Here is a 288,358-nt window from a genome sequence, read left to right as displayed (position 1 = left end):
TAGTGACAGCTCACAGTTGATTGAAATGGATTGAGGTGTATCCTTAAATTACAATCTGGAGCAACCCTAATAAGAAACTAACATTTCAAAAAAGAAAGGTTTTTCCATGCTAGAAGAATACATTCACTTGGTTTAGGAGTGAGCTGTAGTTACAAATAAAGTAAAATTTCCTCAGTGAGATACAATGGACTCTTTAGGAACTTACACAGAATGCATAAACAAATTTTACTCTGGAATTGGTGCAGGGTTAGGAGACGGTGATGACATCCCAGAGCTCTGTTGTGGGACCACACTGGCACTATGGCTGGATCTCAGTGTGACTTCATGGTTCTGGCTTCTACAGTCTGTTACTGCTTTGCAGCACAGCTTCAACATTGATTGTGGGACGTAGCGCTAGTGTAGTGCCTACTCTGTGTCTGTTAGTTCACAAGCTATAGGTGGACTTCTCTTGATTTGAATTGTAGGATGAATTGTAAGTGTGTTGCTGTTATTTTATTATGGAGTAAAAGATTATAAAAGCAAGGCTTCAGAATTTGCACTGGAAAATTATTTTAAAGTATCATGAATTTATTTATGGTGAAAGTGCTTGTGAATCAAGTTTTGAACACTTAAACAGTCATTGTAAAGGCAAAAATTCAGTTAGATGGATAATGTACTGTATATTATTTATCATTCTGGGTTTTCTTTGTTAATCTTGGGTTACTTTTTTAGAGTTTGCTTCTAGTTATAGAGTTCTTTGTTGGCAACAGTCTTTTGTTTGCTGATGGTGAAATTGTTAGGAGTTACCTGTTCTCTATCTGACTGGGATAACAGATCAACTATTTATTTTCAGTTAGGGTTCTGGAGCCTGAGATTTGTTACTCCGAATGTTAATGAGTAATGTATATTCAAATTATACCTGCTAAGTATGTACTGATAGGTTTTCACTGAGTTAAAAATTAGTTAGGTACCTGAAATAAAAATATCGGCAAAAGATTGGTAAAATTGGGATAGATTCTGTGCTGGTAATTAAACATTTTGCATGCCAGAATGAGACGTAAAAATCGGCAAAACTCAGTAGTGTGTCTTTCTGAGGGATAAATCAAAATAAAAAAGGACTTAAGTGAAAAGCTGGAAGTTTCATGAGACATACTTAAACTTTGAAGGCTTTTCAGCATGAATTTTCAATTTCTGATATGGTTTTCATTATTATTGTTATCAAAGTAGATCTTGGAGTTGGTTTATATGTTGTTTTGATGTTGTTTTAATGTTGGTTGAATTTGTTTCCTTATATCTCTTCAAAGGAGCGTCTTAGCTATACTTGTGATGTTATCTTAGAAAGTACAGTGTTTTGGGTTGTTTTGGGTTTTTTTTTTTTTGAAAGGTAAGCAGCATTTCCCAAAGTTACTGGACTTGAAAGCACAGTTGAAGTAAATATTTTTAATTTTAATTTGGCTGTCACCAGTAAGTTGTTTCTAGTAAGTAATAACAAAAACCTGATGACATTTTACAATTTCTGAATGGAGGCATTGATTGTTGTAAAATATTGGATTGTTTAAAGCAAAAGAGGCAGTGAATCTGCCAGCCCATGGTAGCCTGCTGTGAGTATTTTTTTTTTTTCTCAGCAGTTTCAGAGAAAGTTCTGATAAGAATGCACAGAAACAAGCAAACTCAGTGGCTGATTTAAATCCTTATAATACATTTCTTAATTTCTTGTTTTTAAGATAAAGCCTAAGTTTATTTTAAAATAAGCAAGCCAGATACTATCTAGTAAAAATATTATTATTGAGAAAGTACATATGTAAAATGGCTGCCTTCTCAAAGATTAAGAAATAGTAAGTCAAATAAAGGGGAAAAAAAATAAAGAAAAAACTCTGAGGATAGGGAAAATTTTAAGAGCATTTTGCAAGATGACAGTACCTGCATTTACAAAAACATTTGTGCCCCCTCAGTTAAAGTTGTCCTGAAAGGGAGATGAAAGCAAGTAAATTGAGTGTAAGCAATTCAGTGGCAATAGTAAGAGTTTGTTAGTAATTACTGTAAATTTTATAAGTAAATTAAAATGAGTGAGTAATAAATCTGTGGCCAGTTGTTTGGATGCAAACCATGAACAACCAAAGCGAATGGAAGCTTATCATTGATTTAAATAGTAAAGGATGTAGTTTATACAGGTGGTTTTAAGAAACTCATTTGAAACAAAAGTGATCTGAAAAATGACATGAGTTCCTGGCTAAGTTTGGAGAACAATTAAGAAAATTCAGACTATGCTGTTGTTACTGTAGAGGACTGGTGATTAATTTTGGTTCCAAGAGAAACCTGTGAGGATGTTTTAAATGTTATTGAATGTGTAGAACAGTGCTACTGGAGTTTTTTTTTAAACTCTAAAACATAGGTGTACAACAGTATTTTTCACACTTAAACATTGGGAAAGCTCAAAAGGACTTGATTTATTGATGGGTTGGTGGCGGGGGAGGGAAGAAGAAAGATGTATAGTTGCTGATGAAGTTGATAGCTGCCCAAGAATAATGTAGCAAATTACTTGAATAGAAAGTTTACAGTCTAATCTTTATGGCTTAGATGGAGTTAATTGAAATGTATGTATTTTAATGTAGTCTTAAATATCATAAGTCCTTCTAGATGCTAGCTTCTCTTATCAGCTATATGTACAGTTTGCATGGGTGTCTCTTTAGGATGTTTCATTATCCCTGCAGACAAAGTAGGTGGTTGTCATCCAGTAAGAAACAGTAGACAAAAGCACTCAACTCTGAACATGGCAATAGATACTTTATTCTGTTGGGATTCTGAGCTCTGTGCTCTGCCCGAGAGTAGTTCTCTAAAAGAGAAGGAAGCGGCCGCGGACGATAGGGGAAGCATTTTCTCTCTGTGTTATGTAGTCAAAAGCCCTCTCAGTTGCAGAAAACATTAAAAGTAACATCTGCTTGTATGCTAGTAGCTCGTTCTTCCATCATTGAGACAGAGGAGAGCTATCACACACACTTTGTTTGGCTGTAGATGTCCTTGCTTCTATGCTTACTCTTTGTAGCAAAAGTGGCTAGTCTTTTGATCAAGTTTAGGAAAAAGATGATGGTGGTTTGCTTCCTTTTCTGTTTTCCTCCGCTGCTTGCTGGTCCTTATATGCCGAAACTGAATCTTCTTGACCCCCCTTAAGTTGACAAGTTTTGTGGAGGAGTCTACAGACCTTCTTGAGTTTTCCAAAGATGGAGATTCCACAGCACCTTTAGGCAACCAGTCCTTAACCACACTTGTTATAGAAAAGTGTCTTCCTTATTCTTTCTTCAGGGAGAGCTGCTGAACCTCTGTCTCTTTTGGCTCTTCCAGGTGAGCTGGGTGTTGCGCTCTGACAATTTTATATTTCTTCACTGGTGAAACTTTGGCCAAAAGAACATTTAAGCAGTTGTGTATGGGACCTCTGAGTCTTAGTGGGAGCTGGTGCTGGAGTTAGGCTTCTTCTATGATGTAGGCACTTGAGGCTGGTAACATAAGGGTGCTGCAACCTCCCCTATGGTTAAATTTTTATTGGACAGGTTGTGATTTTTCAGCAAGGTCAGATTATCTGGGATCTAAAGATACCAGATGGAAACCAGTGGAAAAGGTCCCTTGTCCTCAGTTCCCTGGAACTTATTGACCCCTTGTTCAAAAAGTGTATTAGTGCTGTGGCACTTCATTTATTTCATTATACAGATACTGGTTTTGTTATCATGAAAGATAAAGGTGTGCTCTTGCCCACAACTATCCTGGATGTGAGCTCTATGTTTTGGAAATCAGAATATATTCTAAGCTTGCAGGTTTCTGGCTATATTGTTTAATTTTTTTTTTTTTTTACAGTGATGGAGTAGTATTCAGTTAAAGTTACTTCTGAAACAGGTTTCTTGTAGTGAAAATTCTTTACCTACCTAAATTTCAGTTGGCTTAGTATGTGGTTTTTTTTTTTTTTTTTAATGTCTCTGGTATATTTTGTATATTTACGTAATAATTTTTCATTATAAGTAAGCAGTACAGGCTTAATTACATCTGAAGTAAAAGCTTTTGCCATCTGTTTATGAGTAACTAACTGAAGAAGGGTTTTTTCAAAATTTCCGTGTCACTTTTCTACTGGTTTAATGACTGTTAGATGAATGGTGTTTCTATTTGAGCTAATTTTTTGAGAGGAGATTTAAAGATAAATATTCACCATTAACACCATGTTAACATTTATTTATCTGTCGTTGGTAAGATAATTCTGGTTTAGGGCAGTTTGCAAGTCTTAGAAAAGTCCTTATAAACACATTCCCTGAAGATGTTTCAAGTAGAAGAGAGAACAAAAAATGACTGCGATTTTTATAGTTTTTTTTCAGTCTGTTAATGATAATTTTAAAATGATCTGTTGGAACCGTTTTTAAACTCAACTCAAATTGGCAATTTATACTTGCCTTTCCCTACTCTTTTATTAGTCTCACACTTTTTCTGTGTGGAATAATTCTACAGACTATTTGTGAATAAAATGATGAAGCAGCACAGATACTGTAGTTGCAGATGAAATACTAGAATGATACATGTTATGTTGACTGTAAGAGTTTTGTGTGCACTTTTCATTTTCTATACAAATTATAACTACCAATTTAGTAAATGAGGAGGGTGGACACCAACTAGAAAAGATTTGTACCTCAAGAAAAGAACAAAAAGCATGTATGCAGTTCCAGACACTAAATACTATTCCAGAGTCTCAACAGTACTGCTGGAAGTAAGTGCAACTTTACATTTAGCTCAGTTTAAGAGTCAAAGTACAGTTGGGTGAAGGAATTAAGAACCTTTAGATTCAGCAGAGTAGTTAAAAAGAGAAAATCCAAGATGACAACAAAACTCAAAAAGATCTGCAGTGAGGCAGTATGGTGTGGTTTGGTTTTTTGTTGCTTTTTTCTTTGTTATAGGATGCATTTGCACAATGATAATTTACTTTGTTTACCTAATCTAATAATCTGCTAGATTATCTAATTATGTAAGCCTGTCATTTTATGTCCTTAATACTTGCATACAAGTAAGCCTGGGTAGGAGGAAAGCACAATTATTTTTAAGGTGTACGGAAGGTCTTATGACAAGACTTTAGCTTTCCTCTTGGGGAAGAACAGAATTCATGCTAAATGATTAGCCACACCAAATTCACTTTCAGATGAGGTAGCTCTGTACTGTGTGATATTACTGTTGTAATTCTGTTATTAGTGTCAGTATATTAATATGTTGGGTTAGCTACATAGCAGCTTCTGTTCAATTTACCGTTACGGCAAACTGGCCTTCACTGAAACAAACTGACAACTCTCAGGATCTTAGTGTTGAAAAAAGGCCTAAAATTAGTAGGTTTCCTTTTGAATTGGTGTTTCCCTCTGCCTCCATCCAACCAAATGTCAGACAATTAGGAATGTTTACTTCTTGAAATGTTGTTAAAGCACAATATGGTAAGTAACTAAGCATTTCTTGATGATCCCAAGTTAATGAGTTAGAACAGGACTGGATATAAGAGTTGATATTCCTGTGAAAAAATGAGTTGGCCACACCTTTAAAGAAGGAAAAGAAGATATGTGATAGAGGGGATGGGGGTGTGTGTGTGTGTTGGGATTTCTTTCTGTAGAAAGAATACAGGAATCTAGTCAAATTAGAATGACTTTGAATAAAAAGTACACACAGAAGTCTTATGTGATGGTAATGCTTGCATAAATACTAGTTTGTTCAGATGATATTTCCCTTCTGCAGGAATTTGCATAGCTTTTACGCAATGACTATGTTAATCCAAGAAATGTAAAGAAATAACCTGTTTTTCCATGTGTGTGTCACTGTACAAATCATTAGTATTTGGAGTTCGTGGAGTATTATTTGTATAAATTCTCCACTGACTAAACTTAAAAATGTATTACAGCTCATCTAAACTTTGGATAATATAAAATGAAATGTAAGCATGACTTAACTTATGTCTGTAATATTCTAAACAGTTAAAATAGTCCATGGAAAAAAGCATTGTAAAAAGTTCTTTGTACTATAATTGAAATGTCCTTTGAGCTTCTAGAAAACATTAAAATTAAATACAATTATAACTTTTTGTAGGTTGGGCTCATGTGGTTTGTGCTCTGTACATTCCCGAGGTGCAGTTTGCAAATGTTTCTACAATGGAACCTATCGTGTTGCAGTCTGTTCCTCATGATCGTTACAATAAGGTATAATTATATGTCTTTATATCTAATGTATTTATTTTAAAAATTGTGAGCTTTGATAATCTAAAGCTACACTTCTTAGAATGCATTTTATATAAAATTCATAAATGTATGCAGTAATGCTGTATGTTTTCTGCTGTGGCTTTAATTCAAGAATTAAGAAAGCTATGTTATTAAATTAAGCTGTAAGGTTATCTGCCATGTCTCATTATTCTTTTACAGATTAGGGACTGTTTTGTTAATTAAAAATATTTTGATCTTTGAATAACAGTTTATTTTGAAAGGAATGTGAAATATTTCCCATAGGTTAAAATATTACTACAGCTTATTTGAAATGTTGTTATTAATTACCACTAAGTCCTACCGTTTTAAGTATTGATATGATGTTCATAAACATTTCTGTTAGGAAGAAAAGCTATGCTAATATATTAAAGCAAAAGCTTGCAGACTTCTGCCTTTGTAAACAGTATTCACTTTAATGGGATTATTTGCTTGTATAAGAACTGCTCCTAAATAAGTGTTGGTGAGATGGAATGCTTTATAAAGTGTGGTGAGACTTCATTTAAAAAAAAAAAAAAAAAAAAGGCAAAGCAATGTAAAAGTAACTTATTAATGTTCTATATTGGTAGTTATATTTTTCTACTTGTTTAACTTGTGCTACCTCTTTGCCACTAGACTTAACTACTCCCTCCTTTGTATTTTTATATTTTCCCTTCTGTAAGCAGCAAACTGTCTGAATTTCTGATTAGTTTTATTACATATTTTTCTTGTGTTGTTCTTTTTACCTCTAGTTTCTTTCTTTTACTTTATTCTATGGTGGTTTGTGGATACCAGGGTAAAAGAGGAATAGATTGTGTTGTGAAAGAAAGGAAAAAAAAAAAAAAAAAAAAAAAGACATGTCACCTCTGGTGTTCTTCCCACAGGGAAATCAGTCCTGTTCACGTTGTCTCTGTGATCGCCCCTTCCCGCCCCCTCCCCCCCCCCCCCCCCCCCCCCCCCAGTTTACATCTCTGATTTATGCACACACACCCCCCCCCGCCATTTTCATACCCTTTCTTCTTTTTTCATACCCTTTTTTCTTTTTTTATACTTCAGTCTTTTCCTTGTCTGTTTCACGTTCTCACAATTGCTTTCAGTGTGTTTTGCCCATCTTATTTACCAGTGTATCCGAAAAGCCAGAAGTCAAAATCTAGGTTCTTTTCATGCTTTCTCATTGCATACTACCTGAACATGTGTATTGGCTCCTCACTACTGGCCGCCTTCTGCATTGGCAAGAACGTGCAACAGTGAGATTAAGTGCAGAACTAATAAAATTTTTGTGCTTGGACACAAAGCAGTACAGGTTTGCTGTGGCAGATGAGTTTATTTTCTCTCTCTCTCCTCAACTCTGAGCCAACAGCACATCTGTTTTCTCATTTTTCCTCAAGTAGCAGTCATAATGGTTTTTTTATTGCCAGTGGTTCTTAGCTAATGTACTCCAAAAATTTCATGGAACACTTTGGATTTTGTTTTTATCTTGCATCATTTCCACTGATGGTGATTGATACTGGATGAGTAAATCCTTGTAATTTCAAAAATATACCCTGCGTCTTTTAATATTACTTGTTCACAAAGTCCATCGTTGGTCTGTGTCTTTAGTCTCTAATTCCTTTTTGTTACAGCTAAAGTTGCTTCTTTCTTGAACTGTTTTTCTTCCAAATACATGATGTATAGTTGTTTTTTACTGCTAAAATTCCAGTTTGCATTTTGTTGGTGTGTAGTTATCATGATTTTTTTTGCTTGCTACATAATTACTCGTTCCATACAGGTCATGTAGATAAAGTTGCTGATGGTGTCTAGCTTTTCGTTTTCTGCGGTTTTGGTGGATGTTCTGATTCGGGCCTTTTTTTCCATGATAACAGTCAGCCTAAAACTACTTTTATACAGGCCACTACAGTATATTGTAAAATATAATGAGACCTGTATCAGAAATTTCAAAATTTGGGGTTACACCTCTAGCCTGCAAAAACTCCTCCCCTTTTTACAGAACGCAGCTTTTGCTGTCTTTATTTGGTTCAGGGGAGATAGCAGTTGTGGATTTCAGGGGAGTCAGAGAAATGCCTATAAGTGCAGTTGCTGCAGCAAACCTTCTGAAACCATCTCACTTCACTGCCAACAGCAGTCAAGTTGTAACAGCACGGGATTTAAGATGCAATCACTGACTGGGGACTCTCCCAACTTTTTTGTAAGTCTGTAGCCAGTGCTGAGTTTGGTACTGCTGTGGCTAAACTGCCACCAGTTTCTGAGTAGGCTGGTTTTGAGCAATACCCCCAAAACCAGTACAACTAGTAATTCCCTTTTCAGGTAGCCTGCAATAACTTCACGTTCCCAACCCGTTGCTATTCAGTATAAATTGTGTTTATAAACAATGATAAATTTTTTAGCTCAGAAACTTTGTAAAGCATTTAACTCTGACTTTATCAATTTGGGAGGAAATGGGAAAGAAAAGCTGTTCTTTTTTTGGGAAGTAGATATGGCAAACAGTTCTTAAAACATTTGTTGTGCATTGTGAACAAATGTAAACATGTAATTAGGGAAAAATGATGAGAGTTGTTTCTCCTTTTAGAGAGGCTTAATGCTAATTTCATTCTGTCTGTCTGTCAACTCAGGTTGGAATAGAATGATTTAAGGAAATATTTTGTTTCCTGTGAAGTCCTAAATAACTCTGCTTATGTGGCTGGATACGTATAGAAGGCTAGCATATGGAATTGAGGGGAAAATACAGGTCAATGAAAATTACTATAAGGGAAAATTTATACTGTAGTCTTAAAAACAAGCATCGTTGGAGTTTTGCCAGGAGATAGTAGTTAATTTACACATTTTTTTTCCTATGCACTTGTTTCTTCATTGAACACTGCAAAATACGCAATATTATAAAGTGCGGTAATCTTAAATGCAAGAAGAAACCCAGCAGACACCAATGCATGAGGCTTGTCAATGTAAAGATGTTTGGCAGCTATTTCCCTTAAGTTTACCTGCTTCTGGGATAAAAACCATCATATTACAGAATGAATCCACTGAATGACTTGATCAGTGCATTAACTAACTAACAGGAAAGCTCTTCTTACACAGTTGCTTCCAAAAAGAAATAGACTAGTAGTTGCTCTCCTATTTAGTAGATGTTTGTTATTCCTTGGATGGTTATGCATGGATAATCTCTACTTATTTTATGTGAGCTTTATTTGTCTCTTTCAGGTTCATTTGAAAGTATGTGGTAATTGAATATATTACTGCTTTGAGGAATCTCTTTTAGGAGCAGATTAAAAAATAAGTGAATTTGGAGTTTCTTGATCCGCCTAGTAGTAAAGGCAGCTGTTAGACTTTTATTTCAGTAGTTGCTGCAACAATGAGAAATTTCTGTACAACTCCTAGCTTTGATTCTGTAAGGAGGGAATGCTCTTGGGTAGCTGTTACAAGTGGAGTAAATTATTTCTCAAGTTATTTTTTGTTTTATAAGGTTTTTCTTGCCTCATCTTCCCTTCTGTCTTTGCTTTTGCAAAGAAGGTTTATGCTTTGAATCTTTGAAGAAAAAAATATTAAGAGAAACATGAAGGCAAATTTGCAGAATGTGTATTTTGTCATTAAAGAAACCAAGTTATTTGTTGAGTTATTTGAGTAAAATTTCCTTGCTGAGTCAAAAGCTTTGTGTAATGTTTTGCTTATTTTCCAATGCATTTGGGAGAAGTCCAAGTATTCTCTTCCCTTAAGAGCCTGAAGAGCAGTGCTGCTGTAGGTGGTGAGACACAGAGATTTACACTTCCACATTCCAGAGGTTTCAGAGGAGTTGTGGCCATTGCATGGATTTGCAAATGCGTGAAAGTCTTGGGTTTTCTGCTTTGCGAAGGAAAGATAAAGGTTCTCAGGCTTCTGGGATGTTTCTGTGTCTTAGAGAAGGCAGAAGTATGAGAGCTCAGCTTTAGAGAGAACTTACTGTCCATGTTGGAATGGAAAGATGAACCTTCTTTGGCCCCATTTTATATGGAAGATTAGGAAACAGTGTTGTTTCCTAATGACTGTTGTAGGAAGGATAGAAGTTCATTGAGCTTGTTAAAATGGGTAGGCATTCCACCATGCTATGTTTAAACTTGTTTGTAATGTAGCTGGTTGTTCGTTATAATTTTTCAGTCATTCTACTGTAAATTGGTTTAAGGGGTCCTGAAACACAGACCCTAGATGTAGTATGTAGTGTTGAAAAACGGGGCCTACATCCTTACTAAATGGAATGCTTCTCTTGCTTTTCTTTCCGAGTTCAGTGAGGAGAAAAATCACAGATCTTATGGCAAAACTCTGAAAAAACAGAACAGTAACTGGAGCTTGAGTTTCATGGGGTCTGTTGAACTCTTATTTATAGAGATACCTTACTTTTGAAGTTACTTACACTTAATATAGTTACTCAGATAAGGTTGATGGATCATGACCTTGTTTGTTCCTAAAATCTAAATGTGTCAGGTCATGGTATGGAAAGCTAAAAAGCAGCCAGTCTCAGCCCCTGTCAAACAACTGAATTATCTGTATGCACTACCTTGATGTACAAAGGGAGCAAGGCAAAGAATTAAGGATTATCCCCTTTCTGATCCTTCAAATGTTAGGATATAAGGTATGATTTTAGGATATATTAGCTATTGGGTTTAATGCTTTTTAAAAGTCTTGTGGAAACTGTATAAGAATGACTCGTCTACCCTAGAGTCTCGCATGTTAACAAAAATGCTTTAGTTACCTGATGTCTCATGTTAAATGTTGTTCTAAATACCTCTGTTAAAGGCTGTTCTGATCTCAGAAAATAAAAATGATAATGTAAAACCAGTATTTCTTAGAAAGACATGAAAATGAGTGAAATTCTATTTCAGTGGTATCTGGGTCCATTTTTCTTAAACTGTATTTTCTGCTACCCATGGTTGACGTTCTTTTTATTTATTATTCTACTCATTCTCTGCCTCACTGAAGGGAGGTTGTGATACAATTGCAGTAAGTCAGTTACAGTTTAAATGTAGACAATTTTGGCGGGGGGGGGGAGGGGGAGTTTCTCTTTTCTCATCCAAGATCTTATAACGGGATTGCTACGGAGGTAGCAGTTTGTCGTTGATGTTTGTTACCTCAGTAAGGTTCTCTCTCCTCTCGTTTAAAAACAGACACTTGACTGCCCCAATGCTGGAGAATACTTTCATTAAGAATCTATTCTTGAATTGTTAAATTTTACACATAAATGTGATATGATAAAATCTCTCTAAATAGCATTTCAGTAATTAGACAGTAAAAAATGGGAAGATTTTGTTTTGCCTGATGTTTCTCCCTGAAATGCTCGTGAAAGATTGTAGTGCTGTCTAGTATACTAGTGAGCTTCCATACAGCACGTGTCCATGTTTATTGGCCACATATCAAAAAAAAAGGTATTGAATAATGAGAAAGATTTTTGGATTCTTTTTGTCTTAATTTTTTTTTCTTCCATTTTACTGAGAATGTTTTTGAAAATATTACAAATTGCCCTAGTACCCCAGTAAAACAAATAAATTGACAGAAATGCTGTGAAAAGATTTTCAGGTACTAGACAGGTTGTTCTCATTTTAGTTTGTTTCTGAGCTTGAAATAGGTTCGATATACTAATTTAAGCTTTGTTTACAGAAGGTTCTTGCTTGATTAGTTTCTAAGGTGTTTATGAGGCTGTCCAAGTCGTGCTGAAATTAAAGCAGAGTTCTGTTAAACACCAGATTTAATTAAAGGTAACTGAGCATCATATCAATATTGAAGCATTCTGTGAGACTTCTGAAAATTCTTTACACCACGTACAAATAAAATTTTAAGTTTGCAGTTTTTCTGTATGTGTTTTTGTAGACCTATGCATGTATGCCATACGGTATCTTGTACCATTAGGCACTTAGTCTAATTTGATGTTTCTGAATGCCACCGATACAGGTAATGTTAAACGAATGTGAAAATGATTGTGACCTAAAAGGACATAAACACAAACTTGAAAGCAAGGAAAATCTTGAAGCCTGATGCTATTAACCTTTAGCTGTTTGGCTAGCTGAGTAGCTGTATAGAATTTAAGTATTTGTGCTGCTTTAGCCTGGTGAAGTGTTACGCAGATCCCAAGTGTCTATCAGGTGATCTCCTTTTGCAAACATGAAGTTCTTATACAAGCTTAGCTGCAAAATCCAGTAGTTCTTACCCTAGAATCTCCTGTGAGTAACAAAGAATTTATTTGTGTGCTTCTTATCATGTTAAGTATCTTCTCTTTGATAGACATGCTATATTTGTGATGAACAAGGCAGAGAAAGTAAAGCAGCCACTGGTGCTTGTATGACATGTAATAAACATGGATGTCGACAAGCTTTTCACGTAACATGGTAAGTATATTTTATTATTTAACATCTCTGATGTTCCAGAAAGTATCAATGCACACAGTGTAATGAATAAACTCTTTATTTACTATATTTCTGTACTCAGCAATATATTAAAGTGGTTTGTGTAGAAATATCTGACTTTAGTATAATCGAGTTTACTAACAGTACGGCAGTGGCTGCATGGACATGGCTGTGAGCTGCAAAAGCAGTCTGATAATACTCCCTTGGATTGTATTAAATGCGGTGTGCTCCTGTGAATAAGGTTTAGGGTTGTGGGTTTTTTTTTTCTGTCTTAGGTTATTTTTCTTAGATGATATTTTATACAATATGGGAATGTGAAGACATTGTTTACCTGTGAACTGATTTGATGTTTACTTTTGGTAAATCAGTGGGAAAAATTGTTGAGCTGTACATAAAAAGCACTAGACTCACCCCTTCCGGTACAGATTTCCAAACATTTGGGAGTAATTCACCTCACTGGTTTTATCTAAATGGTACACATCTATCCTGAACTATTCGTTTAGGTTTCATGTATAGCTGTTGCAGAAAGACAGCTGTGTCCACCATCTGATTCATTCTACTTTAAGATACTTAGGTTTGCTTGCATTCAGGAGATGCTTGTCGCACTTTATGGACTTCTGAAAGAGGCTGGATAATTAGATTAAACCACATATCAACAGGTAAAAGGAGGCAAAAGGAGTTCCACCCGAAAATTTACAGGCATTATTTGTTTTTTTCAAATTCAGCTGAAGCTATTTTGCAATAGATAGATAGCAGATTTACACAGACTGTCTAGCTACATAATCTGTGGATTTACCCATCTATTTTATGAGAGCCCCAGTATGCTTCTTCACGACCAGCTCAGTCAGGGAAATGGTATTTGCACACCTATTTAAATTACATAAATGTATTTTCTTCAGTGTAATCAAGTGATACTTTGAATGTCTTGTGCAGAGCTTGAAGGGTATAACTCTGTAGTTTAGGCGCTGATTTCTTGGCAACTCTTTTTTTTCTTTTAACTACTTGACTGTCTGGCAGGTTTTACTCTTTCATAAGCATCTAATTTTTCATTGGATGTGATCATTGTCAAGTTTCTTTTTATGGTGAAAATGGATTGTGTTCCTCAAAGCTTGCATACCATGTAAACAGGTTACTTACGGATGTGAAAAAATTTATGCATCCAAATGTTTGGATGAAAAGGTCTCTCTTCTTTCAAACACTTGGATGTATGCAAGAGTCCTTTTCATCTTTTATCTTTCTTCCACACCCCTGTTTTCAGTGAATACCATGAAGAATGTGAGCATTAGGCTCAAAATTAAAATACGTATCTTGCCAATTTTTAGATATTTTTGATTCTAAAAAAAACAGGTATGTACTATCAAATGATATCTAGCTGGAGAGTGCTGTGACTTAGGATACTGAGAGGCTTCTGTAATATTTAACAAAATGGAAGAAAAATGTGAAAAATACAGAAGGCAGAGATCCAGGGTGAGGTGTATCAATTTTGGGTTAACAAAACTGATGTCTAAGGAAGAATGAGCTTGAGTCCCTCTGTTTTTCTGTGGCAAGCTTAGAATGATAAATCTTCGCTTAAAGAGATCCTGTTAAATGTTTTCTGTAGTTGGCATCTGCTGTAGATGTGCCTGTATTTATGAAGCAGTATTTCTGGGTTGCCCAAGAATATAATGTATAAATGAGGGGAAAATTATTTTAAAAAGCAATGATAATAAGCTGCCTTACATATTGTTCTTTCATTTAAATACTGCCGTGCATAATTTTGGCTGTAACGGTGCATTATTATGCTAATGAAATGATATGGAAAATGAAACTGAATATTTGGTTTTTCAATGTCTAACTTGGTTTTGATAAAGAAAATAAATCAACATTACGAATGGTGAAAAGCAAACTTGATTTGAAAAAATGTAGTAGAATAAGGTAATAATTAGCCCAGGCAAGGAAACTTGTCAGTGTTATTGTTTTTAAAAGAAATTAACCTGCCACAGTCTTTTAAACCAATAAATATGGTTTGATTTATTATGTCATTGAAGTTCTATTTTAAAAAAAAAAAATTAATGTAAATTTCCTGGTAAAACAGAGAAGGATGTATGCAACTTTAGAAAAATTTCTTCTTTGGATCTATCATATGGTTCTGTTAAAAACTGTTCTTTCCATAGATAATTTTTGGCTTGAATTTGAGCTAAGAATCATTGTAAATTGCTTGGTTTGTTTATTTGTGGGAGTACCTGCATAGTAAATGTAGATTTTCAAGCTGTAAGCTTGTGTGAGTTGCTCAAAGACTATGAAAAAGGCATCAGGCCAAAGTACAAACCATACATGTTTTTCACTGGGCTACTAAGGTTGGTTATGTGCTTGCATGCCATTAGAAGTCACCTGTGTGGAAATCTCTTCTATTAAATGCAGATATAAGTATCTGTACATTATCACCTGTGAGGTACAAGTTGATGTAAAATTGCTTTTCTTGAATGTTATTTGGTTTATTTTTAGTGCACAGTTTGCAGGACTTCTTTGTGAAGAAGAAGGCAATGGTGCAGATAACGTCCAATACTGTGGCTACTGTAAATACCATTTTAGTAAACTGGTATGTATTTGTTAAATTCTATAAATAAATGTCACTGACTTATTTTTTCACTCTGAATTGCTATTAATGCTAGAAATAATATTTTCATGTAGCTCAAAGTAGATTGTATTTCATTAAAACAATGTTTTAATCACAGTTACAGAAGTACTAACTGAAAATGTTTTTATAAGTCGTTACTTTCTAGATGTGTGGGTTTTTCCCCTCTGCCAGAAATAGCATGCACATTTAGTGGGTTTTTTCATTAAGTTCCTGTAAGGTTTTATTTTGCGATTTGATTAGTTGGCTTCTAGGAGTTTAGTCCATTTTGGACTTATCTAGAAAATATTACTTGTTACCCTGTCTATTAGAGAATGAAGAAGCCCTCCATTTCATTCTGCTTCTGTTACTCTTCCATGCCCCACCTCCCACCCCCCCCAGTGTTTTCCCTTTTGGTCTATCTCTCACTGTGTAGCCAGTGGATATTCCCTGTCTCTAAGTTCTCTGAAACACAACCTCAAGGAAGTGACTTGAGTTTTGATTTTTGGAAAAAAAAAAAAAACCCCAACTTCAGAATTTCTCAGTTATTTCAGTAGGTTTTGGATCAGACCTCTGGAGTCTTTCCTATCACTTCTTGTCAGTTTGACAGTTCCAGATATCTGTTTCTGTGTATGTGTGTGGGTGTGTGGACTTGAAGAACTCACTGATGTTTAAAAAAAAGTTGTTTATGAATATTGAATTATGAAAATTAAATTATATAGACTGAAGTTCAGATACTGCTGTAAGTATAGTTAAACTTGCTGATTACTTGTTTTCACTGCTAAAACGGTGAATGCTTGGGTGACTTTTGAATGGGTTGCAATGAGGTAAAAACACAGGACCAATGAACCATTTTAGCTTTCTAGGAGAAAAAAGCTTGGTGAGGTTAGCTCTGTGCTCTTGTGAATATTGATGAGTTTGCTTCGTAATGAAGATAAGTCAGGGCTTTCTAGGCCCTTACGAAGCTAAGAGATTTTTTTATTATTATCTTGAGCTAAGTGTACAAAAAGAACAAAAACAGTCTATTACTTAGCAGTGAAGGCAAGCTCTTACAGTATTATACATTTGATTTGAATGTTCCAGTGCTGCTGTGATTGAGAACATGTATGTTTATTTAAAAAGCAAGTTTAATGATAAAGGCATGACTCCATATTTGACATGTAGTTAGCTAGCTTTCCATTACAAAACTGTAGTGGTGAGAACAGTAAAGACCAGCAAGATTGTTTGAGTGTTTCTTTAGGATTATTGTGACTGTTGATGCCTGATAAATACAGGTGTTTAGTATTTACTACTGAAGATGGTGGGTGGCATATATCTACTATACCACTGAAAACTTTGGTTGGCAAATCACTGACCTGAAGCGTCTTTATAATGCCGCCTCAGTTACGATACAATAACATTTTGAATGCTGGCCTAGCATAAAGCTACCCTTAATTGGTTTAGTGGTGGACTTGGTAATGTTAGGTTAATGGTTGGACTGGATGATCTTAAAGGTCTTTTCCAACCTAAATGATTCTATGATTCTATAAAGTATTTGCAGTCCCAGACTGGCTTCTCAAACATTACAGAAGTACAGGCAGTTATGTCTGCCGCTTGTAAATGCATACTTGATCATAGCATTCTGTATCCTATTTTTAAACCACTTTAATGAAAATAGTGCAGACAGGTCACTTGAATATAAATCATGAAGCCATAAAGCAGCCACCTCACAATGCATTTCAAGCATGTGGCAGTGCTAGCACTGTGGCTTTGTGTGATACTCATTTGAGCAGCATCTTTTCTGTTTTATGTTATGAAAACTTGAAAACGTGTCTCGCATCTTTTAACCTTTAAAAAGTGGCATATCTCATTTCTTTGTGGAAAGCATATCTTGCAAATTTGTGGGAAGTGTAAAAGTCAATATATGGATAGGCTTTTTTCCTGCTATACGTTGGATAGCCTTGTTAATGTTATCAATGTTAGTAATTTGTCAGCTTTTCAGTAACTGAAGGGTTTTTTTCTTCAAGCAGTAAGGCATCTTATCAGTTGAAATGCTTTATACTTTTTATTTATTCAAATGGTTCCTTTTCTCTATCCATAAATATATTTTCTCTTTTTAGAAAAAGAGCAAACGGGGATCTAATAGGTCATATGATCAAAGTTTAAGTGATTCTTCCTCTCACTCTCAGGATAAACATCATGAGAAGGAGAAAAAAGTAAGTGGATTTGTCGTTGCTAATTATGTGGCACATCTGCTTAATAGTAGCACTTTCTGATAAATTTCATTTTTGCTGAAAAGCGTGAAGGAAATCTTGTTCCTGAAGCACTGAATAATAAATAACCCAGGTGATAAACTAGAGGTACTAGGGTCCAGTGAGGAAACATCTTCAGGTGCATTTGTACGTGCACCTTCCTATTGCCATTTATTGTCAGTTGTGGGGTACACACTGAAACATATCCGTTAGGAAGGCTGTTTCCATGGAGCTTCCTTTGGTTTAGTTTTCCATGAGAAATTTTTTGTGTGTGGTCTTTGTGACCAGGCGGGAAAGAAAAACAGAGGTAGACATTTTAGCAAGTGTGCTGATAAACAGGTGCATCTAATTTTTTTTGTTTCAACCTGTTACATCTTTCTCTCCTCATCAAAGAACTGACGTCTCTTGTTGATGCATTTTACTGGTACTGGTGGTCAAGCCCACTGTGATGGCAAAATACCTTGTCATTCACCTGGGAATCTTCCTGTGAGGGTGCAAAGAACATAACTGACTGCTAATTTCTATCATTGGTGTATCCTTTTAACAATTTAACTTTATATATTTTTAAAAAAGAATTTCAAATTTATAATTATCATTACGTTTTCATTACTGCTAGCTTAATAGTTGTCTATGGGAAATTTGTCATCTAACTGCAACACTGGGTGATAACACAGTGGCACAGTAATGCAAATTTGCTTTGGCTCTTTTTTAGCCCTCCAGGAATACATGCAAAACTGCTCACCTGTGCGCATCCTGTAGAACTAACTTAATAGACTTTTCTGTGGGTGTGGGTAGACTTAGTTTTGCATTATTCAAAATCATTACAGAAAAATTAAAATCAAAGACTGTATTGACCAAATGTGTATTTATGAAGGAGCTATATTTATAGCGACAGGAAATTGAATAACAAATGTCAGTCTTCGGACCCTTAGTCGTCTTAATATTTGATTTGATTTTTAAGCTCACTTCCACTTTGGATGGATGTTGATCTCCATTGTGCTGGGATAATCTTCTAAAAAGTGTCTTTAGATCTGATTAATGGTGTAGGTGAATAGTTCCATCTTCATCTGGTAATGCAGAAGAGAGTGTGCACTGTAGTGTGGTTGTACCTCTAAATCTAAATTTATGAATAAAATGAGAAAAGTATGGGTTTTTGGCAGATCTTTTTTTTCTTAGTAACACATCAGTAGAAAAAAGCAATCTTGAATTACAGACTATAGAATTACCTGCAAGGTAAAACCTTACCAATACGTGATGTATTTTTTTCTTAGTTTGCTTAGTTTTTCACCACTGTCATATTTTGACAAAACATGACCTGAAACACATGCATGGATTTTTACTCACATTGACGAAACTTTGAAGTTGTATTTGAAGAAACTTTGAGGTGTGAGCATGAGACTCAATTTCGGCTTTTTATGTCTGAGCAGTACCCTGGTGGGTGGTGTGGTGTTTTTTTGGTGGTGTGGTGTTCTTTTTTTTTTTTAAGTTACTTTGGAGATACCATGCTTCTCCAGGTTGTAATACCTGTAAAATCTTCAGTGAATACTTGGAGAGGCTTTCTAACAGAGTGTGTTCAGCCAGTGTACCAGCTATTTTTTCTGCTAGCTGTTTGGCTTCTCCTGGTCTGGAAGTGTTTTGATGTGGATCTTCTAGAAATAGTTAATGTTTTTAATGCCTTTGCAAGCCCTGGCCTTTTTATGTGACTCAAAGTTTGCTAGAAGTAGGATAGTAAAGTTTCTTCTACCTTTCATGAACTGAAACATGGTAATCAAGAGTATCCCATGATCTGTAATACCAAGTGAAGCAATGCAGCCTGTTACTTGACATTCAGAGGTTCTCATGGCATGTTACAGCATGTTCACTTACCAAGTTTAATTTGCTTTATATGTTGTATAATAACAAAACACTAATCTAGTTAAAACCACCAAGTGGTGACAAAAGTTGCAGTGTCCTAAAGCTGTTAATCACCTAACTTTTTGTGGCTACAGGTATTTTGTTAGGCATTTTTAATCTTACATGTTCTATAGTTTAAAGAATGACCTGTGCTTTGCAAAATACTAATCTTCAGTCAGTGAACTGTATGTGGTATGGAGGCTCGTTCTCTTGGTAAATTTCATTACCTTCTGCATGTTATGTCTTATTTGATACAGCATGTCAAATATACAGTGTATCTTGGAGGAGTAGGGTCATTTTTAGGGTGATTTTCCTTATTTTCCTCTTCTGTAAATCCATTTAATGTATATCTTTCTTCCCAGATACAGTGGTGCCTCCCCCTCCCAGTAAGGGCACTCTAGTTTCTACTTTATCTTTCATCTTTGTTCTTTGGAAATTTGGATAATCTGATCTTTAGGCATCCTTAAAGCTTTCCCTTTTGCCAAGCAGAAGCCATATGAGTTGAGGATTGGAACCGTTTTTATTGCTCAGACCTCAAAAGCTATCCATTTGCATATAAAATACTATTCTGCAATACATAGAGGTTGGTCTGAAAATATTGATATGGGTAGCTGTCATTTTTGTAAACAGACACTGAGTTGAAAGCATGTGTTTTCCTTCATAATATGTATTTAGTCTCTTCTGGGCACTGTGCTTACAAAATTGATATCAAATATATAAGGGTATAATAATGAAAAAAAACCAACCAACCAAACCTTTGGTATGATTTAGTTTTAATGAGGAATTTGAAGCTACGGAATGAATAGCTTAGTTATATTCTGATTACTGCTGCACTAAATATTGTTAGTTTCTGTGGCAGAAATGTTATTTAGAAATGATTAGAGATGAGGCTGTGTGCCTCATAAGTAGGGTTGGTAGTATGCTGCTTGACACCCTGTTAGAATATCCCTTTTTTCAGGGCCCAGGTGTTTACCTCAAGCTTTTTGGGGAAAAACTTAGGCCACCATAAGGCTGTGGAAGAGCACCTTGACCTTTGTGTAGAGGAAGCGTTTCTTACCACTTATGTGAAAATTGGGCAAGCTTACTAGCATTGTATGTTTATGACTTCTGAAAAATGGGAATTTACTACGTAGTAAGTAACTACTATATAGCAGCTGAATTACACAAATTCCTTTTCTATTAGAAGTGTTTTGGTCTGGGCTGAGCAGAAGAGGAAATTTAAAACTCTGCTATGATAGCTCATATGATGCAAAATAAACAAAAACGGGCTTGTGACTGAAGACTGCAAATGTGTAAGAAGTGGTAATTGGAGAGGTAAAAAGAACAAAATAGTGATGAGGAGCTCCAGGGCACTATTGCAGAAGTTAGAGGGTGTCAGTCTGAGGAGAACCTAAAATACAGGAGCCAGGACAAGTGTTCTAAATGCTGAGCTACTGGCTGAAAGGAATTCATTATGGGCATCTTCTTGCTGCTTGTCCTGTTCTTAAAGAAATGTTATACCTTCTCTGATTTTTGAGGGGAGAAACGTGAACATCTGCGAAGAGTTTGAGGCAGTGTGTGACATTCAGCGATTTCCACTGTAGCTGTGAGTTTGGTGGTTAGGCCCATGGGAAGGGAAAATTTAAACCACACCTCTACTCAGTGAAAGTTTCCATAGGCTAGCTCTGTGTTCGGTTGTGAACTGCGTTTTGAACTGCCCCAACTTTCCCAGTATGTTGTGAAGGAGCCTACATTCGTATGTCAGGGCTATAAATTTCATTTGGGAGAAAGGCACTTCATGCTTTTTAATGTATTTTAATGCTCTATGTGGGCTGTTACAAATCAAGTCCTAAACACTCAGATCAAGTGTTCATTATGTATTCCTCACTATCTGAATAACCAAGAGTGAAAAGATAAAATTGACCGGCTGTGCATCACATAATATTCTGTGGCAAAAATAGGAACAGTCTGTAGTTCTTTGGGTTTCTGTTCACCTGCATAAGCAATGGTTTCCTTTTCTTCTCTTGATTAAAAGAAAAAAAAAAATTCTGATTTAGTCCTGAAGAGTTGATTTATAGTACTTTATAAAGCAGAATGTTGCAAAGGCAATTCTAATTATGTCATTCCTCTGTTAATTGTCTCATTTCATAAACTTAATGATGTTATTTGAACATTGGGGTTTTTGTGTAGTTTTTAGGGGAAAAAAGCTTGAGACTCATCTCAGTAATGCAGTATCCCACTGCATTTTTATTAATTTTTTAAGTTTTTGTTAATGAGTTTAATAAATTTGACTGTTTAATACTCTCAGCTGTTCTTGATGTATGAAGCAAAATTGTAAGAATGCTAAAGATAACTAGAAGTGTTTTGCAACCACTTTGAAATTACTTCAATTTTAATTATTGAAGTAATGCTAGATAAATATTACTCAAATGAGAATTGTGTGGTATGGATGCTAATGGTGATGCTTATCCATGTTGACTTCTTCCAAATTCTGTTCAGTCAGAGGGAAAGAAGAATGCCTCTAAAACAGCTCTAAAAACTGGTCAGTAAGTATATAACATATGTAGCTCAGTTTATAGATGATCTTTAATATGTATCTATGAGCTGCATAACCTGGTTCTTGTTTCCTAAGACTGAGTTTTTGTGTGGGTTCCCTGGTGTTCAAAAAGGGGTGACTTCATGCTGCAGTCTTTTGCTGTTGGTGCTGACGAATAGTATTTCTGTTTCTGGGCTCCTGTTGTTTACTGACTTCATAGGAGTATAATTTTTTCTTTCTTAACATATCTTTTCATGTCAGATTGTGTTGAAAGTCTAGTTATTCGGGAGAACTGACAGAGTGTGACTGTGTAAATAAAATTGCATTAGAAAGCTACTCTATCTGAGTATATTCAGTAACATATATCTTTAAAGTCTGCAGAATTAAGAGCAAAGGTGGCATTTTGTTTGATTTGTTGCCTGCTGAATTCTGTGTTAACTTGTGCTGTATCCTGTGTCAGCTGCATGTAATCTACTGGAACTGGCACCAGCTGGTATAGATGGCACAGCAAAGTGATCTGTTGTGGAGGTCAGGAAGAATGTGTCCTGGTTTCGGCTGGGATAGAGTTAATTTTCTTCCTAGCAGCAGGCATAGTGCTGTGTTTTGGATTTAATAGGAGAAGAATGTTGATAACACGCTGATGTTTTTAGTTGTTGCTGAGTACTGCTTATGCTAGTCAAGGACTTTTCAGCTTCCCATGCTCTGCCAGGTACACAAGAAACTGGGAGGGGGCACAGCCAGAATAGTTGATCCAAACTGACCAAAGGGCTATTCCATACCATATGACGTCATGCTCAGTATATAAACTGGGGTGTTTGGCTGGGGAGCAGCGATCGCTGCTTGGGAACTGGCTGGGTATCAGTCGGCGGGTGGTGAGCAATTGCATTGTGCATCACTTGCTTTGTATATTATTATTGTTATTATCATTATTATCTTGTTATTATTATAATTACTATTTTACTTTATTTCAATTATTAAACTGTTCTTCTCTCAACCCAGGAGTGTTTCTCACTCTTACTCCTCCAATTCTCTCCCCCATCCCATCGGGGTAGGGGGAGTAAGCAAGCGGCTGCGTGGTGCTTAGTTGCTGGCTGGGGCTAAACCATGACAGAACGATATAAGCAGATAAGCTCATTTTTATTTAAGTTTTCTTTTCTTTTAGTAAGATGAAAAGTAGGAACTTCTGTTTCAATTATCATGCTTATGATGGAATTATTGATTTGACTACCTCATTTTTTCTAACCTTACAGTAACACATCATATATGTTATGGGAAAAAAAAAAGTAATGCTTTTAGTGTACCTTAGCACAACAAACACCTCATAATAGTATTAAGCTTGACACCTAGGAAATCAAAATGACAAACCCAACCACCTCAGGTATACCTGAAAACTACTCTGTAAGATGTAGAATTTTGTAAGGCTGCATTAGCTGCAGCTGTACCTTTTCCCCTCAAAGTATGCATTTTGGTCTTCTGCTTTTCACTGTGAAAGAAAACAAACTCAAAACCTGACCGCTGCAGAACCTGTGCACAAGATAATAGTGATTAGTAGCAGTGATAATTCTTGCTGTAGACTGTAAAACTGAAATTCCACAGGTGGCAAAATCCTTGAACATTTATCTGAAGAAATTCTGTTATTTATTTCTTTCATGGAGCTACTATTTCACCATGGTTTTTATAGATGTCTCCAGAGCAATACTGGGAGAATCAGAATTTTGAGTAGATCTCTACCATAGTAAGTTCTTAGTGTGCTCAGCAAACAAGAGTTGTGGGGTTTTTTTTTTAAAGAAAAATCACAGTTAGTCTGGATGTCTTCCTTAGTCTGCAGGGATCAACCAAAAGACTTTCCGCTTCATTGAAGAATTGCTATGATATACTTGAGGTATTATTAGGTATTACTCTTACTTATGCTATTTAGCAAAGCTTTTGACACCGTCTCGCATAATATCCTCCTCGGGAAGCTGGCAGCTCACGGCTTAGACAGGCATACTCTTCGCTGGGTAAAGAACTGGTTGGGTGGCCGAGCCCAGAGAGTAGTGATAAATGGTGTTAAGTCCAGTTGGCGGCCGGTCACGAGCGGTGTTCCCCAGGGCTCTGTTTTAGGGCCAGTCTTGTTCAATATCTTTATCAATGATCTGGATGAGGGGATCGAGTGCACCCTCAGTAAGTTTGCAGACGACACCAAATTGGGTGGGAGTGTCGATCTGCTCGAGGGTAGGATGGCCCTGCAGAGGGACCTGGACAGACTGGATCGATGGGCCGTGGCCAACTGTATGAGGTTCAACAAGGCCAAGTGCCGGGTCCTGCACTTCGGTCACAACAACCCCATGCAAGGCTACAGGCTTGGGGAGGAGTGGCTGGAAAGCTGCCTGGCCGAAAAGGACCTGGGGGTGTTAGTAGATAGCCGGCTGAACATGAGCCAGCAGTGTGCCCAGGTGGCCAAGAAGGCCAACAGCATCCTGGCTTGTATCAGGAATGCTGTGGCCAGCAGGAGCAGGGAGGTGATTGTGCCCCTGTACTCGGCGCTGGTGAGGCTGCACCTGGAATACTGTGTCCAGTTTTGGGCCCCTCACTACAAGAAAGACATTGAGGTGCTGGAGCGTGTTCAGAGGCGGGCAACGAAGCTGGTGAAGGGTCTGGAGCACAGGCCTTATGAGGAGCGGCTGAGGGAACTGGGGTTGTTTAGCCTGGAGAAGAGGAGGCTGAGGGGAGACCTTATCGCTCTCTACAACTACCTGAAAGGAGGTTGTAGTGAGGTGGGTGTTGGTCTCTTCTCCCAAGTAGCTAGCGATAGGACAAGAGGAAATGGGCTTAAGCTGCGCCAGGGGAGGTTTAGACTGGAAATTAGGAAAAATTTCTTTACGGAAAGGGTGGTCAGGCATTGGAACAGGCTGCCCAGAGAGGTGGTGGTGTCACCATCCCTGGAGGCGTTTAAAAAACGGGTAGATGTGGCACTTCGGGATATGGTTTAGTCTGGTCTACCCTTGATTAGTCTAGAGTGGGCTTGGTAGTGTAGGTTAATGGTTGGACTGGATGATCTTAAAGGTCTTTTCCAACCTAGATGATTCTATGATTCTATTATTATGTATTACTTACTTCAGTTTCATCAATATCTTCACAAAAGACTTTTTGTCTGATTATGATTTTGATCTTTCTACAAGTTCAGTGTTTCGTAGCATCATTTACTTAACTCCACAATGTTTGTACTCTGCCACATTATAAGATAGAGGAGAGTAACTTTTGATAATTGGAGTAAATAGTAAGCTGAACTTTGAAGAAATGCGAACATTTCTTGCTTGAGAAAATTATGCAGTGTTGTTTGTCTTAATTTGAAAACTAAATAACACCTGAACATTAAAAATAGTTCATTAAGGTTACTGCTTGATTTTTGTTTCTGTTTGAGCAATGTATCTTCCTACACTTCAGTTCCCTAGCTATAACTGTGAGAGATGTAGAAGCAAAAGGTACTTTAAGATACTCCTTTTTCTTTGCTTTGGAGCCTAGATTAATACAAGATTATTAGTACTTTATGTTGACTGTGTAACAGTTTCTGGAGGGTAATCTTGATACTTTTTTATGAACTTGTATGTATATGCTGTTCACCAGGTACAATGTTTTGTGTGCTGGTAGACCATGTGCAGTTAAAGGTGATCTGCAATGTTAAGCTGACTGAGCCAGGAAAATTAAATGTATTCCTTTTGCCTGCCATTCTGTTTGTCTATTTCTTGACATATATTTGATGGGTATCTTTAAGTCAACTTGCAGACAGTGGAGCATTTCACAGTAGGTAACATAATACATATTATAATGTTTCAAATACTTGCAATTTTAATAGGAATAAATGAAGATGAGCATGGACAATCAATAGTTGCCTTGATTTAGTTAGTCTTGCGTCATTTTTGAAGATACGAAGTGCTACTCAAGTGTTTAGCACTGAGTATCCATCACTAACCATTAATATAAAACTGTGTGAATAACAGAGAAAACATATTTTAATGTTAAATATCAAAAGAGTAGCTTATTCTGAATAAGGTTGTTGTGCAATGGTCTTGCACCTAAGAGAAGCTTTAGCTGGCATTTTTATCATTGATTCTTGAGTCTCTTTAATTCTGACCATTATCCCTGTATTGAAGTGAGGTTTTTGGTTTTTGAGTCTTTTAAGTAATTGTATCAAGGATTGGTACTTAAGGACAAGTTTTGTGCTTAGAGCTGAATATGTATGTATTTGAATAATGCTGGCAGTAGTATTCCACCTCTCCCTGTAAACTATCCCATGCTTATATCCCTTTATTACTGTGACTGCAGCAGCGCTGCTACTGCATTTAATTTTCCTGCTGTGGTTTATACTGTGTAAAATGATAGATGAATGCCTGAGCTAGGGCTGTTCTTGTCAAAACAAGATAAATAAGGATTTGAATTTGAAACTTGTGGACCGTGGGCATCTTTCATTCTGGAATTGTTATGGTTATATTGCTAATAGCTACTAGTCACAAATAAGAGGCCAAGCAGGTCTTGTATTGGGGATTAGCAAGAACTATGCACAGCTTTCTATTAAAGGTGTTGGTTGTGATGGTGACAGCTCTGGATTTACAAGCTTCAGTGATGGAAAGATAGTGTGGAAAATCCGTAAATGACAAAAGGACCAATCTGAGCACTCTGTGCTAATAGAACATTCTGATACATTGGAATTATTTGAGGGAGTCAAAAACAGCGGCTGAAAAATTAGTGATGTAGACATTCAGATGATTTTGCTTACAAGAATCACTAACAAAAATAGATTTGAAAACAATGTTAAGGTTTGAAAGCTTGGGACTACCAAAGGTAGTGGAGGGGTTATGATTTTTGTAATAGAGAAGGGGATAAAAATGGAATAAATCAAGGTCAGCCCAAGCAGTTCTGTCGGCAGGGCCAAGCACTGGTGCTTGCTGATAGTGTGCATGTGTTTTAATTCTTCCAAAATTAGTCTCCTCTTCCCTGGGCAGGTGAGCTCTTGCTCCTCCGTTCTGCATCTACCTCTTCTTGTCCCTGTTACTGTCCATTTCTCATGCTCCTTCACTGAACTTACCTAGCTCACTAAAATAGCAGAAAACTATCCACTTCGGGTTTTGTTGCTGCTGTTTTAGCAGTTTGAATTGGCACACAGAAGGTCTGACAGGCTGAGCAGTGTGGGAAAGGCAAGAGAGGGGTCAGGAGACTTTTCTTTCCTTTTGTACCAGTGAACTGTGAAATACTGAACTTAAGAACATAGTTTAATGAAATGAAGTGCGGTGGAAACATCTTTGGAGAAGGCTGTGTGTTCCTGAGACAAAAATGAATTGCAAATAAATGTAAATACCTTGAAGAAGTTAAATGATACTTCTGTGTGGAAATGTTATGAATTAATAATGCCATTAGAGAAAAGCTGAACTCATCCGCTCCATACGTACTGGAAAAGTTATCATTCACTTGCATTATTCAGTCTTCCCAGATATTGAGGTCCAAACTGTGGAAAGATAGATTTGATAACATTTATTCTGTTGGTAACAGATCAGAGCTAAGATAAAATTACACATGTATCCTTAACTTGGGATTTTGATGAGATGAGATTTTCATTCAGTAGTCTGATCAATGTTTCCTCTGAAAGTATGTTAAAGAAAATCAATGAGCAAGTGCTGATCTTCAGAGTGATCCAACATGTATATAAGCTAAAAAAATTGAGAGTTTGAACTAAACTGTATTTGTGAAATCATATTATGTAATAATTTTGTAGATTGAATCTTTCTGGAAGAAATAGAAGCAATCAAAATGTGCTTTTTTCCCCTTCTCCACTCCCCTACCCCACAAGAGGGCAATGTACAGAAAGTGCTATAGCATTCCAGAAATCTTGCACCATATTTGTTTTCTTATCTTGCAGCATGTAGCTATTGGAATTAAGAAGGTATTACATAATTTTTCAGATAAGAAACAAAAGCCAAAAATGAGATCCCTAGTGATAAGTAAAGCTTTCTGGTTAATCATGACATATGAACTCTAGGTATTTTGTATTGGTATTTAGCTACATCATAAATCAGGGCTCTTCAAGTTCTAGGATGAATAATGTTACAACTGCTTACCCAATGGCTGCATGGCAATCACGCCTTATTTTTCTTAACAGCAAGAAGGGTTTCAGGAGCTGTCTGAATCAGGTCTGTTGAGCTACCCTATTTGTGAACCAAGACTGAAGTTTGCTTTGTCAGTTTTGTAGTTGGCCCTGTATGTTTTTTAACGTATTCTTCCTTGGAATGTTTCTTCTGCTAAATCCTGTTTTTACAGAATGTAGCATTGCATTTATCAGCTCTGCAGCTGTCTGAAAATACAGGTGTTTGGAACATTTGAACTCATGCCTGTGAATCTTTAAAAAATTTAAGTTTGAATATATAAATGGGATACATGGGTTCTGCCTGCCCTCAGGGCTCCCTTAGCTTTCACTTACTAGCAATATTATTTTCAGTCCTTGTTAAGAGTAATGTCTGCCCTTTTTTTCCTCACGGTAAAGCTTGTAAAAGGTCAGACACTTGATATCATTACCTTCCCTAGAATGTTGGGTTTCCGTGTGGCTTTCTGGATGGATGTTTATCTTAGCGAGCTGCTGCTATGTTAGATTTTTTTGGGGCTGTGGCTGGTCAGAGGAGGTCTTAGAAAAGCAAAGCATGCAGTGAGTTGTCTGCGAAGGGCCAACTCTTTGTTCTTTTTCTGGCAGTAGGGAAGATGGCTAGTTTGTGTGTCCTTTGAGATAGACTTGATTGAAAGCTGTCGTATTTTTTAAATATTGTGGGAATTCATGTTCCTCTGTTGTTCCTTTTCTGGATTCAAAAGTGGGTATTTCACAACTCTTATTATGCTTTGTATGCGTCTTTATGGTGAGAAGAGGGTGCAACTGCAAGGAGTCACTTTGTGGGAGCTAAGTCTCCTCATCTCAGCAGGTTGTTGCTGAAATTTTTATTCTTATCAGTGTAAAACCTGAGCATTCCTTTCAAAGGTTTTTCTGCTGTGAAATTTTCTCCGCTGCTTTGATGTTATTTGCATCTGGAGTCAATTCACATTCAGAAGTAGGACTTCTGAACTTTCCTTAGGAAAAAAAAAAAAGAACAGAAAAAGAAAAAAAAGAGGAGCTATTACTTGTCAGCGGAAGTATAACCTAAAAAGAGGAGGGAATATAGAGTTAAGGATAGCAGACCTCCTGTGGATGAGAGATTTGTATGCAAAAGGCTTTAGGGTAGGGTACCCCTCCAGTGGCCTTGAGTGGTAAGCTGTAACCTTGGTAAACTGTCCTGGCAAACTTTGTGTTGATGTTTTGGATCTGGGAGAGGAATTTGATGTGGTTGCTGGTGCTTCACCTTACAGTACCTAAAGCATATTCTTTCCAGGCTCTTAGTCATTTATGTCCCCTCCCTTCCCCCCTTTCTTTTATCCCTCTTTCCTTCTTCTTGACAGATCCTTTTCTGTTGAGACTACTATCAAAGTGATTTCAGTACTTTACAGAATGTAATCTGAAGTCTTCCTGACTGTTCCTTTGATCAGAATTCTATGTTTCTTTGCCTTTCAGACAAAATTAACACTGGAAGTCAAAGAACGCTAGAAAGTCAACAGAAGAGACTGTAAAACATGTTCATTTAAACATTTCCTATTGTTTACTGTTATTGCTGTGAAGTTTCATCTTAAAGCATATTGAAGTCATTGCCTATTGGCTCTGAAATTATAAATAAAAAAAATTCTTGAGGGTGATTTCCTAGTTAAATGGTGAGAGCTAAAGAAACTCAGGCACCGGCTTAGATTTCCATTTCATAATTTCCTTCCTGAGGCTTGTTTGAGGTTCAGTGAAATTGTTGCTCAAGTTTATCTAAACATGTACACTGATGATACAGTAAGCTGGGTAACTAACACTGATTGATCAACAGATTTCATGGATAACATGGCAGTCTTGGTGTAGACACTTCTGTTTTCTTTTGATCCCTGTTTGTTTACTGGCAGTACGGGTAGCACTTTTGGGATTGTTATATTTAAGAAATTATTGAAAAGACTGTGTAGTGCATTTGAATCCTGCCTCTCCATATTTTTTTTCTTTCTTTCCAATGTGTATTTTCTAGGTCTAAAAAGACCAAAACAAACAATCTCTCCTCCAAAAAAAAAACCCCAAAAGAAAACAAAAACAACCTCCCTGATCTAAAACTCCCTCAACAAGCCTATATTAGGTTTTAAACAATTGCAATCCTACCGTATGGTGTACATTACTGTAATTATGGCACCTGCACACTTTGTTATGAAAGGGAAAACTCCATATTTCTGCCCAAGCAGCACACTGGGAAAGAAAAAACAACTTCAGTGTATGAAAAAAACAAACCTAGAAATCCCTGTCAGCCTTTTAAAGAGTTCTCTTGGACCTTCCTTTGAGTTTTAAAAAGTGTACAAGAATCAAAAGGACTCTATCATGCAGAAATGTAGAATACAATATATATTTTAGTGAAGATAGCTTTCGTACTTTATTTGTAATTTTTTTTTTGGCTAAACTGTATGTCCTTCCTGGCTAAATGAGGTTATAAGTTGAGTTAAATGGGTTCCGGGCTGGTTAGTGACAAGGCAATCTCTAAGTAAGTCGGCTGCTATTTATAGTTCATAAGGGTAGAGATAAATCTGTTTTGCTTTCGGCTTTGCATCTAGATTGTGACTTAACTGATTCTACTTTATTAGAGAATTTGAGGACCCATTCTCTTACTTTCCTGGGCTCATTCCATGAAACGTGTTTCTGATATTTCTTCCATTGTGACTGAAATAGAAAGCTGACATTTGGTGATACCTGAATAGAATATGCACGTATTACATCTTGTCCTGGTGCTTGGTGAGAATGGTTGTCCAGTCACTGTTGAACAAATTATGTTTTCTTTTGAGGGTCTAGATAATCGTTTGATAGTTAGAGGGCAATCACCATCGTTCATTTCCAAAATCCAAAACAGTTACAGAGTTTTTGTATGGCTATTCAGACTTACACATTTTAACTTGTCTTTCTCATCTTTTCAAGCTACTCAGTATTTTCAGTGACTCAATGGGAGTTTTAAACCCCTTGGGTCAATCCATATGTATGCAGTTTTTGATAGCTTTCTGTTGAAGCACTCATTCTGAATAAATAGCCATAAGATTATACTGTTCTGCTGGGTTTTGTGTGAATACACAAAAATTCCACGCATGTATAGTTATAGAAGAAAAATACTTGAGCGCCAGTAGCTTACAAGTAACCTTCTCTCACACCTGCAGTTTCTCTGCATCATCTGATGTTGACTGTCAAAAGAAACTGTATTACGTTACTAAAGAAAAAGTGACCCTCTAGACTTGCTTTTGATTAAATTGGTAAAAAAATTGAACTCCTCCTGTATTCTAAGTTGAATTGTTAATTTTGTCAAACTGTATTTTGTGTATTTTTCTGAATAGCTGCCCTGGTTTCAGCTGGGATAGAGTTAATTTTCTTCCTAGTAGCTGGTATAGTGCTGTGTTTTGGGTTTAGCATGAGAATAACGCTGATAACACACTGATGTTTTAGTTGTTGCTAAGCACTGCTTATGCTAGTCAAGGACTTTTCAGCTTCCCATGCTCTGCCAGGTGCACAAGAAGCTGGGAGGGGGCACAGCCAGAATAGTTGATCCAAACTGACCAAAGGGCTATTCCATACCATATGGCGTCATGCTCGGTATATAAACTGGGGGTGGTTGGCTGGGGAGCAGCGATCGCTGCTCCGGGACTGGCTGGGCATCGGTCAGCAGGTGGTGAGCAATTGCATCACTTGTTTTTCCTGGGTTTTGTTCTCCTCTCTCTTTTGTTGTTTTCCTTTTCATTACAATTAATTATTATTGATGATGATGATGATTATTATTTTATTTCAATTATTAAACTGTTCTTACCTCAACCCATGAGTTTTCTTACTTTTGCCCTTCCAATGCTCTCCCCCATCCCACTGGAGGGGGGAGTGAGCAAGTGGCTGTGTGGTGTTTGGTTGCTGCCTGGGGTTAAACCACAATGATTATTTAAACAAATACAATTTGGACCTGATTCCATAATCCTCTAAGAATTGATTTCTGTCAGTATGGAAGACTTCTATTGTACTCTAAAGGCTCTGGGTTAAGAAATTATTTTCTCTCTGTTTGCACAATTTCATTCACACTGCCAATGCTTCATGTTGTGGTTAAAAATTTTTTTAAAAAATTCTCAGCCTTTTTAGAAAGCACACTTGATTTGTATAGCTTTTCATATTTTGTTCAGTTTAACGTGTAAGATACTTATTTAGTATGTAAACTGAATACACTTCTTTGGGAATTAAATCTAAATCAAATTTCACATTGTTATGTATGGAGGTGTCAGTAGGGGAGCCAAAGCTAAAACCTTGTATTAATTTACAGTAATATCCCAACAAAAAGTACTGTGCAGGTGCAGAAATGCAGGAAGACCTCAGAAGCAGAAGCCATGTCTCTGTTTTAACCCACTTTCTTTTGTTGGTTAATTGATTATCAGGATGATGGATATTATTAACAGTGGATATTAACAGTGGATTCATAAATGCTGGCTATAATTGAAGAATTTCAGTTTGAGTATTTTGAAAGGAAATATAAATACTCAATTTGCTCTTATAAAACTATATTATAAAAATTTCAAAACATTAATGTTTCCATTAAAATAGCATAGGACATCATTACTGTCTCTCTTAAATTTTGGTAACACTTGACACTACTTAAAATGGGTTATGTTAAAGATGAAGCTGAACTTAGGTTATATTCTCTTTTATAACTTCTAGAAATATAAAGAAAAAGATAAACACAAGCAAAAATATAAGAAGCAGTCGGAGTCCTCACCATCCTTGGTTCCATCTCTTACTGTAACTACAGAGAAAGTAAGTCAATGTGTTTTCCTCCTTTTCTAGTTCAATTACTTATGTTGAAATTTCATGATGTAATCATTCCAATGTATATACCGTAGCTTTAAAATATTTAAAATAGCTATAATTATCAAACACACTTGTTATTTTTTCCTATAATGTAAAATCCTAAAATACTTTGAAGTTTATAATACGAAGAAAGGCTTAGATTTTTGTAATTGAATAGAGAGTGATTTAATGGCACCAGTCAGGTGCCACTGATACTCCAATAAGTTTTATTTCATTGACTTATGCTTAATAATTTGAGAAGTTTTAGAACGTCTTTCCTTTGAAATTCACTTGTGTGTGCTGAGCTGTCACTGAACCTGTGAGCATTTAAACTAGTAATTAGGAGATTGAAGCTTATGCTTCATATACTTGTAATATCACATTGCCTTTTTAGCAGTCTGCTCCATTAGGTTCTGTGGTCTTTCAGTCCTGTTAATGTGCTAGGATATATCTAACTCAAGGGACACCGTAGAGGGTTAAATAATAAAGACTTTTCTCATTGTGCTCTACAAGAATCGCTTTTGCTATCCACCAAAAAAATAACACAAATAATGGTATCACAAAGGGGGCAGCAGTATTGAGGAACGGGCTTTCTGACTTCAAAGTTGGAAAACATTTGTCCCATTCTTGTGGGAATGTTTGACGTCCGAGTTGGGGAATCGTGGTTTGAATTAATTAGCTGTCAGTACGTAAAGCACTGGTTTTAGCCGAAACTTGTTAACTGTATGTAGTTTGGTTGCTGAGATGCGATATTCAACAACTGTGTCTATTTGCATACCAAGACATTGTCCAGACTGGTAAAACAATTGCAATACCAACTTTCTGTAGTCCCTGGATAACTAGTGGTATCAACTTCAAGAATCATCACCAAGAAAGTTTTTTTTTTAGTATGCTTTGAATATTTCTGTATTCTCAGTAGTAGGAGTATTAACTTGAGGATGTGTACCTGTTAACATCCCATTATTTGTGACTCCCACTTCTGATAAACTAGTCTTGTTTCTGGTTCTACTGTATTCTTTTTGACACTGTTATATCAAGTGAGACTTACTAGTCAGTGGTTTTCTGAAACTCCCAATAATCCTTTATTAAAAAAGAAAAAAAAAAAAGAAAAAGGGAAAAGGTAGACTCAATTTTCTGCTTTGCTGTTTTGATTTGAGAGTGATTAGACATTTTTTGTGACAGTTTTTATTGAAATTGTTGTAGAATTCTTTGAGTAGTACTGACTGGTCCATGTGATTTGTTATTTCATTTTATTAATTTGTCCTGTACATATTCCTCTTGAGTCTGAGAACTCATAAAATTTGTAGCCTGTAAAATAAATTTCTTGTGTGGGAACTTCCTTTAGATGATACAATTTTTGTTTAGGCTTTGTGCTATTGATGATCTTATCTTACTTGACTATATCCTAACGAAGTGATATTGCTGTATATTTATGTAAAAGGTAAAGAAAATATATTGAAATATTGGTTATTTTTGAGTCCTACCTATTAGAATATGCTTTTAATGCTGAAGACACAGTTGGATTCTGTTTTTTTGCTATTTTCTATCTAATTGCTCCTCCCTAGACTTTTCCTAATTGCAATGTTTATGACTGAATGGTGTACACTTTAGTAAGGTGAACAAGACTAAAATCCCATTTTTAGCAGACCCCTATTTAATCCAAGTAAAAAATGAAAATCGTGCAGAGTTGTTGGCCACACTGTTAATCAAGATTGTACTATATATGTATGTATAGCAAACACTAAAGAGAATAGAAACTATAATTCTAGAACTTAAATTATAAATGAATTAAACTAAAACATAGGTACCCATTGTAGAATTTAAATATTAACATGCCTCCTGTTAGTTTTACCTTTTTAAACTTTTACACCCCATGTTTCTTTCTATCTAAGCTATCTGCTTCTTTTTATAATGCTTCAGACTGTCAGGAAAATTGGTGTTCAGTTTTGTTTGGGGTTTGTTTTTTTTTCATGGACGTTACTAAGTGTGATTATGTTTTCTTAAAAAAGTAACTGCTGGATATTTGGAAGTGACTTTTCTGTGGCTAGTTCTTTCAGTTACATTCTTTTAATTTTTTTCCAAAGTCCTTTTGACACCATTTGTATGCATTTGCTTTTCTAGTTTATAAATTCATAGTGTGTTCCTCAAAAATTTGAAATGTTAATAATTAAACAAGCTTTGTTTTCTTCTGAGATAAATATTTGGTTCAGAATATTTTGTTAGTATGTTACTTTTGTATATGCTTTTATGTAGAGTTGTCAGAGTTGATTTGGACTTGATGTCTTTTTCACAGCAGTCTGTCTTCGCAGTGAATACATTATTTTATCAGGCTATATAATCACTTTTGCTACTGCATTGTTCCTGTTGGGGGTACTGGAACTTGAATTGAATTTTGGTTTTCCTTTTTGAAGAAGTTAAATCCTTTGTGATACAGTGGTAATAAGCATTTATGCAGGTGATGCGTTAAAGCATGTTTTTATCTGGATGGGTGGCTTCTTAAGATATATTCATGAAAGGCTGTAGAATAAACTGTGGATTTACATTATGTGAGTATTATGATAGTATACTTGGCTTGCCTGTTTGTTCTGCAAAATTTAATTCTGAGAAATTTTCCTGAGGTTCCAGTCCAAATGCTGTGTTGAGTTATGAGTATGTGTTTTGTGCATCCCTGTAATGTCTCAGCAAACACTGCTCAGTCTGGATGAGTTAAGTGAAAAAGTTTGAAGTAAGAAATTCTTAACTACTCTTTGATTAATGTATCAACAAATTTTTCACTGTTCTTTTGGGACATAGGTGCAGAATGTTCTAGAGAAGGACTAGAATAACTTACGAACTTGAGTTCTCTCTCTGCCTCTTTGGATGAGGTTTTCTTCTGGCCTTCCTCTTAGTTGGGAATTGCTATCAACCCTTTATTTATTTATGTAGTGATAACCCTCCTCAGTTCACCCTGACTATCAGCCCTCTGTGGTTGTCAAGGGAGGTGATCAAATCCTGCTGCAGTGGGATACAGAAGGGAATGAAATAAGTAGAAAAATCTCTGTTTGGTATGACTGAACATCACTGCCTTACAGTAGTGTGGTGTCTGTGGGCTGTGGGTGTGTGTGGTGGTTTTTTGTTGTTGTTGGCTGGTTGTTTTTTGCTTGGACCATTCCCTTACCATCTGGCATCTTAGTGGATGATTACCTGCTCTCGTCCTTCCCTTCTGTGCGAGACTGCTGGTCTGTCTATCTGTATTAGGGCTAAAGGCTTCTCAAGTCTTGAGATGTACTGTGTATAGCAAGAATGATTATTATGCCTTTACCGTAAATCTTAAGCTTTCCCGTAAGTTTTAAGACTTGCTGCAGATGGATGGTATAACTCTTCAGGGCGCACAGAGTGATATATGGGGGGTGTAACATAACAGTAGCTCTCTGTGCACCAAGTTGGCAATGTGAAAGTGAGCTTTTAGGGAAAAAAACCTGCAAACTGGTTTATGGGAACCCTGATACACACAGAGTTAGCTTGGTAATTGCACTAGCAAATACTGATTGATTTTTGAGAACAGGATTAACATTCAAGACATAGCTAGTCAAGTCCTCCCAAATAAACCAAGGAATGGTGTTGGGTGACAGCATCAGGGGAATGTCCTTTTTGGGGGATGTTTGTACTTAAATGGGGGAAAATGACTGACTGGAGTGTGAGCAGTGAAGGGGGGAGCCTCGGGTAGCATATGCTATTTAAAAAGCATGTGCTGGGGGGAGGGAGGACTGCAGATGCTGAGGCCAGTCATTAAATAACCAAAGATGTTCTGCTCCATCCTCAGATCCTTGTTCCCTGCCAGTCTCACTCTCCTGACCTCAAAAAAAAGACCCCAAAACCACAAACAACCCACCCAACTAACCAAACAAAAAAAACCAATATAACTTTGCCATGACATGTTAGGTTTTTCTGTGACATTTATGTTAGTTCTTTGTCTTTTAGAACTTAGTGTTTTAGAAAAGAAGTCTGTTTAGGGGTGGGTAAGTTGTTGTATGAACCAATTAGCTTAATTATCTAAAGTTTGTGTGGCAGTTTTACCTTAGATCTTATTGCATATCTTGTGGATTCTCAAAGTATATCTGTTTTAGGACACTTTGCTGCAATTAACTCCTTAAAGTAAGGAATTTACTCTGGGGAAAAAAATGCTGACCAAATGATACCAATTTTACTTCTCTGAGCATCTATTGCATCATATTAGTGTTCAAGATACTCTGAGTAAGTCTGTAGATTTCAGTATGCTTTATAGCACCTTCCAAAACAGAAATACCTGTTGGAGGAAGATGTGCAAAAGCAGAACTGCAATGTGCATGCATGTTCTCCAAAATCTGCTAAGAGCAGGATTCAGGCTTGCAATCAGACCAAGTCTCTGTACGGTATATGCAAATTAATGCCTACTTGTCATTTCCGAGCCCAGGCCAGACTGCAGAGCTATGTTAAACTCTTAATTTCCTTTTTAAAAGAACGCCGCCCCCCCCCCCCCCGCCGCAGTAAAGGAGAAGAGATACTAGATAACATTAAACTATGCTTGTTGATACCTACAGAGAATTATTCTTGCAATTAATATTCAAATGAGTGGATAGGAGATAATGATTAAGAAAGGAAGGAATTGGATAAGAGGAGAAATCCTGGATCCTAGAAAAAGCCTGACTTTTGTTTTGGGTTATTGCATGTCTGGAAACCTTTTGTTCAAATAACCCAAATTTGAACCACTGCTTCTTAACTCAGGTCAAGTGACATATCAGTTTTGGGAAAACTGAGCATATTTGTGGACTTCATAACAGTTCAAAAAGTTAATTACTAAACTTACCTTAGAATTGGCTCCATCTTCATTAGAAACAGTTACCAGTAGAGTAATATGAATTTGAGGTATATTATTTAACACTATACTTTAACAGACTTAAACTGATTTTTCTTCACCATTATTCAGAAAATCCATAATATATTTTTATCGCAGTTCATAATAGGGCTGTATTTGCAATTTTGAAAGGCTGTGTTTTGCCTTTCTTTTAGGTAGGTAAATTAAAATAAATTCTTTGTTGGATTTTTAGATGGGCTATGCAGAGTTTGTTTTGTACCAGTGGATACTTTACAGATATTTTGTACATTTTCATGATGATGTATATGTTTCATTTAGAATACTGTATAGTGGCATTAATTTAATTATGATTTGGCTTACTTGCTCTAGGAAGAACAAATAGCAGTAATTGAACAGTATGAAAATATGAAACATTTATTCTTAAGTTAATGCTAACATGGAGACACTTACTTGTACACCTTGAAGACATAATGGTACTCAACATGAGTTAGTATATCAAAGTTTCAGCTTCAAATGTTAAGATAGGTAGAATCACTTCTCTCAAGTGGCACAGAGAAACTGACAAAATCAAATTTGATTCAATAGTAAGTTTTAATACTGGATTTCTGTTTAGGGTGCGCTCTACTTTTCACTCACGAATGAAGAACTTAGAAGCATTGTCTTTACATGGCTTTTTAATACGCTGGGTCACATAGGTTTGGTGTAAGTGGGATGGAGAGCTTCAGGATGAGCCTAAGCTAACGGGGAAAGTGCTTGAAGAGTGAGTCTGGTTGTTTTCTACATTGGCCTATTCTGCACGGAGACACTGACAGTGTAAAATGAAGCCCAACCAGTTTGAATCCTTCAGATTCATGTATTACTTTGCTAAGTTTGGAGTCCTTTGGGTCTGCTGTTGTAGTTTGGGAAGTGGTACCCGTCCTAGCTTGGTTTACAGTGTTTGCATGGAACAAGTCAAAAAACAACAGTAGAAACTAATACTAGAACAACAGACTAGCAGTAGAATTCAAGTAAAGCAATTTCCATGGAAACTGTTTTTAAAGAAGCTATTGGCCAAGTTGATTCCTCCCCCCAAATAAACACTGCTCCTCCCCCAAATAATTCATATAGGGCAGTATGCAAATAGATGGAAATTTTCATCTTCCTCAAAGGTTGCATGTTTAGTTGTCTTCTGGCGTTTGCAACTGAAAAGTGAGTTCTATGTAAATGTCTTAGCTGTTTTAGGAAAAATATGGAAAACTTTTTATACCAGCCATACAAAGCTGAATGTGAAGATGAGGAAATACTCTGCTGTAAGGCTGAATTCAGCAAGCATCCCAGTTGGGGAAGAGAAAACTTGTGTATATGCTCAGTTTTGAGAGGCATGTGTTTGTGTGGTCTTTAACGGAGATAAATTTAGATACTATTTTAAACTCTCTTATATAAAGAACTGAAAAAACAAATTAAGCTTGTTTTGAACAGATGAGTAGCTTCAAGATTTGATCCATTTTTTTGTTGTTGAAGAACCTTTATACAGTCAAAAGGATATTTTACTAGCTGGTTTGAGTATAAATAACAATAGAATATTATTTCCTTTTTCCTAATTTTGCTTTCATGTTTTTTTCCTTCTGATATTAAAATTCTGCTATCACAAGTCCAGGGTTTTTTTTTTTATTATTATTATGAAAACAATTATATTCCTTTGTGTGGTTTCCTAATGCTGTGCATGCAGTTTCCCTGCTCACCTGATTACTTTCTGTGAACCTATTTTGACTATTGTTCATCAATATGAACAATTCTGACAAAATTTAATCGAAGAATAACAGGCCTAAAGATAAAATTGTTGAAAGCCCTGTGAAGAGTTCATGAGTGTAGAAGGGCCAAAATTCTTGGGATGGGTGGGGGGTTGAGGAAGAAATTTTCGGTGGGAGCTCAAGAGCGTGTTATGCTTTTTCCTTCCTGTCAGGCAGCAGGGTTGTTGTAGGTAGCAAGTCATTCCTGCTCGTGTCTTGGCCAGCTAGATCTCATGTACCTTCTTTACTTGATGATACTTAAGGAACTGGCTGAATGGGATGGTTCAGATGGCAGGGAATCCTAGTGAGATGATGGGAAGTGAAGCCATAAGGGGCAGTTGGGCTTGTTGGAGTTGATTTTGATTTGGTGTTGAGACTATAACGTCTTAAAAATGCAGGTTCCTAGGTTCTAAAGCTTTCATCAGTTCCACTGCTGATGGAACAACATTTCCAGTTTGACAGAATAAATGGCATAAAAACTGTATTTTCAGAAAAGCATTTAAAGTCTCATTTTTTCTTTTTAATTTTTAATTCTAAGCTGTAATAAAACAATATCCTATTTAAATAGAATGTAAAGACTGTGTAACCATAGATTTGAGATTAATCCATTGACCTCAATGAAGTAAAAATTGCAACCAAAGCTGATGTTGGTTTTGTGCAATTTTCCACCAGATGAAGTTTTGTGCACTTCAGTGGTTTGCTGAAAATCTTAACAATTCAGTTTATGTAACTCCTGCTGTTGCCAGTTACCTTAGTATTTGAACACTTCTAAGTTTGTTTGAAAGACTGGGTTCTTTTAAACAGTTCTTTTGTTACAGTTTTTTTTTGTGTGACCTAACTGTTTCTTTTCTCTTGTTTCTTTTCTCTTATCAAAATGCTAGACATACACAAGCACTAGCAACAACTCCATGTCAGGCTCCTTGAAGCGGTTGGAAGATACCACAGCTCGATTTACAAATGCAAATTTCCAGGAAGTTTCTACACACGTTTCAAGTGGAAAAGATTCTTCAGAGGCTAGAGGGTCAGAGAGCAAAGGGAAGAAATCTGCAGGTCATAGCTCAGGTCAGAGGGGAAGAAAGCCTGGTGCTGGAAGAAATCCAGGAACAACTGTGACTGCAGCTAGCCCTTTTCAGCAAGGTATTAATTGTTACGCTGTAACATGACTTCTGCTTTGACATGAATTGGAAATCTTGCATATTTAAAACTTGAAAAGTAGCTCATCCTTCATCCTCCATAATGAGAATGTTGTTTCACTTTGGGGAAAAACAACTTCTTTCAGGGAAAAAAAAGTTCAACATGAAAAAGAAGGATGTGCATCTTTAAAGGGCAGAATTGATGCTTTTGTTTAGACTGTTAAGGTATTGTCTTTACCTGCTAAAACCAGAAGTTTCTTTATGTGCTGAAAAGTTAGTCTGGGGTAAAATTTAATACATGAATTTGAGTCTAGGGGTCTTTCTTAGCTCTTTAAGGGAATAATACTAATGTTTTTTAGTTAGTGCATATTAGAACAAAACTGGACTACGTAATGTATAGGATACAGTGGCCCCCAAATAATTTTTCAAGATGCAGACATTTAAAATGTACCATTTTCTTCAAAGTGAAAGACCTTTTTGCTTTTATTTTTTTGTCATTGAAGCAGAAGATGATCACATGAAAAGTAATGACGTTTTGAATGTGCTAAAACCCACTAAATGCACTGTTGACACTTCTAAAAAACTAATTTTATTATGGCCTCTTTGTCAGAGTTGAAGACAGATAAAAAGATTTTAAAAGTCTATTTTTTATTATGTAACTAATAAAACATGTTATTTTGAAACACAATAAACTAGACCTTCTATAAAGTAATTGGTTTTCTATAATTTTCACTGTGGCGTGTAGTAGCTGACTGTCCTTTCTGCTTTATGATGCTGCTCTTTCTTTGAGTTTATGCAGTGAGCCCTTTTAAATTTGTCTAGGACTCTTTCAATATTTCAGGCTTTTCTACTTGAAAAAACTGAAGTGTTTTTTTTTGTTTAAATTCTCAAAACTTTGAAAATTGCCTTCTGGAATCCTGCATTTAAAGAAAAATCTTGCTAGCTGCAGATGCAAAATAGATCTTTATGTGCATGTATTTTATTTAAAGCTGCATTAAGTGAAGTTGGTGTAACTTATTTAAAATACAAACCAATATTTTTATGATTTTTAAATTGCTGTATTAATGTAAATTATATTTTAAATGGAATTCTTAATAGTGTTTAATTGAATACTAATGATAAAACAGTAATTTTTAAAGGACTTTTTTTATACTTAATGTCATGTTTAGGAGCATTTTCTTGGCGGGATAGTCACCATCAGTCTGAGTTCTACAAAACGGTACCCACATGCATCCACCCATATAAAGTTACTGAATTTCAGTGAAAGTAGATGTTTGTATTTCTTAAGTGTGCTCCATTTTCTGCCTTGCATGTGCTAACACAGTGATGAAATGACTGCCTTCCAAACATTACAGAAGCAATATAATTCTATTACACAAAAGATCTTTATGGTTCTCTGACAGTGCTAAAGAAATCCTAAAATGCCAATTTTATACACTTTTCTCCACTTCCTCTCCTGTCGTTTTGAAAAATACCTCTTCTGTGGAACACCTCCTCAGCCAGGGCAAATTAAGTGGAATTGCTCTTCCCTTGACCTGTGTCAGACCCTTGGTTTAGGTAGAATGGTAAGGAAGATCGTAGGCATAGTGTAGAGGTGATCATAGCATATTTCTACCAGCTGCCTTCTTTTTATATACGTGTATGTTTAAAAAAAAAATTGCTCTCACTTGCACCAAGTGTTTGTTGTAGCCTCAAAACACGAGGGATGTCAAAGTTGCCAAGCAGCAAAGTTGTTACTCTCCTTTTATTTGTTTTCATCTTGTTTGTGCCCCAAATTCAAATCTGAATCTCAGATAGGAATCTGAGAATCGGATCCAGCAGAGTGAAGGTCAGCAGGAGAAGCAATGACTTATCTCAAAAATAAATTCTTTAACTCTCGGTAACACTTTTCATAAAGTCCTTGCACTTTAAATTTTTGGATTCTAAGCTATTAATCTTTCCAATCAATTTTCATCAACTACAGGGAAAAAAAAACCAAAACAAACCAAAACTTTTTCTTTACTTTCTTTTTTAGGAAGCTTTTTGGGCACTCCTGGGAGCATAAAGTCATCTTCTGGAAGTTCAGTTCAATCTCCCCAGGATTTTTTGAGTTTTACAGACACGGATCTGCGAAGTGACAGTTTCACGCATTCTCAACAGGCTTCGTCAACCAAAGATGTACATAAAGGAGAGACTGGGAGTCAAGAGGGGGGTGTCAATTGTTTCACTTCCTTAATTGGTCTCCCTTCATCATCAGCTGTTTCCCAATCTAAAAACTTTGACAGTTCACCTGGAGACATAAGTAATTCAAGCCTTACTTCTACAGCATACAAACGAGCTCAAACTTCTGGAATAGAAGAAGAAACTGTAACAGAGAAGAAACGGAAAGGAAATAAGCAAAGTAAACATGGGCCTGGTAGACCCAAAGGAAATAAAAGTCAAGAAAGTATTTCCCATCTTTCAGTTTCTTCTGCTTCCCCGACTTCATCTGTGGCATCTGCTGCAGGAAGCGTGACAAGCTCTGGTCTTCAAAAATCTCCAACTTTGCTCAGGAATGGAAGTTTACAAAGTCTTAGTGTTGGCTCATCTCCAGTGGGTTCAGGTAGGCATTTATTGAGTTTGTTTTCTTACCTCCAAATATGTCTTTATTATTTTAGCCATAATTCTGAGTACGTTTTTCAAGAACAGAGTATCATTTAAAGTATCTCAAAAGTCACATTGAGGGAAAAAAGTGAAAATTAGAATATGACTGTTGGAAGAGTAAGTTTTGTTCCATGTATAGGTACTGCTGTGCTGTAGGTGGCTGTAGTAGATTGACCTGTGTATTCACCTGTATGCTATAAAAAAATGCAGGTTTTGAGGCTGTAGGGGGGAAAAATAAGTTGCATGAAAATAGGTTCTTTGGAAATTACATGTGACAGGTTTAGCTAAAATAAGTGATAATTTATACAGACTATATTGTCTGTATGTTGTGTTAGATAGAGAAAACAAAATCAGTACTCAAGCATGTCAGCTGTGCTGAGTATGCCCCTTAATTATTTTTTCCCAATTTAGCTTAACTAAAAATCAAAATGTCTATATGGAGAATTACCGGTTTAAACATGTAAAAGGATATTCTGAATTTAGACCCCTGTGCAACCAGATGACATTTTCATATTCCTGGGTGCTTTTTAGCAATTGAAATTGGCTGGTTTGTTCTTCCTCTGTTCTAAATGTTATGTGCATCTGGGGCTGTGAGAAGCTTTCTGTTCCCAGTAAACCTGTGTGTGGAATGACCTTGCGGGATACTGTATCTACCAAAGTCTCTGTTGCTTTGAAGTTTCTTTCAAGGCCTTTGTTTTTGGATTAAAAAATAGCAAACTATCTGATATGTTGTTTTCACAACTTTGAAATTTTGTCCTCTTCGTTGTTCTAGCTAGTAAATTTTTTGCTTAATTTTTCTTTTTTTTGGGGGGGGGGGGGGGGGGAATGGAACTTGAATATTTGGTTGTGGGTAGGGTTTTATGCTTTTATATTGTATAATTTCACTGTATAAGCAAGAGATACTTTAAAAAACCACATACTTCAAGAAACAAAAAACTTCATATTTGCTTCAGAAAAAGGGAGGTACTTAAAAACTTGATCTCAGAACCACATTGGTTTAAATCTTTGTTAGATGTAGGCAAATGATGATTTTTATTATGGGTAATAATGTCAATAGCAGTGGCAACTATATTAAAAAAATATTTTTCCTGCCTTGAAATCAGTAGGGAGAAATCGTATGTGACAAAACTTACTAGTTCACTGTCCACCTTTTTCATTAAAATGCATTTTTAAAAACATGTTAACCTAGTTTCTGTTATGGACAGAGATCATCCAACAGATTTAGATCAGTGTTCTGATTATTTTAGTATGAACTTTCTTATTCCTTTATAATCCCTTTGAGGTGGATTATGTACTGCTGTAGTTGGGGTAACAGATAGAAGTACAAGATCTTGGTTTGAAGTAAAAGACCCGTGTTTCCTACCTTATATTTGTTTTGGAATATTCTGGTCTTGTCAGCTCCTAGAACAGGCCTTTCCCTGGCGAGGTCTATCCTTACTTCCTTTGTCCTCTTTATTATATCTCACTCTTCCAGCTATAAAAGGCCAGTGATAATGTTAAACTCCTTTTGTAAAAAGCTCTGAAATACATGGGTGGAAATACCGGGTAGGTTTTATTACCTTTTTCGTGATATTCAGCCTATAATTTCACCTCTGTTAAGCATACTTAAATTCTTGCTAGCCAGCATTAGACCTGTCCTTTAAAACAGTGGTATTTTCTGAAGGTGCCAAAGAATATGAATAAAAACAAACAAACCAACCATAAACAAAATCACCCCAACAAGACCCAGTAAACGAAAGATACAAAACCAGGTGGGTTGTCTTTGTCTTCAAGCATGAGCTCTAAATTAATCCACAAACTTCTGCTTGAGTCTGAGCATATTGTTTTGATGTGCTCTTCTCCCTCATTTCCCCTCTTTCTTAAGGTTGTAGCGCGTCTTTCCTCACTTCATCATAAGCATTTGCTGGGTTTAGCAGTCCATTTACAACTTTGTTACAATGAGGAAGGGCATATGAGTATTATCAGTATTATCAGAAACATAACCTTTGCTCAGGTGTGATATGCTGATGTTTCTCTTTGAAATGTCTCTATATTGTCCAGTAACAAAATCTGACAAGTGAATCTAAATGATTTGACCCAGAACCCCAAATAAGATTTTGTGCATGTAAATGTAGTAAGAGCAAATGCAGGGGAAGTCAACCCAAAAAGTTTTATCTGACTCTTACTTGGAATCACCTTGTTACTTCAAACAAATAGACTCAGGAATGAGTTAGGCCATACTAAACAAAGCTTTTGAGGCACTTTTTCAAGGATCTCCTCATATTTTTTTTTAATAACCTTCTTAACTGCAGCTGTCTTAAGCTACCATTCTTCTTCCATTTTCTTAAGAGTACTTGTTGAGATCCATAAAAATTATGAAAATCATTACAGACGTATGATAATCCTGTTCACAGTTAATGTTCAAATTAGATGTAATGTGAAGGAAAGCTTATTTTAAAAGGTAATGCAGATTCATCATGTGCTATTTAAACATAATTAAATGTCTTCCATCAAACTTTTATTCAGATAAGCGCATTCAGCTCATTCTGTGAAAATATTGGTCCTTTCCAAACTTTTTTCCAGTCCACAGAACTTCTGTTTTCCTGCTTAATAAGAACAGAGATGTACCATGAATAGTACAAGGCCATGTAATTAAAAGCTGTTACAGTGCATACACTCAGGTTGTATTACAGTTGCTATGCAACTGATCTGTTGCTTTCAAAAGTTTGAGCACTTGAATGTTCAATCTTAATGCTTTTTATAATTTTTTCTGAAATATATTTATGATCTGATAGGAAACACTGTATGCATTACTTTAACAGTGTACTCAAAGGAATGAAAAGTAATTTTAAAAAAATGAAATAAAACTTAGTTGGTGGGGTGATAAGTAATTTTAAATTAACATTTTTCTAGTACATCTGTTCCTGTTAAAAAAAAAAAAACAAAACACTTCTTTAGCCAGTAACAGCTTATTTACAAACCGTAGTTATCTTTCTGCTGGAAATTCACAAGCACTGCAAGTTTGTTGTCTAAGAAGACATAACTCAGTTGTCAGTTGGAGTTATATAAAGCTGATACTGGTTCCCCAAAATGGGACTGGTCTTTGGAGTGATTTCAGGATCCGAATTTTTTAATGGAGGAGGGTTTCATCTGAACTCCACAATTTTAGAGAGCTATTTAACTTTTTAAAAGTCACACTATTTGTATTCTCAGGATTAAGTTCATTCTCAGCATCCTTCTAGGGAATAATACTTAAAGATTTCTAGTCTGAAGTATTGTAAAGCAGTGATCCCTTCTGCTGACAATTCCCCACTCCACCCCCCCTCCACCCCCCCCCCCCCCCCCCCCCCCAGTGGTGATTAAAGAACAGAAAACCTTCATCCAGGGACTGGAAGAGATGAGTAGCATCTTGTCCCAATGCTTCCCTCTGCTAGTAGTAGATTCCAAGTTACAATGGTTCTTTTACCATACTTGCACTTTATTTCAACAGTAATGCAGAAACTAATAAGGTGGTGGGAAGAAGAAAAAATACAGTTATGATAAATAACTCTCATACATTCTGTATTTTTTCCTGTCAAGCAGTTTGTGCAGGCTCTGGCCTCTCTTTCTTTGGAGTACACTCCAGTGTGTGAAGAACTTTCTGAGAACTCATGTCGCACAGCAATAGGGGGAAAAAATTTTTTATGTGACGTACAGTACCTTCTGACTTCTGTGCAGTAATGCAGCAAGGTAAAATGAAAAGCTGTCAAGTGTCAGAAGTAAACTGAAATTTCTGTTTTATGGTAGATAAAAGTTTTGCACGGTTATCTTCAAGTGCTGCATGGATACTTGCTGCTGGAAAAATTACAGTGCTTCAAGCAAACAGGGATGCTTCTCTGTCTTTTCCCAGTTCCATTCTTGATTTCAAGTTTACAACAAATTGTATAGTATCAACTTCAGTTGCTAAGGACTTCAAGGGATCATTTGCTTCAATATTTTAATTTTTACATAACTGATTTTATGCCCTTATGAGTACTTGTGAACCCTAGAAGAGTCTATAAAGCAATTCTTTTTTTCCCTAAGAAGACTGGAGAAGGTTAAATGCCAAATTTGGCCTCAAAATGGTTATCCCATTCTTTCAGCACCCTTGCCGTGCCCATCTTCTGGAATTCCTTTGTCACAATTGAGGCAACCTTATAATTTATCTTCCTACATTTTTATCTCTACATCATATATGTTCTACCCTTGACCAGTCTTCAGTATGCTCTGGTTGGTAATATTAGACAGTTTTTGGAATAAAGGACGTATCCAAACACAGTATTGTACTTTAATATAGCAATATTTCAAACTCTGATTTAGAAACAGTTAATGTTTTTTGCCACAGGCCTCTCTGGGTTGATCTTATGTCTTGTGCAGTCAAATTTTAGCTTTATATAGTAGTTTACTAAGTGCTTCAGCTTAGTCCATGTATTTTATTCTCCTTTCTCATCTGATTCAAGCAGTGATGAAGCCTCTGCCAAATGTTATGCCCCTGTGCAAGGAGATGATCTTACTGTTAAGCTCATTGTCATACTGATGATGTAAGAGAACTCTGAGGTTCAAAGTACACAAGTAACTTGAATTCGTTCTCATTGAGATACTGAGTACCCCAGAGCTTGTGTTAAATCTTTATGATGTTACGTTTAAACTCCTCTATAGCCTTTGACTTACTAGCTATATCTATTGGGAGAAAGAGTTTGGACAAAATTATTCTGAAACATTTTGTGCTATTATGTTTATCTGCTAGATACCCCAGAAGCCGAAACAGAAAAGAAGTCTTGCTGTGTTAAAAGGCCAGTTTATAATCCAGAGGAGATAGAATAAAAAGGACTAATTGATTCTAGGAGATATTAATGACCTTTTAGGACTAAGCAAATGATGTAGAAAATACACAAGACAAAATTCTTGTGCAGAGATTTTCATTCTTCATATTTGAAGCTCAACAGAAATGGTCTTGGTTTGATAAGAGATTAAAATGTTAAAATTGATGATTGTTGGTGTAGAAAACATGGAGACATTCATCAAGTATTTGGGAAGAAATCACATGAGGTAGTAGAAGCTTATGAAAATGGGGATTATTGCGAGATGGATCCCCCATCAGTGTTCTTAACTAAACCAGGTGTTAGTAGTAGCTGCAGTCAGAAGTAATAAACTGGCATTTCCTGATGAGTATGTCATATTTTCATGTTTTTAGATTGTCAATGTTAAATTTCAGTAAGTCTTTGAAACTTGTGAAGTTGTAGGAGACTGGCAAGTAGTCAATGTTACATAATTAGGATGTGTCTGATACAAGAAAGATGTTAAGAGATGTGAAGATGTAATGATTAATGGTGGTTATTGTGAGTTATGGAAAACAACTTATTGGACTTATTTTTTAGGTGTTTTTTTTTAATAAAAGCAGTGGCATAGTAGATATCTACATTTCAATTGATACAGCATGACATAAAGACCTGTAATGATAGGAAGTCAGCAAACCTTTGCATTGAATGTAGTTAACAGATAAGTCTCAATTTAATTTTGACCAGAGAATTATTAAATCAAAGTGTTTACTTTGGGGTTGCGTTATTTCCCTGTGCATCAGTTACCAACCTTGTGCTATTTTTTGTAAAGTTCTGCAATTTCTGAAAAAAATCTGTGTATGAGGACAGGGTAAAATGGATCTCTTGGTAAGCAATACAAACTAAGAGTTGCGTTGGCGGAGCTAAAGTAAAAGAAGATGTCTAAGAAAGATGGATGTGTACTTGCAGGGTAAGGATGGCCTTCTGGGGAAGGAAGGGCTAGAAAGAAAAAGGGTAAAGGTAAATAATCAGTTATGTCTGAGCTTCCAGTGCTGAGCTGTGTTTAAAAAGGTTTGAATGCATAAACAGCAAACTCATGAGAAAGGTAGCTCTGTGTTCAGCAGAGTGCATCTGGTCTTCAAATACTATGTCTGGTTCTGGTATCTGCTGTGTGTAAAGAAGAGAAGAGCCACAAGAAGGATTCAAGGACTGGGAAAAGCATGTTATTGTAGAAAAGCTAAGGAATGAGTTTATCTGACTGTGGATATGGGGATATGACATATGGGGAACTGAAAACTGATACTATAATGATCCTTAAGCTAACAAAAAAAGTAAGAGATGATCAAGTGAGAGAAAGTAATAGTTGAACAATTCTCAGTAATGTCTCTGAAAATTTGGAGGTAATACATCTTCTAGAAGATCCAGTTTAGTCGAGCATATTTATTGGATTTGCAGGTGTGGGAAGTTCTAGGGCTAAGATTCAAATCACGTGCTCGCAGAGATTCTTGTTTGGCTTTTATCTATGAACCTAATTCTGTGCTGTATTATCCCTTTGATTTCTAAAAGAAATGCATCAGTTTGGCATATGAAGTAGACTGTAACTGGGCAAATAATGCATTTCAAAATACAGTAGTTAGTGGGGAATTGTCAGGGAGCATGGGTCTGCAGAAATGAGTTCCCGACATGCTATGTTCTATGCTTTTATCAAAGATTGGGAAGAAATTAAGAAATCTGTGCTGCTTGCTGTGAGGGTTCACATTGGTTTCTAAAAATGTATGTTGTAAGAAATGTACTCGGATGTAATGAATAATAATTCTTCAATTAAGAAAGTTTTGTACAAAAAAATACTGAACAATGAACCTTATAACAGAGGTGTGTTTTGAAAACCATTATGAAAAACTTCTGAGTAATGATGGAGAAGTGAACATTATCTCATATGGAGATGCTCTGGGGAAAAAAAGGCTATTGTCATCCCTGTGATACTCATTTCAAGAGGGGATAGAAAAGTTGTATCACTTGAAATTACTCCATAGATATTGCAGGTAGCAGAGTACTACATTTAATTCTGATATGAATTTCCTCCTAAAATATGCATATAGGAAAGTTGAGAAGAGACATACAATGATCAAGATTTTTTAAATGTCCTTTTCAGAGAGTCTTACGCTCTGTGATAGACTGAAATATCTTTAATTTGAGAATATTTCAGTTTACAAAAATGGTTAAGAGCATGATCATACTTGTTATACAGGAAGAATTAATATTCCTGGTCAAGATTTTTTTTCATTGGTAGTTGCCCCATTTTCTGTTTTTAAAAAAATGTTGACAGAAGTACAGACCTGTAGTACTTAATTAGATGAGCCATTGAAAACAAGAAATGTTCAGCCTTTCCATCTTTGAAGTCTCCAGGCTGCCCGACTTTCCATGGAAGCAGTGGTTTGTGCATTAGATACAAATCAGCTCCCCTGTGAACGTCGCAAGCCTAGAAACTCTTGGAGCATTGCTTTGAAACAAAACTTGATTTAAAACAAAACAAAACAAAAGTTTTTATCTCTCAAAAAACTGTAGTTTTGGGTGGTGGGGTTTTTTTTGTTTGTTTGTTTGGTTGGTTGGTTTTTTTGGTGAGCGAAAACAGATGTGAGGGCTTTCTGAAGTGAAAAAATGTCCCAGGGAAGGTAAGTTCTAATAACCAGGGTATAGCTTGTGTGTCAAGCTGCTTAGGCCTGCTTATATTGGAGAAGATCCTGGCAGCTGTGGAAACGAGATTTTACCCAACTAGTTAATTGTTGTATGAGAATGTAAGAAATTTCGAAGATTATGTACTTGAAACTAGATTCCCAAATTATGGTGTGACTCTGGGCATTAGTTTCTAGTTACATTTCAAAATATATAATCCTTTATTTATTTATTAAGGTCTGATGGTCAACATCAAATAGTATGTTTAAATTCTGAACTTGTAATACACTTCAGATTCTACAAAAAACAACAAAACAAAAAACAAATTAATGTGGGAAAGGGAATGTGTATTTTCCTGCATTCCTTTTTAGGTCTTTCATTTAAAAACAAAATAAAGAAGATTTTGGTGGTTATGCATTTCAGGAGAAAGATGTAAAATTTTTAAACAGCTGACCGAAAAGAAGTAATTATTTAGAAAATGCTTGAAATTTTGTTTCTATTCAAGCTTTGCAAATCTTCTACCCAAATATGAATGTAATAATGAATAAAATAAATTCTGTACATCTAGATTTTTGCCCATTCAGACTTATTTGCAGAATTGGCATCTAAATATGATCTTTTTGAAACATAATAAATATCTGTATGTATACATTGGCTTTTTGTTAGTTGTGTCTGTATTGGCAGAGAAGAAAATGGACTGGGGGGCCTTAAAGGCTACTTAGGTTGCTGTACTTACTACTTTTTAAATTTAGCTATAAATCTTTCTTGTTTGGTGAGGGGACGTTTTTAAAGAAGTCTATGAGCTTTTTGTAAACGGTTTGCTTTTAGATTATATTTGACCCATAAGCCTACAAAATGCCTTGTATATATTTGGTGTTAGGTTTGAATTTCTAATAAAAACTCACTTATTTTAGGGCTGGGTAATCTGGGTAAACTACACTGTACAGATCAGATCTAGCTGACAGGTTTGTTATTATTGTTGCCTGCATAGCAAACAAAATAAACTACCTGCTATTCCAGGAGTTGATTATCTTTGCAGATACAGAGTAAAGGCATGTGGCATTATCATTATTATATTTAAAAAAAAAAAAAGGCAGAAAGAGAAAACATACTGAAACTTCCAGTTTTGTGCTTGGATTATGTTAGCTTTTTTTTATAAAACTAAGAATAAGAATTTAAAATACACAGAGCAGGGGAACAAGGAGACACTCTGAAGCAATTAAGATTTCTGTCCTATCAGATGTCTTTGTTGCAGAACTTGATACTTGCTTTAGTGGTGTGTCCCTTTTCTGAAGAAAGGAATATATTCCTTAAGGAAATATTCCTTAAATGAAATTCTATTGCTGCAAGGAAACTGAAGTGAGATACAGGTGGTGTTTGCTTACTTGCAACTGTTTAGTTCCCAGGATCTCCTTTAAAAATTAGACTTTGAAAAGCCCTTCATTTGATATAATTTTGTATATACAGATTTTTAAATTAAAATATACATCTTTCTGAGTGTGAACATTTTTCAGCATCTGGAGCCAATTTACTAGAGTACGGCATTCCTTGTAAGTCAAATGCGAGATAGCAATCAGTCTTTTAACTCCATAAAATCTGTTAAAGGTGACATGGGAACATAAAAAAAGGGGGGGGGGGGGGGGCAAAGAAGAGGCTTGACTACAAAAGGAGCAGTAGGGTTTTTTACCCCTCCTTGAAAATTGTGCTTTTCAGATCTTACAGACTTTCAAGTCTTTCAGAAATCAAATATAGCTGAAAAAATAAGTGATGTGTATGAGTTGATAGTATTTGCAGCATTTTTGTCCCTCTGAAGACTGTCCAATTTGTATGGTAAAATTCTTTTGTTGTTGTTGTCAGTTGGAGATGATAGCGCTACAGTCAGGTTCTTAAAATCAGAAGGAAATGTACTTTGCATTTAAAGTTTCCATTTATTTGATGTGAAGAGCTGCAGTATCAGAAGCTGTGGCTGGAAGTTGTTTCAGGATTACAATTGGGGTCACTATATAAGAAGAGGCTCTGGTGCCTAGAGCTGGTTTTGATTATCGTAATAATTTCTGAGATTTCCCTGTAAAGTTTTAAAAAGAAAACAAAAAAATTAAGTAGAAATACTAATAATGTAGTGATATAAAGAAGACTAGTTACCATAAAATAATTGGGCTTTTGACTGAAAGATGTTGCTCGAGGACAAATCCATTAAGATTTACAATGGACAGATTCCTATGTTGATGTATGGGAACTATACGATCTGTATACTCTTTTTAAACAGGCATAGTCAGACCAAGTGTCTGATTATTAACTCCACATTTCCCTATGCTTCTTTCTTACTCAAGTAACTTATTTTACTTTCTTAAACAGGTTGCATGGAGGTGATGGGACTAAGAACAGTAGCTTTCTGAAGCTCTTGATAGCCTGTGGTGTGTTATTGTGTGTCGCTTGACACAACATTGGGGCATGTGTCCCACAGCAATTCTTGCTCTGTAGTGAAATATTTGATGTGAGGCCGTCACCTGGTAGCTTCATACGCTGTGGTTGACAACAGTCCAAACACCTAGCTCTAGTTAAAATGGCATCAACCAACTGGGATAGTTTTACAGTTACAACTGAAGATTTCAATAGCTTTTGTATATAAGAACACTTTAAAAAAGGGAAACTGTGGAATCCAGTGTCTGTCTAGATGTAAGGATGTGTCTTAGCTACACTAAATGACAATATATCCCAGTGCCTTTTCACTGTATGGCAGTTCCTGGTATTTTATAAAGGTTACCTGCACTAGTTGCTTAAAACCTTCAAGATGTTTATGTTGATCCACCTGGATGTGAGCTCATTTTTCTAAATCTCCCCAGCATAAATAAAATGTAAAAAGTTGGCACTGATAAGCCAACACTGTATTTCCAGAAGATTACTCAAATAAACCTCTCTGTCAGGAGTGTTAGGCATAATTGAAAAAGTGTTGTAGGAGTTAGATATACAGGTATGCCATACACACAAAGTGTGCTGTCAGAATACTTAGCAAAATAGTTCTTGTCAGGGCTTTTGTGGTGGTATTGCAAGAAATAGTAAGTGAAACAAACTATTTTATATTGTTAGAAAAGCTACTTCTTGTCTGATCCTGAATTTAAAGTGAATTTTTTGTCCATTTGAACTAAACAGGGATTTAACACCTAGTTTAGATGCAAACTCATTACTTCCTATTGTTTTTGCTATACTTTTTATTCAGCTTTTGAATAGAATTCTTCATTTTTTTTGTGTCAGACCTGGTAGATATGTAAGGTGTCTGTGAGAAGGAATAAGGGTAACCTTAAGAAAACTGTGAATTTTGACAGTGATCTAGCTTGCTGCATATGTTTTCATGAGGGGGAATTACATGCAGTGGTAAAACGTTTCTGAAGAGTGTTCTCATTAGACTAAGTAACTTGAAAAAACTGGAAATTTTTGTCCAAAAGAGCGAGCATCTGTGGTCTTTGAACCAGTATAGCTCTAGAGACTTGAGAAGAGATTCACGGAAGCTGTAAACAGAGCTGAAGAATACGAACACGTGTCTGGGACTCGTGCGTGAGTAATTCTATCAGATCCTTTGTACTTGACTGTACTATTTCCCATGGTTTAGTTGTTTTGAACATTTACAGAAGGATTTCCCAATAAGAATGACTACAGGTTCCAAGTAAATTTAAAAACCAAACCCAAGAACAAAAAACCCCATCCCCCCAAACAAATGAAAAAGCAACTCATAAGCTGTTAATATAGTTAGCTTTCATGTAAGAATCTCAAATGCAGACTTTTTTCTTTTGTTTTTGTTGGGGGTTTTTTTGTTGGGTTTTTTTTTTTTTTTTTTTTTTTTTTAAGAAGTGTGATAACTGTCATGGACTAATTTCTGATCTGAAGGATTTAGTGGTTGGTCACAGCAAATAACATCCTTTCAAGGGCCAAAGTCACTAGGCCTTTTTTCTGCTGTGGGAGTAGCGGTAAGCTTAGAATTTAACTTTACTTTTTGTAGGCATAACCAATTCCTTTAAAAACACGTAATGAACAGTAAAAGGATGGTGACTCAGATGTAGGTATTAATACACAGTCAATTCTGAAATATTTTGAAACTAATTGAAATGAATGAACTGGAAGCAACAAAGTCTTCCTGAGCAGCATTGATTTTAAGGAAGAATAATTGCAAGGTTTTAAAGCAAGCAATAGCAGCTACCATGAGGATTAGATGAAGAACGGAAGGATTCAGCCCAGACTGAGAGGAAAACAATGAATGTGAAGGCCAGCTATTACAGCATAAAGTTTTTTGGCATATGTGATTACCATTCACCATCCCTAACCTTTCTTGACACCGTGGCCTGTTGGAGTTCAATAGCTTGGCTGTATGTTGTAGGAGAAAAGTAGGTGGCTGGGAGGGTACTTTAGTGCAGGAAAAGTCAGGAAAGAGGTAGCTGCCAATACAGGCAGTTATACCAGGAACTCAGACAGCAGCTCTTTTTTTCCTTCCAGAATAAAACCTGTTTTTTCATCTGCCTTCTACTAATTTATGGGGTGTGGAAGGGAACAGTGGTAGGGGAACAGTTCTCCTTCTGTTCTGTGGTGAGGCTTGGGGGGAGTCTAGAACTGGCTCCATCAGTCAGAAGGAGGGCTGATCTAGTGTTGGCCCTTCATCATGTAATTGGGTGAGATCTGTGTTAGAACAGTTTGGTTCAAAGGTTAAACAGGATGTTTTCTTGCTAGGATTCTTTGCGTCTCATCTGAAGGTTGGGTATCTGTAGCTGTTGATCTCTTCTGTGAATCGGTCTCTTCCATTAATTTGTCTAATCATTTTTGAAACCATTTATGCTGTTAATATCTGAAATGCGGAAACTGAGTTTCATATCTTTATGTATTGTAAAAGGATGTACTTTGTTTGCAGCTGTTGCTTGTCATGTTTTGACACTGCTCTAAAAACAGTGAAGTCATTAAAAATATTCAGCATCTTTACAGTATTCATAATTGATATATTTCTGTCATTTCCCCCGTTATCTTTTTTTTAGACTTAGATATCTTAATACCTTCTTGTCATTCATTCTATATCCTTCTTACCCTTTCCAGATCTCTTCTAGTGCTACTATATCCTTTTTTTGAGACGTGCAGGTAGCATTTGAAATACAAGTGCAACACAAATTTTTAAGTGGCATAATTATGCTTTTTGATTTGTTCTCTGTTCCCTTCTGATAATTCGTAACATTATATTTGTATTTTTTGATCATTGCATGACAGTCTTTTTACTTCCTATTGGGAATCTTAAGGATTCCAAAAAAAGGGACTTTCAAAGTAAGAATCAAAGGTGTGAATCCTTTTCTCACATATTTAATTCCATTGTAGCACATGCTTATTGTGAAAAGTTCGTTCCCATAAGCACGGTAGCAGACTACTAAAGTGTAATTCATGTGTACTGGAATTGGCACTGTTCTTTTAAGGATTGTGTACACCGTGGAAGTTAAGAAGACTTTATTTCCACATTTAGTAGGTGCAGTTGAAAGGGGTTCTACTGCAATTTGTTCCTCTTGCTTTGTTTTTATGTATGTTCCTGAGATGCCAGACAACTATTTGTTTTAACCCCATGTTGCGGACTAGGTCTACTGAATCGCTTTGTCAGCTCTTTAACTGCATCTCTTCCTCGTTCGTCTATGAAGTGTGTGTCTTGTAGTAAATTTTTCACTGGGGCATATCTAGTGTGTTCTGTTTTAAAACTTTCTGAAAGCTCTGAGTCATGCTTGGGAATACAATACTGGCGATGGTTTGGGTTAATGGTAGCTCCTGTGTGGTACAATTTTAAAGAAACAAAAGAAAAAGGTGTAGCTTCAGGCAGTCTAGGGCTGTGCTTGTTTATAAAAAACCCAAAACACCCCCACGCCAAGCCCCTCAAAAACCCTACCCAACAGTTCCTTAAATTTGAAAGGGGCTTTCCTTAATATCGAAAGCAGTGGTGGATCAAAATTGAGCGTAACTGGAACAAAGTGATATTGTTATAATCAAATAAAGGCTGTGGCAAGTAGGTGAAATGATTCTGCTCTTAAGGGTGGCAGACAGCAGTTTTGTCGTGTCCTCCGCACCTGAAGCAGAATTTGTCCCAATAGTGTAATGTATATGATCCCAGCCATATGAACTCTGTGTGTTTTAGTGATTTTCTTTTTTTTCCTTGTAAACTAATAGTTTTGATTATAAGTGTATTTTTGCACATTGTTGATAGTTCTCTGAAAACTGTTGAGAAGGTTAATTAAAATTACCAGTTTCCTTTTTTCAGAGTAATCCACTTTTGTAAAGAATGGTCCAGGATTCTGTATGTTCTGATTTCTTTTCCCTCTACCACAAAATTTAAAAAACATTAGTATTTGTTTTTTTACATTACAGACTTGGTTTGTAATGTTTTAATTAAAATATTCTAAATTTTAAAATGTTTTTCCATGGAAGTAACTTTGGATGGTTTTTCAAGTTTAGGCAGTAGGTAAAAGGCAAGGATTTTTGGTTTTTTAATGACTTCTAAATTAGTTTTGTAATATTCTCGTATAAATGACAAAAGTTTAAATTGTGTTTGTTGTTAATACATTTTTTTGGAATCCTGATGTTCAGAAGAGCCTGGCAGTTAAAAAAAATGGCTTATGACAGCAGTCTGTAGTAGCTGCCAGTTGTGGGGACAATGAAGAAGAGAAAAATATAATATAAAAGACAGTCACCCTGTTGGAACATGAACAGACCTCAGAGGCTAATGCAGGTAGAAAATTCATCCACAGAAGTATGACAGAGGTGTTCGCTACACTCTCACCTGCAAAATCATTCATTCGATCATCTTGTCAGACCAGACATATAAGCTGAGGGCTTTGTTCATTAGCGCTGTGAAAGAGGGAACTAGTAAATTGAAACAAAAATAATTTTGTAGTCATGAGGCCGTTATCCTAAGCATGAAGAAATCGGTGGCATAAATGGAAGAGGTAGGCCATCTGCATGACTGCCGTCACTCTGCAACTGGGCATAAAAGTGTTGAGTTGCTGTGGAGGCTGAGTTACAGAGAGTTATAGCTACCCAGCAGAGGATGTGAGCGTATTCTGGCATTTCATGGTCAGAGATCAATATTCTCTAAAAACCCCAACCCTTAAAGAAAAGGAAGTTCATGTGAGCATCTACTTTGGCATACCACTAGTTGGACACTCTTTCTACACATTTGAGGAGTTCTTCAACTGAGCTCCCTAAGTCCGGGAGACACAGCTGTTTTCTGTTAAACTTCTTGATTGCTTGAGTTAGTCTCAATCTATCAGTGAAGCAAAAAAGATGCCTCGTGATTAAAATTAGCAAGGCAGCTTCAGTTTAAGTTTCTAAATTTGTTGCGGACAATGAAATTAAAATCAGTCTTTTGTCGGGAAGACTGATTGTCGCTGGAAAGTAATTGATTTTTTTATTTGTAATAGTAGCTTTAGAATGCAGCTAATTGGTGTCTGCTGGAATGTTCTCCTTATACCTGAGATTTAGAAGCTAACAAACACTGACAAAAGAAATATAAGTAAAAAATTATAGTGGATAGAAATAAATCCATTTTACAATTTGAGCTACTGTAAATGATCAGAGCTCTAATACAAGAAAGATGTATTCAGGTATATTATTGTTCACTGAAATTCCTGTCTATACATATATTCTTTTGTGCGTCTGTTAAACATGATCTTAACTTGAAGCCCTTTTTCTCCTAACTCAAAAGCTTTCTCGAAGTTGATGAATACCATACATAATGGTAAGTTATATTAGAATCTTTTTCAGAGGTTCATTTATCACAAAGGGTAGCCTTTTGTGGAAAAGCCTGATTGAAGGTCTGCATATTCTATGGATTGGGTGAAATACAGGTCTGCAGTGAGTCAATTGTTCAGTACTTGAGTGAAAACTTTGTAGATTGTCTGCAGGAGCCTGATAGGTCAATAGTTCCTCAGTTCTCTTTTTATGATCTTTTTGTATGTGCGCAGTAAAATGATAACAGTTTTATTCCAGTTCTGAGATTCTTTTCTTTAATTTTGTGAATAGTGTTTCTAGTTCTTCTTCTGTGCTCCATTCATAGGTGTGTTACAGTGGTGTCTACCTCAGGCATTCTCCCACTTGCCTTCCTGACTACTTAAATTACTACAAGTAATGCATGTGAAGGTAGCCTTGTTTTGTCCATTCTTTGTTCTGACAGCCTGATGCTGCCCATTTGTGTAACTGATAACAGTACTATCAATTTCAGAGGGAGCAATATTGGATCTTAAATGTATCTAATTGCTGTTTCCCTTTAGTATTCCGTATTGGCTTTGTACCCCTAGTTCTGTATTCACTCATAGCCAGTGGACATGAAATATATCTTATTATTGGTTTACTTTTTCAAGGCTTTTGTTCATTTGTAGGAAACAATCATAGCTATATTCACAAGTTACTGAAAGATTTAGGAGGGAATATTTACGGTTAAAACCCTCTCATGAGGCTAGTTTTGAAGATGGTCAAGTTTATTTCTCAGTGTTCTATTTAATTGATGTCAGGCAATCTGTTAATAAAAATTGGAATTTTTTATCCATTGGTGTCAGCCAAATAGAGTGATTGTCCTATTGCTGTACGTGTATGTTGGAAGAGCAGTGCTGTATACATTGCAAATTGTATTGACTCGGAGTTCAGCATGTGCAAAAGAATTTAAACGTTTAAACTTTGCATGGTGAAGTTCCTTGCGTTTTAAGCTAGCAATCGTTAAGGTTTTATAGGACTTCACTTTTCACACTGTTGGAGCTGCAAATTACATCTGTTAGGCAGATGTCTACAGTGGTGGGTCTCTTACATAATAATAATGATAAAAAATTACATTAAATTTATATTTCGTAGTCTACATGTGGTGAGAAATATTGAATTTTCTCTAGATTTGCTTTGCTTTAGTAAAATAGGTTTAGCTTTTTTCCTTTTGATATAGGGTTTCCCTCTCACTCTCCCAGGTATACAGTGCTCTGAACCAGCTTTGAGATGAAGGAAAGCAAGCTCACCATTTTTCTGAACAAAAATAAAACATCTGAAGGGTATCTGACAAAGTGTGCTGAATTTGGACTTGGTGAGTTTCTGCTGTTTTATAAGCAGAGCCTTTTTGCTGTTTAATGTTGAAGAGGTATAGGTTCACAACAGTGCAGAATAGAAATTGATGGAATACCATTTGTGATGACTTCTTTCCATGTTGCACTTTTTTTTTTTTTTTTTTAAACTGATTGCGTATTCCTAACTCCAGCATAGAAGTTGGAAGGGCATAGAGGAAAGTGGTTACTTAATGTTGTGTGCTTTCTTGTCAACCAATAAAAATGCTTTGTATGACTCATTATTGTGGGGCAGCATAATGTTACCTACATGTTTGTTTTAGAACAGTGTTTGGACATGTAATCTGCCTGGTGTTTGGTGTTTTTTTGGGAGGGAGGGGATATGCGTTTTGTCCACCTTCCCATGTTTCTCTAAGATTTTAAAGTTGGTTACTTCTCCCACTGCCCCCCCCCCCCCCCCCCCCCCCAAATCTTGCAGGGTTTTTTTGCGTACTCTTGTTTTGGCGGAAGCGTACTCAATGGAAGTAGGTAGAAATTTAGAAATTTTGATAATATGAACAGCAAGGACAGATCTTGCCATGTGCGTATAGGATGAAAAGAAAGTATTAAAACTTGAGATAAATATTTAAATATAGAAAGATAGTTTACTCCAACAGCATATTCAGATTATGAGTCAGACAATACTGAGAGCTGTAAGAGTTTTGATGGCGACAGTGTATCAGGAGCTTGGTTTTTTTCATCACGCTGAGTTTAAGTTGGCTGCGCATAAGCAAGAAAGTACTGAAAAGAAAAAACTGAGAGTTTCGGTTTGAGTGGAGACAAATACAAGTTTGAAGCAGAGAGGTTCTTCTGATAGTTATGCTAGTATAAAGGTGATGGTCAAAGCCTGTCAGTTGAATTTGGTGCTGACAAAGTGTAAAAGAGGAAAGATGATAGCTAAAGACTTGAATGCATTTGAAAGGGTCAGTTAAAAAACAGGACTAGAAAACAGAGTCGTGCAGGCTGTATCTTTCCATAAAGATACCTGTCGTAATAGAAAGGAGTCAAGACACTTCAAGGCAGAAGTGGCACATTGCAGTTTTGCCAGTAAGAGACTTAGTACTCAGCACTCCGTTTCTCAGTTTTGTGGCCAACTTATTGTATTTTTCATGCTTTTTTAAAAACTTCTTTTAAAAAAAACTGAAAAATTGCAGTTGGGAGATGTAAAGTTTTCACTGCTGTTTGCTGCGTGATAACTTTGTGCTTTGTCCTTTTCAGTCTTACTCTGGACCTTACAGTCAAACTTTTTTGACTTGACCTTGAAGTCTCACCTCTTCTGCATCATTTTTATGGGCCTACCACTGGAAAGCAGGTGGAGGGCGTACAGACATACATATCTGTTGCGGTTTTTAGTGCATACTTTAAAAAAGGCTATGGGGAGTGATGACCTGAATGTTATAATTTTATGTTAGAGCTAGCTGTAAATTGTAATGGTAGGTTGTAGCTTTTCTGTGGCTCCTTCTGTTCTTGCTCATTCTGTCTTCTGTCTCTTTTATTTCTTACTCCTGTTCCCATTTTCAGCTCTCTGTTTATGCTTCTTCAGTCTTATGCTAATTTGTGAGTTGCAGTGAGGAGAGCCGTAGCACAGAACAGACATCCATCGTGCCAGTCCTAGCACGATGTTTTCAATTCTGTAGACTTGGCCTCTGCATCAATGCAGGCAAAATTTAGTATATATGGTATGACTTTTTTTTTTTTTTTTTACAAGATAACCTCAACTAGTCAGAATCTCTACTGAGCATGAATGAGTTAAAGTTTTTGAATCTAGCCCAACTTGGGCAGACTTTTACAGTGTTGATAAAAAGGCATCTGCCTGCATTGAAGCATGGGAACAGTAGCGCTCGGCTAAACCATATAAATTTAAAAAAAGGAAGAACAAGAGAAGGACAAATTACAAAGTCATCCTGAAATAGGTCCTTTATGGCCCCCCCCCTTTTTTTTTCAGAGTATTGAATAATGGAGTGTTATTGTTCAGTTGTCAAATATTACAACCTTAAGTATTACAATATATTACAACCTTAAGCCACCTGTCCATGAGTTTCTAGAATACCACTTTAAAGCTTTAGTTGTTGCTAATGACAGCTACATACAGTCTTTCAGGAGTTCAGGCAACAGCTGTTCCCCACCAACAGAAAGAACTAATCACAACAGAATTGCTGTTGTTATTTGTTAGCCTCTCTAATGGCCCGCTTTTTGAAAATTCTGGCTCAGTCAAGCATCCTGCAGCATGCCTTCAAAGACACCAACTTCAGATCACTGGAATCCAAAAGAGAGAGAACTTTTGAAGTAGAAACTCCTTTAAAAGACTATATTATGTTAACAGTGAAGAGGAATCTAGTACTTCCAGTGACTCACCATTTCAGCACTGAGATAGATTGCTGTCAGAATGGTTTGAAGGTATGGTAGGTTTTCGGAGATCTTAAGCAAACACATTAAGTTCTCCCTGGAAATCATTAAGAAACGTAGATCACAAGTGCCGTGCTCCTACTCAGGAATACTCGTTTAGTGAGCCTAAAACTGCTTTGGTTTTAGTATGTCATATTAAAACAACTTCGGCTTGTATGTATTGGCTCACCATGACAAGAGTGAACATCTAAATAAAAGTTAAGATCTTTATTTAACAGTTGTTCTTCCATATCTGTCTAACTTTTTCTTTTTGCAAAGATCTTTCTGTGCTGTGATACACTTGAACTTTATCTTACTGCTCTTATTCTAGAAGAGTACTTCAGAAGTTGTCCAGAGTAGAGAAAGCGTGAAATTCTTAATGTGTCTTATTTGATAAAGCTGAATTAATTATATATGTGAACCTTAAACAGGCAATTGTAAAGCATCTCAAAGATGTATTGTGGGAAATGAGAACATCTGGAGGAAACAAATGAAAGGAGGTTTGTCCCTGTGTCGTCCCTCTCTTCCACTCTCACACACCCCCTCGCACCCGGCCCCCCCCAAGACTGCACACTTTAAGTGAGGTATAACTTTGCCGTGGGACATGGTATGAAAGTTACAATTGTTCAGAAAGGATTAGAAGAAATTCATTGGGCAGGGTTGGAAGTAAATTTAAGGCTAACAATTACAAAGATTATTCCTCAAACTCAGAATCCGTAAGATACAGATTTCTGGAGGCTGGGCTGGGAGAATATTTGAGGGAAGTTATTACTTCATGTTTGCCCTTTTCTTGTGCTTTTCCTTGTGCAGCTGCTGTTGGTCACTGTTAGAGATGGATATACTGGGCTAGAAAAACAATACAGTTCTCCCTGTGTTCCTAGTCCAGCATGTCATTCATCTGTCTCCTTGTGTCATGTTCAAACCTCTCAGGGAGCAAATTCACCTTGGCTGGGCTATGAAAAACATAGGTTTGAGCCCTTCTGCAGTGGAGGGCGGTAGTGTAAGACCTGTAGCAGCTTGGATTAATTCAAAGTAGGAGTAGGCACACTCTGCACGAGGAAGCTGTAACCTTTCTGACAGTGGCTTAGGCACTTTCGAAATCTTGTACTTAAAAGTGTACCTGTGGAAATGAAAGTCTAATTGAGGACTGTACTGACTGAGCTTGGTTTAAGCAACTCATGTGTTGTTTCATGTTGGTTAGCTGGTATATGTATTGATCACTGTTACAGTTTATTGAGGAGTGAGTGAGTTCTGTAACACTGCTAGCATGTGTGGTCATTAATGAATGTGGGATCAAGTATAAAATAACATTGTTCACTATAGCAGGTGGGACTAGCTGAGCAGAGGAGTAGACCACTTTGGTAGCTACGTGGATCAGTTATGATCCATCACCCTCCACCCCGTTATTGAATACACTTCTGAATGACTGTAGATAGCTGTACAGTCACGATCATGAACATAAGAATGGAAGTAGGCAGAAGAGATTGACTAAACATCTTTTGCTAGCTGAGTTGTCAAGGATTTGGGGTTAATTTTAATGGAGTTTGATAGCAGACTTCAGATGATATGACCTTGTTCTCAGATCACTGATTCATCATTTACGTGACACTGCAATGCCAAATCGTGTTCCTCAGTGGCGTGAAGGTTCTTGTCAAGTATTTTGGGTTTTGACTATAAATCCAATCTATGGAGTATTTTCAAAGGGAATAATTATGGCAGTCTGCCTTCTGTCAATAGGTATGAAACTAGAATAGTTGTTCCATTTTGAAAACATGTATACCTGTATTTTGTTGCTTCTCTCCTCCCCTCTACCACCAGCGGTGTATATTCTTTGAGTCTGGAAGCTTTTTTCCCCTTCTACTTCATCATGGAGAGGACACAGAATGCCCTTTATAAAAGGAGGGTATTGGCTGTTGATCTGTGACAGAGGCTGCTGTGCTTCCATCAAGAAAGGACCCCCAGTCACTGAAGGGGAGGGAAGTGCTGGCTTGTTATCAGGCTGCAGATCAGTAACTATCATTTCCATGCACTTCTAGAACTGTTACTGCAGAATCTTGTAGAAACCTATAGGAAAGTGAACTCTACCACTTTGCTCATCAAGCAGCAGGAAAACAGCTTGATTATTTGATTCTTAGATTTCAAGTTTCTTCATGAAGGAAACAGGTTGGCCCTAGTATCCAAGCTATAGTTTCATTATCTCTGATGAATTGAAATGAAATACTGTTGCTAGCTTGGCAGTTTCAAACACAACTTACTTTCTTCTCTTTTTAGACAACCTGTTTGTAATTGCTTGTGGTTAGCATTAGATTCACTTTGGTTTATGTCCATATTACAAAATAACAAATAGTGGGATATTTCTTCCACTATTAACATTCTACTGGAATAGAACATGTTCTTTCTTGTGTAACTAAACTTAATCCATTTTTCTACATGTTTAGTTACTAATTAATGGACTGCTTCATTCAAAGGCACTTTTTCATTTTGCTCTATACAGAAAGTTGTCATGGTTTTAGGGGAGACTTTGAGATCACAAGTGAAGGTACTGAAAACATGCATATAGCTTTAGTTTTTGTAGGGAAGTTCTTGTTCTTATAACTCAAAGTTTCCTGCCCCATGTCCGTCTGTCCTCCCCCAAGTAGGAAGGTTCTGTAGTTCTGTGCAACTTTTGTGGGGTTGCAAGTTTACATTTCTAAAAAAAAACCTCTTTGACCAGATTCTGCTTATTCCTTAAGTTTTGGCAAAATGCTAGGATCAGCAACCTATGATAGATATCTCAAATAACTTCCTCTTTTCACAATTGTTGCAAGAGTTTCAAGTTACTGACTTTAAAAAGTAAATAGAGCTTTATGGTAGGGAGAACATTTTCCTAGCTTCCTAAGGAAGCAGTCTACCTGTTGTCTCTCTTGATTTTGGCCCGCAGTAAGCTTTGAGCCTGTTGTCCAATTTCGAGCAAACCTGGTAAAGGAGTCTAAAATATGTAAGTTCCTGCAATAGGAATGGACAGTGTACGGCTACAAGAGTTTACCTGGTTTTTGTCACTTGCTGAACTAGGCAATCACCAGCACAGGAAGGCAATATAAGGGAGCTGAATAACGCAGGGGGCTGTAGTACTAGAAAATAAAAAGAATGGAGGGGTTTGTAGCTAGATACAGAAATCGTGGTGGGAAAGCTTAGTGTATTGATGTCACCTGTGAGGTACAACACTGTCGAAAGCCAGAATTTTATCTGTTTTGTTTATTCTTATGCTCATGGAACTACTTATTTTTGAGATTTTTAATAAAATCACTAAAATTATTCTGTGTGCCACTTGGTGTATGTTCCTGCATGGCTAGTTCTGACTTGAGGCTATTTTGTTTTTCACTCTTCTTGAAGTTCTTTTATTTCCTCTTATCTATTTCATCATTGATTGTCAGCAAAAAGAATACATTTTTTCCAATCTGCATAACCTGATGTGTTCCCTGCTCTGTAGTACTAGCCTTCTGTGCTAAGCAGGCAGTTATTTGTTGTCCAGAGATGCTTGCTTGCTTTTTTTTTTTTTTTTTTTTAAAGTTGCCTTTTTGTTAAGCCTTTCGCTCCAGCAATGCAGGCTATACATGTATACATGCATTTTGTCTGTCAGAACCTGAAACCATGTTCTGCAGCTGTATTAGTGGTGTTAAGCACAGTCAAACTTTATCTGAACAGTGTTACATGTCCATTTCCACCTGTAGTTGAAGAACTGTGTTCTGTTTAAAGTGCTGAAGATTGTATTTAACCATGCTGTTTATGTCTCTGGCAAATTACACAACACCGTTCATCACAAGCTATAGCTGTTTGGCTTTTCAGTAATATGGGAGGGACTTCAAGGCGGTTTGTTTGTTTTAAACATTAATGTGGTTTATAGTGATTCGTTCAGGCATTCGTTATTATTCCTTTCTGATCCAGAAAAAGTGATTTATCTCTCCCAAAACCCCAAAAGGACAACTTGATATGTTTGAGACATTTTAAATATGTACTTTATTGGCTTTCTAATATGATATGCACATAGTTTTTATACAGATATTTTTGAAATGGTGTGAAAATCAAGGATTTATTTGTATGTTCAGCATACAGTTCTTATTTGAATGCTTGCATGGAGTAATATCTTGGTTGCATGACCAGTTCCAGAAGGTGCTTGTACTTTATGTATTAAGTAAGGTATTGCTAAATGGAAATACTTAGCCCAGAGTGTGCAGATAGGTCATATTTGTCCTGTATTTGGCAACAGCAACAAACGGTGAGTGTTTTTAATACTACTACTACTGGCAACAAATAATAGCTTACCTCATTCCACTGGCAAAATAGTTTACTACTTCTCTTTCTTTTGAAATAGCTTTTTGCCTGTGATTTTATAACTATCTGCTTGTTTTAAGAGGAAGAATAAACCTTATCCTTAAAATAGAAGCAGCAGCTACTCTACAGTTATTAAATATGTAAGATTTTGAAAAATTAAGAAAAAAAAAATCTAGAATAGCTTTAAAAATCTTGGAGTTGTTTTACCTTTCTGGCAAAATATCTTTCTTTTTTGCTACTTAATTCTCACCAAAAATTTTGTTTTCCCAACTCATTATCATTGATGTGTTATGAGAGTGATAGCATTTGTGGTGATGAGCTCTTACGATTTGATCATGAGTGTTGTGATATTTCATTATTTTTACCCTTAAAATTAATGGTTCCTGGAGCCAGATAATTGCATGCAAATCTCATCTTTTTCAAGAATGTTTGTATATTTAGTTGTTTTAATGCATTCAAAATACAAAGGGTCAAAAACCTTATCCTTTTATTAATTTGAAATCTCTGATTGAAAGCAGATTTTTTTTTTTTTTTTTAAATCTTTTAAAGATCTGGGGTATATTTCAGTTTTTGTGGTTGTAATTATAGCACATTTAAGAGTAGACTTAGTAGCAAGGCTGTTTGTTAATCATGTTCATTTTGGTGGTGTGTAGGGACAAACCTAGAGCAGGATCCATAGAATTTACTGTCTAGTTAGATGAGGCAGATGTAATTGGACAAAGGTCATAACAAAATGAACACTTTAAGGATCTTAACTGCTAGTAATGCCATAACCGTAGATATTGGGATGGTGACCAAAAGAAAAAAAAAAAAAAAAAAAAAAGAGGGGAGGATGACCCAGGAAGGTGTGCTAAATAGAAAAAGATACAAAGGTCAGTAGAAAAGCAGAGCAGGTATGGAATTGTGCTATGATGAAGAGATTAAGAGATTGGGGAGAAAATGATAAGAAGTCACTAACCTCAGGCAGGAAAAAAGTATTGTCAGAATGTGTCTTCAGCTGGTTTTTTCGTATCTTCTTTCTCTGCTGGGTCTGGTTGGTTTTCTCTTCCATTTTTCTTGACAGGTAATAGAGGCAGGGAATTTAAGATGCGTCAGTGTTTGCATATTATGTGTGGGTTTGGATGATGTTAGTCTCCCTTGACTGCCTGTGCTCAGAGGGATTGCTGGGTGGCGAGCGGTGTTTTAACATTACGTATCTTCTTATTGCCACTGCCTTCTTCAAATCATTATTTGTATGAGTGACAAACTAGCTCCACCTTTGCCTTCTAACTGGCATTTCAGTTCTGTTGCTTTTTTTGATCTAACCATGTTCATTCTACTTCTGTTTACTCCCTGTGGCACTCTTCCTCTAACTGCAGTTCAGTGCTACCATGCTTGATATTCCTTGGCCAGCTGACAGCTCACTTATCTAATGCACGTGGAGCCTAACAGTTTCATAGACAGGTACTACTTCTTGTCCTGGGCTTCTGGTCAGTAGGGTTTTTTCCCAACCTATATAATGAACTTTACCCTGCATGTAGATGAACAGAAGTAATGGCTTCACAGAGGGGTATGAACTCTTCCTATTTAAATTGCTAACGTACGGGTCTGACTAATGTTAACATGTTTAGTCATTTACTGGTTGGCTGTTCTAGCAGAAACGTTAGTCAAGCATTCTTAGATCACGAATGGAGTTTTAGTTTGTGAATAAACAAAATACCACCAGTTCTACCAGCAAATCTGAGTATTCTGTCCTCAGACTTGCTGTCAATATTTTTCTGAAAATACACAAGCAATCCTTAGTTGCGAAAATTACAGTTTTGGACAAATGTGTGTTGTTCAGAAACATTTTACTTTAAAGTTAAAAAGTATTTTTCCATTTGTATTGTGTATGTTCAGTTATATAGCCCAATACTTCATTCTTTAGCTACTTTAACTTTTACAGTAATTCATTGAAAGAACAAACTCTGATAGCAGACTCAGTTGAAGGCAGGCATTTTAGCCAAAAATTCTGCTACTGTTAATATTTGAGCAGTTTGTAATGCGCATAAATATTTGATTTATCACACATGTTTTACAAAAACTTAGAACTGAATCAATCTGTGTTCCCTGAACTGTAGACTGTCAAATGACGAGAGCACTTTTATCAATCAGCATGGTTAGAATTTCAACACAGGAACTTTCTGCATTATGTATTAAGTGATCTTGTTTGTCTTGATTCGTTTTCTACTGCATAATTACGTGGTTACTAGAAAACAGAGGGAGGGGAAGAGAGAGAGATGCATGTAATCATTTTTGTAATTTTTTTCAGGTATTTTTAGCAGCAATGATGTAGCAGTATCATTTCCAAATGCAGTATCTGGCTCAGGATCTAGCACTCCCGTTTCCAGTTCTCATTTACCTCAGCAGGCTTCAGGCCACTTGCAGCAAGTGGGAGCTCTATCACCTTCAACTGCGCCTTCTATAACTACTGTTGTTGCTGCAACTCAGGTAAACTATCACAAGAGTTTAAGATAGCAAACCATGTTATTGACCTGCTTATTTTCAATGTTAAAAGAAACAATAATTTGTTTGGAAATAGGTTAATAAACATTGTATTTGTTGTGAAAACATTACATTACAGTGGCTAGAAGTTCTCCATAATATTACCTAGTCCCATCTTTGTAGAGCACATAGATTTTTAAAAATGGTCTGTGGAAGTGTGTAGTAATAATGACTATATTATGACTAGCCGCATAAAAGCTGGTTACAGTTCATCAGTGCTCTAACCAATGTCTGTTATCAGAACAATGTTTTAAGAAAGGATTTGTAAGAGGAAAACACGTGAAGTTTTGCATGTTTCATGCAAAAATGCTGGTATCAGTTAAAGAACAGAGGGGTTTATTTGGGAGATTTGACAAATGGACAACTAAGGCTAGCCCTGGCAAAGAGGTGGCGAAGGCTGACATCTTGATAGCAAATGAAAGTTGATACAGCAAATGAAAGTTGATATATATATGCTACAGTTTTGTATTTGAAAGGTCATACAAATGAAGATATGTAGTTCATGTTTGATGGTGAAGGGATAAGGGGGGCGCTGGAGGGGTGCAGAAGGGTGACATAGTCAAAGTAATGAACCAGAAAAAATACCTTTATGGTAGTATTTTGTATGAATTTAAGTTGGGCAAGATTGCATTTATCAAGGCAAGAGAGTACAAAGTTATAGTTGTAGAGAGCCACCATGATTAGAGTATAAGTATGAAGAAATACTGTACTGGACATGATGTTTTTATACTTCATGTTTCTTGTATTTTTCATTTTCTGATGGGAATCTGTTTTACAATGAATGTATCAAATATATCTTTCTTTTGTGTGCATATAAGCGATCAACTGTTATTTTGTAGAGTCTGCAGTCATTTTAAGATAGTGGATATAAACCTGAAGAATTAAAATCCAGCTTAATACATACACACTTACATGCCTCTGTGTGTGTGTACGTGCACACATGTGTGAGTATAGTATATGTATAGCAGAAATAATATGTGCAGGCCAATACATAGTGCATTTCACTATCAAATAACACTTGGTTGTTATAGGTGGCAGTTATATTTTCATGTAATTCTTCTGGACTGGTTTCCTAAAGAAATAAGGTTTGTGTTATGCCAGTGTGACTTCTGTCTTGTAACTTTGGAACCTGTTGGCCAGTTTCACACAAAATTGGATGACATCTGTGTTGCACAAATTGATAGAAACCAATTGGAGTCTTTTTTGTTTGTTTGGTTGGTTGGGTTTTTTTGTTAAATTCCCAGAGTATTGCACAACATAACTCACTGAAGACACTTAAATTGAGCAGTCTGGAGATAAGGGGAGAGGTTGTGTCATAGTTTAATCATAGATTAAAAGATTTTAAAAAACCCCGAACAAGTAGATGCTCAGTTTTCACAGTGGAGAGGTTTACCATCAGAGTCTTGGAAAGATCAGCATTATGGCCTTTTGTACAGGTCAATGTATTCATAAATGATCTAGGAAAAGGGGGAGGAACAGAAGCCAAGTTTGCTGATGATGCTAGGTTATGCAGTGAGCTATTATGAAGATTGGCTGTCACACACTGATGAAGGACCTCACCAGCCTATGTTGACAAGGTGGTAAGGGGGCAAATGAAATTCATGTTAAAGGGAAAAGGCAGTTTCTATTCAAAACAAGACAGTAGATATCAAAAGAGGTACAAGAAGAGCCATGGTAGTGAACAATGGCAAGGAACAGCATCTTTATAAGGAATGAGTAAATAGTGTAGGACTCTTGGCCTGAAAAAGAGACACTGAGATGGCATAAGATCTATAAAGTCATGAATGCCATGGATAAGTTAAATAAGCAAGAATTGTGCACCATTTGTTAAACTCTGTCAGAGCATAAATGGATTCAAAAAACGATGGAACGAGCCCATATTTAGCAGACAGGAACAGAAATACCGTAGTATTTTTTTTCCTCGTGTTGTCACAAAAAGGTGAAGTATACCCTAGGAGGTGCACTTTCTCTTGGTTTTTAGCTGAACTAGAGAGCCCCCCATAGGTTAAGTGCTTAAAATTTCTGTCCTTCTTTTGGCTCTGTTTTTTGGGAGATGTGTTGGGTTTTTTGGGGGGGCTTTTTTTGGTTGGTTGGTTTTTTTTTCCAGGAGTCATGTATCTTACCTTAGTACCTAACCTGTTTTCAAGTAGTCATAGATTTACTTGTCAGGATCCTGTTCGCAGGTACTACCATTTAAAGAGCCTTTTGGTTCTGAACTCTAAAGGGAGGTTCAAATGGTGAGAAGTTTTGGTTGACAGCCTTAAAAGGGAACTCTTGCATTTGCACAGAGAATTAACAAAGTCCTATGCTGCTTCAGTGATTCTAGGACTACACTTTGGTAACTAGGGTCTGCCAGTTGGAAACTGGTAAAGGCATAGTCCTTGTCTTTTCTTGTATCAATGGTGTCAACACATACATTTGAACTTGGTCCTTCCATCATCTGAACCATTATACAGGCATTGATATTTCAACCAAACATCATGCCTCAGGTGAGCTGTGTAGCATGACATGTCTCTTAAGTTATACTCTACAACCAAGGCACCTTTATTTGTTGTCCCAATCTTTTTTCCCTTCTGTATTCTGTGTCTTCACCATTTGCAGTTAGACTGACACTTTTCCTTTTTGTCTGGCATCCAGTAACATCCAACAGGCACGCAATGGAAATTTCCAGTTGAGGCTAAATTGCTTTAACTGTCACCTTTCTGGTTTTTTTACCCTGCTGATTTATCAGTTTTGAGAGAAACTTCCTCCAAAGAAGCTGTAGTGGTAAGAGGTGAACAGTCAGAAGAGGCTTTAAGGTCCATGGACACAGCCTCATACGTGGGGAAAATGAGTTTACAGAGTACTTTCTCCTCCATGCTAGAAAGAAGATGAATGTCTACTGTGAATTTTAAAATGTTAGGTGCTTTCATGTCCTGGTTGAGGTTTAGGATTGGTGCTACTTCTGTCATTATACCAGGCAGATTAGATGCTTTTTCTGAACTTTCAAGACTTGAAAATACCAAGCAGGTCTCCCCACTGGAAGCGTCTTTGATTCATGCTAAATCATGACAACCACCTGTAATGTGCCTTTGTTGTTCCTGGACTCTGGGAGTCTTTTTCAGTTTCAGTTCATGAGATCCTTACCAGTGGTTGAAGAAACTCAGTCAAGAGAGCCTGTTTTACCATGCAGTTGTTCTCCAATTCGAGAACCATTTTTTTTCATGCAGTTATCATAAATGATTATACTTCAAGGGTTAGAGTTTACCTACCTAGTTCTGCAAAGTTTCATCAGAGTGCTGTGTCTGCTTACTGGGCTCTCGTGGATGTATTCTCAGTGTTTACCCACCTCTTGACCATGAAAGTCTTCAAATAACTACGTGCTAATGTATTTTTTGTGTAGTGTTCCAATTAAATCAACCAAGATCCTAGCTGTACATACAATGGTTATAAGTTAAGGTAAGCTTGTGCCTCGATAGCATGTAAAAAGTAATAAGTAAAAAAGAAGGTTTTACTCAAACTATTAGTTAAGAGAGCAAGTATGCCCAAACCTTGGTTGCTCAGCTATTTCATTAGGATGGCAGACGTGCAATTGGAATAGTACTAAAAATTGGAACAGCCTCTAAGATGTGCTGCTAAGGTGCACTCCTTTAAGATTGCAGCTGTTAAGGTTTCTTAGATCTCTATTGGGCGTTTGTAGTTATGATTTTGGGGACATGATATATTTGTCAATTTTTGATGGATTTTTTTTGCCTCCTTTTCTTTAAAGCCAAGGGTGTTAAATTCTAAAGATAAAGTCTTTTCTATGGGAAAAATACATTTCCATAGAATTGGTCTCAAAATTGGCTGAACTATTTTGATTAGGAGTTTATAGTAGGCATGTAATACAGAAAATTTTGTTCATAGTGTTAAGAAAACTTGCAAGCAATTGAAAGCAACTGTCCTAAAGTGAGAAAATGAGGTAATATTACTGTGCCTTTTGTTATTTTTGAATAATTGCTATGCCCATATAAAACTTCAGTGATTAAAACCCCACTGCTGCTTTTTCCTTCAACAACTAAATACTGATTTTAAAGCTTAATAAAAAAAACCCCTTGAAAATCCTGGATTTTGATTCTTTCATTCTACTGTCTAGTATGATATTTCCCATACTGTGGTTTTTGTTTGGTTTTAAGACAAAAACACAGTATGGGCCTTGTTGCAATCACCTTTTCTTTTGTGCCTCATTTTCTTCTCCCTTATGCCACTCATAATTTTTATTTCAATCTAATAAATCCAGAAGAGATTATTAGCTTGTGTTCCATGCTGTGCCATAACTGAATTTAAATGCTGGTGTTCCTCACCAGGTGGGAATCAGTGGTCTAGTAAAACTGCCGCTTGCTGGAAATGCAGATTTTTTTGCATCCTATTCCTCTTTCTTATGTGTCTTGGGCATAGCCTCAGATAGGTTACACTGCTTAATTTAGTGAGGCTTTATTAAATGCATAACAACACATTTAACAATTGCAAGAAAATAGGAAAAAAGGCATACAGGAAAGAAGGTACAGCTCACACAAATATGTCTCCTGGTTTTCTGTGAATTGATCCTCTTGCCGTGTTTGTCGGTACTGCCTGTTTTGCATGTAACAGCAAACTACTATATCCCGAAGTACTGTCTTTTCTCTTAGAAACATGCCTTTAACTTTTGCATGAATATTAATTTGTGCTCTGTTGTTGAGAAAAATAATGTTCTTGCATTTGGATTTTGAATAGTGTCTTAATTTTTCCCTGTTAAGCCAAGTCACAAGTTGCACCACTCTGAGGTCCTATGCTCAGTTTTTATCTCAGAGGTTTTCTTGTGTTTCATAATTGTAGCAGAAATGTTTGTCAGCCTGTTGTGTTGTTCTGTAGCAGTTTGCTGTATTGCTCTTGCTTATAAGTTAATCTTAGTGACGAATGTATGTTCATAAAAAAAGCGGTGACCTGGGTGCCTCGGTATCTTTTGGTATTGTACAACAGGATTTGTTTTCTGCTTGTCAGAAAATGGTGGTTGTTAGATTAAAAATTTTTGGTTTTAAATTTTGACTTAGTAGATTTAATGTTTTATAATGAAATGTTTGCTGCTTTGGTTGAGATTGAGATTGAAATCAATGGAGCTGTCTATTCTTTTTGATGACTTAAATGAGTGAAATTACCATGCTGGTCCTCTGTGGCCGTTTGTTTCCGGTGTCTCTACGTTCAGAATACCAAGATCAGATTGCAGAAATGGAAGTAAAGGTTTTTTGAATGGGTTTTCTTCCAGTCATTGATTATTAAAGCCGTATCTCAGACCATATTCCTTTTAAGAAAAAAATACATTTAAGTATCTTGTAATCTCATTTCAATAGTAGTTTTAGTGGGAATGGAAATGACATGTAGTGGTTTCTTTAAGACACACAGCCTTTTATTTTAAACATTTGTAGCTCATCGACTCTTTGGTGGAGGTATTGTATGATTCAGTAATGTATGATCTTTACATTATAGTAACCAGTTTATTCAGAAATGTTCAGGATTTATTATTCTGGAAATTTAATATGATCAAATTGTGACTTTGTGGATGATTTTTTTTTTTCTCCCATGTGATGGTATCTGTGCTCTTAGTGACTGTAATAAGCACATTTGTGAGGCAATTTCAAGCAATATTGCACATAGTTGTCACTAACCTGTTTCACAGATACAATCCAAAAGATTATTTTCTCTTTCTTAAGACAGAGAGAAAAATGTTTTTTGCTAGTGGGTTCTTCTTTCTTTTTTAAGCTGTTTTTCTTCCTCTGCAGCTTCTGTTTTATTTTCTTCCTGAGTTCCCATCTCTTACTTTATGCGCTGTGCTTCCTTTGCCACAGAAGCAGTTAATAAAGACAAGGAAAAGGACAAGAAGTGTCTCTAACAGCAGTGCTTATGGTTTGCACGGAGATAGGGAAACTGAATAGTTCCTGTTTGTTACTCTTTTTAGTCCAGGATTTATTTGTGATGGCATGATAGGTCCACTTCAACATCGTGTAATGAGCTACTACCTCCATGGTGGAGATGTGATAATTGGGAAGGTAGGTGCTGCTACTCAGTTGCAATTCTAAGTGAAATAAGTTTGCTTTAATCACTTCCGTTATCCCTTCTGAAGTTCATTTGGCTTTACTCCCCTTAGGAGCAGTAGAAAACCAGCAGGGTTTTCTTTAGCATTCATGTAGTGGTGGTTATCCTCCTTTGTCTGATCCAGCTTTTAGAGGGAGATAAGGCTAATTTTTTTTTTTCAATAGATTTAGAGTTATTTGTTAACAATAGAGGAATGTGAAAGCTCAGGAGTCCTGAGATCTTTTCAGATTCTGAATGTAGGGCACCTGATGTTTCAGATGCTTCTGTCCTGTGGTTTTTATTTTCTCACTTTCTGAATTAGTGTAGTCCTTAATTTTGGATCTCTGTAGTCCCCTGCTTTTTTTCCACATCACCAGTTTACCCTATTTTTGGCTTCCTGTTTTAGTGTTGGGTTGGGTTTGGTTTGTTTGTTTGTTTGTTTGTTTTTGGGTTTTTTGGGGTGTCCCCCCTCCCCCCCCCCCCCCCCCCCCGTCATAGTTTCTCTGCTCATTATTTTGCATGCTATCAAGGGAACTTTCTCCTCTTTTTCTTCTATTCTGGCACCCATGGGAAAATAAGTGAAAACACAGGAAAAAGGAACTCTACTCTTAGTTCTTGCCCCTATCATCAGAGGAGTTAGGATGAGTTTTGGGAGTAATATTATTTATACCTTCCAAAACAGGGGTGGAATTATGAGGGAATTTAAGAGTACATCTCCAATGAGTAGTCCTTGCTGAAAACTCAAGTTGAGAGGTTTTTTTGCAAGTCTTCAGAAGGGGGATTTGGGCATTTTCATAGGACGGTAAAATGCACACACCTGATTGATACTGCTGCCAAGTTTGCAGTTCTAGCCTCAAATTATGGAAGTTGTATTCTCAAATTCAGTATGGCTGAGGAAGATACTCCTCCACCCACTTCTGTTTCCCAGTCTTGCTCAGAGAAACACACCCTGTTCCCTGTTGGGGTTTTTTGTGGTTTGGTTTTTTTTGGGTTTTTTTAAATCAAATATTCAGCTCAAAGTAAAAGTGAGGAAGGGAGAAAGGTTTCAGGTTAAGCATCTGAAGTTTGCTAGAGCTGGGCAGGCAATAGTGTAAGTCCGTTTAAGGGAAGTTTCTGGGCCATCCTCTCTGTGGGTACTCTAGAAAATGGCAGGCCTATTAGCTGTCAGTGTTTTCCTTGGGGCGTAGAATGAATACATGAAAAAAGACAAATTGCCATCAGTTCTAGGACATTGGGATATGACAGATGTGACAATCTCAGGCTTAAGTAACCTGCACTAGGTGGTTAGCTGCTTAAGTGAGCTTCCTGCTTTGCTCCTAAGTGTACACATCCACAACCATGTGTAATGGCTGAAATTAAGAATTTAGTATAACACACTTTGGATCAGAACATTTTAAGACTTAAAACTAGAGATTTTGAAATTATCTCAACAAACTTATTTAAGCAATAATCCTTTCTTGCAAAGCAAAGGAACTTATCCTAATTATGGTAAATTACATATGTAATCAAGAGATGATTTCCATAACTTAGGGAGACCCTTATGTTCTTTTTACTTTTTTTCAGGCCACTTCCTGAACTCTGTTTCTTAATATAGAAAGAGTTGAGATGTTGAATGCCAGAATAGCTCTTATGAAGTCCAGAGTGGAGATAGTATAGATTTCTACTGCTTATCTGCAAAGCTAGTAATGGGTGGGTGCCTTGCAGTGAAACCTCTCACCCCTTAGAAATCAGTCATTTATATAAAGCGTAGACAGCGCTTATGACAATATGTTAATATATTGCTAAATTTCTCCAAAATATGCTTCCTCTGGTGATCGTGACATCAAGTCATACCAGTCTTTTCCTTTCACTGATACTAATTCATTTGATGTAATCTAGAGTTAAGTGATCTTTCCTGCAGATAAACGGTATGTTTTGTAAGTTCCATTGGTTAATTTTTTAAAGTTCAATTTATACATTGCCATATGGTGTGTAGTGTGGTGTGTTTTTTGTTGTTGCTGTTTTGTTTTCTTTTTTAAAGATCCAACATAAAAGTAGCAGGCTTTACAAATTTGTGGTCAGTTTGGTTGTATTTTCTGCATTTGTCTTTCTAAAGATGATTTGTATTACCTTTAATATGAGTGGTAATTAAAAAGAGAATATAAAAACATCTGGAGATCATGATATTGCATGGTTTAAGCAGTATGCTTCCAGAAAAAGGAAATCATATCCTTACTGTGGTACTAGAATTCTCTAATCAATAGAAACTGTGGTTACATGAAAACCAATTAACATATTTTATGTGACTATCAGAACACCTCTTGATGATAAGATCTCTCAAAAGAAGTTCCTGCCACTGGGTCAAAGGTGAAATATCAACATGGATCACAGACTGTTTGGATGCTGAAATTACTCTGTTCTTCTTATCTCATAACTTAAGAAAAAGATAGAAAAGGAAAAGCCAGCACATCCAGAACAAAAAGAAATAATTCTTAATAGAATATGGTGCTCATCCTTGGGACTCATTGCCACAGGAAATTGCCAGTACTGGTAGATTTAGAAGGCGTGCTAAATGCATCACTTGGTATGTTGTAGACAGAGAGGGGTTTGGTATTGTGGTGTAAGATGTCAATGCAAAATAGTGACTTTCCTTCCAAAACCACTAAACCGTATTTGTGTCACAGCCACTTACATTTAAGAGCCTTGCAAAATTAAAAATGTAAAAGAACCATGCTAGTAAAGGATTTTCCATCTAAATTTTCTTGTTTGTCACTTAAAATCTGTTTTAATTGCTTGTTACTTCTAGGCAAAATGGGTCAAAATCTAATTTTCTTCTCATTCAATCTAACTGAGGTTTTTTGGGGTGGGGGTGGAGGGGAGTAGCAAGGAGGAAGAATTTACAGCCAGAGGGAAAATTCCTTCTAACATGTGACTCAATGAGAAGAACAAAGGAATCATAGTTGCAAGTAATCTAGTATTTAGCCCAATTAAAATCTTTACTTTTTGTATTTTCCTTTTGCTTCAGTAAGATTGTCTTCATGTTAGACTTATGCAATATACAGGTAGTATGAAAGGCAGTTGCATGATTTTGCGCAGTGCTGCATGCTGAGACAACTGCATCAATGTTTCGGTCTAGCAATAAATGTTTTCTGCCTTCAAGCTGAAGCTTATTTAGCTTGGCTTATCTGGTGCTGCTGTAGCAACCATCAGTCTCCAGGCAACTGAGGCACATTGACCTCTTCGTTGAACTGAGTGTAGCACTACTTCAATTTAGCTGCCTGAGACAATAGTAATGGTGTTGAATGTGAAAAATGTGAAATTTTCTGGTCTGTATGCAATAGAAAGAATAAATAAAAAATATTCAGATGAAACCAAATGTTTAGGTTTGACTTGAAAAAGATTTCAAGTTTACATGGTGTATGCTTTGTAACAAGCCACAAAGTTCATTGCTGAGGCAGTGCTCTTATAGGCCTTGTATAAAATGTTGAGAATCTTGCAAGCGTTTTTACACAGCAGTAATTTGGCTGGCTATTGTAGGTGCTTTTTTCATCACTTAAGTTGCAAAGACTATTGAGGTTTATTTAGAAAGTTAAAATGTCAATGTTTGTGAATAAGTGGCTGATTCTTTATTATTACTAATTTTGAAATTATAGATTATCTTGAAAGTAGTTACTTTTCTCTCAGATCCATTATTTGCCATATTACAAGTGTCTGGCTTTCTTTGGAATACTTACGTGAGGAAATCAGATTACTTTATGGGTATACTGGGTTTGTTTCGTAATCAAGTCATTCTTTCTGCTAGTCAATATGAGAGTGAAGTTGTGATTCCTGATCTATAGGTTAATGTTCTTAAGGAAAACAGATTCTTGGGTAAGATATTGCTTCCATTGTCTATGTAGAGCACATACAGGTTAAGTGCTATGAAGGCAGAAGTAGATGGAAAGGATGGAGGAACAAACTTGAGGTAAAAGGGATTTCTGTCGAAATGATAGCTCGGTTTCCAGTTAGGTTTGTGGGGGAGGTGGAGGAAACGCAGGGTCTTATCTCTGTAAAGCCTCCTTTTAAAAAACAAAACAAAACAACCCAAACCCAACCAACCAAACAAAAAAGACCTCCTAATGAGGTAGCATTCTAGTAAGTTTTTGTACAAATCTTTTTCGTGTCTGGTTTATAAATAAATAGATTTTAATTGCTTAAAATGATATAGAAGCTCCAGCTTAGTTAACATGGAAGAGATGAGTAAACTGGTAGTACAGCTGAGGTTATAGCTTTTTCACATTATTGGAAGGATAGGCCTTCTATCCATGTGGTTTTTAATGACTTGATGTGCCCTTGTTGTACACTGGGCAGAGGTATAAATTAGTTTCTGTAGGTGTGCCATTAATTTTTCATTTTGCCTTTCAAATCCCACTGTGTTTCGTAGTTGCATTTATTCATACCCTTCTTGGAAAATATTTGAGTTCTGCTGTTTGAAGGTTAGATGGTTTCATTTAATTGAAGGATTTATTTGTACATTTAATCAAAACAATTGATTCTCAAAGACAGTATTTGATTATTTGCTTGTTCATAAGCAAGTCTTCATTATGGCTAGAAGTTCAAAGTATTTATTTTTGCTAGTAGCATAAAAAGTACTAATGGTGTGAATAATGTATCCATAGGATGATTTTACATGTCATGTGTACAGTTTTCTTGACAGATTTTAATTGTAATAATTTGTACATTTGCAATTAATGCTCTTTTTGATTGAAAATTTGTTTTTTTTCTTCTAAGGTATCACAGACCCTTTTTCTGATTTCATTTTAACTTTTCCAGCCTCCTAATTAAGCTTTTCAGTTAATTCTTTTATTTCTGCCAGTTAGTGAAAACATTTACTGTAAAATTGCACCTTGATTATCTGTTTTTTTAAAAAAAAACCCAAACTTGTAAGGACTTCAAAGTGCTTGGATGGTAATGGTGGCAGTATGGGATGGGTTATCTTTTCAATCCCAATATTGCTTTCATAGAATGAATGAGTAAAAGACTACAGTGGATGTTTGGGGTTGATTCACATTGGTGACGTATGTATGATAGCAGGTGAGGTGAGGTTAGCTGTAAAAAGTACACTTTCCGCTTTCAGTCATCAATAGTGCTTGCTGTAGGCCGTTTTAGTGAAGAAGTCGATATAGTTTGCTTGACAATTAATTATGTTCAACTTATAACTATGAAAGCCAAAATACAAATTAAAAAGGTGTAAATGAAAGTATCAGTTTAGTTAAAATACATGAAGTTTTTATCATGATGCATGTTATATTATTTTGTGTTGTGCTCTTTGTTTCGAAAAGGTGTATGATGGTTTTCAGAAGAAATGTGGAAACAGGATTTTATTAAGGATTCTCTGTGTTGTCCTCAATTCCATCTGTATTTCTTGGCATATAGGAAAATAAACAGGAATTTGGAAATTTTTTAGATTGGAAACAAGGTCTAGATAAGATTTCCAAGCAAATTCCATATTTGTGGTGAAAATATTCAAGAGTTGTGTTGCAGCAAGTGATGCATGAAAAGCTGTTACGTGGCAGAACTTCCTCTTGGGCTTCCTAGAAATTTGCTTGTATTGCTGCAGTTAACTGCAGTCTGACCACCCTTCTGTGGGTGTGTATTGCCATACCAGATGAACAGCTAACAGAATTCAGAGAAGGCAACTGATGATGTGTAGCAGTGGTTCCCCCACATCTCCTAAATGAAGTTAAATGGTACCAAGAAGTACTGAAAGAACAAAAGGAAGCAATAGCACATTCTTCCCGTTGCTTTGAATACCCAAGAAAAGCCAACTGTTACATGCTCCCCATAGTGTAACTGGCCTTAAAAATTCTAGGGATAAAAGTAACTTTTCTTCACTTGTCCAAGTTAAGCTAGGAAACATAAGGCCAGGTTGCTTTTGCTGCTATCACCTGATAGGCAGCTCTTTTCACTTCTCAAGAAAAGAGATTTTTATATATGTATATTATAATTTTTTTTACTACCATTATGTACATAGCATTAAAATTCTTGAATAGCTAAGCTCATTTAATTGCAATGCAGGTTTTAATTTTGCTGTTCTTTCCGATAGTACATTGTTCATATAAATGTTGCTTGCCATTGACCAAAACCCATCAGTTTAAGATGAGTTCTAGATGAAGTGAGCTGATGTTAATATTTGGTCTAGTGCTTGAATTTCCTTCCATATTTCATGAAGCTAGACAATTGGATGGAAAACATTAGTAACCCCACATCAGAAGTGTAGCAGAACAGCTTGCAGAAAATTTAGCTTTAAACTTCATCTACATCAAATTTTTTTTATACAGTTTCTAATAGTAGTTGGCCGTAAGTAGTTGTTGGTGATACCTAGTGCTCTTGATTTCTTTACTTTGTGTTAAGAGGAACAAGGGGTAGTTTTGCACTTTCTGTCACAGCATCATGCTGTGATGAAGAACCTAGTATGATTGGTAAATGGTATGACCCCAACCACATTAATCTGGTAGTCATACTTCAAGGGATATAGACAGCAATGATACGCTTTTATTTTAAACAAGAAATAAAAATAACCTTTGAAATTATTGTTCTCAAATAGATATTGGCTGAAGTAGGTAATTAGATGATCTGTCGCTAACTGTAAAGCATCATCATAATATAATGCAAAGCTACAATATAGTAATGAATATCTTTTAAAGCAGAGGGGGAAAGGGATGTTGATTGGATATATACTGATTAAGAAGCTGTCTTGGAATTGGTTGTTCCGGCCATCCTTGTTGTCCTATCATGAAAGGAGAAGAGTTCAGCAATGCCTTAACTACAATTAAATCCCTCCCCTTTCTTTATGGAAACTCAACTGTAGGCATTTCAGCATTAGCCTAAACAATAGTTTTGAATATGTTAAGCCCCTAACAATTAGGGAGCAGTTTGGGGCATTGACTAATGTGGAATGATGCAATTGAACCTGACAGCTTCAACAGTCAGCCTACTCATGGGACCCGAAAGTTGTTCACACTTGGTTTCATCTCTCATCACACGCTGAGTATTAAAACCTTACTGGTGTGGAGCTGAGACAGAAATGAGGCCTGTTATCAGAAAATATTTCATAGCATAAAACTTGAAAGGCACAGGGGAATAGGCATGCTCAGAGGTTCTCAAATTTTTGAGATCTAATCTAATTGTATACAGCTAAGTATTGTCTCATTTTTCTCCCCTTTGGATTTTTGCTTAAAGAACATGTAACTTTTGAAATGAAGAAATGGTTTTCCCTGGAAATTTAAGTAAATGTCTGGTTGTGAATGCAAATTGTTGTCAACTCGGGAAACTTTATAGTCATACTGTTACAGTAAAATACCATTTTGGAGTGATGCAAACAAATACAAAACTATTTTAAATATTTCAGAGGATATTTACATATACAAGTTAAATTTACTTAACTTGCAAATCTAGTTCTTTAATTACAAGAATATACTTGCACTTTCTTTCTTGCTGTAGAGAAAGTGTTTTTAAGCATCAATCAAATATCAATCATTTATTCTTATTGCACTCGGGCATTCCGTGAATTACAGTGTATCTTCCTTCTGTGTTGCTCTGCTGCTTATTGCTTTACTGATTTATTGAACATGCCATAAATGGAAGCAGTGTATTATATACCTCTAGATGGGCTTAAATCTTTCTGCTAAAATCTTTTCAGGAAAATTTGCTGCCTTTTCAAAATAAATACTTAGCAGTCTCTTTATTTTATTAGTTCATACATTTTGATCGTGTATTGTGTTGACTGTTTAAATAGAATCAGTTGAAGTAAAGAATACTACAGCTTTAAAAGTTCTGCATTTTAGAACATGTTTCAGTCCTGTGACCTTAATATGCATTGACAGGATGATTGCGCATTTTTAATAAATGCTTGCTACAGCTTGTTTCGACTCTGAGTGAAACATGAAGCTCCTATTTCACCTTTAAATAATGTAGCACTCCTCCACCTCCTCTACTTTCTTGTCAGATGAAGTCGTCACATACATAATAAAGCTTCACAAATCGTTATTCTTGTCATTTTACATTGCCATTTTAAAAAAGTATTTTACAAGTTTTTTTATTTACCTCCAGCTTACTTGAATAATTTTACTAATGTGACTTTTTCCTTTTGAGAGTTGCATAGGGTACATGATGGCTCTAGAACTTTTGTACTTCCAACTTGTTGTAGGATACCTTTACTATTGTTTTAAAGTATAAACAGGGGTTAAGCTTAGGGTGAACCACCACTTGTGAAAAAACTCAAGTTCTTGGATATTGTTTAAATCATGCTAAGTCTTTTGATCTGTTATATCAACCCACTTAGCAAACATTGTTTAATTCCTTTGATGTCTTTTGTTTTGTGATGTGATAGTTACTCAACAGACTTTAGCGACTCCTTTCAAGATACTTAGATACTTTTAGAAAGTTCTTAAAGCTATTTGGGCATGTTTTAGTCAAATAAACATGTATTCTCCTTGCTGATTATAGCTGCCCTGCCATCATGAAGTAATATATAGTTGCTGTTGCACAGTTTTAAGCAGCCTTGCAATGAGTTACGCAGAGTGAGAGTAAGTGTAGCAGTTTCTGTGTAAAGTGTGAGCAGTATGCTTACTAGAATTATGAGAAATCTTTTATAGGAAAATACTTAAAACTAAACAGAAATAAGACCTGGTTGTTTGTAGTTAAAAAAAACCCCCACAAACTATATTAGTAGAATTCATAACCTCACCCAATTTATTTAAATAAAGTATATATTGAGTTTTATTTTGCTAGTCTTGTCTCTTAGATATGGAAGGAAATAATGGTTGAATCCTGTAATCTGTAAAGTTTCTTCAGTGAAATAATTTGATTAAAAAAACCTACATTGTTTTTGAAGTAGTTTGTTTTGGTTTTGAGAGGAAAACAGCTGAAGGTTGCTAGTGAACAATAATAGCTGAGTTGGAATCACGCTATAGGCATTTATTAAGGAAAATAGCTGGAGCTGTGCAGTGTTGCTGCCTTCATCAGTGTCACACTACTAATATGTACGGTATTTCTGGAAGCTGTTATACCTGGGTAGGTGGAAATGCCTGCATTATTTTTAAGACTTACAACTAATTCAGATTAATTCCACTAAAGACATGCAATCCTCTAAAAAAAAAAACCAAACCAAACAAAAAACAAAACCAGCCGGATTTGGAGTGAAACTGTGGTTTTGTGTCTAGCAATCTTGCACATACCTTTAAACTGAAAAGTAAAAAAAAAAACAAAACCAAAACCAAAAAACCCTGATCATTGTAAGTAATTATTTGTGGCTTTTTTTAACTTTGTGACAGTAGAAGAATGTAAGTATCAGGCACAATTTCTCGCCAGTACATAGTAAATAAAGCATCATTGAAAACAGTTGTGTGAATTCATAAAAGTCCATTCATCAAGTTTAATATGTTGGCTGAAAGCCAGAACTTAATGGTAGTGTGTGATTCTTTCCAGAGACATAGTTTATACTCTGTAATATTTTGCTGTAATAACCACTGTGTTTCCCCCATCTCTTGTGTGCAGTTATACATGTCAAAATGTCCCACAAATTGAGTTCCTTACTGTTCAGCTTCTTTTTTTGTTTTTCAAAAAAAGTTCCATTTGTAAAGGTTGTTTACATTTTTTAAAAGATTAATTTTAAAACCAGTGATGACACAGTTTGTGTATCTTTGATTTTTTTTCTCTGTCTGTGTCTGCCCCCCCCCTATTTTCTTTGTTCTGAAATAATTTTTTTATCAGGTAGGATAATGCCTTTTTAATAAGCAGCCATGCCTTTTTTCCTTTGATTGCCTGTCTGTGCAACTTGGCATTTGACACAAATCTTTTCTTCGAAAGGGAAAAAGCATAAGCAGCCAAGGAAGAAGGTATTTTTATTGCGTTGGATTATGCAAGATTTTGGCCAGCCTCCTTAGCTTCATCTGTTTAAGGGTTCATTTTCGCTTGTTTGGCACAAGTCCCAGCAGAGACCTTCAGAATTGTGGTTAGCAACATGAATGAACACAAACTTTGGGAGCTCTTCAATAAGTAGAGCTGGCCAGCTGCCAAAAATACAGTTCCTTATATGGGGTCAGGGCAAAGCTGTGATTCGGCGAGCCCCCTATTGTATAGAAAACATACTTGTAATGGCTGTTTGCGTTCTTTAAAATAAAAACAAAACAAAACAAAAAAACACCAGGCCTCCAAGTCTATCAAAATAGGAAGTAACAAAATAGTGTGCAGGTTTTACTAATGACCGAGTCGAGCAAAGGAAATATGGCTCTGTGTAGTTAAACTATAGAGCTGAAAGTTGGACCTTTTGACCTCCACAGCCGGCTTGTGATGTAAGGAACCCAAGCATTTGTGAGACATCTGTTGTCTACCTGCCCTTATTTTGTAAATGGTTTAATAAGATTAAATAATTAGTAGGATAACCACATGGTCGCTATGCTACTAAGTCCTAGCATTGAGTGCATACTTCAGGATTGCAAGGAAGTCTACCCATCCTGCTATATGGTGGTTGCTTTAAAATGCAATTTAGGTATTTTTAATATTTGCTGCAGTAATTTTTTTATTAGAAGGGTTTTTTTATTAACAGATCTTGCCAACGACAAGTAAAACACACTTCAAAACCTGATATATTTTCAAAGTACTGCAATTTTGTTTCTGTACTCGCAAATGGAAAATAATATTTTTTTCTTTTAAATACATCCAGTTTTTAAAAAACATTCAACTTAAAATTAATAATTGTGCATTAGGAAGGCTTCTTTAAAATATATTTAGCATTTCTCCCCCTTTAAAAAAAAAAAAAAAGGATTCAAGTTTTAACTGGTTTCTTGCAGGCAAGCACCCTACCTGGATCTTCTCTCAGTCTGCCTCCATCCCACATGTATGGCAATAGGCTGAATCCAAATTCAGCCATGGCAGCACTTATAGCTCAGTCTGAAAACAGCCAAGCAGGTAAGCTTCCCACTGCTGGTGACAAATGTGCGACTTTACAGACTGAAGTATTTTTTAAAAGATTGTTAAATTTTACTTTTGAACTCTGCTCAGCATTTGGTGATTAAATGTCTGTATAAAGTTGTTGCGTATTGGAAGTAAATTCTCAGTTGTCCTGCAGAACATTGCGGGTTTTCTTCCCCCCACCCCCTCTTTTTTTTTTTTTTTTTTTTTTTTTTTAGCGTCTGAAATGTAAATGTTTAAGCAGAGCCATCAGCAGGCAGGAATGCAACAATGTCTCCTGTGACTTCTGTGATTGATGTGTTCAGTTCGGAGCTCTTTGCAAGAGAGTAACACAGCTCTGGGTTTTGTCGTGAATAGTTTAAACCTTTATTTGCATAATTCATGAAATTGCATTACATACGACTTCGTGTGAAAGGGATCCCGTTAGAGAACTTCTGCAGCATTTAATAATCTTGTGAATATTTACCGATTGGCGTTTTGTACTGTTGGCTCTCCTCTGCAGTTTTAATGAGCCGCTGGCTTTGCTTTGTTTCATTCCCTCCGTAAGGATTTGTTGACATGTCGTAGTAGTCATGCCTGTTTGGGGGAAGGGAATGAGTTTAGCAGTTTACCAAGAATGGATCAGTCATGTCTTTGCCCTCCAAGAGGTCGGAGGTCGCTTGACTCAGAATAGGGGGAGGGCAACCTTGAAGGGGGCAGATAGGGTTATTTTATTGAGAGGCCATAGGGAAAATAACCCTTTTGAGTCCTTCCAAGCAAAACGTTTTCGTATATTTAATGAGGCCTTTTTTGTTTGTTTTACTACATTTTTAGCAAGGGGCTTTCCTATGCTTCTGCTTATAAATAGGAATTAGTGAATTACACGCTTTCATAAAGTTTTCAGTAAATTTGCAGAATAACGTGGGCTTGTTAGATGGCAGCGGTAAGTTTAATATGTTATATATTTTATGAGTTGTTTTGGGATGCAAAGTGTTAAAAAAATACAGAGCATCAGGATTTGCTGTGATAAGCATACAGATTAGCTGTCCACAGCTGTGATTCATTACTTTCACCGTAGAAATTAAAAGTGGCTGAGGGGAGGGTACTGCAAATGCAAACCACGCTTCTGTGCTGTAAAACTGAAAGGAATGAAAGAAGTGAACATAATCCATGGCCTGGTACAGCCTCAGAAATGTGTAAGGACAACACCTTACATGCTACAGTTCAGCAATCTTAAACTAGTTAACGTATTCACTCTTCAGCAGTAACTACAGATAGAGGTTGAGATTTAACGTATTTTAAAAATATCTACATCAGCTTTAAAACTCTTATCTAAGAAGAGTCGATTTATCAGCTGTGAAATATTTACACTGCAGATCAAGATCTTGGAGATAATAGCCGCAGCCTTGTTGGCAGAGGAGGTTCACCCAGAGGAAGTCTCTCACCACGGTAAGCATTATTTACATTGGAGAGTGCAGGCAGAGGAAATGTTTTAAGATTTGGAAAGTTCACTGTCTTTTTACTAGTAACACATAAATGTTTTACAAGTCTCTTTCTCTCTCTGTGTGTGTGTATATATATACACATGTATACATATGTTTATTTTTATATAGATATATCCGTCTAAAAAAAGCCCCTAATATGTCCAGATAGCTAAAAATGTGCTGAGATTCACTTTTATATTCACTTTTATATTCACTTGAAATTACGTTTGCAAATGAAGGACTTTACTTAAGAAATGGAGGCTTGCTTTAGAGGGATTTATCTATCATTTAATCTACATGTACTACTTACCTCCTCAGATTTGTTACCATAGACATATTTTTAGTCATATTTGCAAAAATTCCCAAATCCCATAGACTTAAAGACTACAATGATCACAGGAATAAGATGGTCTGAGAAATTAAATATCAGTCAAAAATTTTGAACAAGTATTTTCTTCCCTTTCCCTCACCACTTCAAAATATGCAACAATACCTGTGGGGGAAAAAAAAAAGTACTTTATTTGTTCTCCTGCAATTCACCTCTACTACATAAGTTTGCCATAAGAATTTTGCTGGAATTGTATCACATTATTTTGTTTTAAAATACTTGCTGTTAAAATTTCAATATTGTGTTGTGAATACTTAAGTAATATTTCCCGTGTATTTTAAGTGAATCTTTGTTTTTAAAGGGCTTTATTTTCCATACTGAATCCCATATGAATTAGATTTTATAAGGTTATTACTGTATTTTTTTTTTTTCTTAGGGACTAACCATGGGGATTTTATCTTGAAAAGGATTTTAGGATAGCTAAAATAGTCGTTACACAGATACAGCATTGTAACAATGAATTTGATTGTTACAGCATGTGTTTATTCCAGTAATTTAGAAAAAATATCTCCAAATTAGGTAATTTAATGTACATGTCTGGTGTTGTTGATCTTGTATTATATTCCTTAATTAATCAAAAGACTTCTTGTCGAATGGGCTGAGACTATCCATTAAAATACTTAGGTGTTATTACCTAGTCATGAACAGGCTTTTAAGCTTTCCAATATGTGTTGCTTCTAAAACAATAAATAGAGAATTTACAAATTAGTTTAGACTGTGTTCTCAGTATAAATAGGTATATTTACATTAGCATATAAATCTTTATACACATAAGCAACATGTCTGTATATATACAGACAAGTAAGTTAATTTTCCAAAGGGAAATGGTCAACAACTAGGAAATTCCAGAACTTTTGATTATATATTAAGTAGTCTCCTTATGCATATGTGTTGTGGTAATTGCAGGTTTTAATGCCTTCTTAGTTAGTATGCAAAGGCCTGGTCTTTGTACGATTTGCAGTAGGCCATAGTTGTGTTCAGGCTGTTTTTAGGTAGAATATTTGGGAAGCTAAACGTCTTACATGTGATGCTTCTACGGAGTGTATGTTCAGGGTATATACAGTCCAGCACTTACAACATGGTCAAATTTCAGCTGTTTTTGGTGGGGATGGCAAAGGAGAACTGCATGATACAAAGGCCACCTCAGTCCACAGTTGCGGAGCTTCCTTCAGAGTATGGAAGCTGTATCACTTTGCAAAGAGCAGATAGCTTTTGCTTGGCAGTAGAGTTGTTCAAAAACAAGCCAGAAAAGGTGTGTGGGGGGGTGGGGGAGTGGGTGTCAGTGGAGAAATCACTGCTGTAGTTCCAAAATTGAAAGGTGGAAAAACTTAGGGTGAAGTACCTAGCATGGAAAAAATATAGAAAACTTACCCATTCAATTAAGTTCAGTAGTCAGCAAATTTCACCCCTGGTTTGTGTGATAAGAAAGATCATGCGTATGTCGACGTTTCTAAAATTTGTAGGTAACATCCCACCTTCCCCAGTTAAATAAGTAAGTAACTCTGATTACTTAAAATATGCTTTACAGAGAATAAAAAGCTAACTTCAAAAATCTGCTACCTGAAAACTTTGCAACTCTGAATGTTACCTGCTTTATCTATTAAAATTATTTTTCTGCAAGTTCTGACTCTCTTCCCTTTGAAGCTTATGAGATTCATAAATAACACACTTCTCCGAAAGAGCCGTGTAATTTTCAGATAGTTGCTTAAAATAAAAACACTTGCAGAAACAATTGTTTGCTGTTGATTGCTCTTTGGAGAAGATGTATGTGACTCATGAGCTGTATGGTCATTTCAAATTCATATTGTTATATCTTTGTACCCTTATATAACTGCAGTGTTCGATGTTTAAGCTGTCATATTTAAAGTTTTAATATATATGAGGAATATAAATATACCTGGTATATGTGAGGTGTTTCCATTTTGCAAAGGAATTGCTGCTTTTCCCAAGGTAGCATTCAAACTTTTTTTTACCCATACTTAACCTTAGATTTAAAAATATGTTATGTAATACCTGCATTGAAGTATGTATGTATGCCTATATCTAAATTCAGTATTGCTTACAATTAATACTATACGAGTATGAATAACTGTACCCCAAACTCAAACAAAAAACAGTTGTGCAAGTAAGCAAGGTACAAAACATGAAACAAGGGATTCGCATCTCGGTGACAGCACTGGACCTGCGCATACAGCACATTTATAATCCTATCGGGAACTGTGGTCAAGTACTATTTGGAATAAGGATTCAACCCTAGTATGCAGGAACCGTATCATGTCTAATGGTTGCGGTAGGGGTTCAGCTGGAAGAGGATGGATTGACTAATGTTGTGATACATGGAAATCTGGATTTTTTGGGCTTTTTTTTTTTTTTTCTTCCTTCTGTACAGGCTTCCAGTGAGGGATTGCAGAGGTTATACAGTCTTGTGTTGCTTTGCTTCTACCTTTGTGAAATTGATAGGAAACAGTCCTAAGCCCAACAAGATTTTTGTTGGTGATTTATAATTCAAATGGCACGTTCTGTTAGAGTAGTGTTATGCGCCCTTCAAAAGCATGCATACAGAGAAAGAAGTTGCTGGAGGGGTTGTGTGGTGGTTTTCTCTAATTGTTTTCTGTTGGTGTTGTGTGGGGTTTTTTTGTTTGGTTGGTTTTTTGGGTTTTTTTAAGTGCCTTGTTTGTGTGGAGTGTAGTACATCTGTTCAGAATGTTTCCGCGTAAACCTTCCTTCTTATCACTTCAGCACATCGTGTAAACAACTAGTTTTAAGGCTGTTTTTGCCATGTCTGTGCTGAACTGTTAAATGCTGTTGAGTTGTGATCTCTTGTCAAAAAACCACTACCTTGGCTACCCATTCATCAGGGCTTTTTGTTTTAACAAGTGTGTTTTTCTTCTTTCATCCTGTATGCAAAAGAGGAATTATTTATAAATACTTACAGAGCTCTTAAGTCACCTACTTAAAACCTTTTCTCGTAAAAATCACTTTGCTCTGGTGCCCACAAAATGCTTGACAGTCATTAGGTAGGTAATGTGCTGTGACCACTGCTTATTACGCTAATCATAATTAACACACTGATTTCCTGAGCCCTATATGTTGTCCTGTGCTGGGACTATGGTGGTCTTGTCAGTAAGCTTGCACTACATATAGAACAGTATGGCTGTGACCCTGTGATGGCACCAATAGTTATTACTCACAGTAATAACTAATATATTAACTTACAGGAATAACTAATATATGGGAATCTGAGCTCACTGGAGTTGATTTAAAAAAACCCAACAAAACAAACAAACAAAACCACCAACCAACTTTTAGTGGGCTGTGGTGTTGGTGCTGTATGAGGAACGGGGCCATGCATACATGAGGCCAGAATCTGGAGTCAGAAATACACTGAGCATCTGGTTTTGCTCACAGGTTAAATTTTGCCCCATCCAATGCAAAAGAAGCCTTCTCACAGGACCTGAGGGCTACCCAGCTTTCTTAGTGGCTGTGAGCTGAATATTTGATTTTCTTGTGAATGAGAAAAGGCAGGTAGCAAAGGGATTATTCTTCGAACTGTGTGTGATCATGAGTAAAAAAAGGAAGTATATTAAGTGTACACAGGACAGGCAGAGGGTGCAGAGGGTAACTCCAATTTTCATTGCGTCCCTTGTTAAATTTTTCATGTAGTCCCTCAAAAATCTGGTTTTACATGATTCTTTTTAGAACAAGTTAGGCAGTGGAATTATATATGGCCTTTCTACATGGAAGCACCATTACTGTGCTGATTTTAATACACTGTTTTTATTTTCCCAGTTTGCTCTGGGAGAGGTTTGAAGGGTTGGTTTGGTCTGGGGTTTTTTTGTTTGTTTGTTTGGGGTGGTTTTGGTTTTGTGTGTTTTGTTTTTTGTTTGTTTTTTTTTTTTAAAGGTGCTCTATGTATCCATATACAATGGCTTCCTGCTGTAGAAGTATGTGTTGTATAATTTAAATCAATGCTGTTTGTCAGTTAGGTATTATGCTAGTCTGTATGCAAGAAGAGGTTATGTGCTTTCTCAGTGTAAATTGTCACACTGTGAAATGTTACATCTTTCTTTTAATAAAGCCTTGACAGTGAGAACCAGGAGTTCTTAGTGATTTTGAGGAATTAACTTAAAAGATACATAGGTGCTCAGGGCTGATACAAGGTAAGAAACTTCAACAGCCTTTTACTAATACTTTTCCTTCCATCCCTTTCTTTAAACAATAAATTGCAATATTTTCAACAGATCCCCTGTAAGCAGCTTGCAGATTCGCTATGATCAATCAGGGAACAGTTGTGGGGAAAACTTGCCCCCAGTAGCAGCCAGCATAGAACAGCTTCTGGAGAGGCAATGGAGTGAAGGACAGCAGTTTTTATTAGAGCAAGGCACCCCTAGTGACAGTAAGTACTCACATTCTGTTTATTACTGGTTTTGTTAACTGTGTTATACCGAACTGCCATTCAGGGCTTGTCCAAGAATTTTAAAAAAAATATATTTTCTGCTGAGACTAGAAATATAACTGCAGTGTATAACTGTAACATAGTACTTCATACAGCACGTGACTTGAGTAGGTTACAGAAGAGTTCTCTATCTACATTTTTATGGATGGGGAAATTGTGTCATGCAAGAGGAAGTGACTTGCAGATCCAGCTGATTGTTTGCAGAGTTTGGAAATGAATTCTGGACTCTTAGATCCACTACTGTAAATAGTATAGCACAGTTTCCCAGTTTGCATTATACTGTGTGATAGAAATTGGCATAATAATTTTAATTGTTGCATTTTTCATTTTTTAATTCTAAACTGTCTACTTCTGTTGCTGTTTTTAAAAAAATATTTACAAATGTTAGGCAGGTGTCTTACTGGGCTTTCTTACCTTTATTATGTTCTGCGTTTCTCGTGAAATTCTCAAAACAAGCAAATCATTATTTTCTCGAGTTGTGTTTACTAGAGTGGAATAGTCCCAGAATGAATATGTTAAAAGCATAAGTGATGAGCAGATCACTTGGATCTCCATATTCAACAATATATCAGTATCAAAGACTATGATTAAATAAATTTTAAAAAATTCTTCTAATACCAGGTTAGGGTTTGTGTTACATTTTATCAAACATATTATTCTTCTCATTGGTAGTGTAAAGTGGTATCTAGTTGGTATTTTTATGAATGGTATTCTGACAAAAATGCTAATTGTGAGGAAATTCATGCAGGGATAATCCTTTAAACATGATAGCTGGAGGACAGGTTTAGCTAAGTCTTATTGCATCTCATTTGGGCTCACTGAGGGTTCCTTTGTATGTTCTTGAAGAGGAGGGATAAAAGCTAAATCCTTGGGAAATGACCAGATGTGCCTATACCAGTAGACTTATGTCTGTAGTAGGCCCAGAGGTCATGTTAAACAAATACAATTTAGAATTTTAAAAAAAAATGGCTATCCCTGTGGCTTTACAGTCACACTCTAGTACTAGTTGGGAAATCCAAGTTCTGAAACCAAATGGGAGTTTGAGAAAACTGTGCTGGGTGAAAATCAGGTTAGTACAGAAGATGATGCCCTTTTTCTGCAAAAAAAGGGGTGGTAACTGCAGTGCTCACACAGTGCTCCCTGCTGGGTGATTTGTAGATCGCCGCTCAAAGCAAATGAGAGCTCCTGCTCACAAGGTGTGTCATGGTAACTTCACGTTGGATGACATTCTTTTCGTTGTTTCTGTAAGTTTGTGATTCACTGTACAGGGCATTAAAGCAGAAAAACTCCCTTTTCACCAACTTGCTTCTTTTTACATAAATGTTGTTGGTTAGCTGCATTGTTAGGTGAATGCATATTTGTCAAACATTTTCTGTTTTGATAATGTTTAAAATTTCTAATACTGCAGATGAAATAGATTTTTCCCAACTATGCAATTAACCTGTGCTACTAAAATAATACTATTTTTATATTCTGGTTTGGGGATATGTTATCATGTAGTGCTGTTTGCTTAAAATGAATGTCAGCCCTAATGACACGACTTCATCTCTGTTTAAGCCAGGGTGTAGATATATTGCAAAATTACTATCACATGCTACATACTTTTTTCTGCACTTCAAATTACACAAAATTGATCCTAAACTTTTCCACTTAAAGTAAAATTTCTGTAATCTCTCAGTAATAATTTTATTTATATTTTCACATATGACTTAATGCTAGTCTTAAATTGTCATACAGAAATTTAAAATAATGAAGATGTTATTCATTCTTCGAATGTGGTTGTGAAAGATAACATAAGCATTTTTACCTTAGTTTTAGGAATGCTTAAATCGTTACACCAACTTCAGGTTGAAAATAGGCGGTTAGAAGAGCAGATAAAGAATCTGACTGCTAAGAAGGAGCGGCTTCAGCTACTCAATGCACAGCTTTCAGTGCCCTTTCCAACAATAACTTCAAATCCTAGCCCTTCTCATCAAGTACATGCCTTTCCAGTACAAGCAGGTAAGTAGAGGAGAGTATTAAAGCGTGAAAGTAATTTGAACATGAATTTATATGGAAAATCTATTTCATCCATGTATGCCATTGATGGGAGATGCATATACATGTAGGATGAATATAGGCTAAGTATTTGTGTTTAAATGCTTAAAAGTCAATTGGAAGATTTATGTGAACCATTACTACTTGTTTCAGTGCAGCTTCTTTTTTACTTCAGTCTGGAGCACATCTGTTTGAATCTATTGATTGACTAATTATTTAGTTAATATTTTACTCCTCAGCAATGATTTTAAGGCTGACTTTACATTTTCTATGTTTAGCTTTGACATTATTTTGAAATAATTATTCTGAATCTTTTTTTCACATGTTACAGAAATTTAACCACTGTGTGTTTTTTGAAATAATTACTTTAGCACCTAGCACCGATTCCCTGAACAGCAGTAAAAGCCCTCATCTGGGAAACAGTTTTTTACCAGACAATTCTCTTCCTGTATTAAATCAGGTAATTTTTATTTGTTTCTTCTAAACTTAAACTTGCTACAAGTTAACTCATCATAGTCCTTGCATTGTGCTGTTAGGTGAAATTTTATGCAGCTGAGGGGGTTTTGTTGTTTGTTTTTACACCAGGAGATAACCTCCAGCGGACAAAGCACCAGCAGTTCATCAGCTCTTTCCACTCCACCACCTGCTGGGCAGAGTCCAGCTCAGCAAGGCTCAGGAGTCACCGGAGTTCAACAGGTCAATGGTGTGACAGTGGGGGCACTAGCTAGTGGTATGCAGACTGTAACCTCCACCATTCCTGCAGTGCCTGGTGTGGGTGGAATAATTGGAGCACTGCCAGCCAGCCAGCTGGCAATCAATGGAATTGTAGGGGCTTTAAATGGGGTAATTCAGACCCCAGCAACAATATCACAGAACCCTTCTCCTCTCACTCATGCAACTGTGCCACCCAATGCAACGCATCCTCTGCCAACCACGTTAAATAACAGGTAAGAATTTGCTGATTTTTGTTTTTCCTGAGAGTGTCTGCTGTTCTTCCGTTTAGCTATATTTTTTTAACTGTCTTATTCAAAAGGTACTGTTTCTTCCTTAGCCTGTAATTGTCAAACTAGGTTCTGCTCCTGACCTGTGAATGAAAGTAAGAAGGCATTGAATGGAAGCACGGATAGTCAAGTTAAAGAAAAGATGTTTTCTGTTTAGCTTTTGGGAATCCTAGTGTCCATTTATTCCTGCTTTTTAATCAAGTCACATTCCCAAACAAATGTAATTATGTAAATGTGCTTCAGCTCTTTTTTTTTTTTTTTTTTTTAGTTCAGAAAACAATATTCTTTGTCCTGCCAATTGTTCTTCCATGATTAAAGTAGCTCTGGAAAAGCTACCATTTGTTGCACTAAGAAGGGAGGAGGGGGAGGAGAACAGTATACAGTCATGTAATTAAAGATGTAATAGGCATAACTAACCAGAGTAGTGATACAGTTGCACGGCGTCTTCAGTTCTCTGCATCTGTGACTCCAAAGACAACAAAATTATTTTTTTTCAAGTGGTGTTCCTAAGGATTTTTAAATGCATAGAAAGATCCACTTTTGAGTATTCGTAACAGACCCTCCCCAAAACCCAGGTATCCTCAGTAGCATGAACTGCTGCTGCTTGAGCTGCAAGGCAAATGGGTAACAAAAGGAGACAGCTGCTTTCCAGGAAGGGGCATGGACTGCTTGGTCTGGAAGTATTTTGGGATAGAGCAGAGCCTGGGCTAACTCATTCTCCCCGCTCCCCTTCCCCCCACCCCTTGTATTGTCCTTCGCTGAGGAAGGAGAGCTATGGTTCTGTGTAGAAAGAAATGCCGCAAATTAGGGAGTGGATTACTTGTCTTTAAGTAGAGTTTATTTTTGGAGATTATGGTGGATTACCCACCAAAAAAGGCGCATGTGATTGGAATGATGCAAGGGATCCCTGGTTTTGTAGCTGCTTTTTCCAGTTTCTTTCCTCGCTGTTCGTTTGGCAGCTCCTGAATGCTTGCGTACAGTATCATTGTGTGGTGGTAGTGCTTCAATAGGCTCATAAAACCTGATACTTCCAAGTGTATCCTGTTGTTTTGATGTGCTATCATATTTTTACTGAGGAGGTTCTATTTTTCATAGTTTATACCATATATGAATATAACGTTTCATATGTTAAACAAAAGACAGTTCATTAATGAAAAGTTATGTTCTTGATTGAGTATCAGAGGTCTGCTGAAAACACAGGAATTTTGCATTACTCCCCCTGTAAGTGTGAGGAGGAGTGAGAAATACCAGACAAAATCAATAAAATTAACCAGTTGTATAATGCTTTCCACTTTCAGGTAATGCCAAAATATACCAGTCATGCTGCTGTTTTCTCATATGTTCCTGTTAATACACAGACTATTTATTTCTGACTCTGTATATCGCAGATACTTTTGTATCTTTTTTTTTTTTAAAGTATATCCAACTTCACCGCTCTTGAGCGTGTAGCCTAGTAGTAGACTACTCCAGTTCAAACAGAATACTGCATGTAGTATCCTGTTCATTAGCTCTCATTCTAACTTTTAGCATAGTCTGGAATACTCCAATGATTCCCTATTTTCTGCTACAACAAGCTTATGATGTGCAACTTTGTCAGCATTTCCATTTTTCTATTTCTGTTCTTGTGTGATCTCTTTCTGCACTGCTCCCTCAATAATACTAATTTAAAGTTAATATTAATTTTAAATTTAAAATTAATGTTTATTTTAAATTTAAAAGTGCACTTTCCACACAATTCTCTGCTTTATTGAGCTCATCCAGGTGATTTGCTGGGCCCCCTTCCTTTTGAGGTGTTTTACAATTGCCCCCATTTTCTGTGAGTATTTCTAGTTTTATATTTAGAGGAAAAAAGTTCAGGCCGAGCAACCATTAGTGCTAATATGATTTTAGCAATGACACGTACATTCCGCATTCCTGTTTCTTCCATTACAAATGCTTCGGTGAAATATATGAAAAAACTTTTCTGTTACTGGAACTAAGTTGTGAAGAGGCTCTGGGATGACTTTGAATGAAGGGGGAAAAAAACCCAGAAAAAATATAAAAGTATTTTCTACTGGTTGAGATTATTGGTTCTGAAACTACATGGAAACTGTTTGTTCCTGCCACTCTTGAGTTCAGTGCTGTTTCAGTGGCAACTAGTTGACTATTTCTTTAATGTCAAATTCCTCTAGGCATCATTACTCTTTGAACTGCGTAAGTGGGAGGGTTAAATGGTAACAAGCACAGGCAGGCACAGAGGTTTGCTACCATGCTATTGTGAGCTCTCCGAACCTGGTTAGATTGCATGGTGGTGATCAAGTTTGGAGCTGGCTTCAATCAGTATTCCCAAGGTGATGGAAAGTCACATGAGAACTCAGCCCTACTTTCTAACTTTCTTGTATTTTTCTAGAATTAAAAGACTCCTCAGATGTTCCTGTAAGTTCCTACTTCCAGTAACTTCCCGAGCTTCAGAATCTGTTTGGACAGGTTCATGTGAAACATAGCTGGATTATTCACCAATATGTGAAGTTATGCATATTGTCCTTATTCACATGAAGCTCTTTAACTGTGGGACATAGGGAGTTGAGAAAACACTGATCTGCACACTGCTGTTTGAGGGAGTTTCAAATTGTAGGTAAAAAGCCTACATTCATTTGGCAGAGAAAAATACTCGATCCTTTTCTGGGAAAAAGATGGCTTAATACAGATTGCTAGCAATCAGGAGATCAAGTGATTTGAGGAAGAAGATAGGATTGTTTCTTTACATTCTCACAACCAGAGAAGACTGATGATATACCTTTTAATGAGAAGCTAAAAAGGATTAAATTTACATTCCAAGCTTATTTAGTTTAGAGAAAGCTCTGTGGTGAAATCCAGTGAACTGCCTCTTCTGGGAAGCCCGGGAGCTGCAGCGTTTTGGCTTCTGCAGTTAGGTTTTGTTTCTAGACACTTACATCTCAGCTGCTGGCTGAGGGTATTTTCTTACAAGTGCCAATGTAGAGCAAGAGAGGAAGACAGAGTGGATAGAGAGAAGGGAGAACAGCAGCAGAATGAAGAAGTGCAAAGGTAAAACAAGATACAGGAAAAAAGAAAGAATAGGATAAAGGAATGAAAAAACAGTGGAGAAGATTCATTCCAGTATAGAAGAATACAGAAAAGAGAAGAAGGAAAAAAATGGTAGTATTAGTCAAACCAAAGGTACTTATTTTTTGCAGTTGTTACAAATACTTTTGATATAATTGAATTTAAAGCTGTTTGAAGGAATTTCAATTAATCGATGACTGTCACTGTTTGAAAGTCAAACATAAGCCAAGTTCTAGCTTATGTTAGGCCTGAGTCTTCCTGTTGTAGCTCAGGAGGAAAATCTAGGAGTTTCCTTGGATAGGTGAACTGTCATCTCTGCTTTCATCAACAGTGAAACAAACATTGGTAGCAGATGGTGGGGAATAAATAGAATGGTGTTACCCATTTTTTTGTTCTGTCACATTAAATCCCTGGTGTGTGTACACCTGGAATATTATGTGCAGTTCTGATTATGCAGTTTCAGAAAAGTATATAACACAAGGAAAAAAAGGGCACAGCAAGAATAAGCAGAGGCAAAATGGTTTGCACAGGACAAGGTCAGTAGAATTGACTTCCTGGCTAGGGAAAAAGACTATTGACCGGAGGTTTGAGAACCAGGAGAGTGGTAGCAATGATAGTAATGGATGTTGTGAAGTAGATGATGGGCAATAGTAAGTGCAGCCCAGCACATGTTTCCCCATAGCACTGAGGCCATCCGATGAAGTATGAAACAAAGTTCATGTGGTGCTTGCCCTGTCCCAGCGGTAGAGAATGGTGATGCTGTGGGTATTTTCATATTGGCTGGTTAATACAAAGTAAATGTCAAAGTCATCAGAGTCACAGTAGCAGCATGCTAGCTACTGTAGAAAGGCAAGACAAATATTGTGTCCTGAAGAGCTAAATGGTTGTAGCCTAGCTGTGTGGATTTGTGTCTGATTTAAGTTAATTTAATTCCTTACGACCAATCACAACCAGCAATCCTGTCGTCCTGGTGGTATCCTACACACACCTTCTTGCTGGTGCTAGTGCTTGTGCATTCACACAATAACCGCATCTACATGAATGGATAATCTTTCCCTGTGTCTTGTATTGGCTTAGGTTTCAGCTCCATTCCCATGAGATGCAGCTCATTGTGCAAGAGCTAGCGCAAGGGGAGGGGACAATAACTGCTGAAAGGGAGATACTTAACCTTTCAATAGCAGGCTAAACCTGTTGCGAAGCTACACCTTAATAATTCAGTGGGTGTTTTAAACTAGTAAAAGCTAACACTGGTACCGGAAGAGTAAATCCAGCTGTCTTCCTGGTCTTCTGTTTCAAAACCACCCTTGTTCATGCTGTTGGTCTTGCAGTGAACTGGTATAGCTGAAGAAACCCTTTATTTTCAGACTAGTAATCAGCTGGATCAGTTCCCTGCCCAATTTCCTAAATAGCTGCAGAAAATGTTATGTAGAAATGAAAACAGGGACTGGGAGCTAAGCAGTAGACAAGTGTGGAGGCAGCCTGCTTCATTCCACGGCAACATCAGTTGGCCCACTTCAAGGCTGAACGTGTTTGCTAAATTACAAAGTATAGGCAATAGTGATAGATTTGAGTATAGCAGAAGATGAGAATTAGAAGGAAGCCAAGGCAAAGTAAGTGCCAGTTAACTAAGTACTAAAGGTTGGCAAGATAGGGTTTATAATACAAAATCTGGCTTTTCTCTATAAAATATTCAAAAAAATGTAGAAATGGTAATTATTATCTGAGTTTAAAACAATGTGCATGTAGTAGACTTACAGACAAGATGTTGCTGTTGCTCAGCATAAATGAGACTGGGGGTGGTGGTGGTAATGTCTAGGTATGTATCAAAAAATGCAACTGGATAGACTATTTAATATTTGACAGTATGCAATCAAAATGCTAAATAGGAACTTATATTTATGTACCTCTTTTCTTTGTTTCAATGGAAAGATTAAGTAAAAAGTTCCCATGCTTTCATATAAGCTACAGTATTATCCTGTCAAACCCTACAGTGCCTCGGGACTAGGATTACTTCCTGACCAACAGAGACAACTTCTACTCCATCAACAGCACCAGCAATTTCAGCAATTACTAAGTACCCAGCAACTCACATCAGTAAGTTTTCCAGTTAATTATGATTTAGTCTTCTATTGTATTCGAAGGCATGGATAAACTCCTCAGCCTAATATAAATACTATAAATGCATTTAACTTGATATTACAGGTTTTGATAATCTTTTTCATTTTTCCGTTGCTTCAACCTTTTTGTAATTTAGCATGACTGTCATCCAGGATATTATTGGGCTGTGGGTATTGCTGGAAGAATTGTTCCCTAGTGCCTTCAGCCCCATTTTGTCCTGTGTGGACGCAGTGGCTTATCTCTCTCAGCGTCAGCTGTGGGCAGCAGAGTTTGGGACCATGTGTGGTTTCTAACAATATTCTAAGCTATTCTCTGATTCCACTAGGACTCTAGCAAAAGATTTTTGGGTCATTTCATGAGCTGTATTTGCTCTGCCTTGCAGTATTCATATAGGCCATTAGGTAACCGGTTTAACTATTTGTATTGTTAATTGTGTAGTTTTAGTACTTTGACAAACATGGTTTGATATTCTTCTCAGGTATGTTTCTTCTGATAGAGGCCTGACGAAGCCAGCAGGCTTAGCTGAACTTTTGCTGAGCTACTGATTTCAGGAAATTTTATAGGCACTCTCTTCCCTTTCCCACAGTCTCGTGGAACTTCATTAGCGTAACCTAAATTAGCTGGGATTAGGTTAAGGGTGAAAACTGACTTAAAATTTGGATAAGCAAGAACCCAGGGAGGAGCTATTTTTCAGTAACTAATTCTTGGTTTGTGGTTTTGTTTTTGTTTTTTTTTTTTCCTCCCCCCTCTCCTCATATTACTCAAGGAACAACATCAGGCCCTTTTGTATCAATTAGTACAGCAACAACATCACCACCACCAACACCATCAGTCTGAAGTACAGCAATTGCAGATAACTGGAGGAGCACAGATACCCATAAACAACTTACTTTCAGGCACACAGGCCTCGCCACTTAATGCAGCTACTACCAACCCATTCCTTACACTTCATGGAGATAATGCAGCTCAGAAGGTGACAGTAAGTATATTTCTCACCTCATTTTCAGTGTAGTACCTCCATGAGGTAACTAAAAGATAAGCAGCAAGTTATGTGCCTGTATTCACAACTCGAGGATGGTGGATTTTTTTTTTTTTCTTATTTTTTCTTGAGCCTTGGGCTGTGCTTAATGAGGTTCAGAACTCTGAACTTGTAGTCACTTACACCTAACCTGTCTGCTGCACACTCCTGCTTCCCAGGACACCAATCCAGCAACCCTTGCCTTCTCGTAATTACAACTGCAGCCCTAGTCCTCCTCACCTCACCTTCTCCGACTTTGTGTCCACTAATTTGTAGAGCGTTCCTTTTATCACCTTACTTAAAGAGTTTGTCCTGGCCAGGCCTCGGGCACTGTGGAGCTGTATAGATTAGTTGATGACCTGAGAGATGAGGAGCCCATTGCTGGGAAGGTGAAATATGTGTTGGGAGAACGGGCTATGTGTATCTTGGTTGTGGCGTGGGAAGGTGAGGCTCTACACTGGGAGGCTGAGCGACTCCTTTGCTTGATAGAGTAGTAAAACCTTGCCTAGACAGATAAGGAAACAAGACACAATTTTTCTGGCAAAGACATTTCGTTGTCTTCAGCACCAGTAACCTCCATCCCCAAGACAGGAATTCTTTCTTCAACGAGTCAGAGAATAGACTTCATTCTCTAAGGGCCATAGTTACGGTAAGAGAGGATGAAGGGAAGGAGCATGTGGAACTTGTAAAAACAAAGGATGAGTAGAGCAGGAAGACAAAGTTCCAGTATTCCTTGGAGAAGACATCAAGTGGCAGTGGTAGTGAAAACAGGGAAGCTTGTCTGCAACAGCAGGCAGGAAGAGTTTGGGGCTAGATATTGGTCCCCGCTCTGCTCCCCACCCCTAAAGCCTCTAGCTGCTTCAGGAGCGCAGTGCTGGAGAAGGACTTGGGCAGCTGGGCTTTTGTGGTACTTCCCAAACATAAGGCGAGACACAAAACGTAAATGATGAATTTTCAAGACAGTTTTCCTGGAAACAGCTCCCTTCCATTCAAAAATACGAGCATTTACTTTCATTAACCTTTGCGCGTGGTCGTTGTCACTTTCCAGTTTGGTCCGTTGTTGTGATGCTGCAACCGTACCACAAACTGCAGGCCTCCGGTGAGATCACATTCTTTTCCCGTCACTGACTGTCAGAGCAGAAGCGCTCTGTTGCAGGGGTTTGCTCAATGCCTTGCCTTCATTTAGAAATGTTCACAATTTGTTCTAGTATGTTTAAAATTTATCTCCACTCATTTTCTAGAAATTAGTAGTGAACGGAATTGAGACCCTGTATTTGGTTTGCATCAGAACAAACTATTCTATATGTGACCTTATTTTGAATTTTTTTAAATGGCTATTACTGGGCTTGGACAGCACGACTGGGGGCAGCACTAGCATATTTTACAAATATGCTGTTACAATTTTAGTTTTTGTACTTGTAATAGTTAGCTGTAAACAATTCCAGGAAATCTCGGAACATCTTTCAAACAAAACCCTTAGAAAGAAATTTCTTTTGAAATTGCTTTTATTTATTTTTTTTTAAAGGTTAGAATTGAGGCAGATTGCATTGGATTGTTGAACTACTTTAATCCAAAAAGAATTTTTAAAATTCTCTATTTGCCAAATTTTGAATGTTTTAATTTCATTTCCAGTTGGAACAGGTTTTCAGGCATTTCTGAATGCTCAGTGAATGAGATGAGGTTTTTGCTCAGTCCCGTTGAATACTTGCAAGAAATGACTTTGTAGCGATTTATGAAAGAAAGATAATCGTGACAGGGCAAAATGGAAATTGTATTTCCGTTCTGATGGACAAGTGTAGATTTCAGCCTTCTCCAGTGGGTAAAACATAGCAGAGGTCACCTGGTGCATATGGCTTGACCACCATGCCGTTCCAAGGAGAGGCCAACAGCCAGGAACAGCAAGGCTAGTTGCAATAAAAGAAGCAGCAAAATTGGTGTTTTCTAATGCCAGCTGTGATGACCTTAGTAAGAGTTGCTTCAATATAGGACGACTCCTACAATTATTCTTTCATTTCCCACTTTTTATTCTACAATGAATGATTATTCTTTACAATACAAAAGTTACTCTTTAGATAGCTCTAGTAGATGTACCTCATCTGCTTTGTCATTTGTATGAATTTAATTTTACTTAACTCTGTATCTTATAATCTGATTTTTAGAAGTATTTTCTCTTACACAGAGGCTCAATGATAAAACTGGACCAGTTGCGTCAGAGAAGAGTTGACATTTGAGCGGTACTTGAGAACTGCATGTCCTGCTGTTATAGCACTTCATTTGGCTGCAAACTGCAGTTTTCCCTTCTGCAGATTGAAGAAATGCAACAAGGAACTCTTACTGCACAGCAAAAGGTTAATAATTTTCGTAAGGATATTTTTGGTAGGCTTTCATTTGCTTTCTTGTTGCACTAAAATGGATGTACTTTTTAACGTTTCAGACTGTGAAGTAGATAAAACTCTGCAAACCATAATTATTTTGTCAATATGATGGTACTAAGTACGAATTCAACTGCAGAAAAACGTATACTTGACTCTTCAGTCCTGATGATCTTATAAATTTAAAGGCTAGTAAACTGTCTGCAGTCATGCATTATTTTGGTTTCAGAGCAGTCGTTTTAAAAACCCAACCAACCCCAACCCTAGCCAGTCTGACCTTCTGCTGCAGTTGCAATATATCCTTTCAGACGAAGCTTGTAATGGCAGCCTGGACTTGCTGTTTGTCGTTTCTTTTTTACACACCTATTTTTGCAACCTGACTCATAAGGGAATCCACTTCTGAACTTTTTATTCCTTTAAATTCCTGTTGTTATATAGTGGGAGTTTTTTCTGAGTAAGAATTACAGTATGGAATCCAAAGTTTATTAATTTTGGTGTAGGTTTTAAGAGTTCTGAGGTTTTTAAAGGAACCGGTTTGGTTCCAGGACAAAGTTTTCTTACCAGATGAGAAGGCCACACTGGAAGAAGTACGCGTAGTGTTTGGCCTAAACCAAGTGCCTGTTGCTACCTCCATTTTGCTGAAATGGCTGCAAACAGCTGATCATGCACTAGACGTGTCCTTGTTAGCAGCGGGAATATTCTGTGTTGCACCAGCAGCCTTGTTGTTCTGCCTTTACTAGAGGTGTTTATACCACTGTAGATAGCTCAGGCAGATTGTTACCTGGGTCACTTTTCACTAATAAATTACCAAAAAAGTGAGTTAGTATTTCCCACTAAAATTTACCAGTGGTTGAAACGGGTGAACTTGTGTTACAACACTTGCGGCAGTAGCTGAATTCATGGCGTGAGTCTATGCAGTATGGCGAAGGGTAGTTTAGATGGGGGCAATGACCACTAATCAATATTAAGGTGGGAATTATTAGAGGAAAAGACCCAGCTGTAATTAGACCTCCACTGTGTACTTATTTGGAAGAACATGTTAATTCTGCAATATGTTTCTTAGTTAAACATTGCACAGTTCTTACCTCATTTCTGTAAATAAAGTTTTGTGAATCTGTTTTGTATTGTGAAGAATTCATAAGAAAACATTGATATTTTGATTTGTAATATTTCTAATTAGTAGATTTAATTGAAAAAGTAAAAATAATTTATTTTTATATGTTCCGGGGAATTTTTTAAAAATGTCACAAATCACTTTTGTAGATACTTTACAAAAGTAAACCAGTGGTTTATTTTACTTACTCAGCCCACTGGTGGATATTCTGTAACAATTTGTACAAAAGGTAAGATGGAAATGTGCTGTTATTTTGACTAGATGTAAAATTCCAAGTGTATGAAAAAAAATATGTGCAAAGCTTTTGTTAATAAACTTTAATAATGTTTATAGTTGTATACTGCTTGTGTGAATGTAAGTGTCATAGAAGAATGGAATGTTTCTATTAACATCACAGGACAGGAAGGATTTCAATTGCGTATGGCCACTAAAATTTATAACAACAAATTTTTTTAAAGTGTTTCTCATGTAAATTTTTGCTTTCAAGAGACACTGATGCTAAAGGGGCATTTTTGCTTACTGGACGTAAGTGGCCACTTGCAGCCCTGTGCCACAGTCTGATGTCAGAGTTTTTTGCTTTCATCCTTCAAAGAGCAATTACTGTGAATTGCAGGAGGAGGAGGGAGCTGTCGCTCTAATGGCCCCAGTTCATTTTGAAAGAACACGGTGAGCGCGCTGCGGAGCTGGGACAGGTCCTTTATCTGCGCAGCGCCTGTGTTAAGGTGATGGAGGCCTTTGGTTGTTGCTGTAATTTTTATATTGTATTTTCTGCAAAACCAGCTCAAATGGTTTTTTCAGAAATTTTGCTTATTGTCCATGGAGTGGTTGGTGTGAACACACAGCTGAACTCCTGGTCTTTTATTTCCCAGGCAGCAAGGAGGAGCTTGACCCTTCCCGTACTGTCACTTGAAGATAAAGTGTGAGGCTTGTGGTAGCGCAGGTTTGGGCAGACAAGGGCTGCCTTACGGCTCCCTCACGCTCTTTAGCCCCTTGCTGGGCAGGTGCAGCCTCCAGCTGAGGCTGCCTTTTGGAACAAGCAGCAGGAAGATGGTGTTGCCATAGGCCTGTGCCATTTGTATATTGTTCCATCCGCTCAAGGCCTGAGGTTTGAATACTTGGTGGTTTACTTTTACCGGAGTCCTGAAAGACGACAGGTAAATGAGCAAGCTCAGAACTACCAGTAGGGGAAGGTGAACCGTCATCTGGCACAGCTAGGGCATCACTGCCCCCCACCCTCCCACCTGCTGAACAGCTCCTCAGCCATCGGGGCTAGAAAAAATTCCCTGTGTTCTAGGGGCAGCTGAATCTTTTATGCTCTGAGGTGAAGAGGCTCAGAAGATGAGTTGAACGGAAGGCATTCCTACTGAGTAAACCTATGCACCAGCGAGACAAGCTCTGGGACTGGGTACCATCTTTCTTCTGGCTCTTGTTAGGCATTGACTATTTGTTAGTCAGTGCTAAGAAGGGAGAGTATATAGCACATATAGGCTGGCCACTAGACTTGTACTTTGTACTGCCAGGCCTGTAGCTGGGGGTGGGGTGGGGGGAGAAAATCCCAATATACCCACCAGCATGAGGCCCCCAGGGGAGCCTGAGTCCCTGCTACTGGGACCTCACTGGGCCTCTGTGGACTGGAGGGCTGCATCACTGCTGCTTTGTTCATGGGCCTAAGAAGAATCCAAAAACTTACCTGGTAGCCAAGAAGCATCAGTTCATCATCTTGCTCCTGCTGGAGCAGTACCACCGTAACCAGTAAAAGTAGCAACTCCTGCTTTTCCTGGTGTGTTTCTTTCATGTGAGAGGGACTGCCTAACCTCTGGTACCGGGCTCCTGGTAAGACGTAGAGAAGCATGAAAAGGGATAAAGTTGCAAATACTAGTGAGATCGTCAAATTCAGGCCATTCTTAAAATCTCAGCCTGTTAAGAGATTGGTGCCAGAAGCCCAAGATAGCAATGGGTGTTTCAGGGTACACAGAGTCCTGATGGACCAACAATCAACAGCAGGGAAATAATGCAAAGGACAGTTCTGACATCTAAACAAAAAAATCCAATTCACTGGCCCTTTAAAGAAAGGGACCACATCAAAGCCAAGTCCATGTGAAGGCCAGATGCAGCCAAACCTGACCTTGTTTCAATGATTTCGCAGATCCTGACATCAAAGATGGTGGTCTGTGGCTGATTTGGCACCAGTTCAGTAGACGCCAACGCTGCTGTCGCTGTGGAATGCCTCTGATGCCAAAGCAGCCCAAGCCGCGACGCAGGTCCCTGGCAGCCAAGTCGCTGGTTACCGAGCTGCCCTCAGCTGCGTCGGGAACCGCTGTGGGCTGCGTCACGAGAGCAGCACAGACTACGTGCGCTGCGTTTCAGAAGAGTTTCACGTTAACAGGCTTTTGAACTTTCTGCTGGTTTTTTTTCACCAAAATCCAGCTTTACTGACAACAATGACAACACACTTCATGGCTTACAGGAGCCAACTAATTCTGGACAGCCCATGACATCTCAAATCCTGGTTTTATCAACTTCATCCGTTCAAGCTGTGTTAGCAGGAGCTACTCTCAGCAATGTGGTTGTGTGACATTTAGCTGACTGATTCTCTGGTGCCTGTTTTTCACAAGCTGCACTAAAATCTCACTGTTGGTTCTGCCTAAAGGAGAGCTCTTTTAAAGTCAAATGCTCAATGTTTCTTTTGTTTTCAGGCTGTCATCTCATAAAGAGGTCGCATTGCAAAATCTTCCCTGAAACAAAGGTGATTTGATTTTTTTTTTTTAAATTAGTTCATACATCCTCAGCAGTAAAGTTGAGAATAACGTAGCCCAAACATTTAGATCTACAGGACATTGCAGAACAGCAGCTCTTAGTCCGTCTTTGAGAAGTAAACTAACCTGAATTAGAGCACTATTAACCTTTAGAGCACCTCAATCATACTCCACCCATTCACTTGTGTATGGTTGTCAGGCTATTGTTTTACAAAATCCCGATGCTTTAGCTTGGCATTTGGACTGTATGTGCAGCATGGTACGGTAATACAACCCTCCCTGGCTTGTCTGCCCCAAATGCCCCTTTTTCCATAGTGTCTTCCCCATCCCATCAGCAGGGACATGCATAACATGCTCAAAATAGATTCAGATCTGATGCCTTAAGTGCAAGTCACCGTATAGAAGCTACCACACAGACCCTCTAAGACTGAAAGCTTGTCATGCACAAAGTTGAGTGCAAAAGGCACTTTGAGGTAGAGCTCACAACTGCCCAGGAAAGTAAAAAAATACTTTGCTCACAGGCAAATATTAACATTTCTTGAAAAAAAGATCTGCATCCCATGCTAGAACCGAAGTTGGAAGAAGTTGCTTAAATCCCAAGCCTAGAGTGACCTTGATTTTCATGGACAGGAAGTTTTAGAAAGACAGTAGCTTTGGTGGGGGGATACCAGAACTACCAGAAAACAAAGCCTGGGTGTTCTTACGGAGACAGGCTGCAGTTTACCACTTCTCTAGAGAGCATCACATCTCACCTCAGCGATCGCAACCTAGAGCCGCTGCCAAAAGGGCCTGCGGTCTCATCGTGCAAAAAACCCAGCAACCCCAGGAGAGGACCCTGGGAGAGCCTGGAGATCCTGGACACCTACCCGTGTCACGCTCCTCCCACAGCCAAACACCGAAGCTAAAGCTTAGCCTGGGCCAACTCCTTTGGCCCTTGAGGAACGAAACGTGAAGTGAGAGTGGCCGGGGCCTGGACAAAGCTTTCACTGCATGGTGAAGGTTCCTGCGAGACGGGCATCTTTGAGCAGGTGTTGCAGAGGCAGACCCACTGATGCTGGACGCTGACTCACGTTCCTCATCCCAAGACCTACGCTGCCACACTACTCAGTGTGAAAGACCCTTCCTTCCTGCAAAAACCTTTCCAGTTCTTGAGGAGGCAGCTGCGCCTGCCACCAGTCCATGGTGCAGTTCCACTGCAGAAGAGGCCAACGCATTTCTCTCGCACAGCCAGCTCTCCTCTACTTTCAGGCAGCTTCATTCTTCAAGCAATGAGGCAGCAATCCATCAATTCACTTCCATCCAGGCATGCGCAGCACCTGTGATTAGACATTCACATCCATCGCTTTCGAGTACTCAACCTGACAAGCGTGACACAACGACATGTACAATCCTTGCCCATCCTTAAGGATCTTCCTGCAGATAAACTGTATTTGTCAGCAGCACTGCTTTAAGTTTCTCAGTGTGAATGTTCTTACGAACAAAAAAAGAGAAAAAAAGTTTCTTACCAGTACATGGTGCTCGTCCTTCTTCCTTAGACCCCCTGTCCAGAAAGTCTAGGGCAGAGAGGAGCTGAAGGTGCCGGGCAGGCAGTATGTAATTACTGCCGCATACGCAGTAGTGATACGGGCAAGTCGAGCAGGTAATCTTACACATGTAAGTTTTTAAAGATTTCCAATGATAAAGGTGTCAAAGTCCTCCCAAGTCCTTATTACATTTGCCACTGGATTTCTTTGCCCCAGTATCAAACTAAGCTACTTCTCACTCCCAAGTGAGCCCATTATTATTCTTTATAGCCACAACAGACACACAACAGTTCTGTATTAACTGCATCAGGGAGACACAGAGATCACGCAAGTGCAAAGCTCCCCTTTTACATACTTGAAGATTCTCTCTCTCTCTCTCTCATGTAGAGCAAATACCAACAATGCCTTCTGTCCTTCTACAGATCAGGCTTTGCAGACTCTGGATCGTTCTCTTTGCTCTCTTCTGGACGGTGTACATCTTCCTTGAAGTGCGATACACCAACCTGGGCACGCCATGCCAGGTGAAGTCTTGTAAACCCAGAGTGGAAAGGAAAGATGACTGGTTTATCCTCACTGGCTATACTCTCCTGTTACTTGCTTTCTTTTTTTGAAACAACAGAAATATTCCAATTAACAGTCTATGTTTTTCATCTCCATTTGCTTGTGTTCTTCTACCCCAGCCCTATCAATGCTCCGCCAAGTTAATTTTCACCAATTCACCTAACCATTTCAGCAGCTTGTGTCTGTAGCCATTTCAATTACCTTGCTGTACAGCTACAGTCATCTATCTGAGTGTTGTGGGTGACTAATACCTTTTTAAAGCTAAGATTTCCTGATACCTCTTGTATTTCACTTGATCTCACTCAAGACTCTTCCTTCATAGGTGCGTTATGTAGCACAGAATTACCATTTGATCAGTTAGCACACATGGATCATAGTACAGCTTCTAAATATGTTTAGTTTCCAATGCAGCTAACCTGTGAAGTTCTCTATGAAACAAAATTTAGATGCATTATTTTGTGTCTAGTAAGGTTTCCATAATATCATTATTTCTACCGACTAAGGTTAATTTTTTACATATGACAAAAAAAACCCCCAAATGTTCCACTTGGTAAGGAACACATATGGAACACTTATCTTCCCTAAACACTTCTCCCTTGAAGTTTCATGGAACGGGATGAAATTTTGTCAAATGCTGATCTGCCAGGAGCAACACAATTGGCAAACGGTTACTGGGGAAAACCAACAGTGTAAATGGCAGAAAGTTAACCGAGATTTTCAGCCACCAAGCTCAGATACAGGGTCCTCTCATTTTTCATTTTAGTTTTGAATTAAAGCTCAAAAAATTATTAGAATCCTGGTATTAAATCAGAATTTGAGTGGTAAATTATTCTTTAAAAAAATGCAAGTCATTAATGTTTCTTGCAAAAGACTGTGATCGCTGCTCTGATTTATTGGTATAATTTACAGCCCATTAAGTACCCTTTATTCCAGCATTTTAAGCTTTGTATAAAACTTTCCCAAAATTATGAAAAACAAAATAGCAAGTATGGAATAGTAACCCTTATTATCTATTCTTCAAATATAAAATCAAACTATATTGAATCCAGGTTACACCCCACCCCACCTCCAATATGAGAACTCTTAGACCAATAATGTTAGCTTTTAAGTCTTATTCTGTACTTAAAAACTGGTCATGAACTATATGCCTTATATATCTTAATTAGAGGCCTTTCATGTTCTTGCCCATTTCAACTTTACCAAATAACAGCGCTACCAAATATCACTGTGTATTGGGCTGCAGAGTTCGTAAAAAAGGAATTATATTGCAGGTGCATATAAAGTTAAGATTAGAAACATTGCTTATTTCAAAATATTGTTAGAATGACTAGACATTTCATGTAGCAGCAGACATGGTTGTAAGCATATTGTCTTCTATTTATAGCTGCAAGAAAGAAAAAAACCCACACTTAAATGCAGTGTTCTATTACTCTCATCCTTGCTTAACAGTTTCAGATCAATTCTCATTTTCAAAACAACATTTGAAATTCTTTACATTCTGTATATTCATTAGCTGTAAACCTACCAGTTCGAGCATGCAATTATCAGTGTGGCTTTTCCTGAAGGCTCACTGATTTTTAAGACATTGTTATCACACATCTGCATATGCAACTCTCCAACACAAAAATACACCCTCATTCTTCAACACACAAAATAGGTAGGTAGGATGGTATAAGATTTATTGATATTTTCTTTTACTAAGGCACATGATGTATAGAAATACTGAGGTACAAAAATGCAGTTTCCTGCATATGAGATTTAAAACCCCATTTTGACAAAGATGAACTAAATCTCTCCTGCTCAGAACATTCAGCTTTTAGCCATTTTTTTCTTTTGTACCAGTTCAACAAGCAACTTGTATCTTGCTATACACTCCTCCTAAAAGGAAAAACAAAAGTGTTAATTAAAAGTTTGATATTTTAGTATTGCTTTAACTCTATACATGCTTCCTCATTCTAGAAGAAGAGCTAGGTTCTGGGGGCTGTGTGGTGGTTTCATTTTTGGGTTTGTGGTTTTTTTGTTTTTGGTGTTTTGTGGGGTTTTTTTGTTTTGTTTTGAAGTTACACACTGAATTTCAGAAGGAGAATCTACATTTAGTGCAGAGCAGATTAGAAAAATGAACTTTCAATTTTTGTTTAATGGGTAACTCCTCTCCTTAAAGAGCACGCAACCCCAAGAAAACAGTTACCAGTATTTCTTGAATGACTGTAAAAGCAGTTATTAAATAGTTGTGTTTAATACCTATTTCAGAACAGTTATTCTGGTTGGAGCCACACTGCAGGTAGGTTACCTTGTTAAAGGCAAGCCTTTATAGTCACTAACATAGCACCTACTGACACCGGATCCTGCTCAACAGCTTCAGTCAGAGAAACACTCCGTTTCCTGCTCTCTTACGCTGGTTTTGGCACAAATAAAATTAGGATTTTCTGCAGCTACAGTGATTGAAGCAAGCACGCTAATCTATCACGATTATTATAGAATCTAACACAGACCAACTATATCGATGACAACAAACGCTATTTTAAAAAGATTATACTTACAAAAAGAACATTAGATAGATTATTGAGCATTTAACACTTGCAGATGGATTACTTTTTTTGTTTGTTCATTGAGATGGGTTGAGAAAGGTGTTGTAAAAGTGTAAGCAAAGCAGCTCATCAACATTTGGTTACTAATTTTGAATCAAAATTTGTTTTAAAATCTAATTTGTCCTGCAATTGAAGATCTGAAAGGCAGAGGAGAGGTAGGAATTTTAAATGAAACAGGTGGTATTTCAACATTTTCTGTAATAGATCAAACAAACTGAATTCAATGAAAGTATATTTTAAATAAAAGCAACAAACATGACAGTAATGCTCTTTAGGTCGATTATGTCTGGACTGATAGGCTAAGTAAAGACCTCGCCTTTCTACGTGGAGCCTCAGTTCTTAAGGTAACCATAAATTGGTAGAAAATATGTTTCCCCTCAATTTATACTATAGTTCAAACAAAACTAAGCATACCTTGCTTTTTCCAGGAACACATTTTGCTATTTTATCCCAGCGATCCGCTGTTCCCTTTGGATACTGCTGCAAGGCCATTTCAAGAAGTTTCTGTTGATTTTGAGTCCACAGTTCTTCTGGGGCACGGCTTTTTTCTCTTCTTCTGCTCTCGCCGTCACTCTCTTCCTCTTGCTCTGTGTTATCAAAATCTTTCTGGCGTCTTCCTCTGCCCTTCTCTTCTGGTACCTCTTTCGTTGCTGGCAGAGTCATTTCGGGAGCTTTGATAATTTTTCGTTTGCGGTGTCTAGTTTCACTTGCAATGGTCTCCTTTTGATCTATTTGGACATCCATCTGCTCTGGGATATGATCGTAGTTCCCCTCCTCCTCTTCCTCTTCCTCCTCCCTTTCTCGCTGGGTGATTATGTGGTCTGGTAAATTCACGTTGACTTTGACATTCTTGGAATTCTGGGCCAGCGTTTTAAGCTCAGAGAGCCTAATGATACCTGTTAGACATGTTGTTGTTACACTTCTAAAAAAATAAAACAAACCACAAACAAGCAGGGAACTGCCTGCAAATAAAAGGTACCCGGAATAGTGCAGAGAGGAGAAAAAGCTCTTCTGGATTAAAAGGTTAAGGAAAAAGCTTATCAAGAAATCAGGGTATTTGTTATGAAGCAATGAACTTTGCCAATTATGAGCTTATCTGGTATATGTGAAGTACTAGTAAATTACCACACTGATATAAACAAACATAACAGGGTGAACAAATGAACAAAACCCACAATAAACTGAGTAACAAAGCCTAGGAGGATGTAGCTAAAGGGAACTATTCCCTCAGAATACCCATCAGCTCTCCTCTTTGCTCAAAGTACATACAGCAAGCTTGCAAAAGTCTTCCTGCAAAGCATACCCTGAAAGGTACAAAATGCACTGTATTTACATAGCTATAATCCAAATACAGTGCTTTTTAGAAGCATCAGCGAGGATCTAGTAGCACACACCTGGTGTATATGTAACAGAATCCTTCAGTTGTTTGGCTTTCATCGTAACCTGCATAAAAACAACAACAAAAAAAGGACTATTAAAAAATTACACTATTGGGGCTATTGAAGAATTCATTAGCAGCTTACTGCAAAATACCACCACGGAACATTTATTAAATATGGCGAGGCTGATGTTCTTCTGCTGGCTTTTTTCATATATGGATCCCAAACTGACAAAAAGTAACGTTATAGACATTGTCTTTTCTAAAATGTTCTTAGCTTATTAAAATAATGTAAGCAATGCTACACATTTCTATTACTATCACCATAATACATCACAGTCAATATGCAAATTTTATTTTCTTTCATTGTTAAACCCTAATTCTCTAACCTAAAAATACCACAAGGAGAGGGGGGAAAGGAAACAAATGAGTTATCTTCTAGATATTAGTTTCTCAATACTGAAGAAAAGAACAAAATAATCCACATAGGTCCAGATGACGAAGCACGCTAATGGACAGGCATTCAGTCCCAAAATAAAATGCAACTGTCTGACTGCCAAAGATCAAAGACACCTCCTAAGTCCTGATATTTCAGGAAAAAAGTTTATTACATGAGAATCCAAAGGGCGGAGAGCTGCCTGCATCCGCCTCTCCATGTATACTGAAATCTGTGACCTGGGAGAAAAGTAACACCAGATTTAGCATTTTCATTTTTACTTAAGTAAGGAAACAAACAGGTTTTCTTTCCACCCAGAACGAGGAGCTTCCGCATCCCAAATTTCTAGACCACACTACAGATAACAAAGATGACGGGCTTCATTAAAAATTAAGATCCTTTTAATCACTTCACATCTGTGTTGTATCAAATGATCTAGAGTCCAAAATTCAAGTACCATGTACCTTGTACCAAGTACAAGCATTTTAAAATGTTGTACTCAGGGAAATGTACATACTTTTTAATTACTGAAAATGTTTTATGAATACCAGATTTCAATTTCAGTTTTTTTGAGTATGAGGTCTTTGTGAAAAAGCTAGAAATTGAAATCAAGCAGTCTGAGCCACCCATATCAAATAAAACTTAAAATGTAAACAGGCACCACACTCAATCAGAACCTATACTACCTGGAATGGGTAACCTGCATTTCCTGCCATTTGAGCCTGGGACCTCAGATGTTAACATCCGTTTAATGTAAGGCACTTGGTAGTGTGCTGCCCAGAGCAAAAAATAAAAGATACATCACCTACAACGTCAGAAATTTCTCCATGTGGGATCATATTTACCCACGATATGACTCATTTAGACCTTGAGAGCCACAGCATAGACCTCTGCTGTTTTAACTAACATGAACAATAACAGACTAGTATCCTCTACGCAGAGCAGCCCTAGAGAGCAAACCTGCCAGGGGGTTCTGCAGCTATTTTCTGGAAGAAGAAGAAAATATAGAGATGCAGGATTTTTGTTCCATTACAGGATTCGTGAGTAGTTCAATAGTTAAAATACTTCGGTACCATCTGCTCCTAGTCTAGCCTGTTGGTTCCTCCCACCCACATTTCTGCCTATGAAATTGCAGGACATTGCTTTAAAAACAGGCAAGTGCTGGATCTCCTTAACAAAATGACAGCAAGACTTAACAAGGCAGTAGTCTTATTTTCCCTACAAATTAAACCTCATTTTCTGGGATGATTAAGTTTAAATGAAAACTCCATGAACAAAAAAATCCCAACTCTAATTAACCAAAACCTTTATCCAGAGGTAGACACTTGGCACAGAAAACTCCCGTTTCTACTGCTGCAGTATGAGAAAGTTTTAATTGTTCAAAGAGAAAAATCCCAGAATACTACAATGAACAGATAATTTTAACTAGCACTAACAGTTCTGCCTGTGATCTGCACAATCCTGATTTTGAACCAACAGGATGGATCCTCCTTGAAAGATATGATCCACTAACAGAAACTGCCTTCCTTGAAGAGTTTATAGTCTAAAATAATCCAAATCAAAATGTTCATGTTCCATTTTCATTATTAGCAGAGTGTCTCTGTAGGGCCAATGCTTTTTAAAGGCTGAGTGGAGTGGAATCCATTCTTGACTGCTCAACAGAATGGATCCTTAGTGGTGTCCCGCTATGCATCTCTTCAATAGAAATTACATTACATAAACTGGATTGTAATAGATTATTTTGAAAAGAGTGAGAAGAGCTCGTCATGCAAAGAAGTAGCTGATCCTTTAGAGCTTACTGCAATGATGCAGTGGATTCATTGCAAATATGACATGGCATTATCTTGAATGAAGATATACATGAACATAGATTCATGTATTCCAGTAAAGTGTTTCTAAACCAATTTGCTATTTTTTAAGTACTTCTTTCAAAGATTTACAGCCTACTCATAAGGCCAAGAGAGGAAAAAGAGAGAAGAGATTCCCTGAACCAAATAGAGCAGAATAAGCTGCAAGCAATGACGAAGACAGGTATACCGAGTTGCTACCCCAATGCCAATGGCTTGCTTTTCTCTGTGTTGAACCTCTGGTGGTTTTGGAGGTTGGGAATTACTGGTTTATCTTTCAAACTGAGACTACGGATGCAACATAAACTTTGCATTGGAAGCGGTGCAAATCAATATGCTGGATTCAGGTTTCCTTTACAAGACAGATGCTCCCAAATTAGGTTAATGCAGGTATCCCGTGATAGATATAAATTTTGCTGCGTATTACATCTAATTGAACTAGAATCTAAACCAGCCCTCTCCACTAGAACAGTGAAGGATTTTGGTTTATTTCTAGATCCTAATGGCATTTCACATTTCCCCCTATATGCAAAAAGTCCAGAAGTAACAGTTTTGCGTTACGTTATCTTTTTTTGGGTAACTTCAGCCCTAACAACTTGGTGAACCTAGATGTAGCATTTGTAGTAAGTTAATCCATCAAATATTTCCAAAACTTTCTCTTTTGAAGGCATTATGATTTCTGTCAATATTTTGATGGGCTTTCAATTTGAACATTCACCAGGTAAGCTGGAAATAACAACTGTGTGTATGGTTTAGATACTGAAAATCTACAAACACTGAACAAGCACCTTCAGTTGACATAAGTTTGACAACTCATCAAGCTTCTTACTCACAGCTTTACTATCATCATTCACAGGTTACATAAGAAGATTATTTGTCTATTATTCTCTCTTTTTTTTTTTTTTTTTGTCAGCGTTCTTATTCATACAGATGATTTTGCAAGTCCTTTTCCATGTGCTATGTAAAGTTCATGTTTACTCCAGCTCTCTTCACTTAAGAGTTCAGGTATCATTTATTTAGACTTAAGATTGTCCATCAGCTTCAACTGGTATTGCCATTAAAGATGCTGACACAGGGCAAGAATAGTAACATGTCAGTATTAAACTACTAAGGATTATTAGGAATCCAACCTATGGAACATATGAAATTGTATTTCAATTTGATCTGTTTGAGTTTAATCATTGCTCTTGCCACTCGAATTTGCAGTCTCTTCTGATGCCAGTTCCTCCACTGGCACCTCCACTTTCTGACATCCTTAATATCAATTTAAATTTCCTCTTCAGTGGTGAGTAGTGTTATCTACTAGATAGTTCTTAACAGTGATTTTTTAAAAAAAAAAAAAAAAACCAACAACATGAAGTTATGCAATGTAAGTTGCTCCATTGCTTTCTCTACTCAATTTCTTATCATAGCTTGCTTATATTATTACTCTTTCATTAGGTAACAGATAACATACTTGGAAATACTGTTATTCTAGTTATTATTTCTGATCGTTCCTGCATAATGCTTTAAAAACATAGTTTTCATGTATATTAAATTATGAATTTTATCATTACTGTGAAAAGTTGTACTAAAGGTCTGCTGTTATTGACAAAAGCTTTCACCAGAGTATTAGCCAGCCCTTAAGAAATCCTGGGTCTGAGGACACCTTAAACAATAAGGATCAAGACTGTGAAATTGATTTAAAACAGAAGAGGGCAGATGACATATTCCTGCAAGTATTTGTACTGCTGAACAGACACACTGCATTATTTTATAGCAATCAACTTTAAACGTTGCTGGTTTTATGCCCAAATAACCTAGGCGTCCCTGTAGTCTACAGGGATAACAGAAGTCACAAATAAAGTCAGATAGTTACATGCACAGTGAAACAGATTTTCTTAGACAGAGAAAGATGACAAAAAGAAAAAAAAAAAAGTTGGACGCAAGCAATCAAATCGCTGAAGTAGAAATCAAACCACCTTACTATGGGACCTACAGAAAGAAGCCACAGGAACGGTTTGCTTCTGAGAACTCCCTTCTGAATTCAGTTTCAATAGCTCTTCAGCTACAAAAAGATTTTATTGAAAGCAAGTGGGATTAGTGGGAAGATTTTATGCAATGAAAGCCAGACAGAGCTGGTTTCCTCCTGTACCACTGACAATTAGTCCAGATCACAAGACTAGTTGCTACTCAACAAGACACCTAGCAGTAAAAACATTCCTCATCGTGACCATCCAGATGTTAAATCTCTTGTTACCCTGGACACCTGCCACCTCTTTCAGATGGCACAATCAATGCTTCAGAGGTATACAGGAGAAAAAAAAATATTATTCAGAGTCAGCTTAAAAGACTCTCAGTAGCACAGGCAAAAGCAAATTTTGCTATCACATGAATGAGAGGCTACTTTTCATCCTGCAGGGAAGGCAGGCATTAAAAAAAAGCACAGAATTATGGCAGACCTAGAGGGAAAACCGTGTAAAGTCAAGTACAGTGATCCTACCAATGCCAAACAGAAAGAAAGAGCCCTTTTGCAGAAGATGAAGAACAATTCCCCATTTCCACAGCAGAAGCTACCAGCCCATCACTTCAGCTGACCCCTCCAGCACCATGACCAGCCTAGCTTCACAGGGCACATGCCAATGGGACTTTGAAGCCTTCGTCAATTTGTTGCCTACAGAAGATTGCCAGAAGACAGCAATCTACCTTCCTTCTCTAAATAGGACACTATTTTGATTAGGATTGCACCAGATTATTACAGAAGTACAAACCTCTTGGGTTCTGACAACAGTCTGAGAAAATAATGTGGGGTTTTTTTTGTAGAGGAACAGATAACCCATGTCGCTTGGTTTCCCAAACATCTATAACCTTCTTGCAAGGAAGGATGACAGGCTATTGTGCTGCTGAAAACTGGAGGTCCTGATAAAATTGTTTACTATTCTTAGCATCTTCCAGAGCAGAAGTTCTCTAAATATCTACTAAAGCTGCCACAGTTTCTCAGCATCAGCTATCAGAAATTTGCTGTCCCAGTAGCAGTGTTCTGTTCACCCAATGTTATCTTCCTGCATGCTCTCTGTCAGTTACGTCATGTAAAAGTGCCAAGATCTGTGGAATTACAGAAGAATACAATGTGGAGACAGCCTGTGAGTAGCTGAGCCTAATATGCAGCAATAAGGAATTTCTTCTATCTTTGGGGCTAATCTGAGTTAAAATCACGTTTTTCTCATAAAGGAAAGCCAGTCACAGAAGGATTTTAATGCCTTCCTGGCTCTGACAAAGTAAGAGGTTTTTTGCAGATCTAACCTTCCAGAACAGCATAGAATAAATTGCCAAATTTGAAGTTCTCCCCTTACAACCAAAATACTACTTGCTATGCTGAGTTGTTCTTCCAACCTAGACCTAAATAGCTTTTTCATAGCAACCAACTATATCAAGAACTGTTTGTCCCAAGTCAGACAACAATAATGACCCATTCCTTTATTTTCATGTGACATACTCAAAAGTTGTTGCTTTATAAAGTGCCTTCCCTTACATACACTAAAAAGACTGCTAAAATTGTCTTCCAGTTTTAACAGATTGGTGAAACTTCAAATACTGAAGCATCAAGCCAAATCATTCTCCATTTTTTGCAAGTATTCTTATTTCCAACTTACGACATCTCTTGAAATTAAATATTTCAAATTAGAAGATGCACCTTTGTTTTGGCACTGCTTGTAACAGTTTGCTTAGTAGATTGTTACCAATTTTCTCAAAAGTATGTAACATAACTAGTCTTTACCCACTGTGTAAATTACACATTGAGTTTAATGCTAACATAGCAAATGAGTATTTTAAGGACAATGTGCTTTTATTCTTGAAAGAACTAAGAAACATACTATGAATTTAACTGAATTTGCTTAGACTAACCAGTTGCAGCCGGCAACAGTAGAGTTTTCTTATGATTATGGACTTTGAAGCTGTGTGTGATTCTGAACTTTGCCACAGCAGATGGAGAAGAGGTAGCTACCTCAACAGAAATCCCCAAAACAACTGTGAGTTTAATTATGAGGCAGTTTAAGATGTGGCCTGCAAAAAAGGCAAACTTGGCCTAAATCACCAGATGTAGAACACTAGCCTCTCTCCAATTTAAGTGCCCAAATCGTTAATTTAAAGCAGCAAAAGAATTACTCCTTTTTTCAGGACACACAAAGGGGAAGAACTCAGCAACTAGAACTGTCACGATTGGAGACTTCATATTGTTGTTTTTTTTTTTGGGGGGGGGGGGGGGCAGTTACAATCTGTGTTTGAGAGTCTTTAGCTTAATACTATGGGCACTCATGTAAGAGAGGAGTTTGGCTCAAATGCCCATTGCAACAAGTACTTGGACATCTTATTTCGTGACTGTTCATGCAAAATGCATTAACTTTCTTGAGAGTCAGAAGAGTTGAATTCTGCAATGGAATTCGAACCCAGCTCACCAGGATGTATGTGGGACATTACGTTAATTCAAGCCACTCTAGAAAGTTGCAGCAGCACTGGCTTGACCACCCCGCAAACCATCTAATTTGAATTAAAAGTTGGTGTCCCACTGTCTTCTGTAAAAAAAAAAAATCTTTCTCCTTTAAGTGAGATGAATGCTCTGGTCATGCTTTACGAGAAGGAAATCAATCCGGTTTGCATTTGAGTATAAGATGCATTGTGCTGCCCAATTCTGCAAAAACTGTAGGGCTGCACAGAAGAAAACTTTGTGCAGTGAGGGAATTGCAAACAGCAACCACCTTGTCCTCCCCTCCAAGGATCAACAGAGACATTCTGGTGTGTCTGTGGGATTAGACAGGTGTTTCAAAGATTTCCCTCTCAGATTGAGGGATCTACATGACCTACATACGATCTAAATCCCATCTTGGATATTCATAACCTCTTTTGGACCTGGATCCAGAGCTAGGTCTTTATACTTCAATAAGCAACTGGAAGAACTATTGATTACATAAATATATGCAAGCTGCTAAGGGTGAATGTTTCAGAATATCCACAACTAGGGAACACAGTAACTGAGTTAACATAGACATAGTATACAAAGTGAAATGTAAAATAGACTTAGGAAAACAATCTCCAGAAGCAAAAAACCTAATAAATTCATGAACTTTTACATATGGATCATTTGTCATATAGATGTTTTCTTGCTGGCAAGGTAATGAGCTTGCATTTGTCAAAAAAGAAATTTATTTTAGAATAGCATATAAAGTACAATAAGTATGAACTCATGCAGTCAGACTTAAAGGCTGAAACTGTTGCTTGGACATACAAGAGATACCACAAAATAAGTACCCCCCAAACCTTATGCTTTTGGGTTTCATGGTAATTCAGAAAGTCTGCTCAAATATATCCACCTGTCTATTGTTTTGCTGTCTACCTTAGTGTTTTTCTATACAAGCAGCAAATCCCGATCAGTCTGTTTTTGCAATACAAATGCATGAGATTAGTGACTGCAGGAGCAAACAGAATCAGTTTAAATCCTGTAAGACAAGTGAATGATATTACTTCACAAGTATGAAATCTGAGATCTCTTTGCCTTTAATTTAAAAAACCTGTACCTAATAATCACATTAAAGTCTGTTTGGCATGCCAGACAGCTTTTACTTCCTCTGTTATTTTTACAATTTGAATGTCCTTTGTAGTTACTGAAATTAATTTATGCCTTTCAGCAAATTTTTTTTTTTTAAACTTTTTATCTATAAGGGTAGGCATTGTCAAGTACAATATACTTTGATAATTTCACATCTAAGTGCTTTTTCTCAATTTCTGAATTCAGCAAAAGCTAACAATCATTAGAAACCTTCTTAAGGCTTAGCATTTGTCAAATCAAACAATGTAATTTTTGCAGAAATAGTAGTCTTGAAACTCCATTCCATTCATTATTTATACTGTGTTACAGGGTGTTCACAGCGCTTAGGAAATTCAAACATAACTTTTTTATTTTGTTTTAAAAGGTCAATTATTTCCTTAAGTATTGGAGGACAGGAATGAGAACTAAGCCTGGAGCAACAAATTCAGCAAGGAAAATGGGTCAAAGAACAGATGTTTGGAGGATGACAGAGAGCAGTGGTACAGGTAACCAGGTCAGCAGGCAGGAACCCTGATTAGAGTTAACTGAACTCCATTTCCCTTTCATAATCAAAATACTTGAAAATCTAATTTATAACACCAGCCAATTGCAATAAAAATGACTTAAAAAGCTATAGAAGCTTTCAGTTGTGAAAGCAGTAAGATTTCATTATAGTAAGCCAGCTGAAAAACATCTTTATGGGAAAAGATTGCCAAGTTCTCAATATGCACATGTTAAAATGACAATTAGCAATTTAAACAATTAAGCATACTGATAAAATGAGCACAACTTAGCCTTATCTATTTTGGGTTGATTATTCATTGGCTGTTAAAGATGTCTTCCTGAAGAGAGACAAGACAAACATATCCTATATTTAACATGACAAAAGTTAAAGTAATAAGCCTTCTTACAGTATGTCTGCACCATGGTTGCAAGCTTAACCGAGCTCAGAGCTGAAAAGCATAGGAATATGTTGCAAAGATATTTATGCTGGTATCATAAATAGAAACAGTAGAGCTGAATGAGTGCAGGGGCATTACAGTATGGACAGAACTGCTTAATTATTGGATTTTGGCTGGCACCTTCCCCATGGCCTGCATCACATCGTGTGGATGTACCTCTTTGGACAGGGAATCTGGTAGACATACCCATATAATGGGCCTTATAGTAATCCTTATTTCAGCAGTATTTTGGGAAATAACATTTACCAAACATAAATGTCTACAAAACACCAATTTGAATAGTAGTAGAAAAGAAAAAGAAACATCTGAAAGATTACTTTGTTAGGAATTACTGAATTTAAGAACAGTCAAGCTAAGGTATACGCAGTGAGTATTAACCAAGTATGGTGACTATCTGGCTTTAATTTTACATTTTTTAAAATGAGTTCACACATGCTTCCAATTGTAGGGAAGGTTTTGTTTCCTCCCCCTTTCCTCCTCCATAGCTTGCACTTGCTAGTCTAATCACAGACCATATGAAGCGAAGGACCTAACCTCAGGCAGAATCACTACATTGACGTTGTTTCTTGCAGATGTTTGTGTAACCTGTTCTGAAAGGCCTGCAAATATGGAGACTCCACAGCAGCTTATTCCACTGCTTTATCATCTCCATTGTAATTCTTTGCCCCTTAATGTCTAACTCTGCAGTCTGTGATAAAATTTGAGGTAATTACTTCTTGCCTTATAAAACTAATACAGTGCACAAGCCCCTTCCTCTTTACAGTTTTCTTTTTATGTAGTTGAATACTTACCTCCTCGGTTCATATTTTCTTTCAGTTCAACAACATGAATTCCCTCACAATCTCTCCTTGTAGGTCACACTTTAGAGACCTATTATTCTCTTTATTCTCATCTGGACTCTATATTGAATCACGTTTAAGTGCAATACCGAAAACTAGACACAAACTAAGGATGTAGATGCAGGTTTACCATCCTCCTGTGTTTATGTTCTCATTAAGATGCTTGCCTTTTTCACAACAAGTCACTATTTGTTGATTTGTACCTAGCTCATTATCTCTGCTTATTCCCCATGTTCCTCCTGCTTTTTAAGAGCTACCCCTAGCCAGTTGTTTGGCATCTTTTATTTGTGAACCTGATCACCACCTCGCTGTGTGTCCTTGCATATATTGTCTGTTTAATTTCAGCCTATTTTTTGCATCTTATTTTTCCAATTTGTCCTGACCTTTTTGAATTCTACTCATCTTCCAATATACTTTCAGTTCCTCTTAGCTTTGTAAGATTTACATGTGCTTACCAGGTTCTGAGGCATCAAAGTCATGTTTAGCAAAATCAAGGAAGAGTTTTCCAAGCTGAACAAATCTCTCTGGAAATGAGTCAGACACACACACTTTTGGGGCCTTCTTTGTATGAGAAAAAGCAGTATTAAAGCCCCAAGCATTAGAAACTTTGCTTCATACTGTTCCAAAATTCATTAACATAACGGTAGGAGGAAAATTCAGAAATATATAAAAACATGTCCAAAGCAAATAAACCCACAAAACTAAGTTAAAACACCACCACGAAGCTGAAAAGTTCACAAAAGCCAAGAACACTCTCCTCAAGTCACTTCATCCTGCTTAAGAACTGCCAGTGAAAACTAATATAGTTTGATGTAGGAATTTACTTTTTAAAAAAAGGAAGGCGTTTAAGACAATTTAAAATGGAATTTCTTTGGGGTACTTAGAGGGAGTGAATTTCACTGATACTCTTCTGGTATATATGAATGGTTTCAACTTATTTTTGAAAAAGTATTGAAATATTTTTCTAGCTTTTTTTTTTCCCTGTGGAAGAAAGCTTTGAGACAGAAGCAACAATGGAGAGATCATTTTGGAGTGGATTACTTTGAGCTGTTTTTATTAACACCTATTTAGCTAAGCTACTATTAAAAAGGGTTTGAATGCTTAAGATCACATGGAAGCAAGCACACTGTACCTTGTCAATCCTTTCTACTATAGTTCTTTAACTGTGAAAGCAAAACCAAGCCTTACTGCTCTTGATACTTTACAGGAGAAGAAACAAGCAGAAAGTGGTCTCAAGTTTTTAAAAAGTATTTCCTGTGTCACCGAAAATGTCAGAAAAACAAATTCAAATTTGCCCTTGAATGTTTTTATTTTTTAACTTCTAGTGCATTTGCCCAATACACACTTCAAACTCTCTCTGGCTTGACTAGTGTTAAATTAGCTGTAAGCAAGGGATTCCCAAACTCTGCTACACAAGCTAGTTCAAAACAGCACCTCATACACCAAAACTTACTTCCCTGCATGTCTCCCACTGGGAACAGTTGTTTGGGCAGCAAACACTGCCTGCACATGCAAACACCTCTTTTTCTGTGCACAAAGTTTAACAAAACCAGAAGTTTTTCCTGCAGCTTTAGCGTAGCATTTCTTATTGAACTGTGGTGATGCCCAAGCAAAATAAGAATCTTTGCTGTAAATTTAGATGCTATTCCTCACCTTCAACAAATATAAAGGATAAGCTGTACATCTTGGTCAATAGCTGAATGGATATATCTGAAGTAGTTCCCAGTTTCAACATTTCTGATACTGGTGCAGTAACAGTTTGAGATCCAGAGAAGTTTCCAGGAAGCTTTTGTTTAAGCGTTTCCTCTTAAAACCTAATTGCTGTAACTCTGTGCAATGCGTAAGAAAAGTAGCAGAAACTCTAATAAGTAGTCTTGTCAGGAAAGCTGACCTAGCGTTATCAGCAGTTGCAAATTTTTAGAGAAGTAAAAACTTGTGTGGAGAACACTTACATTAATCATATAGTTGGAGGTCACTTGAAGTAAAAAGGATTACACTCAGACCTTTCTCCACACATAAAAATGCCTGGAAATTCCTTTTTTCACACAAAAAAATGACAGCTTTTGGAACATACACCTTTCTTTGATTTCTCTTTCCAATTCACTGGAGAGTATGTTGCTCAAGACTCCTCACCTAATGGAAGAAGCAAGTGAGCTTTGTTTTTTCTTTCCAGTAGTGGATGTGTGCAAGTATGGTAGCCAAATATATCATGCAAAGGATTCTTAATAAAGAATGTTTTTACACCTGCGTCAATGAACAGAGCAAAAAATAGGTGCAAAAGGCAGCCTTAAGGTAGTTTTGTGATGGGTATATGTGGAATTGTTCCACGCAGTTGTATTGTCACTATCAAGCAAATTAATCAGTTTTTCCAAAGCAATCTCAAAAGAGCTCTCCCATGCACACTGCATACTACCAAGCCACATGAAATATTTTTGCTGTTAATATCTGCCTAGTAAAATGTAGCATCTTTTTAATAAAGTCACTCCGCTTCAGTAGTATGAATACTTCAGGATTAAGAAAAACAACACTAAACAGAATAAACAAAAAAGACTTAATTTCATTTGCATAGCAGGTTAGTAACTTCTTGCTTACATCCACTTATTTGCAAATAATAAGTGTTGCTCTAAAACGATAAGAATGCAAATGGCTTGTTCTCTAGTATATGTAACAGAACTGTATAGATGCACTAAATCTTTAAAAATAACTTCTAAAAATATCTTTTTGTGATTATATCAGCAGGGAAAAAAAAACACTTAAGAAGTACGCAAATTGCCCAGAAGGCTATAATAGGTTACATTTCACTCTAGCCAGGGGCTTTGTTTTCCATTATTTAAGATAATTCCTGAAATATAATAAATAAAGAACATCTAATCTCAAAAATGTACATCAACAGATTTAAACATTATTCTCATTAACCTCTCCAGAGCCTATAAAATAGGGTCAGCTGAAAGGGCTTTCAAATGGTCCTCAGCAGACACTACATCATGTTCTAGTGATGTATTGCTTGAAAAGGAAAAGTCTTTTACAGCCTAGCCCCTAAGGGTTTTAAGATCATAACACTTAAAATCCGTAAGTACAAGCTTTCTTTGATATCTGGTACAATAGTATAAAATATGAATTAACAAGGATATTAATCATTTCATACAGTATCACTATTAACCATGCTATAATCCAGAAAAAGGGACCAAAATAGTATCATATGTATAACTCGTTTTAAAGTTTGTAAAGATATTTCAGTTTAATTAATGGAAACCATCTGTCTAAACACTATTAGCTCATCTACATTTTTTAAGGACTGGCTTGAAACAGAAATGTAATCTTTAACCAAGTCACACAAACATTTGCTTGCAGTGAAAGGAGGTTGCTACAAAACCCGAAACGCATTGTTTTTCTGTTATTGGGTTACAGTATCTCAAGTCTGTAAGCACCAGAATCCCCCATCCAGCTGATCAGTTACAGCTGTTAATTGTGGAGGGAGAGACTGGCTGACATCTGCTTCTTGCATAGTTAGTTAATGGTTCACTTCCAGGTCCTAAAAGGATTGTAGCCTCTCTCAAAAGACAATGTCGGCCCCCATATACGTCTGCCTTCTACACTGCCTGTCTTGTTCTGGTTTGTCACTCTCTATACAATGCAAATCTGAGTGAACTCACATCTGCCACTGATCGACCCAATTCGTGAGCAATCTTTTCCCATCGACCTGGGGTCCCCCCTGGGAACTTAACCATACTTCTTGTCAGCTGGCTGAGGTCCTCCTCTGTCCATTCAGGTGCCTGTAAAACATTTGTAAAACATTCATTACACTGCAATATTGGACATATTTTTGTGAGGTAATATACTGAAAAAACCCTTCAAACGAATTAATCAAATTGTGTAAAAAAAAAAATTAATAGTTTCAAGTATCTGGGTGCCATCTCCCTGTGCTGTTGCTGAAAACACATAAAAACAGACCAACAGCAAGATATTAAAAATCCTTCACAAAAAAAAAATGCATTTTGTATATTGTACACACTAACACATTTAATTTCCATCAACACTTATACAATGTACATAACACTATAAAATGCCATAAAGATAAAAAGCAACAATACTTTTATTAAAGATTAAATCACAGTTTAAGATGCAAGGTTTTAGACATTTATTTAATTGCACATGTAAGATTTTTCAGCACAAAGAAAATATCCTCATTTTCACATTTTGAAAAAGCCTCTAAATAGAACAGTAATTTTAGCTTTTTGTCACTGTAGTCATCCTATGTTTTATCATTCTGGGATGATTCAGGAATGAAATCTGTTGATTCTAACAAGATTCCATTAAGACTATTAAACAACTCCCCTCCCCCCCAAAACACACTGATGCCACAAAACCAGACCGGACGCTTCCACCACCCAGTAACCAAAAGCTATAAAAATGTTTTGTTTTGCTCTAACTACATAAGACAATCTGTTAAAAATAACTATCTTCGTAACAGCCAAATAAAAGCGAACAAAGCAAGGAACACAAAATTATAGCAGTTTAAGGCATGAAATCGCACTTGCCTCGGAAGGCAAGACGCAGTACCCCTCTTCGACATTTGCAGCGTCTTCAGCAGCGACTGCAGAGCCGCATCTTTGTTACCATCAGTAGTTTGCCATTTTATTTATTTGTAAGGAATTCTTTATGACATACCTCTTCTAATCACCATTTCCGATAATGAACAGGCACATATCAAGCAGTTTGCATTACAGAGCCATCAGCACAGAACAACAGTCAGAGGTGACTGACCCCAGGGACCATCTCCACAACTACAGCAAAGCTTCTCCCTGACACTAATCCTGCCTGTCATTCTCCCACTGTGCTCTAACCACACTGACATCCGCCTGCCGCACCGCAAGCTTAACGGGGCCCTTCCTGACTTTTTACTGTCTCCCCCAATCAATGGTTCAAGCGTGCTCTTTTCACCATGTCCAAATGGCAGCTTCACTCATAATCAAAGTGCATTGCTCCTGTTAAAGGGCTTCCCGAAAGGCTCCGCCATTTGCATTCATTTGCAAAGCAAACTACTTTTATTCACTTTGTTCTGCTATCAAGAGTGTTCCCTGAAGCAGATAAATTGGCATAAATACAACCTGCCACTTAAAAGACAGTAAATAATAGTCAATAGTAGCAAGGATTTCATCAATCGTCCTAGTTTGGATCCATGTAGTCCTTTATTCAATGCTGAAAGCCTTAGACATTCATATTCGAATAGTTTTTAATACAAGTATAAAATGAATTATCTATGATGATTCAAACGCAAGACGCTTAAATAACGTGTATGTGAGAGATCTCGCACATACATTACATGCATTATCATACAATTACTCTCTGGCCTACAGAAATGATAAATACGTAGAAAATCTCAACCTTGCACAATAACCTTATTACTTGTATTGTATTAAACAAGTTAATACACACCATATATTTATTTATGACATTATACTCCATATATATATTTTATACTAAAATATTTCTCAGAGATTTTTAGAAGGGAAGATTTGGGGTACTTGATGTTCTACTTACAAAAATTTTCATCACTGTAATTTAAATAACGAATTCTTTAAAAAGGCTTTTGACTGAAGATTAGTCAAATTTCATACCTCAAAATTAGCCTTAATATGCAGTTTACTGTAATTTTCTAGTTAATTTGCATTAAAACTTTGTGGGGTGTTTTTGCTGTTTTGGGGTTTTTTTTGTTGTTGTTCCGGGTTTTTTTTTGTGTTTGGGGTTTTTTTGTTGTTTGTTTGGTTCTTTTTTTAAGTAAATTCACAGCTATTCTCGCTTACCACATCCAAAGCATATCCAAGCAATTACACAGGGAAATCAAGATGATCTTTTCAGTGATGTACATGCATCACAAGCTTTCTGGTAAGTTTTATTTTCAGACTTTTTGGGTAAGCTTTGATTTTCCCATGTGCTCAAAACTTTACTAACCATTTGTATATATTACAGAAGTCATAAGGTTATCTTCCTAAATAACAGACAAAACTACTGTAGATCTGTAGTTAATTACATAGTTAATTCACAGCACAAGAATTCATTAGCTACATTAAAATATCAACTTGTTAATCTTATTTCAAGCTGACAGTAATTTTAGAATATGAAGATCTAAAACATTTATAAATTTGGAAAATCTTTGAAAAAGCTTTTAGAAAATCCACTCTCAACTGCTAAAGCTGTAAAGAGCTTTTGTGAATTTGCAATTCCTCAGCAACAGTTAATTGTGTCTTTAGATGCAACAGCGCCTACTGTGACCCAACTACTACAAGCAGCTATGAGGGTGGTCATGGTGTGAATGTATTCTCCCTGTTCTAATCTGTAGCCAACTGTAACTGCGAGAGTCAAATGAATGCATAAACATACTGCTTTGTCACCTAAAACCATGTGTGTCCAATATTACTGAAACACTGGGCCAAAATTCATCTCTACAGTAAAGCAATGGAAGACACCACATGGTGAGGGGACAGCTGTTGTTACTACACAAGCATTCAGATTTTGCATCAAAAAAGCCCCGTTCTGGGATTAACTCCCCATGCTGAATACAAAATTAAAAGTACAGAGTTATGGTCTACAGTCTTTAAAATGAAAATAAACTACAAGCGTAGATATAAAAAATTAATAGCATTCCCATAAATAATAATCCTTTAACATGGTTTATCATACATAGCTGGCAATATTGAAGGATTAGTTCACCCAAACCACTATGCACCTTCTACAAAAAAGAAATACGAATGTGGTTTATTGTTTATCATCACTCTTACATGTGTATCTGCACTCAGCAATTCCATACCACCTCTTTCAGCATGACAAGAGTTTTACACGATTAGGATTTTTTTTTTTTTTTTAAAATAGGAGCAACTCTATTTTCAATTACTAATTTTTAGACAATAAAGCATTTTATTTTCAAGAAAATAGTCTGACTTGTTTAGACCTGTTAACATTAGTAAGTATAAAATTATATACCCTTTTTTTTGATAAAATTGGGAAGTGGCTAGTATTTGAGAGTTTATGAAGAAACTTTAAAAGTTATTTATATTGACTCAACAATATGAGATAATTGGATTTTTTTAGATTACATTTTAGTGTTAGACCATTTCTTCCTGTCATCAATATACTGTAGATTCAATTAAAATCACTGTTGTATGGAAGTTTGGATAATGTTTTCAATCTGGCTAGGGCTTTGTGCTATGCTTCATCTAATTTTGGTGATTCACTGATCTGAGCATGTCTAGTCCATGATCTTGCAAATAAACCACGAGGCAGCTTCTGTTTAAAAATATCTGTGCAAACGTTTGTAGAACAAGGGTTCTCGTAAAACCCTAGACAGTTTTGCAATTCAGGATACATTTAACCTACAAGAAGGTGGTGTTTCTATCCAGTAACAATAAGAACAGAATGTAAAAGTATTCCTGATTTAATTTCTTGTCCATAATGTCTTATTTTACTTACCTTATTCTTCCATGTTCTTACAATTTCTTGCTTTACCTACAAGAAGTCTGAAGTCAGTCTTGTTTTATCAAGTCTAATACACATCTGGCATTGTGATCCAGCTGTGGCTGAACACTAAGGATCTGCTACAGTTCTAAAGATCTCTTGGGAAGCTCTAAAGATCTGCTAAAGGGTATTAATGATCTGAACTCATATGCAAAGCCACAACATGTTCACATAACCCTTCGCTCCTTCAAAGCCGTAACTCAAATTCCATTTCCACCGGTATAATTTTTATTAATTGAGCCAACAAAACCATGACAGCTATACTGTTTCAGACCAATGGTCAAGGTAGGCCAGTAAGCTCATCATTTGTGTTCAGGAAGTGCAGCTGCAGAAAACTTTACTACGTACATTGTGATAACAAGGAGGACTATATCAGTCATCCTTTCCGGTCCCACTCTGCTTTGAAAAAACAGAGGCCATATACAGATACTAAGAGTAAGGCAAACATATAGGTTACCTATATTTCCCCTAATATTTTCCTTAACTCCAATTATTTTCAGCCCAAGGAATTTCTCTAGGCTGATATATTTTATCTATTTAGTAACCCTCAATGAATCTCTCTTTCAATGTTTTTTCCAGTCTCCCCTGAAACTATGTAAACTTTCTGGATCTGCAACATCATCTTCAGGAGGAGTTGCACACATCTGCTATCCATTATACAAGGAACCACCTTATTTCATCTGTTCTGAACCTGGCTCCTGCTAGCTTTAATGACGCCTAGCTCTTGGCTTTGAAGAACCAGCAAATAGTCTATGCCTACTGACTTCCATTTCACTTACAACTTTGTTCAAAATATCCCTCTATAGTATTCCCCTGTAAGTTGTCTCTTCCTGGCTAAACAGTCCTAGTCTAGTCAGTTGGTTTCTCATGTAAAAGCCATTTTATGCATAATACTGCCCATGATGCCTTTTTCTAAACCACCTGCAATTCCATTATAACCAACCTCTTTGCAATGAGGTACCAAACTGCACACAGCAGGAAATCATAAGTTTATACAGTGGAAAAAGGATTATTCTGTTCTGCTCTCTACTCCTTTCTTAACAATTTCTAATATTTACATTATTTTTTTTGAATGACACTGAGCTGATGTTTTCAATGAAGCCAGCACTGGTAACTTCTAAGATCTCATTCCTCAAGGATCACTGCCAGCTCAGAGCTCATCATCTTGTGCACGAAGTTAGGACAGTCATCCACTACATCAACATCTGCATACCTTCATATTTACATACTGGGAAGTTTTTCTGCCACTTTATTGCCCAAGCAGTCAGACTCCTAAGATCACTCTGTGATTTTTCAGTGTCTATTCTCATCTTCATTATTCCAAGTAATACTATCATTGATAAATTCCCACACCTCAAAGCTCACCTTTTTACCATATTATCATGTTCATTATACTGCATGAATGCACTAAGCAGCACAACTGTCAGCAGAAACCCAGATGAACTCCACTGCTAACCTTGCTCTACTGAAAGAGCTATTTATTTCCACCCTCCATTTCCCATCTTTTAACTAATTATTTATCTGGGAAAATATCCTTCCTCTTATCCCATGACTGCTTTCTTTCCTTAAAAGCCTACAAGCCTTGTTAAATCCTTCTGGAAAATCAAGCGGACTTCATCAATCAGATCACCTTCTCCCTGCGTATTTGTTAATCTGTCAAAGAAGTCCAGAGGGTTTAAGGCAGGACTTCCCTTTAGAAGCAATGTTCAGGACTCCATGCGGGTCCTATTTACCTGGTACTCACTAATTCCATTCTTTATTTCAGTTTTTGATAGTTTTCCCTAAAAAGATGTCAGATGTACAGGCCTGTAAAGGTCCCTGAATTCCACTGACAACAATAAACAGAATGACACATTTGCCATTTCAGTCCTCATGCACCCAAGAAAATAAACAGTTAATTGAATTATTTAATCCTTAAATTTTCTTTGAACTCTTGGTTGCATATCCTCTGGTCCCAGTAACTTAAATAATTTAATCTTAAACAATATATTACATAGGCCTGAAAGAACATTAGAGATTAATTTTACAATTTTTCAAAGCAACTACATGCAAATATGAAGATATAACTAATTATCTTCACTTATATCATAAGCTTGTCAAGATAATAACCTAACCATAATCATTTTTGTTTACACTATTGCTCACACAGGAATGCCTTCAGCATTAAAAGCATTAAAATATTAAACAATATACATAACGTAAGTAGACAACAGCTCTTAGAGAAGAGCGAGAACCTAAGAGAAGCATGAAGTTTCATCTGCCTCAGTATCAGGTCTACCACGTGCAGCAGCAAATGTTCTAGGACAGATTCTTCCCCTCACAGCTGCCCCCAACCCGGATTAGGGATTTCCTAGGCATGAAGTTGAATCCATTTCTGTTACAAACCCAACAATGAAGTTGTCCACTCTCCACATCCCATTTTTGCTCTTAACATTTTAAGCTGGCTTTCTACATGCATTCAGTTTCTCACTTCTCACCATACCCTACTGCCTTTTCATTTCTCTGTTCAATATATTTCTGCCCTGTTCTATGGCTCTATACATAATACAGGAGGGAGAAAGCAAAAAAACCCCACCCAACAAAAAAAAAAAAAAAAACCAAACCCCAAAACACACTATCAGTAAGCAGTGTGGCTTCTTTAATATCTAAACACACAGTTGAAGACAATTTTTCTGCATAGGAGAGTCCATAGGAAAAGACGGGACTCCTCAGGAGAGATTTTTCTAGACCTTGCCTGTTTCAGAACGGGGATTTCACAGACATTCCAATTAGTGCTGCCCTCAACAATTCTGCATCACCCCTTGCAATTCTCCACACTACAGACCATTTCCAGTACTGAACAAATCCTTGCAGATATATATGAAACTCCTCTAGTGACATTTTGCAATAACAAAAATGTATGTTTCCTGTTCTTTAACTAAGCATTACTCTAAAGATCTTCCCTTTCATCTTATCATTACTCTGCTTCTATAAGAAGTCTTGCTGACAGAACCTGTCAAAAGCTTTATAAAATCCAAGTACACTGTAAAGCTCTAATAATAAGGCATAACTTTTCTTTAAATTCATGCTGACTTTTTACTATTATTTTAAAATTGGCACATCTAATAGTATCATTCATTTCATAATTTCAAAAAATTACCCAGTATGGAATTCATGCTAACCAGTCTGTACTTCCCAGAATCCTCAATGAAGCTTAGAAATTGGTATCCTGTTTCCATCTCTCATTTCAAGGCTCATTTAAGTAATTGCTAAAATATTAACAGCGGTATTAAATGGATTTAATACTAGAGTTCTTTTTAAGTCAACTAATGGTGAATACCGTTGTTCCAAGCAATTTTTTATTTATCAACTTCAGATGAATGCTTCAATCTAAAACACTCCCTCCCCGCTTGCCTTCAACACATGATCTCAAAAACTCCCTAAACTCCTTTGTAGTAAACATGGGTGAAAAGGACTTTTAGCCCGAGCGTCGTCTTGGAACTATTTTATATTTTGATCATACACTACTTCAACAAAATCCTTGACAGGGTTTCTACATCTGTTTTCTTTGAAAAAAAAAAAAAGTAATAATTTTTTGTTCTTGGACTTACCTTATTTTGGATTTCATTTTTTAGTCTGAGACAAGAATAACTTAATTCCTGTAAAATGGGTATATTTGAGATTCTTCGACTGGCTACCGTATCGATTACTCACAATTTTGACAATTTTTTTTTAAACTTCAAGCAGTCTGTTAGCCCATCCTAACTGCATGTCAACAGATGATTTTTAAACATTAAAAACAAAACAAAACAAAAAACCCCTAAGTTTACTTTCAGAGTTTAAGCATGTTAGAACTCAAAATGCAAATATGTCCGTAACTGTATAATGTCAGTATAACAGCTCCCCTATGTTTTTGGGAAAGCAAGCGCAGTTGCTATCTATTCAAAAACATCAACTAAAATCTTTATTTACAAGTACTTTCCACAGCTAATACAGGTCAAAAAGGAATTATTATTCAGCTTTCTCGATCCTAAACTGTGCATCTATATGTACCTATCTATATATTGTTTACTTAACCTCAGCAGGAAGCCTGAGTGAGCAACAGGTTCTCCCACCGGCACCTTTGGCAGTATTACATGGTGCTGCCAGGCTACTCCCAGACTTACAATAAGCCATATCTTAAGACTGACAAATTTGAGTTCCAACAGACAGACAAAAAGCAGGGGAGGAGGATGAGAAGTAAATATAATAAGAACAAGCTACATGAAGCAATAAGACAATTTTTTAAAGTTACGACTATATTCAGAAAGTTGCAGATACTCGAAAAACAGTAGTAATCAGTCACCTGAGAGAAAAGGTGGCAAACAGCGACTTAAAAATGAAGCACTGGATGAGCTATATACTCACAAGATGATTGCTATTATACTACATTCATTCCAACATCTCTGGCTTTCACTTCTAGCCATTGGCCCTTCTGTGTCTTCCTCCCAGACTCAGTGGCCCTTCAATATTTTCTCCCATGAAGGCACCCGCTAAGTTAAAAGGTCACTCTCCAAGTACCAGTAGCTACCATTTCCAACCCTTGAGTAATTTCTACAGATTTTCTTTATGTCTATTTTCCATCTTTTTTCATGTAAATCCCCAAATTACAAAAAGCCGTTCAGAGCTGATCTTTTCTCCCCTTTCCTACTCATTATTTATTCCTACTTCAAGAATTCAGAGCCAAGTGCGGTTTTTTAATACTTTCTTTGAAAGTGCTCCAGTTCTTCATAAAGAATCTGTAGGGGAAAGCAATGTTGAGCAGTAATATTCAGGTTTTGCAGAACAAGAACACCTCAAAAAACATCTCTAAATTACGTTAATAAAAATATTTTCTTGTCAATAAAGCTGAAATTGCTCTAAAGTAATGACTTATTAAATGCTAGTCATTGATATGATCGATCACCTGGTTAAAGCTACATCACATGGCAAAACAGGAGGTAACAAGAATGAAAACACTTCAGTATTTCATTGTAAAAATCTTCAGAAATATGATAGGAAAAGTAAGAATTTTTTATCAGGTGTCTGTGGCAAGATTTTGATAGCCGGGGTGGCCTGGCTGGAAGGCAGTGAGGGGCTGCCCTGTGTCGGACAGCCGGCTCCAGCCAGCTCTAACAGGCTCTGAAGGAACCATGACCTGTGGAGGACCCACACTGGAGCAGGTTTATCCTGAAGGACTGCAGCCTGTGAAGCACCCATGCTGGAGCAGGGAAAAGTGTGAGAAGGCAGGAGCAGCAGTGAGGAACTGTTACAGACTGACCAACCCCCCTACACCTCATCCCCTCTGCACCACTGGGAGCAGGGAGGAGGTAGAGGAATTGGGAAGGAAGGACTGAAGTTGAGCCTTCAACTTCAAGGGGAGTGGGAGGAAGGTGTTTTTCTCCCCATCCAACTCTATTTTAACTAGCAATAAACTAATTGTCCCCAAGTCAAGTCTCTTCTGCCTGTGACAGTAATGATTACTGGATTTCCATGCCTTTACCTCGACCTACGAGCTTTTACATTTTATTTTCTCCTCCAGTCCTGTTGAGGAGAGGGAGCGAGAGAGTGGCTGGGTGGGCACCTGGCAGCCAGCCACAGTAAACCCACCAAAGAATTACAAAGTAACAAATTACAACATCCTGGTTTGTATTTAGAAGAAGTTTTGGGGAAGAATTCTTTGGTGATCTCCCCTCAAAACTACAGGAGTAGCAGATTACCAGCATCTATGATTGCTGTTGTTGGTTACAACAGCACAAATACCAGATTTAAAGTAAAACTCTGCTAGCAATACAGTAGTCTGAAAATCTACCTGCACAAGAAAGAAATTAAAAATTGTTACCTATTGGGTATAAGGAAACAAATTGGTTGGATATCCTACACTAACCATTGATAATTTTAGGTAAAAGTTATTGACTTCTAACCAAAAGTTACTCCCTCAGTGATTTAGGCACTTCTGAAACATTTATTCACATTTTTTCTTTTTTTGACTAGCTTATAAAAAAGGAAAATCTTCCACGGATGTCTACATTCTAAAGACGTTATTGTCACCTCTTTTAAATGGCAGCATGTATTGGTTGCCTTCACTGAAATACTGAAGCCTTTTCATGATCACAAAGGGTCAAAGATCACAGATAAAAATGGCAATTCCATAAAACACAGATAAAACGAGCTGTCCCGTGAAAAGGACACAAAACCAACAATAAAGTTAGACTGTAAGTGTCCTCATTTAAAGTCAGAGAATAATTACTCCCTACGCAGTCGTCAAATAGTATCAGAAGCCCAAATTAACTAATGAACTTCCTACCCGTGGCTTTCTTTAATGAGAGGTGTTTTGAAGAATAATTTCTATTTCAGTTTTCTTTGATCAGGAAAGACATAACGTGTATTTGATGAATAAGATGTTTCTTATTCAGAGAAGTCCGAGAATAGTTAGAAAGAGTCAGAGAATAATTAAAAGATACTAAGAACCCTTCTTGGTAGCAATGCTGCTGTGTCCTCACCAAAATTAGGTATATTCAGCATCTAATTAAAGCACAGGTCACTGAAATACCTGAACTTGTTTAACAGGAGGAAACACAACTAGATGTCTTAAGGTTCACTCCAGCCCTAAAGATATAAATTTTCATGAAACAAACATCTCCTGGTTCTATAACATCAGGATTGGACACCAGGAAAAAAAAAAAAAAGGTATTTTAAAATTCTGGTTCTTGGCAAAGATCAGCATATCTAAGAACTTTATGAATCTGCTAATACAAGTGGGATGACATTAAATAAAGTGCATGATCCTTTCAATTTATATGTAAGCTGGAAGCTCATCAACTGCAAGTGACATAAAAAGAGCCATGTTTACTGGTAGAAGAGTGACTATAAACTTCGACTGTTATTCAGAGATCAAAAAACCAAAAGATACTACCAAATGGATGAAATAAGGTCTGTCCAGAGACACAGAGATGCAGCTTTAGAAAATAAAAAAAGCCAAGCACACACACTTTTTAGGCCAGGTTTTGTTTTGTTTAATCTAAAATGGTTTTCTGATCCTGTTCACACCCCTACACCCAGTTACACAAACATAACAGACTAACACATCACAGGAGTGGGACATGAGCACTCAGGTGTTAATTTACCAGAAGTTTAGGCTGGAAGTAAGAGAATGCTTCAGAGTGATTTTCAGCATGTTAAAGGGACCTGGAGGGAGTCGAATTCAGAGGGGAAGAGAAAATCCTAATCCATTCTAATATGGAGCATGTTCCATAGCAAGCTCCCTCTAGCATTAACATAAAAATGTTTAGTTATTTGCAATGCATCAACTCAAATACCATTTTCTTTTTTTTTAAAAAAAGAGCTAAAGCCAAAAGTATTAAAGCACCTGTCTCCAGCAATACACACCTGAAAAAAGCCGCTGCTCTACAATTAATGTTTTCACACTTCAGGTTCTACCAGGCTTTGATTCTAGACTTAATACAAAGCTTTCTTTAACCTATAGCAGTTAACATGACCAAATACATGCAGGAACGTTTCAAATACCTACCTACATTACCATAAAGCAATCTGAATATTCCTCCTATGAAGTAGATAGTTTTTCAAAAACATGAAAAATAACTCAAATGATGACATTTTTACGGCTTTTGAAATTAAATCGTTCTTTCGTATTTACACAAAGCCCAGCTAATTTTGTCTTTTTCTGTTTGTCATTACAGAAAACCATGGGGGGAAAAAGGTTATTTCTTGCTGCATTCTCAAAATCAAATCTACTTTTCCATCACACAAGCCAGAGGAAAAATGTCACAATTAAATGGTTCATAAATATAACACTAAAATTACTATTTAAGTCTATGTAATTGAACAGAAATTAAAATGTAGTTTTTAATTGCATATTACAACTTGAATGGTAGCACTTAGCAGAAAGTGTTAACTCATTTATTTTTTAATTGTTAGCTGCTTCAAGGCAATTGTTTTAATGCAGAAAAAAAGTGAGAAGCTCTTCAGTAAATTTGATTGTAGGACACTCAGGCATGCAGATCAAATAAACTATAGGTTGAATAGGTAATTAGGTTTGGCCTGTGATACATTAATGTGGAGACAAGTTCCTAAAGAAAAGGAATAAATGTGTTGTGTTTAATTCTCTCTCAAAACACCACTCTATTTTGATTTTTAAATGCAGCTTGAAAAGTATTACTATTTGATAGAGAACATGAAATTGCAAATCTTCTAGAGTACATAAGTCAATGAATTCTTCAGGAAAAGAATTCTGTAACTTTCATAAACTTCAATAAATAAGCACATAGGGCAGTTAAGTCCTCAACAGACTGCAGGTGGCAACTTTTTTCATAATTAGTTGATACATTAAAAATCTTTGGCCATGCTGTTAAATTCGCTAGAGAAGATGAGCCCAAAGGCATGCAGATACATTAAAGCATATGATTAGTCTTTATTAGCAAGGAGTGTTTTTCCTTGCAAGATTATTATTTGTCTCATGAAATACTAAACAGACTAAGCAAGTGTCAAATATTTAACAGCATTGGGCTGTTATATATTGGGCTGTATACCCTTCTTTAATGCACTTCAGTATAAACATGGCATGTTATGGGTATTTTGAAAACATTAACATATGGTATTAAAAAACATTCAATACACTAAACCATCCTCAATCTCACAGACTGTGTCATAATGAACAAGATATTACTATACTGCTAATCCTGCTGACTGCTCCACAGTGCTGTCCTCTTCTGTCCTTTGTCCAGCTTTTTTGTCTTGCTTCCTGGCACACTTTGTCATAAGATAAGATCTCTATCTCAGTAACTTTTGTAGTGCGGTGGAGAGTTTGTATGGTTGGATTTTTTTGTTTCGCCCCCGCCTCGGTCTATTGCTGGCCACCTGTTTCTCCTACCTTCATTCACCTTAAATATCTTATCCAAAATAATTTTTTCTTTTCTTGTCCTTGCCTTCCTTCATAATAATAGAGTTTCAACTGCCTCCATCAGAAATTATTTCAACATCACAGTTAATGTCTACACAACATTCTTCCTCCCACACCAAATGCAACTATATTATTTCACTGGCAATGCTATCTTGCTGTGCCAGCAATCAGTTATTCCTTAAAACAGCCTGGATATTCTGATCTCTTAATTTTTAACTCGAATGCAGGAGGTACTCTGCATCCCAGAAATGCACAAACATAATTGCTCTGTAAATTTGCAGTATCTCCACCAGGGATATTCAAATATTTCTTCTATACTAAGTATGGCTCATCAAGTTAGGACTATCAGTACGTTAAAACCCAAATGAAAAATCCAGCACCCTTCTCGAAGTGGACCAGATGTCCAAAGGTGATAAAATTCTCCTAAGCAGAATACCAAAACTTAGAATTTGGTTTCAATATACAAGTGCTCTTTGGCAGAGAACAAAAATAGAGACTGGTATCTAGCCTGCAACCTAACAGATATTTTGACACAGCTCAAGGCAGCTGTGAATTTTGGCCAGCGGGGGCAAGGAGAAAAGAAAAAAAAAAAATCTACTATCCTACCAGAATATACCTGCAAGAATCAGAAACAATATGTATTGTTTCTGCCCTACCATTTTAGGTAGCCCTAAATGGGCTACCTGGAAAATGTCACAAACGTGGCCCATACTAAACTAAATTTTCAGTTCTGTTTTCCAGCAGTCCAAGTTGCCATATACCATCAGGGGGACAAAAAAAATTCTGAGACATTTTCATGCATTCATAAAACACAGATCTGTGATGGCAACCTCAAGCAACTCCACTTCCAAAAGAACCCCAAATATCAAAATTGTTAATTATCATGAAACAGTATATGTGTAATTGAAAAAAAGGGCAACACTACTTAAACTGCTTAACATATGAACATTGAATCTGCCTGTCAAATTCCCAAATATAACCACAAAATCTGGACTAATTAAAAATCAAAGTTAGCCTTCACTTTTCCCATACACACAGCTTTCCCTTCCCATAATTTGTGGCCATCTGAAAATGTACCATCAGTCTCATTCTTCCCACGCTCACCTTCTCGTAACTGGGCAAGTCTTCCAAACAAGGACAATAAAGAAAAAGCCCAAGGCAGCAAAATATTGCTGATACTGGTAGATATCCAGTCAAGACCAGCATAGTTAAAAAACCCAAACACACACATACACACACACTGGAAGTTACTAACTTACTACCTAGATTCTGTGTTGACATTATTTTCTTCATAAAGCTGTTCCAATGCAGATTTCCAATGTGAATTACAAGTATCACCTAGTAAATAGTAAAAATTGAAGTATTGTGTTTTCTGTGTTCGTGTGTGTGTTTTAACAAAATAATGAATCCAGGCACACAGTTTCTCTCATGATTAAAAAGAGAACACCAACAGGATAACTTTGGATCATCAGAATGCTGATGTTCCCTAAGAGGTCTATATAAAAAAATCTGATGCTATACAACACATCAAACCTGCTACTTTTGTAAGTAAATGCATGCTGTAAATGCATGCTTACTTTGTGAAAGTCCAAGGCCTGCAGCAAAACACAGGTTTTCCATAGTACTCAATTGCAAACAAAGCCAGAACCTCCACTCCTTCGCAATTTGCATCTCAAGGATAGTCACTGTATTCAAGAAATTCTGCCTTTTGGAAATTATGGGAAGCACCATCACCAAAATGACAAACAAATCTTAACTGCAATGTACTATTTCTCATATTGTGCCATCATTAAGAGTGCTCTCCTCTTTTGCAGGTTTGGGTAAGTAATATATGATCCAGTAGCATTTTATAAAGAATGGTTCAGGCCAAATAATTTGCATCCCAATTCAAAGCATAGTTAACTTCAAACATGAACACAACTCCTATTCATTTACATGGAATGCAGTTGCAGGCTCAGGTGTGCTGAACTGAGGGTTTGAAGACTAAAGGTGATCCTTTCAAGACTGCATCCTGCCTGGCAAAATCTATACAGAAAATGGCTAATAACTAGATTGAGATTCTCTGAAAATTCCTAAGTGGTACAATCCTTATGTCAATAGTATTAAAATCACTCCTTGGCAAGGCAGGATTAACATATTTATCTTTACTGGGAAAACAAAAGCCAAACATCTCTCACATTGTTCAGTTTATTTTTAGTTCCTGGAGTTTACCCTAGATTATAGTTTCTGGGCAATTTCTATAAACAAATTTGACCAAACCTCACTATAGTCATGGCCTCAGGAGGAAAAGGAAAGCAGCAGCACTGTGCATTGTGAAAGAAGGTAAGATGCTGAATCTAACCAGATTTTAATTGGTTTGTCTGGAAAATATAATATAGAAACATCAGTATTTATTTATATTTATACATTAAAACTAGATTTATTTGAAGCTAACTTCATCTCCAACTTAAAGATAGCTAAACTCATACCAAGAAAAGTAACTATTTTGCAACAGTCTGCACTTTTCAAATTCATATTAAAAAGCTGAAAAGAGCAGCAGCAAATTGCACTACAGAAGCTGGTGCTATAAACTGCAAATTCTTTCTGATCCCTAAGTTGTGGATCCTGTGAAAATCCCATTTCAGGGATATTTATCATCCTTGCTTCTCATTTATTGGCAAAAGTCCAAGGACACACTGGACTGTGCTCTCTCCCTTCTGTTGGATGGGCAGGAGCAAGTGGGGCAAGGTCACAGTGATTAACCAGCTTTCACATCTTCCTCCAGCTTCTACCCCTTACACATGCAACTACAGTCTCTTCCTTCTGCTTCTATACTCTTCCTTTAGTAGTTGAGACGGGAGTGACTTTGTTTTGGGAGGTGACAGGGACAGAGCACTGCCAAGGAAAACCAGGATTTCCAAGACCTCCTGACCCCAACTGGGCTAAATCAGAGCAGTCCCATCGTATGTTTTTCTACATCTCTCCCAGGCTGAGAGGAAGACAAAACCAGTGCAACAAAGACTAATATTTACAAAGGCACTGCACAGCTTCTTGCAAATTTATGTAAAATTGGTATTAGCTTCAGGACAGAAGAGACACTCCCAATGAAGCGAGTCAGATTTTGAATGGTTGACTGGGAAAGACCGAGTTCCTGTTTCTCCTCACAGGTAAGAGGTTTCTCTTATGTTAACTACTATGTCTTTCTGTGATAGACAACCATCATGTCAATCTCAGAAATGAAACAGGACTCGAGACCTGAGGTAAATTAGGAAGTCCAACCTGAGTTATAGAAGTTAATATAAGCTATATAGCCTTAATATAAGCTATATAGCCCTAGTTTGGACTCAGGCAGGTGTCTAAACAGAGGTTATAGTGCTGCCCGGTGCAGAAACAGAGCTGCATTTTAAAAACCCTGTGTGTTTGTCTACACAGATTAACACTATGCACAGTTAACTTGAGCTCTTGGGTAGTTTTCAACTGACAGACTCAAAACACTGAGGACTACATACAGAACACGCACATGTAAAACTAGTCAGACTGAATTACAGCAGCAAGTCACTTCTTCTGGAATACAGATTCAGTTGAAAAACTACTGGAAGCTAGAATTTGACACCACAGCATCTATAGCATGGTGTTGAAATCAGTGTATTATTCTTCTTGTCTGTACAAGACAAGAACCTATGCTACTATATGTAATTAGACAGAAAGTTTAAAAACTCAATCAAGATCAGGAAATATCAGGCAAATGTCAACTGTATGGCCTTAATTCAATACATATGCATGGCTGATTTTTTTTTTAAACTAGTGTATAAGTTTTTATATCACATATTGTTACTATCTTTAGGAAATGTCCTTAGAGGAATATATATTTAGGCTGTTTGTTTCCTTTGCAATCTAGACTGAACTTTGCTTGTGCTGTGAAACATAAAAAAACTTGTTCCCTGGCTGTCAAATCAAATAATTTCTCTGTATTTTTTAATATTCTCCTTAAAGGCTCACGGCATGACTTTCCTGCTTGCATAGATTACACTACCTCTCCACCCAAACCAGTTCTAGCCAGCACGAGCATGGCATATTGGAGAGCAGAATATTATTGAATTACATATTCTATAAACACACCATTACTTTCTATAAATAAAGTTTCTTATGCTTTGTTAACTTATCCAACCTAACTAATAGGTCGAAGAAAGAAAGGCAGAAAAGGAAACACATAAATTCCACATTCTTACATAGCAGTTGTTCAGTTAAGTGTTTATTCAGTCTTTATAATATTCCTGACCTATTTTAGGCAAAAGTCCATAACTCTTGGTTCGATGCTTAGTACTTCTGGCATTTGTCCCAGTCATAACAACTATTTTCACTGAATCCATTGATAGGAGAATTTATTTTCTTCATTTTGTATTTACAAAAACAATTTGTTCTTTGATGTATATTTGCCATAATACTGAAAACACCAACTTGAGATGCTAGTCAAAGAATGCATCATCATCATCCTACAACTTCATTCTTCCTTAAGAAAAGCTGAGGATTAAAAGCATTGCTTGTTTAATACTGCAGATGAAATTAGATTTCTGACCCTAATGATTTGATATTCACAGCTCAAAAGCAGAGAAGTCCTATTCTAGATTTAAAGATGTGGATCATCCTCTCCAAGGAAAACTCAATAATTAAAAATAGTACTTTTAAAAAAAATTACTTCTATTCTTTCCTTAAAGCTATTTAAGTCCAAAGTAAAGTCCACAGAGGCTTAAATATTTAAGACAGAAGCCTGTAAAGAAGGATATTGCCTACATTTAAGGAAAGATGATTCAAAGAGTACATAAATCTATTGTTTCTAACTAAAATTACAAATATACCAATTGGCTAGAAATATGCTAAATACAGTAATTTGCTAGAAGTAGACTGCTCTGGTTCAACAGTCACATAACGAAACAAAAAGATTAGCCATAAAACCAACAAGAACATTAGCTGTTAAGTATGATACTTGAAAAATTCAAAGTTTTTCTAGTCTTCTTTTGTTCATTAGGCTGACTGACTTGGCGGCTAGCAAAGAGGAAGAGAATCACTAATATGTATGTATGGGACAAAAAAAATTACACAAGCATTTTAGAATAACGAAGGTGCCCGTCTACTGTTTTGGTAAATCAAGTTCTGTCCCCTATTTCACAAACACATTATGCAACAAAAGGGTGCCTTCTCCACATTGTCCCAACTGTTATTATCAGTATTTTATCAATATCATTCTGCTCTACAGAAGAAACATGTATACATTGTTCTGTACTTGTTCATTGACCCCAGGCAGGGGCCCGAGTGTATTACATTGAGAGACTTAAACACCTATTTTAAAAAGTATGTGTACAGGACAAAAGTAGCTTTTTCATTAACACTAATAACTCTAATGTAAATATGATAACTGTAGAGTTATTTTAAAATGCAAAACTCAATATTCTAGTCAAGCTGAAGTCCACAACATTTGCAGTGACACAAAGCATAATAAACCACAGGGAAAGCCTAGAGTCTGACTTAACACTTTCAGTACCACTCCAATGCAGATTTTGGGGTGTTTTTTTTAAAATGAAGTATCTACTACATTGCTGAAGAGTTTGGTAATAGAATACTGAGATTTTCACCTCAGGGTTACTAAATTCAATATGGCCCAGATCAATAGTGACTCAAAGTCATCACCATTTGATGAGAGTTTGGAGCTCAGGTTAAAATGTATTATGAGCTTAGGCTAGCTCCTAGTGAATAGCTTCATAACTGACACTAACAGGTATAGTTGCTGGCAGTCTCAATATAGAGCCTTAAATTCAATGGGCACACAGAGTGATTTACTTTCTCGACCTACAGCAATCCCTCTGGGTCAGGGTCGAGGCACACTAGCAGGACACCATGAGGAACCTCAGACTGCTAGTTGCTTACTTGTACCTGTCCCAGGAATAAAAGAGATTTAGAATACAGACACACTTTTCAGACACTATATTTGTTTCAGTGCTTAGAAAAAGAAAATTAAGTTATTTCAAAACTAGATTACCTCAGGTAGCATGCTAAAACAGAATAACTCCTCCCCTTGAAGACCAATTTATTAAAACATCTGGCTTATACAACACCTTAATCCTGCTAAGATACAAACTGCTTGCTTAAGGAATTAACATTTTTTAAAAGCCTGGAAACTGTATTCAGGTAATCCGTCATATGACATCTGATTAGAACAAGCACCGTGTTATTTGCTACTAAAGAAAAAGCATACTCAGATTTCAAAGCAGCACAGATGTGGGAAGATTCAAGGCAGAAGAGAGCAGGTGGCAGGCTAGCTGGCAATTACAAGATGTGCAAGATTATAAGATGACTAAGATTTAATTGTCAAAACTATACTTTTTAAACTAACAAAATAATAATTTAGCATTTGTATCGCATTTTGCCTTTTAATGTTATAAAGCAGAGAGACCTCCTTTGTACATTTAAAGTTGTTTTTTATCATTGTTCCACAGCCAGCTTTCAAATAAAACCTTCATGATTAAAAAGCTCACTCGGTTATCAATATCCTACCTATGAAACACAGTGCCTTGATAGCCTAGACTGAGAAAAATAAAACCACTGCATTTTAACTGCAGTGGTTTTAACATTAAACTGCATTGTAACCAGAAAAGAGTTCAGTACAAGATGACCACAGCCTACAGTTCAACACCTGGAAAAAGGTAACTACCATGTTTCCAGCATCTACCAATAAATTGTGTAAAAACAATCCTTATGTATACTTTTGTTTCGCAGCATTTTTAATAATCCTAATTTAAGCGTAAAAAGTAAAGTGTAGCAAATACAGGAGATTCATGTTATCTAAGCTTCCCAAGCTCTGTGCACAAAAATAGTTTTTACTACCCCTGCTTTAGTAAAATCAAGCCAGGTGCTCCTGCAACATCAAAAACACCCAAATGCCAAGAAGTGCCGCAGGATAACATGAAAAACAAAAATAATGAGAAACATGATTTTCTATCCATACATCTGGTACAGCTGGAAGGGATCAGGCACTGTCTTTCTCCACCTCTATCTCCCCTTTACAGAGCAAGCAAATATCAAAAGGTCAAAAGTATTCACCCCTCATTGAGGTAGAACTTGGAACTCTATCTTCAGAGACGAATGAGTCAAATAATGATATGGAACGAAGAAGAGATTCCAGTGGAAGAAGATGAGCAATCTGTAAACCAAAAGGAATTATAATCCTGGTCCCACTGAAGACAACGATAAATCTCCCATTGATTTCTCAAGAGCCAAGATTTTCATGCAACAACAACATTATTCACACAAACAATGAACCCTCATGAAAACAATGTGTGTCACAAATCATGTAAAATCAAATCAGAACAAAGAATATGAGAGAAATTACTTGACAATGATTCATCAACAGAATGATTCCAGAAACGGTAAATACCTATATTCTTGCACGAATATTTGCAAAAAGGACAGAACAAGATCAGATGTAACAGAATATGTCCTCTAATAAGTTGCTCTTTTTTCTTCCAGCTCCACTAATAATGCAATAGTGGCTTAACAAAATATGCAGGCCACAACATCATGCAACCTAGAAGGAAACCCATGGTAACATTCCCTCTAAATTTCCATTAATTCCTAATACGGATACACAGAACACTTTTTCCAGTCAATTTTTGGTGACAAAGAAAAAAAAAAAATCAGAAGCTTGAGCTAAGAGGAGACAAGTAGCTTAATTTAACAACCTAAAAGAAGATCTAATCTGGGAGTACAAACATTCAGTGACAAAACAAAAATAATTTTAGAAATAAACTTTTTCAGCACTTGAAGAGCTTTGTTACCAGTATGAGAATGAACTTTTAGTAATTCCTCTCAGCTTTGTAGTCATATGCAGTTTGCATGAATAGTGTAAACAGTGCTACATGAACATGCAATTTAGTGCTAGGTAAGTATATGACTTCCTATATAGAAAAAAAACCCTCAAGTGTCTCATTACTTCATTTCCATGCTCTCAAATCCAATTGAGTCTGCTAACACTATTTTCAACAGATGGAGTTTAAGAATGGGATAGATGGTCAAAGAAAGGTTTTATAAATGGTCGAGGTAACGTGCTTTAGTTATGCATCTCCCCCTACATGTGTTCCCAAATCTGAATTTAAACATCCTGGCTGCAAATGAAACTCAGTATTTCTTTCTCTCCAAATTTATGAAAGGTAGTAAGTAATGATAAATGATTACGATTTTAACTAAAACAGCCCAGAATGGACTGGAAAAATGATGCATTTGGTTCTCCAACAGCTTCCCTCTTCTGGTCTAAAACTCAATCTATTTAAGCTTTCCTCATAAATATAATTTTCTAAATTTCTTTTTATTGCTGATCTAGTCTTCCCATTAATTTTTCATTCTTTCTGAAAAGTGCAACGATCAAAACTATACAAGAAGTCCTAAAGCTGGATGGATCACTGCTGCAGAGAAATGCAGAAAAATTACCTTTCAGTTCTGTAATCAATCCTGAATATTATCTGAATTATCTCCCAATAGCTCACTTTCTTTTAATATTCAGTTCTAAGTAGAGAGTAACAACAGAGCAAGACAAGCCCCTCATGGACATGAACTTAGTGCGTTCTCAAACTAAGACAAAAGAATAACTTTACTATGCTACAAGCATGTTTCCAGCCAGCTACGTAACGTTATGAAAAACAGGAAAACACTCCTTTTCTACATCCCTTGCCTAAGAAGGAAGCAGTTTTCTCCTCTATAGCCTGTTCCTTACCTACTTCAATACTTAAACCCTATGGAAACAGTAATCAACAGTACATTAACAGCTTCCATATCATATTCAGACACCAGACAGAAAAAACCCAAACGTTCCTAAGCAACTATCAATAAAAATTAGTAGACAAATCAAAAAACACACTGGTACTCCAAATTGCATTTTATATTATTTTCCATGTACTTTTACATCACTGCTATTTCATTTTGAACTGATGGTTAGGTCACTTAGTAGGGTGACAGTGGCATACATTTTTTTTCCTTCTTAAAAAGGACAATGTCTGCTCTTCAGTAAGGATGATACTTTAAATGAATTCTGGGGTGACAACTAGCCTACAAAGTCTTCTGAATTTGAGACTAAAACTTTACCTCCCCATTAGAGATGGTAATTCTAATTTCCAAGCAATTTTCATTAGCCCTTACTTTCAAGATCATCTTCAATAAACATTGAAGCAAATTACTCATTTTATTCCAAAGCTATCCCCAGATCATGATTAATCTTAATTCCAGCCTCTCTGCCCAATTCCTCTTGACCTATTTCTTTACATCAACATTTATCTTTTTCTTCTATGCAGTTACAATATCCAACAGCTTAACTTTTGTCAAGTTGCACTTTATTCCTATGCCTCCTGACTTATCAGACATATTAAAAAGATCAGTAAAAACTTATGTCTTTCCAGGCTACCAAGAAAACTCCTGATTTTTTTTTTTTGGCAGCCAAGGACACTGGCCTCTGAAACCACCAATTTTAAATCCATCAAACCCTTAACAGAAAAACAAATATCCTTTTTTCTTTACAAATACAGAACTCCAGTTATCGTCAATAATTAGTAATATCTATTTTACGAAGAAAATTCTCATTTTATTTTTCTGCAGTGCCAAAGCCACACTCTTGCTCTACAAATAAAATGTAGAGCTCTTATGTAAGCTTAATGAAACAATGGTGAGTCAGATACTTCTGAAAGCCATTATCTTCTCCATGTTGGCAAAACTACTTTACAGAACTATTCAGTCTATGATAACGTTACTTCCTTGATGAATATCTGTCAGAAAAATATCCAGATTCCTGTTGCAGATGGAACAATAAAAATCTTGATTTTTCTTTTATACAGCTTTGATGCATCTAAATTCATAACCTTACACTTCCAAATTCACTCTTCCAAAGCGCATAAATGTACTCTTCCAAACTGGAAGAAACATTAGTAAACAGCTTACAGGACCTGAGCCCACAGCTTTCAAAAAAAAAAACCAAAACCAAAAACAAAACAAAAACAACAACAACAAAAAAAAAAACCAAAACCAAGCCACACCAAAAACCAAACCCAAAAATGAAAGGAACCTAAGCATTCAAATATCATCATGTATCTTTAAAAAAAAACAAAAATCCCAGGGACATGTCTTCAACCTAACAACTGAACATAATCTAAATTTTTATAAAACCGGGCACTCTGCATGGTACAGCACTTCTAAAACACTAGTCCATGGATTACAGACACCTCCTAAAGTACAAATGTCAACAGTGCAAAGCTGTTCATGAACAATATGAAATTAATTGTAATCACCTACACTCAGGATTACCAACACCAGGGACAGCAGCTCCACTTCCTTATTTCTGGATACATGACATAGTAACATAATATTTTATCAAGCTACTTTGATCTTTCCACATGGATGACTGCTCTCAAGCCTGGGTGACTGTACATACTCCACACCCCTGAGCGACCATGGAAGAAAAGGGGGGGGAAAAAGCTAACAAGCTTTCCTATGAGTGAAGCATGACAATCCCAAGAAAAAGTCTGATGGCAAAATGATTTGTGGAAGAGTAACTTGTTCCAAGACAAGCAGAACTGAGAGGTGAATGCTACAGACCACTTGCATGCCCAAGCAGAAGAGAGAAATAGAAAAGGGATGTTGTCCCAGTTCACCTCTATGATATGTAGTGGAGGAAAATACACACTTCTAAAATGGAAAACATGTCGAATGACAGGAACAATTCACTTGTGGTACAACCATTTTCCCAGTGTGCTTATTACAAATCATATGACACAGACATTCTCATATTGACATACAAATGGCTCCTACAAGCTACTAGAGACAGTAACATATATTCTCCATTTCTTTGTACAGTTTATGAATCCGTTTCTCTCCACTACTGTATTAAATATTGATGTTGCACTGCAGTAACATATTAGCTGTCAAGGAAAGGAAGCACATCTCATCACAGTTTGTTCAGGTCAAACACTCTACCCAGACAGTATCATAGAATGCTTTGGGTTGGAAGGGGCCTTTAGAGATCATCTAGCCCAACCCCCCTGCAGTGAGCAGGGACAGCTTTAACCAGATCAGGTTGCTCAGAGCCCCGTCCAACCTGACCTGGAATGTTGCCAGGGATGGGGCCTTCACTACCTCTCTGGGCAACCCGTCCCAGTGCTTCACCACCCTCATTATAAAAAAATTTCTTCCTTATATCCAGTCTAAATCTATCCTCCTTTAGTTTAAAACCCATTACTCCATGTCCTGTCACAACAGGCGTTGCTAAAAAGATTGGCCCTATCTTTCCTATAGGCCCCCTTTAAGTACTAAAAGGCTGCAATAAGGTCTCCCCGCAGCCTTCTCTTCTCCAGGCTGAACACCACCAACTCTCTCAGCCTGTCCTCGTAGGAGAGGTGCTCCAGCCCTCTGATCATTTTTGTGGCCCTCTTCTGGAACCGCTCCAGCAGGTCTATGTCCTTCCTGTGCTGAGGGCTCCAGAGCTGGACGCAGGACTCCACGTGAGGTCTCATGAGAGTGGAGTAGAGGCAGAATCACCTCCCTCGACCTGCTGGCCACGCTTCTTTTGATGCAGCCCAGGCTACAGTTGGCTTTCTGGGCTGCAAGCGCACATTGTTGACTCATGTCCAGCTTTTCATCCACCAGTACCCCCAAGTCCTTCTCTGCAGCGCTGCTCTCAATCCTTTCCTCCCCCAGCCTGCATTGATTATCAGGGGTTGCCCTGACCCAGGTGACCCAGGACCTTGCACTTGGCCTTGTTGAACCTCATGAGGTTCACACAGGCATACCTCTCCAGCTTGTCCAGGTCCCTTTGGATGACATCTCGTCCTTCTGGTGTGTCAGCTGCACCACTCAGCTTGGTGTCATCTGCAAACTTGCTGAGGGTACACTCGATCCCACTGTGTCATTGATGAACGTATTAAACAGCACTGGTCCCAGTACGGACCCCTGAGTATACCTGCAAATTGTCTACTTGTCCCTAAAATGTTAACCCCATTTGTAACAAAATATAATTAAAAAAATAAACTCATGAATCAAAGTGATGAGATGCAATACTGAACTTCTAGATGTAAGCATAGAAAAACAAGTTACTTACCTTTTAATAACAGTTCTTTGGTATGTTTCAGTTTCTGTGACTCCTGTTTCTGAAAGGATGTACCTACTACTTGTTCCCTTAGCAGCGACTCTGAAGACACAACTTCTATATACTCTGTATAGGAGGTGCAAAATTATAGATGGAATAGGCCCAGTCTTACCCAATTCCTTCATTTTCATGGAAATCCAAGGAAAGACTCAATTTCCATCAGAGGGGAAGGTGAATTTGGGGATGCAGATAGTCAAGCATGGAACCAACCCAAGCTACTGTAAACAAACATACATCTTTTCTCCTTCAACCATTTGCCCACACAGCCTGGTAACCAAAGCTGGTTCACAGAGATGCAACTAACAGGAATCCAATCCACACATGCTTCTTGAGTTAAGGTAAACAAAGCAATGATTGTACATATGCTCTTAACTCCCAGGCAACTCATCTACAGAATTAAGTACCTGACTTCTTACTTTCTCTAAGTGCATGAAAATGAGCTCCAGTGTTTGAGGATTCAGAGTGTCAACCCCTTACACAGAAGTCAAAAGCTAAACATGTTTGCAGAATGGATTTGTTACAGAAATATAAAAGTAAACATAATGCAGATGTACTAAATAATACAGAAAGATAAAGTAACAGCAAGAGAAAATCGGCAGCTGGGAAGTCATGAAGCTTAGGAATCCAATAGTGGTAGATAGGTTACGCAAAATTCAAATTATTTTAGTAAAAATTTTAGGTCTGGCTAAAAATGGGAGGCAGTATTTTTCACAAGCTTGAAAACAACTAGGGAGTAAGCAAATCTGCAGCACAGAGGAATCAAACAAATGACAGCAGGAACTTCTTTCACTATTTTGATGCTGAAGTCAACGTGTTGCCCTAACCCCACTCCAAACACACCACTCTTCTCATCCCAGTCTTCCAGGCAAGGCAGATTTTCAAGTCAGGAGACCAATTTATAACATTTCTTCTGTCACCTGTGTATCTCAGTTCTAAGATGAAAACTATACATTTTCAAGCCAGTATGTTTTAATAAAATTTACCAGAAGATAATTACACTAACTGCCACTAAGAACCCTTACCTCTAAAGTAGCAAGAACCTTAACAATAGGCCTAAGTTGAATTGTTAGGGCTTTTCCCTCAGTTGGATGAAATGCACAAAGTACATAAGCAGTTCCATAATCAAAGGATACTACACCTGGATATTAAGAACCAAAGGTTTCTTCTTTCTTTTTCCCTTTTAATTTTTTTTTTTTAAATAGAGAAGAATCTATTCTTGCAAGCAAAATGTTATTAACTGCAATTAAGAGAAAGAACCGAGCCTCATACAGCTTGACAGCATTATGTTCTACTAATTGCTAGTAAACAAGAATAGTACTTATATTAGAAACCACAGAGACCTTTCAGATATTTTAATCAACGACATCCTATTATAACAACATTTCCAGTATCATTACACAAATTACATTGAACATCGATATAATCTTTTCCGTTATGTCTCTGCCTGACAATTAATACTTCTCTAGACTTCAACAGTGTATGAATATTGTGATGGTATACACACATTATTTCATTTTCTTAAGAGGCAAGCAAAGAAATCAACATTTAAAATATATAACAATATGAAAGATTTTGAACTTACCTTCTTTTTTTGTGTTCTGTTCCTGCCTCCCAACCAGTCATCCATCTGTTCCTCAATCTCTTCAATTGAAGCTCCATGATCATATGATGGTACGTACGCACTTGACTCCAGAACCGTGTATACAGGGAATTCTGATTTTGGTTTCTTGACTTTAGGCTTCTTCTCCTCTATAAAAAAGTAAAAAAGATGAAGGAGAAGTAATGCTACTAATACTGCAGAGAAGTATAATTCAGAAGCAGGCTTAGCTCCTCAACTCTTAATGCTATATGAAAATTTCCACTGAGAAAGGGGCTTCAATTTCTTTGTTAAAAAGAGAATTCAGAGTTTTGCATAATAATTATATTTTTATGAAAAGTACATAGCAACACACACACACTTAGCCCCTCTTCTATTTGAACTATACCTTAAAGGGCTAAATGAGGAGCCCCTCAAAGACACAGTTAGCTCTTGTCACTGCTACACCACCTGGTAATTAAGATTAGTACAGGCAAAAGCATAGGGAGTTGTTAAAAGATTTCAAAAGTCCAGCTGGCTTCAAAGAAACTGGCAAAGGTAGAAAGGTGAGTTTTAGACAATTTTGTATTGCTTTATGGTCAGCTGTGCTGAGTAGAAGCTTCTGAGTGAGTAGACAGCTTCTCTGTTCTCAGATTTCTGTAACTACAAATAGCTCTGTTCTAGCAGTTACACATTTAGGAAGATTTAAATGTTGGACCTCATTTCTCAAACTGATCACTGTTTTCTGCTCTCTGTCCTTCAAATGGTATTAAATGGGAGCAGCAAACTTAAGGGAAGGAGGGACAACAACAACCTCAACCCCAGCAACTGAAAACATATCCTCTATATAAGATGATCTCAAAAGAAAGATGTAAGATTGATTGAAAGTTGCCAGAACTTTAAGAAAGACAAGAGCATGAGGATCAGAAAAAGAAGCTTGAACACTCAGAAAGCATCCAGAAACCTCAGGTATGCCAAGTGGGACTCTCTTGTTTTTTCCTCATTGTTTTAAAAACATGCTGTATTCACAATAACTGAATAACTCCTAAGGATGCTATTAAATGGAAAGAGCTGATCTGATGGCTGGCTGCAGCCAAAAGGGAAAAGTTCTACTCTGCCTCCACCTTTCCACTCTCCACTGTGTGCTTATGTGCTCCTCTTGCTTCTATTTGTGCTTCAACAGTCATCCAACCACTTAGCAAACTAATTCAATTCACTAATCAACCTAGTAGAAAATTACTCCTTTACACTCAAACGAAAAGAAAGAATGCAAGTTGTTTAAAAGTGGTGGGCAAGGAAAAGGAGAACCACACTTCTCAGCAGCAGTGGGCCATTAGATCAGCTTGTCTGCCTTTGCAACCACGCCCTAATACTTTTCTGAGCACCAGGGGAGAAATACCTGTTTTTCATTAAAACCTTCTTAAAAAAAAAAAAAAAATAATCCTAAAGAGGACAGAAGGACTGTTGCCTACAGACTCTGATGCAGAATTCCTTTTCCTACCAGTGTATGTGCAGGAACAGAACAGTGAAAGGACTACATAGACTTGATAAACTCCTAGGAACTGAATACTTAAGAAAACAATAAATGGAGAGAAAACTGTTTCATGACACCTTTCAGAAGTCCAAAAAGAACAGATACAGATGTTGAAAGTTAACACAATGACTAACGACCTTTTAAATTTTTAAACGTACATTGTTCAGAGACCTCTGTGAAAAATCTCTAACTTTGCTTGTAATTGTCAAATTATACTCAATAAATGAAGTATTAAGTAAAAACTTGCATTTGGATTTTTTTTAGCATCCTTCTACAGGTATGCATAGTAAATATAATTAAATGACATACAGTCCCAAAAAAACAAAACTAAAAAAAGGCCCAAAAATGTTAACCAGCATTTCTCTCATTGTTCAGATGTTATTAAAGACAATACTGTTGCGAAATTTTTTGTCTATTTCAAAAGGTAATTTTTATAACCAAATCACATACATTAACCATTATCCCATTTTTCTCCATAGTTGCTACATGTAATAGCTTCTGGACTCAAGAGTTAAGATTTGCAAGGATAAGTAACAATGGCTTCACCAGCTATTTACTGCACACACAGATACTGGCAAAAATACTCTAGGAAGTTACCATAAATGACAGTTTCCACTACTGTATTTCAGTCCTGCAAAATAATCAAGCACACTGCATGTGTTCACTTGGAATTACTTAACAGTGGAGACATCGAGACAGTTGGATTTTCTTGTATCTTGCACCCCATCAGCTACTGTTTGTTAATCTTCCCCTCTCAAAATATGCAAATAGTTAAAGCCTGAATGCATCTAAATAGCCTCTAAAAATGAAGAGCCTAGCCTGCAAATAGGTCATCTAGGCTCTTTCTGTAGTTTTAGAACAAATTCTGTAACAGTATTTCCAGAAGGCACTGCACCCCACTTTAAAATGAGGTATCAAAGACCGTGTCTAGGCTTTCTTCAGGAACTAAGTGAGAGAGGAAGACCTAACATAGGTAAGACATCCTACTGTTTGCTGACTATCAAAGGAACAAGAAATCCTGCCTAGACGGCTGTACAACCTCAAACAAGCGCTCAACCAGAATTTAAAAAAAAGGTCTCTACTGTCTCCCGTGCATATACAAAAAGATGAAGGAGTTCAGCATATCCCTTACTTACCACAATGGCTGTCATATTGAATTAAAGAAAATAAACAGAATTGAAGTCACAGAACCTTTGACATAGAGCTCCCAATAACCCATTGAGAACAGTTTCACCTCAGAATTTTCAAAAACCACTTTTTAGAGTAGAAAAGCACATAAAATGGTATAATGGTAAAATCGTAAAGGATTTTAGATAGGGGACATTCAGAAGTTATGTTCAGGGGTAATGATGTACACTATGAAGCCTCAACTTAAGGTAGCCAAGCAATCTTGTTATTTCAGGCAAAGATGTAGAAAGCAAAACGGATCACTGAAACAGAAGTCCACAGCAGATACCTAGGAAGAAAACCTCTCTCTTTCCATGCTATCTTTTCATTATCAGCAATTCAACCGGCAGCCCAAAAGACACTTCTGACCTGACCTGGTGCCTTCCCCTGAAAAGAATAAGGATCAGGTTTTCCCAACAGCAGACGATGCCTAGACAGCCGAATCCTACATCTGCTAAGGCTTGACAGACAGCCAGGAAGCTGGTGCTGCTGCCACCACCACAACCTCAAGCAAGGATGTGTTCGATGGTGCTGACAGTAGCAACAACTGCAGCTGTGATTCAGAGTTTTGAAACGTGACTGTTGCCTTAATGCTTAGTGTCATATTCAAATGGTGCTGGGTTTAGCCTTATGTGGCCACCCACTATAACAGAACATGCTTTTAAAATGCATTTTTCTCCTCCAGTCTCGAATATTGTTCTAATATTGTTGCGTACAAACCTAACTGAAATGCAGGAAAAACATACAGAAAAATATTTCAGAGGTTCCTTCCAGTTTTGTGACAGCCTACTCACTGTCCACTGGAGATGCAATCAGACGGCTATGCCCTATGCAGGCACCAATATCCAGCAGACCTTAACTACGACCAGAGTTACTGGTGCTCACACAACTAAATGCAGTGGGGAGAAACAGTCTTGGTGAAACCAGACTTCAGGCTCAACAGGGTAAATGAATAGCTTACTCTCACACTACTATTTTCTGGGAACATTATGTATTTTAATTGCCAAATTACAGTGTAGTGACTTTTTTAGTTTACTAAATAGAATTAAAAAACCAGGCAATAGTAGAAAGTGAATGGATAATCCAGAATCATAAGCACTATGGAAATTGTTTGATATCTACAACTTCAATGTAAAATGATCAGTATTTTACATGAGTTATGACTTTTACAGAGTTCTAGTCCTTCTGTAGCAGAAGTTTTGTTTTATCATTTGCTGAATTCATACACCAAGGATATTAATTTTCTACGAGCAATTTCCACCTTTAAGAATTATCACGTGTTTTACCAGAAGACTAAATTTGACTGCATATTTAACAACTTAGAGTTAAAAAAAGAGAGATATAATTTGTCCCCTATGTTTGAACAGCATATAAACACACCCAGCACTGGGATCCCTAGACTTTAACAGATAACAATAGCTAACTGTTAGCTAGTTAAACTCTCTTACCTGTACAGTACTTTATGTTTCTAAAGGTCTCCAAAACTATTCCAGTACTGGCTACACATTTTCCTAGTTTATGGTGTCATGATCTGGGTTTTGAAGTTTGATTAATTACTTGCACATAATCAGACACTTTGACCTTCCTCGTTAGTCCTTCCACCTTGTTACTACATTAATTTTATCGGTGGCAGAATTAATAGTATCTGGCTAATGGTTATTTGCTTTAAGATAGATCAGCTGTCATTTTTAGAAGATAAGGAATCAGCTAGCATTTTGGATCGAGTGCCATGTAACGTAACAGCAGTGCTTTTCTATAATAAATATCAGAGGTCCATATTTTAAAGTTTTTTAAAAAAGTATATACTGATTTTACCTGCCAGTTGATGTAAATGTGAAGAATTCAGAGAATTTTTCACAGAAAAAATGACCGCTTCATATAGAAAGAAAGAAAACAAAACCAAGTGCTGAACTTCTGCAGAGAATGTATGATGCATCAAGCTAGATCTCCCTCTCTCTGCAGGGCTTCTAAGCTTTAAGCATGAACAAGAATTCATAAAATTCACAGAAAATATGGCCAAAAAGAGACAGTGATGTCTTCAAAATCACAGAAAGAAAAGGGACAGACTGACTGGTATCTCATGCATTGATAAGCAACAAATATGATCACATGCAGAGGTAGGCAGCAAACATCTTTTTAGCAAGTCAGTAAGATATTGCATTGAGATCTCCTTTTCTTTCAATATTGTTCACTTACCTACTTAACTATGAAAGACAACGAAAGCATTTACAGCATTAAAATTTGTTTAAAACATGACAAGAGAAATATTCACTTATATGTACAGCAACACAGTCAGATAGAATACAATAGACCCAAAAGTCTGGAAAAAAATTGTACTAAGGTTTTGACAGTCTATTGAAAAAATGGAGCAAACTATGTTCAATATTAATGCAAATATGGGGCAAACACTCATTTGTTTAAAAAATATACATTTCTGTAGTCATAATAAAGCCAATGGGATTATATGAACGCATCACGAGTTGGAGACAGGTATACATCTGCTGGACTGAAACCTAGAAGCTAGTTTATTTTTGAGCAAACTGACTAAAAACATGCTCAGTGATGAGTATATCCTCAACTACAAAAAACTTCTCACAAGCTGCAGGGTTTGATGTCTTTAATCTTTTTCTCTGAGTATCTACCCTTCCCAAAACTTCCTGTTCCCCCAGAATACCTCATCCCCATAATATGAAAGGGTTAGAAATAAACCTCCATTATTTGAGAGCTAATTTGCCTTCCAACAAACACGTAATGAAACATGCATGCCTCTTTCAATTGAACATCATGACACTGTATGTTAGTGCAATATTTTCCATTAAAATCTGAAGCAAGTTTTCTAGGGAGAGGCGTCACATAGCCTAGTTGAAACAATTGGAAAAAGCACATGAGCTTGCGAGTTCAAAATCCTTTCAGCGGGCCTGCCAAAACAATCAGTGAAACGGATGATACTTAGTTTGCCATAATTAGGCTTCAGAGGTAACAATTAAGTGATCAGAACATTCACACCCACACCAACCAAAAAAGCATGCATTATATGAATCAATTTTCTCTGAACCTGCCTGTCAGCAAATCATTACTGAGCAGGCATGTGAACATTGCATTTTGGCAGGAATTAATACTAAACACAGTTATCCAAAATATTTGTCAATTATTTGGAAGTAAATGTAAAGTCACCTTCCATATAGTGCTAGATTACATAAATTTGGTCAAAATGGTTTACAGTGAAGAGGAAAGTACAGGAAGAAGTAGGAACATGGACTGTCTGGTAGGTTGGGACCAATCAAATCAAGAACATTTTTGAAAATTACACAGTTAAGGACCTTATGCCATATCTGCACTTATGAGGGACTGTGTGCAAGGAACCTTTGATGTAAGAGCTTGCAGTTACGGTGGACTAGCGATCTGAAACAAGCTATCAGAGCAAGGGGAACTAAGGTAATCTGTAAATAGAACAGTAATAATAGAAGAAAAGTGATTTTATAATCAGAATATGATAAACATTAGAAGACTATATACAAACCCAGGGTCCAATACTTACAGCTACACTGGAAAACTAAATAGAGTACAGAAAATCCACAGACATTAAGGGCTAAAGAAATGCTTTATATAAAGAAAACCTGCAGATAAATAAGACTTCTTTTTTTTAAGCACAGAAAAATGCTAATAACAAACAACTGAAAGCTAAAGCTAGAGAAATCCATACTGAAATTAAGATACAAATATATAACAGTAAAATTAATTGTCTGAACAAACCACGAAGAACAGAAGGCATCTCAAGGTATTCTGATCAATATCGTATCTTGCGTAACAAGATGCTAAAAGCTAAAGTGCATCACTGGTACAAGTCAAACAAGACAAGCCATGAGAATCAGTATTTTTCACTGATTTTTGTCTGTAAGGGTCTGAAATAAACACATTCTACTAAATGATCTAGTGATGTCTTCTATCCCTAAGTTTCGTGAAACAATATAAAAAGCTACCCAAGCAACACGCTACATTCCAAGCTGTCTGGAAAGGGAGAACCACCAAGCCTAACCAAACTTAATCAAACATATTAAAGGTTTCACTACTGCTCTGGATTTTTCACAGCAGGCACTCAGGTAAGACATGTCTTACTGTGAAGCCCTATAGAGAGCTAGAAATACCACTACAGATACCATCATAAAGCCCCAATACAGAAAGAAGGTTAGTAATGCAGCCATAGGGCTACTAACTTTGTATTTTAGTTAAAGCTTGAATGATGGGGGTGAGGAAAAAACCCCCAAAACTAAGTCCTGTTCAACATGGTTTATAACTAGAAGCAAAATCATTTCTTGCCATGGGTTGTTCCAGGCACCTTGTACATCAGGGCAAGAATTCTGGATTTAAAAATGCAAATATGTTTGTTAACTGAGATGCCAGTGAAGAGTCTACCTGCAGTATCTAGCAGGCACTATTTCTTTAAAAAGGCATATTTTAAAAATAAATTTAAGTCTTCATATTGAAGGTCAGGGAAAACAAACATAAGAAGAACAGAAAGTAAGAGAACTACCGAGGCTAAGCATAAGAAAGAAAAATAGATGCATTTTCCCCCAAAACGGACACGGTTGAAAGAAGTACTCCATGCAAGAAGAGAATCAGTAGAGGTGCTAGAATTTGTCTTGATTACTATTCAAGCCTTGTGATTTAAGTTTAAAAACTGGCAGAGTCATCTGTCCTGACAATGTATGCCTAAGTCTTCTCAGTTTAATGACTACTCAGTTCAGTTAATACAGACTCTATTTTACATCCCATGAATATGAAGAACAGGGCTATCTATTGTTACAGAATCATTCCCTGATGCAGGGATTACATGCAGTGTGACACTACAGGAAAAGTTAACAGAAAGTTTATTAATTAAAGCACTTTCATTTTAAAATGAATTTTGTGTTCTGGTATCTAAACGTGAAAAGGGCATCAGAAAATGTAAGACAAACCATTTATATTTTCATATGTAAAATACCCAGTTATCTGTAATTCCATACAAACCTGCATTTCCTATAAACATAAGGTCTATATTGTAAATTGCTATATTTTTATAAGGTAAAGTTGCCATATTTTACTAAGGTAGTAACAACAGTTTTGAATGGATTGAGAAGTGATAAGAAACACTGCAAAAGTGCCAGAAAAATAAATCAAAATTGTGCATAATATTGACCTACCAAGAAATTACTTTTTCACACTGTACCAAATATAGCACTTTAACGACATCTCAATACTGTCCTCTCTTTCCTACTTTGCAAATTATGTTTTCCTTCTCCAGTACCCTTCTTTGGTTTTAGTTCAGGCCACCTACAGAATACCACACATTTTCAGCAGGAAAGCAACTACTGCTAAGAGGCATGAGATACATTTACTCAGATAGATGGAACTGCTATTATGAACTCGCATTCCATGGATGGTCTCTAAAATTAAGAAGAATGGGGGCAAACAAAATGCACATTTGGTGATTTAGAACCTTTCTATGCTAATTGTGAAGTGACAATGCAGAACAATGTAATGAAATGAGCAAATTTAACAGATGCTTTGCATACAAGCTTCTGGAAAAAATAATGTAATTTTTTTTTTTTTTTTGGCCTACAGTAACACAGATGCATCTCTTGTTCTTCTCCTGGGAGTCTTATTTCTTTTAAAAAAGTTAACTGACAGCTCATTCTGCTGCCCAGCGATAGCACTGCTATGGCCAACCAAATTAATTCCATGCCAAATTTCAAACTCTGCTAATTACAGGTGGTGACTCTCAATGCTTCCTCTTGCTCCCTGCCAGCAAGCCTACCAAGGGAGAGCAGGATGCCAACCAGTGAGACTGGTGAGGTCTGGACCCTGCTCGCACAAGTGACATCGGGTCACCAGGCAGACACGGGGGGTCACACGCCATGTCGCACCCAACAGCATGACAGGGGTCAGGGTGGTGCTTCTCTCAGAGGTCAGGGGTGACCTGGAGGGGGAAGAGTGCCAAACCCACAACTCTCCCGTGTGGGCACTGCTACTGGAGGTAACAGAAAAAGTGACTCCAGGTGACACCTGGCAGAGGACAAATACTGAAAAGTTCATATGTGGTCTTTCAGTGAAACACAGGAACATGCACATGACAATTTTAATGACTTTATACTTTCACTTGCACTTCTGTTTTCAAAAACTAGTCCTTTTAAAACAGCAGTTCACAGATTTCAATGAAGAATGTATGCCAGCTATTTTGAATAATGGCAATACGTTACTATCTGACAATTTAACAAGTTTTTAATAACCTGAGTCAAGACCCTTTTTAAGGGCCCATTTTGTGGTAGGTATCTCAAACATAATGGCAGGCCTGCCTAACAAGCATTAAATGCACTATTTTGCTAGATTTGGCCTGGGTCCACGATGCTTGCTGAGGTGCTGAATGTTATCCATTTTCTCAAAATAGGCTCAGCTACAGATAAGTTAGGAATTATCGCTGAAACTGGATCTCTTTGCTGATTTTACAAAATTAAGCTATTTTGTAAATACAAATAATGCAGCTGTATTTTAAGTGCCTAAAGGCTTATGCATACTCCAAGCTAGTAAATTATTACAGAGCACTCAATGCACTTGTCAGAATAAAGGAACTTAAAAGCATGCACGTAAGTACAGTAAATAAAGCAAGCATGCACATACAAACACAGACAAAAAAACTTTTAAAATTGTCTTCAGAAGAGGGTAGGTTTAATCATTGGCAAAGGCAAATAACTGAAAGAAGAAAAGGAAGAGTTACCTATAATTATTCTGAATACTTTATTAAGGGAAATGCCAATTGCCTTCTCTGGTCTTTTATAAGAGTGTAAAGACTTCAAGGCATTTATTTCAACAATAGCATGAATCCATCTCCAAAGCCTGCATCCATGCTTTTGGAAATTCAAATCATGTTCAATTTCTATCACAAAAATCAACACAACATGCACAAAAGAATTATGAAACATAATATTTAAAAAAAATATTTACAGACAAAGAGAATACAAGAATGCTCAAAATGCAAGAGGTCACTTCTGAAAATGTATACTTCATGATCTATACATTGGAGACTTCCCTCTCCTGCAAAGCAACATTTCTAGCAAAGTATGCTTTTGTTGCTACTGTGTAACTATCACCTGAATTTTATGCTTCTACAGGAACAAACCAGCAGCCTACTGCAAAATTAGTCACAAAATTAAAAGCTTATTTAACAGCAGTACAGAAATACATAAAGCACATATTTTAGAAGATTATAAAAATGTTTGTTCACATACATCCTGTGTAGGACATAGGTATATCATATTACATCTTTGTTTATTAAGACAGTGGTAAAAACTCACTCTGAAGTGTTTCAAGTTCAGCCTTAGCCAGGGCATCTTCTTTCGCCTTCATTTTTGTTTCTTTATATTCTACATATAATTGTCTGGCATCCTTTAAGAAAACGTTGCAATGGCATTAGCATCCTTATACAAACAAGTTACTGCAATGGCTCTGTTTTAAGTTCTCAATTAATCTCACAAAAAAATTTAAGATACATTTGTTTCCTTGGGTTACAGTAATTTTCAGTATAGAAAGTATTTGTTTAGAATGTAGAATTTTTGTGTAATAAAGGTTCAAATGTAATAGCGTTGATATTATAGACTATGATGCTCATTGACAACCTGAAAAACAAAATGGTTAGAAAAACATTTCTGATCACTACCTACAGCTTTGTGAGACACAATGTACCCACTTTGCTCACATCAGCAATCTGGAAGTTCAAGGAAGAAAGAAAAGTTTTTAATTATAGTGCATGCAGGGACAAAGGCAATTGCTAGGTAGCAGTTGTTTTAGTGTGAACTCATTATGGTAACACTAACTGCATGTTCCAAAACCCAACTTGTTCCCCCAGCCTTTTTTTTTTTTTTTTTTTAAACCAACTTCTACACACTATTAAAGTGTTGAAAATATATATTAAGTTTTTTCTCAAAGGATTAGATTAGATTCTAATCTGAAATCTATTTGGCAAATTTACACATAAAACTGTAAGTCCCATCACAAATCTCACAGTAAGTTACACATTTCCAAAATCTGATGAATTAGTAATTACAGATTTGCACTGAAAGCTTCCCGATGTGAACAAACAGACTGCTGAAGTAAGAGGTATGGAGAGTTTGCTTACTCTCACTTACCAGTTTAAGAGATTTCTATACTCATTCGAAAACAATGATTCTATAATAGAAATGCTGCAATAGACAAATTACTATTTATAATTTCCAAGCATACAGAACATCTATTTTATTAAATCAAAATTAATTATAGTATTAGAGAAGCCTAATTTTAATTCTGTATAGACAAAAATAATTTTATTCTTGTTATTACATTAACAGTCCCACTTTTTACATATAAAGGCTGATTTATATTTTAGTGTAGAATGTACTGTAAAACATCAGTAAAGATTTTTATAATTTCAACTATAATCCCATACACTTGAACAAAACCTGGTCTCATTAAAAATGAAATAAGACATCTTAATAAATTTTGAAAATAAAAAGTGAGTTAAGCAGTGATTATTGCTGCCTCTAATGGTAGAAGTAATCCAAAAACATTGCTTCCTGCAAAGATACTACGACAACAGTTGTTCTTTGCATTATACTGGCATCTACCCCTTCACAGATACTTGAGGGAGGTGGGACAACACAGGACAGAATCACAATCCAGCTCTGAGCAGAACTTCGTAATGTTTTGGAGACATCTCACCAATACAAGTTAGCGTGCCTGAAGAACAACTCTGACGAATTTCCACAAAAGACCAGTAAGGTTTCATCTCCTTCCAAAATACCTCTTCTTACTCTTTTATTTGTCTTTACATTTGGGTATGGGAAATGGGAAGTTACACTTCTCTGCCAGGTTTATGTAGGAGATCACGGCACACAGAAGAAATTTTAAAGACTTTACATAACTTTTTGCTGCTGGAACATAGCAGATAAGAGCATCTCACATGCTTACAGTTTTGGTTTTGGGGATGGGAAGGAGGCAGGGTTTGGTGGTTTTAGTAGAATTAGGGCTAAAAAATGTGTAGGTACAGGAGGACTACCGTTAACAGCAGATAGGAAGCCTTTGAGGAAACAGTTTATATGTTATAACATTGAATGACAAAATTAGGATCAGCACTGGTTCTCTTTTTGGTTTACCTGAAATATGAACTCCCTACCACATATGGAAACTTTCCTTGTACTCTCCAGATTTGGACTATTTGCATCATTAATAAACAGAAACAGACATAAATGTAATGGTTAACTTCTGCTATAAGTTTGAGACATTTGGGTTGCATGGCATACACAGGACTCAGACATACTAATAACCAAAAAATGCTTTTGTTTAAGGCTATGATTTCAAAATGCCTACAATTAACCAGCATTTAAATTTAACCCATTTGACACTGAAAGCCAATATTTGATGCTAAATTCTGGTGTAAAATCCATTATTGCTTGTGGGATCTCCAGACAGCAGGCACTAGGGGGTAACTGTCAATCTCTCCAGCATGTCAATCACAGAACAATTGGAAATGTGGCTCAGATGAAAATGAGACACAATAGCTGAACAACAAAGAAAACTAGTCAGAAGCACGTAAATGAAATTTAGCATTGTTGCTTTATAGATATAAAATGGATTATCACTGCAAATGGAGTAATATCCAGGTAACAAAGGCAACGTTAGTCTTATCTTATTAATAACAGTTTATTACGGTGGATACCATAATCACAAAAAAAGGGGAGACTGCATATTTTGAAGCACACAAAAATGTATAAATTAAAGCAAAGAAAAAAACAACAAAAAATTTAATCAAAATGGATTTTGAAGATTTAAAAATCAAATCCTTCCCACAAAAGCCTAAGAAATGGCTCTACAGGTTGTAAAGAGAAATTAAGAGACATACCCGAGTAAAGATTTTAGCCACAGACACAAACTATATGGGTATTAGACCTTATAAGTCAAAATGAAAGAAACACTGGAACACAGTTTAAAATAGCAAGTTCTTTGACGAAAACTTCTGCCTTAACATAAATAAGCACATTTGAATTTGCTCCTCATTAGTTTTCAATAGTATCAGTCTAAACAGGAATATTTGTTTTTAAGCATATTCAGTTTTGGTAGTAAGAGTATTTCAAAATAGATTTATGTTCAGAATTTTTACTTTTCCAAAGGGATACATTTAAGCAGTCTTTTTGCCTCAATACAAACATTTTAGGGCTCTAAAAACACTGGCAATATAGATGCAGCCTCTTCCAATATAATGCTCCTTCCCTGAGATTCAGTAATGACTTTTCTTTTAGAGGATCTTTTCCCAGCTCAAGATATGCACATCAAAATTTTATACCTGATGCATACTTCACCTTCAATAGGTAATAAATATAAGAAAAGCAACATTTTTGTCCTTCCCAGGGTGGAAAGGGACAGAGGAAAGACACACAAATACAAAGCTTGGAACTTTTCTAACGAAAAGCTCCACTTACCTAATCAGAAATATTTTGTTCTCATTTGCAGGAGTTTGAGAAGTTTTCAAAAAAAAGAACATCAACACAACACATTACTTCACCATCAAAGCAGTACTAGCATGTAGTTAAGCAAAAAGAAAAATGAAGAGCGCTAATATATGCTGGTTTATTATACTATGATTTCAACTATATACTTTCCAAGAAGGAACAGAATGAAAAGAGTGTATTAGAAATGCAAAATTCTGCTATTAGTATTTCTAAATTATATTTCAACTCCCATGTATAGGAAGTTCTTGTGATTACCCTCATATTTAATCGAAAATTTCAAAAAGTGTTGCAGAAGAAAAATAAAATTGAAAAACACTTCATTAACATATTTTCAATATTTTAACCACAATTAAGAACCAAGAACATTGAAAAAATCTTGTATTTCAGTTCCTCTTGGTATCAGTATTGTCTTGTGTCAATAAATTTGAGATTGCCAAAACAAAGCTGCACTTGAGTTATGCAGAAATACAGAAATTCTTGACACTGGACTTTTAAGGGTTTTTTTTCTTTGTTTGTTTGGGGTATTTGTGTCTGGGGTTCTGGCTGGGGTTTTTTATTTTGTTTGGTTGGTTTGTTTGGTGGTTGTTTTTAAATCAACAGACACAGTATTTATTCAAACTGTACTAATTCTGGAACTAAACCCTCCAGTTCTGAGTAAGGCTCAGCCACTCCAGCCTCTCCTCAACTTTTGGGGAGGGTGATGAGGTTTTATTGGTTTGTTTGCTTTGTGGTTTGGGGTTTTTTTTTTCCTCTCAAGTTAATCTTCCTGGCTTTCTGGTCTACCTCAGAAAGACTAGAGATTAGGAGAAATAAGGCAAGCATTAGAAACAACTTGCTGTATTGGCCATATGTGAACCTTCATTACAGATTTTACAATAGAATCAGCTTCACATTTTACTTCTCTGGGTGAAGGACCAATACAAACAAAACGCATCCCCTCAGAATTTACAGTTAACTGGAAACTTTCCCACAAGCACACTTAGTATCAGTATATTGAAATAATCTTCTTTTCATTAATTCTTATTAAGTCAATCTATAGACTTAAAGAGAAATATTTGTATGAAGTTCTTGAACTAATTTTTTGTCTTTTTGAGTACACTGTTCTTGTACAATTTGTACAAAACACGAGAGAGAAAAAGGAGTCAAATTAAAATTACCGTAATATCTGACCTTCAATATGCTATTTCTATGCAATAAAAATGCCAGCCATTATACCACAGCAAAAACACTCTTTTGATGGGTTTATAAACTAGTGATATCAATGTGTTACTGTAAGAAATAATGTAAAAAAAAAAGTTAAATATAAATCATAATGTTTCTCTTTGGCATTTTTACATGTTTACTCAAAAGCAAAGTAGTAAATAAATAGGAATTGCATTACTTCCCCCTTTGTAATCAGAAAATCGTGTTTCAACCTTGGAATAACACCAGGTGTGGCCAGGCTCTTCAGCTGCGTACAGCCTGTGGGCAGTTGAAGCGTGGTTCCCAAGCCTCGGATGCACGGGGTGACCAGCAGCAGGCTGTGCTAATGCAGTATCTGCTGGGCATTCCACAGCCACACCGGTGACACAAAGGCAGCCAGAAGGGGAACTGAGGCACATGCTGTGAGGCCTCCCTGGGACCTACTCACACCCCGTGAGGCTTCACACCACAACACACCCGTACCATTAACTGAGAGCCAGTATCACCTCATACTCATGAGCTACTCTTAGAGCTACACTCCTCTAACATTTGTGCTGGGGTATGCAGGCATACAGTAAATGATTTGAAGGAGCAGAACAAAACTGCCACAGAACAACAGGCAATTAAGGGCAAATTTCTTTAGTGTCTTACACTTACTTAAAACTTCTAGTATGCAGGAAAGCACATTTTGTCTCCAGAGCCTCAGACAGTACCCTGTTAGATGCAAATTATTTTTGCTCACTTGCATACACCCAGAATACTTGTTTTACCACCTACTCTCCTCTGACCTGCTTCTAAGCTTCTAATTGACCTCAGGGTCAAGAGCTTCATCCCTACTTTGGTTCTCCCAACAGCTGCGAAATAGCAAGAAACAGAGCAAATGGGCAATCACTCGTGCCACACATCCTGCAATTGCTCGATCCCCACAACTTGTACCAACATTGGTGCTGTACAGTAAGTTGGGACATGTCAAAAACCTGTAAAGCTGGGAATTAAGGAGATATTTAACTTTAGCAACTTGAATAAATCCCTTTAAAAAAAAAAAATCTTTTTTTAAGGCATACGTTATTAAATGCAATAAATTTTATTTTAATCTCACATTATTATGATTTTATATAAAGTCATATGTGAAAACAAAAAACAACCTACACAAATGTTTGCTGACCTAATCAAATCTTGCTTAAAAGCTAACTTTGCCAAAGGAGATGCCCTGCTGGCAAAGCCTCTTGAGGTTAATGACACACTGCCAATCCATTTAAGGCCAAAGCTGAACCATCCCTAAACAGGTGTTGAAATGTAATCATGGATTAAAAGAAAACCTGAGGAAAAAATGCCAAGAAATTAAACACCTCTGGGTCACTAGTTTGAATCTATTCCAGGCTACTAAATCAGCTACAGTAATTACCATCTGGTAGTCTACATAAAAATAAATTACTGGCCTTTTTGTTTTAATTCACTTCGTGCTACACAAAGGTCTTTATAAACAAAAGTTTCAATTGTAATTGAAAGCTTTGTTGATAATCTCACTAGGTTATACCCAGTGCAACTACGTATTGAGCTTGAACTGCCCTCTCATTACTGGCGAGCCACCAGAAGTTCTTCCAACAGTTCACTGCTAGGGTGTATGCACTACAGCTACACTATTATAGAAGATAACAGGAAACTTTATTTTCTTAACAAGAATCCATTTCTGTCCGAAACAAATAAAAATGCTCTCTGCTTCATTACACTCAGGACAACCGCAGGCTCGTAATTTAACTAATAAAAAACATCTCCTAGTGCTGACTGGCATTAATGAAGCTGGTATAAAAATAAAGACATACATTGCTAAGCTTCACATCAAGGTGGAGGAAAAGTAGTTGACAGGAACACTAACAAACAGTCCTATCCTCAGTTTTCTGAGGGAAATATTTTGTGAAGAATAATTAACAACATTTTTAAGAAAGATGGCCAAGTCGTATGTCTGCACATCCAAAGAAAAAGCTCTGTAGTCAGCTGTTTTGGGAATAAACTGCAATTTACATATGACTGTTCTCCCACAAAAGTATACTTCACACAGCTGTCTATTCTGTATTACATTCACCATTTGAACTGAAATTCTTGCACACTATATTTAGCTGGTTTATTTCTTTGTAAGACAAATTTTCAGTTCCAATAAGCATTTTAATTGAGTTTTGTTTATTTTTTTCTTTCTTCTTCTTTATTTACTTTTTTAAAACATATAGCCTTCATTCTCATGAAAGAGTAAACTATAAATGACCTTAAAAACAACTGGCATTCTTTTTCTATCTTTTTCTTGAGCCTACATTAGAAGAATTAAACTTGGTAATAGTCAGTGTAATTTATACTCCGCTTAATGTTTCACACCACAGATATTTGATTTATGATATATTTTATGTATTGTTTTCCCTTCACTTCTCCAAACAAGCTTAAAGATGCTGTTTTCACCCCCAAATTTAAGCTAAACTAAATGCGTGGCTATAAAAGCCTATGTAGTCTCTCTCAAAATACAACTGTCAATAGTTTTAAAAAAAACCTATGAGTTTTTAGTTTCTCTCATCCTCCTCTCACCCATTTTTCTTCCAGTTTCTTGACATAAAATGCAGACTACGATAAAATGGCATAGGCCATCACAAGGGCATGCAAACAAAGCATTTTTCTTCAGTAAAGGCCCACCTTAATTATTTTAAGTGCCTCCTTCTGAAATCTGACATTTTGAAGGAGGAGGGGAAGTAGGAGAAAGACACTCAATTGGATAAATGAGAGCCAGGCATGGGCAGAAGCTCAGCAACCTGAATCCTGAGACAGAGAGCTGTTGTAAGTAGAATATCCACATTAACTAATGGGGGGAAGAGATGGATGCTAGGTAAAAGGAATCAATACAACAAGTGGCAAAAAGTTTAAATTGACCTCTCCTTGTGGGTTTTGTTTTGTTGGGGGGCTTTTTGTTGGTGGTTTGGTTTTGTGGGTTTGTTTGGGTTTTTTTTTAATAAAGTTTCCTTTGAGGAAGAACTTGTGTACACAGGCAGGTGGTTTTGTTTCCTTAATTTCAGGAAGCAGTTCAGCTATGTCACTGACAGGGCTTTGAAAAACTCAGTGGCAGAAGCAGCATTTAATTAAAGTACTGCTAACTCTTACACTTTTCTGTCTCAAATGGGGTTCATTTAAATATGGATGCATTTTTAGAAGTTAATCTACAAACTGCATTAGTTGCAGACAAATGACAGCCAACTTTGAAAATAACTTGTTGGCTCTTAAATGACTGAAGAAATCATTTAGATTCACTCAATAAACTACTAAAATCTGTAGCAGCCATCCTTATGTCAACCACTGTAACACCTTGTTAAATAATTTGCATGTATAACTAGCACATATAACACTACTCAGTATCTGTAGGAGTCTTATCTTCCAGATAAGCTGCCCTAGTGATTCCACCTATACTAAAAGCCTGAAATACTCTGAAATCTCAAGCCTATGTTAATGTATTATTGAAGAGAAAAGCAGTCATAGTTAAAACAAGATCTCTGTACCAGGGTATAGTCGTGTAAGTACAGCTGCTTTTTTGCTATATGTTGGTAATTGCAACTAAGGCAGAACTTGCTAAAACCTTAAATACAACTCAAAAAGAGCCCAGAAGTGTCTCTGTCCAGCTAGCTACAAGATACAAAGTATCTTTTGCACTGTCCTTTCAGAAAACATCTCCAACACGAGGTCACAGCTGCTCTTATGCTCTTCAGAAGAAGTAATACTTCTTTAGTACTGTTAACTAATAAGCAACAGTAATTCATTCCAGGTACCTGAAGTCCTGACTATTCTTAAAATTGAAGATTACTTGTATTTTATCGCATCTGAACTTATATAATCAGCAGGTCATCTTAAACAACTAAACAAATCCTGGAGTTAAGCAGTAGTGTCATTTACATATGGGCAATTTACTCTAGAACTCCACCTCTTCGCTTCCTCCTTACTCCAAAGCCTTCCAGCTCCGAATTCTTCTACATCCCGCTTCCCTTGCCACCAAATCCGTGCTTGCTAGTCTCCAATTTTCCATGAGTTATTGGATAACTTTTTTCCCACTACCGTTAATTTAATGGATTTAAAATCCACAGCAAGAGGTATTGGCTAGGTGCCTACACAGCATGAAACATCACTTGTGTTGTATTCATCTTTTCTGCCTATTCTGGCAAACATAGGAGCTGCTTTTCGAACAGAAAATATGAAACCTGTTATACTCACTTCTTAACAGACTATCTTAAGATAATAAAAATGAGAAAATGACAGCTTAGAAAGATTTTAAGTAGTCCTAATTTAAAATTCTTCATGAATCTTACTATACTGTATAATATTTTGAATATTTTGCAATTAAGGCAGAAAGTTTCAAAAATGCAGGAACAGCAATTGCTGAACTTAATTCTTTTCCATCTGACTCACCTCAATGAGGCATGAACATCAAAGCTTAATTTGACACAACAGTTGATTTAATTAAGCATCATCATTTTTGCTTTAAAAACTTGCAAAAAGAAAGGTGTCTTTAATAAAATAGCCACACAGTTCTGATGAAACTTTTAAAAGAGGAAGAGAGATTAACTTTTGCATCTCTTTGTAGGAAAGGTTAAAGGCTATAAAAATGGACGCTGAAAGACCAGACTACCGCATTTATAACTTTTACAAGCCTTTTCCTAATAGATTAGGAATTATGAATTATATGCTTTTTCCAGCTTGAACACAGACAGAAAATGAACATTGATGCCATTTATACTATTTATACTTCAGAATTAATACTCAATATTTCTGTAAACCAAAGCAAAATCCACCTTGCATTCCCTGATCCACAGTCATTAGCAGTGACAAGGGTATTAAAAAAAAGTGGGTGTATTCAAGGGAAATGAAAAGAAAGAGCATGTGATTATTAAAAAGGTTATTCTGATAACTGATCTGACAATACTTACACTGGATGAATATCAGCTAAATTTTACAGTTTGTAGTGTTAATTAAAAAAACGCAACTGTGGGCAAGTCTGCCACATTTATATTTATAAATTACAACCATACCTTTGCTACTTTACCTTAGTAATTTCAGGTATCAATTTATATCATTATCCAGTGACTCAAAAAAAAGCTCACTCAATCAGAAAAAGTAATTTCACTGTTCCCCCAAATTTAAATGACATATATTTGCTATGAAAACATAGCATTTGCCTATTTGAGATAAAAATACTTTTGTTAACAGATTGCTTAAAAGACATTGTTATTCCTAATTAGATGTGTATATATATATCATCCCTCTCCCATCATTTATTCTTGTAGTTTTGCCTAACAGGAACTGCTGCTGAATTTCCTAGCACGTTAAGATTAATATCCATTTGAAATATATTTGCATTTTGATGAGCTTACGATTTTTTTTTTTTTACATATATATATGGTATGTGCTTGAGCCAGAAAATTCATAAGAACAAGTGCTACACATCTGATTATGCATAACAACACCATCAAGAAAAATAATGTAACTTAAAATCATTACTATTACCTGGAATAGCTGAGGTAAAGCTTTCACAGTGAGACAGAACCATATTCCCAGCTTGCATGGAAGTAAGTCATGCCACTGTGGTTTGTCCAGTACTCTGCAGTCAAATAAAATGGTTTTATCATTACTGCCACACAATACAAAAGTCAGAACTTTCCCATTATCCTTTAATACGATTAGCACTTGTCAACTCCTACAAGAATGTGTAACTACTTAATATTAAAGATACATTTTGAATATTTAACTCAAAATATGTAACAGACAACTTCTAATCATCACTGTATTTTCATCTGTTAAAAAGGGCTTTTCTTCAAGAAAATAAATTCATAAGCCACATAAACCACTTCAGTTTAAAAAAAACCCAAACTGAAAAAACCTCAAGCCTCAACCAAGTGTTCACAAGTGCTGACAACCAGATATGAAGACTGTAGCATAAACAAAACAATACATAAAAATTAACGTCATTTGCAGTTCACTAGAGCATTACTCACTGATGTCATCAGGAAAGACGACAGGCAGAATGGTCTCTGATCTCCATCCTGCATTGATCCAGTTCATGCCCCTGCTGGGTGAACTATTTAAACCCTTTATTTCTTTCTATGAATCAATAGAAGAAACGGTGGTATCTTTTGGAGTGTCCTGAAAGTCACTATTTCCCTATGCGTTTCTTAACAAACAATGGTATTAGAAGCCTTTACCAACATGCTTGTTTTTAAGTCAATCAGAAAAAAAGCAGTAAATCAGACAAGCACTAAAACCCCATAAAAACTCCTTGCTTGGTGTGGTAATAAACTAGAGCTTAAATAAACTGAAATTTGTTAATTGTAATCAAAGGCAAAAATCTTCAAAGACAGAAAAAGTTGTAAAATCTTCTAAAATCAACTTATAGAATTAATACCCTTCTATAAGCCAGACACCATTAATTCAGCCTTAATCTTTCAATTATTGTTGATCTGCTGAATAAACACCACACATTTATTTACAAATCAAAACCTGAAAACACATCTACACTGGCACAGTTTGTATCAGCAATGGCTGTTACTACAAATACAGTTATTTTTGTCATAAAATATTTCAAAGATGCAAGAAGAAAATGATAGAACTAAACCAGTAGCTGATGAAATGTTTTAAAATACAGAAAACAAGAGAGTTCCTTCCCACCTTTCATTTTTGTCTACAGCAGCAAGTTTGGCTTCATCTGTACTCCTGCTGCCTGTTTTTTTCTTCTTCTCCCTCTTTTTTCTGCTAAGCAGTTCATCCTTGATGTAGAAAGAACTACGGTTACAGGTTATCATTAACATGTAAACCACAAATGTTACTGGGACTCTTCTGTGAAGGGTAAACAGTAGAGTAGCATTTATGCAAATGTATCTAGGGGTCCTACATGATTAAGTAAAATGATCTATCTTAACAATAACTGTTGCCATGGTATCCAGTCTTTAAACACACATGAAGTCCAGTTCTGTCACTCATGTGTATCTCCATAGCAATCAAAGTTTTCTAAGAGGAGAAAGCATTCAACTTGCCTCCTTTCTCATTCATCAACTTCAATAATGCAGTGGAAAATAAAAAAAGTAAATAGATGCTAATGTATGAATATTTCTCAAGTTATGCTTACATTTATTCCTAGTCTACTAAGTGCAATAGATTTTTTATATGACAAAATATAAAATAATCAAAAAATAACGTGGTTTATACTGCTTACCAATGCCTATCCTGTTAACAAAACCCCAAAACAAAAAAGCATTTAGCTAAGAACAAATGCAAAGCAAGTATGACTTTCAAATGAATAAAAACTATTGTTTTTAAACATCATTTAGGAAAACCATAGACACAACTACAGTAGCATATGATTCTGCATCAATAGATGATAGAAGAGTTTTTATTCCTCTTCTTCCTTCCAGTTAAAAACAAAAGAACCATCTCTTGCTAGTTATCACCAATTAGAGAAAAATTAAATAGTTTTTGGATTACTATTTCTGATATGTTGAATCCCTCATTCTAGAATTATCACCATTTTAAATATAATCCTTTTAAAATATAAAAAAATTCAAATTCAAAACAGGGGAAGTGGTAGAGATCCCTATAATATGCAAACTTCTGCAGGAAATTCAATACTAATAATTGAAGCAAGTTTGATTTATTACCAATACTTACCAGCTGTTTTTCCAGGTAGATTGACCAAACCACAGCGTAATGACCCACTGTGAGTATAATGAACAAGAGTAATGCCAGCTCAGCATTGCTCATTTTTCTCACCCGCCTGTAGTAGAATACAGGCTGTCGCCAATCTGGTAGTCCATTGATCAGAATATCATCATACCTACAGTAGCAAATATAACAAGCTTTCATGGAGCGCTAAAAATGAAATAAGCCAAACCATCCAATTATAAAACAAGACAAATGATAACCCACAGACCGCTTGAATAATACACACACAAATGATCGTTTAGTTTTTAGTTGGGGTTTTTTTGTTTTGTTTTTTAAATAGAGCAATGCCTTGTTTTGTCAGCTGCTAGGCTTGCAACTGGAAACAAACACAATCCAGAATCAAAGCTGGGGAAATGTATCTAGTCTTTTGCAAAGGGGAAAAAAAAAAAAGAGAAAGGAGAAAGAAAGAAAGAGGGGGGGGGGGGGAGAAAGGAGAAAGAAAGAGAGAGGGAGAGAGGGAGAAAGGAGAAAGAAAGAGAGAGGGGGGGAGAAAGGAGAAAGAAAGAAAGAAAGAGAGAGAAAGGAGAAAGAAAGAAAGAAAGAGAGAGAAAGGAGAAAGAAAGAAAGAAAGAGAGAGAAAGGAGAAAGAAAGAAAGAAAGAGAGAGAAAGGAGAAAGAAAGAAAGAAAGAGAGAGAAAGGAGAAAGAAAGAGAAATTCAACTGCTCCTACAACACCCCCCCGCCACCCCCCCCGCCCCAGTTCATTCACTTCTGAAATAACAGACTTCTGGAAATGTAAATGTGTTCTACCTGCCTAGTAATCAGTGGGCAGGTCTCCATGATAGAAGCAAATAACAAACCACAAACTACTAAATAGGTAGCAAAAGTCTCAAACACTAGAAACCTTTTTTTCTTTTACAAATTAAAAGCACAAGTGCTGGGGGGAGGGGAGAGCTATCTTTGCTTTTGTTTTGTCCTTTAGTAGCACGATATCCATTAGGTAAAAATGCAGCCAGACTTAACATCCATTCTGTGTCAGATATGAATTTCAGTTAAAGGCTTGATTTTGATGTTAGAAAACGAAGTTCACAGCTAGACAATTTTGATTTTCTGTTTGAAAAGCTGTCTCGAAAATCAATCTATTTTAAGACTGTTTAATTTTACTAACACTACTGACTGTACAGAAACCATTTTATGACAATTTATCAGTTTTTCTTCACACAAATGTCTTGAAATATCTTAGCATGTCTGGCATCTTTTATTTACAGTATGTTATCATCAATTTAAAAATAAACAAGCCACAGACATCCAAAACTGATTTTTCTATTTGTTAACTTTTCAGAGTAAAGTTTCAAACAAAAAAAAAAATCTCAAAAACCTGTATGCTCAAGATGCACAACCTGTTAATCTTAAATTGAACACAACTCATTACATATTCTAATCACACCATTTCCAGAATTAAATCTGCACTGAAAGGCCTAATTTGGTGCAACACATTGACCAAAATATTTTAATTAAAAATATTCTGAGTTAGGCGCAGGCCTAATTACAGGAATAGAAATAGGGCCTATATTGTCATGCAGGTCAGTAGAACTCAGTAGTAGGTTTTTCTCAAGTAAATTGACCGATCCAGGAATAATAGCGCAGCTGCTAAACTGCCAGTCTTGACATGTAAATCAATTTAAATGCAACAACTGCACTAGCTACTTTGATAGTTATTAAATTGATACCTTGGAGATGTACTAAAAAAAATTTCCACAAGCAAATTCATTTTTTTAAGCAGAAAAAGAGGCAATGGTTTTCAATTAAAAATACACTTTAATTCAGCGCATCTAGAAAAGCCGACTTCTGATAATACATTTGTTTGAATTGGCACCATTATTTCTATCTATGCAAGATTTAACACCTCAGGATTCTGCAGTGTTCTGAATGCTACCAGCAGTAAAATTCATATTACAAAATTCTATCTTCCATGACAATTATGAGAATAGGAAGATTAATATCCATTATTGTAAAATTTGAAGTAATAACTTTTTTCCTTTCCCAGTAAGTCAGAACAAATTAACTACTGATGCCTTAACACAAACTCTGTTCAGAAAAATTGCTTAGGATGTTATTTCAAAACTAAAACTTCTACTTAACTTTTTGTTTAAGAATTAAGTAGAAGCTGTAGCATTTAAAAAATAATAATGCATTTGCTAAACATTTTATTGTTAGAATACAAGAAAATAGTTTAGAAGCAAAACCATTTTTAAAACAAATTAGGTTGATAACAAGATTTCACAGAAGATGCTCTTCCTTTGAAACCTTCTGAGAAATATTTCTAGAAATCAAGAAAGAATTTTTTTGAATACTACTATAAATTTATTAAGCATTTGCCTCTCTTGTACACTAAGGCTTGTTAATTGATGTACTGAAAACGTGGCCACTGATTAAATAAGGTCCAAATATGCTAATAGTAACAATATAGTAATACGTAAAGCACGACTGCAAACTAACGTTTGGCAACCAAGTTCTATTATAAATTATCTGTTAAGAAAAAATAAATTAAGACAGCAGAGTCTCTCGCATTAAACACTTTAAACAGCACTCTGTATTTACTAGGCTATGTCCGCTGTTCTGAACAACAGTCTCCAAGGATTAAGCCTCAGAATCAATGCTCTATTGATTTTACTATCAATGAGCATTATGGCTCACACGACTGGCCATTTTAAGGAAAGATAGCTTCTATTATAACCCACTTTTTAGAATATATACTGTTAAAAGATAAATCACTGCTTTCAATAGTAATTAAGCTCTGTATTTGAAAAATAAAGATATCAATGATTTTTAGGTTTTCAACTGGAAAATGATCCTACTGAAACTCAGAAGGTTCCCATAATTTCTAAATCTTGATTTCCAAATTTAGGATGTGGTTTAATTAAAAGCAAGTTTCTCATTAAAGAATTTCTTTATAGAAACCTGTATTAACTATGAAAGATAGTTAATACATGTGCATCAAGCACTACATTCAAAAATTAACTACAAAGCATCTTCTTCTGGAAACCTGTATCAATTGTTACTCTATGTAAGAAAAAAAAAACCCAAGCTGAAAAGGAAAAATACATCTGCAGTATTTTTTCCTCAGACATATGCGCACAGAATGCAGCAAATCTTTGACATACGAGTATGCCTGCCAGTTGACTCCGAAATGTAGCAGTCAGCAAGCTAAAAAACCCCAAAGCACAAGTACAGAAACAAAAAGACAAAAAGATTCCCATTTATAACTTAAGCTGAATCTTTATTTTAAAAAATCAGGATTCTATAAGACTTGTTAGTCTTGTACTAACAAGTAACCAATTGCAAGATTATTAAAATTTCACTCTTCTGTAAAGTTTCATGAAATAGTTTTTAGAGCTCCTTGTAGAGTCAATTACATTGCAAGAAAAAAAATCCATTAACTGTAGTAGCTAATTACAGTATCATCTGTTTTAATACAATTATAATTTACTCTTCCCTTTAAGAGAGCCGCTGCATTTCATATTTCAAATAATTTCAGAGATCTGATATAGTTTATATACTATAACCTTAAATTAATGAGATCTATTCTGAACTACAGGAAGACTGCACTGGCATTTATTCTGGGGGCCTTTTTTCGTCAAGCTGCCAAAGACATCCAGCGCAACATCAGCCAGAACAATTTATACCTATGAATACAGACATTTAATTATAATGAGAGCTAAGATAAACACCTTTCTTACTCTAAACAAGTATATCTTGATTCCTTTGCAAATGCTTCCTGTAATCAAGCCCACATTGTTACAGAGGATAGGCCTGGTAGGTAGAAAAAGCTCCTTAAAATGGTAACAAACAATGAAATTAAAATCTAAGATTTTTGCCTAATTACAATTAATAGAAGTGCATAAAACTAGATAGTTTTTCATAAATTAAAAACAATTAAAGGCTAATAAAATTTATCATTGTCAAGTTGATTTACCAATAAAAGTAAAGTATATTTCAGGAAACACACCTATCTACATACCCTGAAGATAAACTTTCCTGTAGAATTTCACACACTCTGCAGTGTGTATATAAAACATAAAATATTATGTTCTGCTGCATGTATGTTTAATTTTATGTTAAACACTGCTACATTAAACAATGCTGCATGTACGTTTAATGTTAGAATACTAATATATCAGTCAAAGTGTGTAAAAGAAAAGTACTAACACGGTAGTATTACTATATTCTGTAGTGCTACTAATAATATGAGTATACTTCACAAGCAACTATATAACTTTCTCAAAAAAAGCAAGCCACATTTTAATTATAAAGCCCTGTATTATAATTGTCAGCAGAGAAGCTATAATATTTTAAGACAGGCTTCTGCCATCAAAGTAAAAATTCACTGATAAATATGAAAATACAAAGGGTTTAGAAAAATAATTACATATAGCTGGGCAACAGATCTGCCTTTTGAGAATGCTGTTTCTGTATACGCACACAACCAATTCACACCTCCGACATTCACCAAGACATGGAGGAAGGGTGTAATTAGGCCCAGTTTTATTGTTTCACAATGAGTTAATCACTCACTCATACAGTGCAGGACCTTATTCCTGCCTTTACTGGTTCTACCCTCTGCATGCACAACCAGGACCAACGCTGGATTACATCACTTTTGAGATCAACAGTAAGAGGCAGGTACGGCTGACTTCACTGTACAGAAGCAGAAGGCTGCGGCTCACTCTTCTCAAGACTGTGTAATCATGTGCCCCGAAACCATTCAGGTGTCCGGTTGTGAAGGGATCCCCAGCTATACTGCCAGAATTCCTCACCAACTAATTTGTACGAAATGCAACTAATTTCCATCTCATCCCATCAGGTCTTTGAGTTATTTTAGAAATAAAAACTACCACACTGCCAAGGGCAGGGGGCAGGGAGGGGAAGGGAGGAAATCTGGCAGAAAGCCTTGTTAGAGCAGACTCAAATAAGTGTCTCTGGAATCCGAATAAAACCGAGTTGATAAGCCCTGAGAGACAAAGAGCGCAACATAGCTTCTCCCCAGTGCACGGGCATGACAGTAAACTTTGAGCCTCTTCCACTAGGTGCATCACCTCACACAATGCATAGCCAAATATCAACATGTAAAGCAGGAAGATCGGAAAAAGCAATGACTCGCCCTTTTCCTTTGCCATACGATTACAAGAAAGCCGTGAGTTACCTTACAACAGAAACAATATTACAGGGGGAGCAGCTCCTAGCACACTTACTTAAGACTTGTTTTAAAAGTCATGCTACAACAATGCCTTACAGGATACAGGACAGACCACCCTCCATTTACAAGCTCAACTGAGAGTTTATCATTAGACTGTGTAATAAATCTGATCAAATAAAGGTTTTCTCAGAGCAATGAGACCATATAGCTCTGCTGCTCTGCTGTTCTTTCTAAACTCTGCACATTACTTCCAGAAAATTCTCTGAAGGTAAACACTATTTAATCTGCTACATTTATATTTAATCAACTATATAAACAGTATCAGCCATACATCCACACTGTGCAAGAAAAATAAAACATTATCTATGTACAAAATAAGTTATTGACAATGAAATCAATCTAAAGACTAGAACAACCTACTGCTGCTTTAACTTCTCATTTGTAATCACTGTGCTGCACTAATTAACAATATTTCACAAACAAGTTGGGTAAGTTAGTCACATTCATAATGTATACAAGGCGTAAACCCATAATTTTTACAAGCTACTGCATCACAGTTCCATGCAAAAAGTTGTTGTTACAGCTGCAAGGAAATTCCTAGAAGTTCCATGCGGGAACTAAGTTCTAGAAAGGCAGTATCAAAAAGTGTATGCAAATAATATTACGAACAAAAAGATGGGAAAATTTTGGGGCTAACTCTCTTTTCAAGTGGTCTGAAACCACTTAACTAACAATTTTTTTTAAACTTTCCTTGAGTATAACTTCACAGTGAAATTCTCTTGTGGGAAGTAAAATAAAAAAAAAAAAATATACAAATTTCCAAAAGTACTTCTATGAAGCACATTTTCATGACACTTCAAGAGAGGATTATTAAAAAGTAGATAATCTGTACTATAAAACCTGGCCTCCTGCCAAGACATCTACAAAGCCAAGAATTCTTCAAGAAATGTCTCGTGAAGCCCTGTTTAAAGACTTGTAAGATGAAAGATTATTTACTAAAACTCCAACCCAAAAGCAAAACTCTTTCAGCGTCCCAGTTTTCCTGATAATCATTAGTTTAAATGGTCATCTGCTTAAAAGGAAAAAAAAAAAAAAAAAGAAAAATTCAAAATAGTCTTCCAGAAAGCAGATAATCCCCAGGTTTTCAGTTCTTAATCCTATCCCCTTCAGGTACTGCTGGACCTACTCCTGAAGCAGCAAGGACAACTATCATTTATTTAAAAAACAAACAAACAAACAAAAAACCAAACCAAACCAACTATACATATCAAAGTTTAGAGTATTATAGATAATACACCTAAAAGAAAAAACAATGAACTAAGCAATGGAAAACAATGTTCAAGATGACATACACTGGAAATAATCCCTAAATATCATGCAACAAAATCTTTTATTGATACAGTGAGATACTACTGACAGTTGAATCGGTGACCTGTATTTTCAACTACAGCTTTGATAAAACAAGCAACGATAACTGACACAACAAAAAGTGAGTTTAAAAGTTAAACATCAAAAAAATTGCTCCAAATAACAGCTAGCTTTTGAAGTTCTTTCAAATACTAGTTTTAAAGAATAACCAGTACATCACACAAAAATACATACCAGCTTCCCCTTTAAGCCACATAAAATCTTTACTTAAACAGCTACATAGGAATTACAAACTTAAATTATGCAAAAAATTATCTGAAGAGTTACAATTAAGTCAAACAGGACTTCAATATATCACTGGCATGAATGCTTTATTTAAGAACCTTGCAAATTAATTCACCTCTGCCTCCTTTCTTCATCCTTCAGAACCTCATAGATGGCCACCAACTAAAACAAAAACAGAAAAAGAAAAAAAAGACGACACAAAAGAGTTTACTTTATGATTGAGTTTATAAAGTTTGAATAGTAGTATCATATTTTACATTTGCCAACAAATGCCCTTTGCTAGTTTACACTTTTCCCTACAACACTAAGAAGCAAATTCAGTATGCAAAAGAAATAGTGACATATTCATATACAAAGTGTCATCAGATACACAAACAAGCAACTTCTACAAAAGACTTTCTTCCCTCCTCACATCTGTCAGACTGAGTCTTGTTTCAGTTACACCTTAAGAATAAAAGGTATAATTTGTTTCATCCTAAAGATGTTACTGAAATTAAGTAGTCTGTATTTAGGTCATCAGAAGTATATTTTTAAAGGTAGAGCTAATTACAACAGTCTCGCAGTTTCACTCTGTGAAGATTCAAAAGGCAAAAATTCAAAAACTAAAATGATTTTCATTAAATTATGCCTACATATGACTTGCATTGAAAACTGATCAGAAATTTTCCCTACTGCTTTTGAAAGAGTATTTACAAAGTCTTACATAAAGTGCAAAACCTATTTTTCTCCTAAGAGTATAAATTTAAGTATTATCTTCAAATTATTTTAATATACAGCTAAACACTAAATCTGAGTTATTCAACAAGTTAATTCCAAAAAAAGTGTACTTGTTTTTAATCTAGCTACATCAGGAAAAATGTAATTCAATGTTCAACTTAGTCATTTCAAAGGTGCACCATTGTTCTTACTAAAATGACATAATCATAAAAAATTCTGATCCTATTTTCCCTAAAACTTTTATTGCCACACATTGCACTTACTTGCCTAAACTGTGTTTCTGCATTTTCATCTTTATTCTTGTCTGGGTGTAGAATTAGTGAAAGCTTTCGATATGCTTTCCGAATGTCTGCAGACGAAGCATCCTGAAAAAGGAAAACAAAGCAAACTGTCAGAAACCAATTTGCAGAACTTTGTCAAGTTGTGAAGACAGCCAACCAAGTGCAGGAACTAAGGCAACGTAGTTTGAGACATCTGATAACCAAACCATGCAACTAGCCTAGCCTAAATGACTGAACAGTCATTCAGTCCACTTCATCTTTCACCTTAACTTTCTTCATTACCATACATCCATTACAAGGATGTTTGCCAAAACTTCCAAACACTTTCTTGCTTAAAAACTAACCCGGGGACCTTCTGCACCATTTAAAAGTTGAAATAAAAATGGAAAATTATTGTATCTCCATATCTTCAAGACAGACATCATTTCAGTAAATTATCATGCTCAATTTTGCAAACTCAGGACATGCTATGAACTCCCGTATTAATGTTTACATGTAATTCACCACTAGCAGGACTTCCATTCAACTTCAGCTTCACCATGTCTAAAGAACTGTAATTTTCTAAAGTAGCTTCAAATTGCAGTCTTGAAGCTATACCGTAACACTGACATCAACGTATACCTTAGTCATTACAAGAACTGCACACATTTTGGGAGAACAAATAAAACTCAATGTAAAATGCATCATTGATGTACCAACTTAGCTGCACAATGCACAAATTTCTGAATTAATGACTGTTATTTAGTACATGCCACAAAGATATCCACAAATGGAAGATTTCAAAAGTTGTATTATATAGTACGTAGGTGTTACACTCACCAGAATATCCACAAAGCATCACATTTAAACAGAACTACTTGCATTCTATCACTAACATGTCCAAGGCAACATTTTAGAAATTAACTGTTTATCTGACAGTTTTTATTTCTAGATTTTATATACATTGTTCCCCAGTATATTCTCTCTCAAAATTACAGTGTCAATAGGGATTAAAAAACACCAAAACCTAGATCTCAATTAGCTGTGAGAGGAACAGAGCTGAAATAAGATAATAATTAATGCAATACTGTAATTAGTCTGTCAGGCTTTTTATTACAAATCATTATTTTCATTTTAAAATTTTCAGGTTTATAACATAAGGCTATAATAATGCTGTATACAAGTTTGGGCCAGGAGTGAATATCAGAGAAAGACTGGAGAAGGGGAAGGGGAAAAGGAAAAAGCAGGGGAAAATGCACTATTTGAGAAAATTCAGCTTTGAAATTATATTTTAAGGAAGCTGGTATTATCACCTAATGCAAGACCAAAGTTTTACATAGTCTCTTGTCTGTCAAAGGAAGGTGCTTTTATTACTCACAGGGAAGATTTCTCCTGAAAAGACCACATACGCATTTTTTCATTTTTAAATTTTCCAAGAGCTACTTCTAAGGTGTGTACACACCAAAGCAGAATTCCTCTGATTAAATACCAGCTTGCTTTCAGCTTGATTATTGCCAGCAAGTTGTTTCATACTGCCATTGTTTTATAGGTTTATTTTTAACTCTTGGTTAAGGGGAAGGAAGAGACAGTGACTAAATATCTATTCTAAGCACAAAGAAACATTAAATTCTTGAGTTGTAGACTTAATAGAATTATATGAAATAAATGCGAAAATGCTAAGCAAATAAATCTTTTAAAAATTAGGGATTGAGACCGTGATAACCTCAAGAAATTAGTACCTCCGTGTATTTGGGATAAACCACAGCTTATTCCTTCTCTACCACACATTTAGATGTGCTTGGTATTTTTTGAACACTCCCAATGAACAGTTAAAAACCTGACAAAAGCATATAAAGAGTTGTCCCAGAGTATTCTTCCAATTACTTTCAAACAACAAACAAGAAAAAAAGTTACAGTGTTTCAGTTGTATCCAAACAATTTAAACTTTAGTTTTACTTGGGAACAGTGTGATTACTTACTTATGTAAAAGATCAAAACAAAAGGTAGTTTATCTGTTTCATGCTTAAGCAAAGCAAGAGATCCCAAGTCAACTCCGAAAGAATAAAGTTGCTTAAATATTTATGTTGCTTCACCGTAAGAAGTTGAAGCAAAAATTTATAAATTTACAAAAACAGATTGTTCATCTTGGGTACCAGAAATAATTTAGAGATTGTTTTGTTTCCCCTCATCTACCAACCCAGTCAGCCACTTCATAAACAATGGGGGCTTGTCTTCAAAACAAAATATAATATTTCAACACTACTACAGCAAATAAAAATCAGGAAATAGTTTACTGGCCATGGTTTTAGCTAAACCATGAAAGTGATCTTTATGAACGTATCAGCTAATTGTAATTAAGCCCCTAAAAGGTTGAAAAGGAGACAATAATACCAATAAGTAATTAAATATGGGATGTTGCTGTAAACGATCTAATTACAACTGGTCCATACAAATTTCTAAAGCAACAATAAGACTGCCTGCTAACCAATGCTTCACAATACTGTCAAACACAACACAGGAAAATGTTGTATGTTCCAAGTATTTTGCTAATTAATTCTACCTACGGGTAATGTTAGGCATCTTCAGGCAAGGTTCCAGATTCTCTAGGCGCTGCCCTGAACAAAAGTGGTTGGTTTTTGAGAAAAGCCTCTCATCACTACAGAACCTCCTAGCAGTGTATGACCCCTAAATAAGCTACTAAAACAAACATACTGAAGTCAGCTGTTCTAAAAGACTTTCATTTATAGCTGTCTCTGTTTGCCACCTTCAGTACCACTTCCATAAAGACTGAGAAACAAAACATTGAGTTAAGAGTCAGTGTTTTCCACAGACTAAGATATTATTTTACATATTAGGGCAGAAGTCCAAAGATCAGAGAGAAAGCCATGACCACACTTAAGGTTTTGTTTGTTTTAAAGAAAAAGCTCAGAAGATGTGTTGGATGGCTTCATTTACAATTCAGAAATCTCCACCTCAGTTACATCTAAGGAAGGAAAAATAAAATCTGCGTGGGCATATGAGGTAATAGCAGAAGGAGCTAGTAACATTACAGACAGTTAGCGCATTCAGTGATTTCTCCAACACCATACTTCAGGTTGGCAAGTTTTGCCACCAATTAAGGCAAATGAGCCTGTCACACTGTCTCCCTCATGTGGATACAAACATCAAAAGCATCATCCTATTCCCTGATAACTATCTTTTCAAAGCAGTATTGTCCCATCATAATTCCGAGGTTGAACATCTCTTTACACGCCTGTTTCCAGTCAACAGATCTTACAAGTTGCAAACTACTCTCACTGCAACAACAGCACACGCTTCCACGTGCAGCATCCAAGTCCACTTTCACATGAGTCACTGCTGTTCAGGAGGAAAAAAGGCAATACTCCCTCACATATATTTTGAAAAATAAAGTGTAATATAAGCATTTGTATTAAAAGATAATGCAAAATGAATGCTCTTAAGCTAAAATAAAAACTGCTCAGCTGTCATAGCTGGAAAAAATGCATAGTAGACAAGTCAATGGAGGAAAAGGTGTTTTGTGCTAGAATTAGTTCTCAGAAATACCAAACTGCAAGTCTATATTTAGGTAAGCCACAGTTTGGCCTCTTATGCACGCAAATATGCAAGTATTCATGTGGGATCTTTTAATTGCTAACACTTTATTGAACAAGCAGAGTGTCCATGTGTCTAGTTACATGACCTCTAGGTAGAAGTTAAAAGTTCAATCTTTTACGCTTTTTCGCATAATCCCTTACACTACAAAAAAGTATTTTAGCACAAACAAAATTACTATTTGAAGGAATCTACAGTATGTCAGAAGTTAAACACATTTCTTAAGGTACTCTGTTGGAATTTTTAATTTTTGTCTAAAGGGTGATACACATCAGACTCCCAGGCTGAGGGAAAAGAGGAACATTCTTCTCACTATTTGTGTTGTTTACTTTTGTCAGCTTGTTCAATTCAGACAATGAAAAACACATTACTAAATTTTATTTTACTCAGCATCATTTTCATGTTCTCTAGTATTACCGAGAAAACTTCTGTCATTAGACTACAAGTACATAAGGACAAACAAAGACAGGATTTTTTCACAACACACACACAAAAAATAAATAGGCATTTGCCTTCCATTTTTTTTTAATGGAATTAAATTCTTGCTGAAAGTGCACAAAAATTCAGATCTGGTCTCCTCCTCTGTCTTTACAAATTCAGACTCCCACCTACAGAGTTCACTTCCACCTTTACAATAAATAGAAAAACTGGTGTAGTACAGTACAAGCATATTACTCCACTGCCTTCTATTCCTAATGTAACTATGATTACTAATGAAGCTAAAAAAAAGCCTCATTGTGGTCCCAAGACAATTCTTAGAGAACACATAACATATCAGATATTGCCATAGGCAAACAGTGATTAGGTCAAGGGGAAAAAATAATCAATGTCTACATAGTTTTCACTTACCAACATATACAATTCAAAACCTAAATTGTTCCCTTGAGTGCAATGCAGTTATACAACAAGACTTAGTTACTCACAATTTAGCAACTGCTTCTAACACAGTAAATGTGCTCAATTCATCTTGGGTTTTAAATATGCCTGCCGATGTCTTCAAATAGGTGGCATTATCTTTATTAGCAATGGGAAGGCACGTGGTCCAGAGGGCCAAGTATGCAGATAGAAATCACGTTTCTATTCACTTGCAGCTTGTCCAATCACTTGTTAATGGGTGAAAAGAGAATGACATCAGTATATCTATTTCATTGCAGTGCTGCTGAATAACTGTAGAATTTTCCACACCGTGTGTTACTGAAGCTATACAGCAACCAAAAGTGACAATTGTATAGAGCACCAGCTGACCATATTTCAAGTGTGAACTTTATACCTGTAAATAACCTCAGTGCAGGCAGGCCTTCATGATGCCTTTTTCAGCCTTTCCAAATTATAAACCAAACTTGTATAACTCTTGTGTTTGGTTTGGCTTTTTTTTTTTATTCAAGAGCAATTCAAATGTATATGGTCTCTTCAACAAAATATTCCATTCAGAAATTTTGTGTAGAAGATGGGGTATAAGTCACTACCTTCCTTTGGGTAACCATCAGGTATACAAGTTGAAGCAGAATGGTACAGAAAAAGAAAGAAAGAGTAATGATTGTAAAGTCACAATCACATATTTTTCTTCCGTGATTTGAAACTGCAGGATGCACAAGCTGTCCGGGGGGGGGGGGGGGGGGGGGGGGGGGAAATCACAAAACAAGCATGGGCAGATAACTGGATAGAAGCTACAACTGTCTATTAAACACTGTGTCAACATTGCTAGTTTCTACCTTGTTGTCCACAGAAAACTAATGTCCATAAGTCTCAGAGACCAAACAAACACGACTGTAGGCCAACAATTAAATATCCACAGTCCTCATTCCTTGAGCAACATCAAGGAACACAGTATGACCCCTCCTAAGTGTCTCATCCTCATATGGGGACAGAACAGCAACCACTGTTGCTCCACAACCCTTCCCTAGGTAATTCTTAGGACGGAAACCATATAGCTGTGACCCTTCTTCCAACCTAATTCTCACCCCCACTTTGGTTCAGCATAGGCTGACACATACCTCTTCACCTGCTTGAAGGCCATTCTGACTCTGGAAGCTTACCACCAAAACTGTGTAATTCAATGGCTTGCATTCACTCTAGACTTTGTACCTTTTTGGGTTTGGGTTTTTTTTTTTAAAAAAAAAAACAAACCACATTAAAACAAGTAAATGAGACTCTCTTAGAAACAAACAAAAAAATTCCCACCATCAGTACCAATAGCCTTAAATGTCACAATACGTATTTTCTGTGAACAATCACAAGCATCCCTGTTTCCTCAAGCACCTTTTTGGAAAGTAATTTCCCTTTAAAAATAACAATAATTAATTAAAAAACCCCACACACCTGCATGCTGTTTCTACACACAAAAATTGCCCAGCAGCACGCAGAGTAAAAGCAACAGCTACATAAAGCAGACATACCCATATCTAACATGGTTGCTCCTCTAACAGCCGCAACAGCACAAGGCTAGGAAATAAATGAATCTCCACCCAAACTTGATTAAAATACCACTCCCATATTTGCTTTACATGCATCCACTGCAACCTGGTCCTAATTTAAGCTCCCATGACCAGATTAGTTCCAAGAAGTACACCTGGATTTGCCAAGTTTGCACTTGGAAAAACATCTATGAAGGGAAGAGTCTTGTAGCAAATTCCAGAGGTGGGAAGGACCTGCTGGCAATCCTGAAGAATATAACTCAAGGAAAGGGAAGCAAGTGCCTCCCAGAAGACTGAGCATTATCTGTGAATTTTCTAGTTAACAGATGCCAGCTGACTTTTGGCTTAAATTTCTTGCTGCATTACCTTTGTTCAATTCACCCTTTATTTTTATTGAACTTCTTTGTAAGACACTCATCTTTTTCAAGGATGTAAAATGAATTAAACTCAAATTTGCTGCTTCTCTATAGATGAATGCTCCAAGTATACCCAGGCAGGAGGAGAGATCTGCTCTGCTGCAAACCAAGCCATGTGTCTCACAACATTCCGCTGATTTAAACTGAGTAACAGCACAGCAGGGCAATACATAGGAACTAAAAATAATGCTAAAAAGGTGTTTTAATGCTTTTTTATGTTGCTAAGTTTTAAAGCAATTCATGAAATGAAAATGAATACAAACCAGCACAATGTATTCCTGTGAGCTTCTGATAACTGGCACAATCCCTTCACTGGCATGTTTGTTTCCAGGGGAGTGTGTCAAATGAAAGAAGACTCTGTTTTCAGCCTAGCGTGCCAAATGAATGAAAATTCTGCTGCCTCATGCTTGAGAAACCAAAAAAAGTGTTCTCCTCAGCACATGTGCACAATTACATGGGCTTAGGTTTCCTTGACCAATTTGAACAACAGTATTTATATGTAATTTTTTTCCTCTGTTGAAACTATTTTAGGAGTTCACCTTTTTTACTTAGATTTTCAGAAACTGATTATTTAGGAAAAATTAGATTTCCCAAGAGAACACTGTCATGGATAACCGTAAGTTACGATTTAACATGAGCTTTGTGTCTGAGAAGCAAGCTCCCAACGTTTTTAGAATTACTCTTCAAATTCAAAATGGAGAAAAGCTATCAAGCAACAACTGAGGACATTATTCAAGCCAATACTGACTAATTTGAAATCCTGCCTACTTTTATAGTTTATTTCCATTTAGTTTTTCATTCTGCTAGCTCAAAAGGAGGAAATGAGTAGGTATCCTTTATTTATTTCACATGGTTTTCCAGGAACACTATTACATATTTATTTTGATTTTATATATTACATTTATTGTTTGCAAACTTATAGAATGTGTTATATATATTTTTACAATATAGATAGTTGTATATATTTACATCTACCTGTGTGTATTCCTTTATAGGCTAAAGAAAGTTGTTTCTAGGGAGTTTTCTTAAACCTGCCTATTGCATCAGAGATTTCCAGTCTACAGCTCTCAGATAAAAATATTACCTTCAAAATTCCTGATCCTGCAACATATTCACAGGAACTAAATTGCTAATACGTCATCCACATAACTTGAATTTAGAATACTTTTACCATCCATTCTCAGCCTCAGCCTTGAGAGAGAATACGAAACAGGTATTATCAGCAAGGCTCCTTCAGAACGTCAGATCAAAATAAGGCCTAAACTGAATGTATTGTGTTTGCATGGCAAGGTTTTGGTAGCAGGGAGGCTTCTGTGAGAAGATCCTAGAAGCTTCCCCTATGTCCGACAGAGCCAATGCCAGCCAGCTCCAAGATGGACCCACTGCTGCCCAAGGCCGAGCCAACCAGTGACAGTGGTAGTGCCTCTGGGATAATGTATTTAAGGGGGAAAAAAAACAACGAGACACAAAACTGCAGCTGGAGTGAGGAGTGAGCATATGTGAGAGAAACAACTCTGCAGACCCCAATGCCAGTGCAGCAGGAGGGCAGGAGGGGCTCCAGGCACGGAGCAGAGATTCCCCTGCAGCCCCTGGCGCAGCCCCTGCTGAGGCAGCTGTGCCCCTGCACCCATGGAGGCCCACAGGGGAGCAGAGATCCACCTGCACCCGAGGAGGACCCCACGCCGGAGCAGGGGGATGTGCCCCAAGGAGGCTGTGACCCCGTGGGAAGCCCATGCTGGAGCAGGCTCCTGGCAGGACCTGTGGGCCCGTGGAGCGAGAGGAGCCCATGCTGGAGCAGGTTTGCTGGCAGGGCTTGTGACCCCGTGGGGGACCCACGCTGGAGCAGGCTGCTCCTGAAGGGCTGCACCCCGTGGGAGGGACCCACGCTGGAGCAGTTCGTGAAGAACTGTAGCCCGTGGGAAGGACCCACGTTGGAGAAGTTCGTGGAGGACTGTCTGCTGTGGGAGGGACCCCACGCTGGAGCAGGGGAAGAGTGTGAGGAGTCCTGCCCTGAGGAGGAAGGAGCAGCAGAGACAGCGTGTGATGAACTGACCGCAACCCCCATTCCCCATCCCCCTGCACCGCGCCGGGGGAGGAGGTAGAGAAAAATTGGGAGTGAGGTTGAGCCCGGGAAGAAGGGAGGTGTGGGGGGGAAGGTGTTTTAAGATTTGGTTTTATTTCTCATTACCTACTCAGTTTTGATTGGCAATAAATTAAACCGATTTTCCCCAAGTTGAGCCTGTTGTGACCATGACAGTAATTGCTGAGTGATATCTCCCTGTCCTCATCTCAACCCACAAGCTTTTCATTATATTTTCTCCCCCCTGTCCAGTTGCAAAGGGGAGTGATAGAGCAGCTTTGGTGGGCACTTGGCATCCAGCCAGGATCAACTCACCACACTGAACAAGAAAAGCAAGCAGGAATTTCTACAAATATCATTAAAATTTTTAAAAAATTAAACTATTCCTTTGAAAACGTTCTGTATTTGGTTTATTATAAATACATACTTAATTCCTGCAACAAAAACACCTAAATGGTAGAGCCGCTGTAATAAAACATGTCCAGGCAGAGCAGTTATAATTTCTTCATTTATGATAGAAAGCAGGAGCACCTCTCTCAAAATCATATATGTATTTATTATTATATGTTTACAATATATTTATACATTTTTACAAATATATTTATTTCATATATTTTATATTTGCTTCCACCCTCCTTTTCCTATTGTTTACCTAGCTTCTGTACCATACTACAGTATTTCTGAAGGACCCATTTTGCAGAAGCAATGTTATTTTTCTTAGTTTAAGGACACTTAAAAATATCCCTGTCCACTGAACCGGAGCTTTGAGATCTAGGTCTGCCTAAGTCTGCAGTCTTTCATTTGTTTGTTTGTCCTTCTAGAGCCTGGAAGAAGGCATAAAGCATTTACTGAGATCAACAAGTTTTTCATCTCACTGCTACAAATTCCACATTGTTCAGTTTGGATAAATGCTTAATACCTTTCCCCAGAAAATAACCGTAGTTAAATGAACGGCATTAAAAAAAAAAATCTCATCTATGAGGTGGTTATGTTTTCCACAAACAAAATCATATTAGGGGAACACTACTCTCCTCCTCCCTCAAGGAGAAATTCCACTATGTATTTTTGGCATGTAGAACAGAAAATGTCTACAAATCTTGAGATCTCAAACAAACAAATGTAAGTAAATGGGAGGGGGGGATTTTTTTTTTTTTATTAAGCTTCAAACCCAACTAATCAGAAATGGCAAAATGCTGCATACTTTTAACCAAAAATGCTTCATTACAGACTATGTGAAGGTAACTTCGAGATTACATAGGATACTAATGCCTCTGAAAGCCCTAAAATACATTTCCAAACCTGTATTAATTTATTCAAAATGCACTTCTATGAGTGTTTTTTCAAATGCATTGCTTCAAATAGCTACGCTTATAAAGAACTACGAGCAGCATTTACCAAATTCCTTCCTTCCTTATTTAGAATATTTTCTACTGAACTAGTTAGGATTTAGCCCTACCCATCATGTAGGAGAGTCACATAATGATCCCTTTATACTCATTAACTACCATTTTAATGAGCTATTACTACCTCGGGACTCAGAAGACCTCAGGGAGGTTGTAACATGCCACTACCTATATAGTAATTCACTGCTGAGTTAGTACATAGCCTCCTTGAAAGAATATAGGAATGCCCTCCATCACTCTCTGTAGTATAGATGCCAGCATCAGCAAAATTTCTGCATGTAAGACACATCCCAGCCTAAAACTTCACAAACCTAAAACTTAACAAACAGTTAAACTCCAGTAAGCTTAACAGATTGCGTATTACTACGGTCCACCACTTTGCTAAATGTTATCACACTCTTAACAAAGTGAGCTGAAAGCATGAGAGTTGCCTGACCACCTCAACTCACAGTTTGATGGCATAAAACATGACAAATCTGATAAAAGGCCAGGGCAGAAGGCAGGGGACACTAACATCCCAAAAGACTATTTGCAAAATCTGACAGAGTCTGTATGAGCTATAAATTAGCCAGCCGATGTTCAAAGGTACCTGGATAAAGAAATCAAGTTTACTGTTAGGAACCATCAATTAAAATTCACACAAAAAAATAATTCATAAGCAACTGAAAGCTAAATAAAATTAAATTTTCAAAGTCACGCCCATATGAAAAAAGCCACACATGTGCAATGACTTGTGATGGAACTGACTTGAAGACAGCCCTTCCCATTCACCAGCGATTTTGTATGGAAAACTAGTATTATGGTCACTAAAAATGCTTATCTGACATTATTTCTAGTGAGAATGAGCCAAATAATCCTTAAGGAAGATAATTACCTCTCAAGATTTATGGCAGCTCTGGGCAGATACTGTTACACACAGCGGCACACTGTTCCCTGAATTGCCCTCTATGTTTTTCAAATCAAAACATTTGAACAGAACCACACAGACCCAAGTGAAAGGCAGAAAGATCACTTCCCTGCTATTCATAAAGCCATTCCCTGCAAGCAGTTTCTGCTCTTCTCTTCTAGTACTATCCTGGAGGTATCGTTTGCATCAGGGAAGGAGGGGAGTAATTCATACCAATCCATAAACTGCCCCCCTCTTGGCCTGTATGAGCCAGAAGAGCATAAGACAGACTTGACCCAAATTGGGAGACCTTTACAACAGGGCATTCCCCTACAGGAGCCGCCTAGGGAACAGCTGGTAGAGGCAGCACATGCTGAGCTTCTGCTCTCACAGCAATATCCACAGCAAGGCTGCAGCGGAACCAGACCCTCTGAAAACCCAGACAAGTCTAGAAGAGACAGAGCACAGATCTGCACAAGGAGGAAAAGCTGAGATGAGTGTGGAGTAAACACTTCTCCAGATCTACTTTAAGCATTCTTCAGTTAGGTGAGTGCAACACCCAACAACCTCATCGCTACAAAAGGCAGTGGGTATCAAACACGTGTATGTGCCTGCTTCTTTCCTTATACAGACATAAAAATAATTCAGCAAAAACAAGCCTTTTTTGCTGGGAAGCTAAATAGCCTGTCACCATCAGAGGGCTGAGAGAGGCAAAACAAGAGCTCTTACCAATATTCCCTCTGAAGTCACAAGTGAAACAGACTGGGAAATGCTCCCTGCTCCTGAGAGAAAAATAAGTAAAGGGGCAAATATAAGGTCAGTTTTTCAGCCACTGATATTAAAAGGCAGCAGTTGTATGGAGCATATTTGCCTCCCATCATCTCTCATCCACCCACAGAGACCTGGTCTCAAGTCACAAAAGCAGATCTGGACAGCTGAAAAGATCTCTTGCTTCCTCCATCCCCATCTTCATTTCCCCACCATCACAAGCAGAAGTAACAGGTAAGAGGAATTTTCTTTTGACACACGTATTTTAAGGATAGCTCCTCAGTCTGCCAACAGTACAGAGCAAGACAGAGAGCGACAGCCAACTGCAGGAACTACAAAGTCGGGTGAGCAGAGCTGGTAACAAGACAAACACTGCAAAAAGAGAAAAGACCAAAATAAAGGGGAAAAGTATGCCGCCTTCTATGCCTGTGAAAAAGAAGAATCAGCAGTTGAGTGAGCAGCAACAAAAACTTGGCACAGGTTACATGCCATTAACTATGCTACCAGAAATCTGCTTCAGCCAACTGACTGCAGAAGATAGTGGCTATTACCAATTCATTTACTTGCCTCTCAACATGGGATTACAGGATTATCAGCATCAAAGATAACAGTGAAAGTCAGAAGATAAAACTGTGGTCCTACTGCTTCAAGTAGAAACACTGACAAATGTAGAATATTTCAAGTGTTAAAGCTACAGGAAAAGTTTTGTGATCACGGGACTTAAATGGATAAAGATAAATCCTAACATGGGTTCTCCCCCAAGTTTTCAAGTCACCAAGTCAAGACTGAAAAAAACATCAACAGACAAGCAAGAATACATTCAGTAGGTAACTTCTGACACAGGTGGAGAGGAAAGGACTGAAACTGCAAGTCCACAAGCTACTATATGGAGAAAAGCATTCCATTACTGACAATCCTGCAAGTATCAATAACAGGCCAGAGCCGCATTTCCCTCTGTCTCATAACCCCAGCTATGGAATCAAATCCAAGAAATGAAAAAGGATTCCATCAGATGCAATTTCTTCCTCTCATAATTTGTCTTTTTTGGAAGGAAAAAAACCCCAAACACAAAATAGTGGTGGCAGGAATATTGCAAAAGTATTTCTGGGAAAAAAAAAACCCGAAAAACAAAACACAAAAAACCCCAGTCACAGTAAGTACCACTAGCCAAAATGAAATAAATATTTACTGCAGGGTGAAGAAACTGAGGAAGCAGGAAGAAAGGAAGAAGAGGACTAAAATCAGGCCATTTCCTTGTGTAGCTCCCCTCTTCCAATTAGTCCCACACAAACCCTGAGCCAACTTTAGGCAAATGCCAGCAGTGGAAGCTGTACACCCTGTGGCAATGTCGACAAAGAGCACACTGTTGGCAAACAGAGCAAAAAGATAAAAATTTTTGGTCAAGTTCTATTTTTGTTCTTTGAATCAAGAGAGTTTTTTTAAGAGTAGCAAGAGAAGCTATTGTTAAAAAAAAATGAGATTGTTAAGAAATAAGATATGAGTTTAATTAAAAATATAAACTTACGGTTTAATAATTAAGGGATAACAGAAATAATACATGCTATACAAATAATACATACTACAGAGAATATGAGTATTCTGAGCAGGTAAAGGAGATTTGGGAAGAACTTGGTGGTTCCCTGAAAACGACCTACAATCTGTCATCCTTATTCCTACCACTCTGTCTTTATGCAACATACAGAAGATGACTGCTTACTCAGTGAGCAGCTATTCAGTATTTTTCTCCACACATTTGTTCATGTGTGGCCTCATCTGCTCTTAGCTGCATGCTGTTCAAACACGTTTGGAAGCCGTGGTTATTTGTTTTGAAGCCCACCACTATGCCATCAGAGTTCATCAATAATATTATTCACCATTGTAATATCTTAAGAGACAAGCGTGTATTACTTTCCTTTTTTTACAGATTGCAAAATGAGGCACAGAGGTAAAATATTCAGTAATCTCAGGTGCTAATTTTATCTCAGATAAGATTTTTTCCAAGTGCTCTGTATCAAACAACATTCCATACATTCAAGGCACAGATTTTAATCGACTTCAGCTGCAGCTGCAAACCCTCAGCATTTCTACATATAAGCCCCTAGTATCTCAAATTATGCAACCACAATTGCAGAGCACTCAAATCAATTAGTCACCACTTGGGAAAAGTTTTGTTTAAACGACTTGCCTAGCATCACATAGGAATTCTGTGGCAGAGAGAGGAACAGAATCCAATCCTCAAGGGCACTTTTCGTCTGACTAGCTTACCCATGAAACCATTTTTTTTTTTCCCCTGCAATCTTCTCCCCCACTCTACATACCCTCAACATCTACAGGTTAAACAGTTTTTACAGACAACAGTCTCTTTCAATACATAAGCCTGAAGCTGCACTGGGGCCAGATCTCTCCCTGAGCCTGAATAAGTAAAGACCCTGTAGAATATAATGTAGTGAATTAAAAATCATCACAATGAACAAGCACAAAGAAACCAAATTAAGATTTGAGACATTCTGAAAACTGACATTCCCTAATTTTACAGCATGCAGTCCCGGAAATTTGTTACTAGTCTTTAAAAGCAATATTAAGATACATGGCTCTTGTACAAAAAGACAGAGAAACAAGCAGATTGAAAAAGGAAAAAAATATTTGCATAAGCTATGCAGACCTGCTTCATAAATACTAACTCACAAGCAATGTTTTTCCGCCCCTTCAAATAAACTCCAGCTCTCTGAAGAATCATTTTGATTCTAACAGGCTCCACTAAATTGCAGAATGATCTGGCTAGTTATCAGCTTCCCTATTTCAAATTACAAAACACAAATATAACGTAAAATGGATTATTCCTTAGAACAATAAAGGTGTAATGTTTCTGAGATATACGCAGTAGTAGACTAGTATCTGCATAGAACTAAAAACCCGCATATGCTATATCATTTCAGAAGGACAGGGAGAAATCAGTAAACCGAGTGCACCAATTAGGAAGGGGAAGGAGACTGCACGTATGACAAGCAGATGAGCCCAGGTGTAGACGGACAGTTCTGAAACACGCAGTGTCCAGGCAACTGATGATTCTCTTCCAGGAAGATGTACTTTTTGTCTCAAAAGACCCAGAAGTATTTACCAAGCACTTTCTGCAAGGCATATGTATTTTTATTATCTAAGACAAAGAAGCACAAGACCCAGCACCTTGCAAAATCTCTCAAGTCTAATGAAAGTAATGAGATTCTAAAAATAATGGCAGCCACGTGAGAAACTGGCTAAGAGTTTTAATTACCAATGTTGTTATGGTACAACAAAGTTCTTCCTTAATAATTCAGCAGAACTTCTCTATACGTGCAGGTACTCCAGAAGCACAAATGGAGATGTCTACTTTCAGACCACAAATGACTGCAACCATTTTTTTATCCAAATTACTTGGAATCTTGTTGAAATATAATTTGTGAGGCACATTTTCAGAAGTTATAAATAATCCAGAACTGTTTTGCTTATGTGAATGGCATTGTTAGCATTTATCACTACAAGACATACTTGCCATACTTTTGTATCACCTCTATCTCATTTTATCACCACATTTAATGCAAAACATTTGACTAAGAATTAAAAAGCCTTATATACCCTGGAAGACAAATTCCATCAAGCTGAATAAACGTGAATAATCCATGTCTTTTCTAAAAAAAAACCATACAAACAAAAAAAAACACCACCCAAAACCCAAAAAAACCCCACCACACACAACAAAACACGGAGCAAGAATCTAAGTATTTGTAGTCATATTTTTGAAACAATATTTCATGTATTTCGTATTTGGTGTAGGTTTGCTGCACTATGTAAGAATAAAAGAATAACTTAAAATATAGAACTATGCTATTTCCACATAGGGCAATCAAAATTTGCATGCAATTAAAAACCATTGTTTTAAAGATTAAAATTCCAATTCTGGAAGTTTCCAGGAATCCTAGGACTCATGCATGTATTTACATGGGAGTCAAATATGACTGCTGCCTAAACACTGGTAGAATTATGCTCCCAAATAAACCGACAGGCACACTAGGCTTTTATTCAATAATATTTAGAGATCTAGAGTCAGACTTAAATATCCATGAACTGAAAAATTACAGGCACCTTTATATGCAAGACAGCTTTACATATGGAGAACAGTTTATCTTACCCAAGAAAACCTTTCTGTTTATATTGATCTAGAGTTGCATGAAAGAGTCTTGTTTATAAAGGATTCTTAGCATAGCAAGCGTTCCTTGAAAAACTGAAATTAGGGCAATTTCCATAATCATCTTAGTTTAGACAGACTTTACACACAACACATAGGTTATAATCTATATGTATACATACTTCATGTAACATTCTTCACCTGAAAGACTTCAACAAAATTTTTTAGAAGTCTTCACTACCACCCAATCCATTCAACTAGTAATGTTAGATAAGACCAAGCGGGGACCTAGGGGAGAGAAGCAACTCTCAAAAATGAGGAAACGACAAAAGGAAATTGGGATATGGTCAACCAAGATACAACTATAATTAGCTTCCATATTTCTATATCAATATTTATACCAAAAAAGTCAAAAAGAAATATTTAGAAGACAAGTCAAGGAAATTTGTTCAGTTAATCGTTGTTGTTATTAGCAGAAGGTACAAATAAAACCAGACACAATAAGTAAAAAAGCTTTAGTGATAAAACAGCAACAAAGGAAAAAAATTTTTTTGCTTTCTTTACTGAATGAGTCTCCAGAAATCTTTAATTGGGTCTGAAATTTAGGTGAATATCGAAGATGGGCACAAAAACAAAAAACTTGCAAAAAAACCCCCCAAAAAAACACTCACTGCATTAATGAGTTGCAACACAATGAGATTCAAATTCTGAAAGGCTCTCTTATGGCAAAATAAAACAAAAACATCAAGAGTTAATTCTATGAGCAATTTAAGTTCTTCTGCTCTCACTAAACATTACAACAAGAAATGCTAATCATTACACCATTTTATATGACCAGTTTTATCAGCTTTTTTCCGAATCGTAGTTCTATGCTTCTAATAAAGTAAAATTGTTTAGAAGACCTCTCCACAAAAAGGAAACTTGTGATTATTTCCACTAATTCAGCAGTTTTAATTAGTTAATCTCTTCCATCACTATTAAAAAACAAGCTAAGGTAAAAATGAACTCCACAGTAGTATCAAGTCTTCAGTTCTGGTAGGGCATTTTTACTTCTAAATGACAAAATTAAGCATTGCCTACAGATACAGAATTAATTCTTTGTTCAAAATACACATCAGTAGTGAATCCAGAAATATTCAAGGAAATTTATTCCATATATTGGTTGCTAATTTGTGCGGTTTTATGCCCTTTCCAAGAATTCACTTGTTCCTTCAACCCAAACAGGAAGTAACTGTTTGAGATTTGCTCAGCAGTCAAGGATAAATAACAATGCCATCAACTTTTTTTTTTTAATGCCAAAGAACCTCCAAGTGTTAATGATAACGTTTACATTAAGATATAACTAAGAGACAATTTCAGGGCAAAAATGACCCCAAGTTTTAGCACAGTAAAAGAAAAAAGCCAAAGGATTTTTAAAAGATCAATATGAATTTGCCGGCTTTAACCTAGAAATTGAGACCTTTACTATCATCTGCAACTCTTAACCAGAAAAGGAGAAATAAAAGTAACACATTGCTTCTGGGGAATTGCTACTACTGCATTGATTAAAATAGAAACTATTTAGTACAAACTAGTTACCCTCCAGGAAGTGCAAGATTTTCATTACACCCACAGACTTTTTCTTTCCCCTTTTAGAAAAAGTGATTTCTTGAACACAAGATTTAACAATTGTATGCAGTTATAAATCCCTAAATGAATAAATTGCCCATCAGCTAGACATGTTTACATCTCGGGTGAAAAACCAAAACAAAACAGATTTTTTTTTTAAGTTACATTTGCTAAAATTCTTGACAATCACCTAGAAGAATAAAATTTATTTTGCACAAATATATGTATTCTTCCCATATCTGATTTTTGGCAATTATGCTGTTCAGCCTGGCAAGCAAACAGAACAACATTAACACTAACTTCCTAAACCAAATTGATTTCATGTTCCGAATGCTGTGATAATTTTCTTTGTACCTTTCAAATTTCAAATTCCCCTAAATCGAATAGTAGCAGCTAGAAAAGCTTGTACTAGGTTCTCTTAAAATTGTATTTCACCACAGTAGCCAAGATTTTCCACTGACATTAAAATAAATGCAGCCAACCCATATCACATAATGAAGTAAAATTTCATTGTTTTCTAACAAATCTTACTCAAAACAGGATTGACAAGAAACTCATTTCAATACCGTTTTTGCCACACAATGAACTAATGCCTTAGATGAAGAAATGCTACAATCTCACAAGGGCATTTCCAGCAAATGAGTCTCCACTGTCCGAAACGACCATTCTAAATACTGCACTATCTTCAACTCTGTCTTCTGTCCCTTTCTTTTTACCACTAGACAGAATATGTATTCGATACTTATTTGATAAGATAAACTTGAATTTTGCCCAGTAAGTATTCTCTGGCTGCTGTTATATTATACCAGCAACAGCAATCCATCAATTAGGCTAACAGATGCCAGCTAATACTAGAAATAATGCGCTTAAATGCTTTTAAAAATAAGAATATTTTTAAAAATAAGAATGGCATCTGAAACCAAAGTAAAGAGTTGATAACTCCAGTAAATTTTCACTTACTTTCAAATGTGAGTTTATGTTGTACTGCCTATTATAGAACTAGAATGCTGCTAATGGTTAAGATATTTAATAATTATGCAAACTTGTAATTTGGTTTTTTTATATTTTCTAAAATTAATAACAGGCTGTACATTCACAAGACTTAACAAGCCAAGTTCTTTGTTTAGTATTCAATCAAAAATATAACTGCAAAATATTAGCTATGTGTATTTTTAACAAACAAGCTCAATCAAGTTGCTGGCTATCATCTGCATGGATGTTTTTGATACTCATTCAAAATCACTTACATGTCAAAGACACTGCATGAAATTGAAACCTTTACTAATGCCAAGGTTTGACCCAGGATCCAAAATAAATCTGCATGTACAGACCCTTGTACCTACACAAAGCACCAATTACTTCAAATAAGGTTTTGTCTGTGCACTAGAGTCCACCCATGTGGAGCCAATTACTATAGCAGGGCCATTATATGGTTCATTTCCCCATACCAGCTTGGCAAGAGGTGTACATGGGTGTAGGAAGTGCAAAAGAACCTTCACTAATAAAGGGCCTCAAACACACGTCCGTGCATTGTCATATTTAACGTTACAACAAACACTTCTTCACTGGACTAGACCATGCAAAACAGTAAATACTGCAGGGCAGTTTCCAATTTGAACAGCATTTTTCAAGTTTTTCTTTCTGGTCCACCAGTAAAATCCAATTATCTTTTTTTTAAAAAGCTTGAATAATTATGCTGATCCTTAATCTACATCGCACGTTTCTAGCAATACCTGAGAATTCCCAAGAACATTGAGAGGCTGTAGGATTTGAACAGAAGGCGTGAGAAAAATGTCAGAATTGCATGCTCTTCAAGAAGTATAGTATGTTTATAATAGCAGAAGCACTGATATTACTTATTGATTATGTCTGGTATCATTCCATTCCTAAATGGGAAAGTTGTTTGAAATAATTATTATAAATAGGAGAAAACCACTTGAGTATAAAAATCTCTCCCCCATTGAAAGTACTGAAGCTCCATCTAGAGGCTTTTCTTCCTCTACTGTCATTTGTGGTATATGTAATATCACCTAGAAATGTGAACAATATTAAATGTCAGAGGCTTCCTTTGTACCTCCTCTTTTGTTATTCATAATGGGTTCTTGCCCTGAACCTTTGCCTGGCAACACTAGCTCCTTCACTGCCATCAAGTGGTAAGAAACCAAAACTGAACTTAAAAATGTAAAATCTCAATAATCAGATTAAATGATCAGTACAGTATAGAGAAAACTATAAATACTGATTACTGAAAATCTTTATGGTCCTTTTCATTGAAGTTCTAGTATATCTACTCCAGAGCACTACGAAGCCTCACACAATAAATCCAGCAATGGTTCCAAATCTCTTTTTGTAAGGTTCATTTTTACTTCAAATTGCACAGAATAAAAATGTACATCCATATTCCCCAACATTATATTTAGAACAAAAAGGCATCACAATAAAACCATTTTTAAGCAATAGTATATGTAACTCTTAACACTTCAAAAGCACTGAGTTTCGCAATTAGGAGGAATTCTGTAACACAATTAGAAGGAACAGCACAAACATCTCTTCAACCTTCGTGTTGCCTATTGGCGGTATCTCAAAAGAAAGGGCAAAACAGCAGCCCATCTCTTCGGCAGTGTCTAATGCAGCAAGTATGCAGCTATGTCAGTCTCTCCCTTTGTGTTCCACAGCTGTAATCAACTGTGGACATTTTTTATGTCAGGAGAAGTCTTAATGCTCTACAAAAGTGACCTATGGGGAAAAAAAAAGCACACAACACACCAAAAAACTGGGAGGGTTTGTCTAGATCAAATAAATAGCTAAAAGTACTAACAAAGTAACAGCAGAATGGAGCCAGGCTGCAAGACCTTGATTACTTCAATTTCAACCCCTTGAGTGGCTTATGGTACAACTACTCCCACATACAATGCTTTGAATTACAGAAATCCCACAAGGTCTTCACCATGACTAGGAATACCTCTAAAATAAACCTCCTAGCATACATACAGTGAAATTGCATTAACTGCTTCTATCTGCTCTTCCATGCACACAACCTTATTTCACTATACTTTCTCTTCAGCAATTATTCCAATTGGGTATTTTGTCCATGGCAGAATGTAAAGTACAAAGACATCTTGGTGTTGTCACATTAGACAGAATAGTGACTAGCACATACAATGGAGCTTAAGAATTCAACTTGTTACAGAAATTTAAAAACAGAAAAAGGGATAGGTACCAGCTTAAAATGAACAGAAAAAATAATATTCTCTATACCAGAGATATTTTATACCTTATCAATACTTCCTTGGTCAGGAAAGCACTACTGAACTACTTCTATCAAATCTTGTGTCTACCAGTCCACAGATTAAATCTGTGCTGTGTAAGTACTGGGTGGCCACTTACCTACTTCTAACTGAGCAGAGCCAGCTCTCTGCTGAAAAGCAGGCTCACACAAAGCAGTCTGCTACAACTTTGCCATTAGGAAAGCAACCTCCAGAGAGCCAAACTTTCCAGCTGGAAAAGGTCAGTCTGAAAGATCTGACTTCTGCATTTGCTTGGCCCTGGAACCCAGCCTGCTCATCCAAAGACACTTCATTTCTAGACCAGCAATTTTCAAACATGGTTGTGAAAAATCCTCCTTCAAAACAATCATTGGTATAACACCTATACATTGAAATTGAGACCACATCAAATATTTGTTTGAGAATGACTGGAGAAAGCCACAAACAATAAAAATATATATTAAGAAACTTAGGACAATTATTTCTTCTGCAATGCTGGGAAAGGAAGACTAGGACTGTTACTGACATGCAGAAGTAAAAATGGATCTTCAGAAATGACATGAGTAAGAGGAGACCAAAAACTGAATAGAAAGGGCCTAGAAATCATGAACAAGCAAAGGGAAAAACAAAACAAAACAAAACAAAACCCCACCAAACAACAACTAAAGTATGTGAGGATTAAAAAAAAAAAGGCAAGACTAAAAAAAGGGAATATGCAGAAGGACTGTAACATGCAGCCTAAAGCCATATGCAGCTTTAAGCTCAAGGCAACACTAACTGCCTGTTGCTTGGCAATTCAATCTTGAGGTCCAACTGAAAAGCCAAAACCAATTTTAGACAGTCATTTTAGTTACAGAAAGCATAGGGATTAGACAAAGAGGCTGTTCCTGAAGTAATTGAAATGTAAGTTAACCAGGGTGCATACAACCACTTTAGCTCCTGAGCTGAAAGAAAGGACTGAATTTATGATGAGCAGTGAAAGCCACAGTAAAATTTGATGGCAGGAGGAATATATTTAAAAAACAAACAAACCAACCACACAATAAAGAGAAAAGATGACCTCCAAGATTAAGAGTGACAAACAGAAGCAGAAGACATTGAAGATTTAACAAAAAAAAAAAAAAAAAACACACCACACACACACCCCACCTTAGTTTTTCTTCCCAAACGTAATTACATGTAGTTCAAGCTGATTGCAGATCTCTCAAAAGGATGTATTGAATACACTGATAAGAAAATGTAACCAGAGAAAGAGTGCTTTAAAATTTACAGATATCCCTGTATAGTATCCCTGATTGATTACCATAGTTCTTAATCAGGGGACAAAAAAAGGAAAAAGAGGAACTGGAAGACAAAGTACAGTATATACTTGAGCAGTACAGAGAAGACTGTTAGACTGTTCACTCTTTCAGCCTCTGAAAATTAGAACAGAAAAAAAGCCTGGCACAATAGCCATGGAAAGTGTCATCAAAGAGGAGTGAATAATTATTAGCTCCAGGGGCTGCATGGACAATCACCGTGAACTGCAATGCAGAAGGTTCCTAAGATGTATTTACAAAGCCCTAACAATACTCAAGCATCACAGTCAGCTCAGCAATTCTCAGCTGTGGCCACCAGGGACCCTATATACTGCCCTCATTAAAGAAAAACACTCATTGCAGTCCCACCAACAATGCTGTCTTGGTGAAAAATAAAGCTTTAGGCATAGCAAAGAAGAAGCAGCCATTTAGGTAACTGTCTCGTTCTCCATCATTATTCTAGGATTGACAGTTTGAAGGCAGGGATTTTGTTTGGGGGGGAAAGGCAACAAAAATTTCCATGATGCCCAGTGAGCTAATGGCAAAAACTATAAACCTGTTGCCAAACATTAATCTAGAAAATGAAGCCCTGGTAGGCAGGTCTAAACAGATCTGCTACAAAGTCTAGCGAGGAATGAAGAGACAGAAGAGGAAAAAAAAATAATAATCAGCATAGGTCATTCATTTTGAGAATTTGCATCTTTTCTGGGTAAAGGAAATAACAAAGAGTAGCTAAGACAAAATATGCAGAAAGTCTACGGCAAGCATCTGCTTCCTTTCTTGGGCCACAGGTGTTTAATCCAGTAGTAGCTGGAAGGAAACCTGCCTTTGCCCTCCTTTGTCAAGGGAATATCACCAGGACTCTAGAAGGAAGGCTATGGCCTAGAAATTAAAGATCAACTCATCCAAAACATTGTCTGGACTCAGCTTTGTCAGAAAATGGGGTAGGCTTCCATACTTTATCCAAACAAAACTATCAAGGTCCAACTTAAACAGAAATCAAAGGACAGCAAAAGAAGCAAGATGCAACTCAAAATGTCAGCAAAAGATCAGCAATGATTCTTTTGAAGATTGGCTCCTTTCCTTGGGCTATACTGGCAACTGCAGTACATTTTCCAGATTACTGATGCTTGAAACGAAACACAATTTTAGAACATTTATACCAGAGCATAGAGCACATTTTTGCTAAAATCACCAATTAAATATTAACCTTAAAAATTTAATACAGAAGACCTTCAGCCTGTTAGGCCATCGGCAAGACTGACCATAAGAAACTTCTGAAGTAACCTGCTATTCCAAGCACATGCTGGCTCCACGAGATTATCCTGCTTTCCTTCCTCTCACCAGTGTGTTGGGACTCAGCAAAGTGCTATCACACACTCTATCTCACTTGACTAAGTGATAGATTTTACACTAGTATTACTCATCTAGAGTATTTTTTCACCTCTTGTAATGATGTTTTTCCTTAACCAAGTCATTACAAGACAGATCCTTGTGGAAATGAGTCCTGTTTTCAAGGTGCCTACTGCTAGTGTATGAATCTGTTACTACTGATGTTCAATAGATCCCAGAGCACAAATATCAGGCTGAGAGTCAGAACAGCATTTTCTAGACTGAACAATTATCTCAAATACTCTTACCATAGCTTAGCACAGAAATTAACAAGTTGTATATTAATTTTGTCACACAAAAAAAACAGCAAATATTGGGGGTGGCGGCGGGGGTGGCACAGAAATCAGTTAATTCCCACATTTCACAACACACTGGCTTTCTTTCATGTTTTATTCTTAGGCTATCTGAGCAATCAATATCCTTCAGGGACCCTTTACTACTTCTTTTGACTGCCACTTCAGGACTTACACCATCTCATCTTTAAATGGCATGCTGGTTTCATTATGTAACTGGACAAAAAGGACAAGTTTTTACCATGAGAATTTAATCATTATTTTCCAGCTTTGCCAACGTATACCAGACACCAGGCCTTTAGGCATTCTTACTCTCATGCCTAAATCCATTAACAGAAATTTGGGGGGGGGGGGCAGGGTTTTTTTGTGTGTGGATTTTTTTATACACCCACTCCTATCCCCCACTCCCTGCCAGTGGAGAGTCCAAAAGGCACCTCTGCTTGAGCAAGCTACCCCTTGAGAATAACCAAAATTATCTTACTAAATTGTCCTGTGAATCCGATACGCAGGTGAAGAATGGAAATGACTGCAATATATGTACTTCTTTAAGGCTTGCAGCCAAACAGTCTGGGACTCCACAAGCAACCCTTGTGCAAGTTGGGGGGGGTGTTGGGTTTTATGCTAATCAAGTTCTGCTCTTGCAGCTGCAATGGGAAATACTCTGGATATTTGTCCTAGCTGGATGGCAAAATACTGAATACCTGATCAAGACACAATTCTATCTTGACTGAGAAATCGATTTCAGAAACCAACCTACTCCAGTACTGTCTTCCCTGGCCATAGTATCAATCCGATCACGTTTAACCGGCTGTCATGTAAGGCTCTCATATCTCATGACAGCAGACAGGATAACGGTATCCCATTATTATCACGGTATTGGTTAATTCAGTGACAGTGTCTTCAAGTTAATCTGTTAGAAAAGAGCACAGAAGCTATGGGAATGCATCTTACATATTCCAGAAGTGAAGAAACTCATGTTTTACAGCCTTCTGCTTGCTTTCGGTCAGAAATTTAAGAAGATATTATGCCCCTGTTAACAATTCTCTAAATACCAGACAAGTTTCCTTAAAAAAAAAAAAAATTTTTTTTCATTAAAAATCTGAACTTTGAGGAAGGCAAACACACAGAAGACAAACAAAATTATATTTTAGAAAGAAAACATGGATATCTATTACTAAATGTTAAGCAGTGTTTATATTCACAAATACATTTGCAAGAGAAGTCAACATTCTGCAATGGAAAATGGCAAACTATGTAAGGGCACTTTTTAAACAAAAATAGTGTCACAATTTATTTTCTAGACTTCAAATACTACAATATGAATGCAAACAAGTGTTTTGTATGAAACCTTTAAAACATCATGGTTTAAAATAGGAAATTATATTAATATCAAGATTAAGGTTCTCTATTATTAGGGTATGATTTTTACTTCAAGTACATTTTTCTCTAAGTCTGTCCCTTTTATTGGGAGAATGTAGTATTACCTAAACATTTTTGTATTTAAATACAGTCTACTCAAATTTACAACTTCAGAGACTGATAGAATTAAACATTATTTTACCCAAAAATCAAGATAAAGCTAAGACATGTGATAAAAATCAGCTGCAACACTAAATAATGTTTAATTGCACCTATATATTTCAATTTGCTGTTGCACTATGACAAGTTGGAGCCTACGCGGTACAATCCTCAGTCCAACTGTTAAGGTAGCCCAAACTAGGAAATATTCACCACCAACACCTCTCCTATGAAACTGTCCATCTGAACTCCACACCAAATACATCGTACCTCCAGAAAATGCAGTCTGATTTAGTCTTTCATTACCCCATACTTTTTTCTAGTAACTGTTTTTTTGGGTTCTCAAACTTGATTTCTCAGTGCATCACTTCATCAATGTAGATGTTAGCAAAGAGCCAAGCCTACCCTAAATTCACATCTCTTCTCATTAGTCAAGGCGCATGCACAGTATGGAAGCAACAGGCAGGATTAGATACAAGGTTTAGTTACTGCAGATAGTACCTAGAAGTATGAGTTTATCAAGTCCCTGAACAATAAACAGATCAACTCTATTTAGCAGAAAAAGAAAAAGAGAACTGTACTAAAGTCTTGAAATTCAATGTATTTTATTCAATACAAATTTTAGCTTTAATGTGTTCACTTTAAGTTCCTGCATTTCAAACAAGTTCCCTGCTACAAAATTTATTTTGACAAGTTTTTCTTTTAAAAGCTTTTCTAGAAATGAGGGCATTTCATAAAACCCTCTCACTTCTTTATTCTCACAATGCTAGCACTTGATAGAAAATGTAAAAATTGAAGTTTTCACAGTGAAGAACTGAAACAAAGCAATACCAAAATCTTCTTAAACCAATAGGAATGAGCAAAGACATTGCTAGTAAGTGGTACCGTCAAAATCAGGATAACTAGAGTAAAATAATCTCATTGTTTCCAAAACGATAAACTTAACATCACAGTAAGAACCTAGCTGTGGAATGAATAAATCCACAGAATTACTATGGTATAAAAGTACCGTAAGTCAAAAGGGGTGGGACACACAAACCAACTCTGCTTAAGTCTTAACTCAAGTAGTAATACAAACCCAAGCCCTCCATTCTACCTTCTGAAAAGAGAACTATTGTCCAAGACTGAGATGTTACAAAGTTAATGCTAGTTACTAAAGCAACATGACCAGAAGCAGATGAATATTCCTGAACTCCTTCAGGACACCTCAGTTAAAGGCCTGAGCTCCTAAGAAAATGTGCTTAATCATACATGTGTAACAACTAGTAGAACAGGCAAACTGCGTAACAGCAGCTGTTCTTCCTTCTAATGATCAAACACTACACAACAGCAGCGTGGCGGATTTTGTGCCAATTCCAGTAAAATTCATGGAATGTATAGCTAAAACACCATGTTGACTACTTCTTTCTAACGTGTTAACATGGACTTTTTTATTTGTCCGAGCAAACTAGAGTGGCAATTCATCTGATTTTCAAAACCCTTTTATTTCTTTAAATACAGTCAAAAGCAGGATGCTAGCTACAGACTGCTTGATGACGAAACTATAAAAAGTTTCATTCAGTAATAAAGCTACAGCTGTGCAATTTACTAAGTTATTTAACGAGTCTTTCCTGTTAGAGGTGTTCAAGATAATCCCACACCAACATATTCTTTGCAGTAGACAGGTCAAGAGAAGCTAATTCATCTTGAAACAAATATACATACATATTACTCCAAACAGACAAATCAGATGCTAAGAAGTCACGAGGACCATGGCTTTCACCTGAGATTGCTGAATGAAATTTATATACAAAGCTGTAGACCTGCAGGTGAGGAAGGTAACCCAGTACTGCAAAAAATTGCCACCAGGCAGGTGGCAGGCTGCCAATGTGATTCCTATCCACACACACACACAAAAAAAAAAAAAACAACCCCAAAAAAACCCCACCCAAACCCAAACCAAAAAAACCCACAAAACAGAAGCGGTCCTGGGAATTACACACCAGAAAGTTTGTCAACCATCCTTACTAAAGGCAGTAGGGGCTATAAAACTAAAGTCACTGTAGAGCAAGATAAACGTGGTCTGTTGGAAAAGATGTTGCATGGCTTCTGCAAAGAGAAACCCTGCCTCACCAACCCACCAGAGTCCTCGGAGTGCATCACTAAGGACAGAGAGAGAGGAGGTCCAGCAGACAGAGTACAGTCCAATTTTGAAAAAGCTTTTGACAACGTTCCACACCAAAGGTTATCAAAGAAACTAACTTGCCACAGGATGGGAGGAAAGAGTCTTACAAATAGAAAATTAATGAAGAGGATACAAAAAGCAAGGTTTAATGGCCAGTTTTCAGGGCAGAGAATAGGCAGCTGAAAGGTCTCCTGCTGGGGGACTGGTGCTGGGACTGGCTTTATTCAGCCCTTTCAATGACAACCTGAAGAGCAGAGCATGCAGTGAAATCTCACAGTTCATAGGTGACACTATACGATTTGGGTAGATACCGAACTACCAAAGTGAGGGAATGCCAAACCAAGTGATCTGGCAAAAACGTGAGAGAGAAGATTCAGCGCAGGTAAGACTGTCACCTTCAACTAAACCATGCCTACACAGAGCAGAGCTTGGAGCTAGCAATTACAAATCATTAAGTGGTCCAAGACACACTGCTGACAGTTTCCAAATCCACTGTACAGCACCAGCTGACTGAAAGGAATCACCAGGAATGCACCTTTTAACATTACTGATCAAAAACTGTGGAGGCTGAGTGGTACAGGGGGCAAATGGACTGCAAAACATGGCTAGGTTCACATGCTCTCCCCAGGTAACACCATCCATTGCCACTGGCTTTATTATTTTTATTTAAGAAAGAACTGTAAGGGTTATACAGAAGTATATAAATAATAAGAAACCAGGGTAGAAACCAGCCACAGCACATTGACAGCATCCAGCACTCCTTGAAGGGGTCCAAGGAGCTCATGGATGACATGGAGGGGTGCCCTAACTGGAGACCAAAAAGACTAGGGAATGGAAACAGGCCCTCACAGACGCCAGGATCTACTGCTTGAGACACAATACTAGGCTATTATTAAACATCTACAATCAAGACAAGGCAAGGGTGTTTAGTATTCTCAATGCAAATAACATTAAAAAAACCCACATTATTTTTTAACCAATACATGTTTATCCAAAAATAAATCCTCTTCAGAAGCCACACTGCATGACACCACTGAGGAAAAGACAACAATTTAAAAAGAAAACAGAAGTAGGTATCTCCAGTAACCAAAAGAATATCTTAACTGCACAGAGACAGTGATCAAAATAACATCTAACTACACGGAGACAGATAGTGATTTTCAACCAATGAATTACAGGGCCCTGAAAACCAGTAAGCAACTGATCTACTTCATCTATTGTCCTTAAATCAAAGTTCACTAACCAGCGGTCCACACCTACACCTGAAAATTAAGGTATCTATAAAGTATATCCATTTGTAGGTAAGAAAGGTAAGTATAAGTGTGTGAAAGGCATAAATCACCATGACTGAGGAAATCAGCAAGTCAGTAACTCATTGATAGGTTAGTCTCTATCTGTCCAGCAGAGGACTGGATTTCTGCCCCCGCCCCCTTCAAAATTAACACCACTTTCTGGTTAAGCACCTAGTATTACTAAACCAGAAAACATGATGACCAAAAAGATTTACTAAATGGACTACTGGTGCACTCCAGCATGGGAACTCTGTACTACGTAACTGAACATGATTGTAAGTCAGTCACACCTAATTTCAAATATAGTACATAACTTATCTACAAAAGAGGCTTGTTCTTTCACCATTTTAAGTTGCAGGAGACAACTGACTGGCTGATACCCTCAATCTGTATTTCAACTGTTGAAATACCATTCTCAACAGATAGAGTCCAACATTGGAATTCACTATTTTGTTTTGACTATTGCTGGGTTAGCTTGTAGTGTTGAAATGCTACTGGAGCAGAAATAGAAAAAGGAAAATATTCAGTAGAAAAGAAACTACAAACCACACAGGTTAGAAATTGATAGAAGAAATACTTCTATTCAACAGATAGGTAGACTCAGGTTGAAAAACAAGTTTATTTCAGATTTTTAATCAACTGAAAGAAGTGCTTGAATTGAATAAGGTTTCCTTTCCATTGAATAAGATTTTAAGTAATTCCTAATAGGAAATGGGATGAGGCTTCCATATAGGATGAAATTTCAGGCTACTTCTTTTTCTACTGTAACATTGTAGTAGCCACTGTTAGACACAAAGTCTAGTAAAGCAATTACTAATATGACTGTAAACTGTCACAAAATTAAATGGCATACAGCTCTTCTACTCTCCCATCACAGCATTTCTATCCCATAAAAGAACACTATGGGAATCACTGACTATGAAATGGTGATTATTAAATATAAAAGCTAGTCTAAATCAGTTTGCAATTTAATAAAACATTGATCAATCAGACTACAGAATCATTCACAATATTTTCAGGGGTAGGTAAAAACAATTATTGCCCCTTAAAGGAGAAGCTATTCACCCCAAATCAGTGCAATAAGGCTACTTCACAGCTTTCTCATATCCTCATCAGCACCGAATACTTCCTTCAACAAGCAAAAGCACTTTACAGTGTTGGAGACAGCAGCATTTCAGAATTACAGCTCATGTATAAAAGCAACACTCCCCTAGTTCTTCCTTCTCTCTTTAGTCAGAGAAAGATTGCAGAGTGGCTCTATTTCAACAGCTCCTATGCATCTTCTGGTTTCCTCTGCAAATTCTCCAGATTAACACTGAGAAGGAAGAATTTCAGATCTAGCAGAGATGAGGGACTGCTTATGAATTTTCCTCTCTTCTCATTCCACCTCGTTTGTTTGACATCAAGAAGAACAGTTTGTAAGGCCTACAAGCCAGGTCATTTAAGAAATTTGCACTTAACCAATCCATCAGATGAGAGCCCAGTAATACACAACCCTGCTTTAAAGTGTTACATCCAAACTGTGTTAGCATTTGCATAGCTGTAACATACACCACATGTACAACACATTGCCACATAGGTAAGATTGTTTACAAATTACTTTTATACAGAGCTAATAACAACCAAACAAGGCTGACTAGCAAACAAGAAGCAAAAGAAACCCAGAAACCCCAAATCTCCACATAGTTTAGGGAAAACCAACAATTTTAGGCTGGGGGGGTGGGGCGGGAAACACACTACTGTTCAGGAACCCAAAATTGAGAGAAGCAAACTTTTAACAGGCACGGCATACAGCTAAGCAAAAGCACAAACACTAACAAGCAAATCAAAACCTGCAGGTTTTCATATGCCGAATGATTTTGTGGAAAACTGAAACATTTCAGATATACATTAATTTCCTCCTTTTATTCATTTTAATATCAGACCTATTCTTACAGATGAAAACCCCTTTGTTATCGCTTTATACTCTCATTCTTACTGGCTCAGCTGCGCAACAGCACCACATGCTCTTTGTTACTGGCTCTGCTGAGAACACAAGGAGCACCAACCCAACTAAGGAACATTTCATGTGCTGAATTTTATTTTTTAGATTTCACCAAGTACTTAAAGTTAAAATAGCACCATGGATACCTCCAAATATCTCCCTTAAAGCTATAGCTTTCTCTCAATCTGATTAGAAAACCATGTTAATCTTAATTGTAAAATGACTCTAGATGGAGCATAAGAGGTTTATCATTCAACAGAATGAAATTAAGGCTGCCTCTAAGATTTTCCTTTACACAACTTTACAGACAAATATGTCTAAAAAAAAAAAAACAAAACCAAAAACACAATCCACAGCAGTGAAATACTAAAAAGCCCACTGGGAAGTCATTTACAAAACTGTACGTTAGATTAATTATGTGGCTGTTTTAGATAACAACATAGGCACATACATGAGAACTTCAGCAAAGGAGGTGAATTTGAAATAAGCATAAAACATACTGCCTTGTGTAAGCACCAGAGGCCACCAGCACAGGTTATGTACCATTCCTCACCAAGAAACTGGCGACTTCCTTCAATGAATTACAAGTCAAACACAGAACTTCTAGGAAGAAAAATAGCCCATTTTTTATTTCTGCAATTTGGATATCAAGCTATTATGGATACATCCTTAAAGGATTAGTGAAGTGGGAAGTATAGAGAGGAAGGGCTGAAACATTATTGCTGCTGCAGACAAGGGCGGGGGGGGGGGGGGGGGCGGGGGGCGGGAATCAAGACTGCTGCTTCTATCCTTTTCACAGCACTTTGCATATTGTTAGTTCCCTTGGGTTCCCAAACATAGTGGTTTCCCACTGCTGTATGTCCTTCTATACAGCAAGAAAGAAGAAAAACATAATCTGAAAGAAATCAGGAAAGTATTATATGAATGAATTGTCATGGAAAGTTAACAGTAAATGTCTTTAAAACTACTTATAATGGTAGATTCTGAAACACTTTTGTGTCTTTAAGAAAGGAGCCAACAATGAAAGCAAAATAACCTTGGATTTCCTTGGACAACCTCCAAGCAGAAATTTAATAGGAAACAATACAGAAAACCCATTTTTATGGAAAATACAAGTTTTACAAGTCTAGATGTCTCGATCATTTTTAAATGCAGCAACTGTGAGCAAAAACATCAGGGAACATTATGCATACATGATAAGTGTCAGAGCACTTACAGAATGGATTACATTATGTGTGTGCAGCTTACCTGAAGTTCAGCACTGTTAAAAAAAAAAAGCAAAACAAAACCAAAACACATACACACGAAAAGCATTCTGCAGCATCCTCAGCTACAAATCTGAGCAGTTATGATAAGTGCTTCTCTATGGTGACTCTTGTAGGCAATTAAACTATAGTTTAGAACAACTTTGTTCTGTAGGATCCAAGTGAATAATCTCAACAATGACTTCACACAAATTTAGTAATTTACATTTTTTTTATGAAAAGCAGAGTTTCCAGAACTGCTGGAAATATCACTTCAATGTATAACTTATAAGTAACAGACTCAAATAGGAAGTTTAAAACCATGAAGGGATGCAGAATTACATCTCAATAACACACTGAGAAAAAGCACACAATTACTTTTATGAATGAACTGAGATTACAGCTAAAGCCACTAGAAACAAACCTGGATTTTCTAATGCTATTTTTGTCTGAACTAGTGCAATGAAGTCTATTACTGCCTCAATGTTGATAGTGTATTCAGGGGGTTTGAGGGGCTTTTTTGGCTGTAACTGCCATAACAGGAGCCAATTCTTAAAGTCAAAAGAACAATTTTGAAGAACCCCTCCCTCATCCATCACTTAAAAGGAATGTACAGTTTCAGGAATTACTAAAACCCCTCACTGTCCAGATAAAGGTCTGCTACTACTATCACCTAGCTGTGTACTATAGAAGTTAATTGCAGCAAGAAAATTGAAACATATTTCACCTTTCTGACTGAGAACTCTGATGTTGATTGACAGCACATTAACATCTAATGCCTTCCAGAACTACTAGACCTGCTTAACACATATTTTGAAAAAGAAGTAGAAAACAATCTTGAAACAGGCTTAGACCATTAGACTTGATGTTTAATCACTAGCCCAACAACTCTGATTCCTCAAACATAGGTAACATACCAAGCGGCACAAGACTTTCAAAGGTCACAGTGAATATTTTATTTGTCATGCAAAGGGAAAATAATCTTACAAAACAAAGCAAGAAAACCCTACAGCTCATAGTTTTGACACAATCATCTGAAAAAGTGATGTCATAATTGCATGCATGTGAAGCTCTATCTCACTAGATCAAATACTTCCAAAGCTTGGAAGACTGAAGCAGTATTACCAACCTAGATTTTCTCTAAAACATTTGCAGATGATGCACACTCCACAATTTTAGTAACACTGCACCCACATATGTTAACCTTAAAAAGCAGCCAGGGAGGAGAACAGCCTTAAGTGTTAGAAGAGCAACCAAAATAAGTCTTTGGAGTGTGATCTAGCTTGTAACTGGGAAGAAGAAACAAACTGATGAGTTTCTGGGCTATCCTTCCTTATTTTCCCCTTCCATGTCCTCCTTAACATGCACCTTGCCTGCCACGGAAGACAGAAGACCTGTATGGGTACAGGTAGGCTGTTCTTGCTGAGGAGTTGAGAGCATTCCTTGAACAGATACAGCTCTCCCTCACATGCCTCTTCCTACTTGAGAGGACCACTCTGTGTAGTCAAAGTTCCCACAAAGCTCTACAGCAAAAATAGTTTTATCTAGATATTTTTTCTTCTGGATGGGGACCCATTCAAAGCCACACTACAGCAGTGCCAGACAATATAACACTGACAGCTCCGGAAGTTGCCATTCTTTCTGAAAAACAGGTTACCAAACCAATGTCCAAGAACTTTACTTATGTAACATATGAATTCACAACTTTAGAACTGCAGTGATGTACACACTGCATGTCATCAGGCAATACACTTGCATAAAACAGACTACACAAACAACTATTACTGAGAATTTTCTTAAGTCTCTCATAATGCCTTGTAATACCATAAAAGCCATACAATTTGTTGTGCGACTCATTCCTGACAGGGCAATGTCAAGAGATAAAATTCAGCATCAGCCGTTTACTATAAACTATAGTCTTTAAAGGTGCATCTACCTCAATTTTTTAGTGCAGATTAGGAGCGCACATGTAAAACAAACTTCCTTATTGTACCCACTGACTGTGTATCACGAAGCAGTCCTGGAGTGGATGAACTGGATTCCTTTTGGACAGAACTGAACTGTAAGATGTAAATCCAGGAGTGCAAACAGCACACTTCAACACAAACGGGCATTTAGTCCATGCAGCCAGCCTGGAATTAGTTCAACAAACAAACAAACAAAAAAAATTCCCCAAAATGCAAACAGTATGGACACCAACTCCTCAGCACCAAACCCTGCATTCTACGGATGCAACCGTCAGACCCTGCTACTTGCCAAGGTACACACAGCTCCTCTGTTCCAGTGGTCTTGAAAGGAGCCTATTAGCCCAATACATCCAGCTCATCTAGAGGGGCTGTGGCTTCCCGCAGCCAAAGAAATCTGACTCCTTGGTTTTCACGCCTTGCACTTTCTTGGAATTGCTAACATACCAGGGTCTCACAGGCTGTAGGACCAAAATCGGATTCCCTACGTGCAGTTCTGACTTTGTGCTGCAGCATCATCTAGCAAACCCATCGTCTAGCAATGACGTTGATACAATGCCCTTAGTTCTCTACAGTAAAACCATATGAATGGATTAGAGCCTGGTTCAAAATAAATCTCATTTGCCACAAGGAAGGCATAAGCAAATACTGAAGAAAATATCTCTCTCAACATTTTTCAGGGGGTTACATATTTATCCACAGTGTTGGCCAGCAAGCCGCACCCGTGTGTTTCTCTCCCTCAGGAACTTGAGCTCCCAGGGCCTCTTCTACTACCTCAAAGAACGCTTCGAATAACTTTCTGTGTTTGGTTTCATACACTGCACAGGCCTAGCAGAACTTTTCAATACAAATCTGTTCCCTTATCTAATTACCAGTAGAAGCCAAAGCCATACTCAGAAATTCCTTGGTCCTAACTGATACATGACATACTGTGTTGCTAGAATTGGCCGGTGCAGAACAGCTCATGCATTTCAATACATCTTGACAAACAAATGACGTTTCCTAAAAATTTCTTGATCAGATCTCTTGTATCCAAGAACCATGTCACAGAGTTTCAAAAGACATTCAGAGGACTGTAGTGCCTTCCTTACTGCAAGCCAAAAAGAGTAGAGGAGCAGGTAATTCCCTTGAAGCCATATAAGCAGCTACAATCAAACCCATATTTTGGCACAGGTTCAACTGATGCCTAGTTGATTCATCCATTGCATGTCATATTTATGCAGGTATCAGCTATTGAAAGCTGTAAGAGATAATAAAATTAACTTGATCAGTTTGTCTGCCATACAAGCTTGTAGGTCCCCAGATCTTCCTAGAATTTTTCCAAAAAGCTGACATCACATTTGCATGTTCTTATTCTCAGGTAACATTTTATTACTGACTCTGCATAGCCCCTGGTTTAATTCTCCTGCTTCATCTGAGTTTTTAGATTAATACTATTTTGTCCTGATCCCTTTGTCAGTTTGAAACTGGCTATACTGAAGTGATTCCTGAAATGATTATTACATCTGATCTGTCAAGAGTTTATGATTCTGTTTTCTTCATTTGGACACAACTTCAGTAACCACTTGGGGGACGTGAAAATGTAATCTTTTCTCAAGCCAAAGGTTATCTTACCTCCCCATTCTGCTAGGTCAAACTTCTTGAGAACAGCAATATTTTAAATGAGCCATTCAAGTTAATCACATCACCAATTTAATAGAATCATAGAATGTTTGGGGTTGGAAGGGACCTTTAGAGATTATCGAGAGATCATCAGTTTAAGAACAACCAAAGAAAGAGGAAGGTAGAGCAATTCCCAAATTGTTCAGAACAGTAATAGTAACGACATAACGATGCAAAACTTCTTACATATGCTATGCTACCATTTGATCTGATGGATTAACAAATAGATTATGTCTTTGGACAAATATCAGATAGTTCTTAATCTAGGTGCTCAGTCCTAACCCTTGGGGGTTGGACAAAATGACCTCCAGAGGTCCCTTCCAACCTCAACCGTTCTGTGAGCATACGTAGATTTCTCAACCAACTCCTCCTTGCAGTCAAGCCCTAGACAGTTATTCTAATAGCCAAGATAGTCACAATCTTACTCTCCCTCTGTCATTCCACATTCACAACAAAAGTCGCTTTCATTAGATCCTCCTCTATCTCAGTCACCGATCTTGGAAAGCACTACAGCAGCTTCAAACCTAACACCCTGCCAATGCTGGATGACAGTTACCTGACAATACCAGGAGGCTTCCACAAGAAAAGACAAAATGCAAAACCCATACTCCCGCAAGTGTAGACTAGCAACAAAACAAAACAAAACAAAAAAATCATCGTTTCTTTCCAGTCCCAGGGAAAAATCCAGCAGCCAGAGGCCTCATCAAAGCATGCTAGAGAGCTACAGGATTTCCCACAACGCCTTCTGCACCTTGTCAGTTGAGGTCAACATCAGCTTCTGACATCACATATGACGTTCAACAAGCAGCCGGTACCACAATTCTCCCATCAAAACCTAAGCTGCTTTAATGCCTTACAGAAGCACTGGAGTCATTCCCGATATTTTTTCAAAACACAAGATGACATGTTTAGAAAAAAATCTGGCAGCCCTGATATACTACTGTTAACAAACACGGCTGAGCATCCGTATCTCAGATGCAGAAGTTACATCCTGCATATGGGAGAAGTACTCCCTCCCCCAGAAGTACACGAAGGAAGAAGGGATTATCAGGACACGATACAAGGCAATGAACACCAACAGGAATATGGAGGGGGGGGAGAAGGGGAAATCAAGCTTTGATGAATTAAATATTATGAAACAGTCCAAAGGCATGGCCACAAAGGCCACTGTCACACACGCTCTGTCCCTCTTGTGCTAAAATGCCAAGAAAAACACCTGAGCACAGGGAATAAAATCATTAGCACCAGAACTACAAAGAGTTAATCACAGCATTCTAGTCAAAGGCATCCCAACTGAAACAATAGTGACATACAAAATAACCAGCAAGCTTCATTAAACCATACTTCTAAAAAATAGCAGAAAACCTGAAGAAACATGCGAACAGCATGTAGAGACATTATGGTAGAAGGCAGCTTTGCGTTAAGACATCCAAGGTAGGATGCAGCACGCCCGAGATTTGTGCACTTCCCTTGATCCCGTTACAGGACCAGTTACCCTTCTCATACGGTAACTTAAATTGCTGCAGCTACCTAGCGAGTCACTGCAAGTCAGAACGCTGCTTCAGTACCTTGTTTGAAGCTTCAGGTATAGGCCAGAGCTGGAGAAGGAAGCAGCAGGAACAAAGGATACAGTGCGGAAGAACCTGTAAACCTATACAGCATCTTCCAACGCATACAAATTTCTGTTGAAGCTCAACTTCAACATTGTATACTCTATTACTGTACTCACAGGTGTGTTCTGCTGCATGTGCAAAGCATCTAATACTATGTACACTTCAAGTCTTTGCTGTAACGACATTGTAAGTGACCAACATATACTTACAACTAAGAAAACTTCCTTTCATTTGTGTTGCCCTTGCACTAACTTTTTCCCTGCTCGCACATTACAAGTGCTTCAAGTTCTCCACTAAGATTAGAAGTAGAGTAGAAGTGTGAACTAGCAGAATATTTGCTTGCTAAAAGTAACATTATATTTTGCTAAACTTACTGTGCAAGGTACAGATTCAGCCCTAGAAAAAAGGGGTGTGGAAGATATTAACAAAGAGTTGCATACCAGATCTGAACATCACTAATTGAAACAAACAAAATTTTGTATCCCTACATTATCTAACACTAAAATTGCCTTTGAGGAATTAAAACCTAGATTTTTAGGCTCATGAAAGTGAAACTCGGGTAGCAGTGTTTGCTGTGTTGTATATATGATGGTATTCCATAGTATTTAAGACCAGATGCTTAAAAAGGAGTAAAAGAAAGAAAGAGATGAAACTGACTCAGAATCCCCCAACTATCGTTACCAAGCACAGCCGGTAGTTTCCAAAACAGGCCCCTTATATATGGCAGACACTTTCCCTCTCTTTGTAGACATGGCCCTAATGAAATGCACCTGAAAATACAGCTATTATTCTCAAAAACTACAAGAACTACATCAGAACAAACTTCAAAGTTGTCAGGGAAGCCATTTGAAGAGTGGGATCACTCACCAGAATGTAGAGGTGCTAGGAGACAAAGAACAAAATGTCTTTTGGGGACTCTGGGTGAAGTAACAGAATATAAAGAACTGCATATTTAATTATTGAGGAGAGGAATACTGACTGGAAGAAAGAGACAAAAAGAAGATTGCGAAGATGCATGAAGAGAGATTGAGCAAGATTACACACACACACAGAGCAAAGCATCTAGAGTTGAGGAAGGCCATCAAGTGGGAGCCAGGACAAGCGATAACAAGTTGAGGATGCCAAGTGGCAGCAAAACCAGCAACCACATCCAAAACATACACAAGATACATGGGATAAAAGTGTTTGGAACAAGAGTTCCTGTCTTGACTACACATGCATGAAAATTAACTGAAGGTGCGTAATAAATGCTTTAAGATAATCTCAAGCGCTGCTTAGCAAACCGAGGTGAAAACCATGGACAATAACCAAGATACACGGCAAGTAAACAAATGTAACAATCTACAAGCCATTACCATGGCAAAAGGTCGCAGTCTACCACATGGCACGCATGAGAGAAAACAGGAGCCACAACACAGGGTGATGCACAATCTTAAGATAAGGAACCAGCACCTATACAGAATGAGGGAAAGATGAGAAACAGCCATATGCAGGATATGTATGGGGAGTGGGAGAAGCCCGGGAGCTACTTTTGTCTAGCTGTAGATGCATTTAGAGGAAGGTGGGGGGGGGGGGGGGAGATATATCCAGAAGAGCAACAGGCAGTAGGAACACAAAAAGGTACAGTGGGAGAGGGAGGGTTGATTTATGGTGGGGCCAGAAGGGCAAGAAAATAGAACAGTACTTGAAGGGGAGCGGAGCCCCCTCAGAGGGAAGGAAGAGGCTGGGGAAGGGACAGGCGCCTTGCCCAGAGCCTCGGGAGCCGGGGCACCGGAGGGGGCCCGGACTGCAGCGGCAGAGCGGGCCAGCGGCACGCAGGGGAGGGCAGGAGGCGGATGACAGCGCCAGGCCAGAAGGCAAGGGGCCGGCGGCGTGCCCAGCGCCCGTGTGCCGCGGGGAGCGGCCGGGCGGCGGCAGCGCAGGGCGGGCGGGGGAGGCGGCCAGCCATGTTCGGCGGCGGCAGGGACGGCGGTGACAGGCGAGGCCCGTGCCCGCGGGAAGGGACCGGGGCGGGGGGCGGCGGCGGGGGAGGCGCGCCTGAGGGCCCGCGCCGGGCGGGCGGCGGCAGCCCGGTCCCTCGCTCACCTGCTGCACCCCCAGGAAGTCGTAGAAGTTCCGCGGCACCTCCTCCACCAGGTCGAAGAGCTCCAGGTCGCCGCTGTCCCAGGCGCGGGCGCGGGGCGCCGCCAGCGCCAGCAGCGCCAGGAACGGCAGGAGCCGGAGGCGCGGCGCGGGCCGCGGGCGGCCCATGACCCCCGCCCCGGCGGCGGCGGCGGCAGCAGCAGCGAGGACGTGGCCGGGGAGGCACCGCTGAGGCCGCGCACGCCCCGGCGGCGGCTCCGCAATGAGGGGGAAGGAGCCAGGCCCGGCCCCGCCGGCGGCGAGTCCCACGGAGGCGGGGGAGGGGGGGGAGCGCTCTCCGCCTGGCCAATCGCCGCCTCCGTAGGCTGTGACGTCGGGTGCCCCGGCAACCGCTGGCGCTCGCGCAGTCGAGGGGCTGCGGGGGGAAGGGCGGAGGTTGGGGGGGGGGGGGTGGTGCTCGCGGCGGCGGCGGGCCGGGCGCGCGAGGGAGCGGCAGCGGCCCGCGAGGCCCTGGCGCGAGCTCTCCCCGCGCGGCCGGCGGGGCTCGCGCGCCCGCGCCCTCCCGGCCGCCCCCGGGGCTACCCGCGCCGTCTGCCGGCCCTTCCCCCCGCGCCCTCCCGGCCCTTCCCCGGGGCTGCCGGAGCCCCCCGAGGGTAACACCCCCCCCCCCCCCCCCCCCGGCGGCCGGGAGCGGGCCCGCCGCCCCCCGCCCCGAGCAGCCGTCCCGCAGCCGCGGAGCGGGGTCCCGAGGGGCGGCAGCCGCTGCCCCAGGCGCCCTCAGCGGGCGCATCCTCGGGGCCAGCAGCGCCGGGCAGGTCCCGGCGCCGCCTCGTCCGCCCTGCGGCCTGGCGCGGCCGGCGCCCGCGGCAGGGAGAGGCCGGGGAGGGAGCGGGGCTGGGGGGGGGGGGGCGCGTGCGGGGCCGCGTGCCCCCGCTGCCCCCGCGCGCTGGGCCAGCCTGGGGAACGCGTGGCGTTTGTTCACTCCCTAAGGGTGGCTTTGCTGATCGCAACCTCAAATCGCTCCGGCGTATCGCCGACATCAGCTCGGTTTTTAAGCTGTTTTCCCTGGAGCTGTCACTCTTTCCTTGCTTACATTAACGTTAAGCATGGATGCTAGGTGAGAAATCAGGTGGAGACTTCATGGCTTAACAATACAAATTATCAGCATTAAATCACTTTTTTCTGGTACGGTCAGGCTCCTTGGAAAACCCCGTCTGTTTAATCTCTCTTGAAGCTAGGCCTGGTTAATAACACACTATGAGAATTTTTAAGAAAAGACGGTTTCACTCATCCCAAAAATATCCATGAACTGAATCAAGTTCAGAAAATAGTTTTTTCAATTTGAAAAAAAATCCCAAATGCCAATCTTACATGCACCCAAATTCACCAAAGAGGAGCTAGGCGCCATTTACCAAATCTCTGTGTCGTAGAGCACTGCCTTGGATACTCCATGGGAATAGCAAGATGTGGCTTTAACGCACACGCTGCTTAATTCAGAATAAAGACTTGAACCAACATAACCGTTATCAATTTTCCAACTCGTAGAGTAGTCTTCGGTATTCTCTTCTATTGAAACTGTTCCCTTTTGTATAAACTATTTAAATATTAATTAGAGTGATATTTAAACTCATGTTTCCATATCCCATATGCATGCCCACTGGGCTGTTAGGATCATGATTCTGCCTCTGGCTCTGTTTTCTGAAAAGACGCCTAAACCCATTTGCCAGGAAATGCTAATTTAACCAACAGTGCCTGATGCAGACTCTTTTTAATTCACCCTTCTCAAGAAGGAGCACTTGACTGTTCATTCTGATCATCTTAAAAAATACTTCTCCCACTTGATCACAGAGCCCAAAAAATAATCCTTTTCTAGAGATTGACAAAGTAAAAAGAAAGTCACGGGCTAGTTAATTTATCAGCCGCTTTGTTTTGCTGAAGTAACTGAACCTGGTATGGATCAGTTTCTTCCCTCTTCCTTATTTTCTTAATCTGTTCTGTTTTGCACACCAGTATTCACAGCATAAATTCCCTTTGTTGCCTGGTGTTACCTATATTCTCGCTTTCAAGCCTCGAGCTTTATTGCACAAAAATACCAGCTTTGGGTTCAAAAAGTTACCTACTCATAAGGTTGTAGAACAAAGTTTAGAGATGCAAAGTACCCTCAGAAACCAGGGGCAAATGAAGAGTTCAATAAAGTAGTATTATTTTTAAACCAGGTTAAAGATTTTTTAAAATGTGAAGACTAGCAATACTCCATTCCCCTTAACAGATGCTTTCCAAACTCTCCTTCCCTTCTGACCCATTCTGTATTTTCCGTATCTACTTCATCTTGCCTCGTTAGCTTCTAAGCCTCCTTAGTTAAGTTGATCTAGTGCAATGATCCACCTTGAAGAGAAGCATTTGTTATTTTGATCTTATTTTTAATCATTCAGAATTTGTTAAGAATGACCCCTTTCAAAATCCACCTCTGCTGCTTTTGCTGAAACTGTTAAAACCACTTTAAAAAACCTGATAAACACAGGTGATCTATACAGTTCCGCTGAGACTAGGAAAAACTGTCCTAACACTGACCACCAATTCCGGGTAGCTTGTGGCTTCAGTCTTTTTGAGAACAGCCACCCATCATAGCTATTTTGAAAGAAACATCTTGAAATTCTTCAGGTAAATTATGGTTTCTTTCAGTCAAGAGGAATGTGAATTTAAGAAGAATAATAGGAGAAAAAATGCACTGATTATAATGGGATTATGATTATTTAAAATACATATTTAAGAGACATCTTACTTTTAAGACAGCGTACTTAAATTATTCCAATTGGTTTTAACAATGTGGGAAATTAGAATACTCATTTTTATTCTGCTCCTTAAACTGTTAGAAGGCCTGATACTGCATGTAACATGTCTAAAAAAATGGATTTTTTAAAAATTCTGGACTATGAGATTAAATGTTTCCATTAAAATCATTCTGTACCCCAAGAATAAATACTGAAATTTTGGGAAGAAAATGCAAAAATGCTCTTAGAATTCTATCAGCACTGCCATAATAATGACACATTATTATCTTCTCATTCTTCTGTTTTCCTCTTTAAAGTCATGAGAAATTGTTTTTTCTTGGTGAGTCACTAGAGTCCTTCCCCCTTCTCCAACACTTCAATTAATCCAAGTCACACTAGGCTTCCACAATATAAAATAAATAAGTTAAATTAAAAGTCAGTTCTCTCTCCTGGTTTCAGAGAAAGCCTTAAAATACAAATCAGACATAATCAAATTCAGCAATGCTTGCCTTCGCTATGAGCCTGCAACAATATACGTGAGAAATTTCCAGTGACACGTGCAATGACCGGTGAGTTGGGTGACCAGTGATGACGATTTAAGTCTTAGCACTGCGAACTCTGACACGAATGTGGAGGAGAAGGTTGAGGACTACACACGGCTTTTTCATTATGGTCTGAAACTACTCATGTTGGGATGTATTAGTGTTTTTTTCTGTGACTCAGACATGACATTTAAATGGCTAGAGGATCAGAGAAAGGTTTTTAATTCTCTGTGTAGTCTCCGCAGCTGGGCAGCTCCTTTACTTTAAGAATATGGAGAGCTGTGAAGGCAAGGATGGCATTTTCTTTCTCTGCCCCGAGTTCGTCTGCACACACAGGCAGGTACCACTGAATCAGGTACGCTCGGTCACGAAGCTCTCCTTTGCAAACCGTAAGGGAAAGAAGCACACATAGAAATAATTTGTTTAAATAAGTCTCTGTTCTGACACTAATTGACAGTAGCACCCAAGGCCCGAGGCATGAACCAGTTATTATTAGCGTCTTTAACAGCACTGAAAGACCAACATGCTTCATAAGCCCAGTAGGATTCACACAATCACATTCTGAATAGCTAAACAGCCTGCGATTTTGATGTCTCAAATGAATAGAAGAGGTCTAGGGGAAAGAGCTTATTAAGGGACCACCCCTTTTCTTCCTAAAGATAAAGCCTTATCTCCAGCAATTTGAGAGCCTGACTGCTCTGCAGCCTATTCCAGTTTCCTATTCCAGCTGTTTCGTTTAGGTGCTCTGCATGGTTTTGTAGAGTAACAGTAGCTTTCTCTGTTCACAAAGCTGGCTTAAGGGTTTCCTGCGCCCTCCCCCCAGCCCAGGCGCTTGTTCCCACCTCTGTGCCACTGTTCGCTGCCTCCTCAACTGTGCTAATTCAACTCTTTGTGGGCCACATTATAAATCAAATGACTGAAATAATCCAGGTTGGTTTTTTTTTTTAAAAAAAAAAAAAAAAAGCTGCGCACTCATAGATACACATATGCACGCGAAAATTCAGATGTATTTCAGTGATCCAATTTACAACACGACCCGCAAACAGCTGCATCGGCACAATCAAGGGGACAGCGAACTGTGGTGAAGGAGCAAGAACAAGAGGGCAGAGCAGGCAGGAAACTGCCTGGCTTAAACTGGCTTTCCCATTGGAAAAAAAAACCTTTGTATAACTACACCCGGAGAGCTGAAAGCGAGCTGTTCCCCAGGCAGTGAGGCTAAGCAGAGCGGAGGGAGGAATTCTGTTTCACAGCTGGCAGGAACGTTTGAGGACTTGCTCCGGAAGAGAGGGTTCTCCTGCAAAAGCGGCGAGCGAGACGCCAGTAACCTTGCTCCGAAGGGTCCTGTAGTGCTCCGTCCCAATAGGCAAGTGGTCTGGTTATTGCCTTTTTAAGGGATTTTATTTTAAAGCCAGATCATTTTGCAAATGCAGTTTAGAGCGTAGCCACACAAACAGGCGAATGGAGTGGAGACCGAGGGAAGGTAACATCCAGCGTGGCAGTGGGAAAAGAGGGGGGACAGCGTCACTTTAGAGCAACCCTGCACACTGAAAGATTTGTAAGGAATATGCCATTTGTGTAGACCAGCTGTTACCTTAGGCCAGGCATAAGTCAAAGTAATGAGAAAGAAATGTGGGAATGGAAAGAGAAGCAAAAGCAACAGAGCTAAAACCAGAAAGCTATTACGGTCCATCAGACATGAAAGAATATTATTTAGGAAACAGCTAATTCATGCCTGGTCTGGGCAGCTCAGTCCTCTCTTTTAGCTATGTTACTCGTTTTTTTTCTTTTTCCTCATGTTACATCATTAGTGCCAAAGCCCAAACAACCCCTGCCTACTGAGCATGCCATACCCTGTGATGCTATTTTCCAAACTGAAAAACTACCTGAAGTCACACTGACATCATACAAGATGACTCACAGACTGTGGGATAGGAAAGCGGGGTTCATTTTCAGAATATCAGCCATATCCTAATAGTATAAAGCCAACATGTGAAAGCCTTGATCATTATAAATGGCCTTTTTCCAGCATAAATGCATAATGTTTTGCTGCATGACATGACCATAGTCTGTCATTATATTTTAATATGTATTTTCCTGAAGAAGATCATCAACATGGGGAAGCACTGTCTTAGGCAGAAGTTTAGGAGGCACAAGAATTAAAAGACAAAACAAAATCAGTGATTAGAATGGTTATGCTGTCTTTTTAAACAATGTATTCTTGACACCTTTCAAAATGATCTGTGGCTTAAACTGCAAGTGGATGACTTCCAATGTCAATTTTGTTATTACTATTCCAAGAACGACATCCTGGTACTCTATTCACATATGGAGACACTCATCATATGCAAGCTGAAAACCTCTGGACAACTTTTAGAAATATGTACAGCTCTTTTAAAATTTTCATCCAGGGAATGCTATTCTAGCTTCCCAGAATGAAAGCTCTCACTGTATGGATGACATTACTGATTTCTAGAGAGCGGCATATCAAAGATGCTGCGCAGTTGAATATAATTCCCATAGTCCATAACATAAGAACACTGTAAATCAGGGATTCTCAAGACTACACCATGTTGTCAAGACATTTGTGTTAACCTCCCCCACAAAAAGCAAAATAAGAAACATGATTTTGAAATGTTGAAGGTCTCATACAATTTTCAAATGGTGATGTTGATTCCTTTTGTTCTATTCTGCAGTGACTACCAAAGATTGATGGAGCTTGTTCATAACAGGATTTTCCTTAATTGTATTTGACACATGAAGTATTGTTTAGCAGTTTACTTTTACTTGTGTTCACTGAAGCAATTAGTATCTCTTTTTAATTTCAGGTAAATTTTCCTAAAGGTGTTTTGTAATATTTTTCAAAATTAATTCACCACCAGGGGGCAAAGAACTATTTCTCCGGAGAGAACATTTTATATCGGTTTTATAGATGCATGACCCTTCCAAGGTCCTTTTCTACTTCACAGTAATTGCAGATGTGATTAAAAAAAAAAGTGCGCAGACTTAAAAATACACCAGAGGGACATCTTTACCATTTTTTTCCAACTTTGACTGCTCTAACGTTAAGACAATAGCTGGGAGAGCAAACTGGAGGACCACAAAGAGGTGGTACAAGATGGCTGCTATGTGAGAGCTGCTTCAGTCCTCTTTGTGCATGTGGTTTTACCATGTCTCTGTCAGGTCCCACACTATGCTGGGTCTTGTACAGGAAAAATGAGAACCATCTAGGCACTAAATAAGGTAACAATAGTAATTCAGTGATACCTGCAACCAGGACCCTAACACTTATATTCTATTTCACTTGATTTTAGTTCCCTGCACAATACTTTCAGTGCTGTTTTGTTCCTGTTTGGTCCCTCCTTGTATTCTTTGCTTTACCATAGAGGAGTTGATGTTAGGTATAATTAAAAAAAGAAAGAATTTATTTGAAAAGAATGAGTTTAAATATCATCTGAGGATTTGCTTATTGTTATGAAGAGATAAAATCTCAGATGATACAATTCCATTTGTCAGTATATAACACTTATCTCCCATTTATTAAAATGGTAGTTATATATGTTTGTGACATTTGGTAAGATACCCCCTCAAAGAAAGGAAGATACTAGCACCATAAAATGTTGGAGAAGAGAAGGTCAGTCAAATCCCAAACCAAAAATACATCACCATAAAATAAAATAGTACATGTAACTATGACCATGCACAGAGATAGTGTGCAATCAGAAGTACAACATGCCAACAGTACAAGGCAAGAGCTTGTGACAACAAACGTATGTAAGAATTAATCATGGACAGCATTTGAGTTTTGAGATATCACTTCAATAAAAGGACTGAGTCCCTTCAGAGAGTGAATTGAAAGCTATGAGAGATGAGCATAAACTGCAATATTTACTCAAGACTGATGTTTCTGTACCATAGAATTTGTTTGTGGTAAATTGCTGTCCAGTTCAAAACTGAGGATAATACTTTGAAATTTGCTCAGGATGTTCAAAATGCTTTCTTCATAAAATAAAGTTAAATTTCAAGTGATATAGTTTTCACATTTCAGGCTTGCATTAACAAAGTTGGCAGACTGTTGTTATACAGCACAAAATCAGCAGAACTAACTAAACATATGAAGACCATCAACATGATGTATGTGTATGTGTGTCTTTCTAAGAAAGAGCCTGTAAAAACTCTTCAAATTCCATATTAAATATAACAGTGCACTTAACTGTGATTGGGGGGAAAAAAAAAATCCATTGATGCCAGAGGAATTCCAGTCTATGCAGATACCAAAAAAAAAATTCCTAGGAAGGCCAGTCCAGATCGGATAATCACAATTACACACACAGCAGAAAAAGTACATAGTTAGAAACCAATATAAGGAAATAAGGTTGGATTATTCCATGGTTATATTTGCCAAAAGGACACCTTTGAAATCCTACCCACATCTACATATGCAAACAGATATCTGCTAAAATAAGCACGTAATGTCTGATATAGCTTTTCTTATATGTATATGATGTCAGGTAGAGATATATTCACTTCTTGCAGTCACTTGCTTTTATAAAATTAAAAGTTTGGTGTTAAACATATCACAGCATCTTGCTGCTGGTAGATTATATTTGAGTTTTCTTCAAATCATAACATAAACAGCCAAAACCCTTCCTCTACCTGTACAGTTGTGACTTCTATTTGCTCTCAAGAAATGTATTTCAGAAAACAGAGCAGGACATATTACTTTAATTACAAGTGCAAAATGTTATTTTCAGAAAAACAGATCTTAGAGATCACCTCTGGAGTTGTTCTGAAGCAGTATATTTTGAGACAAAGCATGTCTGCTGTGAATAGTCATTTGCAGTCCTCCTTGAATGTTATTTGTTATTTAAAATATTTACCTTTTAAATTTTAAAATTGAAATATCTGAGCTTGCCTCGCTGCTTGGTTTTCTCAGAATCACTGTAGTCATGTAGAAATATTTCATGTTCCTTCTATGCCCTTTAATGGCTTTTTCTTCCTCCTGTATTTGCATTCTCTCTCACCTCCCCTGTGTCTACTGTGTTGTGCTACCAAATAAATATTAAATATGTTGTACTCATTTAGTTCTTTTTACCCAGGCATTCAATTCACATAACAAATACTTCTTCTGTGGGCAAATATTAGTCAAGGAATATGTAATACAGAATGTTATTTAGAAAAATATATTTAATGAATTCTATCAAGTGTGTGGTATAAATATTGACTTCTCCTCCATGTGGCATGTACAGGAAGAAATCACTTAGTGGATGCTCCTGTTGTGTATTCTTGGTCACTGGCAGGCTAAGAAGGTAGCTTGCAGAGCACAGAGTAGGAACTTGCACGGTGGCATTATCTGGATCCACTTTTGTGTGAGTCGTACTAATGAGTCACACTTTCAGCACAGAGTATTAAAAAGTTACAAGACAAAAAAGACTATGTTTAATAGCTTGTCAATAGCATGGCAATCCTCCCAAAATCAAAACTCTCTGTGAAAACTGGGAAAGCAACCACCCTTAACAGCTGTGCTAATGGATGTGATAGTTAAATTACTAATTTGTTTCACTTGTGTTGCAGAGGCCAAACAAATATTCTCTTCTTTTTGATCCATCATGCAAGCTCCAAAAGTCTCTTACATCCTGCAAATATTAAAGAATTCAATGTCTAAGTCCCTTGCATGCCTTTAGGATATCCTTGAATACAAATATTAATGTTAAAGAACAGCCCTCTTGTCCTTATTCCATTTATCCCAGATTTGCTTTTATAGTCAAATTCTATTTTTCAACTTCATTTTTGTTGTGAAATATTTATTTTGAAACAGTAAACAAACATCAGACTAAGAGTTTTAATCAGTGCTAGATCAAAGTGCTGTTATCTCTGTCTACAGGCCAGCAAAGGACTCCATTATATCACTTAAGCACCATTTAGAGCTGAGTAGGTGATTTATTCTTGCAGCATGTTAGAGAAAAGGGCAGAAAGAATTCTCTCCGCAGTACCTCCTGCTGGGTACAGGCTGCCCTCCCACAACTCGCATGTCAGTGGCAGATAATTTATGTGCCACAAGCCATCAGTGATTGCGGTCCTATCAAACACAGGGCTAGAGATTGTAAGTATAAGGCCAGGATGGTCCCAGTTAAGTGCTTTGCATGTGCACACTTTTGTGCATGCACAGAAAATCATAAACATGGCAGGTGAAGCAGACAAAGCGAGCACGTCCAAATGAGCTGCAGTTGTGAGGCTAATTGCTATCAACACACGGGAGAGCTTGTGTCTTACATGATGATCATATGAGATGCAGAACTTTCGCTCTGGACGCTCTGTGTTACAAGGGATGTCTGTCAATCCTACACAAGGAAAGGCATGATGCCTGCTCTTCCCTGCCCTGTGTGATGTGCATTTTGCCTGCAGGGAGCTCCTGATAGCACGGGAACTGCCATCCTGCCTGCCCTGCAGCTTCAGGGACAACGAGCAGCTCCCTACGGCCATGCTCCCCCTTCCTGGCACCTTCCTCTGCTGCTTTGCACAGCCTCCTCTCCCTCCTGCTCCCCATCTGCCCCAGCTCCTTCGTGCTCCCCTGGCACCCACGCCAGCCTCAGTCACGGCTATGGAGAAGGGACCCAGGCATATCTGTCCTCTGTTGGCACATCCACGTGCGGAGCAGCACCCAGAGCTGGGGACCGTCTTGCTTTCTCCTGATACATGCCAACAGCCACTCCTGCTGACTTTTCCAGAAGAAAAAAAACTGATTTAGGCCATGCAGCTTGGGAAAGAGCATTTGGTAACCTTCCAAAGGCTACTCGTAATGGACGAGTTCTAGCCAAAAGTCCTACACTGCCATCCAGCTCTCCTTTAACAAGGTAGCTTTTCCTTTTCAATGACTGGACTTTGGGGCAAAACCCACCCTTTTCTGTCAGCAGGTCCAGCTGAGAATGGATCAAGTACTCTGGCCATGAAAAACAAGGCAAAGCAGGTCAGTTGAGCAGGAGAGGCATCTGTGACCACCTGCCCTCTGAACGGCTGACAGAGACGAGGAAGGGCCCTCCGGATGCTGTAGCTCATGGCAAGTATAGGAACAATCCTGTCCTAGTATTTTGCTGAAGTTTTACGTTGAAGAATGCAGTACATTCAAACACAAGAGGTAAAAAATAATGAGATTTTCTGCTTAAAAGATTAACTGTGGTTTTTTGGTCTCTGTTTTGATTTTGAATTATTTTTACTTATCCCTTGGGTACATATTCAACCGTTAGTGTTGTCTGGTTTCCCAGGAGTATTAAAAAATGTAACCTAGGCCTTTCTGCAATTAAAAGCAAGCTAACTTGCCACAGCTGCGCCCCATGTTCAGGCCCTATAGCAGACTCTGCCCCCACTCTCCACACTACTTTTCCTGTTCCCACTGGGCTCAGGACTAAAATTCACCAAAATGGTGGCACTGCCATCACTAAGGTGCTTCCCATCTGCGCCAAAATCCCGTCACTTCTGCGGTCTTTGTAGAGCACAGGAATATAGAAAACAAAACTGACCTGGAAAGAGGTATGGGTGCGTCAATGGGTCCCTTCTGAGCTGGAATTTCTGTGTGTCTTTATAGAAAATGTTAAATACTCTTGTAGTCAGCTTTCTAAAATTTCAGTCCATGGCTCACTGCTGAAGATAGTAATCTGTTAATTTACATTAAAAACTGTATTTGCCTCATGGAAAAGAATATTCAGCAAACATTTTGCAATGGTTTGCGCAGGACAACTAGACACACCATCTCCTCCATATTAAGAACTGTACAAAATAACGATGACAGTCAAGGTAAACTGTAAATGGTGGTCACGATACTCTTCTGGCTATCATTTAAATACACTTCGGTTATCATATGGTTGACTCTGTCACTCTTTTACCCATATTTTTGAAGGCTGTCTCCTGAAACTGCACCTCACTCCAGAAAATCTTGGATACGCCATCAATTTACGTGCCTGTTAATAGAGTGATCTTGACCTAAAAGGAGAGAAATCAGACTGGTCAGTTTAAATGTCTAAATTGCCTTTAGCCATCAGCGCTCTCAGCCAGAGAGCTGTAATTGCCATGAAATACCCAGGGAGGCACTTACCATTGTTGCTTTCTTTTTGTACTTCTCTGTTATATTTGGAGTTATAACAGATTATCTACAGTCACTATAAAGTCATATTCCCAAGTGAAAAGACTCTTCACAAACTATTGTCTTTCTTCCTGTTTTCATTTTCGCCAGCAAGTCACCAAAATATTTTTTAGAAGGAGAGAGAAGCAGCATAAAGATTTATCTTGGAAAAAAGATTTTGCAGCGGAGGAATGAGCAAATAGGATCTTACTGTTTTCTGGTTACATTTTGCCTTTTTCCTGAACAATAAGTGAAACAAAATGGTGGTTTCTCAGCTATGATGATTTTAGAAATACAGTATTTAATTAAATCTTTTTTATAGCAAAGTATTATACCTGTACTTGTTGTGCTTCTTGTAGATCTGAGGCTTGCCAAGTTTCACTCAATTAGAAGGAGATCAGTCATTCCAGAACTGAAAGCAGTTTTCTGGAATATCTCCATAAAAAACAACATTGAATAACTTAACTGAATGTAAGAACTTCTAAATAGTAAAGCATTACAAGCCAATTTTTAACCTTGGTCTTTTAAATTTGGTGCATAAATATACCATTTCAGTCCTTCCTCATTTAACTTCAGAGACAGTTTTAGGTACATAACACCTATGAACATTAAAAAACACTCATGGTAAAAGGCACTTTAAGAAGCATTCTGGTTTGAAGTAGCTCTTGCTACACTCAGTCAGTGCTATCCACCTGATGGAGCAGAACACACAGATTTTTCCCCAGCATTAGTTTCTCTTTAGTTATAATAATGATTTATTGTACTTCTAAATCCTGATTTGGAGTTCTGCTTCACTGCCACCTCAGAAGACAACATAGTACCAGCAACAGAATAGATACACAAGTAAAAGAAAAGATAGCAAGTAAAGGATATCTTAGAGAAACCAGTAACGGCTACACTATGTCTCTAACATTTCAGAAATACGCTAGAAAATTGAAGCAAAGCAAGGCATGAATTTTTCCTATTCCCAAGAAGATGAAAAAGTGTCCTAAAAAATACAGCTGATCAGGGTGTACCAGATTAGGCAAATAGGCTACGTGCAGGCGAGAAAGGACAAGACAGCTGTTACACAGCACTAAAGAAATGGAGAGTATTCTTCAGTTACAGGAAGGTAAAGTTGAAGAGGTATATGTTTCTTACAAGAAATCAAAAAGGAGATGTATGAGGCTTTATATGTATTAAACTGTAAATCCATAAAGAGATGCAATTGCAAAACAAAACTGAAGACTCTATAAGTCCACAAAATAAAATCAGAGTGGATTTGCAAGAAGTCACACATCAAAGACTGCACAAAGGTTTGAAATAAAATATATAGTAATAAAATATAGACCAAAGCAGCCTTTGGGCAAATCCATTATGTTTGTGAGAAGTAAAACAATTCTGCAAAAGTCTGCAGACAAGACCTGAAGAGAAGCAAAGAAGAGCTAGAAAGAATAAATCATAGCAGAAATTCTGCAAGAGACTGCTACGTGCAAAGACTGGATTATCACTTTGAATATGAAAAGACTGCAAACTATTTACAGTTGGACACAACACACAAGTAATACTATATTTGAAGTTACAGCAAGACTTTTGAAATGAAAATCTAATTGTGTTGAATACAAACAAGAAAAGCTGATCTCATAGTAGTTGTGCTGCAGTGAATGTGAACTGCAAGCCAAGGCAAGGCAAAATTCAGAAAAGTTAACATTTGCAGCTATTTAAAAAATGAACCACTGTATCTTTTTTAGGACTGGCAATGTCACATACTAGATGATAAAGCAAATACTGAAGAAAAACACAAGTCCAGAAAGCAAAAATATAAAGAGGAAGAGGAACATAATTAAATGGATAATTGAATAGGCAAGTAACATAGGAAAGGTAGCTTATCTGTAACTCTTTTTCTCTGAGATGTGTAGTTGTATGTCACTTATACTGTCAGTGTAACTATATCCAAGCACAGTTAGCCAGATATTTTTTTGTCTTGATGGAAGAGACACATTATCAAAGGTATGCCAGACAGCTAAGACCTGGAAGCATGTGCCTTAGGAACTGCTGATAGAAGTCACTCTCCCAACTAAGAGAGAATTCTGACACTACTTAGAAAGGTATTTAGGAGGAGTATAAAGGGTAAACTCTAAAAGAGGTAGTATACAGGAGCCTGTTTATAAAGGTTACCATCTCCTTTTACTCTCCTGACTGAAGTAACTGCAAGGCTGATTTCTCTGAGAAATAAAAAATGGAATAAGATTTGGAAAGTGTCCTACCAAAGATATAAAGACAAGCTTACAAGACAATAAGGAGCAAGCCCCTGATGGGAAGAAACTTTGGGGAGTTTCAAAAATATTCAGTGAACCGCAGTGGAAAACCCTCCACTTGTTTACACAACTTGGGTATGACTGTCAGGGGTATTTCAAACAAGCTGATCAAAAAGTCCTGTCCTATCATACATGCATCATCATACATCAGCACACTTGCTGCATGTGCCCTCTGAAATCTTCGCTGTTGTTTGTCAGGGTATCACCAACCAGGATAAACAGGTAAACTGTAATCCAGAGAGCTATTGCCTGCTGCTGACTGGAGGCAAGCTCAGCACTAGGAGGTCTTGGCACTGAAAAGCCATGTTTTAGGGAACTGTACCAAAAGCTTAGGTGTACTGGAGAAAAAACTGCCTTAGGCCGTGGAAGAATCACTACAGTCATATATTGTCTTACCTGCTGGATGACTATGGTCATGAAAGAAATTTCTGGGAAGACATACTCCTCTAACTGAAAAATCAAGAAACCATCTAACAAGAACTATAGAGACCAACCAGCTCTAGTGTAGAAAGACTGGTAGTTCCTGTGGACATCAAAGGGACAACCTCTGGCTGGTGGTAGAGGATATTCACCAAGTTGATTCAGTGGACTTCTTTAAAGGGACATAAAGTATCCTTATTTATCAAAGGAAGACTGTTAAATTAATGATGGATTGAAAGGGCTTGGTCTATACAAGGAACAACTCAATCTAAGCCCACACAAAATTCCTCTGGCTGTGTTAGGGTGGAGGAGTAATGTGATAACACAGATCCCTAACCTAAAAAAGAGTGAGAGACTTTCAGTCTGCTCCTGTGTCTTGAAGAACACTGCGGAAGCAGAACTCACTTAAAAAGCTCCTTCCCTTACTCTGTCCTGTTTCAAAAGGACAGGTCAGTGTATAAGGAAACCGTGATCTTTGCCTTGTGCTTTTGCTTATGGAGTTAGTAGTTCCTCCAGGAATATTTAATAAAGGAGAGGAAAGCCTTCTTGGCTCCCAGGGAAGACGAGGAAGAGCTCATTAATTAAGTCCTCTGATTTCTCAAGGACTTTCAGTGTAAAGGAATGCTCAAGTTATAAAGGTAAATGCTGTCAAATCAACAGCCAAGTCACTTAATGATACAAATCATAGAATCATGGAATCGTTTAGGTTGGAAAAGACCTTTAAGATCATGCAGTCCAACCATTAACCTACACTACCAAGTCCACACTAAACCAGTCAAGGGTAGACTAGACTAAACCATGTCCCAGAGTGCCATGTCTGCCTGTTTTTTGAACAATTCCAGGGATAAAAAAGAAAGCTGGTAAACCCTAGCATACAAACAGGAACTATTTGAAGAGAGTCAGTATCATGTACAAGGACCTGTCTATGAATGAGTCTGGAAGGAACAAAGTGAGTACCATTGTGGATCTCAACAATGTGAGAGTCATGGCTGTTCTGGAGAGTCTCATGAATTGCTGTTCCAAACCAGGAGGTCTCGAAAGACATGGTCTGAGCTAAAGGTGAAAAGCCAGCCTTTGTAGACCTACATCTGACCAAACCACATCTTAAGAGCCAACAGTCTCTTTGTCAAAAGCTTGTTTCTTCTTTCTGATTGTAGAAACATGAACCAATCCAAGAGCTGTCAGCTGGACAGTTTGTTCTCCAGGCTGTTTGACCTTGTAGAACCCTCTGATTTCCTTATTAAGTGTTCTCAGAGATAACACCAGTAATCCCCACATGTCCAGGACTTGAATCCAACTTTGAACATCTTGCCAGGGATGTGCACTTCCCTCCTGCAGTTAAGACAACAGCAGCCATCAGAAGTGGAAAAACAGGTTCCCCAGGGAAAAGTCCAGCAGTCTACGCCAAGTAAGGGAAGCAGGTAACAGCTGGTGAAGTTTTGGCCAAAAAGCAGCTGAAAAACTGAGCAAAGTTTATACCTGTATATATTTATATTGATATGGAATAAAAAAATCTATACTTCATATTCTTTACATATGAATTATGCATATATATATACACACAACTATGTGTGCATATACACATTCTGTAGAGAAGCTATTTTTATAAATAATTATATATGTACATAACTTGAAACAAAGATCTGGGATCTTGCTCCAAATCACATGGGCTACTAAGATGGGGCCACAAAATCCTTCAACACTGAATACCTGGCATGAGGACGGGGCTGGGTCTGTGCATCTCCCACCTGGATAATTTTGCTTCCTCATCAGTACATGACAGTGTAAAGACATATGTAGATAGGTACTCAAAAGAGAAAGCCAAATTCACAGCAGATTGACAAAAAGACATAGATACAATAAGACTATAAAAATACTGGTAAAGTAGGCCAAAGATAAAGAAAAGGAAAGACCAGAACCTGGTGCTGGAGACCAAAATGTTGAGCATAGCATTTTCATATTGTAATCCTCATTGATTAGAAAACTGTATCAAAATTGTTAAAAGGTAATTTAAAAAAGATCCTTGGCGCTGCAACCTCTATTTAGCTCAACTAAATTACAGAGCAGAATTCTTGAAACTGAGCTGATCATCTGCTAAAATAGCTAATAGAAATCAATAGGACTATCTGGTTATGTAACCATCTCTGTTAAAACCTGTGGAAATGCAAGTTTTTTATAAATATCATAAAATCACTATGGTAAAGTGTATTTAAGCAACCACAAGACAGACTTTTTTATATATATATATATATATATAAAAAAAAGTAAGGGCTGAAAAGGCAGTATTGTCTCATAGAGATGGTCTTTGTCACACACAGACTGCAGAAGGGTAGGAGATATCTACATCTTCTGATGGAAAAGGAGGAGGAAAATGAGTAAGATCCTGATTTTACATATTCCAAAGTAGAAAAGACTGTAAAGAAGCCAAAGGATGACCAGGTAATATGAGGAAAAGACTATGCACAGAACAACACACAAAAGTAAAACCTGGTGGATGCTTGCTTGCTCTACAAGAATTCAAGTGCAGGCTCCCTAAGACAGAGAAGACCAAACTGACATTGACTGAGAACTGTTGAAATGCACATTATTCTTTCAGAGGGGACAGACAGGGTGGTTGGCCTTTTAAAGCTTTCAGCATCCTGCTTTCAAAGAACCCCTGTTAGGGTCACTAATCATTAGCTGCCTGACAGAACGGGGGTCTTTCTCCCTTGCAAATTCCCTGCCCCCCCCCCCCCCCCCTTATGTGATAGTTTAATTTTTACTTGCAATAAGAACTCAATTCTTCTCTCTTTCACTAGTATGTAAGAATATGGATTAAGTTGCAAAAATTTAATACACCCAAAAGATGAAATGTTAGTCTTCACTTTCATATTTCTCTTAGCTGTCAAATGGGGATAGTAAGTTTAACAATACAGCTCACATGAGTCATTAGACTTCATTAAGATTTCCACAGATTGTATTTTTTAGCTACCATGTGTTATTATTTTTATCTCTTTCCTCTGATGAGGGATTTAGAATGTCTTTCAACACATTTCTTATTGCATTTGCCTTTTTTTTTTAAACTCAGATATTCAGAGTCCTGTTTCTTGAAAGCTCTGTATGATATCTGGGTTGATAACACATCTTGGGACTCTTCTAAGATAGCCCCAAGTGTTTTATGCATACACTAAAATTAACATTCTTTGTTTTAAATTACAATACAACCCACAATACTACCTCCTTGGCTGAGAACCACAACTGCATGCACTTGTTCTTGTGATCTGGAGGAGCCTGCTATTTATGAGTCTGGCCGTCTAAATTCACATTATGCAAAACACTACATTTAAAGAACATTATTAAGGTTGTGAAGACAAATATTCAAAAGTTAAATACCAGAATTAGAGCCAATTCCAGAGTAACTTACTACCCATTCATTTGACAATAATTTCTACATACAAAAGTAAGAGTTCTGCACTGGGAGCTTAAAAGTTGCTTTATAGGACTTGCTCACCTGAATATTGCTGTACTTTCATGCATCAGCACATTTTTTTCAATTCTTTGTGAACCACATTTCTGCAGAATTCAACACACACACAGCAGTTCATGAATGCCATGACAAGCCCACTATACTCCCAACACATGCCTTTTCTCAAGTAACTGAGTTTATTATTTTGATGCCAAAATGAAAAGGTACTATGGAATTTATGCAGTGTAGTTTTCTTTTGTGCACAATAATATTCTAAACTATGCTGACAATTTTAGGGCTTTAAATCACCAGAAGAACAACTAACTACTCTTTATGATACCACAAAATGGCTGTATTGTATTCTGACTGTAAAAGGCTGATGTGAAAATGATAGCTGAGGTTTTACCTCTGGGTTTTTTTTTTTTTTTCATTTCATTTGTCTGTTTTCAGCCTACTTACAGATGGATTTTCACCACGACATAACAAGCAGTGGCAGCAGTTGAACAGAACCTTTCTTTACAATGAAAGTTAATATCCTTCAGCTTTGGCTAATTTTGAACTCAAGGAAGTTCCTTGGCAAAATGAAAATCACAAAATTGTTTATTAAAACAAGTAAAAGAAATTATAAATAAACATCTTATTAAATATTTTGAGCTCCTTTTTCCTGCTAGCACTGTTTTCTTTGCAAATTTTGATCTAGTAAAAGCTTGTATGAAGGAAGCCCTAGCAGGTTATGGGGATAAAATATTTCTCCTACTTACTGGTTTCCCACTCAGCATTAGGCTGCATTATCAGTCACAGTTTCTGTTCCCTCATATTTTTTTACCCCTAAAATTCTCCCAATACAGAGCACCCCATAATGCTCTATGAACCACTCATATTCCCAGTTAAGCTCTACTTTACATACCTTAGTGGGTCTTAAATGATATACAGATGCTAGCTTGACCTGTTGCCCATATGCAGGTGTGGGAGCACTGGGTGGATGGATTGTTAAAAAAAATCACAATGCCCCACAGTGCAGGGAATCTGCCTCACCCTTCCCCCCAAGCCCTGGCAGGAGGACCTGAGCAAGCTCTTCGTATACTGCCTTGGCATCCTACCAAAGGCACGAGGAATGGGAAAGTAAAGGCTTATCAAATGGCTGTAAAAACATGATCCAAGATGAAAGTTGGAAGCTAACATTCAAATCTATGTGCCATTTAATTTTTTTTTTTTTTGGGGGGTGGGGTGGGGCAGATCAGATTGCCTGCATCTGGATTGCTGCGTAAAAGCACCTTTTTGGCAATCTTGAATTTAGATGAGATTTTTTCAAAATGCTGTTTTCCATCCCTAAATCTATGGGGCAAACTAGATACTTCATTTAGATGAGCAGCTTTTGGGCATGAATGACAACTGTTCATATGGATTTTTATTATGCACATTAAATGCTTTCTAATTACACATAGTGGAATACTTCATAACAGTCTGCTGTGTTATGTCAATAATCCATTACGATATGAATAGATGCTTGGTAAAACTTCTGCTGAAAGCAAATGAGCGCTTATAATCTTGTTGGAGTAAGCACAACAATCCTATTGACAAGAGCCCGATGGGATTGCAGAGATACAGTCTCATGAACTGCTCTTGAAATCCAGAGAAAGGTCCCATGGTGCTAAAGAAACATAAATACTCATGAAAGCACAGAACTTCAAAACTAAACTTCGCTTTTTTCCAGATTCATTCCTTGTACCAGTAGGAGCAGCTCCACTAAACCCCGTGGTGCTTTATCCCTTCTTCCCACAAATAAGTTTGGACCTAATTTTCAGTGGTTTTTCAGATCTAGAACAAGGGTGGTTTGAGAGGGGAACTAATTCTGGAAGAGACTGGAGGGTACCAAAAGATACCCATGTTCTCTTCCACTATTTGCTGTCTCCAGTGCCTGCTGTTGCCATCACTGCAGCACTGAGTCAAGCAGGCAGGGACATCAGTTAAAAAGGGACAGGAAGGCTAAAAGCAGAAAGGATGGGGGATGTTCAAAACCCATGATAAGCAGAGACAGACATTTTAGAACATTGCCCTGACCTGAATCCTAACTACATACAAAACAAGCTTAAATCAAATACTGAGTTATTTGTAGTTTATATTGGCTGACCCCAAATCAGCAAGAGGTATTAACTTAAGCTAGTAACACTCATCAACTGCTAATATAACTATCCTGTAGTTATGGAGGCATGGCAAAGTCATGCTACTGCACACTCTTCTGTGCCTCCCCGCCACCCTCCTTGTCCATCCAAAAAGGGCAAATCCTTAGGAAAAATTTCACAGAGTAGCTTAGTGTGCTACAGGGTTAAGCATCGTGGGATGTATCCTAAGAAATATTATTGCCATAAATAGTTATCTTGATGCTGGCATAGACACAGCACTGCAAATGAAGTTTTACAGTGCAGCCACTGTCACTTGAATTAGCATAACCCGGGATAAGCAGCTTCAATATTGAAATTGGAGTTAAGGATGTTGCAAAAGGTTGTGAATACACCCAATGGTGATCTCGAACCAGGTCATTTCTGTGAGACAGCTCACAGGATGGCCCTGTAAGCGGTTGTATCAGCCCAATGTGGGGGTCAGTGAATTCACACCTTGGCAGGAATAGATGGCTGGGGATGAAGAAGCAGGGGGAACAGTCAGACCAGGAGGACCTTCTTAAGGCAGCTTTGTTTAGGTTTTTGTGTATGTTTGCATTTTATGAAACCCTACATCTAGCAACTGAAGGGATCTCCAAAACCCAATCATTCACTTTGCTAACAGACTATACTACTTCTAGCTCCTGCATGACTACAGCATGCATGTGCCATGTGACCCATGCCGCAAAGTTTTCTCCTTTGCTTCCAGACTCCTATGTGACTGTACTGTGCACCTGCTGACCCTGGAGCATCTAAGCATGCTTTTTCCAAACAAATACATGCAGGTGAAGTTGTACTTTCCCAGCAATAATTGCTCTGAACAGGTAGAGAGAAAAAGCAGCATGTCATTTCTGTGTTTGCTGTGACTTGCATTGCTTTCACACAAGGTGCGAGAGGAAGGAGCCACCTGAATCAGAGCAGAGAGAGCCAGTGACTGATGAAACTGGGACCAGCCAGACAAGAAACCTGGGAGCAGAGAGAGGTGACAAAATGGAGAGGGGGAGGCAGGAGAGACTGGATTTAGAGACTAGTTGGCTTTAGCCTGTGGGGAACACACCGGTATTTGATGAAGAGCTACATGATGAGGAGTGACTAAGTACTGAATATGCTTGTTCAGTAAAAAAGATAACTTATAACACTGACTAAAGACTGTATTAGTAGTACTAGTGAAGTGAGATTTGCAGTCACAGGTAGTATCTTTTATGAAATCAAATTATATTGGTTGGAGAAAAAGGTTTTGGACAGACAAATGCTTCTTTAGGTCTTAAATAGACCAATCTTCAACATTAGGTGCAAGTGCTAAGATTTACTAGCCATGTAAGTCAAAGCTTAGATACAAGCTCATAGAAGACTGGAGTTACGCAGAACCTCACTTGTGGCACTTCCTAATTTTGGGGTGCTTGAGTCTGCAGCCTCAGTAAAGCTGTCATTATTTATACATGTGTTATATACCTGTATGATCCCCAGAACCAATCAGAGCAAATGCTGAAAGGATACCCCAAAGTTTCAAAAGAGTAAATTTGTGGTAATCCTTGGGGAAAAAAACTTCTTGTTCCTTGATAAAGTCACTGAGTATATCATGCAAAAATAAAAGGGCAAAAAAGACAGATGATTTGTCTGTTGATCCATCATTTATTGGGTTCCTTACACACACCTGGTAATGCACGTCGATCGTATTTTATTAGTTGGATACACACAGCAGTTGGGTGGATCTTTTCAGTGTCATTAAGGTAGATTACATTTTTGCTCTTACCTCATTAACCTTTATTGCTAGTGCTTTAGTTTGCCGAGATAGAGTTTGTCACTCTGCGATCCTGTGTTAAATTAAATAGAATGCTTTGTAGGCTGTCTCATTTCACTGTATTCCCCTCTTTAGCTCAGTATTTTAAATTGTTACTCATTCTGAATAAAACAGTCTCCAGACAAAACAAATAAAGTTTATTTACAATCTGATAGTAATAAAAGTCTACACAAACAAAAAATTACAGGTTGCTTTTATTTCTCTTTTGATTTCTAAGTCTTTAGAGCTTATATGAACATGTCTTGTAGAGTTGTTCTGCAGGCAGGGGCTTACTTCTGTTTAATTAAAGTTGAATTCCTGCTGTAATCATATGAATTTAAGAGTTGGGGCTTTAACAAAAATCCTAGATATTCTCAGACTCTCAGCTGAATCATAAGTTATCAACATTCAACTGCAGAGCTGCATGATTCACTGTGAAATTGATTTTATCACATGGTTCCACAATGCATCCTGTGGGTTTTTTTCAGTGTTCTCCATGCATTTTTAATACATTGCCAGCTCTTCGAGTACAGATTCCTCTCCCTTTAGCAAATTCTAACTTGCTGAACACCTGAGCAGTTTCAAACACCTGATATTTAATTTTCATCAGCCTTCCAGGGAAATATTTTTTTCCTCCTCAATGTGGATATTTTTCTGCTAAAAGTATACACTTCTGAGGTACACTATTCAATCTTAAAATATGAGTAGCTGAAGGGCTAAAAATTAGATCTCTATCATGACAAAAAGAAAGAGATATAGCTTCCTGATAGGACTCAATGCTTGCTTCTGTCACTGTAAGTCAGTAACAGGTATCCGCCATTTAAATGTTCACACTTTCATTAACAGAAGAACCATCCAAAGTTATTTTAGAATTGGTTTGCCTTCAAGCAGCTCAAACTCACTCAAAGGTCTTAAGTGCATCTCTTCAGGCACATTAATTCTATTGACACCAGTGTAATTCCATGCTGTAACATGCTTAAGTATTTTGCAGAACCATGGTGCTACAAACATGGCCCTATAGGTGGAGAATCCCAAAACATCTTAAATCTAATGTAGCTAAAATTTTATTTAAAAAAAAAAAAAGGTAAATGTGAGTCCAGATATATGTGTGTGCGTGTGTGTGTGTGTAGATATATATAAAAATCATATGACAAATAAGTTTTTATTGTTACTTGCTTGGAAGGATATATACATATATATATTTCCTTGGAAGGATATATATATGCACACATGACTAGCTGAGTTTTATAGAGGCTGTATCTATTGTCCAACTATACAGTTGCCAAAACACAACTATTTTTCAATAAGCAGAATAACCCACTCCCCCTTTACTTAGATAATTGGCTAAATGACATAACTCAGCTTCATATTTTAAAAGATGAGGGGTCTATATTAAATAATTTGAGATAAATCATGGACCGCTTGAAGGACTGTAAACAATTAATAATGATAAATAGGCTGCAATTTGTTGAAATAGATGCAAAGAGGTATCTAGGGAGATGCTGAAGAAGTCAGTGTTGAAACAAATTTACTATAAGCATAAATGTTCTAAAAGGGGCAGTTGATTAAATGAGTATATGATATTATTTTAAATTTCATACGTAAGAAAATACAGGGGGGGAGAAAGAACCGTGGTAATCAAAAGAAAGTAGCAACATGAGGTTACTTCAACTGAAATGTAAGATAATAATATGGGAAGGAGTAATGACAATCATAATTATCTTCCCCTCACACAATTCTCTTCAGATATAGTTATGGTTTAAAATACATTCAAGAACTTGAGACACTGTTGGCATCAGGAGCCTGATACACAGGCTGTTAAAATGAAAGGGAGCCTTTCCCTTACTGTCAGCATCTTTGGATCCAGCCTTACAAGAATTTCTGGATTTGGGATGGAGTTAATGTAGAGAGTAATAGAAATTGAAATATAATAGAAACTGAAATATGTTAAGGAATACAGAATAGGGATAAGGTAATCAAATAATGGCAAATTCTCTCTGTAGCAACACAATAATAGTATAATTATAATTAAGTCATGTCAGAGTTTGTGGACAGAGGTTAGGGTAAGATGCTTAGAGTAACTTAATATTGCTTAGCCTTTTTCTTCCATCATAGCATGAGTATGCACAGATCAGTGACAGTTCTGGGATTATTATTTAACATGAAGACTTAAGAAAACAGTAATTTGTTTTCTATGGATTTTCTTCATGGTGGAGGACAGGCCTATAGGAAGTCAAACAGCTGAAGAGAGGTCTACATTAAAATATGAATGTATGAAATTTAATTTTCTAATAATATAATCTTCCCGAGTCTGATGTGCTAAGCATAATAAATGAACAAGCACACAGTACTTTATGCATAAGCAAAAATAAATCAGTGCAAAGTCCCTGTAATTCATCTGGTCAAGAAGAATTATTAGACAAGGTCAAATTATATGAAAATCAATCTTCATAGATTGAATCTGATTTGCATTAGTAGATAAATGTTTACCATAATTCCAAATCAAGAACAAGACTATACAGTAATTCCTTCATCCACGCTCGTGGTCCGTCATACCTAGGGACGTACTGTTACTTATGTAGGCTCTGCCCATGCTCGTGCTTGGCTCAGCTGAGGGGAGCTGTGCAGAAATGCTGCTCTAAGCAGAGATACGTAAATCATTTTTGTCTAGCTTTGGAAAAAAACTGTCCTGAGTTAACCTGAAGCTATTTTTGATTCAATTAAAAACAAGTCTAACAAAATGTATTGTTTTCCTTTGTCCTCTCTTATATCTCCACCAGGGAGGAAAGCTGCTCTCCAATCCTTATTCTTACTTGACCGGATGAGGAGTTTGACCTGATGTCCCACTTCAGAGGACTGTCCTAGATGTGGACTTCAGCTTGCAAGTAGCTTGTCACCCTGCAAGAGATCTCTTCCTCAGCTATGTGAGCTGCACTCAGGCATGCCTATGAATCTAGCCTGAAAAAGCTTTAGGAAACGGTTTAGGAAATGCCAAACTGATCTATTTCAATTTTTTTTGGTCATTTGTTTTCTTTTCCTTTTTCTTTTTTTTAAAATCTGAAGCTATTTGCCAAATTCATCTCATGCTTGCAAATAACTTTGGTTGTCCTCAAATTTCTTTTGGTGGATGAATAAATAATTGAAAATCCTGAATCCCAATCTTAGTTCTAAACGTATATTTATTTTTTCCCCCCCTTCAGTCCTGGTCTAGGTAGAGGCCAAAACAGCTTGTAGTATAACTGTAGTATAACACTAAGATCCCACTTCCTAAACTGCTCTGAATTATGCTGCGGCAGAAGGCTGAGCGCTCTTTTTCAAGAGTTAATTTGCAGTTCGCTGAGAGGTAGAAAAATATTTGGTGAGAGATACTCACAGGAGGGAATCCTTAGGTAATTTTTAAGACAGCTTCAGCACCCAAAGCAGCCAGACACCAGGTCTGGAATAAAACTTCCACATCTCGAGTGGAACTTGAATAAGACTTACAACCTCTTTACACTTTCTAGTAAGTTTTTCCACGCTGGGCTTGATTCTGATTTTTCCTACGGTAGCTTTACACTGATGTAACTCCACTGGTGGGAAATAGAGCTGCTCTGGATTTCATCTGGCATCAGACCTCTCTGAATACGATGCTCTGTCAACAGCTGTAACATAGTCCTGGGTCCCAGGCAGGCCCCTACCCTCATGAGTTGCAAGTTTAACCTGTCATAAAATGTTAGTGCTAGGAGAGATGGCACACTTGCTCTCAGGGAAGGCAGGGGGGCTGGAGGGTGCTTATCACCCTCAAAGGATGAAGGCTGCTGTAAGCACCCACCTGCTGAACATCCACCTCCCACGCCCTGGCTGGATTCAGCAGTAACAGCTATACTGAATTTTCTGTCCTAACCTTTTACTAATTAAAAAGCTTTAAAACCTGAATTGTGACACCATGTTTCTCAATCAAATTCAAATAACAGGGCCTTTTCACATTAGGGCCAGACTCTAATGCAAGCTGCCTGGCTGTGACACAGACAGCGGACCCACGCCAGTGAAAAGCGGTGTGCGCTGCGCTGCAGTCCGAGCGGTCTTCTTGGGAGGCTGGAAAAGCCTGGAACAGCTGTCTCGTTTTAATTTGCTTACTCTTTCCAGAGTTTTTATAACACTACCACTACTTTCTGGTCTATCAAAAACATGATAAATAATTAGAACCTACTTTAAAAATCAACCAAAAGATGTAACATGGTTTTACAGATGCTGGCAAACCGACACTGGAGAGCCCAGCCTGTTGCAGGAGCTCAGATGTCGACCTGATCAGTGCTTCCTTGCCACCTTTCCCCTTTTTTTCCTCCTCTTCTCCTCTCTCTCCCTCCCTCTTTACTCTTTTCTTCTTTGTGATAAAAAAAAAAAAAAGACTTGCTAGTCTGACTAGCAAATATGACTCACCCCCCAGTCTTGCTCACCTCCCAAATCAATCTCCACGCAGCCCCTGGGACAGGCTGTCGCACTGAACCTCTGTTCACCTCCTCATGGTCTGGGAAGGACTCCATCTCCATCTCCATCTCCATCTCCATCTCCATCTGACTGACACTGCACAGGATGCTGTTAGATTAGAGGTTTGTAATCAATGGAGCTAGAAATCGCTTGAGAAAAGACAGTTCTCGCCTACACCCTGCAAAGTATGCCCTATAGAACTACCTCTTTGTAATTAACAGCCTCCTTTGCTAGCTGCCTAAAAGACCTTTCCCAAAGCAGAGGAATCAATACATTTCACCTGCAAAAACAGGCACCTCATGAAAAATAAGAGGTCTGGCATGGAAGCTTAAGAATATGGGCTATCTGTGGTGGTTTTCTGACAGTTTCTCTGCCTCCTATTCCCCATCCCACAGGAGAGAATGAAGATGGGCAGCATTAGAGCAGAATCATAGAATCATAGAATGCTTTGGGTTGGAAGGGACCTTTAGAGGTCATCTAGCCCAACCCCCCTGCAGTGAGCAGGGACAGCTTTAACCAGATCAGGTTGCTCAGAGCCCCGTCCAACCTGACCTTGAATGTTGCCAGGGATGGGGCCTCCACCACCTCTCTGGGCAACCTGTTCCAGCGCTTCACCACCCTCATTGCAAAAAATTTCTTTCTAATGTCTATTCTAAATCTATTCTTCTTTAGTTTAAATGGGAAAAAATAGAAAAATGGAAAAAAGCCATTGGCAGGGCTGATAATGGTGATTCCACCCACTTTCTGCTGAATACAGTCCTTCTGGCTACATCTACAGTGTTTAGGAACCGCAGCTGCATTCAGGCTTAGGCATGCTGAGCCAAATGGCAAAGATCAGGTGCTTGCAAACCACCACCTCAAGTTGTCTTTGCTTACTCTGGTTGTATCCACGCTATATTTTGGCAGGAACTAACCTGGGCTTAGCAGCCAATACACTTTTGTATTGCCTCTGGCACTCACACCATTTCGAAAGCATTGCTGACACGGCTCTGGGTTGGCTAGAGAAGGCAGAGCTCTGCCAGATGTCTCTTTAAACAGTAAACCAGCAGAAGATGGGATATGGCTTAACAGCCGATCTCCGTAAAATCCTCCCAACATGGAATACACTCCTTGTACTCCAGGAGGACTATTTCAGGTCCTGGGCAACTTAGGAGACCAGTTCAGGGTTTTTTATTCTATATTTCCGCTGGCCAGACAACCTTTGAAGACTGTATTCATCCTGAAGAGATGTAATCCGCCAGCCGGTGGATTTAGCAGTGAGATGCTGAGGACAGGGCAGGTCTGGTAGGTGGGTATGGAGAGTGAGTACAGGAGCATTAAGGATGTATCCAAAACCCAGCACCAGGGTGGCCGAGGTGAGCCAAGCCCTGGGGAGCTGGAGCTGCTCTATAAAAGCCGAGCTCTGGTCTGGGATTGTATTCAGCCGCTGCCTGCGTTTTGTGACCAGAGACCCCCTGGGTTTGCTCTGCCCCAGGGACAGGCTGCAAAACAGGATCCAGGCACCACGTCAGTATTTCAGGTGTTCTCCTTCCAGATCCTCAGTTCCTTCACAAAATATTAAAATAAATAAGTGTTGATAGGACCCAGTACTTTACAGGGCTGTGTCCTTAAATTTAAATCATTAAGCAGTTCTTTACTCCGTCCAGATAGAAGCAGATCAGATCTCCCAACACTGCCAATGCCCACTTTTTTCCTTCCCCCGCCCCTGCTTTCCAGTTAATTTATGTGCGAGGAAAGACCCTTGGGAACTGGCCTTTAATACCGTAGCTGTAATCTGCTCTGAGGCCAGGACAGAGAATCCTACTCAGGGATTTGAAGTCTGCAGAGCTGTGTGGTAGTCCTGTCTGGTTTTATATTGTCTTTATAATTTTTAAAATTGTTTTATATTGTCTTTCTCTTGTCATTAAAAAAAAATAAAAAATAGGGAAGTGGTTTTTTCAAATAAAGAGTAAAATTTACATATAGATAATTATTTGCCTAAATAAGAGATCATTCCAATTTAATAGATTAAATTTCTGATGCATATTAGAAAAAAAAAAAAAGAGGATCATTCATTTGCTTTAAACTAGAAGACAGGAAAGTTACTGACAAATTAAAAAATGGAATTGATGATTTCCTATTGTTCCTAAGGTATCAGAGCACAGGAAGAAATCACGGAATTTTTCCCAGACTTAAACATTTGAGAGACTGGAATTGCACTGCTGAAACATTTGCTGTTCAGGCCCACTGCTTCCGCTCTATAACGCAGTGAATGAGCCCACCATTAAATGTTTAAGACAGAAATACTTTATCTTCTTTTTTTTTTCTTTTTTAGCTAATCAGGATCATTCTGGTTGAAACCCCATGTATGTTCCTAACAGTAAAAGTTCTGTTCAGATGTCTTGAGCTTCTGCCATCTCCTCCAGATTTTCTGCACGGCTTGAGTGGTGGGCTGTATATTCAAACCATGTACAACAATATTTCTTACAGATGTCAAACATATGCAGTAGGAAAATGAACTGTACAGCAGGCTTAGTGACTATGTAAAAGTGACTTTTATGTTAAAGGAATTCCCTTTCTACAGGGAATAGAAAGGGCTAGAAAAGGACTTGGAGCTACAGAAAAAAGTACCGTTCCTCGCTGTCACATTTCTGCAATGTTCAGGGATCAGGACTGTCTGTGCACAGCCTTTGAAAAGCATCATAACGGCATCAAACAATTACCTGATTCCATCAGCAATTTCTTATTACAACAAAATATCTTGCAAGGTTGAATTTTGGTTAACCACTCAGGTCAAGTACACAAGTAACTCTTTTTTTAGGTCTTGTCTTACTAGATCCCAGAATGTGTTCCTCAATTGCTCCTTTTTACCGCAAATAAGAGCTTTTTTCTTTCCTTCCTTTGGTGATAGGCGTGATTACATTTCTTCACATTCACGCGAGATGAGAGTAAGACTGGAAGCAGTTGGCTGGGGAGGAAGGCATGCTTTTACCTCTGACGGCTGCGAAGTTCGTGGCCTTGTGTCCTTCTTGAGACATGGGAACAGTGACCTTGGCCAGGAGCTCCCCTGAAGTCTCATGCTTGTTGGAACAAGCTGTCAGAGCATAACTCAAAAAAAAAAAAAAAAGGGACAACCAGCACCATACAGGCTTTTGAGAGTGACTGCAGCAACTTTAAACCAAAACTTGTGGTTTAAGAGGTGGAGCAGAGCAGAGCAAATTAGCACAATGTGTTTCCATAAGTAGATAAAGGTATTTCTAATTTTTTTTCCATAGATTCTGAGTGAAGATACCTCACTTTTTCTGTCTTTGAACCTTGTGTGTGGTCCAGCTTTTCCTGGCCACGCAGGCTAATCCTCGGCTTTCTACACACACCTCAGAATGAATTATGAATTATGAATTATGTGTCCCCCTTTATAAGGGTCTCTTCTTCTTGCTCCGATTTGTGCCCTTCATCACTTTATAATAAAAAAGAAGCTGTATTCAGCCTTACAGTTTACTACTATGTTTCCAAACCATACACAACTTGCACACAATACAATGGAATTTCCTTGCAAATCCCTGGCCCATTAATATTTTTTAAAATAATCAATTCAAAGAGAAACAGAAACATAATTTTTGCAATATAATATCATTTGTATGCATACGTGTATTACTTGACCTTATTGCATGTCCTTTGTGTGCTAACGTGAAGACTGTATCTCAGCTGTGGTCTTATTCTTACATGAGGGCAAACAATTGAGTGCTACGTATTTGTGCATTTCTCTAATAAGTGATTGCCTGCAGTATATAACTGACACCTCTTTCATGCATACTGACTCGTAATTAATATCCCACTGCCTGTTTGTACTGAAAGCTTGTCTGCTGAAGATTCGTTTCAGAAGGTTCCACCTGAACATGTGGTGTTTGCCCTGACAGAGTGGGCAGGAAGGCAGTGCTGCTGGCATCTACGCTTCTGCCCTGCCTCAATTCTCATTCAGCCAAAGAACAGAAACAAAACCTTAACGCGAGACCCTACACGATCGCACCTAATCAAGATGACACAACTCCCAAGCACGGATTATGGAATACTTACAGAGAACTCTCAAGTCACTTCATAGCGATTACACAAGTTACGCAAATACAGGGGAAAATGAGAAATTTATCAACGTGTTTGAAAAAAACTGAGCAGCTGTCATGAGTGCAATGAAAAGGCCAGATCAAAGCAGCAGCTCATGAGTCAGAGCCGGCTGCCAGCACTGTGTCAGCTGGCATATTACCTCCCCGAGCACCTCCACATGCCCAAACACTTACTCTGTAAACTGTCAGCCCACCTGTGTCGGAGGAGAACCCTGCTCCGATGGAACTCCGGAGATCAGCTTACAGAGGTGCCCCAAAGCTGACATTTGGCTCATGGCACTGCAAAGGCTAAGCCAGCCTAGGCTGGATTTTTATAAATGACTGGCTTACTTTCTGCACCTCTTTGTCACCTCCAAATCAAGAATTACTGTAATCTTTAAACATTATTTATTATTAGTCCAACCAGAACTCCTGCTTAGAGACCAAGGCCACCTGGCACTAACACAGAACAAAAGACAGTCTCGACTCCAAAAGTTTATGAGCTACGCGTATTCCCTGGAAATGGTCTTCTAGTTGAATTAATATCAACAAGCTGACTTGCCTTTCTTCATGTAAATCCCATGCTCCAAAAAGAAGAAAAAGGGACCCATAAACGGTCTCTATTTTGCTGTCTGTCAGTGGCGGAATTCTGCAACCACTGCAGCAGAGAGCAGAGTCAGCTGCAAGAGTGTTGTGCTTATGGAATAACTAGGAAATATTAAAAATGCACAACCTGGCCAACATTTTTTCACTCTTCAGATCTTTATTTCTCTGAGGTGGCAAAGGACATATGGTGAATCAACATAAAATTTAGCTCTTTATGTGCAAACGATTCATTTTTTTATTTCCTTTTGCCAATTTAGTTGGAGCAGCATGTTTTATATAGTGACAGCTGATAGCAAGTGAGTCAGTTTGGTCTGATGCTTGTAAATCTGCCAGAATCTCACTAACAGTTATATATTTTACCACAGCATTATCCTTGGACAAATAACGGTCAAGCATTTTATTCTTCCCAGTCTCTTTCCCGCTCTCCTCTGACCCCATCCCCACTCTGCTAGCTACTGCAGTCTGCAGTGAGCTGCTCTTTCTCCTCTTCTCTGTTTAGTCCTGACATCCTCTTCTATCCAGTCCTCTTTCTCAGTTTCTCTCTCTTGTGGGGTGCCCTTCTCACTCTCCTTAAAAGCGTGACAGTTCTTAGACTGCAACTAAGTTGATAGGGATGCTTTCATAACATCCTATCAATATGAAATATACCTTTGCTTTTTGGATTCTAACAAGATATGGGTAAATAAGGTATTTACATTATTTTATCTCAGGGCTCAGGCCTTTCTGAAGTTTTCATTTCCTAATAATTGTTCTTTCAATATGCTATAAACAGAAAGCTATTACTTTGGGACTGTGACATTATCTGTACATCAGTAGACTATATGACTCCAGCACCAAACAATGGAGACTATGGTGGTAGAGTTAAGCTAAAATAAGTTGCAAATAAGACTGTTAGCTTTCAAGTATATGTCTGGTTTTATATGTTTATCCTATTGTCCAATGGCTGATAGCATGGGAAAAAAACAGAGAAATATTCCATGCAATTGTATGAATTTATTTCCATCCTTCAGCTAGATATACTAACACCTCCTATTGCAAACACTTCACATTCTACTTTTTCCAGAAATAATGCTTAGACTTATGTACAGGTCCTAACTTTGATTGTAGATAAAGCAATAAAGCCTGTTAGTTGTTCAAATGGAAAAAAAATCTTAACTTTGGAGAGAGCTATCTCCAATTCTAAATGATATAATTCTTAAGTTTCTGTGTTTTATCTGAAATTCAGCTCGCATCTAAAGGTGCAAAATTGTCTCCACAGCCAAATGAATATTCAGTTATTTGTATTCTTCACACAGTAATTCAATGACCATGACTAGGAAACTGGTACTGAAGGGCTTCTCAGCTGTAGCTCTGCCCACGCAATTGAGTACAGATCAGATATTCTCCAGGGGATGCCCTCAGAAAGAACTGCTGCTGACCTAGCGTACCTTCTCCATAGTCTATGTCATGGGAGCAAGAACTTCTACCATCCTAGCCAGGAAAGTAGGCAATAGAATCAACCCAGGAAGACTCTGTATTTCCTCAATATTAGATTAAATGTATTTACCTACATTTTCAGTTTCCAGCATGCCAGTGTATACTGGCAACTGAAAACAGCATCAGAAGTTAACAGGGTGGAAGCTGAAAGTTACCTTTCGAACTGAGGTCACTGTCATGACAGAGAGAGAACCGATAGGCAACTACATGTAGTAAAAGCTTATGGTTTAAATATTTAGCTAAAATTCTCAGGTACTGAAATAGTTAATGCAAATGCAGCTGTCATAATTAAGTTTCAGATTTTAGCATTCTGCTGAGATGAAAGGTGCTGATTTTCACACCATCTGCAGACTCAGGAAGACAACGCAGCAACTCTACTGTCTGCTGGTGTTTTGACGGTTTCCGTCCCAAGAGCACGGGGATAACATGCAGCTCGCTGTTGCTGCACCAGCACCGTCTCCAAGTTTGGTTGAAATCTGTTGAACGTTCATCGGTGAAAAGCAGCCAGTGAGTGTCTCTGACAGGTATCACGCTGGTAGGCAGAGAAAAATACCTGAGAAGTTTGCGACCGTACCTCAGGCTCCTCTGATTAACACGCCGCCGTTAGCCGTCAGGCTGCAGCTAGCAGTGCTCCTCGGCTTATCCTGTAGCTTTTCAGAGCACCTTGCACTGTAACATCAGCACATGCATCCCATCCTCACAATCTCCGATTTAAAGCTTCCTTGGCCAGAAGACTCACTCCAGCGCTGACCTTCCTTCTTTCTCCCCTCCAAGCTTTTTTTTCTCTCTCGGTCCAATTCGAGGACCTGTCCCTCACTGTTTGTCATCAGGCTCCATCCTGTACCCCTCTGTGCCTTCAGGGTGTCTTCTTTTTTCTCTGTTCCAATAGCTCCAGGGTCATTCACTGCTCCTAAAGGAACCTGGCTTTTTTCTTCAATCCCCAGACATTAGACATCTCTGGACCCCTCTGACTATTCCTCTGTCTATCTTCCTTCATGGTTCTCCCTTTCAATTTGCAAAACCTTCACTCCATCAAGTTTTAAGCAACAATATTTCAAGGGAATGGACAGGAAATTCCCATGCCCATAATTAAATTTCACATGTAGGGCTGTGCGTGCCTTAGCGCCCACACTGACAAATACTTCTCATAATGAGCCACAGCTAGTACAAATCAAGTGACACAAAACCTGAAACGATCGGAAAGAAAAGAATGTGACTCAAATACGTAGGACCTTTCTTTTAGCACAGAGAGCTTTTCATTGTTAAAAATATGCCTGAATACAGCATTCAAAACCTGAACAAACTGATTAACCAGGGACCAAGTCAGTAAAGGAGCGGCGGCGCTCTGTGTTATCATGTGAGAGGCCCCGGGTTGGGAATGACAGAGGCTGATGATGAATGGCTGCATCATAGCCACGATGCCACAAGTCTCTGTGGAACAATACTGGCTCCTCTGCCCTTACTTGACAGCTGCACTCAAATCTCTGCAAACAAGAATTACTCCAGAAGGCTGTTTGCTCTTCTTCTGTTGAGAAAGTTGTCTGGGGAATACACACGGTCGCTAGCTATGAGGATACACTGAAGGGATCTCTGGTGCACGGCTTCACTGTGTGTTCCTGTCCCCTCTACTGTGCATGAGGACCTCTCTACCAGGGAATGGGCACAGACGTTACTTTGCCACTGGAAAACGTGTCTACCACGTGATTTAGAAAGCAGCCAATTTGGTTGTGCCAGCAAAGTCAACACATCTCCTAATACCTCCCCTTAAGAAAAGGAAAGGTCATCATGATCAGCTACAGTGTTGGAAGTGAAAGGGCAAAATATTATTCAGACCAATGAAGTTTTCCATTTTATATTCCCCTGAGTAATATTCTGTGTTTTAATTCTTTGTGAGTGGAGACAAGAGAAGGCAACAGAGTAAGTGCTTGAAGTACACAGCCATCCATGTGCCTTACCATCTGTATGTTTCATAAATTCCAACCTATGGAGCTGGCTAGAAACAATGCCTTGTTTAAAAAAAAAAAAAAAATTGTGTTACAAAAGTTTCTGTTTTCAAGTTTTTAGAAGTTTTCTCTTTTCTCCCCCTCTCCTGCCTTTGTTTTAAATAAAAGAAAAGGAATTTTAGACAAGTCCTGGACCCTCCAGTGTCTCAGCAGAGGGGTGTTGTGGAACCAACCACTGGCTTTGCTCTCTTTACGGATTAACACACCTGGGACCAGCTCTCTGTCCCAGCCCCAGTATTATCAAATGAAAACCTCAACTACACCTTAGTAAGAACATACTTTCCACTTTTTTAACTTTAAGTTGCATCTTGAGACGTACATGGCACCCTATATAGGGATTAAATTGGGTTTTTTAGACATAGCCAGTGATTAAGGTGGGCATTTATGACCTTCTTACTGGCAGGAGCCAATCTGTGTGAAAGCAATCTGCAACACTAGCCCTACAGACAAGGCAAGGTACGATGCTGTAAACCAAACCCCATTCTGTTGTAGTGTTATTCAAGGAGCCCCATCAAATTATTACTATTATTTATACCCTAATAAAATGTGGAGGTCTCACTCAGGTTTCAGGTTCCATGGTGCCTGATTACCTCCACACACACAATGAAACACTGCTCTAAAGCTGATGGTAAAATGAAAACAGTTGGGAGAATTTAACAGAATTCGTAATTAATTATTTTCAGGCATATGCTTGTTTTAAATGTTTTCTCATAACTGCTAGTATAGCAGAAAAAAAAAAAGACATGAAATTAATCAGGAATTTCATTGTCTTTAAGTAAACAACATGACATAAATCCAATTTTGATAATCCTGGATTACAGTGATGGTGGTAGCACCGGTCCCATCCCAGACTGCCTCTCCCAGTCCCAAGGTGGCCCAAGACATTTCCTTCCTCCAACAAAACAGGATGGAGGATGGATGTCCCAACTACGGTGCTGGCCCTGCGTGCCCTGAGGTTTTACACATATGGCAACACTTTCTACAGGTGCTTGTAAACATGATACAATTTATTACTGGTTTCTCCTTCCCAGTAAAACAGAATCAGAACACTCATTTTCAGACGAAATTCCTTTTTTCCTAACAGCTGCAACACTTAAAAAATTTAACTGTAAGCTTTTTTCTTCCGATTTCCAGAACTGAAATGATTCCCAAAAGTAAAGACACGCACTCCTCTTTTCATACACTTATGTTTATGTATATATGTAAGCATCTATTCCAACACCTGGTTTTGCTAAAGAATGTACTAGGAATCTCCTATGCTGAATAGCAGCTTTCTCCTAACAAAGAAGCAAAGACTTCTCTCAAAAATCTATAGGCATTGGAGTTATATAAGTATTGATAATTAAACAACACCATTTTATAATGTTTACAATCTTGATGAAAAATAAGCAGGAAGATAAATCTTATTTAAAAAAACAAATACCACAAACCCAGTTAAGGCCTTTTTCAGGCATCATGGAAAAAAATACAGTCCTCACTTTTTTTTTTTCCTTTTCCATGTTATTTTAAATAATTAATGGTAAATCTTTATCTACAATTAGATAGGCCACATCATCACCCATACTTAACAGAAGCCACTCCTGGCACCACCTGAAGGGAACGCTGGCACAGCGTGGAAGCCCAGTTTCCGTGAATGTCTTGATTTGGGTTCACTCTTTGGAAGAGTAGAAGAGAAGACCGTGACCATCTCTGCTTATGAGATGCTCTATATTGCAGTCAGCAGCTTCTGGCGGACAAGCACCACGCAGGTACACTGTTCAGGAGCCAGGGACGGCTTCCAGAGCTGGACAACCCTGCTTCCCCCTGCCGCACGCTGCTTACACACCAGAGGAACAGTGAGCAGTTTATTGGAGAGCATCCCATACGCTGTCTTTGATAATCCTGAACCAGCTGGAGAACATTTCCACTTTGCAGGCACTATAGATTGCCTTGCCTGAGGTTGATCCACAATAAAGTAAAAAAAAAAATAGTTTGCAAGATGCTACTGAATAAAAATGGCCCTGACTAGGATCAACATACAACCACACACTGGGTGACCACTACCACCAGACTCACCACATGCACAGATGACATGGCTCCACAAGCAAAATGACTCTGAATACACTAGGAATACATTTCCTGATGAGGTGGGGGTGTGATCGGTGCAGATGACATTGGAGCCTGCAAGGATGGCACTGCAGACTTTAGCCACCAGTGTATTAATGGAAGAGTTATGTTAAACTGGTTGTCCAGCACTGATCTTTAATAACTTCCTATCTGGAACATTCCTTGATTGAAACAGTGTATAAGAAAACTTGTGTCTACTAAAAGATAAAAACCAGTAAGTAAATTTAATTGCTTCTATAGCCTTGTGTACTAGGCACGTTTATCTTAATATAGCCAGGTATGAAACCTACATCAGATGGTGTAAGAGGGGAGTATAGAACTGACTGAGAGTGGAAATTGCTATAGTGCAACAGATTTTACTGCCTTCTCACAAATAAAATATAAGCAATATGCCCTACAAGTACCTGAGCTGCTATGCTGGCAGATACAACTTGTGAGCGATAGACCTGCAGGAGAGTGCAGCAGATGAGCTGACGCTTTCTGGTCTCGATGCCGAACGCTACCTTGACACTCGCAGTCTTTTCTGCACTCCGCCTGTCCAAGGGAATGGCCCAGTTCCTTAGAGAGCTCTTCAGACCATGCACTGCCAGTGCAGGGACCTTGCTGTCCTAAGTTTATGAAGAGAACCTAGTTTCTCAAGAATATGCCTGGGAACCAGCTAAGTAAACAAACAAAACCATAATACATTGCTGCCTGAAAATACGCTACAGTTAATGCTTGCACAGGAAAATTCTTACATAGAGCAAATATTTTAGGACTTTCTGATTACCTCCACTTGCCGCAGCAGTTGTATCCTCCAGGCATTGCATCACCCTGCTGTTGGAACATTACTGGCAGTGGTAGCCTGCACTGGAGTTTTATTCCCTTTCTCTAGGCCAGTCCTTTCATCTTTCTTTTTTTTTTTTTTTTTTCACTCTGAAGGTTATTTATGCAAGTGTGACATGCAGTTACAGTAAAGTTCCTTGCAATGAATGGAGTGCAGGGCAGTGGTAAATTCTATTCCAAAATCATTTTGAATTCTAAAGGCTCCATTTAAGGGATAATGATGGGAGCAAAGGGCATTTCTCCAGGATTAATCACTGGCTGGGTGAGATGATAGCCCAAGGCAAAGCCACGGGCCATTAACCCCTGCAGGTCACCTTATCCCTACAGGAAATGCACTGGGTCAAGTTCACTGTTGCTATTATAAACTCTTATTGGAGAAAGAGGTTACACTTCTATGTTTATATATGTCTTCCATTCCCATGTTTGTAATGATAGTGGATAGCTTTTGGCAATGCCTCTATATTGTACCATGGAGAGATGTAAAAACAAGTTCTATTGTTGTATTTGATGCCAAAGACACAAGTGGATTTTTAATGTTTACAGGGAAACATTTAAGATTCTTGATAAAAGAATGAAAAATTAAATGACAGAAAAATACCACATAAAAAAGACCCAAGGAAATTACATTAGAAAAAGTGACCCTCTCTTGAGCTGGCGTAAATCATCACATCTCCTCTAAAGCCAAAGGACCTACATGAATCCACACCAGCTGAAGAACTCAGCCAGAAGTTGAGGTTGAAACACACCAAAGTATAAATTTTAGGCTTGTATCATATACCATCACATAGGAAACATCACATAAATTAGCAGTTTGACAAAAATGCTGCTAAATGGGATTTATGTGCTCATGAAAACAGCATTTAAAGTGGTGCCCAAATCTTCTATTATTTAAATAGTTCACAGTCACACAAACTTCAGTCAGGTCCAATACTAGTTTCTAGCCAGGACGCCAGGCAAAGGTTTTCCAAGCAACCCTTTGCAAGGGGAAAAGCTACCAGTGTACTGTGTGGGGTGGCGTAGCAGCAACTTTGCCCACTGTGAAGTTTTTCGTGTGCCGACATGAACGGTAGCCCCAGAGTTCAAACTTGGATCCAGAATGAGACCACGCAAAAGCTTCAGGATTTGAATTTGAAAGATTGTCCCAAAGAAAAAGAAGGGGAGAACAGTGAAGGTCAAACCAGAGCTGGGTTTGTGTGCTTCGTGCCTGCCTTCCCGAGCCTCTCTTGAAGCATATAAAAGAACTTCAACTTTCATTAAAGAGCAAACAGTCCTTAGTCCTCTGCTAGAGAATTACACCGAGGACACGAGCACTTCTTCAATCTCACTGCTTGCGGTGGCTGCTCGTTTCCCCTGGGGCCGCAGTGAGTACCTGTATCCATTTGGGACGCACAGCCTGAAACTCTCTCTCTACCTCCAGCCTCTCTTTCCAGGGGTGGAGCAGGGATCACTGGTTTTATGATGCCCCTGCAGTTAGCAGCAGTAATCCCTTCTATAAAATCATTTCCTGATTGAGGACTTGCAAAGGAACAGCAGATTTAGGCTACTTCTCCATAGACTGAAGGGACTTCAAACGCTCTTAGCTCCCATCTACAGGGCAAATCCGTTGGGGGGCATTTACCTCCTTCATTTTGAAGGTGTGCTGAAGTTCAGCAAAGAAGTGATGATCCACTGAGCCGCAGAAAGTGGCCAAGAGTCCATCTCCATACCCAGCAGTGGAGGTGATGCCTGAGACGGGGAGCCCTCGAGTCCAGCAGCTACTCATCCGACAGTTCCTACATTTATCCAGTTACGATCATATGCACAATGCATAAGCAGCCTTGTAGCAGCCAGGATGTTACACTCTCCCTGAAGCAAATAGGAATTTCACTGCGGTACAGAACTGTGGAGTTTTCCCCATTAATACGCCTTTCTCTCAGAGACTCTCCCAATGTCTCTCTCCCCTGGGCAAAGGAGCAGAAATCAGCACAGCTGCTTCTTGCAGGCTGCAGGTCCCCCACACACGAAGGAAGCTCCTTCCTGACCACAGTCAGGTGCTCCTCTTCTGGAGAAAGCTCAAATTTCAGATGGAGCCCTGTCTCTCACACTCCCAATTTACGAGGGTAGGTGGCTCCCAGACCATCACATGGGTTTGTTTGTACCCCATTTGGAGGCACCTGCCTCTCCTCACGCGCTGTATACAGAGTCCAGACAGCTAACACGCAGTTCTGATTTCCCTGAAGAGTTTTAAAGTTGCACAGGAAAACATACTTCCATCATTTCCTAATTTCAGAATACTACACTTTGCAGCTTTAATGTTCTTTTAATGAAGTTTTTAGGTGTAATACAAACATACAAACATTTTAAACATATGGCAATAAACTGCAAAGTAAATATAATTACAGTAGCTCTCACCAAATTGAAAGCTTTTTATTTTACTGTTAATTGACTAAAAGGGTTTACAAATGCTGAAAAGAAAACTTTGGCATCGATATTTAATAAAATACAGTAATAAAATACTAATGATCTTATGGAACCAAGTAGCTAGGTTTTAGATCATATGATACATGATCAAATGTACAACTGCTGATGCCAATTGCTCTCTAATTAATACCTAAACCAACATTAAAATAACATAAAAGATCTGGGTTAGACCAGAAAGAAAAGCTATTCTCTCCATTCGCTTTCTTTACACGTTATTGTGAGGAAAGAGCCATTATGTTAAGTGAAAAACAATTGTTCCTCACGGCCCTGACCCCTGTGAAGATGGAGACCAGTGTAAGGCAGACTTCAAAAAGAAAACCCTGGCAGTCTCCTTAGCCGGGCCAGCCAGGAGGAGCGGCGTAAGGCTGCCTGCTACCTGCGTGTGCTGGGGTAGGCAGAAGGCACAGAGAGTTTTCCACGCTTGTCCTTCCATGGGGAATCCGTAGTCATTTCATGGCACCAACCCCTCCAAAGCAGGTAGAAATTAAATAACTGAGGTACCAGACGTGGTCTCTCCTCCTTCCCTCACCCTCCCATTTGCTTAGGGAGACCAAGGGAAAATTCTTGCAGAAAACGACCATCGTGGCTGAACCTGGGCCACCTCCAGCACATGATCCAGTGGAGGAGAGAAAGCAGTGCGAGGACCAGGCAGGTTTCTCGCTCCCAGCACTGCTCACAGGTACCGCAGCTAGCATCAGGCCCCAGGGATTTTAAAATGCTGCCACATCATGTGTCTGTTCAACTCCCCACTCAACGATTACCAAGTAGTGGTCAAATCTCACCCTTCACAGTTGCACGTTGCAACATCTTCCCTGCTCTGTTGTGCCCACCTGTCCCCTCTCCTACACTCTTGTATTTGCCAGCTTTCTGGAAGAGATTGTCTTTTTGTTATATGGAAACGGTAGCTCTCGATTTCCAATGGCTAGTGCCTCAGTGCTGCTGCAGCACATAACAATCATTATAGTAACAGAAATCATCATGCTTGGAAGATGAAAAAGAGGCTGAGAAAAAATATCTTTTAGCCTCAAATACTATAAAAGTTAATAAATTGAGAGCAATAGAATACAGTTTGTTGCATATTTGGATGGCCAATACTTGGAATGCTCACCCCAGTTACTCATGTCCTGCAGACTTTTCAACCTATATATATATTATATACATATATATATATTGCTAGCAGTTTTTCATCTGACTGTTGAAAACCTGTAATGATCACATTTTTCATTTTAAATACAAACTTATACTGAAAAAAAAAAAAATCTGGTGGGTAATTTTCTTTCACATCTGTAATGGGAGATGTATTATGTATTTGAAGTTTGAGCCAGGGTTTTCTCTTGCTATTTTTTTTGCTCAGAAGAGCCAGCAAGTAAGAATGGTCCATTTTACTGCTCTGCAGTTTTAAAAAATTAAATGGGTTGGACCATCATGAATAGCTGAATAGTTTGAGCTTTCTCTGCTTTGGCTAGGTATTGCTACAGCAAGAGGAATTCAGATCTCCCCACAAACAGTGCTCTAATGGTAGGGTACCACAGCCTAGCCCCAGTGGCAGGGGAGCTCTACTTCGGCCCTTACTCACTCTGACATGTTTAATCCAGGCTACAATTGTTTCAGCAATAAGATTAGAAACTCTGCAAGTCTGAATCTCCACCCCATTGCACCAGCTTTATACTGATTTAACTGTGTTAGCCTTGCATAAGTTGCATCACACTAGAGGGATGGGGGGGCGTCAGGATCAACACGTTTTTTGGGCTGCCTCCATTTTATGCTATGTGTGTTTAGCCTGCAAGTCCAGGCCACATTCAGAAAGCCAGTTCATAATAGCCATCGTATTTTCAGTTTGACTGATCAACTACTTTAATTTGCAATTAATACAATAATAAATGTCATCTATATATTCAAGCACTAAAGGAAAAACCGTGAAGAAGAGTCATCACCAGTTATAGCATATACAATAGCTTTGGACGCTTGAACCAGAAGGAATTTCCTCCCCTCTCTTCTAGGACTTCCAAAGTCTTCATTAAAGCATTTGGGCCCCATCCTCCACTCACATGTATTGGTACAACCTCATGAAGGTCAGTGGAAGTCAGGCCAATTTAAACTAGCCCAGAATCTGGAAATGAGAAATGGTTTCCTTTTATACCATCAACAATAGTTTAGACACAAAAACTGAAGATAACCATTTACATAAAATGCTAGACTTAAAAAAAAAACAAACCTCCTTAAATGGAATGTTTGTGTGTTGCTTGTTACATTACTTATTATGTTGTCAGATTATGTCAAACTAAAATAGCTCAAAATATATTTGTTTGATAAATATTTTCTGTCCTTCTTTTATGACATCTTCTCAAACAGGTAATGTGCTTGTTTTACTCAGATAAGCGGTGTGATAGATCTGACACAAGAGAATATTATAGCACATGGCAAAGGAATTCTGCTGCTCTTCAATGACGCTTCTAGGTGATCAGTAGCTTTGTCTTTAAAATGTTCAAGAAAAAAGCCAACACTGATAAAGAATCACATTTACATTGCTGTATTTAGGTTTACATTCCTGTTCACAAACAATGGGAGCTTTGTATCTTAAAACAGTAACACACTTCATATAGTGAGCCAAACGCATACTTTACGTAGCGCTGCTACTTAAAAGTATTATAGATCATCCAACAATATGAGAAAATGTCACCGCATTCATTTAAAATAGCTATTTGCGAAAAGTGTGTTACCGTATTTTGCTTGGGGCAATATATTTCCATGCTTTATGAAATTATTAATCCTCATTAAATTCTAATGATCCTGTCTGAAAAGAGCAGAACTAATTAACTGCTCCATTAAAGTTATTACTTACTCCTGATGAGGCCTGTAAATGTTTCTACTTTGTTAAGCCAGTGAAAGTTTTCTGAACTGCAACTCCTAGCATTACGAGGAAATGTCCCCCATCATCAGCTTATTCCGTAACAGTAAAATTACCAGATCCTAACAACACCCATGTAGCCTTTGAGACTTAAGTCTTCCGCCCTGAAAGAAATATATTCCTCCTTTTACAAAGAAGAAAAAAAAAAAAAATGAAGCTTATGCTGGTGGGAAGGATCTGCAGAACCTGCATCAGACAGGTGATTCTGTGCCTGGCTGGGGCCAGCCCTGACCGAGCAGCGGCCCCGCTGTCCTTCCCTGCCGCGGGCAGCTCGCGCGCCGGTTCCCTCCGGGCTGGCAGGGAGGGTTTGTGGTGTCCCATCAAAGCTTTGGGGGTGTGACTGTGTGGTCGCTTACGGCTGGCACTGTACCAAGGACCCACACCACGGCTGGACCGGCGTTTTGGCAGCGTTTGCAGGACGTGCCAGAGCAGGATTCGGGTTCCTATTTATGCCTATATGGAAACTAGTTACTTAAATCTAAATCTCTTTGAGGATTTGGACTGCAGTGACTTTGTACCTCTGTTGGCACTTGTAAAACTGAAACAACTTTGCTACCTCACCAGAAAGCTTGTGAAAAATGACGACAACTGTGAGGTACTTGCATGCTGTGTTTATTGGGGTTTCATCCATGTAACTCCGGACAGATGGCAGAGCTGTGAGCAGCAGCACTGCCTGCAGAGCAGCATCTTCCCCCCAGTGTTTGCACACTGGGCTTAAGGATTCAGCATAAACTGGTAATTTTAAAAGGTTACATGGTCATCTCCATAATCAAAAATGGTATCTGCTTGAAGATCATCACGGCTGCAAGAAAGGAGTTCCCCGACATGCACTAATGACAGGTAAAATAGCTTCATCAGTTCTCAGTACCAGGATGGTCAAGATCACCAAGACTCAATGAGACATCAGTTTATCCCCAGTGAAAATGAACGAGGAAAAGCATTACTCAGAACTGCTAAGAAAAGCTTGCTGACTTCAACAGCAAGCAAAATGCAACAGTTGCGTTCGCAACCGAGTAGTGCTCAACAAATAACGTACAAACATTCGTATGTGAGAAACATTTTCAATCTACACATGTAAAAATCTCCCATGATATGCCTGTATCCTCATCTGACCACAGAACTGGAACAGAGTTTATTATTGCTACTACAACTCTGACCAAGAGCTACTCAAGACAAGTATCAAATCTTTTAATCCATCAAATAATAATTAAAATATCAAGATATTAGTTAAAGAAATTGAAAGAAATCGTGAGCTGAGATCAGGGTTATTACATTATTTACATACACTGAATAAATTATTTTTAAAATTATTTGCTCAGCTTCATTATTAAAAAAATTTTCAAAGCATGGGGGGGGGGTTTCAGGGTTTGCTTTTTTCTATATAAGGGCTGAATTTTTTTAGAGAAATTACATACTTCTTAATAATGCTCCCCACATAGTAAACACAAAATTTTTAAAACGTTCAACTCATATTACTCCCCAAAAAATACCTCAGTTTGCATAGGCTTCTGCCACAAAAACATTTTTTATATTGGCCATTGAGATGTTGAAAAGGATCAGAAGCTAGATTTTCATCCTAAATTGGCAAATATACACCTTATTTCTACACGTTATATGCCAATCTCTGCTATTTAAGCATTGGGGATTGGCTGAGAGTTTTGGATGCTTCTTATAATAAACCAATATAACCTGAAATACTGACTGCTCTAGAAATACCAACGCTTTTTCTTTTCCTGTGTCACCCCTTTCAGTCGCAGCTAATAACTGGAGATCACCACCCAAGAGTACTGAGGGAGCTGGCAGAGGAGCTTGCCAAGCCACTTTCCATCATCTATCAACAGTCCTGGTTAACAGGGGAGGTCCCTGATGACTGGAGGCTTGCCAATGTGACGCCCATCTACAAGAAGGGCCGGAAGGAGGACCCGGGGAACTACAGGCCTGTCAGCCTGACCTCGGTGCCGGGGAAGATTATGGAGAGGTTCATCTTGAGCGAACTCCACAGGCAAGTACAGGTCAACCAGGGGATCAGGCCCAGCCAGCATGGGTTCACAAAAGGCAGGTCCTGCTTGACCAACCTGATCTCCTTCTATGACCTGGTGACCCGCCTGGTAGATGATGGAAAGGCTGTGGATGTCATCTACCTCGACTTTAGCAAAGCTTTTGACACCGTCTCGCATAATATCCTCCTCGGGAAGCTGGCAGCTCACGGCTTAGACAGGCATACTCTTCGCTGGGTAAAGAACTGGTTGGGTGGCCGAGCCCAGAGAGTAGTGATAAATGGTGTTAAGTCCAGTTGGTGGCCGGTCACGAGCGGTGTTCCCCAGGGCTCTGTTTTAGGGCCAGTCTTGTTCAATATCTTTATCAATGATCTGGATGAGGGGATCGAGTGCACCCTCAGTAAGTTTGCAGACGACACCAAATTGGGTGGGAGTGTCGATCTGCTCGAGGGTAGGATGGCCCTGCAGAGGGACCTGGACAGACTGGATCGATGGGCCGTGGCCAACTGTATGAGGTTCAACAAGGCCAAGTGCCGGGTCCTGCACTTCGGTCACAACAACCCCATGCAAGGCTACAGGCTTGGGGAGGAGTGGCTGGAAAGCTGCCTGGCCGAAAAGGACCTGGGGGTGTTAGTAGATAGCCGGCTGAACATGAGCCAGCAGTGTGCCCAGGTGGCCAAGAAGGCCAACAGCATCCTGGCTTGTATCAGGAATGCTGTGGCCAGCAGGAGCAGGGAGGTGATTGTCCCCCTGTACTCAGCGCTGGTGAGGCCGCACCTGGAATACTGTGTCCAGTTTTGGGCCCCTCACTACAAGAAAGACATTGAGGTGCTGGAGCATGTCCAGAGAAGGGCAACGAAGCTGGTGAAGGGTCTGGAGCACAGGTCTTATGAGGAGCGGCTGAGGGAACTGGGGTTGTTTAGCCTGGAAAAGAGGAGGCTGAGGGGAGACCTTATCGCTCTCTACAACTACCTGAAAGGAGGCTGTAGTGAGGTGGGTGTTGGTCTCTTCTCCCAAGTAGCTAGCGATAGGACGAGAGGAAATGGGCTTAAGCTGCGCCAGGGGAGGTTTAGACTGGAAATTAGGAAAAATTTCTTTACGGAAAGGGTGGTCAGGCATTGGAACAGGCTGCCCAGAGAGGTGGTGGAGTCAACATCCCTGGAGGCGTTTAAAAAACGGGTAGATGTGGCACTTCGGGATATGGTTTAGTCTGGTCTACCCTTGATTAGTCTAGAGTGGGCTTGGTAGTGTAGGTTAATGGTTGGACTGGATGATCTTAAAGGTCTTTTCCAACCTAGATGATTCTATGATTCTATGATTCTATGATCAATTCTTAAAATTAGCCCCTCGTTCGAGCCCCTTGGAAAAGATTTTGCCAAGCGTCTGCAGTTGCAACATTTGATAGCACGGGCTTTCCTCAAACACCTCACCCTTCTCCGCTGTCTTCTGGTCCCCACGCACGCTGGGCAGCCCTAGTGTCCTGGTTTCGGCTGGGATAGAGTTAATTTTCTTCCTAGCAGCAGGCATAGTGCTGTGTTTTGGATTTAATAGGAGAAGAATGTTGATAACACGCTGATGTTTTTAGTTGTTGCTGAGTACTGCTTATGCTAGTCAAGGACTTTTTCAGCTTCCCATGCTCTGCCAGGCGCACAAGAAACTGGGAGGGGGCACAGCCAGAATAGTTGATCCAAACTGACCAAAGGGCTATTCCATACCATATGACGTCATGCTCAGTATAGAAACTGGGGGGGGGGGGTGGCCAGGGAGCAGCGATCACTGCTCGGGAACTGGCTGGGTATCGGTCGGCGGGTGGTGAGCAATTGCATTGTGCATCACTTGCTTCGTGTATCATTATTATTATTATCATTATTATACTGTTACTATTAGCATTACTGTTTTACTTTATTTCAATTATTAAACTGTTCTTATCTCCCCCCGGGAGTGTTTCTCACTCTTACTCCTCCCATTCTCTCCCCCATCCCATCGGGGCAGGGGGAGTGAGCGAGCAGCTGCGTGGTGCTGAGTTGCTGGCTGGGGCTAAACCACGACACCTAGGAAGGCAGCTAACCCATTTGTATGAGACAACCCCCCTAGGTTCATGGTCAAATGCACTTTGTTCAATGATGTGCAGGAGGGATGGTCCACATGGAGGTCAGTAATGCTATTTTGGGCCCTGAGGCGACTGCACAAGGAAGTGTCTCTAAGTGAGGAACCGCCAAATTATTTGAATTTTCTCAGCAGCAGAAGCAGCAATAGGAACTAAAACACACTCAGGTCCGTCGAGCTGGACTCCTGTGTGCAGGCAAGCACCAGGCACAGTCCCAGGCTCAGCTGCTTCCTGGTAGAGGCATCATTGTTCCTGGGGGGACCTGGCTCCATCACCCACGCCAGCGCGGCATTTCCACCACCCACATACTCCCCGGAGAGCTGTGCCACTTGCCGAGAGCTTCCAAAATAGCAACTTCCCAACCCATAACGTTAAAAGTTTTTGAAAACATTTGCAACCAATTTTATAGTTAATTAAACCCAGATTTGCTCTATTCATTCATTTGTTCTATGACTTTTAAATATTTTTTGGTTTAAAGTTTAGGGTTTTTTTCTAAGTCATGCATAAGCTTTAACTGTAAATAGGTTAAATGCAGCTCTGATCTTCCTCCAGCATCTGCCAGTAAAGACAAACAATTTTCAAACACCAAGGACTAACGTGGATCACAACGTTTCAAGGTGGGACCAGTCCCGTGGCGCTGCCAGCAGAGAACCCCATGCCAAATCATACAGCTAGTAAATAGCATGGCATCGATTCCTCAAAAATTTCCATAGCAAGAGTTTTCGGAGGAGATCCAAATACCCCATCAGTAAATCTCGCAGAGTAGGTGATACATTTACAGTCGCCAGGTATTTCAAATGGCCTTTCTCTCACGTATGGTTACACGCTACAAATCCAAAAGGTACACAAACTAGATACGCCACGAAGTTTGAAGCTATACTCTCTCCTCTGTTCACAACAAATGTAGAAAAACTGTATGACACAAAATCATCACTTGTTTTGTTTCTCAACAAGACAAGAAATCATTATTCACGCTTTTCTTTAAAAATCAATATTTCTACCCAGAAAGACAAACAAGTTGTTGTAAGAAAAACTGTCTAGCTTGAGTTTCAAGCCAGGTTTCTCCTAACCTTGGAGCACAGTCTTCCCAACAATACTCATTTCTCTGGGTCCCAAGCAGCATCTCTAATGGCTCTCACCTTGGGCATGCAAACAAGGAAATCTCGGTTAAAATTAAGCTCCTGCTCACCAGGGACCAATTATTGATTTTCTTCCTTCCTTTACTCTATTAATAGAACAGATGGGATTTCAAAAACATTTGGAAAAAAAAAAGACCTGTTAAAAACAGCTACAGTGAATTGTAAATATCAACACCAAAAAGCTAGCCCTGTCTTGCCTCCATTTCTGGTGACTACTATAATTTTGTTGAGAAATGAGTGGTCTGCATTCACTGAATAAGGTCACAGAAACACCACTGTGCCTTGAAGAACAGCTGGGATCACAGACGTCCTTGGCAGCTGCAGGCACCTACACTCAGTGCTAGCCCTGGACAAATGAATTCATGCTACAAAACCGGAGGTAACCAACTGCATAACGTGCTGGTATGTCCCAGAGACAGGCAGCAGGTGCTACAGGAGCTATGGGCTGTCCTTTGCAGAAAATAATGGCCGTTTTACCTAAAATGAGAGTTTAACACACACCCCCCCCTTATATCAACCTGTGAGATGTGAATTTATGTCCAGTAAAATGAAAAACCATCACGTGAACTCCAAGTTAATTGTCTGCCTGTTCTTGAAAGCAAGCAATGATTCATTTATTACTACAACAGATACTAGCAAAACCTGTTTATGCATTAGAATTATCTCAGTGCCTTCAACTGGCTTTCAGAAAAGCTTTCCTAGGTAGCACACAGTAAAGCGAACGGTTGGAAATTTCATGTCTGACATACAGAAAACATGCTGGTCTCTAGTACCTTCAAATTGTTGTTAAATATTATTATAATTCTTTAAAAAAACACTCTGCAATTTCTTGAAACAACTACATCAGTATCATTTAGCATCATCTGCTGCTGCTGGTAGGAGACCATGCTCAGAGAGCGCAGATGCCGATGAGCAGCTGGCTCAGAGGCCAAAGTGCGATCCGTACAGTCCTGCCTCTAAGAACGACCAGGATGAGATTTCCCAGGCCACATCCAAGCACTTGGGATCAGAGATCACCTGTCAGTCACTACACACATTGGAGAAAATGCCTACTCTGAAAGCACTGTCGCATTCTAGCAGTTTTCTTTCTTCAATAGCACACCCTAACAGCCACTTGGTTTTTCAATAGTTGTCTGTGTTCTGCAAAAAACACCCTCTTTTAGGCAAACCTGCACCACAGACTAATAGACCAGAAGTATTCACTTAGTACAATCACATCAATCTCAGTGAGTCTTAACTGCATACACAGCAGCATATTTACAAAATCCGCAGCATTCAAAAATCTTGATATAAATCAAGATCCACGACCCTGTGCCATATATGCATAAATCTCCAACTTAAATAAGCTGGAGTCCTGTGCAAGGGTGAGACTCACAAATTCTCCTTCTTCCTCTCATTTGAAAAAGTGTGCAGGGCTAGACATAAGAGAGTCATAAGGAAGGAAGTTTAACCTGAGTTTAAAAAAAAAACACATGAAGGAAATGTGCAGATCTTGTATCCAGAATAAATATATTATGCCATTCTCATAAATATTCACTTTTTGAACCTGTGCCAAAACTTACCAGAACTCATACTAGTTTTTTCTTGAGTTTAGGCACTGTGCTTAAAGGCTTGTAGAATAGTTACCCAAGGAATTAAATAAAATCCCATTGGTTTAAATTGTAAAGTTAGGTTGGACTAGTCACTGGAATCTGACTGCAACCCCTTTAACCTGGCACTAAAAGTTAAAAGAAAGGCCCGTGAGCTTTTATCATATGGTTTTTCTCTCCATCTTAGGAGGACAACCCACAGCACGCCTGCCAGTTCAGTGCCCATGACCTCCAGGACGAAGTGCTGCTTCCCCGGGTGCCCTTCCCGTGCGGTACGCTCCTGCCGCAAGCAGTTGTCCATCTCCCATCCGCAGATGACTTTCAAGGCTGGTTGCTTTACACATCAGCGAGACTCGTGACCTCACATGGCCACTTTCCTCTCTGACGTCGTCATTTACAGGCTGGTGTTATCGTGGCAGGTTCTTTAAAGCTGGAACAAAGAAAGAGCACAGGTCTGCTTCTTAGGAAGAACATTTACTGAACAACCTGCAACCAGTCAACTCCGAACCTGTCTTATGTCTTATGATGATCTCTCAAGGTCCCTTCCAACCCAAAGCATTCTATGATACTATGTTCTGCAATGTCTTATGTCCTGCAACGTCTTATGTTCTGGGGAAGGCAAAGGATTGGTGGTCAGTTACCGTACAAATCAAGGAGAAGGAAAAAGCATACAGAGCTTGTCGCTGACACTGGCCGCGATTGCAATTAGAGATGAATGAAAGCAGTGTTACAAATCAAGAATCACCAAAGAATGGAGCATCAGGTAAAAGGAAAGGTAAAATATGCCCTTTTTCTAAAGAGGAAAAACAAAGTATTCACATTGCATTCAGCCCTCAAGCTGCTGACAAGATGCCCCTACACAAAGATTATATATTACTGAAACCAAGAGCCTGGGAAACACAAATCTTAAAAAATAAATACCACACAGGCAAAGACAGATAAGCTGCTTTACACGTCTACCCACCTACACAACAGACTGGTAATCAAGATCAATCTCCTTTTCGCTTCAGCCATCTCATACAGGAGGAGGAATACCCTGTGCTCCTGCCACAGCTCACACAAGCTCCGAAGATGCAGCTGTGAAGCTTTTGGAAAGGGGACAGCATCCACAGGCTCCGAATGAAGGCCTGGGGGGACACCACTGCCTCCTTCCGAGCGTGGACCTCCCAAGCCCTCTCCTCACTTCACAGGAACCTGAAAGGAGGCAGCTGGTGAAGGGTCTGGAGAACAAGTCTTATGAGGAGCGGCTGAGGGAACTGGCGTTGTTTAACCTGGAGAAGAGGAGGCTGAGGGGAGACCTTATGGCTCTCTACAACTACCTGAAAGGAGGTTGTAGTGAGGTGGGTGTTGGGCTCTTCTCCCAAGTAGTTAGCGATAGGACGAGAGGAAATGGGCTCAAGCTGCGCCAGGGGAGGTTTAGGCTGGAACTTAGGAAAAATTTCTTTACGGAAAGGGTGGTCAAGCATTGGAACAGGCTGCCCAGAGAGGTGGTGGAGTCACCATCCCTGGAAGTGTTCAAAAAACAGGTACGTGTGTCACTTCGGGACATGGTTTAGTCTAGTCTACCCTTGATTGGTTTAGGTGGGCTTGGTAGTGAGGGTTAATGGTTGGACTGGATGATCTTAAAGGTCTTTTCCAACCTAGACGATTCTATGATTCTATGATTCTATGAAAGCTGACTACATTTTAACCAGGAAATCCTGGTATCTCCACTTCTTGTTCCGTGAATGCCCAGAACCGCTGCGGCCTGGAGAAGGCAGCTGAACAACCAAGGGCTGTTGCATGCCTCAACCTTGAGTCTGCTCTAGCAGGCACACTGCTGCCGGGTACGCATTCCACATAAAATATAGCAGCATCAGCTATTCCCATTCAAAAACTGGAATGAGGCCCCCCTCATGAAATAACCCTAAAATTTGCAGAGTTCCTCATTTTTTTTTGCCAGACTCCAGCCGCAGCGATATCACCAGAAAGTAAAAGAGATGAGCTCAGATCCTACTCCCAGCCTCAGGGGATTCAAACCAGCTTCCCAGGAGAACGCTCTAATTGTCACCCTGGTCTAGAAGGGCTTGTTCCTGCATGAAGCCTTTCTTACAACACCTAAAAAGCTTTCAGGAGCAGTGAAGTCAGCGGAGGTGTGCTCAGGAGCTGCAGCTCACCTGTGAACCATGAGCCAATACAATAGGCTTCATGTCTCCAGTAAAAATTCCAGTCCACCTTTAATTATCGTCTGCTGGAGTTCACTTGTTTAGTCCGATAAAGATAGTAGCTCAAGGAGATAAAGAAGGATGCTAAAGCTTACTTTAACTGTTTTAATTCCTGTTTAAAGAGTAAGAATTCTACCGTTCTTCAAACACAGCTTTAGTCTCCAAGACTCTCTCCTATAGTACTTTTTGTTCTATTTTTAATAAATGAAATCAATTATTATATTTACAAATTTACTAACAGTTTTATTGGGGGCATACAACATCAAGCGCTTCTCCCTGTTAATTCAGACCACTGTTTTCAGTTTCAATGTTTCCAAAATATTAAAGTTTGTATTAAGCAGAGACATGTAGGATTGAAGTTGCTGAAATAATTTTAAATACTTTATTTTAAAATTACGCAATTTCCCTTTCTATAGATCTGATTTGCCAAGAAAAACATAATAAAAGGAGATTTTCTACAAAGTGTCTCCAGGAATCATTCTGGCTCTTTCAGGTGCATTTTTAATGCTAATAAGTATTATGGCCTAATTTAAATTTAACCAAGCACATGCTTGCTAAAATTAACATCGAGAGTTCTTATCAAAACATCAACATTAATTTTTAAAAAAGCATTGTATTTTTAAATTTCAAAGTTACATCTAAAAGCACAAGAAATCCCAACTGTAGATGGCATGCAAAACCGTATTCATTCATGAACATGTTATTTCTAATGAGAACAGGTAACATAATTCTAGAATCGTATTTTGAGGTTACCTTTTAGCAGGCATCCCCCTCCTTAAGACCAAAGCCATGCGTGCAAAAATTTATCACTAATTTATGTTGACATTAGTAATTAAAACATTTTCATAGAAATGTTGATATTTGTCATATTGTTTTCAGGCACCCTGATACCAAAATGAAGAAAAAAATCTAGTGAAAATAAGTACTTACGCTATTGCACTTCAGTATGTTTAATGACTGCGTTTCTGAGCGCTGTCATTTAGCTAGACATACAGGAGCTATGAAATGCACTTACAATTTATTGCCTATAATTAATTACACTCACCATCGTTTACAAGGAAAAAATTGTACCAATAAAATGGAGACCTTTTAAAAAGAACTACGTATTACTCTGAAATGATAGGCTTCTCTAGCAGTTTCATTGCTGCACTTTGTCTAAAAAGTTTTTTGTTCAAATAGAGAATTCTCTGCCTGGGCCCATCTCAGCTCTCCTGAGCGCTCTGACTTCAGACTTGCTGCAAAAGCCGCATTCTTCAGCAGTGTAGTGTTAGCAACACCCAGGATTTTGTTGCGAGTCTTGGTATAGCTGTGGTCTTACTATTTTTTTTTTTTAAGCTTCAGAGCTCAGAATGAACAGATTACATGAAAAATTCAGCTTCCTTTTAACAAAATAAATTTCCATCTTCACTGGAGAAAAGGTTGAAAAATTATTTTTGTAAAATCTTTGGGATGCAAAAGGGCTGATATGTTGGGTTTGTGTCCCATTTCATATTTTTAATGCTCAACATTGATGATCTTAATAGTGGGATTTTATATCAAATGTTAAACACTGCAAAAGAGCAGTCACCCATCAGAACCAGGAGAACCTTTACAGGTTAATAGAGCTGAGTTCCTCCTGCATCCCTATTAGTAACCGGCTACAAAATCTATTGCTTATATAAATCGTTGTGAAACGGGGAGGGCGTTAAGTATAGTCAGGGCTTTGTTTTAGCGGACTGGTTCAGTGGAAAGCAAAATGGTAGTTAGTATCAAACCCACTTATTCAAGAGAGTGAACTGGGACAACAGAAATCCCCCAAAGCAGAAAACGTGTTTCCCAAGGATTTTTGCCTTTTTTTTTTTTTTTAATCTAAGGTTATGATTTATTTTAAAATGTGCCCTAGTGCAAACCCTGGGCAATGTCAAGCCCCGCACTGTTGTCCCCTTGAGTCTGTAAACAGACAGAATTAAACAATAGCATCGCTAAGTGCGAACTTTCTCCATTCATCTTAATGGACTGTTAATTATGACCACTTAAATGCCCACAGTGTTAACCCTTTCACCGCTGACTGGATTTCACCCAAAAGGGCAGTTTATAGATCTTGATTTATCCCCAGGCAGGTAGATTTAAAACTCACAATCCATATACAGTTAAGTGGACTAAACGATTAATAAAGTTGTGAATATAGATTATGTAGCCAGCTGAAAAAAATCTAATAATCGTCTTCTGAAGTTTATTCTTTTCAAGGATTCGAGCAAAATGATGCTCTCCCTCTCAACGCTGTGTAATTGTTTGAGGGTTGTAGAGATTCAGATAGGATGGTGTTGGTTTTGCAGTGCATTTTCATGTAGCAGAAAGGCTGGTAAAGTGTAGTTAACTGACTGTCACTGCACATCCTAAGTGATGTGGCAATATGTAACGTCAGAATATAGTAAGGCTAGTTAACTTCTTTTAAGTTCAGAAATTTCTACAAAGCTACATAAGAAACGAAACAACTTTAAAAAGCCAGGTAAATCCTGGAAAAAAATTGTCATAGTTTTTATTTCTTGCTGCCTATAAGCTGATGCTATTCATGGAATTAACAGATACTACAAATTGAATCAATTTTTGGCCATAAATATTATAGACACATTTGGAGGAGGGGACAAAGATCACAGCGGTTTTGAAGAATTTAACAGAACAGAACAATAGTTGGAGTACAGTCCTGACAGGAATTACATTTTTAATAACATATGTACTGAATAATTAATTTCCACAAGTATTTGAATCAAATTAATTTTGTACCACTAACTTAAGCTCTTCAAAAGTTCTAGGGCTGGTTTCTTCTCTCTTGAGCAAATGGATCTGGTATAATATAGACAGCCTTAGATTTCATTAAATCTCCCTGGTTCCCCACATTCCCACTGGCATCCCTGGCTATTTGAGGAAAGCCTTATAGCCAAAAGGGACCGTGAACATTTCTTCTGAACACACCACAGGTTTTCCAGTGGTTCCTTCCATCAGGTCCTATGGTTGTTTCATGCTTGCACAAATCCCAGATTGTGGACAAGTAGATATATTATCAACCCAATGCTTGCCTACAGTTTTTAACACCTGCATTACAGCAGCCACCTGGGGGTATGCGGTAGGCTGGCTAGCATGGGGAAAAGCAAGGGTTCACAACATTCACGACATGCAAACCGCTCCTACGTGCTTTCTCAGGCTGTGCTGGTGGTTACAACCACCGCCACTGCGCTGCCACTGGCTACCCCTTGCAATGCGGATACTCATTTTTGCAGGGTAACTCTTGTTTCCAGAGTAGACGAAACAGCCAACACACTGCTCCACAACAGTTAGAAAACAACGGATCTGCCAAGCAGCTCTGAACACAGAAACCATTTTCCAAAACCCTGAGAACCCAACAACTATTTGTGCTCAAGCATGCGGTCCGTTTTCCCCATTTCAGCACTTTAAAGTATCAATTTTTGTTTAAAAGAAGAAGTAGTTGTAAATGAGCAGTCAGGCCCATGTGGTCAGCACGTAACGCTGGCAAGAACAACAGTACGTGGGCCGGTGCATTGGGTCTACCACCACTCTCGAGACCCCCCTGATAGTTACCATAGAGATAGTAGGAGCCACAAAGAGCTTCGATCACATTACTGGCTGGGAGGGGGTCAATTTGTATGCGCGAGCCCTGCTGGGATTGAAAGAATGCAGAGGAGGACAGGAAAGATAATAGAGAGAAAAATAAGTGAAGGGAGAATACAAGAAACGAGAAAAATGAAAGAAAGAAAGGAAAGGGGGGAGAGAGAGACTGGGGGGAGGCAAAGGGAGCAAGGGATCTCAGAAGTAAAAAAGCCAGCAGAGAGACCAAGGGGAAATGAAGAGAGAAGGAGAGAGAAAACAAGTGAGAAAATTCATCTTGCGCAGACAGCGCTCGTGTCGCTGCCCGACAGGAACCGCTGCTGCAGGGGAGCTCGCCCAGCGGCGCGGCCAGCCACGGGGGTGCTGGGGATGGATGGAAGGATGGATGGATGGATGGGTGGATGGAAGGATGGATGGATGGATGGGTGGAAGGATGGATGGATGGATGGGTGGATGGAAGGATGGATGGATGGATGGATGGATGGATGGATGGATGGATGGATGGGTGGATGGAAGGATGGATGGATGGATGGATGGATGGAAGGAAGGAAGGAAGGAAGAATGGATGGAAGGATGGATGGATGGACGGATGGATGGACGGATGCCTGCAGCACCTGACCCATGCCAAGAAAACTGCTCCAAACACACTGTGGAGCAAGGAGAGGGGATCACAGAGGGGAGAGGGGGTTTTGCGTTCACATGCCCACAGGTCAGCAGCCCAAATGTGACACTGACTCAGCAAGTGCCACAAAAGCAAACACGTTTCTTTCTTCTTTGGACTCCTCAACCCAGGGCACAGAGGGCTCGGGGCTGGCCAGGTTTTGCCTCTGAGAGCTGTGACTGCCTGGGGCTGGTGGGGCTGGAGCTTCGGCGGCTGCTCCGGCTCTCCAGGAGAGCCACGGCAGCCTCCGCAGCCCCAGCTGCTGTGTGCTCACCTATACTTCCCGTCGTATTGCTGCGTATGCCTTCAAAGGCACTGGCAAACCTTTCTAAACTAATGTCCCCTAGGTCCATACTCCAGAAAGGCTGAGGAGAACACTTTGAATATCTAAATCAGCAGAGTATCCAAAATATCAAACCCTGGAAACACGCCCTTATGGATGTCTAAGTGACTGGTGTATTGTTGCAAAAATCTGTTGCTCCTCTGCAGGTTAGTAATGGCACGGCCAAAACCTGCTTGTCTGTCAAGAGAAATCCTAGCAAAGTCAGAGAGACAGAGAGAGGTGATAGGATTCACCAAATAACCAACAACAGTTAAAGCAAAAAGGCTTATTTGGTGACGTGTTCATCGGCCCTGTACCTCCCAAAAGGTAAGGGTAACAAAGAACGTCCTGCTTCGGTTGTCTCGTCAATGCCATAGCGTCGCTTCACGCCGCAGCAGCTCGCCTTGCAGGTCTTCCCAGGACCCGCACAGCTTCATAGCCCGGCGCTGGTACTCAGCTTCAGGACTTCGGCAGAGGAATGCCCCAAAAGCTGGCAAAGCAGCAGGCCGCTGTACCATACCTTAGCCTCGTGGCTGAGCAACAAATAATTTTTCCCGGGGAGAATGATGATCCGCTGAGTTTTTCTAAAATACACCTTTTCTTCCTAGCGGGAGCATCACAGTACTCCTCACCCTCAGGGCCAGCCCATTCAGCCCCATGAGACTAAGACAACATCCTCTACATTTTCTCACAAACAGATTTAAATATGTTCAGTGAAAATCAGCACGGATTTCAGAGGGCAATATAATCCCCAATTACCAGTAGCACCCACTGGCCCGACTGCAGTATCACGTGCTCTCAGTATATTACATAGACCAGACTAGAACTGATTATGAAGGTGTTTTTTTTTTTAATGAATTAGTATTATTTTTGTATCATTCCACGTTTCAAGCCAACTGTCAAACTGACCATAAATTAGATTTTTCCCTCGCATATTACCATCAAAGTGGAGTTACCCCTGAGATCAACAGCATCGCCTTTGAGTTAAAAGCACACAGATGTCTGAGTAACAGTAAAATTACTGAAGTATGTAAAAGCTTTTAGAAATGCTGTAAAGCAGCTTTTCCATATATAGCAGTGTCACCATTTTAAATCAAATACATTGTGATTTTAGCTTAAAAAGCCCTCTAAAGCAACACAAACTAAATTGAAAACACTTTCGGTTCAGAGGAATATACTCTTTACATAAAGCTGTAAACTACAGCATGAAAATGGCATGTATAAAATTGCAAAGTGCCTTTGTAGAAAAACCCAAAGCGGTTTATGCACAATTCAAGCTCCCAAACTGTCCTGCACATTAGAACTACTCTTTTTTTCTTTTTTTTCCATGCAATTTATAATACAGAATATTTTTTAAAAGAGACAGTGTCAACCCAGCCATAGATATACTCAGAGATTTCAAAGCCTGCTTCCAACCCTTCCCCTTCACTTCTCACCACCCCACGTGTAGGGAGGGGATCCTCCAGTAAGGCAGTCCCGGAGTTTCCATTCAAGCCCAGCCCAGCCTCAACAGCCTCATCTCGGACTGCTGAAGTCGTTAAGATTTTTATGAACATCTACTAGCCAGATGAGTCCTCATTTCCAGATCCCTTACAATTTTTTCCACTACAAGAAAGCTTTCCAAAAGCTGGGTAATAGGCCCCAAACGGTTCTTTTGGCACTAATGTGAACTGGAAACTAAAAAAAAAAACCCCATCCAGCAGGTAATTTGTACAAGTCTCTTAAATCTTGAAAATGAGGCTATTCATTTTCTAATAATAAATCTTTACTGCAGCTAATCTTATCTTCTTTCCACAATAAACTCCTAATTATTACCTTTCCAGCCAGCAGATCTGTGATTTTAAAAGTGTGTGACAGCAGTAAAAGCAAGCGCTGGATCTTAGGACTGAAAAAAGGGAATACTTAGGTTAGGCATACAGAAGATCCTTGTTTTTTAAACTCTGAACAACATGATATAACGGAACAAGTTACAAGCTAGGAGCGAACTATTCATACTAGAGAAGTCAAGGACAGCCACCACCGCTGCTCCTGCGCCTGAGGGCTCTGGGGAAGCTCCACCGTCCCCTCCAGGAGACCTGCACTGCCCAAATGAAAACAAAAGAGGAAAAGTACTTTTTTTCTTTCTTTCTTTCTTTTTAACCTAGACCCAGTCAGACCCAGAATGCATTACTAAATACTAAAGGCAAAGGAATAAAACATTTTTGCAAATATTTGTCTAAACTCAGAACTTTGCACATCATTAATTACGGTTTTATCTCTCATTTATGCTGGAAGTACCTCAGGGCCAGCAACCCTGTGAGGCCCAACAGTACCAAGTGCAGGGTGCGTAATGGCACAGACCTCTTCTGCATCACTTTCGCTCTCCTGAGGCTAAGCAAATTACGGAGAGTACCTGCGAAGCTCATTTTTGAGTTTCAGAATATTTATTATCACCCAAGAAAAAAAACGATGTCAGATAAACTATGTCCGCAAGTACAACTGAACATCTGAATTTTGACTAGCAGCTACTTGTCACTGCCTATTCTCAATCAAGCCATAGAAGAAGAAATATTTAGAGAAGTGAGGTGAAGAACACATCCGTCTGAGAAAAACAGAAATGTTTGCAGGGAATCTGTAAAAAGGAAAGGAGACCAAAACTCATCACGCCGTTTTTTCTGCCATTTTACTGCACCACTTTATAATCACCTTTTAAACAGTACAAGGGATTTAACTGCACTGGTTTTTAAACAGGTATATTTACAAACAGCACTCAGCTTGTTAAACCAATAATTCCTTACCAATATATGCACTACTCTAATAAGCACTTAATAGTTGTTTGCAGAGCCTGGTGTGGCAGCGACCCAACAAGAAAACAAAATAACCAGCATATCCTGTCCATTCAGAGTAAAATATAAAATCAGCAGTCCCCTTGGCCTCAGTTATTTGGAAGTTGCCAGATATTCCTTGCCCTTCTGGAAGGTGTGGATAGAAGCATTCCCACATCCTTCCCTGCCTGCTTATCTATTAAGGTGCAATCTGGCTCTCAGGTCTTGTCACCAAAGCTATGATGATGATAAAGGAATATAATACTTAACAGGAAAAAACAGTCTGAGCCCATCTCATGTAACAATGCTTTAGGCATATTAGGGCAAATGAACTTTATGAATAAAAGCTTTATTTTTTACAGGAAAAATATGATACTGTTGTTTCTCTTTTCCTGTGAATACATTTCTTTCAGGCAAAATACATATTTTGAGTCATCATTAAAAAGACATTTTTTACTTCATTTAAATTCATTTATTTCTTCTATTTATTTCTAGAAAATTTCTTTGACCTTCACATTTGATGGACAAAACACAGAGGCATATCTCCTTAGTCCTTCTTTGCACCCTGTTTCCTCTCTGGAACCCTACGTACCTTTCCCACATAAATTGGAGTTTCATGACATTCAAATGCATTTCCTTAAGCTTTCAACAAATTTGATATGGCTTTCTTCTCTGGGCCCTACAGCAGTCCCCAAATTCCCAGTATTATTCAATCTAGTTGAAATCTTCCTGTTTCTTAGATAACACTAACAATTTGAGCTGAGTGTTGCTTTCATTTTAAGAATAAGACCTGCCCATTAGAAGCCAGCGCCAGCTTTTCTAGGGTATTGTTTCTACTCTATGCATTTTTTGGTCACAAACACAAGTTTGTAATTTTAGCCTCTGATGGAGCCTGTCATTTACATTTTAGTAATTTTGCTCACTCTGTTTTTCACAAATACTATTCTTTTGAGATTCCGTACACGCTCCAATTGTAAAAAATGACTAGGAAGCTGCTTGGCTTCATAGTGCCTTTTGATCCAAACAGTCTCAAGAAATGCTGTACGAACATCAGGATGCCTATGAAACAGATGCTAAATATATTTTAATGTATCAATCCACAGGGGAAAGTATGGCACTGGGAAATTAAAGCAAAAATGTTCAGATACAGAAAGTAAAGCTGTAGCGAGGTACTGAAATAACCAGGAACTGCATATGCAGTACCTCAAAATTCCCTTGAAAAATTAGAAACTTTAATAAGAACAATACAGTTCTCAATAGGAACCTTACCCTTAGCAGTTAGGATTAGAAACGCTGCCCAAACTGACATTAAAGAAATCAGCAAGTGAATAAAATCAAGCAGTTCTGCCTTGCAATCCTATTCTTTAATCTTCAGACAATGCTCTCCAGCCATCCCTGCATTATTTTTATTAGCTGTCTTTGGCTTTTTTAAGTGCGTGGTTTCTGCTGAGCTTATCTGCAAAGGAGTAGGTCCAAAGTAAGCAAACAGCAACGAGGAAATAAATAAATAAATAAATAAATAAGCCCAGGGAAGGAGCCTTTCCGAGCCTGTGTAGCTGAACCACTGGCTTATTGTCTCTGCTCTCACCACCACCACCCCCAGTCAGTTGTTCCTTTTTAAAAAAAAAAAAAAAAAAAATTTTGGGAAGGCCTAACCAGCATTAAAGCCTTACAATTGTTAGTAACAAAGGGAAAGCTCTTTTGCAGTTACAGGAAAACAAAAAGCATCTGAAATGAGCATGTTGTATTTGTTTTCCCCATCAGTGTGAGGGGGGGAAAAAAAAGAAAGGAAAGAAAAAATACAGACAGCTGTTAATCCATTTTAGTAAAAGTGGAAAAAATCCTGGGGACTTTCTAAGCCTAATTTCAGCCTAGAGTGATTTTTATGGCCAAACAATGAATCCTTAGAATAATTGGTTCATATCATGAATACACAACAAACTCTGAAGCCAGGGCCTCATCCAATTTTCAGGGTAATCGGTAGGAATACCTCCTTCGACTTCGGTGACAGTAACGACATACAGTACCACTAAAAATAAAAAAATCTTTAGAAATGTGTTCTGGGTGAGTACAGACCAATTGTTTGTTTATGTTGCATGAGCTCTAAAAGTGTTTTTGCAGCACTACATGCGACTTTTATCGATGCAAACAAATCAATATAAATCGTGGGTAAAAAAGCACCATCACTTAGAGAGGTACTAAATTTCCAGACCGCGGTATTCAGCTGATGATTATTTATTGCCATTGTACGTAGATGAAAGGCTGCGGTGTTCCTTCCCGTTTCATTGCTTCGCGCCAGCTGAATTCTGCGAGAGGGATGGTGTTAGAAATGGAAGGCTACAGTAATGTTAACTATGCTGTTTCCCTCCAACATCCATTTTGTTCCAAAGAAACACTTGCCAGAGATTAAAATATTCAAGATGGCTGTTTTCTGCACCCTTTCTGCGAGCTCTACAGTTTTTCGCGTTTCCAATATTCCGGCTCCCCGCCTTCACTGAGGCCACGAATATTTTATTCCCCAACCTTATCTGCCTCCCAAGTCATTAAATATCGGCGAAAGTTCAAAGGGGCTTGCTCGCAAACGCCGCCAGCTGCAGCCCGGCGGCGCGGCCGCGCTCCGGAGCCCGTTCCGGCGGGATGCCTCCCCCGGGATGCCTCCCCCGGGATGCCTCCCCCGGGATGCCTCCCCCGGGACGCCCCTCGCCGGCCGCCGCCGCCCGGGGATGCGCCGCAGCCGGCGGAGCGGAGCGGAGCGGAGCGGAGCGGAGGGGGCCGCCCCCCGCCGCCCCCCGCCGCCGGACCCCGCGGCAGCGCAGCGCGGCCCGGCCCCGCTCGCCCCCGCCGCCGGGAGCGGCAGGGCCGGGGCCAGCGCCCGGGAGCGCGGCGGCTCCGCGGGGGCGGCGGGGCCCGCGCCCCGCACCTGGGTTTCCGCGGGGGCCCCGCCGTCCCCTCCCGGGCTGCTGCGGGGCGGGGCGGGGACGGGGCGGCGGGGGGGGGGGGGTGTCCCGGCTGCGCGCCGCCCCGCCCGCCGGAGCAGGCGGCGGGAAGCCCCCGAGGGGGGACACGACACACGGATCCCCGCGGCTCCCACGCACGGCCCGCCTCTCCCCTGCGCTCCTCCGCGGCGGGGGCAGAGCCATCTTTTGTCCCCGCGCGTCCCGTCCCGTGTCCCCCCCACCCCCCCGGAGCAAAGGCGGGGGTCGCGCTCAGGCCGGGGCGCCAGCGCTGCGGGCGGCCCTGCCCCCCCCCCCCCCCCGCGCCCCCCGTGCGGCGCTGGGGGCGGCGGGGAGCGGTCCCGCACCCACGGGGCACGCCGGGCTCCCCCCCGCCCCCGCCCCGCCGGGCCGCGGAGCCCCCGGGCGCTGCCCCCCCGGGGGGGGGGGGGGTGTTGGGGACCCTCTGCCCCCCGCCCACCGGCGGCGGCCCCGCCCGAGCCCCCGGGCTGCCCCCGGCCCCGCGGCCCCGTCCGGCCGCCGCGCCAACAAAGAGCCGCGGCGCGGGGGGGCCGTGGGGCTGGGTCCCGGCGCTCGTGGGCTGCCTTCTGCTGCCGGCTCCTCGCGTTCTGGGCTCTCCCGGCCGTTCCGACGGCGACGCTTCCCCAGCTGCGCCAGAAATCGGTTGGGATACGGCTCGGGAATATGAACGCTGGAATTTAACTCGGGATTTGTTGCGAGGTCACTTCGGATATGAAGTCTTTTTCCTGAAAAGTATCAGACGGTGCAGCCCCTTATTATACTTAGCACAGCGTTTATCCTAAACTGCACAGAGATAAATGGATTAACGTAAGAATCGGACGGTGTATCTGGGTACGTTACACAGCTACGACAAGGCTTTTTTTCATGGCTGAGAACCGAAAGCTTCACTGACCTCTAAAAAATTTTTACTCTCTTCTCCCCAAAATGTATCAGGTTTCCCGTTTTCCACAAGCTTAATTGTAATTAGTGAGCAGATGGGATGAGGCACTTCCCATGCACGAGCCTTCCACTTCCACAAAATAAGTTTATCAGGCTCTGCCTAAACGCTGCTTTCCATTATTTTGCCCACGCCGCGCATTTGCAAGAGCCTCCGTCCCTGGCACGTCCCGGGGGATCGCAGGGTGCACGCTCACGCACCGCACCCATTTTCCCAGGTCCGGTGGCGCACATTTGCACGCCGACGTGCAACAACTGGAAGGAGCGTTGCCAAACCGCCTGGTCAGCAATAATCACCTCCATAAAACGCGCCTGTGACTTGCTAAGGAGAGCGAGACTTGCTTTATGGGAGCAGAACCGCTTGTCCTTCCTCCTGAAGGATCAGTCTGGTAAATTTTAGCTCCTAAATTGTTACTGCCTTTGCAGCCATTGCTGCTTTACGCTGACATGATCAATTTTTGTTGTTGATGATGATTCCTGTAAGCTCTTGATGTCCGCCTGGTAGCGAGGCAATCCCAGCACAGACGAATGCAGATTTTAAAATTTCTGTCCCCTGTCAGGCTTTGCTGCCTGCAGCGACTGCAGTCCTCCCGGGCTGAATTCATCCTTCCGTTGCAAACAACGTGGAAATATCAAGAAGGGGATTTATCTCAATGACTCTAGTTAAAAGAAAATTCTACTGGTCGGTAGGAAATGTTTATGGGTTAAGTGTTGCTAACGATAATAGGTGGGTCCGGCAGCGAGCTGCACCTACCCTGATGCTAAGCACACGGCTGCCAGTTTTTTCCAAATGTTTTACCGAAACGTAGAGGATGCGGGTGACAGAAAAAAAATACGCCAGCCAACTGCTGCAGATACAGCACGTCAACGATTTAGGGTTTATTACTTTCAAAAGATCCTTCGGTGTTTCTAAAGACACGTCTTTTCTCCGGTATGTTAGCTAGCGAGGGCCATATCTTGTCGCCAATGGTAAATCAGTGGCATAGCCTGACCTTTAAGGGGGTTATATCCTTTATTCAAAACAGGCGAGCTGAAAAGAAAGATCTGTGAAGTACAGCTTCGCTGGGGAAGGGGGCATTTTTAATACGAATTCTGTTTCCTATAAACTGTAAATAGATCCTCGCCGCGCTGGCAGAGGTGGCTGCGGCAGGCAGCCGTGCTTCGCACCACCGAAGCGCTCGCCGCAGTCAGCCCCCGGGCTCGGGTACGGCGAAGGTGCCAGCTCCTAATTGATACGTTTAGGCGAAGCTCCCGCCGTAATTGCTTTTAACATTCATTTATGCAAAGCGGCTTCGTTGCGGGCAGGGCGAGCCCGGAGAGGCAGCGCTGCCTGCCAGCAGGAAACGGGCCTGGAAACAGCTCCCGCTCGGCCGGGAGCGGGACCCGCGGGGCTGCGGGGGGCGGCGGGGACCGGGCGGCCGCGGGGGCCGGGCGGGAGCGGGGGGCTGGGGGGGCCGCGGTCGTGCCCGCCGGGCCCCGGCAGCCTCGGCGGCGCGCTGGGGAGCCCGCGGCCGGCTCCGTGCTGCCAGCCCTGGCCCCGGCGTGCCCGGCCCCGGCGTGCCCGGCCCCGGCGCTGCGAGCGCCCGTGCTGAAGGCTGGGCAACCGCGCTGCCTTCGTGCAGCGGGGAGAGCGGCGATCGCCGTGCCTGCGTGGTGACTTCGGCGCTCACGGGCACCGGCGACAGCGGCGACAGCCGCACGCAGCAGTAATCGCAGTCACCCTTGTCGCGACCGGCTTTTCCCCCGCGAGCCTCGGCTCCAACCCAGGTTATCCGGTGGCGATGGCTCCAGTACTGGGGCGCCGTAAAGGCAGTGCCTCCTGAAGCAAAGCCTAATCGCTCGGCATCGTCATTAATTAATCACCATGCAGATAAAATGAGGTCTTTGCCTTTGCACCTTCCATCGCGGGAGCGCGGGGCACAGGAACTGCCGGCGGCTCTCGTCCCCGCCAGCCTCCGGGGCAGCCGCGGCGGCCCCTTCCCGCCCGCCGGCAGCAGCGCTCGGGGGACGGGGGACAGCGCGGGGCGCTCCGGGAACCCGCACCGGCCGGGGCGGGGCGAGAACACGGGTTCGGGGGTGCCGCACCCCCCGCTCGGGCAGGAGGGGAGCCACGGCCCCGCGGCGGGCGAAGGCAGAGCGGCGCAGGCCGGCGGCCATCTCGCCCCCCCCGGCGCGGCGAGACCGTCCAGCGCCCGGGCGGGAGCTGCCGCCGCGGCCGCGCCGAGCGCCGCTCCCCTGCGGGGGCCCCCCTGCCCCGAGGCGGGCGGCGCCCGCCCGGCCGCCGGCGCTGATCTCGCAGCCTCCCGGCGCACACGCACGGAGCGGCGGCCGGCCCAAAAGGGGAGCGCGTCCCTGGGTGGGCTCGAACCACCAACCTTTCGGTTAACAGCCGAACGCGCTAACCGATTGCGCCACAGAGACTCCCGCCGGGGCTGCCGCCGCGGCGCGACCCATGTGTGCGGCCCCCGCACCCCCCCCGCTCCCGCGGGCCCCCGAGCCCCGCGCCCGGAGACCGGGGCTTGCGAGCCGCCAGGAGAGGCCTGAGGACACGGTGGGAACGGCGGCTTGTCTTCCCCTAGCCCGCATGGCAGGCTAGCTCTTTCACGTCGTCGCTCACGGCAGCCGCCTTTTTTTTTTTTCCTGCGGAAGAAATCCGCGGAGTCAAAACAGCTGCTTCTTGGCTGCTGCTAGTTCACCCGCCGCACGTGCAAGCCAACATGTAATTCCCAAATATCATTGCAAAATTGCCCTATTAATATATTTAAAAGGCAATTTTAAGTGACTGCAGGGAACAGTTAGGCTCTTTACAACGGGCAGCACCCCCCTGCATGTATCTACATACAGATAATTTATGTGTATTTTATATACGTACAGATAAATTATGTATATAAGTATAATTTAAATACATAAATTATATTTACCTTTCTACGTGACAGGTGAAGAAAAGCTAACATTCCTATTATCATTTTATCAAAATCTGCTTCCCACATCACCTTACAGCAAATCTATACCTACGGCTCCACCAAGTACAAAGTTTTCACATCCAAACATGAGCAAATTT

The 288,358-nt window shown here is 38.3% G+C and overlaps 2 protein-coding genes and 1 non-coding gene across 7 annotated transcripts in view; 1 reads left to right on the top strand and 2 right to left on the bottom strand.

Moving 5' to 3' along the window:
* The window catches only part of MLLT10 (MLLT10 histone lysine methyltransferase DOT1L cofactor), a 131,884-nt gene extending 26,679 nt beyond the window's left edge, over positions 1 to 105,205 (top strand). The window contains exons 1-18 of one of the 5 annotated variants that reach the window (XM_075704600.1): positions 5,316 to 5,327; positions 6,073 to 6,182; positions 12,459 to 12,562; positions 15,065 to 15,158; positions 17,273 to 17,368; positions 32,608 to 32,703; positions 40,221 to 40,476; positions 42,487 to 43,053; positions 68,615 to 68,793; positions 85,725 to 85,842; positions 87,201 to 87,273; positions 91,938 to 92,092; positions 93,965 to 94,153; positions 94,561 to 94,649; positions 94,775 to 95,136; positions 100,245 to 100,347; positions 101,138 to 101,350; positions 103,552 to 105,205. In XM_075704600.1, the coding sequence (XP_075560715.1) occupies positions 6,135 to 6,182; positions 12,459 to 12,562; positions 15,065 to 15,158; positions 17,273 to 17,368; positions 32,608 to 32,703; positions 40,221 to 40,476; positions 42,487 to 43,053; positions 68,615 to 68,793; positions 85,725 to 85,842; positions 87,201 to 87,273; positions 91,938 to 92,092; positions 93,965 to 94,153; positions 94,561 to 94,649; positions 94,775 to 95,136; positions 100,245 to 100,347; positions 101,138 to 101,350; positions 103,552 to 103,620 (2,811 nt within the window). In that variant the 5' untranslated portion in view covers positions 5,316 to 5,327; positions 6,073 to 6,134 and the 3' untranslated portion in view covers positions 103,621 to 105,205. Of the gene's footprint in view, positions 1 to 5,315; positions 5,328 to 6,072; positions 6,183 to 12,458; positions 12,563 to 15,064; positions 15,159 to 17,272; positions 17,369 to 32,607; positions 32,704 to 40,220; positions 40,477 to 42,486; positions 43,054 to 68,614; positions 68,794 to 85,724; positions 85,843 to 87,200; positions 87,274 to 91,937; positions 92,093 to 93,964; positions 94,154 to 94,560; positions 94,650 to 94,774; positions 95,137 to 100,244; positions 100,348 to 101,137; positions 101,351 to 103,551 lie in introns of those variants that run through there. The other 4 variants (XM_075704597.1, XM_075704596.1, XM_075704598.1 and 1 more) reach the window with 4 other exon arrangements.
* Positions 105,206 to 111,524: 6,319 nt separating this feature from the next.
* On the bottom strand, positions 111,525 to 222,674 carry DNAJC1 (DnaJ heat shock protein family (Hsp40) member C1). The gene is made up of 12 exons (XM_075705952.1): positions 222,510 to 222,674; positions 183,389 to 183,490; positions 182,524 to 182,570; positions 175,565 to 175,730; positions 174,569 to 174,666; positions 173,411 to 173,504; positions 163,517 to 163,607; positions 153,494 to 153,660; positions 126,982 to 127,101; positions 113,698 to 113,746; positions 112,718 to 113,199; positions 111,525 to 111,593 (listed from the first exon to the last, which is right to left on the bottom strand). The coding sequence occupies exons 1-12, from the start codon at positions 222,672 to 222,674 to the stop codon at positions 111,525 to 111,527; spliced, it is 1,650 nt and encodes a 549-aa protein (XP_075562067.1).
* Positions 222,675 to 287,644: 64,970 nt separating this feature from the next.
* On the bottom strand, positions 287,645 to 287,718 carry TRNAN-GUU (transfer RNA asparagine (anticodon GUU)). Its single transcript has one exon. It is a non-coding gene; the product is annotated as a tRNA-Asn (tRNA).
* Positions 287,719 to 288,358: the final 640 nt, after the last annotated feature.

This window comes from Pelecanus crispus, chromosome 2, assembly GCF_030463565.1.
Source record: "Pelecanus crispus isolate bPelCri1 chromosome 2, bPelCri1.pri, whole genome shotgun sequence".
Classification (NCBI taxonomy): domain Eukaryota; kingdom Metazoa; phylum Chordata; class Aves; order Pelecaniformes; family Pelecanidae; genus Pelecanus; species Pelecanus crispus.
Note: the sequence above shows the minus strand (reverse complement) of the source record. Positions and strands in the feature narration are given on the sequence as shown.

Bases quoted from the DNA above. Each gene is read 5' to 3' on its own strand.
- DNAJC1 (XM_075705952.1), bottom strand. From the start codon at position 222,674: ATGGGCCGCCCGCGGCCCGCGCCGCGCCTCCGGCTCCTGCCGTTCCTG. The intron at 174,667-175,564 runs GTAAGTATTGGT...TTCTACATCAAG, and splicing joins TCTACCTGGAAAAACAGCTG to GATGAACTGCTTAGCAGAAA. The intron at 113,747-126,981 runs GTGAGTTCACTC...GTTTTTATGCAG, and splicing joins TGGGTCGATCAGTGGCAGAT to GTTACGATGAAAGCCAAACA.